Raw genomic sequence first — 245,060 nt, 5'->3', positions numbered from 1 at the left:
AGGGGAGGTTCAGGTTGGACTTCCAGAGGCAATTCTTCACAGAAAGGGTGGTTAGACATTGGAACAGGTGTCACATTCCAATGGAGATGTTTAAAGAAAGACTGGACATGGCACTCAGTTCCATGGTGTGGTTAACATGGTAGCGTTTGATCGTAGGTTGGACTCGATGATCTTAGAGATCTTATCAACCTAATTGATGCTGTGATCTTAGAGATCATCTCCTTCCAACCCCTGCTGCCGTGAGCAGGGACACCTTCTACTACAGCAGATTGCTCAGAGCCCCATCCAATCTGGCCTCGAACACTTCCAGGGATGGGGCATTCACAGCTTCACTGGGCAACCTGTTGCACTATAATTTTCTAAAGAAGCCCCCACTTTCCATGTTTACCTGCGCTGTATTTGGTAAGCTCCGTAAATACCAGGCGAGATAAACAAACACGCACTGCCGCGGAGCCCGCGCCCCTGAGCACGCGTCCCGCCAGGGGGCGCAGCGCGGCTGAGCGCAGCGGGCGGGGCGGGGCGGGCGCGGTGCACGCCGGGAGCTGTCAGGGCGGCGCGGGGGTGCCGGTGGCGGTCGGGCTCTTCCGGCTCGGGTCGCTCAGGTAACGCCGCTCCCTCCGCTCCTTCCCCGGGATCTTGGCACGGGTACGCAGCGCGGCCCGGCGGCGGCTGCTGCTGCTCCCGCTCCCCTCCCTCCACCCCCGTCGCCGTTCCGGTGTTGGGGAGGGTCCGCCCCTGGAGCCGAGCCGAGCCGGCCCTCTGCTCTGCTCTGCTCTGCTCTGCTCTGCCCTGCCCTGCTCTGCTCTGCTCTGCTCTCCCCTCCCCTCCGGCACTGTCGTGGCGGAGGACGGCCGGGCCATACTGGGCTGTGTGCGAGGGGCAGGTGCTGAGGAGCCCGGGGAGAGCGGTTATAGCCTGTTAATTACGCTGCATCCATTGACCTGTGGCACCTGTCCACGCTCCCCACCGTGCTCTGTCCCCCCGCAGCGCGGAGCGCGCCCGGGTGAGTTTCGGGCTGCGGAGCCTCTCCCCTCGCCCGCACCGGCGGCGGCCGGCGGGGCCTGGCTTCGCCCTTCGTGGTGGAGCTTCCCCAGGGAGCACTTCCCGCCTGCTTGGGAAGGAGCTTGGCGTTGGGCTGCTAGGGTCGTCCTGCTTTGACCTTGGGCGTCCAGGGGACTGCGGGCCTCTTTTAGGTGAGATTCCCGGTTGCTGGAGTTACTGCGTGTGTCGTATTTGGAAGGATACATGGGACATACGGCTGTCACTGAGTTGTGTGATGCAGGGTTAAATTTCATCTGTTGATGCAGAGATGGCCTTAAATCTTGTGATGCCCGTTCGAAAAGCATAAATATATGACAGCTTCTGGTGTTAAACGTTTTTCAGAAATAATATTTTCATACCTGTGACAATAACCAGAGAAGCTTGAACAATTTATCTCTTTAAGTGACCTAAAATATGTAAGATATGAGGTGCAGGTTTTAAAGAGCTTCTTCTGGGTGACTCAACCGTTGTTTTTGTTGCTGATTGCAGGAACCCTTTCACTCCTAGATCTTCTTTCAGTATGCAGTAATAGTGAAAGTGTTATGGTTCTCAGGTTAACTGCAGAGTGTTACTGATACCTAAATTCGGGCTGTAGGAGTGTGAAGAGTTGGGAAGACTGTATCTAAAGGGTAACAACAGGCTAGATACTTGCGGATAATAAGGGGCCATATTATAAGGTTGAAGATCCTAGTCTCTTCATTTTGCTGCCAAGGCTTGGCCTGTGGTAAATACTTAAGCAGGCCTGGCTATCAAATTTACTTTCTTTGTTTGTAGGGGTTTGTTTTTTGTTTCCACCCATTTGTTTTGGGGTGGTTTTTTTTGGTTTTTTGGTTGGTTGGTTGGTTTTGGGTTTTTTTGTTGTTTTTTTTTTCATGTCGGTACCTTTTCAAAAACAGGGTGGAATACTGTAGACCTTTTGGTAACAGTGTGATGCCTAAATATTGTGATTATCCAAAATGTACAGTAATTTTCAAAATGGTGTGTATGAATGTTACAAGGGGGGATGTCAGTTTGGAAACAGGCAGAATACTTACAGCATAATTTGTGGTTTTGTTTTCATTGACATGAGAATTGGCACTTTTGGAAACTAAGCAGCCTGTAAGTGATGTGGGGAGAGGCTGCATTTCTAGCTCACTTCCCAACTTGTTGGTAGCACCTGTGATGGTAGATATTTAAACAGCATTTTGCACAGAAAAGGTATCTTATATCTTCCATTACTGGAGTGGCTGTGCATTTGCATGGATGGTTCTGTTCACAACATAGGCAGTGCTTTTCCTGTGTAAAATTATTGGCATGCCATGCAGACCATTAGAAATGCTCATTGCAGGCACAGCAAGCTGTGTGGGTAAGGTGGTGCTGTGGTTCAAGCCCAGCCAGCAGCCAAGCCCCATTCCCCTACCTGTGATAGAAGGGAGAGAATGAGAATGATAATAGGAAGAAAACTCATGGGTTGAGATAAGGACAGTTTAATAAGGAAAGCAGCAGACATGCAAGGAAACCACAGCAAAGAATTAATTCACCCCTTCCCATGGCAGGCAGGTGTTCAGCCATCTCCAGGAGAGCAGGGCCCCATCATACCTAGTGGTGGCTTGGAAGAAAACACCATCGTTACAAATGACCTACCCCTTCCACTTTGTATGCTAAGCATGATGTCATGTTGTCTGGAATATCCCTTTGGGCAGTTTGTGTCCCCTGTCCCAGCTCTGTCTCCTCCAAACATTCCATGCACCTCCAGCCTGCTCACTGGCATGGCAAAAGTACAAAAGTACAAAAAGTAGAAAACACCTTGGCTCTGTGTAACCCTGTCCAGCAATAACAAAAATATCTCTATATTATCAACCATGTTTAGCACAAATCCAAACCAACCCCCTACCAGCCACTGTGAAGAAAATGAACTGTACTCTGCTGGTGTAAGTGGGCTCAGCCTGTAATCTCCTGCCATTGTTTTCTGTTTGAATACAGGGAGGACACTTCCCTGTGTTCACCACCAAGAGAACCCTCAGTTCTCTTGGCCACCGCTCCTGCTGTCCACCTTTAATGTCTTCTTGCTTAGCCAGGAATGACTGCTTGCTCTGGGTTGGCTGGCTGAGAATGCTTATTGATATTCTTTTCTCTTTTCTTCCTTTTCTTTTCTTATTTTTTGTCTTTGGTGGAGCTCTATTATGTTAAATCTGCAGTGTGTAGAAGAGAACCAAGAAGAGATATGAAGTGTGTTGTTAAGAACCTCTGTTTTGAGAAGGGTTGAAAAAGTAGGAGATAGAGGCTGCACTAAATGATGCCTGCTAAAGCATGAAATAGGAAAATGGAAGTAATTTTTCTGTATGCACGTAAATTGTCTTCCAGATTAATGACCATGTTGCTCTGACTTGTAGCTGAAAAGAAGCTGAATGATAAATAGAAACAGTAAGTGATATGTTTCCCTCTGAGAGGCCGGGGAGAAGAAACACTGCAGGATCAACCATTTTCTCCCAATAACTGAAGCTAGAAATGAAAAGAAAACACCAAGTAGAATCAGTAAATAGTTTTACTAGTCAACACATTCCTATTTTTATCAGAAACTTGTAGTTCAGTATAAGCATTAAAAAATAATTAGAAGTCAGGGAATAGTGCCTAACTGGGTTTTTCATTTGCAGAAATTGTAGCAAATTTAACCTTTTATTTATGTCTTTTGTGGCTTACTTCTGAGGATAGGGAGAGTGAACAAGTTTTGGTCCAGGCACCATTTTCAGAATAGTCAGGAAAGGATTCTACTTTACAAATTCCTTTGAAATCTACCTCTGGAACTGGGAAACCAGATGCATTGTAAAATGTAACCACAGTCTAGATAATGCAGAGATATATGCACAACATATGACACTATTTCAGAATTAAAATCAGAATAAAATTATAGAAATTAGCTGAAATTTGAAATTAATTAATTGCTAATGCCTTAGACCTCAGGGCATAATAAAAAAGGAAGATGGACCAAGTCTTGCCCTAATGCATTGTATTAGGTTATCCAAGTAAGGTAAGGATAAGGATATGAGAGCTCCTGACTTGTGCCTTTGTGAAAAGACCTATCAGGATCGTTAGGAGACAGAATGTTAAACCCACTTGAAGCTACATATTAGAACAATGGGTATGGATTAATGAAAGGCTATTGTGAGCAAAAAATAAATGAATAAATTACCTGGCTACCACTTTTTTGTTGCTAATTTGGTAGATTCTGTGTTAAACTGTGTATCAGAATATTTTGAGAAGTCTCAATGTGAAGACACAGCATTACCCTGGAAGCAAAGCTTCTCTCTCAGTACAGAGTACTGCAAGTGTAATGTAAGACAATGAACCTCATCTAAGTCTTTTTTTTTGTGTATTAAGGTGAAAAGTATCCTGAAGTTGGCAAACTCTCCTTTAAAACAAAGTGTAAAAAAAAGTAGTAAAAAATATAAGTGTAAATGAAGTGATTCTGGTTTGAATTTATTTCATTGTTTTGTTTCCTATGGATTTTTTGCTGTTGTTTATTTATTTTAAATGTTTTACATATTAATTTGTCTTACTTTTTTGACAAGAGTAAAAAATATGCAAGAAAGAAAAAGAATACCTCAAGATAAGTCTCCTCCCAATAAATGCTTGGGAAAGAAAAGCTGGCTAGGTAAAAAGGAATTCTTTTCAGAGGGAATATAGGGACTATTTGAAGACACAAGGCTGAAACACACAAAAGCGAAAATAAATTGCCATTTATTTGAGGAAGGCTGTCGTGTTCCTGTGCTCAAGCAGCTGGAGAGAAGATAACTATTTGACGTGGTGTACTTATCAAGCACTGCTTGCCACGGAGGGCAGTGTTCCCTGGCCAGGGGGTGTGTGAGAGCTGGGCAGTCCTGTGCCACGGAGGGCAGTGTTCCCTGGCCAGTGTGTGTGTGTGAGAGATGGGCAGTCCTGTGCCACGGAGGGCAGTGTTCCCAGGCCAATGTGTGTGTGTGAGAGCTGGGCAGTCCTGTGCCACGGAGGGCAGTGTTCCCAGGCCAATGTGTGTGTGTGAGAGCTGGGCAGTCCTGTGCCAGGGAGGGCAGTGTTCCCTGGCCAGTGTCTGTGTGAGTGCTGGGCAGTCCTGTGCCACGGAGGGCAGTGTTCCCTGGCCAGGGGGTGTGTGAGAGCTGGGCAGTCCTGTGCCACGGAGGGCAGTGTTCCCTGGCCAATATGTGTGTGTGTGAGAGCTGGGCAGTCCTGTGCCACGGAGGGCAGTGTTCCCAGGCCAATGTGTGTGTGTGAGTGCTGGGCAGTGCTGTGCCACGGAGGGCAGTGTTCCCTGGCCAGGGGGTGTGTGTCCGAGCTGGGCAGTCCTGTGCCAGGGAGGGCAGTGTTCCCTGGCCAGGGGTGTGTGTGAGAGCTGGGCAGTCCTGTGCCACGGAGGGCAGTGTTCCCAGGCCAATGTGTGTGTGTGAGAGCTGGGCAGTCCTGTGCCACGGAGGGCAGTGTTCCCTGGCCAGGGGGTGTGTGTGAGAGCTGGGCAGTCCTGTGCCACGGAGGGCAGTGTTCCCTGGCCAGGGGTGTGTGTGAGAGCTGGGCAGTCCTGTGCCACGGAGGGCAGTGTTCCCAGGCCAATGTGTGTGTGTGAGAGCTGGGCAGTCCTGTGCCACGGAGGGCAGTGTTCCCTGGCCAGGGGGTGTGTGTGAGAGCTGGGCAGTCCTGTGCCAGGGAGGGCAGTGTTCCCTGGCCAGGGGTGTGTGTGAGAGCTGGGCAGTCCTGTGCCACGGAGGGCAGTGTTCCCAGGCCAATGTGTGTGTGTGAGAGCTGGGCAGTCCTGTGCCACGGAGGGCAGTGTTCCCTGGCCAATGTGTGTGTGTGAGTGCTGGGCAGTCCTGTGCCACGGAGGGCAGTGTTCCCTGGCCAGGGGGTGTGTGTGAGAGCTGGGCAGTCCTGTGCCACGGAGGGCAGTGTTCCCTGGCCAGTGTGTGTGTGTGAGAGCTGGGCAGTCCTGCTGGGGACTGCGAAGGCACAAAGCTCCCGGTGCTCACAGGCGGTGCGGGAGCCGCGGCGAGGGCGCGGCTGTGCTCGCACCAGGACACTCGTTCTCCTTGTGACAGTGCTTTTCCAACCCACTGAACTTGTGGTTACCATGGATGTGGCTACGGCAGGTAAATTCCTTCCATATCCTGTTCCGAGTAATCCCAACAACCTTATTGCTAATATTCAGTCTCAGGAGCTCTTTATGAAGGTGAGAACTGGCACTGTGGGATGGTGTTGCAGGTTTGATTGTGGATAGCTGGAAAAGGCCCTACCAGCTCAGGGAGCAAGCCAATCTTTTTTTGGAGCATGGCAACAGTTTCTTTTGGTCCAGGGAGCAGTAGTTGATACACTATATACAATGTTACACATAACTTTAGAGTAAGGATTTTATGTTTCTGTTTAGCTCGGTAATGTGAACGTGATTGGTGACTCCAGATTTTATTTCGTGTTCTAGTGGAAGGTGTCCCTGCCCATGGCGGAGGAATTGGAGCTAAATGTGCTTTATGGTCCCTTCTAATTCAAAACAGTCAATGATTTAGAAAAACTTCCTATATATTTGTTATTGTTCAAGTGTCAGCTGTGAGAATGAAATAATTATTTTTTAAACGTCTTTAATCAAATTGTTTACACTTCTCTGATGGTTGCACTCTGATGGTTGCAACACTCTGAACACTTGTCAGATTGAGTGAACGGTAAATTTTAGGGGTTTTGGGGTGGTTTTTTTTGTTTGTTGTTTTTTTTTTTTTTTCTTCAAATGTGTAATTTAATATGAGAGAAATTGTGACCAGTTCTAGATTTAGACTGAAATATTGGTTGTTCAAATACAGTGGTCAATAAAGGGAAGAAGGGGACAGAAAAAGTACTTGAAAGTAAGTGTTGAAGAATAACCACAATTTCAAGGAGGCATTTTCCCATTTTTCTCTATGTTGTGTAGTTCTGACTTAAATTGCCATCTGTTTTTTAGTAAGACATGTTAGATGTTTAGCATAATTTAGAATAAGAACCAAGGCTATCTGGGGCTTTGTTGATTTTTGGATGTAAAATGATCAATGATTAAGCTATAACTTATTGCATAGATAATTCAGCAATCATTTGTTGTAAGACAGGAAAATGGGGAAATTTTATTCTAGTAAGAAGAAGATATTTTAGTTAATGGTTGACCTGAGCTGTAAGAAAGAGGCAAATCAGCATCTTTCATTTACTGAGTGACATAAGTTCAGATCTGTGAAATCTGAATATGTGATTTGATCTCATGAAGAATGATACTCTAAAAGCAGAGACTCTAGTGTAAAATTCTGGCATTCATAAGGTGCAAAAGTACTTAACTCTAGAAAAGATGATGTCTGTTATACTTTGCCAGAAACACTAAGGTAGCCCTGAGCAGTATGCAGGCAATGGTGCTCAAGGGCTGAAAGAAAAGAAACCAGAAATGTTCTGTTGGTGGGTCTGGAGTCAAAATTAAAATTTTATTCCAGTATATCAAACTGTTCCGTAGTTCACCTGTTATATATTGAGAAGCTGTAATAAAATAAAATTGAGTAGAGGGGTTAAAATGTCACCCTAAACTCAGTTTCTAAGAGGCAATTGGAAGAGATATATATTTGTCCATGAGAGTGAGAAGTCTTTGGTCACTTTCTTCTCCCCTCTGATAAACAGACATAGATTTGATATTGTTTTTTAATTTCAGAAAAATTGTGCTCTAAAGCATATTCATTTAGGGTTTGTTTATAACTATAAATTTGTTTTATTAAGTAGTAACTAGAGCAGCCAAATCCTTAGAAGAGTTTTTCCTCTTTATGAACTCCTATCTAGTGTAAGCCACCCTTTGGAAGACCATATGACAGGAATAGCAGAAAGAGCATTTTACATTACATACCTGAAGTACTTGCATCAGTGCTCAATGATAGGTTTATTCCAGTCTTTTTTCTGTGAAGAACATGGAAAAGAAGGAAAAATGTACTTATTTTCTTTTTACTGTCAGTTTGATTTTTTTTTCTGTAATAATAAATAAACTTGTTTTGTAGCTTTATAAGTAAGGAGGGTACACATCCAGTTGGGTACCTAAGCCAACCTCTGTAGTACAAGCCTTAGATTTTCTTGCATTTAATTATTTTTTGATATAACTCCCAGGAAAATATCTTGTGTTGATTTAGAAGTTGCCAGGATGTGTAATGAAGATTATTATATAGATTTGATTTAATTAAATTTTGTTATGAAAAAAATTTGAACACCTAAAGCAGAGCTGTTTTTTCTGGGGAAAAATATAATGTGCTATGTCAGCTTGTGAATATGACTAGGTAGAAAAGTGTACTGGGAAATTATTAATCACAATATTAAATCTTACTACATGTTGTAGACTGTTGAAGGATACTAATGACATAATGGCTAGTTATAGTTAATAATACTGCTAGGTGGGGTTCTTTTGTTTTGTTTGTTTGTGTAGTATGGGAGAGATTCTTCATTTGTTATTCTACTGAATAGCAGTTGGCCAAAATAACAAGTTCAAATGGTTTTTATTCTTCAGAAGACATCAGAGATTCCTGTTTGAAAAATTCTGAATAAGAGGACTCTGTGGAAAGTCAATCTAGAAACAGATGATTAGCTGTAATTGGAAAATTTTTATCTGTGGTTATGGAAGAATGTATGTATTTTCTGTATATGTATTTTATCTGAAGAGTCTGGTGTGAGATTTGCAAGACTTATTTTGTTATTCATGTTGTTAAATGCTTCTGAGGGGAAGTAAAGCATAATAAATTACCAAATGACAAGGCTTCTGTTTTCTTTGTATTCAAATCTGTGTTTGTATTGAGTCTATTTAAATACAAATGTTTTTCTGCAGTTGCTGGCTTAATATGTGGGCACCATACATGGCTTAAACAACAATATCACTACAGTGAAATTAGAATTTTTTGTCATCTGCTTTTTAATTGTCTACTAGTTCTTTTACTGTACATCCCATAGCTGCCTTTGAAATGGTACACAATTTAAAAAATGCCTTGGAATATTGCATTGCAAAGCAGAAACCCTAGGAATTCAAAGGAGCAAGCTTGTGAGCTCAGATTCTTACAGTACTTGGAAAAAATCTTGAGATTTCTTGAAGTGACTTGATGTATGCAGATTTGTACTCCACAATCAGCCACTGGACCTGTACCAGTATTTCAGTATTGCAGATTGGTGTGAAACATACAAATAGAACAATTATATGATGCTTGAAAAATACAGCAGTGGAATAGGAGCAAATCAAACCTGAAGAGGAATTTTGGGGTAAAATAGATGAGGAAGAGCTTATGAATCAAGTCTTATAACCTTGTGATTGAATCAGAACAGAATCCAGATAACAGCTGCATTTATGGACTTGATTTGGTGATGCTGCTGTTCTCTCCACATTCCTTTGGGTTCAGTGAAAAACATTTAGAGCCCCTTAAACAGGTGAATAGTTTGTGTTGAGGTGAGACAGGAGGCACGTAGGTACAACAGCTATGGAGAATGAGCACTTGCTGTGGAACCACAGCTGAAGCAGTATTGTTTTAACATGAGTTGGAGGAAAACCAATACCACCTCACTGGTGAAACCAATACCACCTCACTGCTCTGGGAACACACTATGCACAACCCTCAGCTAAAGAGCCACAGCCTCAGACTCCTAGTCAGAGTCATGTGCCAAGACTCCACAGACATCCAGGTGTACCCAGAATCGTGTGGTATCCATATTTTAATCCCTGCTAGAAGGTGAAGTAGAAGGTAGTAAGTGTCAGGACCTACTTCTGCAATCACTCATGATTTAGATATAATTATATAAAATTATTTGAAAGTGTATAGTACATCTTAGTTTCTTCCTCATTGATAATAAACTTTCTGCTGGGACAGGAAGCATATTTACTTTTTGACATTCATTTAAAAAGTCATGGCCATCTAACAGGTCAGTGATTGCCTATGCCAGACTCATGAGAATGGCTAAACCTTCAATCTGAGAAGTTTGGCCCATCTCTTCTGGTATACAAAAAGGGGAAAAAAAGCCCCAAAGGATGGTGCTCTTCATATCTTTGTTTAAAAAGAGAAAAATAAAGAACATTGCAAGGAAAGTTGGCCCTCATGCCAAATGGTGGTTGTGTAATGACTAGATAAATGCTTTGTTCTGTAGGCTGTGTGATGGTGTAGCAGAAAATGCTATTTTTCAATTTTTATCTATCAAATTTTATTATTTAACCCATTTTTTCAAAGTAGGAAACCATGGAAGAATAAGATTGTGATACTTAGAAGGAAATAGACACTACCAAGCTTTACATTGTATTGAAATACCAGCTGTAAAATCAAATGTTTTTAATTCTGCATTTTTATTATAAATGAAGAGAACAGGAAAGTATTGATAAGAATACATTATGCAAACATGAAAAGATTAAAAACTACATTGTGGAATATCTTCAGACTAAACAAAAGGAAAACCATAGTAAACAAGTTTATTTTTATGGATGAGAACACATAATAATTGACATTCCTGTAATTTTAATGATTGTAGAATAGAAAAAGTCCAAGGTTTATAAAAAATAATACATAACATTTACGTAGTATTCTCTCTGGGTGCCTCACTTATTATGGCTACTTATGATTTGTCTAAAACTGAAATTTCTTTGTGGGAAAAAGTATGCAAGAAATTCTTTGCGTAAATTCTTTTGGAAAAAACCCAACATTTTTGAGACAAAAAAATGAGACCATAACTGTAGAGTACTAAGAAAACAGAGTGTGTTTTTTCTTTTCAATACAAAACTTCATAATGATTATATTTGCACAGCCAGTGTGCAGTAGACTTGTCTAAAAGTACAGTTATTCAGATCAAGATGTTAATGTATGTTGTTTTCAAAATTAATGGATTGTTCTGATTGGTTTTTAAGTCTGAAAGGAAGCTACCTGTTTATCCCTGTGCTCTACCTGGTTTGTTTAACCTTTGATAATCCTTTATCAGGCCACTCTCAGCTCTCAGGTCTTTCAAGCACTTGAGGAAGATAGAGCCTTGTCTCCCACTCAGCCATAAGTGGTTGCATTTATGCTTTAGCTGGATAAAAAGGATTCTGATGCATTCTTCACTCTAAAAGAATTATTTACTGTGTCAAGTTCTTTCCCTATCCACTGTGCCTGTAAAAATTTGAATTGTGCTGCTTTTATATGTTGGTTCTTTCTTCTTTTTTCAGTGTTAATACTTTATTTCACTTTTGGAGATCAGGCTTTGGTGGTTGTGCAGCTGTCTCTCTGAAAAATCTGTTGGCATTTTACAGGTTTTCCAGAACAAACCTGATCTTTTTTGGGATTTAATTCAGAAGTGGTTATTATAACATGAAACCATGTGAAAAGGGCTTGTTTTTTGGTTTTTTTTTTTTTTTTTTTTTAATTAAAAGCAGTATCTAAGTGCTTTATGCCAGTGAGGTATTGTGAGATCTATCAATTTGACACTCCATGTGTTTTTTAAATAATGGTTTGCGTTTCTGTTTTGTCTTGGAGACAGTTTGTCATTATTACTGTGCCATCAGAATCAAGAGTGTAGAAATCTTATAATTTTTTTGCCTTTTCATTCACTCCTTCCATCCAGCTCTTTTAATTTTGTCTGCCACTTTCTAGTTTTTCTCTGTTCTTGCAACTTTCCTTACCATACCCAGAAGACAGTCTGATGAATACTACTTCTTTATACGTGTTCCATGGTTTGTTTGGTTTTTCAGTCATGCTTCAGCCTGCACTGCTGCACACGATTTTTTTCCCATTTCCCTTTAATCAAGACAGAAGAGAACAGCATCTGCTGAGTGTGAAGTCTCTTCTAAAGCCAAGTACAAAAGAGATCTCAAAAAGTTTCCCGCAATAACACCTCCATGAAAAGGGGCACCAAATCTGCCTTTTTCACAGATGTGCTGCAATAGCATTTCTCGCTGAGTTGTATTTGCTTGGGGTAAACGTAGCCTTAAAAACTCTTTTCTTTTAAAGGTTAATGAACCTCTGCTATTAAAAAAAAAGTAGTCTATGACCTATAAAAGTACAGGGTGGTGTTTCTGGAACTAAAATATCTTAATTACTTGGTGTAGACTACCACACAACGAAAATATATTGGGCAAATTGCAAAAGCCTATGATTACAGAACACTGGTAAACATGTACTTTTGTTGTGCCTGGATGACAATAATATGAAAACAAAGTAGGGTTGCATCGCTGGATTAGAATAGCACGTCTTGTAAAAGGAAGTGTTGATGCACAGAAGTCCTCTTGAATAGTGTGTAACTATTGTATGTATCCTTCAGTTTTGTCTTCTGCTCGGAAGTGATTCAGAAAGATTGGTGTCTTCTGTTTGCAGAAAAGCTGGTTTGTTGTAAGGTGGGGGTTTCTGGTGATGGACCCAGAGAAAGTAAAAAAAAAAAAAAGAAAAATCACTTTGTTGCATTGTTTAGAACAAACAGTGCTTTTTGGGAGAGAAAATGCATTATTTTTCTAGGGATTTTTTGTTTGGCTTGAGATGTTTTGGTTTCTTATTATTTGTTTGGGTTTTTTAGTAGGACTTGATGTTGAATATGTGTTAAATATTTGTTAATATTTGTTTACAATGTGTTAGCTTTTGTTTATGATTTGTTGTAACCTGATTTCAAATTTTTTTAATGTCTTTGAGGAAAATGTAGTGCTGCTTATACATATTTTAACAATCATTTCAGGGCTTTTTCCTTTTAACTTTTGACTAGGTAATGTCTGTACATGAATTGCAAGCTGGTCTCTAGCGGGGACACCGTGGGAGGATGAACACGGAGGAGCTGGAGCTACTGACTGATTCCAAGTACAGGAACTATGTAGCCGCTGTTGACAAAGCACTGAAGAACTTTGAATATTCCAGTGAATGGGCAGATTTAATATCAGCACTTGGGAAGCTAAACAAGGTATGCCTGACAAGTGCTCTTAAAAAGACTCAGGAATTGCAAAAGGTTCTGGTGTAACAGTACAGAAATGTGAGGTTCCAGCCATCTCCTGCAAATATTTCAGTGCTCTGAGCCAAATGTTGGGTGTGTGCAAGGAGCAAACAAATCAAACACTTTTCTTTCTAGGGTTGAACCCTTTGTAATTGGAACTAAAGGGAGAAGTTATTTACATTTCTAGTGGAAGTAAATGCAACATCTCTTTTATTAGTAATATTTATTTCTAATATTGTTCAATATTACAGAAATAATGTGAAAAATAGTAACTGATATAGATGTCAGCAGTAGTTTTAGGAAGCATAAGTTTTAAAATGAGGCTCATATCATTCATGGACCAGAGAATGCTATTGTTCTGATTCATTTTAACAGTTAATTTTAACAGCTAATTTAATTTACAATATCATTGTAATCTTTAATAGCTCTTCACAAATGTGTACAGATCATGATATTCATAAAAATCTTGTTGTAGTCAGTTGTATGTGTTTCTAGGCAGCCTCACTCAGGAAAATGACACTATAGTTGGAAGTTGGATCATTATTTTGCATAAAATCTCGTTTCTTTCTTTTTTTTTGATTGTAGCAGTTCTTGCTGCATATTCGTGCAATGTGAAGGCTATGATATAGAGAAAAAAAATCAAAATATGTAAAAGCAACTTTGTTCTCCAGTCCTGAAGTGATTGCATAGTTTCAGACAGTAGTAAAGTTTTGTATGTGATCACACTCTTTAAAGATATCCCAGGCTCATGACCCACAGTTTATTAGTCCTCTTTGAGCTAGTGATAATGGATTTTATGAAATGGAAATAGCAATTTTTGTCCTCAAATGGATGAGTAAATGACAAATGGACAAGCTGTAGGCAAGAAGCCCATTACAAGCAAAGTTGCCTTGGTGATATTACCTGTAATGAGTGTATAAGTGAAAAGCATGGCAAAGAAAAAGCTCCATGGTAAATTTTAATGGCCTTGGCTTTTTTTCTTGTAACCTAGATTTGTGTGGTGACTTATGAAACACGTCCAGGAACTCCTTTATAAAATGTGCATTTGATGTTTAACATCTTTTGTGCTGTTTTTCTCTTTTTGTGCTGGTTTACCAGGTGCTACAGAACAACGCCAAGTACCAGGTAGTACCCAAAAAGCTGACGATTGGCAAGCGCTTGGCACAATGCCTGCATCCAGCTCTGCCCGGAGGGGTTCATCGCAAGGCACTTGAAACATATGAGATCATCTTTAAAATCATTGGACCCAAGCGCCTGGCCAAAGATCTGTTCCTCTACAGGTACAGTATTTTAAACAACTCCATTCCAAATGTGTCATCAAGATCCTTTTGTTTTCCTGCATTTTATATTCGCAGTATTACTTTATTATATAGCAAGAATCAATCAGAAGCAATTTCTTTCCCTCATGTTATTGGTGCTTGTCTAGTATTTTTCTTCTCAATATTGTATAACAGAAGAGAAACAGATCACCTAAATTTTTGTTGGGAACTGATTTAGTGCAAGAAAACCTGGAATTTATTATTTTTTCATTGAAATGAAGTGTTCTGCCTCTATGTACCATATGTATAGTAATTGAAAAGTTAGCACCTCATTGTATTAACATTACATTTTACTATTTTAAGTGTTGTTGGAAAAGAATCTGAATATAGTTTGTTGCAAAAAAACTGTATTATCAAATTAACAGAACAGAAAGGTTTTGTTTTGTTAGCATGGGGGGCGAGTACAAACTTTTTCTCGGTCTCTGGAACTGATGATAATGAAAAGGAAGGATAACCTTGAAAAGTTAAGTTTAGTCAGCATATACTGATTCCTAGACCTCCATGATGAGGTGTACATTTTGGGTTGGGTAGGGTGGGCAAGACATTAATTTATTTGTTATAAAATGAATAGAGGGATGTGTGCACACTGTCACACATTTCTTAATCTTTACCTGTCCCTAGAGATTAAAATTTCATTGGTTTGAGAAATAGCAGGATAAAATGGAATTCTGTTTTGGAAGAAAAACTGTGCATTAATGCTTGGAAAGAAATTGCATGCCTTAGCATCAGCTCTTCTGTCTTGCATGGCCATGATGTTTATATATAATCACATTGAGGATGACTGTTTCAGTTCTCTGTTTCCACATGCTTTAAAAGACACTGTAAACTCATAGCTCATATTTTGTGCTTGTACAGTGATTCAGTAGCTGCAAGATCTCATTAACAGTAAGTTCTAGGGTAATGGAAAATGCTACTTTGTATAATCTAACTAAAAGCTATTGTTACTGCTGCTAGGGCAAAGACAGACATTCACATTAAGGCATTATCAAAGATTCCAGTATTTGTCATGAAAACAGAATGCCAGTGTCTGAACATCAGATCTTGAAGTGTGAGTAATAGCCTTACAAAGAATGACTGTGGGTTAGTGTGCTGCTTATTGAACAAAAAGACATTTTCTGTAGAAAAAAGAAGCCAACTGCAATGGTTAAGGACAATTTCTGCTAGTCAGATAAAGGCAAAAAACATTTTTACCAAAAGTTTTGTATTTTGGAACAAGTTTTGTAGGGTTTTTTTCCTATGTTATGGACAATACCCTCTATACATAGGTATTTCTTTTAATAGTAGATTTGTAGGTATAAATTTTAAGACCCTTTCCTTAAAATTACCCATTTTACTGTTCTTTGATTTTCTTCTTCATATGTCAGGGTCTTCTAACCTGAGTCCTCAATGACTTTGAAAATTGAAGTTGTGTTCACAGGCATTTGATTATTGGTACAGTTTGTAATAATTTATGATATTTAGTAGCAGTACCAAGTATTATTTTAGTATCTATGTAACTTCTTCTTAGGAGATCACATTTATAACTTTCGTGAACTTACACTCACATTCAAGTAAATTCAGAACATACTTCCAGCTTTTTTCAGGCCCTTACAGGCTGTGTTATGAACAGAAATGCAAATAGGGTTTATTGTTAGTTTTAGAATCTGCTTTCAGACTGAGTTTCCAAATTTCCAAAGTAGATATATACTTTGATGCTACTTAACAGTTACCTCAAGGTTACTTGCTGAAATAAAACACCATGGTTTTTCTTTCAGAAAATTATTTCTATGAATTTCCTCAAATTGTTGTTATCCAGTCTTGTTTTTTTTTCTTAATAAGTGCAAAGAAAATGTATTTTTAAATACAATTTTCATTGTGATGTGGTTCAGTGTGGGCAAAATTAACATTTTGTTATGCAGAGATGCTTCTGGTTTATCATATTTATTTTATTAGTGAAAGACATTAATCTCTAGGCCTTCAGTGCTTGTTCTCACAATAGTAATAAAACTCACAAGCCTTGGGGTACCAACCTGTCCATCCAAAGTCAGTCATATTGTGTGGTTGTCTATGCCTAAGCACAATTCTAAGATAAAAATCTGATGCTTATAATAACTATACTGGATGTGCCTATAGCAGTCTTTAGAGAGAAATAAAATTGTCATATGAGAAGCTTCTTTAAAAAAGGTGAAATTTATTTTTCACAGTTCTGGACTATTTCCACTCCTTGCCAATGCTGCTATGTCTGTCAAGCCAACATTATTGAGTCTGTATGAGATTTATTACCTCCCTTTGGGGAAAACATTGAAACCAGGACTGCAAGGACTGTTAACTGGGATTCTGCCTGGGTTAGAGGAGGGATCAGAGTATTATGAAAGGTAAGGATACTTATGTTAATAAGGTGATATGCTTCATCTGGGGGTGTTTACTGTAACTTTTCACTATGTACTTGTATGTGGATTTTATTGTTTTCAAAGTGGTTGCTTTTTCATTTGATGCTGTCATATTGCAACAGAATGGTATGGTAGGAGGTGTTAGCATTAATTAGGACAAATGAACTGTTAGTTGTTCCTGCTAGTAGTTATGGAAAGGGAATTGGCATTCAGCAGGTCAGTGTTATATGCCAGTCTCTTCTCCCAGGTAGCAAGAAAAAGAACAAGAGAAAAGGGCTTTAGGTTGTTCCAGGAGAGGTTTAGGTTGGATGTTTGGAAAAATTGCCTCACTTAAAAGTTTGTCAAGCATCACAACAGGCTGCCTGGGGAAGTAGTGGAGTCACCATGCCTGGAGGTATTTAAAAGCCATGTAGATGTGGCACTTTGGGACATGGTTTAATGGTGGATTTTGCAGTGTTGGGTTGGACTCAATGATCCTGAAGATCTTTTCCAACTTCAACAATTCTATGACTCTTGATATGGGTTGAAATACATAGCTGCAGCATCTGGGCTACTGAGGTAGCATCTTAACATATTAAAGGATGAAGTTACACTCCATCACTTGGAATTCTTGGAATTGTTCACATCTTGATGTTTCCAACTTCAGAAACTTGAATTTTCACAACTTGTACGTCAAGAGCAGTTCAACACTGTCTTTTTCTATTTCTGTGTAGGCAGACACACACACACAGTGTAGCTGGCATCACTACAGCAGGAAACAAGGTCTATCCAGCTTGCCTCCTGGGGCCTGCCAGAGGGTAGAGAGGTGCTGCCACATGAGTTGGAGGAAATGAGAGCAGGGGAAGGGATTGCTTGTGCTCAAAGAATTAGGGTATTTTTATGCCTTGCTATTACCAGATGGACTCAGTGCAAGGAATGAGAGGGCAAAAGCCATCTGCTTTGATTCTTTTCTTCAGCAGCTATGCTTTCCTGGTATCTGTCTGAAACCTCTGTCTGTCGCAACACTTGGCTTTAAGCTGCAATGAAGGAGGTATTTGGCTCTTTGAACATAAGGAGTACATAAGGAATATATAAAGAGAAGCTGTGGGCAAGCCAAAAGCATTTTGCAAGCCAGATTGGTCCACAGGCTTGCTCGCTGGATTGCTCTGTTCAGGCTGCATTATAAGGCTCAGTGTATACCTGGGCCTCTCTTGGACTCTCAAAAGGAAGTTTTGACCTTCCTGTAACAATTAATTTTAATACTTCTTAAAAATGGGGGCAGGGGCAAGAGCTGTGATATAAGCCCTGATGCAGCTGACTTGGTTTTGCTGCAGGACAAACACACTGCTGGAGAAAGTTGCTTCAGCTGTGGATCAGTCAGCATTCTACAGTGCTCTCTGGGGGAGCCTCCTCACCAGCCCTGCCGTGCGCTTGCCTGGCATCACTTATGTCCTCTCCCATCTGAACAGGAAGCTTTCCATGGAGGATCAACTCTACATAATTGGCAGTGACATTGAATTAATGGTAATGTTTTAATGGAACAATGAACTTATAATAAGTAAGTAACAACATTGAAGTTACTTACTTATTATGTAATGTTTTTTGTGGGGGGGGATTTAAATGTGTTCTCTCTCTGAACCTGGCCTTTGAAGGGAAAAAATGCACGTTTATTATAGCTCCAGTTAAACTGATGTTTTGGTGCATGGTAGGAGTGTTTCAAAGCTGAATTAATGTATCAGAACTGCTTAGGTTTTGTGTAAAACTTTCCATTTATTACAGACTTCAGCTAGAAGTGGTTGCGTTTTGTTGCAATTTTTGGTTCCTTTTTTTTCTTAAAGATAGAGAATAATTTTGTCTTTTAAACTTAAGATATTCATTGGTAGTATACCAGAAGCAAAAGCTGTTTGTATAATTTAGGGGATCTGTTGATTTTATATTTCCTCAGTGGTGAAACTTTTAATTTTCCTGTTTTGTCTTGTTTCATTACTCAAAATTTAAAATAACTTGATTTAGTACTTATCATTGTTTGTAAATAACTGTTCTTATTTTTGAGTGCTGTCTTATATCTACCTCCTTAAAATAATAAATAACCATTCTGGGGGGGTCTGCCATTACTTCAGGTGGAAGCAGTAAGCACTTCAGTGCAAGATACCAGTGTTTTAGTACAGAGGAGCACATTGGACCTTATCCTTTTTTGTTTTCCTTTCCACATGAGCCAGGTAGGTTATTAACATGAGAGATGAATTGACAAATTCCTAAATGTACTTCACTTCTTAAGTCAGTAGCAGTATTTGGTTGGTTTTTGTTAATGATTTTCTCCAAGCTACAGCAAGAGTCAAATGTAGGAGTTTCTCTGATAGGTTTGGCTATTCTCATGTCATGATCTCTGCTCTTCTGCTTTTTAACTTGATGTGTTAACTTTGAAGTTAAAGTTAACTTCTGTGCATGTAAGCACGAATTATGTTTAGTCTATGCAGAAACTTTTAATTTGCTCCAGTTTGATGAGAAAGCAAATTACTTATTCATTTCTAAGTTTCCAATTCCCAGTGTTCAAAATAAGCAAAAGTTAATCCTCTTAGCACAACAGATTCAGAGCACTAGAGAATTGAAAATGATTTTTGGTTTTGGGTGAGTGGTTAGCCCTAGCATTAGTGGGAGATAGACCTTACAACTTCTAGATAATTTTTTTTGGACTGCATTTATTGTTAGTTATGTCCTGTTTTTAAATGATCCATGAATTATGTAACTCCTAGAGGAAAACTTATGTAAGACTGATTCTGATCTTGTTAGAAATTAGGAAAAACCTGCACTTGTATGTAAGAAAGAGCTATGATCTTGCTTGTGGAAGGACTTAATTCACATTTATCAGTTACTATAGGAGTATTTGGAGTGTCTCTATTTAGGTACTGAAATGTTGAAATTATCAATACAACATTTCTGCAATATTAAGAATTACACGAGCATTTAAAGTAGTAAGAAACTGAAAAAGTACATTAATTTTTTTTAAACTGGATTTTAAGAATTTTCTTCCAAAGCTTTTGCCTCATAATAATATGAAATGTCTTGTAATAAAAAGGAGCTGTTAGTCAAATCTGTTATTTTTGCTGTTTTTAAAGGGTGTGTGTTATTATATAGTATCTGCTCCAAACAATAATCATATTTTGGTTTTCTAAGAGCAAGATTGTGTTTTCTTGTACTGTGCGGAATTCAGAAATGTCAAAACTTGAAACTAGCTAGGTTTTAATGAACATTAAGCTGCTAACATAGAAAAAAGCATTACTTTTCATAGTTAAACTTAATTTTGTTTCTAACTTCTTCAGGCAACGCGTCCAGACATGATCAGAATTTTGTCAGCAGCCCTTCACGTAGTGCTGCGCAGGGATATGTCACTCAACCGAAGGCTTTATGCATGGCTCCTGGGTAGGTTTGTATTTCATTCCATTGGCACTAAAAGTGGAGGATGGACTGGATTTTCCTTATCAGTGTTTGCACTGCTGTGTAGAAAGGATCTTGGAAAAATGAAATACTCAATTTCTTTCATAAGAGAGAAAGGCACTTTTTATGGACATAGAAGATGAAGAATGTCATCCTGAAACTCATTCCTGTCATATAAATTGTTGATGCATTTTTCTCTAACAGCATTATGGGCCATATTCAAGGGTAGAGCCTGGTGTAGTAGGCTTATGGAAGCAGGCAGTCTGAAACTTTTTCTCTAAAAACATAGGCTGGAGAAAACAGAGAATAGGCATTATAGAGTGTAAATGGCAGTTGGAGCACAACAGTATGGAAGATAGAAAAGAATGCTGAAGAGCATTGGTATTACAGTATGCAAACTTCAAACTTCATTAGATCTTTGCCTGATTGAATTAACAGATCACCAATCACTTCTCAACACCTTTCTGGAGTAAAAATTGAATAATTTGGAATACAATTCTACCAAATGACAGAAAATCAATACAGTACAAATTTAAATTTGTATACGAAACCAGCATATAATTAGAAGAGGGTAGCAGAGAATTATAGCTATTAGAAGGCTCTTGACCATTCAGAGAATAGTTAGAAGACCAGGGATTAGAAAATTTTAGAAAAAAATTACTCTTATTCAGCCTTGTTATTTTAAGGAAATGAAGCCTGTAGTCACATGAATCTGATCAGTTACTCTTTAAACCCATTCTGAAAGAAGTCAAAATCATGGAAGTTCCTAACTGTGTCCCAGGAACTGGAGACTGAATGAAGAGACATGAAGTGGCTTCTCTACTTGATATGTTTTGCAGTCTGCTGTTACCTTCTTTGACTTCCCAGCTCACCAGCAAGCACATATGTGCTTCTTGGGCTCCCCAGAACCTTGCCCAGCTGATAGTTATGATGTTAGAGGCAGGTAGCCTGTGGGTAGTGACTGGGGAGGAAGGAAGTGAGTAGCAAGGGGCCCTGAGAGAGAGCTGAAATTATGAGAAGGGAAAAAGTCAGCAACAGTGTCAGCATGAGGGGCTTGGTTTTGTTGCTATAGTGGTTTAGAAGTTAAATATGAGAAAATCCTGCCTTCTTTGGTTAATCATTCTTCAAGTCACTGACTTGTAAAGGATTAATCTTTTAAAGATAGACAATGAAATGCAATGTTATGCTATACCTGCATTTTCAAATCTGGGGAAGAAATAGTTTCTAGATTAAACACTGCAATCATGTTTCATCTAAATGTGATGGATTAGATATGTCTTTCACTATTATTGAAAAAGTTATTTCATATATTTAAAATATCATGCTGCTTTTTTTAGTTGTAGAATCTTCTTATACAGCTATTTCATGAACATAGTCTCCACTGAATGTCATACAACTTTGGAGAATACTTTTACAGTGACTTCCATGTCCTGTGTTGTGAACAGCTACTTCATCTATTTGCTATATACTTGGACAAACTTTCTGACAATATTGGATTTTTGCATTTTTTTTCTTTGGATGTTGTGCTGCTTTTCTATTATCATGATATTCTATTCCTAATATAAGACATTGCAGATGGAGATCAGTTATGTTGAAAGACTGTCTGAATTCTGTTGTTCTGTATGGCATTATTTAATTCTGGTGTGTGCTATTCCTTCTTGTTGTTTTACAGCTAAAGGTTACCTATTAACATTCTCTATGAATAGAAATTGTGTACATCTCCTTAAATCATGTTATCTTAACCATTGTTAAACAATAGATTTTTTTTTTCTTCCTTAAGCCTATTTTTTGTGCAATTAAAAACTTACTGGGAAAAGAAAAGAAACTTACAATACAAAGATCCACCCCATTAGTGTAATTTTGAACTAAAAAAAATTATTTTTGTGGTGTGACTAATATTCTTTCTAACGCGTTGCTGTGTTTTGGTGATCATCTCTGTCTGCATACTTAAAACACTGAATTTTGTGTTCTCATTAATATGGAAATATTTTTATGTGACAGCTTGTGGCTTTATTTTAAGGATTGTGGGTTTTGCAGCATTTGTGGACATTTTTCAATTGTACAAGATGTAATTGGTTGATAATATTGCATAAAAAAATTATTTGTGTGCAAACTGCTTGTGTGAAAATATAACTTAGTTTCCCTTATTAAACTCTATAAAATCATCTTTTTCTTGCCAACATGACTTGGACTTCATACTGGTAAGTTACCAGTGCTAGTGTGTTGATTTCTAGTTTAAAGAAATTGGCAGTGTATTCTATTGAACTGCAAATATTTATCTGCTTTGTCTTTTGTTTGCTTGAAGGTTTTGATAACAATGGTGCCCTTGTAGGACCCAGAAGTACAAGGCACAGCAATCCTGAGGAGCATGCCACTTACTATTTCAACACCTTCTCTAAGGAGATGTTAGTCCAGGTAGCTATACAGTTTTATTTATGCAGTTTTCTTGGAGCATATATTTTTATAAACAGATCCTGATCAAAGTTGCTGTAACTTTATCTTTTGACTTGCCAATGCAATGTGACAATGTAATCTTGTCTTTTTGTGATATTTGTCTCCTATTCTTCCAAAACATTCTCAGTGGAAAAATGAGGACCTCTAGAATAGCAGAATGAACAGACTAAATATTAGATTTCTCCCTCTCCTTTTTCACAGTGAATGAAGCATACGTGGATGTTACTTGATTATGAGCCCAGCACACTGGAGCCTGTTCTTTCATGAAACTGAATTGGAGAATTCTCTTCTGTAGATATGGGAAACTCCTTTGTGTCTTGGGAATCAGAAAAAAGTTATCAGATGGCACTCAAAATCTGTGTTAAAAGGGTCTTTCTCTCCCCTAGGAAAAGGGAGCATCTTCTGCTCTCTGTTGGCAGCCAGGAATAGTTGAGAAAATTGGCAGTTAAACTAGTTTACCCTTAAAGCCTTCCTATGTGAGCTGAGATCACTGGTTCTAAGAATTGTGCTGCTTTTCTCACAGTAATCGAAATACAGATGTCTTTTAAACTTCTGTGAGTCTGATATTGAAGTCAGGAAGACATTTTATCTTTAAGGCAAATTGATAAGGTCAGGATTTTTCTGAGTCAGAGCTGTGATGCTGTGTATGGGAATGGCAGTGGCAATTCTAACAGTAGTAGCTGACAAGAATATTCAGCTCATCCCGGTTCAAAGCTGACACCCAGCACAGAGCTAGCACCTTCAATTTTATCTGAAAGTTGTGAGATCTGCTGTTCTACTGATGAGGAAGAGCCCTCAGAATTCCAGTATTCCAGCAGCAAGGACCTTGTTGGCATTCTCTCACTGTTCGCTTATCACCCTTCTGCCTTCCTTAGCAGATGATTCAGAAATTACTCAAATGTAAAGGAGAGGCCTGAATGAGATACAGTTTCACCTGTACCTTATATAAAAAAACCATGGTGAGCTTTCAGTGACATTTAGGCATGGTTAATAGTTAAGGTCTTTTTAAATCTGTGCATCTTTCAAACTTAATCAGTGTCAATAAAGCTTTTCTGTCTGAAGAGTATGGACATCAGAATGTATTTTGTATATGCCTTGCCTATACATAATACAAATGACATATAGCTTCTAAAACCTTTTGCTGTCTCTTGAAAGACTTTTAAATCATTGCTCTTTTCTGCCTTATTCTCTAGCAGTCTCTTTGTGTTCTGTTTTATCCAGTCAACTCATATCTTATTAATAGATACAATGTACTGAAAATCCTGGCCTTCTAAAGACATATGAAAGGACAGAAGATTTTACTTTTAAGATACTTGCTGATAATACTTGGTTTGTAGCAGATAGCAAGGCCAAACTGGTTTTCATGGCTATTTCTTATCTCTCTTTTTTTTTCTTCTTTGTCCTTTTTTTTTTGAAACTGTAAAAGAAACAAACTATCTCAGACTGTCAAGTCAGCCAGGCAGAAAGCTAAGCAAAATTTGTCATCATCTCATGGGGCTTTTTTTAATTCTGCAGCTCATTCCCTAACCTGCTTTGGTATAGAAACTCAGTCTTCCCATTTATTTCAAAGTTGTTATTGCTATTTAGTCAAGAAAGTATTCATCCTCATGAATGAGTATATCATAGGAGGATGGTGTTTTATTAAGCCCTTAATATCTACCTACTTTATCTTCTCAAATAATTTGTTCATTAATGCTCATGTATTCTGTTTTATTCTTAAGAAATATTGAATTACCAGCCTATAGTACTCTATTTTGATTTTAAATAAATGCAAGTTACCAAGTTCTTTTCCGCAGAAATGTTCTCAAAGGCAAAGTTGAGAGAACTTAATAATGGGAGACTGAGCTGCAGTGAGATGAAATAGTGGTCTCCACTACTGAGAATTTTCCCTTTATGTGCAGCTTTTATTACTTTCTATCTTTCTTATTATTTTCCTGATATGTTTTTGCTCTTTGTAGGCAATGGTTGGAATATTGCAAGTTAATGGACAGGGAGAAGAAAGCACATTAATGCAAGACTTAAAGCCTTTTCGAATTCTTATCAGTTTGCTGGATAAGCCTGAACTGGGTAATTTTCATTTACTCTTTTTAATTTGTTTCATGTGATTCTGCTTTGAAATTTTTTCTCTTTTTTATCAAATTGAATAAATTATATGCTTAGTACTGTCAGGTTACCCAGATTTCTTAGATCTTCCAAGCTGTATCTATGTTTTCTATTTAATTTAATGCATTCATCAGATTTACCTTTTACCAAATGCCATTTCTTCTACTTTCTACACAGGAAACAGTAAGTCAAAGTCATAGAGAGAACTAAGTGCATGTTGGAAGATGTGCAGATTGGATCTTTTTTATTTCTTTCATCAAATAATGACTTTTACTATTATAAATCTCAGCTATTTCTTTTGGGAATAACCTATTCTTTCTTTAATATACACACAGAGAGAATAGACATTAACAATGAAACAGTTAATTTTTTTTCAGAGAACTTATGCAGAGGAAGCAAATCTTTTTTTTTGGTTTAGTGGGTGGTTTGTTGGGATTTCTTTTTGGTGTTTCTTTTCAATTTTCCCTCCCCTATTTAAAGTGTTTAAATGCCCTCTTTAGCAGATAAGGGCTGAGAACTATGGGACAAACATATTTACAGTTAAGACTTGGATATCTTGCCTTTTTCTTTGGAATACAGTTTTGAAGGTGAATGAAAAAAATCAAAATAGTTTTTTTAATCCATTATCAGATTTGAAGGTGGGATAATAAAAGCATAAAAATACAATAATTAAAGAAAATAATTGATCAGGACAGAAAACTACAAGGAACAAAATATCTGTCAGAAATTTGCCATCTTCCTTGTAATTTATGTTTTCTAGGGATCAGTCTAAATGTTCAGAGGCAATGTATATGTTAAGATTTCATGCAGAAGCAAAGCTTTGAGCATTCTTTCAGCAAAATGAGATAGAATAATCTAAAAGGATTTTTGCTTAACTCCGTGAGCATACTCTTACTGAAGGCAGCTCAGTGAGATTAGGAAGCACATAAAAATGATATCTCAAGCACAATTACTTTTTAAATTCCTTTAAAAATAATTTGGGTTTTTTTTCTTCAAAATTGAGATTTAGCTCAAATCCAAAGGAGGAGCTGTTTATAGAATCATAGAACGTTCTGTATTGAAAGGGACTTTACACATCATCCAGTTCCAATGCCCCTGCCACAGGTAGAGAAACCTCCTACTAGACCAAGTGGCTCAAAGCCCCATCCAACCTGGCCTTGAACACTACCAGGGATGGGGCATCCATGGCCTCTCTGGCAGCCTGTTCCAATGCCTTATTACCCTCTGGGTAAAGAATTTTTTCCTAGCATCCAATCTAAATCTCTCTTCTTTCAGTCTAAAACTGTTCCCCCTTGTCCTATTCCCATCTGCCTGTATAAGAAGTCTCTCTCCCTCTTTTTCATAAGCCCCATCTAAGTACTGAAAGGCTGCAATGAAGTCTCTCTGAAGCCTTCTTTTTCTCCAAGCTGAGCAATCCAAATTATCTCAGCCTGTCTTCATGAGAGATGTTCCAGCCCACTTGGTATCTTTGTGGTCCTCCTCTGGATTTGGTCCAGCAGGTCATGTTTCTATGTTGGGCATCCCAAAGATGGATGCAGTACTCCAGGTGGGGTTTCACAAGAGCAGAGTAGAAGGTCATAATCACCTCATTTGGCTTGCTGGCCACATTTTTTCAATGCAGCCCTGGCTGCAGTTGGCTTTCTGTGCTGTAATTTGCACACTTTCAAAAATACTTCCAAAAAGCAGACTATATCCTGAGCTAAAAAAAAACTGTCTCAAATTAAAAAGAAGGATGATGCTCAAAAGATTTTATCTTGTATTTGCATTTAGATATTTGAGTGTGTTGTCCATATGCCAACAGTATGAGATAGCTTAGGGATGAGTATTTCAAAGTGTTTTGACTGAAAGGCACCTCTGATTAAGAATCCATGAAGTCCATTTACATGTTACTGAGCTGGGCTAGTAAAAAGGGTGTGTTGGCTGGAACATGATGTGTCCTGCTGTGACTGCACAGCTTTTGCACTGGTGTGTTTGCACCAGCTGCCATTGTACACACATTGAACATGGGGCTTGTGCTTTGTGTACTCCCAGGCACTACAGTTGTCTCAGTGTTTCTGGAATGCAAACAAACCAAACCTTCTGACATTCAGGTAGTTTATGAGATTGAACCAGAAGAAATGTTGTGGTTTCAATGACTAAAGCTAGCTAATGATTCCAATAGCTTTCAGCTGTGGACTGTTGGTAATGCTATAATTCAAGAGTGTGACTGCTGGTATTTCTCCCTAGGCCCTGCCATCCTGGAGGATGTGTTGATTGAAGTGTTTCGAACATTATATACACAGTGCAAAGCAGAACTGGAGCTTCAGACAGAACCATCTTTCAACAAAGATCACACACAGCTAAGCAGGTAAATAATGACTATAACATATTTTGTATTAAATAATAGATCTTTGTTGCTGGAACCATGACTGTGAAGCCTGTAGGACTGTGGCATGTTTTCTGCATGGTACAGGAGCTATTGACATTAATTCCAGTTTGTGTTCAGTGCAAAGATGTGAAGTGATTTGCTTTATTATTTTAATTTTTTTAATATTTAGCATAATTTTTATTCTTTATCCATGACAAAAATGTTTGTTTGATTGATTGTGATAGTCTTTATATCTGTGTTCTTCAAAAACAAAATAGATTGAGTTTTCTTGTAGTAGAAAAATTAGGACTGCTACAAGAGAGCCAGGGAGTGGGATTTAGAGTTTGAAGATTTTTATTTAATATTTTGAAACATGGAGAGGACAGGGGTGTTCAAAGCTGGAGAGGGTAGGAAACAACTGTAAGAACAATTATGGTAAAAACAGATATACTAAAAATGTGTTTAAAAGATAAATATTAAAGAAAGAGGAGAAACCTAGCAACTGTGAAAAGACATTGGTATGAGCAGCCTGCCAATATCCTGAGCCCTTGAGCAACAGCTACTTGTAGGGATGGGAGGAGGATCATTTGTAGTGTTACTTGACAGTGGGTAAACTCCCAGCGATGTGGAGTTATATAACTTGAAAAATAAGTATAAAAATATGAAATGTTCTTTCTATTTTCTTTCAGCAAACTGAGAGAAAACAAGAAAACAGCAGAATTGATTAAAACTGCCAATCTTCTTTTCAATTCCTTTGAGCCTTATTATATGTGGGATTACATTGCTCGTTGGTTTGAAGAGTGTTGTAGGTAGGTGATAATATTTAATCTCTGTATGGGTGAAGTTGAAGTTAATTTTTGTTTTGTATACTTTTTTCTTCAAAGAAGTCAGTCTCATGAGATCATTAAGCCTGTAAGTATTTTTTTCCTCCCATCCCTATAATTTCAACATTTTGGCCAATTTTCATCAGAAGTGATTATGGGTATTAGCAACATGAGTTCTCATAAACTCAGTGTCTGGGTTAAATCAAGAGACAGAATTAGCCCCTCTACTGAAGGAGAGACCCCAGAGTGACCTCAAAGCTAGTTCTTGTTCTGTCTGGCCAGTACAGGATTACTCATTGTACAAATCACTTTTGGTAAAATTGACAGATTTGCCAGACACTTGATGTGTCATCATTTGTACTGCTCTTTTAGGGAAAAAGAAGGGTGGGGATTCTGTGCAGGGCTACAGGAGAAAATGACAAGCAGGGCTACAGGAGAAAATAGCAAACCATACATCAGGGAAAGTTGAAAATATTAACAGGAGGGAAGGGAATGAAGGGACCACAGAAGAACAGAGGTTTTTGCTGTGGCAAGGGGTAGATGATGTAGAGATGTCAAATGAAATTAGTAGAATTTTTTTTTCCATTGCTTATGGAATTCCTTGATAAAATATTAAGATACTTGGACATGAATTTGTCTATGAGCCAACAGTGTGCTAACTGTGTGTGTGTCTTGGGCTACATTGTGAGGACCATGGGCAGAAGGTGAAAGGAAGTTATTTTTCCTTTCACTTAGTGTTTCTAAGGACAGACGTGGAATATTGTGTCCAGCTTTGGACATGCCACCTGAGGAGAAGTGTTGAGAAACTGAAGAGACTCTGGTAGAGAAACTGCTAAGCTGGTCAGTTATAGGACACTGCATTGAAGGTTGAGGTAGGTGAGTTTGGTTTAGCCTGGCAAAGAAGGAAATTGAATGGCACCTTATGACTTCCTGAAAGGCATTTGCAAAGTTCATACAGCTATACTTTTTATAACAGCTGATGGAAAACAAAGGACAGCAACAAGTGCTCACTCAAGTGGTCAGGTTGGACTTTGAGAAAAGCTTTGCTAAGGACATGTGCAGCAGTGGAAGAGGTGGAACAGTGGAAGCCAGGAAGGCTGTGGAACTTTCTTGTGAGATTTCCAGAACTCTGCTAGACAAAACTGTGGACAAATTTATCTAGTGTTTTTAGCAGTCCTGCTCAGTGTGAGATGTTGATCTAGATGTCTGTGACTTGATTTTTGTGTGTTGGGCTGAATTGCTAACATAAGGATAGTCATCTACAGTCAGGTAACATGCAGGTGAGTATTTCACTTCATATAAGTAGTGTTACTGTCAACATGTATACAAAATTACATCATAAATAAATGAAATCTGGAGAATTTTTTTGTTTGGATTTTTTCTGCATCATTTGCTGTATTATTTAAGTTTTTGTCTTCCATGCTCAATTTTCTGTAGCGTGAATTTCCTTATTTAACAAATGAAGACTGTTTGTTTTACACCAAATGATTGGTTACTGCTTTTTCTGAAAGGATGGTGTGGGGCCAAATAAAGTACTTAACAGTAAAATGAGAAATTGCTTATTGGTTTATAGTGATTATCCCCCAATATATACAGCTTTGCATTAAGTTACAGAAATATGGTCAATGTAAGGGGAAGGAAAAATATTGTGAAACTCCATTTGAATTTTGCAGGAGGACTTTACATGCCAGACTTCAAACTGGGCCTGGAGGTGATAGTGAGCAACCTGAGTTACCTCTGACAAATTTCTGCTTGTTAGTGGATTTTTTGTTGGATATTGTTTCTTTGGTAAGAATTCCTTTATCCATTACTAACATTGGGATTCTGTATATTTATGGTCTGCAGAAATACTGTATATACTTTATTAATTGCTTTTCTTGAAAATATATTGACATAAATTGACATTAAAATAAGTTTTTGGTTCATTGTATGATTCTTGATAGACTGGTGAGACATAACTCAAATGGGTTTATGATGCTTATACCTGCAAATTTTAGTCTGTCCTCATTTTATTTTCTGTGTATTCATTGCAGGCATAGTCTTATGTAGTTTGATATGCTAGTTTAAATGTGCAGCTTTCTTTTAAGGATCTTTTAAATGTCATGATAAGATGTAGCTTCTTTTTCTGTTGTCATTGCTTAATGTAGCAAAGACTGTTGGAACTGTTTTTTCTATAGCTGTCTTTCCTCAATTCTTTCCTTTCTCATTTCAAAGCCTACTAGAAGTATGAGAGTGCTGTGTCAGGTATGGCAATCAGCCTGTTCTTCCTTTAGCTCTTTACTTGTTTATGTTTCATTCTTAAACTTTTATCTTAAGATTAATAAAGTAATAGTAGCATTCTTCAGCCTTCTTATGATGTTTTAAATGTATTTGTTGTATAATGAACAATATGTGCTAGTTTGAAAAAGAGCTAAATATATTTCTATTTGTTTGTTACCCAATTTTAAAGTTAATTTTATAAATATTTTTTAGTAAAGCGTGTATTTCTTATTCTTGGATATTAAGATATTAATTTTCCTTTTTCCGTGTTCAGTATGTTTAGAACAGAGTTAAGCAAATGATAGGTAGCTCTGTTATAGAAAATAAATTTCAGGATGGAATTTGGTGTGACAATTAACAAGTTTTTATTATTACTTTGCTACTCCTATTACTAGGAGACTTACATTGAAATACAGACTGAACACTTGCCTCAGCTGTTGCTCAGGATGATTTCTGCATTGACAAGCCATCTTCATACTTTGCACTTGTCTGAGCTTACTGATTCTCTCAGACTCTGCTCAAAGATCCTTAGTAAGGTTCAGCCTCCATTACTCTCTGCTGGTACAGATGGTGTCCTGCAGCTTCCTACTGGACAGAGCAGCTCCATCAAAGAATGGGAAAATAAAAAGGTAACTGATTAGGTTTTGCAGCATCTTGCAAAATTGCTTCTTATGTGGAAAAAAGAAATGGGTTTTGTACAGCCTGTGTTGAACACCCTACAAGTCTTTGATTATATGTGAAACCTGGGTAATTAAAATAACTCATAATTGTGGTAAAATTTCTTGAATCTTAGGGTTTTTTACCCAGATATAATATTATACATGTATAAATCACTTCAGAATCAGGGCCTAAGAGACAACTAATCAACTAAAGTTTGTAAAGCACTTCAAGAGTATCATGAAGTAAAATAACTGGACTGAAAAGAATTCACCATTTTGATTACGTATCAGGCATATGTAAATTCTCCTCTCACCTAATTTATGTGCATTGGTTTAATACCCATCATGTATTTAACTGTCACTGTTAAGTTCTTAGAATAATTTATTAAAGAAATAAAATACCAGCCAGCAGCTATTTCTCTTTTATCTTGGTCCACTTTGTTCTATGCAGCCATGGCTATGTTAAGTGACATGCCCTGAAATCCTTGTTTTCCAGCTGAAAAAACTTAAGGAACATCATAGAATAAATTAGGTTGGAAGTGACAGTTGCAGGGCACTGCTAAAAGCAGGGCTGATTTCAAAGTTAGATTTTACTTTAAAGCTAGGTCATGTCACACAGGATCATATTTGTCTTAATTTTGAGTATTTCCAAGGATGAAGTTACCGTGACTTCTCTGTACAGCTTGTTTGTTTGCACTGTTATTTAATCAGAATTTCCATTGCTGCTGCTTGTGTTGGTTGCTTGTGTTCTTGCACTGTGGATTTCTAAACATATCTAAATCTTTTCAGCTGCCTAATGAGAACTCACAGAGAGCAATAGAGCCATCTTCACACCCTCCACAGCTTTTAGCATTCTTTTAAACTAAGTAAATCCACTCTCTAAGCATTCCTTCTACTTCAGGAGCACCTGTGGTGACTTTGCATTGGGCATACTCAGTATATCAGAGTTTCCTTTGTACTAATGAGCATAAAATTGGATACAATATGCTGGTTGTGGACCTAAAACTGCTTAGAGGGGACTAATTACTTCCCTTGATTTAGTGACAGTGTTTCACCAAAGGAGTCCACTGCTGGCTCACATTCCCATAGTCAATTAAGACTCCAGCATCCTTTATTCAGGATCCTATCCTTATTCTCTCTAGCTAATTGATACCTGTCTTGTTTTGTTCTTTTGGGGTTTTGGGTTTTTTTTTTTTTGGTTGCCTTTTTTTTTTGTTTGTTTTAATAAAGCCTGTTTTAATTGAATGATACTGCTCTTAGAACCTTCAGTGGCCTTCTGCTTCCAATTACAACTGTCTCATACATGGCCATGGTTTCTCTTAAGAGATAGTGAAATGATTTGCCATGCTTCTAATCACTTTTAGATTGTATTTTGTAAAATACAATAGAGACATAGTCTCTTCCAGCTTTCTAGTACATTACTTTAACCATTTTCTGTGGTAATATCTCAAATTTCCATTCTTATTCCATCTCTGGTAAAGCAAGACATTATTCACTGTGAATAATAATGTCACTGTTTTTATTTACTCATGAAAAATTTTTTCATATTATTACATAAGGTTCAAGTTCTATATTTAACACAGGTAGTGATTAGAGTCAAAACAAATTCTGGGCCTTAGGTCTTAGGCAAAATCTGCCATCACTGGTAAAATGCAGGATTGGAAGTAAGTGGGCACCTGCATTTAGGGCCACTGACTGATGCATTTCTATTCCAGTTGTTTCCCTACCTCACATTCTCACCAGGAAACAGACACTATACTACCAGTTACTCTGACTGTAGAGCGCTGGAGCAGTGCAAAAAGCCACTGTGGGTGCTTTTTCTGAGTGAAAGCCATTCATCTATTTATGCATATTCTGAATTATAAGAAATTAAGACATATAAGTCATGAAGAACTGTTATTGTTGCAGCAACCTCTCTTTCTTATTTTGAGGAGATGATTTATTTTCTTTGTAGTTGCAAATGATTAGTAGTTTTTAAATGAGAAGTTTATATCTTTTTGTAATTATAACTTTGTATTTGATGCTGTATAAATTAATAATACTTACGCCTATATATTTCAGCACTCTTTCATCATAGAGTAGACATAATTATGATATGAAGAAAATGTTAAAACCAATAATATTTAAATATTTTTCTTGATAAACAGTTTTCTTTTAATGTTAGCTTAGTCTGGCAGGCTTACAGAAACACCAAGTATCATTTTGCATGAAATGTATGAATACATTTAAAACTCTGGAATAAAATTGTTGCTTTCAAATGAAGATACTAATAAATACTGTTTTGCTAAGACCTAAATAACCTATTTTCAGCAGTCATTAAACTTTTATATTGCTCAGGTGCCATCAGTGTCACTTGAAAATCCTAATGATGTGTTTGAAGATGGTGAAAATCCTCCAAGCAGTCGATCATCAGAAAGTGGATTCACTGAGTTTGTACAATACCAGGCAGATACAACTGATGACATTGACAGAGCACTGAATGAAGGTCACAGTGCACCTGGCATTCCTATTGTTGGTAGCACATCCTCAGAGACTGAGACAGCATCAACCGTGGGTTCTGAGGAGACCATTGTACAGCCTCCTTCCATAATGGCACAAGGGACAGCAACTCGTAGTGGGAAAACAATCCAAAAGACTGCAATGCAGTGCTGTCTGGAATATGTCCAACAGTTTTTAACCAGATTCATCAACCTCTATATCATTCAGAGTAATTCCTTGTCTCAGCCCTTAGGGGCAGAGCTTCCGGTAGACCCCACTAGAGCGCAAGGACAGAGCACAAAATGGGACAGAGAATCACAAGATGATGCTAAGGTGAAGAAAACAACCAAGAAGAAAACACCAAAAGAATACCTTCCTGCCTTTATTGCTGCTTGTCAGCTCTACCTTGAATGTTCGAGCTTTCCCGTTTACATTGCTGAAGGAAACCGCACTTCAGAGTTACATCCTGGGAAGCCTGAAGTTGGTAAGCTGCACTCTCATTTGTTCTTTGTTTTTTAAATAATAATTTTTAAATTTCTGCCAAAAAAATTTAATGTAATACTGTCGTGTTTTATGTGTGTTATTGTTTGCTGTTCCTCTCAGTAATCTATTTTCTTCTATGTCAACTAGTTTATGTTTGGAAAATAAATTATTTTCTCATAGATTTTTAAGAATATTGCTGGCATGGAATTTGACAGTAATTAATATTGGGGTGGAAAATATAAATTATGCAAACTGAAGCCTGAGAGTAGAATCTATATTGTTGAGTCTTCCTCTTTACTGAATGGATCCACAGTGTTTTCTTTGTCATATTGCAATAGCCACAGCTCACATCAAATATGTTTTTAGCTTCCTTTTATCAGCTTTGGATTGATGTGCACATTGTTCACTTTGGCAATACATGGAAATTGTAAGCTGCTGACCAATAAAAATCATACCAGCTAAGAAATTTAATTAATACTACTTTGCTCCTATGAAAGGCACAGTTCTTGCAAAAAATTCTTCTATAATTCCATTAAGAAACAAAATAAAAGTGGTGAGTTTTGGTGAGATATGGATGTGTTCACAGATGTATGAAACTATTCAGATACAGACGTGATTAAAACACTGACAGTTATGGATTACTGTAAATTGTGACATTTTAGGATGAACAATCCTTTTTACAGTTTGTTGAGTCTTCAATTTACAGTTCCAATTTTGGATCCACTTCTGATCTGCAATCTGAGAGTTACTTCTTAGAATGTTTTTATGGTGGATATGCTTGGAACATGCAGGAAATAGTAACACTAATTTTGTCTACTGTCGCAGTCGTCTCTGGTTTTATTTTTTTCTAGGAAACTTCCTAGTTGCAGCTTTTTGTTCTTATTTACAATTTTTAAAGCAAGGCTAAGTGGTGATCAGTGCTTGGAGTTGGATAGTTTTTTTGGTTTTGGAAGCAAGCATGCTAATTTAACATGACTGCTTCTGTTTCTCTGGTCTTTAAGATGTGTTGTTTATGTCTTCATTATAGGCAGGAGCAGAATGTATATTTGACTTTGTAACATCCAAACATATAAAATGTTTGTCAGTTGAAGGCAATTTGGTTATAGCTGTTTATTAATTATGAGCATGACAGTGCCAAAGATCTGGTACCTTTTATAAAATATCTATCTCAGAATATTTGTGCTTTTATAGCATGACCCTGAAAATGCTAGACATTTATTTATTTATTTCTCCAAAACAGCCTACAAATGAATGTTGTGTCCAAATACTAAAATGTCAGCTGTTTGCTCATTACTTTTTGGTGCACATAACACTTGCTTTTTACTGCCTTGTGCACTGTAGAGCAGAGAGCCTGTAGAGCTTGAGTACTGTGTGCCTTGTATGAGGGCAGTGCTTCTAGGAATCCCTTTCACTTTTGGTAAATGTCTTGGATTTGTGTTTCTTGTTCATCATCTGAACGTTCCTATTGGTGAGTTATCATTTGCAGTCTATTAAACAATATAACTTTGAGGAATAAGCATCAATTGTAGGTAGATAAACCCAACAGGAAGGATTTTGTTTCAAATGTAAATATCTGTTGTATAGAATGTCAGGGCAGATGGGAATAGTGCTGGGCCTACTTCCCATAACAGAGAATTGCACTGGAACAGAGAATGGAAGAAGGTAGTTTCCATAATTCTCACACTATCATATCTATTGATATGAGGCTTTTGTACTGCAGAAGAGGCTGTGTTTGTTAAAGGGTTCCTAAATTTGGAATGATATGATCCTATAGCTCTTAATCACTGGTCAGTCTGTTTTTTTGAAGGAGACAAGTTAATCTGATATTTAATATAATTGTCCTTTAGTTCTGCTGTATGCTTAATTTCTCAGCTATCTTTAATTGAAGAAATTAAAAAGGGAATTGAGTGAAGCTGAAAACAATGGTTATATCTGTACACTTTAAAATACAATATGGAATTGTTAGGTATATTTAGACTCCAGTGGAGCTGTGGGTATAGATTAGAAATTGCATCATTCTTCTCTTAATTCTAAAAGGGGGCTGTATTTGTGCCTATTAAATAACACTTCTTCACTTGTGTCTGGTTCTGGTTGTATTTGTCTTTTTAGGAACATGATCAATAGAGTCCTTTTGAAGTTTTAAGAGAAGTTAGTTTGGTATCTCTAAAATAAAAGGATGCAATATTCACTTGGAGAGTTGACTGTGAACTTTGGAGAAAGACACTTCCAGTATCAACCCAGAGTATGGCTTGATAAAGTGAGAGGACAATAAAAAGGGGGAAGCAACCAACTACAGTGAAAACAGAGTATGGTCTAATGGATCATAGCTCTGAACCAAACCATCAATTTCTCTCCAATAGAGACTTCTATTTTTAAAATGTTGCCAGGCAAATCTGTTTTTGTCAATTTAAAATTAGTCTGCATATGTGTAATATATTATCCTAGGCTCTATAAAATATATTACAGAATTATTTCAGACTACTATCTAGGGTGTTAAGAGGATTAACCTTTGCAGGTTCCTGATTGCTGGTGAAGAATTTTGTGAAGTAGAAAAGTGAATGAAAGGATGTGTTAACTACTAAAAGTCCAGTTTTTTCTGAAGCTGGAAATCATCTGAATGCATTTCCATAAAATTTTTCTCTTACTTGTTAAAATTTTTCTATTAATTTTTGATTACTAAATGTTTGAAGTGATACAGTATTGTATTGGATTATTTTTAAGATACATCAGGAAGTATCTTCCTCTTGCATTTTCTAAATGGATAGGTTAAAATATGAAGGGACAATTGCACATATAATGATAGAATACAAGAGGAAAATTCCATAATATTTAGATTGTTAAATAAATGCATAATCTGTGCTTTTTGTTTCAGACTGTGAACAAGTACAGCCTCCGCTGTGGCTGCAGACTTTAATGAATGCTTGCAAGCAGGCGAGCAATTTCAGTGTTCAGGGTGTTACTATTTCCCTCGTGATGGACTTGGTTGGATTGACTCAATCTGTTGCTCTTGTCACTGGAGAAAATCTGAACAGTGTGGAAACTGCTCAGCCTCTTAGTCCTAACCAGGGAAGAGTGGCTGTCGTCATCAGACCTCCTCTTACTCAAGGCAATCTGAGATATATGGCTGAAAAGACAGACTTCTTCAAGGTTAGATGCAGTATCTCATTGCTGTTTTCTTTAGACTTTTTCTGTCTGGTGAAGAATAAGTCTTGGCCCCTTTACCATCCTTGATGTGCTAAACCAAATGTTCTTGCTGAATATTTTGATAACATTTGTAACCTGTGTTAGAATCTAAATGAAATACACAGTAAGTTTTTTTCCTGCAATTCTGTTACTGACCACTTGTGTGACATTCCTTACTTAATTGAATATTTTAAAGATACAAACAAAACCTGATTGAATAGCAGCATTAATCAGCAAAGGTATAAAACTGAGATGTGCATAGTGTAGGACTATGTAAACAATTTTTGCATTTGTGTAATTCCTGTAAGAAATCTTTTGCAAAAGATAATCAGCAGCAGGGTATATTATGTAGTTAATTATATTTCAATGAAAATTTATTTCTGTACTGACTCCTTAACAGGAGTTGTTTTTGTAGTAAGTTATTGCAGTTTTCTGAACACTTCCTTCTCTTCATACAAGAGGAACCATTTTACAGATTGCCTCTTGGTCACAGGGTGTCATCAGATGTGATGTCTCCCATTGTTGCATGGAGCAGAACAAGGCATGATAGTCATTCACTTGTGTCTTGCAACTTTTTCTTTTCGTGTACAAAGCATATAGCTTTAACTCTTTGGGACCAGCTGGGTGATGGAACTCCTCAGCATCATCAGAAGAGTGTGGAGCTTTTCTACCAGCTGCACAACCTCGTCCCATCTTCCAGCATTTGTGAAGATGTTATTAGTCAACAGCTGACTCACAGAGACAAGGCAAGTTGCTCATGTATTTACTTAAAGATGAGTAAAATATATACAGAAATATATTTAGATGAAGGACCCCTCAGAGGAGGGTATGAATAACTTCAATATTGAAAGAAATATTGCCTTACATTGTTTCACATGTTATTTTAGGTCTGTGATGAGTCTCCAGTTTCATGCTAGGCAACAGAGGTTTTTCACCATTCAGCAACAGGCTTATGCAGGAGACTTTCTCTCTTATCAAAGTTATGTGATGCCTCCCAATACTTAAAGCATGTGCTTAGTTTTTGCTGTTGTTAGTAGGAGTTCTTATCATGACAGGTACTTATTTTTTTTTTCCTCACCTAGAAATTTGTATCACATCGAGGCTGTCAATTTGACATTCAACTTGAGACCTGTGTAGTGCTTTAAATTTCAAGTATATGAGCAATTTTCACAGCTGCAGCAGTATGAATAGAAGGGAATTACTTGCTTACACGTTCTAGCAACTCATGGTTGTGTGACTTCAGGAGTGCTTACCTTTTTGCCCTTCTACCAGAGTTACCAGGTCAAGAAGAGTGAATGTGAGCCCGTCTGTCAATCAGTGCAGTTCACAGCTTGCCATATTGTTGAAATTGGTGATGATTTTTAGTGTCATTTAGGCTGCTCTGTAAACTGCTGTGACTGTGGATGTAGAACTTGGTTATTTCTGCCTACCTTCTGGAGAAAGCAGTAATTTCTTACATCTTCACAGCATGGATTGCAAGGGCTTACATGGAGTTATCTCTATGTGTTTGGGAATTGCTATTTTCACTCTATTCAGTAACTCAGTGTATTATTTTGTGTAACTATGCATTTTGCAGTAATCTTGTGGATTATTTTCCTGTGAGAAACATATTTTTCTAAATACAAGTGATGCTGTCTCTTTTGGTTTTTGTTTTTGGTGTGGAGAGGTTGTTCTATTTTTAGTTTGTTTCACATGAACTGTTTGTTTTTTTTTGTCATTTTCATAGCTTTTACCTAAAGTTTCCATTATTGTGGCAGATATTGGATAGATAAGAAGCTGTTGCAAAGCTTCTTAAGTTGTATGATGTAAACTAAGTCTGGAAGTACGTCAGATTGTTAAAAAAAAAAGTTGTTTTAACAGTTTTTAGTTTTGTCTCACTTTGGTTAAAGGTACAAATACCTACAGTTCATGTCCTATAACCATATATTCTAACAACAAACAAGTGAAAATCTTTGTCGTTGTGTCTTTGCTTATTTAGTAATTTAGTTTAAGCCCTTAGAGTACTCGAAGTAATTTTGATTATTTATTTGGTGTTGTCCTGATTGCTGTGCTTTGTTCACTCTTACTAAGGCTTACTAGCTTCCTTGTCTTTTTGGGTGAAGCTGTTTTTATACATGTGTTCAAGTCATATCACGACATTTGCTGTTGTTTGCAGCCTTGCTGGAATAACTCTTTGCCTGGATCAGCCTCAGTAAGGAGATAAACAGAACAATTCTTACTTTACACCATTTTTACCATAAAATATACTGAGCTGGATTTCAGTGATCCCTGTAGGTCCCTCCTAACTCAGGATATTCTATGATATTCTGCATATTATTGCTATGACTGTATTAGTCATTATGAATCCTTTGGGCAGTAAGCATGTCCTATTGGTCCAATTTGTTCCAGAGTTAAATTTACATGTTAGGGAAGAGCTTAATCTACATATCTAGCTAGAAAATTATTCTGTTTCTTTCTAGTATGGCAGTAATGGAATGAAAATAAGTTGAATAGAAAGAGACAGGCTAAACTTTAAAACTAAGGCAAGATGGAGATAGGAGAGAATCCTTTCATGGTACTTAATTGCTCATAGGCACCTATTGTTGGCTTCTACTGCTTTTAAGATTAAAAAATAGTACATAATCAAAGAAGTAAATTTCATTATCTCTTATATCATTTAGGATGCTGTATGACTTTCTTTTTCCAGTTCTTATCAGAAGTTTTACATTCTGACAGATCTAACTTATGGTTTGGTTCACAGAAAGTAAGAATGGAAGCTCATGCCAAGTTTGCAGTGCTATGGCATCTCACACGAGATCTTCATATTAACAAATCTTCTTCCTTTGGCCGCACCTTTGACAGGTTGGTGATTACAAGTCTGATTCAGTTGAAATAATTTTACTCCAAAATCTTTGACGGTATTATACGGGGCAACATAGGGCATTGAAAAATTGAAGAACTACAGTGTAGATGTGAGAGGAAGGAAGAAGGACAAAAAATGAATTTGTGGACAAGAATTTGTGTTAGACAAAATTGTTTTCACAGTGATGATTATGTAAGCTGTAAATTTTTCCTGGGAGCTATAAAGAGTGTGGGGAAGGAATGGTGACAATATTCATTGACCATCACTGTGCTGTATATTGAGTTTAATATCTGAGTTCTTGCTGTGTTTTAATGTAGGAGCAGGAGAGAGAAATCAACCCAGGATTGAATTATATTATGTAGAAAGTAACAGTAAAACTAAAAAAAACTTAAAAACCAAATAGCAAGCAAGTGCTAAAACATGAGTTCTTTTGTTTAATCTGTGTTTTGTGTAAGAGGTCATTTATGGCAAGCAGCAGAGGATTTCTGTTTTGTGTTCTGGTATTGGACTACCTTCTTAGAAAAGACTGAAGATCTGGACTCTGAACTGCTCGTGTCTTCCTCAGCTAGCGCAAATGTTGTGGAAAAGTGTTTATTTAGATTTTGTATTGCATACTTAGCTGTAAAGTGTAGAGTAAAAAGGTTATTTCTTTATCTTATGCTGTCACTCATTGCATAAATGGTGATAAATTCTGTGCATACAGCTAAAAGCTTATGTACTACTGGGGAATGTAAAACAGTAGGTAAAATTCAGAGTCCACTATATATATTGTTTTTCCTTGTCCGAAAAGGATTCTCAAGGCTAAAACTGTTAAGAAACTAATAGTTGTAGGAACTGCTGAATTGTCAAGTATATTTCTCCTCTCTATTCTTGAAGACAAGATCTTTGAATGTTTTATTTTCCATATATGTTTGTGAATTGGCTTTTAAAATTGTATATTTTTTAATGGCATACCACTTACAAGACAACCAAGGCTTGTTATGCTAATAGCTGTATAAATACTTGATCTTGCTACTATTAGAGCAACTGTTAAAAGTGACTTTGTTACTAGCTCTTCCTGCCCATTCCTTCATTGGACTAGACTAAAAAAAAAAGAGCAAGTTCAAAGTTTTGATTCCAAAGAAAATACTACTTTGTATGGAGAAGAGACTGGAGTATGTACCGACATTAAATTTGTCATGTATGAGATTAAAATGGGATTACTCTGTGAGTAGTGGACGATATCCACTGGATTGTTTCTTCTTTCCATTCTAGATCTTTGTTTATCATGCTGGACAGCCTCAATAGCTTGGATGGTTCTACTTGGTCAGTGGGACAAGCCTGGTTAAATCAAGTGCTTCAAAGACATGATATTGCAAGGGTTCTTGAACCTTTGCTCCTCCTGCTTCTCCATCCAAAAACTCAGCGAGTTTCAGTTCAGAGAGTACAGGCTGAATGTTACTGGACTAAATCTCCCAATCACCCTGAAGAAGAAAATGAAAAGCAGTTCATGCAGAAGTTCAGCTGTGCTGATGGTATGTACACAAGAAGCCTGTAGGAAGTTTCTTGATTTCTTTGCTTGCTGTTTACATGCAATGTTGAAATCATAGTAGAAATTTTTGAGGGTAACTGAAAAAACTGTTGGAATAACTATGGCTTATATTTGCATTTGTGTGGTATTTTCCTAATTCAAGTTTGTGTGCCCCAAGTACTGTTTAAAGTTGTATTGTTTTTACATTAAAATGATACGCAAGTATTTTAATGCAGAGCATTTTGTTACATCTTACTGAGTCTTGGTAGAACATAAGAATATGGCTTGACGCTTAACCAAGAAATTAAACATTTTTATGGATGATGTGGGGCTGGCTGAAAGCCTACCAAAAAGTTTTGAAGGTGTTTGCATGTATTGCATAATTTTAGTTTAGAATTTACTAATTCTGTTTCTTGTGAAAATGAAAGCAGATAAGACTGCATAATGCTTCATGGAGAATTATGTTGTTTTGCTCAGGTATACTGCTAAAACAATTTTGCTTTGTTTTTGCGAACTTGTCATTTGCTTATTAACATATTTTTTCTTCTGTGAAATAGAAAGACACTCTTTATCCTGCCTTCATAATTTGAAGTCTCAATAATAGTTTAAATTCCAAATTTTAATTCTGAATTCTTATTCTGAAGAACAAAATCTTATATGTATGCATTTTTCTGTGTTCTTCAAGCATTCTCCCACATGCCTGTAAGCCAAGGACAACTTATTATACCTAAAGAAGGCAATGAGAAGCAACTTGGTGTGGATGAAATGGAGAACTTCAGCCTGACTGTCAATCCTCTGAGTGACAGGCTTTCCTTGTTAAGTACCAGCAGTGAGACCATACCAATGGTTGTGTCTGATTTTGATCTTCCTGATCATCAGGCTGAAATACTGCAGAGTTCTGACTCTGGCTGTTCTCAGTCATCTACTGGAGACAACATCAGTTATGAAGTGGAAACAGAAAGCCTGAGTGCTCAAGATAGCTCTCAGACTCTGAAAGAAGACTCACCTGATGAAATTGTGCAACAAGTGGTTACAGACCTTATATGCAAAGTTGTAAGTGGTCTTGGAGAAGAAGTTGAATCGGTTAAAGACAGTCTGCACTCTGAGGATGCTTCATGTAAATTCAGCTCATTGGATAGCTCTGTAGAGGTTACAAAAAGTGATGATCAAAATATTCAAAGTAGCCAAAGTAGTTTACTTAGTAATGACAGCTCACAGTTACTATCAGCCTCAACTGAGACTGGACTTGAGAGCTTAGGAGATGAAATGTCAAGAAATAACTCTTCACCTTGTATTGCAGAAAGTCAGCAATCCTTCTCTGATCTTACTCTTTCTTCCACTGAATCAAAGTCTAGAAAACATAGCCACAGTAGTATTCAGTTCAGCTTTAAAGGAAAGCAACCAGAAAAAATGTCAGAAAAAGAAACAATTGTTAAAGAGGCTGGTAAGCAACCAGGTGCAAAACCTAAGGTAAAGATAGCCAAAAAGAAAGATGAAGAGAAGAAGAAAGCACAAACAGAAAAGCTTAAACAAACAAATGTCTTCTTTAGTGATGGTCTTGATTTAGAAAATTGGTACAGTTGTGGAGAAGGAGAAATTTCAGAAATAGAAAGTGATGTTGGATCCCCAGGAATGCGAAAATCTCCTAACTTCAATATCCATCCGCTGTATCAGCATGTGCTGCTTTATCTCCAGTTGTATGACTCTTCAAGGACATTGTATGCTTTTTCTGCAATTAAGGCAATTCTGAAAACAAATCCCTCAGCTTTTGTAAGTGCCATCTCCACTACCAGTGTCAACAATGCATACACTCCTCAGCTTTCATTGCTCCAAAATCTTCTAGCCAGGCATCGAATATCTGTAATGGGCAAGGATTTCTATAGTCACATCCCAGTTGATTCTAACCATAACTTTCGGAGCTCTATGTACATAGAAATTCTCATCTCCTTGTGTCTATACTACATGCGGAGCCATTATCCAACTCACGTTAAAGTAACCTCACAAGACCTCATAGGAAACCGCAACATGCAGATGATGAGTATAGAAATTCTGACACTCCTCTTTGCTGAGTTGGCAAAAGTGATAGAAAGCTCTGCCAAGGGCTTTCCTAGTTTTATTTCAGACATGTTGTCCAAGTGCAAGGTTCAGAAGGTGATCCTGCATTGTCTGCTGTCTTCTATCTTCAGTGCCCAGAAATGGCACAGTGAAAAGATAGCTGGAAAAAACATAGTGGCTGTAGAAGAAGGCTTCTCTGAAGACAGCCTTATAAATTTTTCTGAGGATGAGTTTGACAATGGTAGTACTCTGCAGTCACAACTTCTGAAAGTACTTCAGCGGCTGATTGTGCTGGAACACAGAGTAATGACTGTGCCTGAGGAAAATGAAACTGTGTTTGACTTTGTCATAACAGACCTGGAGCACATTGGTCCCCAGCAGCCGATGACTTCTCTGCAGTATTTACATTCCCAGCCAATAACCTGCCAAGGCATGTTTCTGTGTGCAGTGATACGAGCTTTGCACCAGCACTGTGCCTGTAAAATGCATCCCCAGTGGATTGGCCTTATCACTTCTACGTTGCCTTACATGGGAAAAGTTCTTCAAAGGGTGGTTGTTTCAGTGACTCTTCAGCTCTGCAGGAACTTGGATAATTTAATTCAGCAGTATAAATATGAAACTGGATTATCTGATAATAGGTATGTTGATGTAGAGGTATAATTTTTTTAACTGAATTTGATTGTTTTGAATTACTCTGCTGTCAGATTAACTCATTAAAAAAAAAATTACTCTTCTTTTAGGCCTCTCTGGATGGCATCAGTCACTCCCCCAGATATGGTTCTCACTTTATTAGAAGGGATCACAACAATAATTCATTACTGCCTCCTGGATCCATCTACACAGTATCATCAGGTGAACTTATCTGCGTGTCTGAGACATTCCTAGGCAATTCATGTCAAATCAAGTACTGTGATTATATTAGCAGTTATGAAGATCTGGGTGACAAAAATAACAAATATATTGTCTTAGCTATAAATATGGGGGTTTACTGACAATACAAACAGAAAACCACGTTTCTTTGGATGATACTTTTAAGAGAATACTCTTATATTTCTTTGCTTGTTTTGGTTTTCTGTTACCCTCTAATAACAGAAGTTTAATTCCTTAACTTTAAGACCTTTAAAATTCCACTTTATAGAGCTGCCTTTGTTGTGTTCACCTTGCAATATGTCTAAACATTATCCTTCTGTTCCTTCTGTATATTTACAATTTTTCTTTTTAGTCAAGCAGTATTTTTAGATCTGATATTCTGAGCATAGTCTCTCTTAAGAATTTGGTCCAGGTTCCATGAGACACTTTTGCCCTTTTTCTCAGTTATCTTGTTTTTGTGCTTTTTCACCATTATTACACCCCTTTGCTTTCCATTCATTTAAAAGTGACTGAAAGTAGGTTTTGCTTATGTAAATAAATAATTTTGCCTAGAGTATTAGCTAGACTTACAATTCTGAAATAATTGTTTTGCAAAGGTATAGGCAGAGGGTACAAAATTGATTGCTATAGACATGAGACCTCCCATGTTCAGAGTACATTTTATATTGCCCAACTCAACAAAAGTTTCTCTATTATTTTAAAAGTCTCAAAGCTGTACATATTTTAAGAATTAATGAAAAAATTATGAAAAAGAGTTAAGGTTGAAAGCTCCCATGTTACGTAAGCCAAAACTTTCTTTATTTTAAATATGCTGTTTATGTTCTTCTCTATCTCCTCTCCTCTTCTCTCCCACTAGCTTTTGGTTAATGTAGATCAGAAGCATTTGGTTGAAGCACGTAATGGGATCCTCTCTATCTTGCATATGATCATGTCTTCTGTGACTTTACTGTGGAGCATCCTGCACCTTGCAGATTCTTCAGAGAAAACTACTGCTGCTGCGGCTGCATCCATCACCACTATTAATCTTGGGTCACCTAAGGTTAGAACATCAGGGATAATATCATTTAAATTGTTCGTTAATATCTTCATTAAAATAATTTCAATCCTCTTCCCTTAAATCTAAATTGAATTTTTATGCCTTTGTCCTCATCTACTCACTCACCACAAAAAATAGGCTTTTATAAATGAGTATTGAGTATGCTTTTAAGCTAAAAATTATCAGTTCAGTGCAATATGTCACCTCTTTGCTTTCTGCAGAGAAAAGATTTTGAACTTAATGCTAAGATGCTTATCTGAAAGGGTATGTGTTCTGCTTTCGTATTTCAGAATTTGAGGCAACAGATTCTGGAACTTTTGGGTCCAATTTCAATGAATCATGGTGTTCACTTCATGGCTGCTATTGCATTTGTGTGGAATGAAAGGAGGCAAAACAAAAATACTTCAAGGACAAAGGTATGTTTATATTACAGTGGTCACTTCAAATAGTGCTAATACTTCTAAGTGATTTAGTGTTAGGAAGAAGAAAATTCAGACATTCCAGTGAAAAAATACAATAAAGTACGGACAATATTTGCATTTCTAATTAGCAACTGTACTGTCAGGGCGGTACCACTAGAATGGGATAATCTTCCTGAATTCTTCAGGGGAAGAGTAGGTGATACCAGGTCTCTAGATGAACTGTTAAGTGATAAAATTTCAATGCCATGAGGACAGCTGCCTTAGTTTTGGCATAGCCATTGTCTGTGTTGATAATCTGTGACATACATCTGGTACTTTTAGGTTATTCCTACAGCATGTGAGGAACAACTTCTGCTGGTTGAGCTGGTTCGCTCTATCAGTGTTATGAGAACAGAGACTGTCATACAGACAGTGAAAGAAGTTCTGAAGCAGCCTCCAGCCATAGCAAAGGACAAGGTATGGAAACTCTACAGATCCTATTGATTTACATGATGTCCTCTTGAAGCAGCTTAGAACACTGATGATATGGGTACTTCATTGACAAAGCTGAGCAGCACAATGTGAACATTTTCACTACATCTAAGAGATAAATGAAAAATATAACTTTATAGAGGGATGTCTGAAAGGGCATTTTTAGTGTTCTATTAAATTAAGCTATATGTTTAGGCATTGCAGTAACATTATAGCATTGTCAATTTTACCCTAGTGAGGGGAAAAAAAAGCCACTTCTTTCTGATAACACAGGTTTCATATCTTTTTCTAGAAGCATCTTTCGCTGGAAGTCTGCATGTTGCAGTTTTTCTATGCTTATACTCAAAGGTGAGAAAACAAACCCAATTTTATTTCTGTCATCAGGAAACAGATAATCAACTTGAATATTTTACATCTTTTTGTCACAGGATGATCAATAGTCTGTGTAATATAAATAGTGAAGAAAGAATGGGTTTGATCTGTAGGTTTGTTAAAAAAGGTGGTTTATTTTGTGAGTTCCATAGTACTGCATCACCTTTCTTCCTCCACCTAAAAATCCTGCATGTAATCTGCCCAAAGAAAGCTGATCTTAATTGTGCTGTAACTCATTCATGCCATTCCAGCTTTGTAATGAAAAGCATCTTTTAAGAATGCTGTTCTTCTACCTTCAACTGTTTCTTAATGGCTTGATATAGCAACCTCGTATTAAAAGAAGCTGTAAGGGTGTTGATTCCAAATATCTGACAGCAGAGATGCGATGTAAAAAGAAATTGGGGGAATACCTGAGGGAGATGATGTTTTCATCATTGACATTGCTGCTGTCTCTTCCTTAGGATTCCAGTGACCAGCTTAGTAGACAGCTGGGCAGCCCTGCTGCTTCTGTTAAAGGATTCCATACAGGTTGGTCTTCCAGCCCCAGGACAGTTTCTCATACTTGGGTAAGTGCTTCTGGTATTTGCAATTTTCAAATATGCTTAAATGTAGGTGTGTGAAATTATTCTGAAGTATTAGTGTTTCTAAATCTGTCCCTTACTTTTGACTCATAGAGTTATTGCCTAAGTTCTGTGGGCCTTATCAAATTAGTTTCTTCTCTGAGGAATGGCTACATATATTAAATTTTATATTATAGTGTATGATATAAGCCACAACCTCACCTTAATGATTATTTCAGTGATTCAGGCTCTTTAAGCAACAGATGTAAGTTTCTGATTTTTCCTAAAAAATAACAACAATGACTATTTCTTAGGTATTTGAAGCCCACTAGAGTGGGCTGAATTCTCACCATGGAAACAGTTTGTGGACTGTTAGAAATATAACTTTGAATATATTTTCTGTATAATGCTTCAAGGATGATTTTCTTCAATATTTTGAGTTTAACTTCCCTAGTAAACTGTCTCTGAAGATATTTTTGTATATAATCAAGTAAAACCTGTTCTTGTTAAACTCTTATGATAAAAATTAACTTAAGGAACTTGAAAAGATGTTTCCTGGAATATTGATAAGTAGCAATCCCTGTGTGTTTAGTAATTAAATATTGCACAAATAAATGTCTTCAGATTTGTCCTAACTCTGAAAACTGCTGAATCATGTATCATGAGAAGAAAATCCATATTCAACTTCTGTATTTTTTCAGTGTTCTTAATGAGTTCATCATGAAAAACCCAAGTCTGGAGAATAAGAAAGATCAAAGAGATCTACAGGTAAGAAATTTGCTGTATGTGTCTTTTTAAAATAACTGAACAATAAACCATAGAATCAGAGACCTGGGTTGGAAAGGGCCTTACGATCATCCAGTTCCCAGCACAGGAAGGATACTGACCTCTTGGAGCAAGTCCAGAGGAGGGCCACCAAGCTGATTAGAGCAGCCTCTCTTAAGAGAAAAGGCTGAAGGAATTTGGTTTGTTCAGCCTGGAAAAGTGAAGGCTTCCAGTACCTGGAGGAAGCCACAAGAAAGATGGAGAGGGTCTGTTTACAAGAACATGCAGTGACAGGACAAGGAGGAATGGCTTCAAAGTGAGATTATGTTCAGATTAGATATTAGGAAAAAAATCTGTACTGTGAAGGTGGTGAGGCCCAGGAACTGCTTACCCAGAAAAGTTGCAGTTGCTGTCACTAGAATGGTTTAAGGCCACTTGGATGAGGTTCTGAACAGCTGGTTTAGTCTAAGGTGTCCATGTCCATGGCAGTGGGGTTGGAACTGGATGCTCGAATGTACTAGAAATATTTGATATCAGGTCTGTAGTATGAAACTACTCTTTAATATCTTCTCCTTATATTTACAATTTTTTGAAAAAACTCTCCTTTTCTGTGAAGATATTAATCACTGGTAATATAGAAATTATTTGAAAGCAATTCTATATGTGGTTATATGGATTTTCTACATGTCAGGACAATGAATACAGCCCCTCTGCACAAAGTTCTTAACATGTTTGGGGTTTTTTCTACCAGGATGTAACACACAAGATAGTGGATGCCATTGGGGCAATTGCTGGTTCTTCCCTGGAACAGACCACTTGGCTAAGACGAAACTTAGAGGTTAAGCCTTCCCCCAAGATTATGGTTGATGGAAACAACTTAGAATCAGATGTTGAAGGTAGATTCATTTTCATCTTTATTTAAAACAAAACATTAATTTTCATGCTAAAATTAATCAAGAGAACACCTTTGCTATATTTGAATATATGTAAAATTCTTCAGTATTGTTCTAGCACTAATGTGTCTGGAAAGCTTGTGCATCTTCAAAATGCTTATTTTTAAAATATGCTTTAAGGTAAATAATGGCTTGAGAAAGCTAACTTTGGACATTTTTTTTATTATTATTATTATCTTCATTTAGATATGCTGTCTCCAGCAATGGAAACTTCAAATATAACTCCATCTGTTTATAGTGTCCATGCGTTGACCTTACTTTCTGAGGTAAATGTTTCCTTGGAGATAATGAATAGTGTCTTTTAATAAACTTCTATATTGTGAAAAGTTTTGGACTAGAAGCTTGGAGAAAGAGATTTAATGGGAAACACTGGTGTGAACGGATTCTGGGTCTTGCCACATAAAAGTTTGTTACTAACCCATTGAGATGGATGAGGTATAAAGCATGGCCTTTCAGATGTCTGGTATAGCCAGCCTTTTTGATTGTAAGCTTTGTGTGTTTATCTTTGTGTTACATCTTCTTTACTGCTGATAATTACAGTCAGTCTTTGCATTCTTTCTTTGTTAGTAGTTTATTCTCTAGAGTGCTTTAACTAGGAATTTGTGCTTCGGTGCTTTTACCTTAAATGTGTTATAAAAATGATGGAATCTTTATACTCTGGATTTTGCATAGTACCTGAAATGTGATCACTTCTATCATAAACTTGAATGTTCAGTAAAGAACATTACACACAAAAAAAAATACTGAATGATATGTAAAAACCAATTTGAGAATGCATTATAACATATCTTCCTCTCATTTTATAGGTTTTGGCTCATCTCCTGGACATGGTTTTCTACAGTGATGAAAAAGAGAGAGTTATTCCTTTGCTTGTAAATATTATGCACTATGTTGTGCCCTACCTCCGTAATCACAGGTATCTTTAGTTTATTGAATTGATATAGATGCCTACAGCCAGTAGAAATTTGGATGGTGGCACTTAAGTTAAAACAGGCATGTTAAGGATTAGATGTCTGTCAAACTTCTATAGAGCAACAATTCAAAATTGGTTTATGTGACGTTTTCTTTGTTTAGTGCTCACAACGCATCCAGCTATCGAGCTTGTGTCCAGTTATTAAGCAGTCTTAGTGGATATCAGTATACAAGGAGAGCATGGAAAAAGGAAGCCTTTGACCTCTTTATGGATTCCAGTTTCTTCCAGATGGATGCTTCCTGTGTTAACCAGTAAGACTTTACTCTTCTTGTTTATATGGATGGCCCTTACAAATTTCATGTGTCCCATTAACATAGGGACTAAAATTTCCCAATAGATCTTTACAGAGAGAAATAGAGATTTTCTGTGGTTTAGGTTACCACATGAAATATGAAACTGATATGAGGTATATTTCTATGCACAAATCTATTTTTAAAAATAATTCTCTTAAAATTAAAAAAAAATTGTGAGGAAAGCATGGATAGCATTTTGTAGAAACATAGAATGATTTGCATTGCAAGAGACCTTAAAGATGGTCTAGTTCTAATACACCTGCCATGGGCAGGGACACCTTCCACTAGACCAGTTTGCTCAGAGCCCCATCCAGCCTGGCCTTGAACACTTCAAGGGATGGGACATCCACAGCTTCACCAGTCAGCCTGTGCCAGGACACCACCACCCTCACAATAAATTTAGATGCTTCCTAGTATCTAAATCTGTCCTCTTTAAAAGTGGGATTACTTTACTTTAAAAGTAATTCCTTCTTGTCCTATCACTCCATGCCCTTGTAAAAAGTCTCTTTCAGCTTTCTGGAGGCTCTTTAGGTTACTGGAAAGCTTCCAGAATATCTCCCTGAAGCCTTCTCTTTACCAGTCTGAACAACCCCAACTCTCAGCCTGTCTTCATAGGAGAGGTGCTCCAGCCCTGTGATTATCTTTGTGGCCCTCCCATGGACCTCTTCAAAGGAGTCCACATCCTTCTTATGCTGGGGGTCCCAGTGCTGGATGCAATATTCCAAGTGGGGTCTTACCAGAGCAGAATAGACAAGCAGAATCACCTCCCTTGATCTCTTGGCCACGCTCTTGGTGCAAACCTGGATGCAGTTGCCCTTCTGGGCTGTGAGCACACATTGGCAGATAAAATTCAGTTTTTCATCTTCATCCACCGTCAGCCACAAGTCCTCAAAGCTGTTCATTTCAGTATTCATTTTGTGCCCAGCCAGTATTTGTGCTTGGAATTGCTCTGACCATTCTGCAGGACCTTGCACTTGGCCTCATACATCATAATGTTTGTATGGGCCCACTTCTTAAAACTGTTAGGGTCCCTCTGAATGGCATCCCTTATTTTCTTGGAGAAAGGGGTTGAAGAAACACAGTTTCAGATCAAATAACACCAAGTAAATGGTACCTTATGAGGCAGAGAGCTTGGATTAGAAGCTTTAGCCTAAACAGAAAGAGCAGAAAAACTTTGCAAATGTTCCTGAAAATTCTTGCTTTTTTCTTGCTTTTCTGATTTGTGTATGATTTTTCTCTTTTAGTTGGAGAGCTATTATGGATAATTTGATGACACATGACAAAACCACGTTCAGAGATTTGATGAGTAAGTATTGATATAGTGGTGACTTCTCTCCAGTATAAACATTAAATAAATGAAAAATAAGTATCTTAAAGAAAACACTTTTTCAACACTTCTTCCAATTTGATTTATTCAGTGTTTTTCATGTTTTCTTTGACTATATGTTTCTGGAGCTCCATAAATAACCCGAAGTGAGAGAATTTGATACCATCCTGGCACACAGTGAATTTTGCCTATATGGCAAAGCTGATTAGGCAGAGTGGATGGGGGTGGTTTTTGGTTGGTTTGGGTTTGAAGATCTGACACTTAACTGCTTAAAAAAAATTGATCCTGCACTTTAAAATTTTTTGAGCATCAACACATTCAAATTTTGTTTTTAAAAAATGGCTAAACTTTCCCAAAAGCCCCTAAACCCAGCCGCTATTGTGTATACTTGCAGGGTTTCCTTCAACTTTCATTTTGAATTTCTGGTTACAGATTCAAATGCAAGCCATACATCATCTTAACATCTGCTTTCAAACCCCAGTATTGTGAAGAAAGAGTTATTTATGCAGAAGGGAAATTCATCAGCTCTTGGCTGCACTTTCCCTTTTCTCTTTCAGCACGAGTGGCTGTGGCCCAGAGCAGCTCCCTCAATCTGTTTGCTAACAGAGAGGCGGAGCTGGAGCAGCGCGCCATGCTCCTCAAGAGACTCGCCTTTGCCATTTTTAGCAGTGAGATAGACCAGTACCAGAAATACCTGCCAGACATACAAGGTCAGTAAATATGTATCTGTCAGTGGACTTCTTCCTGTTAGCTGTGGAATGCTTGTGTGACAGTGTAAAAGCAATTTAAATTTTTGTCCTGTTAGATCAGTGTGTGATACTGTTTCCATAGCTGAAACAAAGTTTCTGCAGCTTTTGGTTAAAATGTTTTCTGTCTTAAATGACTACAAGATATGCAGATTTTGTGGTTGCCAGTTGTCTTTAGTCCAGATAATTTCACTGATCTGTCATTTTATCCCTTGATCAATACCCTTGGATACCTACACAATATGTGTTGACATGAACATCTGAAGTACAAAAACCAATCAATTAGGGAAAAATAAGAAAACTGACCTTGGCATTTTGAATTCTTGAGTTCTTTTGCCGGTGTTTTTTCCTCAGTTCAGTTTATCTGTCATATTTATCACTGAAGTTTATTTCTTACAATGAACCTTTACCTTAAGTGACTGGGAATGGAAACTGCTAGGATCTTCTTCTTAGGTGATGCTAATAGTTAGCAGCAGCTTTTAGATGTACCATTTTTTCATGGCACCAAAGGGACACTTTGGTCTCTTCTCCTATATGGAAAATCAGTTGCATCAGCTTTTTTGTTTTGTTTGTTCTAGAATCTATTTTTTATTTGTTTATATTTATTTTTAAATTTAGTTATATTTAATTTTAATTAAGAATATTTGGGTTGTTGGTTGGTTTTTTGTTTTTTGTTTTTCTTTTAATTTCCAGTCGATTCAGTAGCTGAGATTACTATGTTCATGGAATAAGGAGATTTTACTGGTCTGAACTGCAACATGCATGTGTGCTGGTTGGACTGAAAAATTTCATTGTGTCTGCCTCTGTATATAGAGGTGATCATAATTCAATAAAACCATATAATCCCTTTGTAATTTCTCAAGTATTATGATGGTGCAGTGTTTTAATAACAATAATACATCTGAGTTGTTCAGGATGATTTTGTATTGTTTGGAATCTGTTAACTCCTCCTCTGGTAATTGGTGAAACTCTGCATAAGATAAGCAAAGTTCCCAGATGCACTATTGCATTTATCTAGAGAACTTACCCAAAATAGGCAACTGCACTCTTTAGAGGTTTCTCTATTTTGTTCCTTCTTTGGTGGAGTGGTTATTTCTTCATGTTGACAGAATAAAACCAGTAAAGTACTGGAACACTACCATGGCAGATACTTAAAGTTAACATTGAGAGTAAAGGAGGGAAGGAGAAAATTCTCATTGGAATTATTCTGAACTGAGGGATCCTTCTTGGCTTTTTGTTTCAGAAAGGCTGGTAGAAAGTCTCCGGTTGCCACAGGTGCCCACCCTTCATTCCCAAGTGTTCCTGTTTTTCAGAGTTTTACTTTTAAGAATGTCTCCACAGCACCTTACCTCACTTTGGCCAACCATGATCACTGAACTGGTGAGTTGCAGGTGTCATTCATTATTTAGAAGACTGGTGGACATCTGAGACACAACCTCATTCTTCCTCAAGATTTTTAATAAAATCTCTTCTAGAGATTGTACAAATAAATGTGCAATGGCCACAAACTGAAAGCTGACTTATTTTCATAGTCCTGATGTCTGTTTTTTGTGATGAAATTTAGTATCTGTTAGCTTAGACTGTTTCAGCTGTTCAGCTGTCTCCTGAATTAAATTTGCATTTGCCCTCATTGTTCCCTACTGAATCCTACTTCAATTTCTGTACCCTCTCCACCACTCCCACTCCTGCTCTTCTTTTTCAGTGTTCCCTGTTTCTATTTTCTTGATCATTCTTCTTCCAGCAATGGGGATGAGAATCCAGGTATAGGAGTCAGAATCAATGTTTTATTGGCACTTGATGACCATTCAGTTCACATTGTGACTAAATGTTGTAACTAGATTTATACAAGGCTTGGCTCAGATTTCTTCTTTCTCATTTTACTTTTCATAACAAAACAGTGAAAATACCTGTTTCCAGAGTTTCTGCCTGCAGAATCTCCTGTGTTGGCTGTTTGACACACTCTTTTGGGTTTCACCTTTGGCAGTGGGAATGGAGGAAAATGACTGGTGCATGCTGTGATCCATTCAGCCTGCTATTCAAGGAGTTCCCAAGGGACTGAATAACAGAGAAAGCAAACCAGAATCATTGCTGTGATTAATTATATTTTCAATCTGCAGATACCTAATGTAGCCCCTAAATAACCACAGATCCAAGCAATAGAAGGAGGAAAGCTATATAAAAGATTTTAAAGTGTGTTGTTTTAGCAATAAATGTATTTAATTTTTAGCCTGTCAATAATACAAATATTAGAAAACCCATTCTACTCAGTGTAGTCTTCTGACTCCTGTGCTGTGCCCTGGCCTTTACACAAGTTACCACAGTCTTGGAACTACTTTCAGTTAGCAGGACTGTGGTGCTTCTGGGAATTCACACGTGAGCCTGACCTGCTCCATTAAACAATCCTTTATTCTCATTTAGTTTTGGTCTTGCTGTCTTTCTAGGTAGTGGAGGGGATTAGCCTTTGAGAACTTTCCTGGCCATAAAAGAGACAGTTCCTTGTGTCCTTTGTGTTATTCAGGTTAGATATAAGGGATGAGAGAGCTTTAAGGTGCCGGTGTCCACTCATACAGGAAAGGAAATAAAGCTCCAAACTATTTGTCTAAGGCTTATTACTCAGGCTTTCCCAAGTCACAGTCCATTGAAAATGGTATTGAAATGTAGCATTTGATCTTCAGGTGCAAGTGTTTTTACTGATGGAACAGGAGCTCACTGCTGATGAAGACATTTCCAGGTAAATGTATGAACTTCCTGCTTGTTTAACTTTATAAAAATTCCTTGCTATGCTGATGGGGAGTGGAGTAATTCTTTAAAATACTTTGTCTTAGAGCTATTGAGCTCAAATGAGAAGGACAAGTAAAGGCTACTTCAGTCTGACTGCAGTACCAGGGACAGACTGTTCAGGACAAAACAAAAGAAGTTGTGCTGTCAGATTGATCATAAATCACTAAGGGAAATTATAAGATACAAGTGTCTGAGTTCTTACAATGTCTGCCAGACTAAAATGCACTGCTGCTGCAATTAAATTATGTGTGGCATGACTTACACCTTTTCTGTGTCATACACTTATTCTAAATAAGACTGATGCACCTTTTTCTTTGTCTAAATGAAAGCATAGTTCCTTCTCTTATTAGGTAAGTGAAGTAGGTAATTTTTCTTGTTTTATTATCCATTTTTATCTCATCTATTTTCTATAAAGTGTGATCCAATTTCAGTTAATTCTAGGAGCAGAGGCAGATTTCTTAAATGAGCCAGAGTTATTTGCCCAAGTTTTGCTCACTTTTTTCCTAGGTTTTTTGTTTTGTTTTGTTTTTTGGAGAGTTTTTGCCTCAAGTGAAGTAATATCAACATGACTGATAATTTTAAACTTCCTCGTAATTTAAATATCTGGGAATAAGATACAGTGCAACACATTCATTATACACTGACATTTTCTCACATATAATATATATATGTATTTGTATATATGCATACAGAACTGCACTCAGGGCACAGACTTGTGTTGGGATTTGATTTATGAATTCAGGGTAATGCTGGTAAATAAAGCGTTGTGTGTTTGTAAAGGCAAGTAAGAAAAATAAAGTTTTCAATGTGGCAGAAGGTTGTTATGACTCACTTCCCTGCTATAATATATTTTAGAACTTCTGGCCCATCTGTTGCTGGTTTGGAGACAACTTATACAGGTGGTAATGGTTTTTCCACATCCTACAACAGCCAGAGGTGGCTGAACCTGTATTTGTCTGCTTGCAAATTTCTGGACTTGGCTCTAGCTTTACCATCTGAAAACCTGCCTCAATTTCAGATGTGAGTAGAAAATGTTGTCATTTAAGTTTTTGGATGTTTTTCCATGCCTCTTGGTAAAATTCTAGTGTATAAAAGTGTTTGGTTTTCTGTTTCCCTTCTTTCTTTGGACTTCAGCCAGGGCAGCCTATACTTCACTCCCTCACAGTATCTGAGTGGCCCCCAGGGGAAATGATGCTGTATATCAAATTAGTTCAAGCTGGTTTGATTTTGCCTGTGGCAAGAGATTTGCCACACTTGAGAGATCATTAGTAGTAGTGATTTATTCAAGTATTTTGTTTTTAAAGTTCTTAGTTGCAGTAATGCCTAAGAACTCAAAATACACCCACCCATCTCAGTGAGTAATGCATGAAATCAGAGCACTGCATGTCATCTCAGCATGACTTGCTTAAATTGCTCCTGCACAGTCTGTCTGGAAAATGTGGCAACAAACCTTCATAGAAAGGGGATCCCATAGGTTAATATTGGTCAGTAGTGGGTACAAACTGCTTACTCAGTGCCTCTGCAATCCTGTTCCATTGGGAAAAAAAATGAATGCAAAACCAGTGGCATTTGCTGGAGATCCTGGGAATGAGAGGCCACGAAGGACAAAATAAAGTATAATGCCTCTTCCTTTACGCTGCACACTGGTGACTGTGTGAGGGCTGCTGTCCTGGCACAGCTCTGTAGACATTTGGTCACCCCTAATTATCCTGCAGTTTAAAAGACACTCATGTGGGTTGGAGACTGGAAGGATTTGTGCACACTGTGTCAGATTGTGCCCTGTAGTATTTCTAAATCTAATGTTGAACATTTTTGTCATTTATTTTTTTCTTGTGATGGTCTCTGATACTTCACCAGATTTCCTCATCCACTCATATTTTTGATTGTTCAGAAGAGCCTGCATGTTCAGTATGGATAACATCTGCTTGTGTTATCTCATGGCAGGTATCGTTGGGCTTTTATTCCAGAAGCATCAGATGATTCAGGCTTGGAAGTCCGAAGACAAGGAACACATCAGAGGGAATTCAAGCCCTACGTGGTGCGCCTGGCAAAGCTGCTGCGGAAAAAAGCAAAGGTATGGTGCTTTTTTCTTTTGCTTTTCACTGAAAGGTTTCATGTACAGTAACACACAGCAGTGTTTGGGTTTGAATATTTTAATTTTTTTTAACAATGAAGAATGGAAAGGATTTTTTCTGGTGTAGGAGATTTCAGCTGAAGGAATCTCAAGTCAACATCAGGCAAAAAACACATGTAAGTATAGGAAACAAACAAACAAAAAAGCTCCAAAATGAATCAAACAAACCACAGAAAAATTTATAACCTGCTATGGTTAAAATTATTATGATCACTGACTTTGGATTTCTAAATTAAAAGTATTATTTAAATAAAAAGTAAAATATGCTCCATTATCTGATAATAAAATAAACACTTAACATAAAATCACTTTCAGATAGCCAGTCATATATGTAGATACTAGTCTGACTACCTACTTTTTTGAAGTAGAAAACCAGTTTTGTTAATAACAATCAAAAATTTAAAAAACTGTTGCATTCTTAAACATGACAGAAATAAGAGTGTTGAGACTGAGCAGAGGCTTGGACTGTGATGAACGGAAGAAGGCAGAAACAGTTCTGGGGAAATCTTGGCTGCACAGTTGGTAGAGTGGGAACAGAGTGAGGGCTGTCATTATGTTGGTGCATGGGATTTATTCAACCCCAGTTTATGGGCTTGGAGGCCTGATCTGCTGATGAAGCCAATGGAAGCTGACCAAGCCCTGTCCCAGGGAGATCCCTTCTGCTGCCACCAAGTAAGAACTGTCAGATTTTTTGCTGCTCCTGCTGTGAGGACAGAGACCTCTGGGGGCAGTTCACTGGGAAATGTTGATGGGTGAGCCAGGGAAGCAGGGAGGAAGTGCAAACCCATGTGGCAGAAAGTTTTGAAGTTTTATTCTCAGGTTTCTCTGTGTAGATGGCTTTGTCAGGTCTGTAACAGTGGCAACTCTCTGTAGCTACTGCATTTACAGTCTCTAATGTCTTCAGTGAGTTAAAGGAACTACTGCTGAGATACAAGTGGCTACATTAAATTTAAGGATCACTTAGTTGCAGGCAGATCTGAACTATTGAAGCAAGGCTCACAATTATGGGGGATAAAACTAGTGTCTGAAGCATATCTGCATTTTGCATTTTATAATTTTTTTGAACCATGAAGATGAGACTAAATTTCTCTTCTTGCATGTATAAAGGAGGAATGAGTCTTAACTGCCTGCTCCTCAGGCATAGCCTCTAACCCTGCTGTTAAATGTAGTATCTGTTAGAAAGTTTTCACACTCCAAGTAATCTCTGTGCATGAATTTATACATCATGTGTGATTTATAAATATACATGCTGCTGGTAAGTACTGTATGCTGAGATAGATGCCTGAAGTCAGGACTCCCACAGTATGCTTCAACGATTCAGAAAACTTCTTGGAATTTCTGGAACCCCTTAGTCATGGCAGCAGTTGCACACTGAACCATAGGTAGGTGTATAATGATGAGATAAACACGAGATAATGAATATTTCCTTCAGGCCATTTCCTCTTTATACAGAGGAGAATACTACTACATATAGCTGTGGGGTTTTCTTAGAAAATAACTGCAAAAATTGAGTGGATCCTTATTTTCCTTCAGGGCATTCTGACTCATGTTTAGATTCATGTAGTATGGTGTTGCTCAAGCTCTGTTATCTGAGGGAAATGTGCTTAAAAACCTCCTTTGGCAGTGCTGGAAATAAACAGAGGCACAAACTGGCAGTGCTGGTTTTCTCTAGTAGTGTCTTGGCCACTCTAGCTTGAGTCTGCCATTTCTGGATGACAGATTTGTTGGGGTGGGTGATGTTTCTAGCTGAAGCACAGCACCCAACCAAGCAACTGCACGGCCTTCACGGCAGAGTATTCTTCTCATATTTGAAATGCAGTCTGAAAGTTCTCCTCTTTCCTTCCACAGGACAAACAGGAGGACTTTAAGACGGTGGTTTTGGAGGGAATGGAGATGGCCAAGCATCAGGTGAGGGTGGCCTTTGATGCTTGAGTTGTGAAACAAGCTTGCCATAATAATACCATCACCTCAAGGCCCTGGGCACTATTTAGCATTCAGTAAGAACTAAGAGAGATCAGATTTGTTATAGAACAAAGCTGAGAGAATTTTGAGGTATAAGAATGCTTATTTTTACAGATAACTTTAATTTAAAAAAATACAAAGTTTTAAATTTCGTTTCCTGTACAAAATATATTACAAAAAGCTGATGTTAGTTCTAAGAAGAATTATGATTGCAAATCATTATAAAATTAAATTGTAGAATAATTTTTGTCAAACTGCAGGTGTGAAACACACAATCCCTGGTTGGTCTCCATCAAATTGACTGTTGTTTTAAGCATCCATGGAATTAGTGGTGTTTGCCTAGCCATACTGCCATGAGGCAATGGCTTGGACAGGTTGTATTTCATTGCTCAGAGCTGGAATTTGCACATGCACCCCATTTGGTTGGCTGCTGTGTGACACTGACACTTGCTGTCTGCTGGGGGCACATCCTGTCACCACTGGGTAATGCTAAGCATTGTACAGAAACAGTATGGAAGAAACTTCTCCTCCTTAATACAATTATAAATTTTTTAAGGAGAAACTCTAAAAAATAGTAGCTTCATTTAAAGAAGGAGGCATCAAAAACTCCTTTTGTGTTGGAAATTTAGTCTTCCTGTTGCTGTGGTTTGGTGTGAGCCTTTCTTTTCAGAAGACTTGTAAAGCTCAAATAGTGGTCTCCTGTGCCAGGGAGCCAAGCCCCCAGATACATTCATACTGAATTTAAACCTAATTGGGGTTTGCAAAATGGATGCCCTGTAGGCTTCTCAATTGCAGGATAGCTGCTTCATTTAAAGGGCAAAACCTGTATTTGTTTAAGTATCATGTCTTGAAAAAAATCTATTTGCTCAAAGGCTGTGCAGTCAGTGATCCTTACCTTATCCTCTGCTCCCACTGCTGTCCTTTCCCCTTCATTCTTCTTTCATTACCAAGTGGACCCCCTGCCTCAGCCATAGGTGCTACCAGGGCAGTGGGACAGGGGTGGATCCACAGGTGGCTCTTCTTGGTGAGGACTTTTGTGCTTCTTTTCTCCTTCCTTGCAGAATGAAATCCAGTACTGCTGGAATTCTCCTTCATGGTAGAAGCTCTCTGTACTGGTTTGTCAGTAACAGTACAAACAAGGTGTTTCTAGTGGTGATAGGACCTTAGTGTCTAGATTTGAGTATGGTTTTTGACTCAGAGATAAAGGAAATAGGGAAGAACTGTATGAGAATCTGGATGCTGGTGCTCAGTACTTCATATGCAGATATTCAAGGCAGCCCTAAGCAGGGTTACAGCAGTGTGCTGCTGCTGGTGGGCATCTGGTGTGTGACTGCTGCCTTTGCTTGTGGGGTTCCTGAAATTCTTTCCTTTGACATTCCCCCCATGAAATGGAAGGAACATAATAACTGAGTTCTTCTGAGAATACACAATGAGTAACTGAGCCATTTTCCTTTGAGAACAACTTCAAGTGTTTCTCAGAATGTCTGTGTGTGTTATTTGTGATACTAATAACAGCACTGCTTTTTGCCCTTCCCAAAAACTCTGATCTCAAGCTGCAAAGTGAAAATGCTTTGGATCTATTTTAACCTCCTCTGGGGTTTATCATCACTGATGCTGGCAGTATCAGCTGGTGAAGTGAGTGTGTGTCACCAGAGAGGAGCCTGCTTTGGAAAGCAGCTGAAGTAGCTCAGAACTTCAGCTGTCACCAGCTTGGGCCATTTGTGTTGCCCACAGGATGCTGCCTGGTGGGGGCTGCCTTGCTTTGGGACAGCCCTGGGCTGAGGTGTTGGACTTGAATGCTCACTGTGACTCTTCCATGAGCATCAGCTGACTGCCACCTGAACACTCCCAACCATTGCCTCTGCAGGCTGTGGTGAGGGGGAGCAGAGGACCAGCTTTGGAAGCTCCACTTCAGCATTGGAGTCTTTTGTGGATAGGACAAATGGTTTTGGACTTTAGAAAAGCACTATATTATACATTAGTCTTTTGTTTTCACCTGTGCTTTTAATGTTTTGTCCTGCATTATTTCCCATGTCTCTATATTTGCAGAAAAACCCAGAGGAGGATGGCTCAGGGAAAACACTAAGCTGGGAACCAGGTCACTTGCTTTTAACCATCTACACCGTTCGCAGCATTGAGCAGCTCTTGCCTTTCTTCAATGTACTCAGCCAAGTTTTTAACAGCAAAGTCACAAGTAGATGTGTTGGACACTCAGGGAGCCCTGTCCTTTACCCCAACTGTTTTCCAAGTAAGGACATAAAAATGGAGAACCTCAAGACCTTCTCCAGCAAAGCAAGACAGAAGATAGAAGAAATGGTTGAGAAGGATTTTCTGGAAGGTGTCATAAAATCATGAACCAAACTGGTACTACTCAGCCTATATGTAGTGTAACTATCTAAATGAACTACTGTATCTTTCCCAGTTGTATAGTATTCTTTTCTTATTTTGTATGTAATGAAATACTTAATGTTGTATTTAAGTTAAATATTTGTAAATAAGAGAAGTTCTGGATGTGGCCTGAATCAAGTTTAAATATTGGTGGCTCATATTGATTATGGTGCCTACTATTTACAGTAAATGTTTTGTTGTCTTGAGTTCTGTCTTTAAAAAAATGAAAAAAATACAAGGTGCACATTTTTTCAATTTGTTTCCAGTTTATTTTTGTCTTTTTTTTTTAAGATCTATTGGAACTTGTGCTTATTTAATAACCTGTAAAATGCTATTATGGCAGGAGTTAAAGCAGCACTACAATGAACTGTTTGTCAGAGGTAGACACCCTGAACCAAAGTATGCCAAGGAGGATACTGGTGTGTTTAAAACATTGCATCCTGTTGGCCCAGCTCCTTCATGGTGCTGGGGAGCGGTTAAGGCCACAGAAGACACATTTGTCTCTATCCCTTCCCTCTCAAGTGTGATTATAAATACTATTACTGCAAATCACTTTCTAAATCATGTCATAAAGTATCTAATGAAGATAATATTGCAATAATAGATTATTATTTGCAAATATTCTTTTTCATTATATTGTTCCCCCCTCAAAATGAGGTGAACTGAATCTGAAGATGAGTGACAGCCTCTGTCTTATACTGTTTGCCCACAGCTGATTGGGCTACTGGGGGGAAGGTGGGGATGATGATTCTGCAGCAGCCACTGTGAGCACAGTCACAGCAGAGCTCTGGTCATGCAGCCATGGCCAGTGCTCTGAGGGTGTGGGTGTTGGAGGTCAGGCACAATGTGACAATGAACTAAGCTGGGGCAGGGAGGGGCAGAATTCCTTCTGGACATGGCCAGGGCTTGTCAAGAAGTTAGACAAACTTGGGGAGGGGAACATTCAACAGCAAGAACATCTCATTTAGAGGTAAGTTGATAACGGAGGTTAAGAATAAGCAGAGTGATATTACACTCAGTTCTGGTCAATCCTTGCTACTCCCAGGAAGGGCTGGCTCTGTGCACAGCAGCACATGGTAAAAAAAATGATATTAAAAGATAAGGGAAGTTGTGTGCTTTAACTCCATTCATTATATAGGCTGGGGTGGTGCTCCTTTTCCACCAGCGAGGTGGAAAACAGCCAGGCTCACTTCATGGGCGAGTGCATCTGCATTCTCCTGTGGAATGTTGGAAAAGTTAGTTATGCTGCTGTCAGCATCAGAAGAATGGAGCAAATACATGATATTATGGCAAGCATTTTCCTGGAACTGTTGTGTTCCCTATATTGCTCCACCAGCCACTGCCATCATGCTGGCAGAGAAAAGCAGGTAGGAGCATGTGAAGTGGGGAGAGCAAAACCACTGCTTTTGCTGTCACCTTTAAGTTCAGATGTGGACTAACTTAACAGCAGCCAGAATTTTTTTTCTATTTTGCCTCTTATGAAATTGTGTAAAGGACTGCTTTGGTAACTTTCTTCTGAACCCTGAGCTCTCAGAAGGCTGGTTGTCTTTTCAAAATCATCTGGTGTTAAATCTGCCTTTATAAACATTTATATTTTCATTTTGAAGATAAACATTGAGAACATTAAACATTACTTTTCTAAATAAAAGAAAATCCAAAGTGACTTTTTGTGACCACAGTCTTTTTTCCAAATTAAGCATTTGTTAAGTGTGATTAAATGACAAGTATGGAAGCAGACTTCCTTCATCACCCCCTGCTAGGCAGAAGATTGTTAAATGTGAACAAGCCCATAAATGAGTCAAGCTCTGACCTGTGTGTCTGCTTCAGCATAGATCCTGACGACGTCCTCTGTTCCCGACGGACGGACAAACGCCCGGGACAGTTTGTACTTCTTCACAAGGGCATCGATTTTCTCCTGCAGCCCCGGGGGCGTCAGTGCTCGCCTTTCTGCATCTGTTGTGTCAATAACACGCCTGTCTGCCACCTGTGGCATCAGAAACAGGGTAAGACAAATTCAGGGCTGGCTATGTCGTGCTGCCTGGAGAGGAGTTCAGTTTGGGAGCTAATAAAGGCTACTCAGACACTTGGGGGCTGCAGGATCCCTGCAGCATCTGCTAACCAAGTCTTGAGAGGCGTCAGCTGCCCCTTTTTTAAAAAAGGGTCAGTTCTGAACATGCCTTCTTGGTCAGCTTGAAGTGAGGCTACAGCTTCTCTCAGTAGATCAGAAACTTAAATAGCTTCCTCCAGTTCAAATAGAGCCCAGAGCTTCCATACTGTGTCTAACAGAATGCTGCCACATGGCACCTTCTGCTCAAGCTTTGTCAGAATGCTGAAAGGATACAGAAGCAAGAGCTTGAACATTCAAGTTATACCAAGTGGCACAAAAAGAAAAAGCCAGCTGTCCAGCAGGCAGAGGCCTTAGAAAAAACAGGATTTTTCTAATTTGAAAGTTGGAATTTATTCTTAAGTTAAAATTTGAAGAGTTTTGGTCAGGTTTTTCCATTAACATAGTTGGCTATTATTTAATATTTTTTAAAGTCATATTTCTATTTTAGTCCAAGTGAAATTCTTGTCCCTCCTTCAGGTTTTTTCTCAGTTTCTTTGGCCTATTTCTGCCCTTTCATGGTCTGTTTCAGCTTTAAAATAAAAGCAGGCAAAAGATGCTGTGAGCAGGCCCCCTGAGGCTGCTGTGGCCTGAGCCAGTGTGGCTGGTATCTCACCTGGACCTTGAGCAGCCGATTGGGAAGGTCGGTGTAGAGGGCGTCCCACTGCTGCACGCTCAGACCCTTCAGAGCCAGGATTGCCTCAATCACCAGCATGTCCGACACAGCATCGCCAACAGTCTGCCAACAGGGAGGGAAAAACACTGCAGCAGAGAGCACAGGGAGGCAGCACTTCATCAGGAACCCTCCAGCAGTCCCCAGCAGCAGCCTGACAGCAGCTCACAAACTGGCTAACCCTGCCAACACTGTGCTCCAGTACTCTCAGTTTTTACCTGGTTAATCAGGTCAATCATGTTTTCAAGCATCTTTGCTGCTTCTCTTTTCTCATTATCTTTCTCCTCTTTTACCAGCTGTCGAATTTTAGTTTCAGCAGCTTTACTAAACAGGACCTAGAAGAAAAAGATAAGAGCTTGTCAAGATGAAACCAGGATATATGCAGTAGTGAGGACAAAACTTTTACCATCTAAGCCCAAATAGCCATCATTAAAGTTCACTACCATGAATTCCCATCCCCCCACAAGCACAGAGGAGCTGGTGGCAATGCTCTGATAAAGACAAAAGGAGTAAAGAAGTCTATCTTCAAACAAGAAGAAAAAGTCTTGTTTATAAAACTAAGCAGAGAGTGAAAAGACCTCCTTCTCCAGGTAATTTAACTAAAATTTTGTACGTAGTGGCTGATCATATGGATTACCTGCTCATACTTACTGTGCCATGTCCGTTTGCCTCAAAATAAACACCCACATCAAACTCCTGGGCCTTGTGGTGCAAGTGTTTCACTCCTGTTTTGACACAGTGCACAGGGACCTGCAGGCCAAGGGTGTGCAGAGAATGACAGCAAGGTTACAGACTCTCCTCTGCAGGCTGGAACTGAGCACCAGCCTGCAAGGACTGTTACAAACCAACCCCTGTTTCATGGCCACTGAGGCCTCCGAGCTAAAATGCTCCACTATTTCTGCAGACCCAATTAAAAACTATTTATTCCTGTGAGAAATAAAGGCTAATTAAAGAAATAAACTCCAAACCTAGAAAAATCCAATTTAGTTGATAGCTTCAGGGAACACACTAGATTCACATACAAACAGAAATAATACCTTCCCTCAATTCCTGAACATTTAGCTTGCTCCAGGAAATGAATCAGTGTCAAAGTATCAAGGAGCCTCTACTCACTCACTTAGTTGCAAAGCTATAAAGTCCTCAGTTTGTTTAAGTACCAAGGGATTTAATTAAACACTTTTAAAATTAATAAAAGCTGACTAGAACTTTTTAAGCCCTGCTCTTTTGTGTCTCTTTTGCCACCAAGAATTTAGTCACTACTGGAGGTTTGAAAGAGTAATTTATTTTTGCTTAATTTTCCTAGCAATCACATTACAGTACATTTACTTTTAAAATAAAAAAAATGTAAACTACCTAGGAAAAACACGGAGAATACCTTCAGTGTTTCCTGGAGGTAGCGTGTTGAATTCCCATTGGCGTATGCTGTTTGTACCACTGCCATCTTGAAGTTCTGTTTCACCTGAGCAAACCAATAAAGCAAGTTTTACTGTCCAATAGGCACACAGCCAAACACAATGGATAAATGGAAAGATAATCAGAACTTTTAAATGTACAATTAAAACTCTTGAGTACTAGAGGGAGGCACCAGCTCACTGAGAACTTCTGTAGCTTTAAATCAACATGAATGCTGTTCAAGTATTTGTACATTCCATATTGACTTTTCTTGGGTTTGGCTGAAGCAGCTCTTCAAGCTTAGACTTTCCAAACCCCTTTTTGGCCACAGCACTGAGGTACAGGACTGATCTCTTTTTAAAGCTGGTTCACTTTAGGTAGATGTAGAGAGACCACATACCAAGCAACACAGCTTCCTTAGACTATTTTATACTTTAAAAATTAAAATGCCAGCATTCATTTCATATGTTAGAGTTACCTTGGCAAGAAGTTCTTTTAGGAAGATACTAATTAAAGTTGCTATTTTATCTCCATCGATCAGGTGAAAATGGCCAGCTGTGTCCTTATAATAATAAACAATTCTATCTGCATCACCATCAAATGAGCAGCATCTCTCATTGGGCTTCATGTCCAGCCCTAGTGCACAGAGATACAAATGCAAGTTAAAGACAGGAAAAGAAAGAAAACCAGGCAATTTATTTCAGTGAGTGATTAGGAAAACACATTTTCTTTTCAGAGCACAGATCTGCATACAAATGACTCCACTCAGGCACAGTTAAAGCCAGGATCCAGACAGGAGGCACAAGCATTCATCCCCAGCAGGTCCTGCCACTGTGCTGCTCCCAGCACTGCATTTCTCCAGTACACAACCAGTGTGGGAAGGGGAAGCAGCACCATATCTTGGTGTTCAGATTTGGCCAGCAGCTGCAGTGAGAAGACAGCTGTCCAATGGAGAACTCAGTTTAGCCTCATAAAGTCTCATATCCAAACCAGCCTGCTCTCCCAGTTCAGGGCTTTGCTTTTATACAATTCTCAGAAAATGGACTGAAATCTTTTCCTCACTGGTTTCTGTCAATGAGTCAGCCTGCTGGCACCGAGCTGTTAATTAACCCAGCCCTTCTGCAGGAACCCGGAAAAGTGTTTCTTCATAATGCAAAGGGGAGTAAAATAAATAGCACTAAGCCAGTCCTGACTGATCTTTGGACTCTGCCAGCTTAACATTCAGAAGAGACTGCCAAACATATTTCAGCCAGTCAGAGAGATTCTGTGCTCCTCCAAGCAGTTCACACTAACAGAGATGTGCCAAACCTGGCCAGGCTATTCCCTCTTTCCATTGCACAAGGAGAACCATTCATGCAGTCACTTAGTAAGAAACAGGGAGCTCCACTTACCCAAGGATGTGGACCCTTGCCAGACCCTGCAGAGGAGGTAAAGCAACATAAAATTACTGACTACTTACCTCCAGGTGGTTTCTGGTGAACTTTCACAAAATCTGCACCACATAAGTGATTGAGTTTCTCCTTGGTTCCATCATTATATATGTGGAATAGCACCTCTTGTGGAAAGTAGGGCTTCATTTCTGACAGTTTCAGGGCTCCTACTCCATTGGCACAGTCAATCTTCAGGTGCCTCTGAAACTCTCCGGAGCAGTGAGACTTAGTGCAAGGGAAGAAGGGGCAAAGTGAACCATTACCCTAGAGAAACCACACCTAGAGCATGCTGAATTAGAAACTTCAGGCCCAAACAGGCCAACAAACAGAAGAGATTAATTCTGTACACTTGCACGAAGAAGACAACACCTACTATTCACCTGTTTTATCAGTTCCATAAAAGCTTTGGAGAGTTTTTCATAATAACCTTCCAGTGTTGCTTTCCCATACTGCCCTTGGGTGTTTTGACAGCAGACCATGTAGTGGAGCTGTGGTGTTGTCACCAGACCATAATCTAGTGTGAAATAAAAGGAACAATACTCAGAATAGAATTGCAAATTAATTGCTTCTTCAAAGTTTTACAGTAAACAGACAAGTGCAGTACAGGAAACATCTATGGACTTTTTCAATTTTGTCTTATGAAAACATAACCCTCCCCTGCCCTGCCTTGCATGAAAGCCATACAACCACCCTGAAATAAAACTGGCACAAGCAAGGATGGGAATGTGTCTGGGCTGTTGCCCTAGGGCTGCATAAAGGAGTCACATTTACATAAAAATACTTGAAATGAGATTAGAATTGCACAAGTGTAACCTACCATGGTACTGACCACCTAGAACCTGGATACCATCTATAACTGACTGGGACAGCTTCTTGCTGCTTGGCCTGCAAAACAACAAGTACATCTGATAACCCTGGCAAAGGCATTCATCTGTGGACTCTATGGGAAGGAAGCACATATGTGTGGAAGACTCTACAAGCTTCCTGCCACGAGATTTAGACTCACTGTGAAGAAATCCAAACCTTTCCCTGCTGTAGGCAATTCCCAATAAAGTTTGAAATCCAACACCCTCAGGGATTGCAAACACATATAAAGGGCTGGGCACAGGTGACACCACACAGTGCCCACACAACTCCCCTGAAGACAGCACTGGTACTTCCATAAGAGCAGGATATAGCTACAGCCTTTTGTCATTACCTGGTGTCTCTACCAATAAAAACCGAGGCATCTTTGTGCAGGTTCACTGCTGCTTTTTGGCAGATCTCAGTTACCACTTTCTGTAATTCTTGCTCCTCTGCATTTGCTAGTTGTGTGGCATACTCTTCCCAGGAAGGGTGCAGCATTTCTCCAAGAGGATCAACCAGCTTTACACCATTGTCTTCCTTAGCAGAAAAACAAAAGAACAAAAAATAGTAAATCTAAAAGTGGGGAACTAATAAAATCTTTTTGAAGACAGACAACACATGGTTCAGTCACATTGCTTTTTTAAAAGTGGAGAACTTCTGGGATGCAATAGCTTAGCTGTTTATTTAAACCTCCCCAAAGAAGCACTATAACAAGCATACTAACTAACCAACTCTTTCTCCCTTATAATTTTGGTGTGAAATTCATTCGACATTAAAATTACACAAGAGGAGATTCTAATAACCTTCAATGCTCCACAGCAGCAAAAGTCTAAATGCCTGATTTGTAATCGCTGCATTTGCATGTTTATTTTTAAAGCTTACAGATTTTACTCAAAGGTTCTTCTCTTCTCAATGTTACTCCTAGCTCCCCAACATTAGAAAGCTAAATTGCAACATGAAATGCTTCCTGTGTTACACCACTTCCACATGAGAAAAAATCCCACTTTTGTGTACAGAGGAAAAATATCTTCAGCTAGACCAGAGGCCGTATTTACAGGGAGCAGGCTGAATGCTTTAAGCAGGTCCTAGAGTCTTCAGGGTCTGGTTCTCTCCGTGCTATGATGAGCTTTAATTCCAACAAACTGATCACATCTTTCCACCCTTCTACCAAAGCACTTCACATCATTCTACCGCACCGGTGGCCTGTTTGAGGAGAGGGCAGTCCTTCCTTACTTCAGGGTTGTGAGACGCCGTGACCATGATGCCAATGGTCGCTGTCACGGCTTTGGAGCGGAGGGCGGCCAGGATCCCCATGCGGAACACGACGTGGTCCAGCTGCTGGGCCGCGCTGCGGAACCCGGCCGTGCCGTAGTGCAGGGTCAGCCCGGCAGGCCGGGGGTGCAGGGCCGAGAACTTCCTAAGGGCTTCGGAATCCATCCCTAGGGAAGGAAGCGACACGGATGGCAGTGAGAGGGGACAAGCGGCTGGGAGCACCGGGAAGGAGCCTCCACGCTGCCCGGAGAGCAGCGGATAAACAGCGGGATCAGACACACGCAGATCACGGAGGGACGAGGCGAGGAGAGCCAGGATGCTCAGTCTGGATCCAGGGAGAGCCAGGATTCCCAGTCCGGACCCAGGGATCCGAACAAGTTCCCGCAGCGGCGCTTCCCGCTTCTCACCGTGACATCAGCCGCGCAGAGCGCTCGGCCGCGGCTCTATGCACTGATTGCCGAGCCCAAAGCAGCGAGTCCTGCCTCGCCAGGCGCTTGCAGGGCGGCCCCAGCGGTGTCCCCGGGATGCTGCCCCAGGCGCGGCTCCGTGCGCACCGGCACTCGGACACCAGGCCGGGCGGGCGGGGCCAGCCAGACACGCGCCTCCTGCACGGCTGCTTCCCTCGGGACCCCCAGCGATGGCGCGGGGACGCACAGGCTGGGACGGGACGGGACGGGACGTGTAGGACGGGTGGGGTAGGACGGGATGAGTGGGATGGGACGGGATGGGATGGGTGGGGCACGATCCCGCCGGAGCCGCCGCCGCGCGCCCCGCACGGAGCCGGCGCGGCCCCGCCCACTCTCGGGGCCCCAACCAATGGCGGGCGAGTGGGCGGGGCGGCGCACGCCGCGTGGCACTCGGGCCACGCCCCCGCCCGGAGCTGCGGCCGCGCAGGCGCCGCCCCGCCCACCCGGGAGCGGCCCGGGAGAGGCCCGGACCGGGCCGGGCCGGGCCGGGCCGGGCTGGGCTCGCTGTGACAGCCAGACCCGCACAGCTTCGCTGACAGCGCGCTCGGATTACAAAGTTGCCCCCCATTGCGCTGCTTTTGTCTGGGGCCGGGTTAATTTTCTTCCCAGTGGCTGGTACGGGGCTGGTTTTGGATTTGTGCTGAACACAGTGATGATGATGATGATGTGGAGATGTTTTTGTTATTCCTGAGCAGGGCTTACACAGAGCCGAGGCCTCTCCTGATTTTTGTACAGCCAGGCTGGGGAGGGGCCTGGGCATGCTTGGGAGGTTGGGAGGAGGCACAGCCCGGACAGGTGACCCCAGCTGACCAAAGGGACATTCCAGACCATGGAACATCACGCTCGGTATATAAGGCAGGGAGGAAGGAGGAAGGGGAGGACATTTGCAGCGATGGCGTTTGTGTTCCCAAGTGACCCTGAGGTGTGATGGGGCCCCGCTCTCCTGGGCATGGCTGAACACCCGCCTGCCCATGGGAAGCAGGGAATTCATTCCTTGCTTTGCTCGTGTGCGCGGCTTTTGCTCTCCCTATGGAACTGTCTTTATCCCAACCAGCGAATTTTCTGCCTTTTACCCTTCCGAGTCTCCCCGATCCCGCGGGGTGCGGGGCTTGGCTGCCGGCTGGGGGTGAGCCACGACACGCAGCCAGCACGGGGTGTATGTGCTGATAAATCCCATAAATAATGTACCCCTGCCCACGCACATCAGCGCGGGGCTCCGTTCCATTCTTCTCCATCCCTGAGCCCGGCAGGGCCCGCACGGCTCCGCCCGACCGCCCCTGCCCGCTGCGGGCTGCGAGGGCCCGGCTGCTGAGGCTGTGTTTAACCAAATTCTGCCCTTGAAGAATCGCGGGTCTTCCCTGGGGGGCTGAAGCTCACCATGCGCCGAACCGCGGGGTTTGACTGCAGTCCTCTCGTTCCAGGCGGGCGTGGAGGGCAGGGCAATGGCTGCCACGGTGAAAGAATGCCTGGAGCTCCAGCTGCTGGAAGTGGAAATGCTCCTTTCGATGTTTCCCAAGAGAGGAGAATTCAGCCTGGATGCGGATGCCGTGCCCAGCATCCAGCGCTACCTGAGGAATGCTGACGGAGCCCTGCCCCCGCAGCTGGAATATCGCATCGCTCTCGATGTCGGGGAGGCCAAGGTGAGAGCTGCCAAGGAGACTTGTTCATGGGTGCTGTTGTCTGTACTCCTTCTGCACACACTGGAAAAGGCTGCCCAGAAAAAAGGGGGTAGAAAAACCACCCCATTTTTTTGCTCTTTGAGAAGTCTAGAGTAACAGAAAATCTCAGCTGCCGCTAACATCTGTGTTGGAAATATAATATTGCAAAAATAGCCCCAAATGGCAGACTGCAATTATGAGGAGTCACAAGAACACAAAAACAAAACCAGCCTATGAGCAGAGAAACCAAACTCTCAGTAGAAGGAGTTACAGCAGTTTAACTGATTGAGGAAAGGGACTGAACTAATGGGTGTAAATACTTGCACAGAGAACACAGGTCTGAGTGCATACTAATGCACTGACTGGAAATTGAAAACAGACAAACTCAGCCTAAAAGCCATTTTCCATGGAATGAAGGTAATCAAACATTAGAACAATTTACTGGGTGGCCTCATGATTTTTTCAAAACTTTAGGTACAAACTTAGGTATCTTTCTAAAATGCACCCTTTCACCAACCTAGAGAGAGAAGTTTTATGAGCCATGTAGGGAGGGCTTGTGTAGGAGTAGTGGGGTTTTTTTCCATAGCAGATCATCAAGGGACTTGGAAAGATAATTAGTCATTTCATGATTCACTTGTCTCTACAGGACTATCATATGATTGTGCACTGTAGTGAGTACCCCCCAATAGTCTACAGGAGCTTGAAGCACTGAGGACACATAAATCCTTTCCTGCTCTTGGACTAGAGGCAGGGTTCAGCTGCCAAAGAACTGTGGTGCTCTGTTTGAAGGCACTGTAGGAATAATCAAAACAAATTCAACAGCCCAACATTCATAAGAGATCAGATAAGATAAACTTGAGGTCTCCCTGACCTGAAACGTTCATAAATCTTTTCATCCCCTATAATCCTGATTCCTCTTTATGGTGAATACTTGCTTAAAATAATGGTAACACACAGAATCATACAATGGTTTGGGTTGGGAGCAACCTTAAAGGGCAAGTTATTTCCAACACTCCTGCCACGTGTCTCTATATGCAGTAGGTACAATCACAAACACCATTCCATGTAACTCTTGGCCTTTTTTTCCAGCAGCTGGGCTGAGTTCATTAGTCATGTGCATTTGGTAAGGGATGAGATTATCAAAAGCCCTTGACTCCCAACAGTTCATTGCTGTAGCAACACTGAGCTAGAAATATCCCTGGAGGATAACTGTGTACCTTCTCCCAAGCCATAGCATTAGTTCTGTGAACAGCACAAAAGCTGCCTGGATAACACATGGGAAGTGTTGTGAAAGTGGCAGCATGATGCAACACAAGAAAAGGAACAGACAAAAGAATGGGTTATTGGGACAAAAGGGAAGTGGGAATAGTTCCAGTCAGTAGGATGCTGCAATCTTGATTACATCTACTCATAATCTGCCTCTGACAGGAAAGAAGAATCTAGTGTGTCTTCAGTAGCTGCAGCATTAATCTTTTCTCTGTGTGTGTCTTCTGTTTTTAAGGTAAAGGTGGAGTTGCAGGTTCTCCTTCCTCATATGTACCCTCAGGTGGCTCCTCAGCTTTTTGCCAGATCAGATGCTCTGCACAGACAGCAACAGTTGCAGCTCAATACTCGTCTCACGTCTCACATCAGCTCTCTGGATCCAGGAGATCTGTGTGTGTGTGAGGCTGTGCAGTGGGTGAAGGACAACAGCCTGCCCTTCTTGGAAACCTGTCAGGCCTCGTCTGAGTGTGCTGCTGAAGCAGTCAGGGCTAAGGAAAAGCTGCATCGCATGTGGATCTACAGCCATCACATATACAGGCAGGAACTGAGGAAAAAGATTTTTGACTGTGCTAAGAAGTTAAATCTGACTGGCTTCTGCCTAACTGGGAAACCTGGTGTCATCTGTGTGGAGGGACTCCAAGAAAACTGTGAAGAGTTCTGGCGTGTTATTAGATATCCCAACTGGAAGCACATTTCATGCAAGCATGTGGAGAATATAGAAACAGAGGGAAGTGTTGATAATCTTCGTCTCTTTCACAGTTTTGAAGACCTGCAGTTTCAGGCACATGGTGATTATGGCCTGAGGAATGACTATCACATGGATCTTGGCCAGTTTCTAGAATTCCTGAAACAGCATCAAAGTGGACACATTTTTCAGATTTTATTTGGTGTTGAAGGCAAACTTTCAGACAATTGAGAGAAACTGTTTATGAAGAGTTCTAATTCTGGAGAGCAAGAGGTGTTGCTAACGCTGAAATACTTTGCCTTACAGCTACTGTGAAAAAGGAAACTTTTAACATCTGAGATGAATGGTTCAAGTAGTTCGTCTCAGCTTTTGTGCTGAACTGCCACATATTTTTGAGATGTGTTCACTGATTTTGTAAGACTCTAAAGACTCCACAGAAGCTCTGTCATGTGTAAGACTCTAAAACTGGCATTTGTCTCTGTGAGCCATGCCTGATAAATATTCCACTGTGTGTTAGGAATTATACACTTCTGTTTCATCTGTACTGTGCTGTGTGAATTTCTTCCCATCTCATCTGAACCTACTCTCTTTCTTTAAAACATTCCCCCCTGTGTTGTCACTACATGCACTTGTAAAAAAGTCCCTTTCCAGCTTTCTTGCAGGCTCCCTTCAGGTACTAGAAGGTGCTATAAGGTCTTGCCAAAGCCTTCTGTCCTCCAAGCTGAAAAATCCCAATTCTCTCGGCCAGTTGTCATAGGAGAGATGCTCCAGCCCTCTGATCATTTTTTGTGAACCTCCTCTGGACTTGCTCCAGCAGGTCCATGTTCCTTTTACGTTCATGTCCCAGAGCTGGATGCAATGGTCTTTTTGGGGGTCTCACAAAAGTGGAGTAGAGGGTGAGAATCACCTCCCTCAGCTTGCTGGTCACGCTGCTTTTGATGCAGCCTAGGGATACAGTTGGCTTTCTTGGCTTCAAGTGCACATCACTGGCTCATGTTGAGCTTTGTGTCTACCAGTACCAAGTCCCTCTCCTCAGGGCTGCTCTCAATCCATTCTCCATCCAGTCTGTGTTTGTGCTCGGGATCACCCTGACCCAGGGCCAGGATCTTGCACTCAGCCTTGAACACCATGAAGCTTGCAGGCACCCACCTCTCCAGGCCCCTCTGGATAACATCCCTCCAGTGTGCTGACTGCTCCACGTAGCTTGGTGCCATCAGCAAACCTGCTGGGGCCCCTGAGGAATGTCACTCCCACTGGTCTCCACTTGGACATTATCCATTGACTGCAACTCTGCAACCAACCATCCTTACCCACCGAGTGTTCATCCATCAAATCCATGTCTCTTCAGTTAAGGATGTCATGAGGCAAAGTGACTGTCTGGTTATGTTAATAAGAATTTTTCATCTGTTCAATTCATGGCATTTTATGTTTACACTGTTAGGCCAAACACCTTGGAAATGAAAATGGGTCAGATGAGACAAAGTTTAGTTTTCCCCCTTACATTACATAAGGAAATACATGTAAAATACAGAAAATAGGAAAAAGCCCCTATACGTGTAAAAAAAATAAAATATATATATTTAATATTACATAAAAATACAAATAACTTGAAGAATCCTTTCTTATGTAAAATTAGTATGGAGAGAATTTTCCAGGAGCTTGTAAGAGGCAATGCTGTTAATGGTTCATTAGGCAGTGTTTTCCTGCAGGGAAGCTGCTGAGTGTGGATGTGGAGGGGGAGTGTCCAGTTTGTAATGCATGATCACATTTATAATAATATATATAAATATAATATGTAGTTGAAGAACACTACTGAAAAGTCCCCTGGAAGGGCCACCAGCCCACCACCTCCCACTCTGTGCCTGAGTGCCTTCATGTGCAAAGGGGTACCAAGCAATAAAAGCAGACTCACTGCTGAGCTGCATGACTCCAACACCCAGGAACTCAACAGCACCTGTTTAAAGACTGTGTTTCAGCACACTTAGCTGATGACAACATAAATAACAGATATTATTTTATTTCAAATTAAATACAAGGAAGTGTTTTAATACCCTTCTCACAATAGCAATACATTAAAATGTAGAGGATGGCATTGAAATGCAGAGTGTTTCTAGTTGCTCAGAATATGATAAATGTCTTTTCCTTCACTGTGGTAGGTGTACTGTTTGTGTGATCATAACTTCTGTCAAAAGCACAGTGAGGCAAAAATGCTGACATGTTCCCATTAGGCAGTGAGGGAGAAAGTATCTCTCTTTCTGAATTTGGGACCTGTAATTTGCAGCTGTGACAGAGCTGAGGGGCTAGACAAATAAAATTAGTATTTGGTTTTCTGGAGATAATCTCTCTTGTAAAGATTAGAGAGAAACAGAAATGTTCAAGTAACCTTTTTTTCCCAGAACCATCCAGAAAATATAGTACATTTTTCTTGGAGTGGTAATTGTTTAACAGCTAATAATTCCTCAGAGTCTATTCCTGGCATTTTGATACTCCCTTTTTGTCAAGAACGTGGAGTTCAAAAAATTAGGCCAAACATTTGCAATGATCAGAACAGTGGTTATCTTGGTGGGGGAATTAAATCCTCGATCTTATACAGGATATTACCTTAGCTAATGTTAAATGTTATTGTTAGTAATGGTAAAATGTTCTGATTAGATGTGAACAAAAGGTTCTGCAGATTTGGTTCTTCTAGAAAATTTTCATTTCATAACTCCACACAAGAGTGACCAGTAAGCATTTTCTCTGGAATAAAATATTCTAACCTTATGGTTGTTTAAAGTTTGTTGGGGGTTTTTTTTGTTGTTTTTTTTTTTTTAAATAATAGGTTCACAAATTATGCAAATTACACTGTGACTGTAATGGATAAAATATCAAATGTATTTTTAAGTGCCCATTTATCTGCTTAAGTTCCCATTGATGTTTGTGACAAAACTCTTGACTCAAGATATAACCATTTTTTTCAAAAAAATCTGTCAAACTGTAGTGTAGGGTATCTCAATTAAAATAACCATCAAAATAACCAAACACAAATATATCTCTCAGATTAATTTTTATTTTCTGATGTATAATTGATGATGTCTTGATCTGAGTTTCTAACCAACTACTATGAATTAGAAAAAGTTTTCTGCATCTTAAAAAATTAGCAATTCTTAGGCTTTCTAGGCAGAAACAACTTTAATATTTTAATGCTTTTTAAGTGCAGCTGATTTGTTCGTTCTTCATTAAATATTTACAGTTTCACTTTCATGGCCTCTTCAGGCCAGGTGTAGGAGTCAGCCACGAAGCTGTTGTAATCAGTGCTGTACACCTGAGAGCGGATGAAGGCTTCGAGGTCCTTGGGCTGAGGATAGGTGGAGGCCGTGTTATTCCTGTAGGCTTCTTCTACGAGCTGGAAAGATGCATTAGAATCCTAATTAGTGCTCATAAACTATCTGAGTACACTGAACAGGATATAAAAGTAGGACTTAGCTCAAAATCAAGATAAGACTTGGCCCTCTCTGGTGCTGGCAGTCACCTGTGTTCTCACTGGCTCCAGGTAAGTACCCTGTGAATTAGACTACAACAGGATGATGTTTGTGTTTACATGGGTCTGACTTGGGCTACTTTTGAACAGGATTGTGTGTTCAGACTGTTACAAATACAGTGCTCCTCTCTGCACTGCCTTAGCTTTCACTGTGCAGTGGTGGATAAAATATTCCACAAGCCCCAAGCACTGAGATACAATTTCTGTTTTTCTCTCATCACTTGATCCTGGTTTACCATCTTCCCAAAGCACTGTAAGAAAAGTGTGGTTTGTTCAAAGCTTCCATGCTCCTTACATATTAGAGAAGTTTAGTATTTGCCATGGCTTGATAATATACTTCAAAAAAAGTAAACACATGGGAAAAAAATAGTCCTATGCAGTGCACAGAATGGCTGGGGGAAATACAAATATTTGCTTGCTCTTTTCTCACCCAGACCATACCTAAGTGAATCAATTATGCATCACAAATACAGCTGCACAAAAATTAAGTTTAGAAGGGGTTGGAGCTCTCTCAACACATCAAAGTAGCCTCTCACATCTGAAGATCACCTACTTGAGAAACAAATATCTTCAGACTGAACATTCACCTGTGAAACAAAAGAAGTCTGGCAGACAGGTTTTATGCAGCACTGTGAAAAGATCTGCTTGAAACTATTTGGCAAACACTCTAATGCTCCTCCTTTGAATAAAAGGGAGATGTTCTTCTTCCTGCTTTCCTTAGCTCTCTTTGAAACATAAATGTTCTAGTTTGGTGAGAAGCTGAGACCCCAAATCGCCTTATTAAGACTTCTTTTCTAGGATTAGTCTGAATCCCAACTCAATTTGATTGAGAAGCACTTTGGGTGTTTATATAAGCATATCTTCAGGTCTGTGCACATAATTATTGTGGTTGAATAGGGTCTGAATTCATACCCAATGCTTGGTATTCCAAAATATTTTGATAGTGTTCCTCTCCTGGAAAAGGCAGAGTCCTCTTGGGTTGGGGTGTATGAGCCAGAATAAGTATTTTCAGGAATAAAGTTTCAACAGAGAACAGCAGAAGGAATCACTTGGTAACATTTTCCTTCTTTTGTATTTTCTATAACACGTACAAACAGAGGAGGAATTTCTATCACTGTGTTTCTGCCAAACACAGAGCCAGTTTGATTTTGCCTGAGGAATTTACATAACATTTTCACATCTACAGAACAGTTACTACTTGCCTAAGAAGACATGAACTTTGAGAAGGATTTTTCCTTTTCTTAAATATACAGAATGAGTGAAGCTATGGAAACTGTTTCATGTATGAGGGTTCCTTGTTATTCTTTCAAAAGCATATGAAGAGGAATTATTCACAGTAAGGTGACAAAGAGAGAATAGAATAATTTTAGGAAAAAAGGTCACAGAGGACAAACAAAAAGTTGAAGCTGATAACCATGAAGGGACAAAAGCCCTTCAGCTGTGCAGCTGGCATGACTGTGGTGAACAGCAGAGTCTGTGCTCTACAGACATACACACTTGCTGTAGATCCACAGCTCTCCCTGTATTTGGATTGCCTTTATATTTCTGAATTTAAAATGTAATTTTGAAATTGCTGTATGTCCAATATGGATTCAAGCAAACCAACTTGTGTGAAGGCGTGTTAGGTGATAAAATCAAACCATGTAGAGCTGGTAGGAAGACTAAAAGCCACAAAAGGCTGAAAGGACTTACCCTCACAGCAATTTTCAGTGACACATCCTGAATAGTGACTAATGGAGGGTAGAGGCGACCTTCCTGTAAATTCTCTTCTGTAACTTGCTGTGCTATAACCTGAAATAACACAAACATGTGTAACCAGATATGCAGATGAAGCTGTAGCTTGATTAGACAGTGATACTGTCTTTAGCAAAGAAATGTTTCTGCTTTGGCAAATTCCACAGACACTCCTTTACCCACCTAGACAGCATTTTTAGAACCACCTTTGTCATTAGGAGAAGCTACACAAGAATTAGAAATGTTGGGAGTTACACCTTTTTCTCCCTCAGACAATAAAAGCTACTTAAGTCTTGAGTAAATCCATGACACACATAAACTAGCAAATATATCTCATAAACTAGAAAATAGTTCATTGTGAGATATAAATTCCAGCCAACAATTGCAGTTGGGCCAAAGACTTCTAAAATATAGAGAAGCACCTGTCATTCTGACAGCTGTCACATTAACCTGTGCAGGGAACAGAACTGAAACCCTTAAGTGCAAAATGCTCTGAAAGAAATTACTGGCAGCTGGTATTTTTGCTATCATTAGCTACATTTTGTTTGTCATTTGGGGACTTGAAATAGCCTTTCAGGGTGATCCAGATGTGGATAGAAGGAAAGCTCTGCTCTGGATAACATCTGGTGGAGCCATGTATTACACACCAAGAGGTTCTGAAAACACCAGGCAAGTCCAGGAAACGCTGAGAGTTAAAACTGATAAAAAAGACCAAAGAGAAAGCAAGAAGTGCACTTTTGAGGGACTATTCTAGGAAGATACTTGAAACAAAGCACAAAGAAAACATCCCACAGTTCCCGTCACATCGGGTAACAGGACTCTGTACACATGCTTGTAAACATCTAGGACTGCATCAGAACAGGTGTCTGGATGCATCCCTTCCAGCAGAAATAGGTTAATAGTTTGAACTAAAGTAACTCCAGGTTCAAAAGAACTCAGTGTTCTCTTGTGCAGTCTAACTAGAATGTTGGTAGCTGTCCTAAGTTTTTTCCATTTGGAGTCAAAATGCTGACAAGAGCAATAGGCTCTTGAGTGTAACAAGGGAAGAAAAAGTATTTGTTTACATTTAAACCTGATCTTGAGAAATATAGCAGAGAAAAACCCTCTAGGGGGAGCTAAGAGAATGTAAAATCAAGTTACTTCTCTTCATAACAGCAACCAGGTTATTTCAAAATGATACAGAGCCCTTTGATGTGCATCTGACTGTAAGGAGGCACTCACAACATGAGGTCCCTGATGTTAACAGCATAAGAGGGCTCTGCAGCAAAGCTGAAGAAATCAACAGCAAGTTGCTCTTACTGCAATGCATCACTGAAAATTAAAGGTTCAGGAGTGGAGTACTTCTCTTTTGTGATTCTGTTTTTGATAGAAGGCAAGCCACAAAATATTTGGGCAGTGCTCAAAGTGGGAGAGGTAGCAAGATCAACTGTACAGATGCCATGCTGTTCCTTCAGACACACTCCTGTAACAGCATTGAAAATATGCAAAAACACAAACCCAAGCATTTCCAAAGAGAACAACACCTTCTTCATGTGGTGCTTGAAAAACACTCCTTGAGAACATCAGATCAGTGGTAGGGGAAAAAAGATGAATCTACATGTGGGATTACTGAGAAAATAAGAAGTGCCACAGAAAACATAATTGTGCCAATGTATAAATCCAGAACGTAACACCAATTTGAGCAGGGTGTGGTTTTTCTCCACATACTTCAAACAAGAATGGGGTAGAATCATGAGGGGGCATAGAAAATAAAAAAGATGATTTTTTTATCAAGGAAACAACAACAAAAAAATAGACTTGGGAGAAAAAGAGAAGTCTGAAAGGAAATGCAAAGGACAACTGAAGGTGAACATTTCTGATGGTGCTGTAGGGAAACCAAATCATCAAAGAGCAGAAAATCCCGAGTTTCTTTTTCCACAGGACTCATAATTAAAGTGTGACACTAATTGCCAAAAGATGTTAAAATGTATAAACATGTTTTAAAAGCCACTAGGCTCATTCATGAAGGAAAAATCAATACAGGGATAAAACATCCAGCACGGGAAGGCCATACAGTAAATGTTGCCAGAATCTGAGAAGCCATTTCAGCAGAAGGATCACTCTGTATTTCTCTCATTTATCCTCTTTTCCTCAGCTTCCGCTAGTGATTGCTTTCACAGGAAGATATCAAGCAGTTTGGATCCTAGGTACCACCCAGTATGGCTATTTTCATGTTTTAAATATTAATTAATTCAAGTTTTTAATAGAAAAAGTAGCAAAGCCTCATTGCAGAATCTAAAGTAAAGACAACCAAGACAAAATGGCATAAAGCAAGTGGAGGCATCTTGGTTTTTGGAGGACATATTCCCCATAATGAAAAGATTTTGTAGGATTATTTCTGCACTAAACTGCAGGTCACACATGCAGGACTATTTCATTAGTTCATAATTCTCTGCCTCTTTTGTTGTGTTTGGTAGGACTTAAAAGAATAGGCAACATCCCTTGCCATCACAGAACAAGTGCCCACAGTTAAGAGGTATTACAGCTTACAGTACCTTAGATTTATCATTTAAAGTCAAAGTTACACTCTATTTTACTTGGCAGGAAGAAAAGAACATTGAAATCAAAATCTGTTCTAGTTACAACAGCTACTTATTTGTGATTTCAATCAAATTTATTTTGAGATGTGGCAAAGCAAGAAGGAGGTGCAGGCATGCAGCTTGGGCTGCTTCCTTTCTATAATTTTTTTTTTCAGGCAAGCTACACCTTGGCAATCTAAGAAGGTCCCTCTACCCAGAATACATGTGTTTGGTTCTCTAAATTTTGCAGCATCTGGGATGCTTCAATTTCAAATAAGGAATACTAAGCACCATTCTAAAACCTCCATGAAACTATTCTGATTTTATCCTTCCAGTATAAAAGCCAAGAACATAAACCAAAAAGAGCATTTTTGCTTTTGCTTTGCAGTGTGATTATTCAGCTAAGGGCCTTCACAGGCCTGACACCTCTTCTGGCAGACCCCTGTGGCACCCATCAGCTCAGCTCAGCCAAGCCCCCAGCCCCTCGCATGTAAGGAGACCAGATGTGAAAGGCCTGAGCTGGGAGCAGCTGCCCAGGGATCCTGCCACCACCAGAACTTTCTATGCAAGACAAAACCCACATTTTTATATGTCAAACTTTTCTAGAGCTTTTACAAGGGAAGGCAACTGTATAGCAAAACCAGCACCAAAGAGTCAGGAAAGAATGACTACCTCAAGTGAGAATTTAAAAGCTTCCTCACAATTTCTGCTACTATTTAACTTCCCTGACTGTTAAATTTCTTTGTTCAGAACTGATTTTTTTTCTGACTTCATAGACTGTCACATGAAACACAGTTCAATCCACACATGTGCCACCTTTTGTCATCAGCTCTCACCATACAGGAACCATTTCACACAAACCAAAATTAGAAGCAACTTCTAAATGAAGTAGGACAACTCTAACACAGCAGTTTAGACCAGGAAGTGAGGATCACCATATCCAACTGAAATTACAGGGGAGGATTTAAAGAGAAGATATAATTATCCAAAGGCTTAGGAGATGGATCATTGCCCTTTTATGATGGTTAAAGCCAGCGGAGACAGGCTGGGCTTTTTACTAATTTTAAAGATGGAAATTGTGCATGTCTTTCTTACAGAAGGCAGGCTGTTAGCAAACCCCTTTAAAGATGCCACAGCATGCACCTTAAAAAACCTCTGAAAGTCCAACAAGGACAGCATGCAAGTGCCCACCCCTTAAGAAAGCTCTGTATGACATAGGATCACACTGGCTATCATAGGATCACACTGCCTATCAGCTGCCCTTGAGGGAGAGCCAAGGACCACTTTCTTCCCTTTAAACCATGAAGAGCACAGAAGGAACAAGAATCTGGAAGGAAATATTACTTAGAGAAGCTGCAGGAGCTGAATAATGCATTCACACATCTGCTAACTGGTGCAGCTTTTTTTCCCTCTTTTTTAAATTGTTTCATAATTCAAATTCAAGGAATTTTGTAAGCAAAAGATTCACATGAGTCACCCCAAAGCTACTAACATCAATAATAATAATTCCTTTCAATCTACAATCAAACCTATGTGCCTGTGCATGTGAACTGTACATGTGTGCATTTACCTGTGGTAACACTGTACTGAAATCTTTCTTTTTTATCCTTCCCAACAGAAGGTATAGTTTATGTCAGGTGTCCCTAGGGCAAGTGTTAACTCTTTAAAATTACTTGTCCAAATACAATTTATAAAATAAAGACCTTACACAAAAAGCAGTATTTTCCCCATTGTAAAGTTTAGCTCTTTCTGTTTAATTGCTCATTAATACTAAGTCACTAAATTAATGAATTTAAATAATTTTGAATACAGTACCTCAGCAGTCAAGAGGAATACATTCTCATCAATATGTCTCATTCCACATGCAATAACACCAAGGGCAACTCCTGGGAACACATAGGAATTGTTACCCTGTCCAGGATACAGAGTTTGTCCACTTGGAAGAGTGACAGGATCAAAAGGACTACCACTGGCAAAAATCCCACGTCCCTAAATTGTAAGAAGAAAAAGAAAGCACATTAATTGAGAGATTGCTGTTGAAATATTTCTCACATCCTTTTAAATATCCATCAATAAATATCCATTTAAATAATGTGAAAGCTGGGTTGAATCTATTTAGCATCTCTTCTGAGAGGGTGTTAGAGCTGTTTGCCTGACTATGTCTCAAGAACATCAGGATGCAGATCCTGGAGATCACTGGTGATTCTCTGGGGCTGTCTGACCTGATCTGTACCATTTAGAAGGAGGGAAACTGAAGCCAGCAGTCATTATTCACTTTGTGCACCCATGCCAGAAGAAGCTCCATGGCAAGTACAGAGTTGTAAAACCCTAAGTGGGCAATACTGCTATGGTAGCAACAGGTGATGCTACTGGGCTTTTTTCCCAATAACAAAGCACCCAAAAATGATACTAAGGCAACTAAATGTTGTGCTTTTGGATGGGGTGATTTCTGAGGAGCTGTGGGCAGGCAGAGCTCTCTTCTTCCCAATCCCCTATTTCAGGCCCTTGAGCCCATTCCACAGCTCAACAGAATGTCCAAGGTGCAAGCTCTGTCCCAGCAACATCATCCCATAGAGCAACAGCACAAGTCAGTGTGGAACCTCCTCTGCCAGGACCTTGGGGGTCGCCTCTTTGTAGCGTACTGAGCAGGGTGAAGGCACCAACTCTGGCACCTGCCAGTACTGACAAACCATTAGCATGTTTCCCAGCAGGTTTCTGGGTAATGCCAGGCAGGACTGTGGCTGGAAGAGCCCAGGTATCATGCCCAGACTGGTGCAGGTAGGCAGTAGGGAAGAGCCAGCCTGCTTGGGGGAATTAAGGGAGTTCAGCTATATGGGTACAGGTTACACCATAACACTTGTCCTGAGGACATGAGATCTGCCTCTAACTCAGTTTAGGGTGCAGTTCATGTGGGAGTGGCACTGCATAGGGCTGGTGCCTGCAGCCCAAAGGCCCCTGGCTCCTGCTCTCTGGGGAGGGAGCACCCTCAAATTTAAACACTGAATTTAGGTGGAGAAGAAAAGCCAGCCTTTATTTATGCTAGCACTGCTAAAGTGATAAATATCACTGTTAAATACTTCAGAGGCACTTTGTATCAGAAATATCTCTCTCTGTTTTAGAGAACTGGAAACTGAAATGCACTATAGTGCATTTCAAAATAGGCCACTGTTGCTATTCAGCTCTTCAGAAGAATATTCTGTTTTGTTTGGTGTCATGCACTATAATCCTGGCCTGCTTATTATATGTTTTGGTGACAAATCAAATACTTCAGAGTGTCTTTTGCTCTGTTTACCACTAGTGGTTACCCACTACAACCAACCCTTCATGTAGATTGCTTCCCTGGCTCCTGCACTGTGCTGTAATTACATCCAAGCTGTGGAGAATGGACATGCTAAATTTGTCTTTTAAACACTGAGAAACTGTCATTCAAAATGCCCTGTATTTGACAAGAAATCCAAATACACCCACTATGAAACACATATACATTTGAAATTCTAGGCTGAATTACAGGATAATCTGTTTATCAGTACTTCTATAATAAATAAGCAAGCACAGTTCTCTTAATTTTTACCGACATTTATGTAACAGAAAACTTTGTAAGAAGAATTAATTACCCCAGTTCTTAATAGAATGATTTTAAAGATTCTGTTTCATGTATTGAAATATTTTCTTACCCAAAAGAGTATTTATGAAATCTCAAATGAAAAGCATGCCACTGTGTGTATATATTACACAAAATGGTACAGTTCATAATGCTCTAGTGATCGATAGTGACTGATGCTTTGGTTATAAAAGATTATGAGTGTTGCCTACACCAATAAAAGCTAAGAAATGTTTTTATGAGTGCAAGCATGCAGTGAATTCAATGAAATTGTCTTGATAAAATCTGAAAAATCTTTTAAATTATTTAACTCATTTTATCTATATACAGAGACATGATTAGTACCTGCTGCTCCACCCTCTGTCCTCCTCTCTTTTAAAATTTAATTTCAGACTTTTCATGACTTATACTGGAAAGATATTAATCTTTGCTCACCTCTGTGTATTTGTAGCACTGCTCTGCAGTACATTCTGCTTTGCTGGTGGGATTACTGAGAGCAAAAATTATAGGACGTTTGTTTAGAGCAGCCATATCCTTAAGAATTTGTGGAGTAAAAGCACCACCAATTGCAGCAACTCCTAAAGAAGAAAAATACACATATAACAAGTAGACAAATTAAATTAGTTCAAGGTAAGACAAGCATGTCACTTGCTAAAGAACAAAGCTCCTTTCTCTCTTTCTCCCTCTTTAAAATGGAGTTCAACCTTTTTCCTAACATGTAGTTGGAATAAAGTTTTGTATAAAAGACTTTGCAATAGTGAAACTTCTGTATTATCCCTAGCATAAGGCACAACCTATTTGCCCCTGTATGATCTGGTGAATTTCTCCTTTCCCTTTCCTCAGGCCCTTTGTGTAAGATTAAAATGTTATCACCTAACCTGCAGCTAGGTCCAGTATGGACTAGACAGATGCAGCTCTGTGTCCTAAAGTTCAGTGCAACAGACTGGATAGTTTGTCCCAAATCCAGTGTGTCAGATTTCAGATTTTTCTGACATGATGAGTAAAGTCTCTGCCTTCTACATCTGAGCTGAGCTGACAAATAATAATTTTGAGTCTAGGCCTTCCCTGACAGCAACAATTTCTTTAATACATCCCTTTTCATTGCACTGTAGATGCTTTTCTATTCCCTGTATGTCCACACTTATAACTGCTATTCATAGGAACTGAATGCCACTCTTGCAGGATGAAATCATCAAACTTAGGCTGCACTCTGCTGCATTGCAGACTTGCAGCCAGAACTTAGATCTTGGACCTCAGACAATTCACAAAGAAAGAGGGGGGTGTGTGATGGTTTAGAGATGCCAAGTATTCCTGTATTTCTGAATAATCTACAAGAGCTGGGGATTCAAGGATATCCACACCTTCAGTGAAAATAAACAGATAAACAGATCTTGGAGTAAAACTACTTTATTTTACTGGAGGCCTCTCTCACCTGGCTCGGAGAGAGGGTAGCCTCCTTTGTCCTCACAGACCCCAGTGCCTGACACCCCATTCTGCATTCCACACAGCATCTGAGTTTCAAAATCAGGGAAAACAGCTTGTTTTTCCTCTCCTGGGGAGTGGAAATGGATTAAAACCCAGGCTGGGGGAGGAAAGCCTGGAACTTGAGCCTTTCTCAGGTCAGTACTGTAACATCTCATCACTGATGCTCAAATGAGCATCTTGACAGTGCCCAGTCTGAAAGGACAGCTTGGGATTTGCCTGAGGAGAACATCAGCTCCTTGGGGGGAGATGAAAGGGGCCCTCACTGCCCAGAGCTGGCTCTAAGATTGTGCTTCAGGACAAACATTTCTTTAAGGCATCTCAGAGTACTTTCTGACTGATTCCACATGAAGCATGATATCATCTGTTACATACTATTATTTTTTGCAACTCTGAGCTCTCTGTACTTGACCTTCTATGAATGGACAGGGATGCTTAGATGAAAAAGCTCTGACAGACCAGCTGAGCCACTCTGTGTTTGATGAACAGTTGTACAAGAGCCTGTTAGACACCTTAGTTTCTGGTTAAATCTTCAGCTGCCAAATGTTTAATGTCCACTAAAACTGCTTCTGGACAGCCAGCTGTAAGAATGACAACTATCTTCAGATTTAAGGTAAAAGAAAATGCTTATGGCTATTTTTTTTTAATTGCAGTTTCTTAGACTGGGTCTATCTAAATTAAGGCTTTTCCTTGAGCCATTGCAGGCAATGAAATGTGTATAAGGATTATTTGCTCAGACAGAGCTAAGTAAAACGGTGGGAGGAGGGGTATCAATGTATTTCCCCGTAACTCCTGGTACTCCAGGGAACATACTGAATGTCTAGTCACTCAAACCAAAAATCCCCAATATTAGTTTCTATTGCTGTTTCTGATGGAAGAGACTTCATTATACAGAATTGATAAGAGAAAGTAACCTTGAGGGAGAGTCACATAGCTTTATACATAAAAATTACCCACAGTAAAACCCATATTTCATGGCAGCAAATCTTCCCTAAGCATCCACACACCTTTATCTGGGTAAATATTCATTCATTCTACTCTTCTGTCCCTCTAGCTTTTTCAGCCTTAGAGTATACTAAGTAAATTCTCTGGACTACTTGGTCTCCTCTTCCAGTCATATCTTCATGCAGCACAGGAAAAAAACCACTTCATTTACCTCACTGATGACCACTAGTAAAAGTGGATTTTACTGAACAAGGACCATGTGGTGTAGGCATAGTCAAAAAGGTAGCTGTTAAAATGTAGGACAATTATCACTGTGGCATTTCAGTTTTCTAGCACCTGATGAATGAGTTTACTAGCTGGATAGATTAATCTTCAAGTCTTATTTATTTAAAAAAAGACCAAGAGTACTTGCAGTTCAGTCCTGAAACTGTCACTGAAATACAATAACCAAACTATAGAGAGCTGAGCAATCCTTTATTGAGATCACAGTCCTTCAGCTTTTACAAAAGAAAATGTATTGTAAAATCTGCATTTTGGTCTGCCAAAAAGACTGCTGGCTAAGGACTTAAATGTGATCAAAAAGAAGACTCAGTTACAGCACCCTTGTATTTGCATAGCTTTACATGAGCTTAGCTCAGTTTTCTCACTCTAAGTTATTTGTATTGTATTACATCTTCCACATTACACCAAAAATAATTTAGGAAGGTGGTAAGGTCCTCCATCAGATGTTTAAACCCAGTTAGATTCTTTCCCCTGTGAAATGGATGCATCAGAATGAAAGCAGTGTTACTTGCTTGGATAGTTACTATTTGTTCAGTTGCTTAATAGAGTCCATTATGCACCCAGTGTTTTCTGAAAACACACAAAGGTAAACTCTGTTCAGAGGAACTTGATCTTCTCTTCAGACAAAGCCACATCCCCATTTTTTTTTTCAACAAAGAATAAGGTCATTGCCTTAAAGTCAAAGAAATTACCTATTAGCACGGACGGTTTTATATCTTTAACAATATCTTCTAGATTTTTCATTTCACGATGTTCGTGGGCAAAACGCTGTTTCTCATGTGTTAATGAGGCACGGCCCTGAATACAGAACAACAAGAAAAATAAGTTTAATGGAACCTAATATCCTGTTTATATATCTGGTTTAACACATTCTATTTTCATTTCTATTTTTGCATCTATCATATCAAATGAAGTTACACTGTGTACAGCTAATATGCTTAGGATAATGTAGGACTGATCTATTTGTCTAAGCAGTCAATAAATTCAGTAATTGTACTTTAAATCAAAAATAGCTGTAGAACACCACAGTATTAACATCTACTTGAGCAATTATACGAGATTTGTAACTTAGCAAAACAAAAAAAATTTCTCCTAGCTTCTTCAACTTTGCTCTTGCCTGAAAGTATGGAGACTATATGGTGTGAGTATTTAGACTATAATGGAGCATACATTTTTCTTCACATTTTTCATATTTAAGTCATTCATTATTAAGGATGGAATATAAAAATAATTCCAACCAGATGTCTGGTGCACCATTTCTGCATTAGCAAAATTGACTCAGCTGTGAAAAAACTTTTGCTCTGATCTCTACTGGCAATTTCCACCCACCAATGCCCAACAAGGTTTCCAAACAGAATATGATAGATGCAGGAGAAAGGGCTATAGAATATCACTGACATTGACTTGGGCTGCAAAGTGGATTTGAACTCAGTGTAACATGGAGTGCAGGGTGAGAATGGGCCAGAGTTTGTGCAAATGCTGTTAGTTGTCTAAAAATGCAGAGCTTTGTCTGTACACAGACATCTGAAAATGTCAGCAGAAAAGCTTGAAATGAGCACACCAGCACCCCTTGTTTTAGTCTCAGACCTGCAGGAAATATCACTGCAAAGACACTTTTCAAACACAAGTCTAGAAGATGGTTCCAGCCCTTCAAACATCTTTCAATTTCAGACAGAAACATGCAGATTAAACAGATACACAGAGAAGTACATGAGGAAAATTGAATGCTGAATATAATTTTAACCAAATAGCTAGAACAGATATGTATCATCTCCCCAGCCACACCTTTCACAACTGGTAAGATGAAGGTTTCCTTAAACAAGATTATTAAGGCTACACAGAAGTATTGGAACAGAATTCATTCCATTATTCCACCAAAGTCTATAAATTTGAAAATTTTGGCTCAATTTAGGCATGCATACACCATTAGACATAAGAAGCCATAATTAGCTTTTCTAACAAAACTGAGAAAGCTGATGCTTCATTTCAGACCACAATTCTGCAGTGTGGCAGCATGTGGCCGTGCCAGTCCCATCCCCAAAGCTCCTCTGCTGGTCCTGGCTCTGCCACTGCCAGAGCTGGTGGGCAGAAGAAGATCTTGGCTGTTTCTCATTTCCATCTGCAAGGAAAAGTGCTTCCATCCCAAGGGGGCCACAGGAAGCTGTCATGTGGTCAGGGCTGAGTGAGCTGCTCTGCCCCACAGCGTGCCTGCTTCTTTTGGCTTACTCATGATTACAGGGCATTTCCAGAGATCTCTCTTTTCTCTACACATTTTTATATCTGGAAGGGATATGCAGGTCTTAAGTGTTCTCCTAGAGTGATCAGCACAGAAATACTGAGCTAGGGGCACTTGATTTCCTTTGTGGATACAATGTGGAATTGTCAGCCTTGAGGGAATGCTGCAGTATTAATCATTTTTGGCATGTTCATGCCTGAATCATTCCACCACAGTATGCATTTTGCAGCCTGCCATTTCCCAGCATCCCAGCAGATGTCCCCAACAGTCTGCACACACACTTTGGACCCATCTCATTTTAAAGCAGGAATTTTCCTTAACCTTTTCAAGGGAAAAATAAGAAGCTTTCTTTTTTTGTCAGCAAAGAAGAAACCTCAACATTTATGACTTCCAGACCAAGAGCTTGTTACTAGGATTAACTCAAAATACTTTAATAAAAGCCACTTCTCATTCTAATCTGCTGATTGGTTGGAATTTAAATGCTTGGTAGCAGATTTGCTGGGGAGCAAGGAGTGAGTGCCCTGGGCCACCATCCAGTCCCAGGCTGCTTCCTGAGATGGTTCCTTAATGGTTCATCATGGTGCTGCTGAGGAGGCCAGTTTTGCATCTGACCTTAAAACCTCTAGGAGACTGCCTTGGGCTACCAAGGAAAAAAACATCACCTCCAAGGGCTGTGACCAGCTCACTCTTCAGGCTGTGGCAGGCTGGTAGTTCTGAGCCACTCCAGGATCTGCAGATCTGGACAGGTTGCTCAGGAAAGGTGACCTTTGATTTTTTCTGCAGTAAGTAACAGCCAAGAGATCCGGCTGACATCTTAGTGGATAAAAATCTTGCTATTCTTTCATTTTCAATTTCAGTCAAAACAAACAACCAAATTCCTTCATGAAGCAGACTTTCTCTTTTATACAGTTTTACACTTGACTGGCTTTTGAGTAGGTGTTAAAACACTTACTGATGAAACACCAGGGATTCAAAGTCCTGACATTGACAATGATCTCTCATTTAATTGGCTACAAAGGAGTGCTCAAACAGTAAGGATGTGAGCCACTGCAATGTTTTTCAGGCTGCTAGGTAGAGAGACTAGTGCTAGACAGATGGGTCAGCTCAGGTCAGATACACTTCTGCCTTACCCTAATTTCTATCTGCTCTTAATTTCACACATGATATTCTACCATTCTAAAAAAATTATACTCAAACAAACAAACAAACAAAAAACTCAATGCAAGTTAAAACCCCAAAAAATTTAATATTTACTTATTTATTCAGCTTTGGTCTGAATTAGTTTGATCCCATTAGTCAATACAGATCATGTCTCCAAGTAAATTTTTTTCCAGCATATTAACTAAGAATGAAATATTAAATTATGTGGCTTAGCAAAAATAACAACAGCTATGTGCATAGACATTTGTGCTTGGAAAATGCTTATAAAAGAAATTATATGGTTGAGTTGTTTTTTTGTTTTTGTTTTTTAGTATTTATATTTTAAAATAAATTAGAATCATAGAATGGTTTGGGTTGGAAGAGACCTTAAGGATCATCTCCTTCCACCCAGCCTGCTGTAGGCACGGACACCTTCTGCTAGTCCAGGTTGCTCAAAGCCCCATCCAACCTAGTCTTGAACACTTCCAGGGATGGGGAATCCACAATTTCTCTGGGCAACCTGTTCCAGTGTGTCACCACCTTCACTATAAAAAAATTTCTTCTATATTTCTAATATGAACTGACCCTCTTTCAATTTAAAGATGAAATCCCTTGTCCCATCCGTCCCTGCCCTTGTAAAAAGTCCCTCTCCAGCTTTCTTATAGGCCCCTTTAGGTACTGGAAGGCTGATAGAAGGTCTCTTGGGGCCTTCTGTTCCCCAGGCTGAACAATCCCAAGTGTCTCAGCCTTTCCTCATAAGAGAAGTGTCAGAAATGTATCTTCCTTGTTGATTCAGTGATCCTGAAGGAGCTACATAACACCTCCCTAAGTTCTACATCCAAGATATCAAGACCAGCTAGCTGATTACATAACTTCAATAGTTTAGAGGCCAGTCCTTTAGACAGTATTTTTTTCTCCACAAACTGATAAATTTTAAAGTTCTGCTCTCCACCAAGCAGAAAGGCAGCAGCAGGACCATGACTAGTTTTCCTCTGTGCCCTGCCAACAGGACAAGCAAGAAGGAATAAACAATTCAGTTTTGTGTATCTTCCTTAAAATAAGGGGTTGCCAATCCATTTAGTACAAGCTTCCAGACATCCATCCCTGAATGCCTATAGCTGGAATAAGAAATCACAGAGCTTTTTTCAGCCAGCAGAAAGAATAGGATGGAGCCAAAATGCAGATGTCTCAATTCTGGATTTGTGTGGTTTGCTGTCTTGTCTCCTTCCTGACATTGGAGTGGTGTGAAGTGGCTGGACCTGTCAGTGCTGAGCTGCTCTGACTAAAACATCTTCCAGAGACACAGAGCACGTCTTCTGACATGTCCATTTCCAGCCCTGGCTTAGCCAGCTTTTGTACTGTGGCTGCTGGGAAATGAGCAGTAAAGGATCAACACAAAGCAGCATAAATCAGAAATTGCTCTGGTCTGCTTGCATCTCCATAATCCTAAAACACTAACATGGCACAGAGCTTACTGGTATTTCCTTTCTTCTCCTAATAGGAAAAAATGTAAAATACACAATATTTTGAAGAGTTTGAATGAGCTCTGAGGGTTCTGTGTATGAAGCTCTGAGTCTTTTAAGTAGAAACATCATCTTCAGTCACATTCAGATATGTCTTCTAAGTCCACTGTCTTGCTCTTTCAGCATCATTAACAATTCCTTCAGTCAATGAAAAGGGCTCAGAAAAACCAGCAGTTTAAAGACCTTTGCAGTACACCAAACCTCTGTACAGTCTCATTGTTTCACTGAAGCACCTCAATGCTTACCACACAGGGAGAGATTTTTGGACAGATTTTTTTCCAGGAGCTGCTACCAAAGGATGTTATTGCACTGCTGTTTGAATAGCTGTACAAAGACTCCTCCAGGCCAGGCATCAGCTGCCTTAAAGGTGCATTATGTTTTCTATTATGTATAGCATATGTAGATGTACATAAAGATACATGCCTCACTCCTGCATCGAGGGACACTACCCAAATCCAAACAGAAAGTCTTTCACACTGAAATCCACAGATGAACCAAGAGATTTAATGTGATATCTGTGCAGCTATTTAGAAGGGTGGACACAAACTCACAAACTCCTTCAACAGAAAAAAGAAGAAGGCAAAGTGAGAAAAAGAGGCTATATATTCTTCTTGCTTCTACTTCCCAAATGTATTCATCATCCCAAGAAAGAAATAAAAAAGCACCAAGATTATTTCCTTGTAATTTAAAATGCTATATAATCTTATATATTTTTCTTATCTTTTTTAGAATAAGTAATTTTCTGGGGGCATTTTAATAAGTTTGCTTGACTTGGGAAAAAAAAATCCAGAAAATAAAAACAAGCAACCAAAAAAAACTACTAAAAACTAATGTACCATGAAGAAAATCATAGTATTTCTAATGGATAATCAGACTGCCTGAATAAACTACACAATATACTTTCACTACAGTACTGAAGGTTGAGAATATTAATAACACTCACAAAGATTAATAATTTTCAAGTCCAAAAACTCAAAATAAAAATTACAGAAATTACTTAGTGGGAAAGTGCTGCTTCTATCAGAGTATCATTCTGTACCAAGAAACCTTTGGGTTATTTTGGATTTGAACAAAAGAGAACAAAACAGCCTGAAAACAGATACTAGAAGTTACTGTGGTATCTGAGATGGAAAGTAATATGAACTAAATTTTTATTAGCAAATGAATTACAAAGGTGGACTGTGTTAAATCAGCAGATGAAGTACACAGATAAAGAAACAATGGTAGCATTCTCTGTGACATTATGTATGAAAGATGGTGGCAATCCTAAAATGTCTCTCCTTAATGGGTCAGAGTCATTGGTATCATATTTTATTATTACAAAACACAGTCACATGAACACCGAGACCTTTCAATTCAAGGAGCAAAAGGAAGTAACAGGACTCAGTGGTGAATAGTTCTATGAAGAAATTGTTTGTATTTTGGATTTGAAATGAAAGCAGTTCATAAGGGAGCAGTTTCAGGGAGGATTCTGAAGTTTTTAGTTTAAGGGTCTGATCAACAGGGATCAGATTTCAAGCAAATGTACATCACAGTTTTCACAGAAAGTTACTCTTATCATCACATTATAGCCAAATTGAGGCTCAGATAACAAACAACAATGACCCATCAATAAAACCCTGAGAATTTTCATAGGAAACAGCTGTAAAAACAGGAGACCAGACTGCACAGCAGACATCTATATGGGAAATTAGAAAATGGGAGGCAAACCTTACAAATGCCACCAATGTGCAGCCTACTGCCACAGCCTGTTGGAGCTGGGGCTGCTGCAGGAGCCGGGGCTGCAGAGCAGAGCAGCTCAGTGCCAGCCAGGCCAGAGAGACAGGGCTGGGAGCTGCCCAGAGCTGCTCCTGCCATCAGCCCTGGGAAGGGCTGGAGGCTGCCCAGAGCTGCTCCTGCCATCACTCCTGGGAAGGGCTGGGAGCTGCCCAGAGCTGCTCCTGCCATCAGCCCTGGGAAGGGCTGGGAGCTGCCCAGAGCTGCTCCTGCCATCAGCCCTGGGAAGGGCTGGGAGCTGCCCAGAGCTGCTCCTGCCATCACTCCTGGGAAGGGCTGGGAGCTGCCCAGAGCTGCTCCTGCCATCAGCTGGGAGGCAGCTGTGAAGGAGCAGAGCCCCCCGACGACTGCGCTGTCCCACATTCAAGGCACTGCTGGCTCTCAGCCTGTCTCACAACCAGGGCAGCACAAATCTATTTATATAAACACTTGCCTCCATTTCACTGTGTCAACTGTGGCTTATTTAAACAAGAGCGCAGAGATCAGTACACAGATAAATTCATAAAATAATTTGAGGTTCTTAAATGCTGAAGACATGAGAACCACAAAAGACATGAGCACTGTAGACCAGGGAGCAAAGCAATCCATTAGTAACTCGTGTATTTCCAACTCCAAATGTTTTGGTTTTACTTGCATTTTTCCTGTGAATTCCCTGCTGCAGAGTTTAAATACAAACAAACAAAAAAGCAATTGTGAAAAAAAAAGCCATGGTTAGGAGTCCTAGGAGAAGGTAGTGAAGCACCTCCCTTTTGGGAGATGGTCTCTATGTGGCTTTTTTATCTGTTTCATCACAAGTAAATCCCTGGTCTAAAGGCTGTTGAGAACTCCAGGCAGTGACTACAGAGAGACCTCCATGGGGAGGTCCCAGAATCATGAAAGGGGTGACACAGGAGGGGCACAGAGAGCGGGCTGGGAGGGGACAGGCCAGGCTGCCACAGCCAGAACTGCAGGACAGCATCAGGTACAAGTCAAAAAATGCAAAATAAAAAGGGTGGAGGCACAGATATGGACTCAGTGGGCAGGGGTTGATTGAAGTCCAAGGGCCTGCAGGTGATAGGCACCCTGTGCCACCTCATTTAGGAACCAAAAATTAGAGACATGCAAGTCCTCCCAAAACCCCATACTGAGATTCTATAAAGTGACAGTGCCTCCTGGTCAGGCCCATCCTCTAGCACCTAAAGGTGAAGAAAATACATTAAAACTAAACCAGGCAACTTGGGCACACAACTAATAAACAGTTTGTTGCCAATTGTGTGAAAAAGACACAAGATTTTGAGGAGACAATGTCATAATAGTTGGCAGTAAAACATACAATTATGGTTAAGAAATACAATTCTGGTGTTGATGTTAAAACTCATTGTTAGAAAAGTAGGGCTGGTTTAGTTCTATAAAATTTATAAAGTACCCTTTCCATGTAAGTAAGCATACGTGGTTAATAGGTTAACAGGCAGGACAAAATTTATAAAGACAATTATTTCAAGAAGATAAGATCTGAGAACCAAAGCAAATCACAAATCCACAGAACAGCAGAAAATGGAGCAAATCAATAATTGTTTTCAGTAACAGAGCATGAGCAAAAGAAATAATCAACTGCTCATATTAGGTCCTCATCTCACCAATACATCTAATGCACACAGAGTCAAAGAGTTATGTGCCAACAAAGGCAATGGGCTTTGGTGGTGTCTCTTTTAGAGAAACACCCCACCAATCACCCTTTTGCCTTGTCCTCACTTGTTTTCATACATTACTCACTGAGCATGAGTAACGCCACGAGCATTCGGAGAGAAATTAATGTTTCCTTTTTGCAAAACTTGTACTTGATATAGAACATGACAAATGAGATTTAAGTGCACAGATTAATTCCCCAGGCATCAGAAAAACTGATGAAGCAAACAAGGATTGCTTTGCTGGGATGGTACATGAGTAAAATAAGGCAGAAACTGCTTTGAGTGATTGTGGCTCCTTGGAGATACTCAAGGCATTGCATCTTTGCTAAAATGTAAATGATTTTTTTGGCTCAAAGAGTCCCAGCCAGTTGCAGTCAGCCATAAAAAAACTTATCAAGAACAGAAGTGTCAGAATAATTGACTGTTGATAAAAAGAAAGCTAGAAATAATTAAAAGCTAGCAGAACTGGCAGACAGTGGTTTATAAAAGTTAAAAACATTATCAAATTCATCTAGTATGAAACTGAAACTTTTTAAAAGAATGATTATTGATTTTTTACTTTAATCAGTAACAGACAGTCTGGATGGGATTCAGTTTGATATTATGATATTTCATTTGGAGCTCTGAAAATTCTTTCACTTGTTATATGAATCTGGCACTGAAATTCTGGTATTATTCCAAATGTCCCCCTTTCTCTTCCATCATTCTCTAAGCAAAGACTGAACCATGTATGTACCCCCAGCTTTGACCAAACCATGAACTTTAATCAGGGTCATATCCAATGCCAGTTAATTGGTTGTGAGAATGTTTTGCAAATAAAATTGCCAGGGATAATGAAATGGGGGAAAGAGGATGAAAAATGAAATCCTTTTATGTGATTATCTACAGGTTTACTTGGTTACCTCCATTATAATTAATCAGGACCACAGAAATTGTTAATTTTTTGGGATCTATTTCAGTCTTCCTCTGATATAGAAGATCAATATTCTGAGGCCTTCAGCCATCAGACTTCAGTGAATATTCTTGTGCTTGTCATACAGGGTTTAAGATCACACATCTAATGGATATTTAGAATACAAATCATTCAGCTAGACACAAGTATTACTTGTGTAAGTAGTGCTGAACTAGTAAGTAAGTACTGTGCTGAACTAGAAAGAATAGAGTGCAAAACTGTCCAAAGAAACATTTCTCCATGGTGACTTACTCTTTAAAATTAAGGATGACATTCATCCCTCTGCAAAGGAACCACTTTTGTGCACTAGAGATAATGTGGTGTACAAAAATGCCTTGCAAATTATAGAAAAACTTCACTGCAAGAGAAGCATGTTTGGCAGCCCAGGAACATTCCCGGTCCATCCTCAGCACAGGAGCAGCCATCCATGGCAGAGGGTGGGGGGAAGTTTCTACTAAGTCCATTTAAATATTAAAAATGCCTTATTAACTGTATCATATTCCTAGGAAGTTCCAAGAACCCTCTTGCCTATCACCCTACCCAAGAACAATACCTGTTCTTGGTATTGCCTTAGAAAACAAAACAAAAAGCAATAAAAAGCCTCTGCAGCACATTACTGAAATGCTCAGACAATGGTGAACCTCACGAATATCCCAACATTCTCATATTCTGCCTTTCCTCACCCAGTTGACACAAAAGAATTTACTGTCATGGACTAAGACTTGGCTACTAATACAGCTACACATAACACTATGGCAGCTTTAAAGGAGACCCAAAATGTGTTCACCACATATCACACATTTATGTAACCTGTGGAATTAACAGAAAAAAAAATAAGAGAACACTGAGAATAGCGGAATGGAATGTGGGAGACATTACCCACTTTATATAGGTAAATATATATTCATCAGACAGACTGTGATTGTGTGATAATTTAGAAATTCAGAACTGAAGATGAGTCGCAACTGATTATGTATAATCTTCAAGTACACAAGAGTGCAAAACCAACTTTAAAGTGTCTCTTAATTAAGCATTAAAATTTCCATTTGAACGCACTGGGATACTTAAGACAGTAAGTTTGAAAAAGTCACACAATTTTAAGTATATGATGTGCAAAACTTCCTCACTCACCTTTCGAAAACAGTTTCAAAAGGTGAAAGCATTCTGAACAAACTTTAAAAGACCAAACAACAGCCCCAAACTGGTATCTACAACACTGTAAATTCTCTAGAAGGAATTATACAACACATCTATGGACAGTATAACAAACACAGCTCTATCACCAGCTCTTTTACCACAACATAGCAGAAAAGTTGGTCATCAGGCTTGGTTTAATGAAAACAGATGGTTCCCATGGGGGGAAAGTAAAATTAACAGGAGAATGAAAACACAGCTGCACTTGAACTAAAATTAAAAAGCCACAAAGAAAAAATTCAGCAACAAAAGCCTGATAAGTGACTTCGTGGCAGCTTTTAAGGGTGGGGAAAAAGAAAAAGGTGGAAACTGCAGCCAGGTCAACAACAGTTCCCAGGTTATTTTTCTTAGAACTGGTTGAAATTCTACAGAAAGTAGATGAAAGGAGAAAACAATATTTAAATCTGTAATAACACATTGCAAAATCATTGATCAAAGGCTAGCATAGAATATAAATTATGTCAAAATTAGTTTAGTTGGACAAAGTAACTGCTGAGTGTTCAGCAATTCTGTTATTTCTTATACTGCTAAAGCAACTGATCAGAATTTTTCTAGTACTGAAAAGGTCTCCCTGCTTCACATAGAATTCTTTTGATCAAGCAGGTTTTAGTGAGGCAAATTTTAAGGGACTCTTATTATCAGGTTTCCATTGATACATGTCTTTAGTAGTAAGAAATAAGTGTCAGGGTAGTTCATGCCAAATTTGATTAACTGGTGATCTAGGTTCTGATTTTGGTAATTCTTACCTTTGCAGTAATGAAAGAGTTTGTAATAATAGAGTTCTGATTTTGTTCTCATAAATCTTCCTCATTTTATTTCTCTTATCTCATTTCTACAAGTTTGGAAAGTTCTTCAATCCTTGCAGCATTTTTCTGCAATCAGCTAAAGCCAAAATAATTTCCTAAGTGGACCTAAATCACAGCATTCTCTATCAGGCCAGAAAAAGGAACCCGGCATAGTTTAATTATTTACTCACTGTATATATAGCTTCCCAGCAGTTAAATCTCAAGCCTCTTGAGGCTTACATTGTATTTTCTTTCTTTGCAGGGAGGGTATTTTGCCCATTTTTTTTTTAACTTTTCAGTGAGGGAACATTTTGCTGCAGAAGAAAGCCAAGAGAGGACTTGCAGAGCCCTATACCAAGGACATGTTTCCTTTTGTCAGCCCAGGCCTTGCACTGACAGATGTCCCTCAAACAGAACACAGCAGCAAGCCCCCACCCATTCTCCAGCCCCTCAGGACAGCCAGATGGGAAAACTGGTGCTGCCAGGTCTTCCAGGAACACAAGCAGTGACCTGAAATATGCACTGTCGATTCCTGCTGCTTGCATCAACATCTGGCCACAAATTCAGCCCTAATCTACCTCAGACAGCTGTTATGTCTGGCGATCACAAACAGTTCACAAATAAACTCCAGGCAGGACATGAAATTCAGTGGACTGCTTTTTGGACAAAACCCAAATTAAAGCTCCACCAAGAAGAATAAGCAGAGGAAAGGAACATTGAGGCTGTGTGAAACACTGATTGGTTTTGGCACTGCTTGAGTGCAGAAGCTCAAAGGTGGTGAGGAAAGAATGCAGTCACCGAGTTGCTAAAAATTTAGAACCTATGAAAGGAATGAGTCTCTTCTTACCAAAAGCAACAGCCCAGATTCTCAGCTGACTGGCAAATTAGCAGTGAGAGGTGTGAAGGGACTGGGACAAGAAACAGGGAGCGAGAAGAAAGGAGAAAGGCTGGTTAACAACCTCGGCTGGATGGACATGCAGCAGAGACCCCTTTTACTGCTTTGGGGCTGTGAACCTCCTACACTTCTGCCCCTGTTTGTCTCCTCAATCACTAGGAGGTGATTTTAGTTCAATAGTATAATTTGATATGCCCAGTTTCTATGGTGAAAGAAATGGTGCAACCGATTATTCTTAGGCACCCTCAAGGTTTCTGCAGCCACAGACAATACAAGCCTTGAAGCCTACAAGCCTTCAGTCATTTATATTTGGAGATAAAATCACTTCAAAATTATTAGATGAAAACCAAAAGGATTAAAAATACACATTAAACAAACAAAAAAAGCACCAGGGGAAAAATTCTGTGTCCTAGATACAGATTCTTCTGTACCTGATCAGGCTACCTTTGTGCCTTCTGGCAAGAGATGACCAAGATGACCTTGGTATTATTTGCCCATCTCAATGTCTATGATTGTACTATTTTCCCTTTAACAGTATGAGTGAAAGGTGCTGTGATGCTGTTCAATAAACCAGCAGACACTGCCTGCAGAATGCATCCTCCTGATGCACAGTTGTGTGAACCACAAAAGACCTTTAATGTCAGACAGCCAAAGAACACTGTGAAGTGTGGTACCAATAAGGATGACCACAAATACTTCAAACCAACCAGCAAGGTGAAAAAGCAAAGGCAACTGGCCTGTCATCTATTTCCTTTAAGTAGTTCACAAACTATTAAATACATAACCACCTTTTAAAACACACCAGTTTCTTTATTCTGGCACATGGAATTCATATGTTTCTTTATTTTGGCACATGGAAGGAATGAGGTAAGGGTGACTGATGAAGTCTCTCAGCAGCTTCAAATTCTGACCAGTGTTGATAGCACTGTAGACCACAACATCTGCAACATGAGCTGTATCACTGGGCAAAGAAGCTTTTTGTTGCAATGCATCTCAGTTCTTGCAGAAGGATGACTTGCCTGCTATCCTAGTAATGTGCCTATACATCTTTGTCCAAGACTGTGCTAACAAATAATAGTCGCATTTAGATGGGAAATATTAAGCCCTGAACTTGAACATTTCTTTTCTTACACATTTATTAATGAACTGCTGAAAAATTTTCTTCATTATGTGCTCATCCCTAATAGAAACAGAACAGGAACTCCAAGCGTAATCATCCCACCGGCCAGCCTGTCATTAATTTAATAAACTTAAGAAAAGAAAAACAACTCACTATCCCAAGAGAGATATTTTTGCAGTTGCTTTCACAAAGAATATGTCCTTGTCTTTATCTACAGAATGCAAGTAAGTGTTGTGATATTTAAAGTAATGACAAAATTGTATTACCTTTACGACTAATCCCTTCGAGTCAACCAACCAAATTCTTTTGATAGCTGCATCTTTGGATAGCCCTTCTTTTTCCATAGCCATAAGAATGAGGTTTGCTATCCCCAATGCAGCCTGAAGGAAAAATAAGAAAAGTAGAGTACAAAACAAGAAATTAAAGAAATCCCCTGCTCACATGTTTAATTTACCTACTATTTTAGATAAGTTTTCTAATTTTAATAAACAACAATATGGAATCATTATTTTTTCATAAAATAAACCTAATGAACTGTAGCTACCATTTGGTAATTAGAAACCATAACACAGAAGAAGAGCATAGATAAATATTAAATCATATAGATAAATCATAGCATAGATGAATCTTCAGATGGCTCTTAGAGTGTGGAGAGCACAATAAATGTTGAGCTGGAAACTAGAAAATGCTAGAACTAACATTTGTTCCACATAATGATAGTTCCAGCCCTGGCAGTGTGCCAGGTTGGACAACAACCTGGTCTAGTGGAAGGTTCCCTGCCCATGACAGCAGGGGTCGAACTCAATGATCTTTAAGGTCCCTTCCAATCCAAACCATCCTATCAGTCTATGATATTCATCTCAGCATACATGAAATATTTTTTCTTCTTTGAAATTTTTGTAATTTAAACTCAAGGAAATAACAGTCTGCATGCCAGAAAGTAAAACACAAGAGCTTTTGCTCTTATCTTTTTTTAAGATGTCCATCAGAAAGGTAAGTCTCCTTTTACCTACTATTCATGTGTTTTGTAACTCTAGACTTGGCTGTGCTCCCAGTCAAAGCAGGGGAAAGAAAAACTCATGTATCAATCTTTTGCTGAAACGTTTTTCATTCTTACTGGATTTTATAATATTTCATCCAACAGATTAAATGCCATACAGGTACAGATTGAAAACCAGGCAACAAAACAAACCAACAAACTGGCCAATATTTCTGATTACAGACCCATACATGTATTTTTTGGGGTTGGTTCTGTTTCTTGTTCTTTATCACTGATTTTCACTGAGAACCAAGTGAGATTTTCCTTTTTTTGCAAAGAAATAATTAGTTTTATTAAGAAACAGCTCCTGCAGCAGGCGTGATAGCTACCATTACCTCTTGGCAGCAACAGCCACACTAAAACTATTGACAAAAAAATAAACATCAGATCATTAATTCATCTGCTTGTTGAACATGGAAGAAAACCAGGGGAAGGAACTCCAGAAAGATGGATAGTCTTGATGCAGTAAGGTGATGACATGGCAGATATGCATACAAGCCACTTTGAAAACTGCAGACATAGCACCAAATATTTAATGAAATTAAAGAAGCCAGCATGGGGTGGTAGGCTTCATACAAGAGATGACAAGCCATACTGTAGATAAGTACAGCCTGCACTTGTGTGTCAGCAGCTTAGAAATTAATACTCAAAAATTAGTATAAAAAAATAGTGTGCATAAAGATATTCAGAAATGGATGACCTTAATATGCAGAATACTGAAAAACTACTGAAAAACATGGTCAATGCAAAAAAAATCAAAGGGGCACTTCTTACTAAATTATACTGACTTGGGTAAACATGTTAAATTTACTTTCTCCGCTGTATTTCCTCATCTTTCAAAAAATGTTTTGCTTGGTTATATCAAGAGCAGTTCAATAATTTACAGTGGAAGAGCTAAAACTTGAAGTTCTAAAAAGAGAGCAGATCTCCAAAAAATGTCTTATGAAAAAGACGAGGCTTCACCAGATGATCAGAGCTTTTTCTGTGAATTTACATTTGAACTAAAAAAGAACTTTCAGCAGGTGTTAGTAATTATTCTACTCATTTAAACATCTTGCTTATAGGACACATGTAACTCAAGTAAATATTAATAAAACTCATCATAGTACAATTTCCCCAATGTATAAAAATACCTACCTCTCCAGCTCCCTGGAACAACACTGTGTGATCTGACAATTTGTTCTTGGTGATACGCAGAGCTGCAAGAAGACCTGCAACAGCAACAGATGCAGTTCCTGAAATAAAAAAAGGAAAAAAAATCTGGTTATTCTTAAAAGAATTACGAAACTTTACATTTTAAGTAACACCACAGCACCTTTTGGCTAAAAGATACAAATACTGAGGGTAGTAACAAACAGTTGACTGGAGTTAGAGTCTGCTCTACTTCATTCTAACAAAAATTAAATGTAAGTGAGAATATCATCAGAGTAACATTAAATAAAATAGATTGATTCTATGGATGGGTATAATGGCTAGGCCATTCAAAGTCCTGTAAAATATTCTAGTTATGACCTTTTTTAGAACGAAGGCTGTGAGAGTCCAGAGAGAAATATTTTGAAGAAATCCAGATACTGAAAATTAAGTTACTGGTTTCATTCATCAAATAGATATACTTCAAGTACAGTAAAATACAAAGCTAAAATAAAACTTCATTTCTCATGGGGAGGTTGTCAGAGTGGAATATCAAAATGAACATTTACAGAGAAGCTAAACCAGCTGAAAGAATAAGGCCAGCTTATTTAAGACTTCAGCCCACTGTGACAGGAGTTTCAGGTTAGTATCTTTTAAAACATTTTTCAAATCTATCTTTGAGTAATGCCACACAGGGAAAAAGGCTAACATTTAGTTTCATGATTTAGCCTGGGGAGGTCTTTTTTCTCCAACTCAGAACCCCAGAAAAAAAGACACCTGTCTGTCTTTGAATAGAGAAATTTTGGTCCTCATTGTGAGAAACAGCTATTAATAAAAAGTAGAGCAAAAAAAGAATTCAAGCAGGCATCTAATTCAAACTGGTTCACAGTGGCAGAGTAAATCTAACCTCTGTGATTGCTGACATATCTTTGTCTAACTTGTCCTTAAGGTCTTCTTTCAAATACGCTTATATCTCCTCAGCAAGCTATTCCAGTGCTTAACTGTATTCTAGGTTGAAAATTTCAAATCTAAACCTTTCTTTTCTTCTTCTATTTCTTTTCAGCCTCTTATCTACTACTGGAAAGCTTGCTACTTTGCAGAAAGTAATTCATTACATTTGAAGACTGATGGTGTTCCAATCAGCTTTGCTTATCTGGAACAATACCAATTCTCCCACTCTTTCAGAAAGTTAAGTTTTCTTAACTTGAACCACTGCACCCAAATTGATACACTGCCCTGCAGGGGAATTGTCAGCTCTGTTGAGTCAAATTGTCAGCCTCTCTCATGCTCAAGGAAGTGGTATTTGGTCACCCGGAGGTCACATTTGGCTCTTCTGACTGAAAGACTGAAGGTGATTCCTTCTCCCCAACAAAGCCTACTGGAAGGGGAAGACTTTCTTTCATGTGTTTGTGACTTCATGCAACAAGCTTGTATTTTTCACAAATTATTATCATCACTAAAGCATAAAGTAGCCAACAAAAAAAAAATCAAACTCTATTCCTGCAAGGAACTTGGATCCCATGGACCGGAATATAGTGGACAGGAATATAATAGTGGGGTAAATAATACCTCCAGCAAAGTTTTGGATTTAGAGCAGATTCTGAAGAATCATTTGCAGACAGCACTGATTTCTCTAGGACTGAAAAAGCTGCCCAGACGCTAACAATTAGGTACTGAAAGTCAAAACACGGGTTTCAACAGTCTTTGAAGATTTATAATGCCTATCTGATTCAGAGAGAGCTGGACCACAGGGAGATGAACACAGGCCCTGCAATGTCCAGTTCCAGGAATAAGAAGTGAATTCTTCCCTTTCTGGGCAGCAGCTGTCACTGACTGACTTAGGGAAATCAAAGATGAGGCCATTAATTATTTTGAGAAGCCTGCAAGAACTTGCAAGAAGGAGATCTGCTGGTTCCTACAAGTCTGTTCCCAATCATCACTGCCCTATCTGCAATTGCCTACAAGCCACACAGTTGAGGGGAGAATTCATATTGCTACTGACTTTTCCTTCATAAAAAGTATGAAATGGATATGACCAGCCTGACAAAATCACTTGGCCCGGAATCTGCATATTGGACAGTTGCTCTCAATAAGCAGCTCCTCTAAATTTGCTATTCACAAGTCTATTTTCTCAGAAACAAGGTGAATTTTAAAGCTGAGATATAGCAGTAATCCCTACATTAAACTATGAGGTGCTCAAAACAGGCATTCATACTTCAGGCACACAGACCACTGATGGTCAAATATCAGTAGCTAAAACTACAGGACCTAAAAGAACAGAGGTAGTAAGAAGCCTGGTACTGGCTTCTTTGTACTGTACTTTTCTTCAACGACATCATTTGGGTGTTGAAGGCTGGGTTTGAATCTGTGGTTTGTAGGTAGGATCATCTAAGTTTCAAGAATGGTTACTTTTTCAAAAATAAAAGGTTTTAAAGTTAGAAAGTAATTTTTTGAAGTAAATCCACTTAAGCAGTTAAAAAACATGTGCCTTCAGAATTATGTTTGTTACATGCTTTTGATTATGACTTTTCACTTCAATCATCAGAAATACAGGACACCTTGTTCTCAGCCCACTTAATGATTAGACCATACAAATCTGGCATTTTTTACTTCTTTAGTCATTTTTACGACTTGTTCTGTCCCTGATTTCTAAATAAAAATCTTTAAAATGGTTCCTCTGAAGCATGGCTTTGGGAACAATAACCACCAGGCTGAGACACTTCCACCTCACAGTCTCCCAGAATTAGCTTGTTTCTTTCCCAGATGAAATTAAGTCTTCCTCAGGCAAGTGCCAAGCTGGCAACGACCAAAAATGGCAAAAAAGAGAAGTCAGAGTGTGCTCTCAGTTTCCCTTGGTACTCTACCAAACAATCCTCATAACCAGCAAGAAAAAAATCCCATTGTCTCATTGGATGCCAAATTCTTTCTCCTATTTTATTTTACACAGCTGTGCTTGCAGGGGAGGAGGAGGAGGGAGCCTACATAACACAGCTTATTCCTAGGACCATCAATCTGGTCTCCTGAAAAGGAAAGCTGGGCTGGAGCACTGTATGATCCCTGTCTTCCTTAAAGTTGTGGTCACCACAGCACCCTCCCCCCATCAGAGGAGTTCTCAGAGAGCCATGAAAGCTGCTCTTCAAGCTGCTTTGTGGTGACAGAGTCAAAATGAAACACCAGAGATTTATAACAAATGGGAATGCTGGGATACCACTTATCTTCATGGCTGATGTACTGTTGCTAAGCTTGTTAGCCAGAAAAAAGGACTGTCATTAAGTATTACCAGTTGGGATATTTTTACAAAATTTTTCACTACATGGTCTTCTGCTTTAAGGAGAAATAGAAGATATATGAAACATAAATAAAATCCTGCGCTGAATGTCAATATATTTTGCATTGAATATTTGCACAGGAAGTGAGCTACTGTTACCTGTATGTCCATCATGAGGATGATTCAGAGCAAAGTTTATAACTGCAATAGATAAAGGCTTAAATACGACTTTTCTCTCAAATCATCATTTGCACAGAATTGCTGTAAAAAGGGCATTTAGAAGTATTCCACACCAATTTTATTCAGCCTTTTGACTCTGAAAGGAATAATAAGCCAGTTTATTAGATTACTGAACCCACTATCACTTCTGCTGGCAGTGGCTGTCATCACTCCTCGTCAGCAGCTCCCCTTATTCCTTCCTACTGAAGGGGGGCACCGGCAGCCTGAATAGCAGATCTGTTTAACCGGAACTGCTCTGACTAACGCCATCACCTTACATTTCACCCTGAATACTGGCTCAAGTTTTTGAAATTCATCAAAATGCAATTCACATCCATCTGCCAAGGCAGATGCAAACAATTTTTTGCAGATATCACGAGGCACAAACAAAATTATTTGAATTCTGTGATTTTTTGAATTCTGACTGTCATTGCTGTAGGAAGCGGAGAATCAGATTGGCCAGAGCACAGGTTAAATCCCTTGTGTGCAGGATAAGATAGACATTGTTCAAGGATATGATTTTGAAAACCCATTCTATTCTCCACAGATTTCTAGAAGATTAATCAAAGCAAATTTAACAATGGATATTTTCCTAAAGCAGTGTCAACTGCTGCAACAGCAAATATTTCATTATAGTTTTTTAGGAAGGTAAGTCATGTCTTGTATAAACACTATAGATGTGAAATATCAAGGTACACTATTCTATACCAAGTCTTCATTTTCTGTGCAAGATTCTTTAACCTTGTTACAGTAAACTGCACAAATGAGCATGAACATGTTAAAAGAAATCCACAGCCTTTTGAGGTTGACACACTGTAAATGCTTGGGAGCACAGACTACCATTTCAGCAGATACAACTGAACAAAAGAAATGGGGAAAAAAGCCCCAAAATGTGAGGAATAAGAACTTAATTTATATTGGATGCAATTTAATTTAAATTAGTGAGAAAGGGCTTATTGCACTGAATCCTTTGTCCATTATTTAAAGTTTCAAAAAGTAAAACTTGCAATCAAGCGCTAGTAGTTCCTTTATGTAATTTTACCTATCTCATTTTAAAAAGCTAGCAAACAATAAGAGGGAAGAACTTTCTACAGCACATCCAAAAACCTGAGGTATTCATTCTGGACTAAAAGATTAGGAAGTGGTAAAAGTAAAATTCATATTTCTCAATACACAGCGTAACAGAAATCACATGTTAACATTGCCAGCCATCCAAATAGCACTTCACAGTGTACCGGGGAAAAAAATCCATTCCCATCTCCTACACATATAGGAAAAAAGAGTAAAGATCCTATGGAAAAGGTGAGATCTCAGTTGCTAGTGAGGCAAATGCTACAGCTGTGGGTAGTTGAAAAGGCCCCTCTTTTAAGAGAGGGCAGCTTCTTCTTCTTGCCATGAATGGGCTCAAAGCTGCATGTGCACACTGCCCTGCTCTGCAGCAGGCAGTGAAAAGAGAGGAAAGGCTGTAGGCAAGGAGAAATGCAGCCTGTCTAAAATACCAACCATTTGGCATATTTGGAAAAGGATACAGAGTCCCAGCAGCACAGGATGGCTTAGGCTGGGAGGGCATTTAGTGCAACTCCCTGCTCAAGCAAGTAGGGCCACCTGGTGCTGGCTGCCCTGGAATATGGGGAGAATGGATTTCTTTTTTAAACCCATAATGAGCAAAAAGAGAAACAGAGGAATACTTGTACCTACATAAGCTTCTGTATACACATGGAAAATTACACAAAAGCTACAGTAGGGTAGCTTTTACTTGGAAACAGACTGATTTCAATCTAAATTTATCACTGAGTAACAAAGAGGTGATATCCTCAATATACCAAAAGAAAAATACACTTCACATAACCCTACAGCATACATCTTAATAGGATTTTTTAAAAACCATTTTATTTTTTTAATTATTTAATTTTAAAAATCTCAGCATGTTTCACTTGAAAGCCAGTGTCTCTGAAAGTAAAGCACATGTCTATGAAAGAAGTTTTCTACAGTTTGCATATCTTTTCAGAATTTGAGATATATGATATAAACATCTGAACTATTATATGTCATTCCACTCTGCATTTTTCAAAACCCCGGTCAGAGAAAGAACTGGAAGTCCCAAGCCCATCACAATCGTAACAACAAATCCAAAGTCTGCTCTACAATTTGATTTCAAGAAGTGAAATTTCCAGGCACCAAATGTATAAATTTTTATATTAATGTTAAAAGAATTGAATCTTAAAAAGGACAATGTTTGTAACACAGAAATTCTGATTTCTGAGAATGGCACTGATTTAACATTGAATTAGTCACAACATAACTTCCAGGTATAATTTTCCTGGCTATTCAAATGGCAGTCTGCTGAACACTTAACATACATTTTAAATAAAATCAAAATACAAAATGAAATAATTATGTTAAGTTATATGTGGTCTACATTTTTTACTTTACGTCTCTTTCTTTTCATAAAATGTTGATGCAATCAAACAACACAGCTGTTCAAAACTAATGACATCTAAGGTCATGATGGATACTGAAGTTAATTCCAATCCAGTGCAATCTCTCTGTGTAAATATTTTTATTGGCATAAAATACAGGCCCTGTGTCCATTGTGGGGGAAAGCAATGGAATTGTGGGTACAGTGAAGCTACAAGACCTGTAACTCCAGTATTACAGAACAGAGAAACACTTATTTTATGTAGATTGTGTTATACTACAGAAGTTTGTCATTGTCAATTGAGACAATTTTTAAGTACAGAAGGGGGAACAAAGACCAAAAAATTCCAGTAATTGAAATAATTGACCTACATAGAGGCAGCAAGGCCAGAGAAATTTATGCCACTATTTGAAATGTATCCATGTCAGCAGTGACTGCAACCAGTGACCACGTGATAAGCACCAAAAGACCCACAGAAAAAATGCATGTTTCTTGCAAACATGCCTTAAGCCACTGACTGTGCCCAAGTAGTAAAAACTCCTTCAACAGACCCACCAAAGTCAAAATGGGTGTGGAAAGGGAGCACTATGGCACCCCAGGTTTGTGAAGGGCAGGAAGGTGTGGCCCAAGCCAATCCCACCCACAAGCAGGATTTCAGCACTGCCTACATTGTACCTAGGACTTTGGTTTTAGCAGATCTTGAGAGACTTGTCCAACCTCCCCGCAGCAGGGAAGGGAACTGGTTCGTTTCTTTAAGGAAATTTTAAACTGTGAATCCCAAGCCTGCTTCCTTCAAGGGCAGTGACACAGAGAACATCTCTCACCCCGAGAAACAGCTTTGTTTGGCAACACAGGTCCCAGGGGTCCATTCCCAGGAAGGGGTTGGAAAGAAAAAAACCATCACATATCATATCTTTAAAAAAATTCCACTCTTTCCTTATGACACCTCCTTCCTAAATATATTGGAGATGAACAAAGCTAGCAATCTGACCTAATTCTAAATGTTGTGAAGTTTGCCATTACAAAATTAATTCATATTTCTCCCATATGGGAAATTATGATCCCACCCCCTCTCAGTTTTGGAAAAGGTTCTCTAATAGCTAAAACCAGATAAAAGTATTTGTTTTAAACCAAAGGCTTTCTCTGATTTTCATTTCCAATAATCTGTCTCAGTATTTCAGAGAGAGAGGAAAAAAAAGCACCAAGCTGATTTGTGGTTAGAAAAAAACAGATTGGAATCCAAGGGAAAAAGTGAATATTTTCTCCCTAAGGAAATATTGCTATTGTGTTTGTAAGAAGATATTTTGAAAATACAGATATGGAGAAATTATTATAATTTCAGAGGGAAGAAATTCACCACCTATCCAAAACCAAAGATGCTTTCTAAAATGTTAAAGTACAAAGAATTTTATTATTCCAATACAGATTTATACTATTTGGTCAGAATCCTGTTCACCTTTTTCTTAATTGCTTGTGTACAGAGAGGTAATGTAGAAAAAGTTACAAAGCCTTCTCCAGAGTAAAGGATGTGACTGTACTGTAGCAGGGATTGAGACTGTTTCCAGAAATTCTTAATTATGTCTATAGGTGATCCTTAATGGTCAATCTTTAGTGGTTTTCTGTGCCCAGTGTTTTGGCAGACTTTTTCTGAATGTTCTGCAATCATCAGTTAGGGGCAGGCTGACCCTGTGTAAATAGCTGTGAGCTAAGAGAGGGCAACTGCATTTGTCCAAGTTGGTACTTGCAGATGGGTATATGCAGCTTGTCATGTTTTCTTTATCCACTTTAGTGACTGTCAAAAATCAGGATCATATATTAGGGTATTTTTTAGATTTGAGATACTGAAAGGTCCTCATTGCATCACTAAGATACATAGGGATCCTTTCTCTGGATATCTTATATAGAGAAAGAAATCCTCAAGTCTTTCTATGAAAGATATTAAACATTTCCTTTGATCTTAAAGTAGCTTTCTCTTGAAAAATGTTAGTACTAGGAGAAACCATGTTTAAAATACCATGTAAGCATTATCTTCAGAAGATGATGGCAAATTAGATGCAGTGTTACATTTCTTTGCTTTTACTGGGTTGGCACAACTTGTCAGCTTTACTGTTGTAGAAAACACAACTTGTATACAGAGAAAGCCACTCTTTCAAGTAGCCTGGAAAAAGTCACGCTATTTATAAACTGAAAATCTCAAAGCATTGATAAAGAAGTTAGCACCATCCATTCTCATTATAGTTGCTAGGTGAAAGATCCTTAGGTGAAAGCTGGAAGAGGAAGAGTGATGAAAGATCAATGGGCTGTTATTCTACTTCCACACTACAGGAAAAGATGAGAAAAGATGACATGCTATGAAAAAAAAGTTACTGAAGGTAACTAGGGATATGATGACAAATGACAGAGACCAGAAATAAATGCATCCACTTTCACCCCTTGGAAGCTACACAGATATTAAGGATGGAGATCACCCAAAAGTCACAGGCATTGTTTGTGAAAATATCAAAGGCCCCATAAGCACAAATTAGATTGCAGAAAACGAATTAAAAGGCTGCACTTCTAAGGAAGGCTGATAGCTGCTACGACAGCTGAGACCAAAGCCAAAGGGATACCTTCCAACACTTCTGAATGTCAAGACACCTCCTTCCAAGGTGCAGGAGAGAGAATGAAGTGGTTTGAAAATGCAAATACACAAAAGGCCTCGTCAAGTAAGTTTACCCATAGTTGGTACACTTTTGCTGAAATACACCCACTTCTCTGAAACCACATTCTACTTGAGTCTCTTTCTGATTTGGATTAAGGACCTTCATCCTGCAAGGAAAGGGAATTCCCTGTGGGAATCAGGCCTCTAAACAACCAGGGAAACTTCCAGATGCTGTTTGGCCTGCTATAATGAAGTGCTGTAGCCATGGCTAAACTCAGACCCTTCAGGGTAGGCAGCACCATGCTTCTTACAAAAGGAAATGACATATTGTAATTAGTTTCTTTCCTATCTGGGAGGTTGTCCTCCATAGTCTGTTTCAGATGCAGTAGAAAAACTTAATCAGGCTTATACTAGGAACAAGGTTCATGTGGATAGTCAAATCCCTAACGCCAGAAAGACAAGGACTATTTGAATCCACTGCCATGCACTCAGTCACTGAAATATGATCTAGGTCCCAAGCATGACTCAATAAGGACTTCTGGAAAACTCCAGCTCCTAATAGTTGGCTTAAAGTGTCACTGAAAGCCATGAGAAATGAAGACAGGTTAACTTCCATTTTTGACATGTCACTGCTGAGACCTTCACATACCCAAGGAAACATCAGGGATAAGAGGTAGCTGGATACCCAGGGCTCTCTCTGGAAACCTCTCTCCAGCAGCTCATCTGACTTCAGACTGCTCTCAAGGATGGAAGCCACTGCCCTAGAGAAAGTTATTTTTCAGTGCTCTTTTCCTGACCAGATATAAGGCAACCTGAGTAGTAGCATACACCACTTCAGCTCTACTTGTCTGTCTTCTTGGGAGGGAGGGACAAGATGCCTGTTTAGATTGAGCACTGGGGAATCCCCCTTGTTGACATCTCCAACCCTAGATATCTTCCCTTTTCCAGCTCATTCCACAAATGATTCAGATGGGATAAAGAGAGCCAAGGGGATCATTTCCATCTAAAACTGAGTGAGACTGTGAGGAAAATTACATTAATATGTAACAGGGTTGTCAGCTTAAGAACTGAAAAACATTTTGACATTTATCAATCTAGTTGCATGGAGGAACAGTGGAGCTGTTGTCACTGAAGTGACAAAAAACCAAGAAAGTACAGACCAGGTTTGAGCTTTGACATTTGCTCAAAGAAGTCAGTAATTTATATGGAGAAAGCCATTCACATATTAAACTATTAAAAAAACCCCAAACCTGAAGAGCAAACATCTAAATAAAGTATGAGGTGTAAATGAGAGATGAAAGGTTAAGAGCAAATGCAGCTCGCCAAAAATTCATGCTGAGGAAACCCAAGGCAAAACGTGACCTATACATCTATAAATATTACAATAAAGTTGATAATTTTTTCCCCTCTGGAAATTAAGATTTATTTTTGTGGCTTGTGGGAAGAATACTGAAGAGAAGAGAAAAAGTTTGTTACCTTGAATGTCATCATTGAAAGTGCAATACTTGTTACGATACTTATTCAGGAGGCGGAATGCATTGGCATTAGCAAAATCCTCAAACTGAATGAGGCAGTTCATGCCATATCTAGAAAAACAAGAAATTATGCATTATGTTAAGAAAGTTTCAAAATTATACATTAAAACACTAGTAACATTTGTGGTCAGATTTCAAATGCAAGTATAATGTGAATCATACAACTCTCAACATATTTCTGTTGTATTTGTTATCTTTACATTCATACAGATTATTTAGAAGGCATAATCATACTATTAATAGTATTTACTCAGTTCTAAGCTATGAATAGAAGAACAGTGGAAAAGGCATTCACCCTCTGCAGACATCTCAACAGAAGTCTCCACAGAGCAATTACCTAGAGAACAAAAAAGGTCCCTCCCAGCACAAACCATGCTATAATTCTGTGGTTGTTTTTTTGGTTTTTTTTTAATCTGGAAACTCAAGACTCCTGGCACTAGATTTGTATGTCAATACCTAACAAGTCATCAATTGCACTGCTGTGCTAGTAAGATTAGTCCTAAAATGAAAGTTAGTAAGAAGTTAAGTTAAATTAATATTACCACTACAGATCATGGAATGGTTTGGACTGAGAGGGACCTTAACAATCATCTTGTTCCAATTCCCTGCCATGGGCAGGGACATCTTTCGCTAGACCAGGTTTCTCAGATCTTTATCCAACCTTGCCTTGAACACTTCCAAGGACAGGGCATCCACAGCTTCTCTTGGCAACCTGTTCCAGGGCCTCACCACCCTCAGAGTAAAGAATTTCTTCCCAGTATCTAACCTAATCCTACTTTCAGTCTGAGGCTGTTCCTCCCCATCCTGTCACTACATGTTCTTGTAAATATTGCCCAGTCCTTATATGCATTTTTAGTAGTACTGTCTCTGGATTCTTTGCATACCAGTCACATATGGCATTTTCAATTACTTTCTTACAACAAAAGCAAAAAAAAAAAACCCACAAAGCAATGAAAATATATCTACAAAAACTACATAAAGACTGGATTTAAGCTCACAGACATTTGCAAGAGGGCAAGATCTCTGCAGCAGTCTCAATCCTGATTGAGCTAGAGGAGGCTTTCCTTATTTGCTAACAGCACAAATGCATGAGAGACAGTCAAGATGTCAATTCATGCTTGATCCAGAAAAGCAATACATATATATAGTGAGCAGTTCAGTGTAAATACATTAACTGAGGTTTTTTTGAAAATACATGTGTTTGGCAACCACATTAAGCAAAGCTATCAGTACTTTAAAAGAACCCAAAAATTCCTGTGACTAAACTCATTTCCATGGAAAACACATATTTACAGCCATATTACAATTAGCCAAATCTATGGGGATTCCACTAGCAGGAATAGTAATCCTTACTAAAATAAATACGTCTTCAGGTTTGATGGAAAAACCTGGACTTCTTCAGCAGCATAATGACAGGCAACTATTTAAAAGAAAATTTGGCAAATCCAGTACTGTAAATCACAACTGAGTTCAAATCAAAAAATAGAGCTAACTTCTAATTAATTTAAATTTTTAACCTGCTTCAGTTTCTGCCATAAATTTCTGTGACTCCATAAAGGTCCAGAAGTTGACAGTTGCATAATAATATGAAACTAATGAGATTATCACTCTGGAATCCTGGAGCTTGGTTATATGTGTTTCTTGGATGTCATTAGGATAGTCTGTTTCTTTATTTTACCATACATAACATTCCATTTTCTCATCTGTATTTTATTTTTCTCTGTTTTCTTATCCATTACCCTTGTAGACAAAGACCAAAACCCCCTGTGAGTTATATCAAAAGAGCATCCCTGTAGAAAATAATCATCCTATACTGGACACACTATCCATATGAATTCTCTGAGCCAGATATTGTGGCTGTTTAATTAAAATGGAAAAAATGCAGGCAGTCTAACTCTGGGCCTCTGAGATTGTGGCATCATAGCAGAAAAATTTCTAAGCAGCATTCTTCTGCACTGCACGTGTAACACCTGGCAGCCGAACCCGACATCCAGGTAAAAACCTCAGACTGCAGTGCTGCACACAACCAGCAGTACTTCATAAGACTTGTGAATTTTGAGGTCCATATTCTCAAAAAAGAGACAAGAACATTATCCACTATTTCTCTGCTTGGAGTATTCTTGTCCTCAAAAGCACTAATAGATGAGACATACAGATGAGGTAGTACTCAATAGTTAATATCAGGCATTCCAGAAAATCCCTTAGCAACAATGAATTGGCTACAAAGGTGCCTCACAGTTCTGGAGGCGGTGACCATACCAAAAGAGCCATCAATTCCTCTATGACCTCCACATCTTCCTATCACAATCATTTAAAGCAGAAAGTTGAGCCAAAACCTAACCCAATATTTTCCCTCCTATACCACTCTGCAATAACCTTCCACCCTTCTCACACTCTGATGAACAGTTTTAGTTTCAGTGGCTTGTGCACTATAAAGAGTAACTGCTTGGATCAACCCTCGTGGAAGCAGAACATGTCCTCTCTGTTTGCACCTCATACCCTGCTGTCATTGCACATTTTGGGCTTGGATCTGCATCTCTGTACAGGTGGGTAGGGAACACAAATGACTGCAAGAAGAGAAGGGAACCAAGCACTTTGGTGCTTGTCCATGGGCAGCCATCAAACCCTGCTGTGCCTTTCAAACCACACAAATTCCAGCAACTGTGGGCTGCTACAGTTCTGTAAGTCATACTATCTTTCAAACATTACGAAAAGAGAAAACAAAGGCTGCAGCTATCCTAAAATTTGACCATCTCAACATCTTCCATCAATACTAGATATAGCACAGACTGACTTCACTGCTCACTGAGCTTACTCTGATGATACAGAGTGCCTGATCAGGCAGGTCCAGACACCAGTAACAGATATGCTACAAAAAAAGCATCACATTTAAAACCACCATTCAATGACTGTGGTTGACTACTAAAAGGGAGCATGTTAAAAGACAGCAACTTCAGGCACGTCAAGAAGATTAGGAGACAAAATTAGAAGAAATTGTCATGACAGAAAACTCTCTAAGAGGTAACTTTTATTTCAAAAATAGTGGACTACCTATTTAATATGATAGTGTGAAAGAATAGAATGTACTGCTTATTAAAGTAGCTAAACTTCATAATCATACACCTTACAACAATTTTATCTTCCTCTTTGAAATCTGAAGACACTCAGATCTCCAACATAAATGAAAAACATTTTATTTTGAATATGTCACCAGCAGCAGAGTTCCTGAAGCAAGCAGACATTTCATTCTGTTACAATGCTGCACAAATGGGGGTGGGAGTGTTGATCTACAGAAAGTCTCTGCAGAGGGATCTGGATAGGCTGGATCTACAAGCCAACAGAGCCATATGAGGTTCAACAAGACCAAGTGCCACATCCTACACTTAGGTCACAACAGGGCTACAGACTGGGGAAAAAGCAGCTGGAAAGCTCCTTCGCAGAAAAAAAACATGGGGATGCCAGTTGACAGTGGCTGAACGTGAGCCAGCGTGTGCTCAGGTGGCCAGGATGGCTGATGACATTCTGGCCTGTATCAGCAATATTGTGGCCAGCAGGACCAGGGCAGTGATTGTTTCCCTGTGCTTGGCACTGGTGGGGCTGCACCTCCAGTGCTGCGTCCAGTTCTGAGCCCCTCAAGTCAGGAAGGCATTGAGGTGCTGGAGCGAGTCCAGAGAATGGCAATGAAATTGGTGAAGAGACTGGAACACAACTCTTGTGAGGAGCAATTGAGGGAGCTGGGGTTCTTTAGCCTGGAAAAAGGAGAGTTATGGGTGACCTTATCACTCTCCACAACTAGCCACAAGAAAGTTGTAGCCAGGCTGGGGTCGGCCTCTTCTCCCAGGCAAATAATGACAAGATAAGAGGACAAACTCAAACTGCTCCACAGGAGGTTTAGGTTAGACATTAGGAGGATTTCTTCACAAAAAGGATGATTAGACATTGGAATTGGCTGCCCAGGGAGGTTGGTGGAATCACCATCCCTGGAGGTGTTTAAGGAGAGACTGGATGTGGCACTCAGTGCCATGGTCTGGTTGACATGGTTATTTTTGGTCATAGGTTGGACTTGATCTCAGAGGTCTTTTCCAACTTAACTAACTCTGTGATATGAGTCACATAAAACATATCATGCCCAATGGCTTGCTCAAACCAGAGCCAACAGTTCTCCTGCTACCACTGCTTTTGACTCAGGGTTTCACAGGGGATAACTGGGGAGAGAGAGGAACATGTAACCAACATGAATATTCATACTGAAAGGTGGTACAAATAAATGGAAGAAAGAACCTATCCAGTGGGCAACAACTGTCTTAACCAGAAGAAATCAAGATCTAGTTCTACACTGCCAAAACTTTTAAAAAAAAAGAAGAAAATCTTGTAGACATTCCTCCTCTTCCTCCTCAGTGTGCAACCATAAAAATGCACTAATATTTTCATGCTCTGGAAAACACTTCTCTGATAGCAATAGCTTGGCTTGAGTCCCACCTAGGGACTGATGGACTTCTGCAACCAAGTGTTTTGTAGCTGTGAATTCCTCTCTTCTGGCTGTTAAGGATGTGTCACTGCAGTAGCTGATTAAACAAATATAAATTGTCTCTAGAAAGTGATAATCCAGATCACTGTTTCCCCTTGTAAATCCTGTTTTGTCACCCACGCCTTTCTGTGTACTTGGATTTTAGATTCCTGCTCCAAGTCACACAGGCAGTCTGAATCAGGATCCAACTGGATAGAAGTTCAAAGCCATATCTCCTTTGTTTTGTTATGAAGAGAAAATGCAGACGAGAGGTGGCAAGCATGCAACATCATATTAGTCATCAAGTATGGGAGGCAAATGCTGAACAATGGATTAAAATGAACCATCTCACTGAATAGCATGTGGTTGCCAAAAAGCGTCTCCAATTCTTTTCCCAATTTACAACATATTTTTTGTGACAGTCTTAGCTAAGTTTCCCCCATTTATAAGTAAATTTGTTTTCAGTTGTCTATGACAACAATGTTAATGTTCCAAATAATTCTATGGAGTATATCTTTATGTAACAGGCTGGAGAAAAATGTCCACAGCTCTATAACCATCCCAAATATACAGTACAAGTTTTTTGGCAACTCAATGCTCTAAAGACCTCAACAGGGAAAACCCTCAAGAATCTGGCTTTTGGTGACAGTGGGAACTATAAAAGTTTGGGCATAATTTTGAATTCAAACCATACGATCAGTAAAATCCACGCTTACTTCTACAGCTAGGAAGGTTTTCTGGATGTATATTTGGATCATTTGTTCTTACTGCCAGCCATTGTTTTGGAAACCTTCCTAAAGGAACAAGTGGTTGCTTTTTAGGTTTTTAGAGCTTCCAAACTCCTATTTGACTACTTTTTTTTTTTAATTCGTTCATACATGCCTGGAACTGAAAAAGCCTTAGAAACCATCAGAACTGGTTGCTGCCCCCATTCCTAAGGAGGAGCAAACCAAAATGATAGCAACACTGGCGCTGTGTTCCTTGCCTTGTGCGTCATGCAGCTGCCCTGCCAGCCGTAACCATTTATAGTCCACCAGGACAATGTGGAAATTATCTCCTTCCTCCCCGCTCCACATGCTGTAAGCTTGCTCATTACCATATATCCCACTGCTCAAAACAGATTTAAAGGATAAAGAACACTGCTACAAATTCCTCTTTGTGCCAGGGTTTGCCTGGATGCCTCCCTCCAAACAACTCTTTGGACCAGGGTGCCTTCTCCTCCTCCTCTCCTCCAAGCTATCTTTAGCTTCATTTCACAAGGCAATGAAACTGCTGCAGTGAGGTCATACATCCATCCCAGCTCCTCTTCGCTACAACTGCAACCCGCTGCTTAAATTCAATGCAACTGAACGAGGGGGTTAGAGTTTTGCACAATAAATGCTACGTGTATATTCTGTGGAAAAGGTGGCCTAGATGAGATACCCTCCAGCAAACACCCCAACCCCTCTGCAGAAGATGGTACTACTCATGCTGTCTCTCCAACAGCCTGATGTCCTACAGCTGCACAGGACAAAAATCTGTCCAAGGTGCACTGAGCTCCAGCCAGTTCTACAATGCAAATACCTTCCCAGAAGAGGTATCATTAAATTACAAATAACTTTCTCTGTCCCAAATTGGACCAGCAAGTCAGACAGGACATTCTTCACAGGAAGAGATTTTCTAAAGAACTTAATAGAAACTGTCAGCATCTCCACTTTCCACATGAAGGACTTTGCTTAAAATTCCTTTTTTATTCCCCTGTAGGCAACCACTGGTTTTATTTTAGCTACAGAAAGCACATACTTTCATAGGACTGTTTTTCATAGCCATTTTCCATTTCCAAAGCAATCCTTTCCTGAATGAGCTCAGTCCATATCCAAAGTAGGCATGGAGATGTGGGAGATGGCAGCATTTAGCACCCACCCTAGTACCAGCAGCAGACCCTTTCTTCATTCACATTTCCTTAAGGAAATAAAATTCTACTGAAGGTTTCCATATTAGTGTTCCCTGGCACAACCACAGTGCTCTGGCACTGTACCAGTGCTTCTAACACTCCTCTGCTTGCTCCTTCCCTGTCCTGAACATATGTGGTACTCATTTCCATGGCCTTTCTATCCCAGGAGTACTGAGGAGAATGGGCTGGAGATGACTCATAATTTTCTCCCTTTTTTCCCCCCAGCCACCAGCATCCAGGTGTGGACTTCACAGCTCTGGGAATAGAAAGGCTTAGGAACAGGGCAGCGCTCATTTAGGAAGGTCTTGAGAGTGGTGATCCTAGACATTGTTGTTCATAAGCAGAGGAGCAAAACCAGATTCTCTGCCCACAGTCATGCCCTGTGTACATAAAGGGCTTCTCTTAAGACAAAAGGTAATTAAATCATAAGCTAACAGAAACACTTGCTACAAGAAAAGGACAGTTGCTGTTTTTAATCTGTCATCAGCCATTTGTGTGGTTGCATCACACTGTAGCAGGGACTGCTTGGTCTTTAAATTGAAGCCTTTCAAAGTCCATTCTACTGAGACAATAAGTTGACAACAGTTCTAAACAGACCCACTCTAAGTTTTTGTGCATTTTCAAATTGCTGTTGAAGGATGCATTATGGATGCTCACTAGTGAACCTGAACTAGATTTCTTCTAGTTCAATACCTGATGGAATTAACTCCCAAATGTCTTAGGATTGTAATATATAAAGGCTGCAAAAGAAGTAAGTTACCACATTGTAAAATTTTATTTATTCTTGTTGCAAAACAATTTGGTTTTATTTTTTGATACTTTTTCTAAAGTATGCCACACAACAATGTTGTCAGGAACTGGGCTTGATCATAACTTAGACATTTCCAGTTCACATGTAGAGATTTTTGTAACAGAATTAGGGAGGATGTTGTGAATGAAGTATGAATGGAAATATGTGCACTACTGGAAGCAGCAGCAAAACAGAGCTGACAACAGCGACACACAAAGATAACAAAGAACAAAGCCAACTGAAGAAAAATATAAAATGTTTCATTTACATCAAGATGAGCAGGCCTGAGCTCTGGTAAGGCCAGAGCAAAGACACCTCTGGGACCAGGACCTTGCACCTTGAAAACAGCAACAATCCCTACTACAGCACATCACCTGTGGCACTCTTTATCCTACAGGCACAGCAGGAAGTCATTACAATCTGAAGAAATTCAACATGAGGACATACAGACACAAAAAATTTATGGAAGCTGAAGTAAGAAATACCCTGAGGCAAAATAAGCATGCCAGCACAGCTGCTGGATCTTAAAGGCATAGAAGACCTGTATAAAATCAAATCTATCACCACTTATCACCAGAAGCCCAGAGAAAGCATTGAGGATGTGATAACCAGGGTGCTTTTGCCTTCATTGTCACACATGAGCACGCCTGGTCAGACCACATAAACACAAACCTGCCGATGCTTTGAATATGTAGGTATGAGACTGATTAATAAAATCAACTTTTTTGAACACTGCTAACATAAATCCACCATTTTCTCTTCCATAAGAACTTTCACTGAGCGCTGTCAAATCAATTTCCTATGGTGGATTGTGTCAGGTTGCCTCCTCTCTGCTGTGAAACAGTCCTCTCAGCAGGAAGGTGGATGGATGACACAGTACTGAGATACAGCATAATGCACATTATACAAATAAATTATACTTTTGAAAGTTCACAAAGTCAGACATCAGCCAATCTCTTAGACGCAGTTTTTGACATCCCCGAACATCAGCCCCAGAAGACCAGATCACTGCCATGAAAAAATACACCACACAAACTTCCACCAATGCAGAGGAATGAGGGCTTGCCTAACACTCAGGTTAAATTGGAAGAGGCAGAAAACTATATTGTAAATTTTGGTAGTTTTCCTCCTTAGGGGAAAAAAATGGTTCCATGTGAATTTGAAGTAAACAGCAAATTGAATTACTGTGATGGTTTCTCATGAATTTGTAGTGGTCCACTTTTTACCTGATCCTGACCCCACCTAAGCCAAAAGTAAAGCTCCAGGAGCCTGAAAAGGTAATTCCACTTCTCTCCTAGCTATTCTACTGCTTTTTCCAGTGTTACCACTTAGCTGATTTAACTGTCACTTAGACCAAAGAACAATCTCAAATTACCTTCAGTTTTACATTCACTTAAAAGAGATGAGTGCAGATTTGAAACAGATGACCTGAGATTTTGGGTTTTTTCAACCTCTTCAATTCTTCTTTAGAGACTTGGCACTGTAACATTTTGGCTGAGGGAAGGAATGGTACTGAACAGATGGATTGGTCAAGTGTCTGAGCAGACTAAATCAGAAAAACAGAGAATCAAGAAAGAAATCCATCTCAGCTGGAAACAGTAAGCAGTTTTATTCCTCATGAATCTTTGGCTGTAGCTAAAGGTGTGCATCACTTCTTGCCCTCCAAAAGATAGAGTGGTCTTTGTAAAACGCTTCAAGCTTACTTTTAAAATTTTAATTAAATGGCTTTATGCTAAACCAAAAAAGAACTGTTGTTATCAAAAAAGAGCATGTAAAATGCATTATACTGTCTGATAAATCCTCCTATACAACTTAAAATAATTTGAACCTAGTTTCAAATTGGTGTTTCCTGGTTACTTCATGACTACAATCTTTAAAAGTTACTGATTATTACTGTCTGATTAAGATTGTCAGCAATTTTACTTTGCCAAGAAAAATATCGTAAGTTCTGAGGTTTGCCCTGGTGTTGGTATGCATCTGCACACCCTACAAATTAGATTTTTACTGTTCTTAATTTTGCAAAAGTCACCAAAAAGAGGTAAGTATAGCAGCACTTGAACGGTGGTCAACAATTGCACAGTGCCGTCACAGGGAATTCTTCTACAGATCTTTCAGTATGAAAGATATTGTGTTACGTATATTACTATTCATAATTACTGTGATTAGTGGAATCATCTATTCCAAGAAGCCTGGATTCCTAAATCCAGGCAAGACATGGTTCTCTGGACACATTCTCAGATTTCTGTATGAAAAGGAGAGGTGCTCTTGGAAAAGGTAAAGGTTTCAATTTGGCTGGACAAATGAGAGTTGCATTGATTGTGTGTGGCATTTTGCTTATATGAGATGAATTTTCTTGAGAATGAACCTTTGTATATTCACTGCCCAGACAGCAACTTTTCCCACTTTCCAAAGTGGAGTAGGGTTTTGGATTATAGAAAAAAAAAAATAAAAGAGATCTTTGGCTGATAATCTTCCACCAGAAAGTTTCCTAATAATTTTCGATTGAATTTATTTAACTGAATCTAATAGTATCAAAAGATACTACTTTAACAAAGCTTACTTATTAAGGTATTTACTTAAACATATGAGAATTCCAGCTTGGGTCAAGAGGACTACACCTTTGCTTTAACTTAAGTGCCTGTTTTGATGCCTCAGTGAATCAGGCCTGAGTGATTTATGGCAAATGCAATGCCTTTTTTGGAAAAGGTTTTGTATCTTTTGCCAGAATCTAAAGATTGCTAAGTAGTCTTAGGAGGTTGAACCAAGATGATTGCAGTTCCTTACATATTTGACTATATTTGTATGAGATTATAGGTATTTTTCCCAAAATAAAAGAGGCAGCTGGATAGCCAAATTAGTAGAAAGCCTGGGGCAGCACATCTGCTCTTCCCCTCTGCTACTTAAGGTATAATGAACAGATGGAAATCTCAATTCCATCACTGACAGCCTTCATCTTGACTGTTAAAAGGCAAAGAAGTAATGAGCTTTCAGAAATGTCAAAAGGAGGTTGTATTCAACAGGAATACTTAAAGCATTTCTGATAGATGAAATACACTCCAAATATTTGTACTGTTTGATCATTTATGAAACACACCTCTTCCTTTCCAAGTTCTTGATGGTGTTTTTAAGGCATTAAAATGTCTTATGTACCTGCAACACAAATTGCACTTGAGAGAAAAGCAGCATATTCGAAGCTAGACTGAAGAAATGGAGAATGTAGAACCTTAAGAAAAAGGGAGCTTACTATTTTCAAAGCATTATTTAGACAGCATATTGTTTGATTTGAGGAACTGTGACTGTTACAGTGGAATATTACAGAATCACAGAATGGCTGAGGCTGGCAGGCACCTCTGGAGATCATCTCACCACCCACCCACTCAAGCAGGGTCAGCAAAAGCGGGCTGGGCAGACCACGTCCAGACAGCTTTTGGACTATCTGCAGGGACAGAGACTCCTAAACTTCTTTGGGAAACCTGTGCCAAGGCTCAGTCACCCTGACAGTAAATTGGTTTTTTCAATGCTGAAATTTCTCTTACATTTGTGTCTTATTTTCTCCTGTCCTGTCATTAGGCACCACTTATAAACAGCTTAGCTCAGTCTACTTTAAATTCTGCCTTCCAATATTTGTACACTCTTATGAGCTGCTGCTTCACTGGAATAGAGAGCCCCAGCTCCCAGTCTCTCCTCACAAATGTAAATTCAAAAGTGAAGGATGCTACTCTGGATTAAAAAAAAAAAATTAAAAAGCCATAGCTAATGGACATATGCTACTGCTGAGCAACTATCACAGTCAAAAAAGTTAACATAAATAAAGTCTGAACAGATAAGGGATTATCAAGTATGGATAGAGCAATCTCACCTTTATATTTTTTTACAGTATAAATAGCACTTTAATGACCATTTCTGATATCTGTAGTTAAATATTTAAATATCAAATGAAATTTATTCTAACCAAATGCCTCATTTTATGTAGAAGGCCAAACCCATTCACAAAAATGTTTTCTGTCTTTATAAACTTGCAATACACTGACCATGACTAAAAAAATGCTTAAATAACATGGAACTCCAAACATTTAATTGACATGCTCAGCACTCTGTGGGCTGACTGAAAGGGCTTACAAAAGGTAGGTGTTAAATGGCTATCTGAAAGAAACAAAGAAAAGTTGCATTGCAGATGTAGCGGGGGAAGGTATTCCACATTAACGGAGAAAAAACCCCAAATCCTCCTAAGCAAAACATGAAAAAATAAAAGGTAGCAGAGCTGCATAACTAAACCAGAGATGAAGTAGAGGCAGCAATAAAGCTGTGTAGAACCACAAAAGAACAAAAACTATTTTTGGTATAGGAAAGCCAATAAAGATACTTTCTCCAGAGGAAGTGTGAACACAGCGCATCAGAGGAAGGAGAGTTTGGCAGCAACATTTGGACCACCTGGAAGGAAATCCAGCTTGTATCACAAAGGCCAGAAAGTACTGTAATCCACAAGGGAGAGTATCCAAGACTATAAATGTTTTGGAATCTATTCCAATAAAGCATAAACACAGAGAAGAACTATGCCCAGGGTCCTACACATCCTAGCAAGATGGAGAGCACTGTTACTTCCTTGGAGCAGACGGGTGGGTTCTGTTTGAGTAGCATTTTTGGTGCCATTTAATTTTCCACCTCAGTACTACTCAGCAGAAATCAAATATCAGTAAAAATAGGCCACATTTCCAGTGCACATCACATGTAAGATACCCCAAACCAGATAACATTATAAAAATCAATGTAAGCATGTATTCAGCCGAACTCTTTAGGTCCTGGGAATGGTAACCTGCCATTCCTCAGACAGCATTCTTCCTTCTTTCTGCCCTTCCCTAAGCAGATTTGATACAAAGTAGTGAAAACATGGATTGTAGCTTCCATACCTTGCATGATTGTAGGAGTACCAGATACTCTCTAAAGATAAAAGCACCAGGCACTTTTGGGCCACAAGTTTACTATCCTGTATTAAAAAGATTTTCCAATCAGCTCTGCAAGTGAAACTGCAATCCAAGTTAATAAATACAAATTTAATCTGCAGCAGTTGGCATCAGCAAGCTACAGGAAATCATTTTCTTTCAGAAGAAAACAAAATTTAATAGAAGTTCAGAAGGGCTTCACAGGCTTTACACAGTTGCCTTTAAGCACACTTCTCCTAGACTCATGATGGTTGGCCTAAAACTGGAGCTCCTCCCACTCAGTTATAGCACATTTTGCATCTCTCTTAGCACACATGGTTTTCTGACCAGTCACATCATTATTACAAAAGCAAGTTGTGACTGCTTGGTTGCTCTCTGATTTCACATGTGATGATTGATTTAAGTTATTCTGGACCAGAAAAGGAGTGGTTCACACACTTTTTTAGATCAATGACCACATAAAATCAGTTCAGAACTAATCAGAAAATTTTAAACAAAAATTTGTCCTTAAGAAATTTGGTATTATGTAAAGGTAAGAAAGAAAACAAAACTGAGAACACTTTCTTAAGTACTCAAGTAATTACTGTTTTGAAAATATTAACCAGAATTTAAGGGAAAATCACATTTTATTAATACAAGCTAAACACATTTTTCTACTTTACTGATATGATTTACTTAAGTCACAATGTTCAAAGGTCCACACAAAGAGTAAAGCTTCAAAGATTAACCAAAACTCCTCGAATGGCTCCTCAACACTCCGAAAGTTGCCAGCACTATTAATATTTAAACGAAGTCAAGGCTTCATGTATTAACTTCAAAATCACTCTTAATTAGATTTTTACTGGGGAAAAATTGGAGGAATGTTTATGAACTTTGCCACAGAACTGGAATGCTCAAGCTCAATAAAATGGTATATTTATAAGGGTAATGTTTTTTCCAGAAGTCATCATCAAGAAATAACAGCCACTCTTGCTTTCATAGCAGAAAAACAGAAGCATTCTGGAATCCCGAGAGAAAGGGAAAGTATGAACATTGTATTTTATATTGAAAAACTGGCAACACTTCCAGCTCACCTACACTGGGCATATTATTACTGCCTGTGCTAGTGGCTACAGTTACTCTTTATCATTGGGAATTTAGCTTTCTTAAAAACTGCCTTTGAAGTAAGTTCAAACTTTTCAGTCCAAACTATCTCACTGGTAAATTTATATTCAAATATTTATTAAGAATGACTGGAAAAAAGGTTAATTGGAGACTAAATTAAGCTCCCAGAAGCGATCTAATTCTATTTTAACATTTTAAACAGGTGGTTAGAAGCTCTAAATGGCTCCTCCTCATAATCTCCTCAAATATTCGAGATCCTGGGGATTATAGCAGTGATCTCAAAAGAGAACTGTATAAAATTATAGCTCTTATAATCAAGGACTAAATAAGAAAAGGAAGTGGCTGCATGCTCCTCAGAACTGTTTATAATCCTCTGCTAAGCCAAATATTACCTATCCTTTTCACACTATTATTTACACTTTCCCCAGGGATCATCAGACAAGTACCAAATGGTCTCCCTATGACTGTCACAGAGTGAAGGAAGAAATTCATGTTTAAGATAGTATTTTGCACTATAGGGGCAGCACACTGAGATGCACTTTTACTCTGATTTTATTTCAGGATGTTTAGACCATAACACTACATCTAAAGCAGAATCCTTGGATAAGGCTATGGAATATTGACTTTGCAGAATATAGGTGCATTTCAAATTAGCTGGCTTAGATACTACCTACAGTGGACTGCAAAAGTAGGATGTTCTAAATAGTTCAAAAGAATATTTTTCATGGTTTTTCTAAATTCTATTACCAATCATGTTATTTGCTTTTTGTATGTAACTCACTTATACCTTCTATTTTTCAATATTAATTCAACAAAAAAATCTTTGTATATATTTTAGTGGGCTTGTTCAGCTGCTTTTTTGGAGATGAACTGTTGGAATTCTTATTGGATTCAAGCACCATTGAAGATACACTGAACATACAAGACCCAAGTCACACCTTTTTAGAAGGATTGGAGGGAAGGGAAGTTTTATACTCATTCCAGATTCTCTTTTTGGTGTATGACATAAAAACTTTCTGTAAATTGTAATTACTGGTAAATTCTATGACTTCTATGATCCAAAGTCATTAATACATATATGTACTCCAATGACTTCAGAGAATTGATAGGTATGTTCAAGTTATCTTGAAAAATATACCAAAAAACCCCAAATAATATACCTTGGTTACTTCAGTAAGTCTCTTGCTCATGATGTATTGACGAGATATCCATCTGCCTTTTAAGATTAGTTAATATTCCTTTTCATTAGCCAATAATGCGACTTTCAGTCTTTATTGTCCAGTGAATACTGAAATGTTCACATCCATAGTTAGAATTATTTGGTCTACCTGAGTACTCACTACTTGAGTGTATTATATGGACAATAGTGTAGCACCTACTGAGAGGAGTTTAAGAGGGCCAGTTAATGCAACTTTACTGTTTTCTTATTCACAAAACTATAGAGTTGGATTCTCCAGCTTCCTAAGACTACCCTGCATCCCAAAAACCCAGAACTTTAAATCACAGAAGAAATGAAAGGCCTTTGCTTGCAGAGATGAATCATCCTGTCACTTAATGCCAGCCAGAAACTTCTGAGTAAGGAAAGGGTAGTTAATAGGTTTTGCAGAAAAAAAATACATGCATGTGGGAAAAGAAGTGCAAAGTATTCTTCTCCTGTGCAATGTCTACACTATGCAATGAAGTGCATAACAAAGAAAATCAGGTTTTTTTTTTAATTTCTGTAATGTTTTTTTGAGAATAAACAAGCTCAGCTTGAGCTTCCTTCGCATGGCAATTATTATTACATATCATAAGCAGAGCTTTATGATATGTAATAGTATGCTGTGTACTTCCTATGACAGTGAGTTTTCTGAAAGAGGCCTGATAATGTATTTATAGTAATAGACTACATAGTCTAAAAAGTGTAAAAGGTTAATTATGCTTATTCTATGTTAATAATATTACCTATTTCTTTCAACCACCTCTCTGAAAGCTATTTTCTCTGTCACCTAATACACATGACCTTTTTAAAGGCTAAGTTCAGATGATGCCAAGCACAGAAACCCACAAAATCCCTGTGTGACCCAACACTCTCAAAATACTTATTTTTTTTTTCAGAAATGTGGGGAGGAAGCAGAAGGAAGGTATTACAATCATTTTTCCTCCAGTCATTCCAGCATCTATATGCATGATCATCTTTCTGGGAAGAAATGCTTGCATGGGGAGAAGTTATATGAAGAAATATGAGTTAATAGATTCCAACTTGTACAGTATCAGTCGAATATCTAAATGTGCATGTTCACAATCACTGTGGCATCTGAGGTGGCTCCAAAAATCCATTCCTCCCTTGCTAGTTGAAATTCAGTGGGTGTATAAATTCCATAACATACTGAATATAATCAGAATTATGTTGTCAAATTATGTTCCTCTAATGTAAACTGTCATGTACTACCAAAGAATCTCATCTGGGTCCCCTTAATGAAAAGGCTCCTGCTGATAACTTTCTTGTTACTCAAGATAGCTTAGAGCATGGCATCTATTTCCCCTTGGCCCTTAGTCTCTGAATTCCACCTTTGTGGACAAAGACAGACTTAGATTTTTGGTTTGAATCATGTTTTTATTTGCTGGTAGGTTTAAGGAGCTAAAAATATAAATAAGGTCAGAATGATTATATCATAAGATTTGGTCGTACTGGCAGGATCATCTGTGTATTAAAATTGAAAAAAAAAAAAAAAAAACAAAACCAGAAAGTAAATAGCAAATGTCTCTACTCACTGCCAATAGACAAAAACCAAAACTGTTTCCTAACCCTGTATCATATTGAACCATGTGCACAAGCAATGCAAAAGGTAATGAAAAAAACATTGCTTCCACTTCAAGAAGCTATGGAAGACAGGCTGACAAAAAGAGTGGCACAAAGAAGAATAGGTGCTACACTTTAAAACCGCTTATTTACTTAATTGTACGTTCCACTGCAATGTTCCATTTAACAGATTAAAAGGATAAGCTACTATAGGAGCAAACACCAGGAAATATCTGAATGTTCATCTATCCTACAATTATCTTGTATTTTCAAAATTAATTTTTGTGAGCTGTAATAATCAGCAAAAAATTAAAATGTATCTTATTTATATTAATGAAAGTGATGAATTGTAAAATGTATTTTTCACAAGCTTTAGGAGAGCTGCCATCTGACCCAAATTACTTAATGAAAGTACAACCAACTGATCATGGAAAGTGCTGTCACTAGGGTATTGCACCACTACTGAACATTCTCCTTCAGGATTCTGAAGAAACTCCTCCAGGATTCAGGAAAATATTTTCTTACACAGAAAGCCAGCCAATTTCTTTTTGTTTTCATTTATCTCAGGGCTCTGCCAGGCAGCGATAAACTAAATTGAGCCAAGAATTAGGATCAGATGGTGAACTGAGATTAGTTCTGCAAACTTCTCTCTATCTGACAAACATAGCAAGAAAAGGTCTCTCCTCATTCTACATCTCTCCCCTATATGATTTAGGAAGCTAGATCATCTGGACCAAGACATTAGCTACTGTAGTCAGGGGATACTTTGTTGTTGTTGAATTTATTCAGGTTTCTCATTCAAATGCTCACAGGACATTGACACGGATGGATTTTTGGTCAGGAAACACATGTCCATTTCACTGCTTCCCTCCCCCACTTCCCTTAAAAAAAGCCAGGAAAGATGTACAATAACTGTAGCTGTCTGCAAAGTCTCTTCCCTAGAGATGGGAATAATGAGGTCTTGGAAATGTTTAAAGTCTACTAAATAAGAAAAGCATCTAGTAATGATCTGGTAAAACAGTTTTAAAGCCATGAGAATCCACTCAATATCTCCAGCACTATTATTTTTAACTAAAAAACTAGGACTACAGCCAATTTTATACTTCTGGAATTATTATTGTTTTAGAAATTTATACATATTTACACACATATGTATCTTTTAAAATGTCTACATTTCCTAGCATTCCATGTAGACAACTAGGGCTTTAAATCTTCACAAAATTCAGCTAAAGAATCAAGTCCCCACCCATCTCTAAGTATTTGAAGTATAGATGTGTCCAAAATGCTTTCAGTTCTTTGCCATTAAAAATAAAAGGCACATTAAGATTTTGCAAATTCATAAATATTATATAATTTCTGGGATAATGACTTGGAGCAGTGATAAGAGACTGTCTCTAGGGATTCCTTCATGAACCTCCTGGCTGGAGGCATGGATAGTACTATGAAAATAGTTAAAACATTTAAATACAGTGAAGGAAACTCAGCTTATGCAGTCTGAGTCGTTGCACAATGGCTATGACGTACAAGCTAGTGCACAGCATAAAGACTATAATAACAATAATCCCCCACAGACAAACACTACAAATAACAGCCCTAGATGTCCATTTGGCAACTTCCACATGTTGTTTCTTACCCTTCAACAACCAAGGAAGGCTAGAAGCATCACAAGAGCCATCTGGCACTAGCCACATACCCAGAGGTGGGCTCTTAGATGTAGCAATCAACAGCTAAATTTTTTCAAGGCTTTGCTTGAGTCTCCAGCAAAAAATTCTCAAACCCTTCTAAGTCATGAGCAATAAATGCCATGACCTGAGCTCCAAAGGAATTTCTTCCCTGTGAGGATGAGTGACATTGTGGCTTTCGCTCCCTCCTACAAAAATCTCCTTGTCAGCTCTCAACTTTCATATCTAGTCCAAAAAAACCTCTTTCGCCCTTTTTTGTAGATTCAGAGTACTTTAAAGAAAGACTTTCTTAATACATCAAAGTGGTTTTAGATGCTGGAATCTCACATTTTTCCTGATATTCTTGCAGTGTTTACTTGATAGAATTTGAACACAGATCTAGTACATTTTGTTGTACACGACAGCCTTATCTTTTATGCCAAGAGACAAACAAATGGTTCTCCTAGAAGTACAGGGTATGCCCTAAGCAGGACTATCTGGAACATACCAGATCTCCAAAAAAGCCAAGTTTTCAAACTGCAGAACTACAAACAGATCACAGAATCCATATTTACTCTACCATTGAAGTCTCCTCAGCAAATTGTACAATCCAAAATGAAAAATATATACTTCTTTCAACATAGTCAAAGCTCACAGCAAACAGAATAGTTCCAGTTGAAAGAGACCTATAGGAATCATCTATTCTAAATAATCATCTATTCTATGATTACCTCAGGGCTAACCATAAGTCAAGGCATATTATTAAGGCCATTGCCCAAAAACATTGACATAATGTGCTTCTCTTTCCTCCAAGAGATGGCCAGAGAAATACAAAAAAGCTTGTTGGTGCAGAAGTAAGGCTGTGCAGAATTTAATGTTTATCTGGACCCCTCTAAACAGATTAGCTCTGCATGCCACTATTTGAACAAGCAGATCTAACTGGAAGAGACTGAGCAAGCTGTGAAAAAGGGGGTTGCATCCCCACCATTAAGACCAGATGGCTCTTACATGGAAAACAGGTGTGATCTTCACTGGAAAAGAACAGACCTACATTCAAAAAAGGGAAAAAAGGCATGTGGAGCAAGCCTTTCTCAAATACATTCCCATATATTTACAGTAAAACTCACTCATAACGACAATACACTTTTGACTGCAATTTTATGTTGCCGGATTAATCAAATAATACATATCATCTACAAAAATAGTCCCCAACTTTTCACTTTTTATTTTTGTTTAGTGATATACAACAGATTTGGAATTATACTAACAAAATGAATAGTAGTATAGGAGCAGTAGGGGACAGTAGGATACGTGGCGAAAGTTCGAAGTCTGTATTCAACACAGCTTTTTTTGGATATTTTGCAGAATTTAAATCATAAACAGATGTTTGTGGAAAGAAACTGTCTCCTCTTTCTTACATGCAATGTATTAATCACTCTAAAATAAGACTATAAAGATAGTATCTTGCTGAGTCCTTTGTACTTAGCAATGTTACTAAATACTTAATTTACATCCCATTTGGGACAAAGCTTTAGAAGCAAAATTTGAGATGCTTCAGTGATCTACAATAACAGTTATAAAAACTATTTAAGTATTTCTTATTTTGAGTGGGGACAGTGATAGCAAGGAAGTATTAATGAAGCTGAAAAGCAGCAGTTGTTGCTTATCATCTGTTTATCCCTTAATAAGGGCAGGGTGGGAACTGTGGTGTGCTATGACAGAACCAAGTGAGGAACCAAGGATGTGGGACATTCAGCAGCCAGCCAGAGCATGACAGACAGCAGAAGTTAGGAGATCATGAAACAAAGTCATTAAATAACCAAGACAATGTGTTTAGAAAACCTGACTTAGGACTGCAAATCAGCAGCCCAAGGGGATATAAAAGAGAGAACAGCTGTGACAAAGAAGGATTAGAGATAATTATAGGGTGGGAACAAAATTGGCTAAGAAAACAGGTAGGATTAGGACTGAACAAACCTATCCAGAGAGAAGTGGTGTTCATTTTCTCATTTACCGGTGAGGTAGGGTGCTGCCATGTTAAGCAAAAAACATCCAAGACACATCACACCAGACAAGGTAATTGTCTTTAAAAGCTTCTACTCCTGCCCCACCAAGGAAGGAAAAAAATTCAAACAGACCACAAATAATTGTGTCATGACATTCAAAATCTAACTGAGGTCTATACCATATTAGGGGGAAAAAAGTCATTCTGACATCAGCTGGTCTATCAGAGCTGCTTGAATCCACAAAATCTGGCAAATTACTTTTTTACTCTGGTTTTGGTTTTGGAGAGATTTTTCACATGCCTTCACTATTCTTAATCCACAGCATCACTGGGATAGAAGCTGCAGTGCTTTAGTGGTGGCGTAGTTCCCTCACTCATTATGGTCCTTGCAGCCAGGAACCTCAGTTTAGAGCAGAAAAGATACTGGTGGTCTCACACAGCACACACAAGAGGAAAGCATACAAAAAGAAGATACCAGATTTTTCTCAGCAGAGGATCATCTCTTATTACATGCTCTTTCTGAGGTTACAGCAGTCCTGCCTGCATTAGGAGTTTCAAGCTGACACCTCTGAGCAGCAGAACACTGGACTTTATTGACTAATAACTAAGCAAGAAAAATCAAATGTTAGCCTTATTAAAAATGAAGGAACTCAGTTTCCTGTAAATGTGACATTTAAGCAGTCTTCAACCACAGGCACAGTCTGAATCCCAGTGTCAGGTGCTGAAAGTGAAGAGTGTCCCTAGCTCAGATGGAAGTTAAGTCTATAGTTACTATGAAGTGCATAGCATTGGACAATGACAAAAGCAATCTGAGCCAGGTCTATTATGGTGCCATCTTTGCCGCTCAGAATTAGTTCATGGCACCCTCTTGCTTTATGACTGACAGGTGAGTATCATGCTAGCAATTGTTTTCCTGCACCCTACTTCTGCCAACAGTTAGGCCCTTCTCCTTTAAAAGCATTATACTACCAAAAATGGAGCAAAATTAAAACATTTTCTTTTCCAATTAAAATAATTACAATCAAAATGGAACTGCTTTCCATTCTAACCATTCTTATCTAAATGAGATACTTACTACTGTTTGTACTATACATCCACATTTGACTTCTAAAACTGAACACAGGAGTGGAGTTTGAGGCCTTTTTTAAAAAACACTTTCCTATGTGAAGAAGCAGAAGTTAGCCTTGGCCATCTCTCTTAGAATGATTCAACTGCTTCAAAGTCACTTCTGTAACCCAGGAGAAGAAATGCAATGAAAAAACTCCAACATCCTGGGCAGTTTAGTTAACATTCATTTTTCACTTGTAGGTTTTACCTTACAGAACAGACCATTTGTTTAAAAGTCTCTTCAAACTCTGATTTCATATTTATCACCTTGCTTAGTTTATGTCAATGCAGTTCAATTACATACCTGAAACCCCACTAAAACACCTACATGCAAAACAATAATTTCAAATACTTGGGCAGAGAACATTATTTAAAACCTCCATCAGCAACATTGCTGTGTTATCAGCCAAAAAAAGGTTACTTAGGTGAATTTTCCCATTTTTTCCAATCACAGCAGGATTCCTAACACAGAAAGAAGGCAAGACAACAAAAATGAGATGAAATTTGAAAACTGTGGCAGTATTTATTCAAGCTAAAACTTGTGGTTTAGTGGTTTTCTTTGGAGCACAGACTATGTTCTTTGTCAAAAATCTCTTTTGTCCCATATTCTATTAAGTGGTTCTTTGACATTACCTCTGCTCTGTGAGCCAAAACTGCTGCCAACAAGCCTCAACTGAGAAAAAAATAGCTCTGTTGACCTCATCAACTGTTTATATTCACATTAGCTCCTTGTTCTTGACCATCTAACCTCCTGCTCCCAAACACAGAGCAAAACAATTTGGTTTAGCACCTTATTCTGTCCTGCATACCTAGAGCTGTATGAAACAGCCACTTCCTTGTCTTCTCCATTAAATGGTTTTATACCAATAGGTGCAGTTACAAAATGTAAGAATTATGGAGTTTTTAATACAACCAAAACCCAGAGAAGCAGAATGATGGCTAACAGACTTCATCAAAGCAGCTCTGTCAATAGAGCTCAAAGGAGAAGGCATCTGGGACAAAAGCACAGCAGTGCCAGCTCTTACATCCAGAGACCAAGCTTTAGGAGTCGCCTGCCCAGCTGGAGGTGTCTGTTAATGCAATAGAGCAGCACAGCTGCAAGAGGCTGAGTAATTCAGGTAGAATGCTGGTTAAAAATGCACAGTGGATTCTACACACCATGATCTCCTCCTCGATTCTGGATTTTTTGCCAACAAGTCACTTAAGTGTCTTTAGGCTATGGGCTTGCAGCATTTGAAGGTGGTGCTGCGATTAAGTGAGGATGTGCAGCTGAATTTGACATCAGGATCATACCCAGTACTCCTCACATATATTATTTCAAAAATGGCCACCATGACTTTTAGTTAACAGCTACAGATGAGCAGCTGGTTCCCATTTTGAAATCTGATTTGGAAAATATACAAAACCAGCTGCACTCAGTTCTCTTATCCTGAAATATCGTTCTTTAAAAATATTTTCCATATATAATTTACAGCTTCTATACTTTTCTGGCAAAGAAAAGAAAACAAGTCCTTAGACTGTGTAGTCTAGCTTAAACTGAAAAATCACTTCTTTTATACAAATTTAGAGTAATTAAAGGATTTTATAAAGCATTTCTTTCTATCTGTTATGGCATTCTTAAATCAGCTTATAAATGTGAAGGATGAATTATTTAACTAACTGTTTTCCCCATATAACTTCAGTAGAATCGCTGCTGTCCTACAGCTGAAGAAATGTAGCATTCCAGAAGTCATACATGTGTTCATATTATAATTAATTTTTCAGAAGGCAAGACTGTAATCAAAGATTTTAATAAAAATTTGACAGTGTAAAAATATCTCTTGATGTCTGGATCATGATATCCTGCCAGAGAAACAGACTCCATAGGTTTTCAGGGCTGCCAAATGCAAAACCTCTAACAAGACAGGCTTTCTATTCTGCAGCACCTGAAAAAGGTTAGATAGTAGATAGATAGATAGATATGGTGCAGAACCAAAGTATATGTAAGAAAGTAGACACAAATATTATTGCTAAATTTGGAGATTCTCATAGTTGGCTAAAGCACATGAGATATGGGATTACTATGAGAATTGTAGAATTTCAGAGACTTGCACAAGTGCTTTCTGTTCTTACACATGGGACCACAAACACAGATGACATCTAGGCAAAAAATAAGCTGGTTAAACATTTACAAAGCATATACACTACCTTAAATTAAGACTAGATAAATTCTTTGTGGGAGCTTACAGCTTATTAAAAGAATACTGGTTTCCTCCTGTGGTTTTTCACTTCAGATTTGAAGACTCTTCCTTTACTAGTAACTATCAAAACATTTCAGTTTATCTAACAGACACAAATAAGCTTGCTCTTATTCATATGTTCTGTTGAAGGAAGAAGAACTCCTGTACAGAGTTTCTAGATCAGAGCTCTATTCCAAGAAAGAGCAAAGATCCCAAATAACTGTTCCACCAAGGTCTTTTAAAATAGGGAGAGAGAAAAAAAATTACTTATAGCAGTAGAAATGAATCACAAAGCAATTATAATAAAATTAAATGTATACATCTTTTAACTAAGTATTTCAGAAATAGTATAATCTATGGTTCTGTGATTCTAGAAAGAAGGTTTTACTTTTTCTAGCAGTACTTAACTCCATTTTTATTAAATTCTGCATAGTTTATTTTGAAAAATCCCTGCCAGCAATCTCTTTCCAGTAGCCATTTAGGCTTACTACAGATCAGCAAGTAGACAAACAATTAACTTTGATGATAAAATCCACCAAATTTTAGTGGAGTACTGGAATGTACTTCACTAATTATTCTCTCACTGTTTCAAAAGTAAAATGTTCGACAGCTTTCTGGTTTTGTACAAAGTTAGATCCCATTTTTAAAAGGAGAAATGACATGGTGTCAGAGATAAAACAGTAAAGACTTTTCTTCTGCAGGAGCCAATGCAGGGAGAGCAGTAGAAATTCTTTCCACCACATTATGAGGAAAATCTAAAAAATAAGGGATTAAGAAAAAAGCATCTTCAAATCACTCATACCCCAGTCTAGTTTTCAAAATGTGTCCCTTTTTTCTCTCGTATACACTTCCAGTTCTATAAAGGATGACCTACCAGATGACTATTATCTGTTTCTGGGGATACAATCAGTTCCTTTGGAACTCCAAAATCTAGTTATTAAAATAAATTCCCTTACACAACTGCGAAGAACTTTTATGATTTTGCAATTAAGCAAACACATTAGCTTAACAGATAACATGATTTATTCAGAAGTTGTTAGCACTGGCAGCACTGTTGAGTGTCTGTAAAGTGTCAGTTGACTGCACTTACATATGGTAGTGGGCTTGAAGTGTCATATTGCATTTTTCAGCCATGGGTAATATTTTTTACAGTGGTTTATAAACACCAGTGACTGCTAATGCAAAAATAAGATGTGAATCTGGAAATTCCAAAAAGGGTAAAAAATTCTGTGGATACCAAATACTGTCTCCTTACCTCTAGATTAAAAAACAACAATGAATCCGTGAAATGAATCAATTGTATGATGTTGCAATTAAGAGCATCAGTCTTTAGCTCCCTTCAATTAAGCAAGGTCTCAGTTTGCTTTATTGGCATGAAATTGGTATAAAGAGACTGCAGGGACAGGAGGAGAGAGGCAGTTCCCAGCATTCAACTGATAATGTACACAACTGCAGAATTCAGCTCTGGAATGCTTTTGAATCCCAGTCCCAAAATCCTGGCAAAGAGTTCATATGACAAGGCTTGCACAGCTGAAACACTAACACAGCCATAACCTCAGTATACAGTTAAATACTTGCATTTCACAAGTCAGCATTTAAATCCATATTTAAGCACCAAAAGAGAAATATCCTGATTGTCAGAAGTGCTGTTTGTCCACACTTCAGTACACTATACAGCTAGGCAAGGACATATGGATTACTGCTAGAATTGTAGGATGGCCAGGGAAGTCACTAAAGTTCCCACTGCAAATTTCCTAGGAAGACTAAAAAAAAAGTGGTTGAGTCTAGCAAGGGCCCTGTCTTGCAACAATCTCAAGGAGCATGGATAATTAAATTCTGGGAAAACACTCATTTGTCTAATCTGGGCCTATAGCTCTTTGGCTAATGTCACTCAATTTTTAATACAGTGATGACAACACTTTAAATAAAATAATACTTGGGTATGGAAATACCTAAACTTCAGTTCTAAGACAGATCCATGAAGATCCATGGCAATATATCTAGTCTCTCATGGTATATTTTATTTAAAAAGGATACAACTACAATGCAAAATAATATAAAAATGCAGCTATACAGCAATTTGCAAGTGCCTGACACACAGAACACTGAGTCATGATGGCTTATTGCTAAACCAGACAGTGACAAAACAAGTCAGTAACAACCAAATGATGAATAGGTTATGTCAGTGGTATTTATTAATGGCTTACTATTTGTAGGCAGCCAGGCAGCAGAGGCACGCATGGGCATGAGCTGATCCACTGCCATGGACCAGAAATCTCAGCAGCAACAGTTTGGGTGGTATACTCTGAATAAAGCACAGCAATGTTGTTCTCTGCTAGAGGTAAAGGACAAAGAGAGATGAAGCACTGAGGTACTCAAATCCAATTAGCCAGACCATCAGTGACTGAAAGTTTTCCTGAGAGCTGAAATATAGGTAGAAATACTTCTTGACTTCTAGTGGGAAAGAGACAGAGCTGGAATAAAAGGGAGAGATAATTTACTGCATTCTGATGTGAACTGAAGCCAAACTTTTGATATTTAACTTTACTAGAGTTTCCAAAAGGGGAAAAAAATAAAAGAAAAAGGAAAAAAAACCCGAAACTGCTGCTTCTGACAGCCTGGAAAACTACTGTACTTCCGTAACAACAATATAAACCTTGTTAAAATATTACACTCACACGAATTATTCAAATAAATCAACATTCACTCCATTTACAATACAGTGCACCAGCTAACTTCTGTTGGGAATGCTGCCCACCATTTGCTGGAGCTATAAAAGATGAAGGAAAGTAACTGAGATTATCCAGGCCTTTTCCATTTGAAAAATCCCTTTCTAAAATAGTTTGGAGAAGAAAGGACTAGGAACAGCATGTTCTACACTTCTTGAGTTTTGAATGGCTGAAGCAAGTCTGGGACATAATTAAGCATTATTAGAATACATAAATACATCCAATTTGAGCTGCAGATGCAGTTTTGGTACAAGAGGCATATTCAAAATACTAAAATATTCCCCCACTTGCTCTATCTTATCTCAAAACCCAAAACAACAGCTTTCCCTCTCAGTACCATGCTTGAGGATTTTGGTACTTTTTGTTTTCTTTAAAGCATGAATGAGGTTTTATTTCTTCAAGGCTCCTCTGCTAATCTTTGCTAAGAATTTCTCTTAAGGTCTTGCATCACAAGCAATAATAGGTTTCTCTCTGCAAATAAACTTGATGTGATTAGGTTCTGTCTATTCTGCTATGATTTTGCTTCACTGACAGACTCACTTTTCCTTATACTACTTACTGCATCCAAAAAGTCTGCACAGCATATATTTGTAACATTTCCAGCAACCATATATGATTTAACCACCAAATGAACCAACAGGAAAGGGAAGAAGGATACAAGGCACTAAATAACAAAACCAAACCAACCAATCAACCAACCAAAAAATTGCTTGCCTACATTCTTTGCATTTATAAAGATATTCATGCTAGGAGTGAATTAATTAACCTCCTCCCCCTTACACAACAGAACACACAAAAGCAGATGTTTTCTACCAAGTCTTCTTTCCTCCATGTCAGAGCTCCCTGGATCTGGCAACTGAAGGAGTGCCAAATGTGCACACAGGCATCCCATCTCAAGAAACACAGTGCAGTTAGTTCACTCCTCTTTTCTCCCTACACAGGCAGGTGAGGACAATTCCAAGCAGGGTATCCCACTAAGCACCGCAGCCTGGGGAAGGATTCAGGGTTCCTTAACAACCTTCCTAGAGACAGCATCATCTGTTGACAATTTAAATGTTGCAAGTGGAATCAGTTACAAGTCATCATGGTTAATCACAAGATTAGAAGATTCTCCTCAGGCAAACCATCACAGTTGCTTGAGCTATTATAATAAAATATAAATTCTGATTATGAAACTGTTTGAGTTTTCCTCTTCCACTGTCCATTATCCAAAGAAACAGATCCTCACTTAAAACCACAATGTAAAAATACGTGGTTTTTTTTTTTTTTTCCAAGAGCCTTTTTTAATAGTCAAACAAGCTAAGGAGCCTTCTAAAAGGTCTTATCTCATGAGTATAAAAAACTCCACCTGGGAGTCTAGGTGGGCAAGGAAGCCTGGACCCAGGTAGTTTCAGGAAGAACACAAACCCATCAATGACTGGAAATGAACCTCAGATGTAAGCACAGGAAGGAACTGAGGGTAGGTTCAGAGAACAACTGTAGCTGTAGCCAAGGCAGCCTACAGGCTACTGCCAAAGGACCCACCTTTCTCATATCCTGCTGTCCACAGTGATCCTCATTAGGAACTTAATATTCACTGCATGGTGGAAGGAGCAGGTAGTCATAGATTTGAAAAATTGCTTCAAAGGGCCTAATTCCCAATAAGGGAAAAAATCTCTATACAGAAGGATCTTCGCTAAGTCTGCCATAGGAGGGAGTTGTTGCAGCAGCATTTCTTCTGCACACTTTCTGACAGCCTCTTTAGCTTGATCAATATGGGAACATAGAGGCACAATGTAAGTCTTGGTCTTGCACCACTAAAGTGCAAAAGAGGACAGAGGCACCAATGCTCCCACAACCTGTGCTTGGACAGGTGAGAATGACTGTGTGGTCCAACCACTCCCTTAATGATGCATACCTATATGCACCTTTTAAGTTGACTTCTTGCCAGTACATTCTCTTGCCAAAAGTAAAGACTGTATGAATTAATTAATTTAGTCACAAATTGAACTATATTCTAATGTAATCTACTAAATGAAAACAGCTATTAAAATATTTTTCTATTTTGATTTTGTGGATATATTGCTTTTACAGTTGTTCTCAAAGTTAGCTAAACCATATTTACCATAAAACATTGCTTTAAAGTAGTACATGAAGTGAAATGAAATACTGCTACGATCTGTGAATAATGTAATCAGGCAAATGAGGAATAATGACTACATCATGGTAATTTAGGATGGAACACAGTGAATTACAATTGTCAGCAGTTTGGTTTATAGCTCACAAACTTGAGAAAAGCACAGCATATAAAAAGAGTGGGGAAGGATTTAATCAAAATATCATTACAGAAGAGAATGTAAACGACACATGGCATTACTTTTCAAGGGTCCACGACTATTATTTGTATCTTGAAGTGTAACTGAAAACTTACCATCACACACCACAGAAAGATAACTTCAGTGATACAGGGCTGCTCATACACATCACAAATCCACAAGGTTTACCTCATAACAGTGGAATAATTCCATCTAAATCTTTGGGGTTGTGGTAGATAGGCAAGGAAATAATCTATGGAAAATCCCCCAGATTCTTTCCATTTTCTAAGTTTCCTATCTGTTCATAGGCCAGAGGTGCAAGTCAGTATTTTCCCTGCCTACTATAATGACTTCTATTGGGGATGATCTGAAGCAGAAAGCAAGCTGGTAGGATGCTGTTCTTCACTTCTCTGACATTCTGTTGAGGGGTTCAGGGTCGCATTATCTTTACCAGATTTGTGAAAATTAAATATGCTTTGAAATGGGGAAAAAAATTCCATACTCTTTAAATCTCCTCCTTGCATTAGACAAGGAAATTCAAGTCCCTGTTATTGAAAAGATGCTTTTTTCCTCTCCTTTCATTTCTTGTTCCATCTCCATTCTACATATTTTCCCCTCAAGCATTTCCATAATCCTTTCACTGCTGTACATGAATACCTCTTGGCCACTGATATATTTCTCTTTGCATCATCACAGTTGAGCAGAAAAGAAACAGGAACTGGAATAAAAAGAGAGTTATTTTCTCTGGTTACACATGAAAGTTTGGTGGATCAATCCCAGCTACCAAAGTGTTGTTTAGCAATCCCTCCATTCAAAGTTTCCTCTGTAAACATAGATATTTAAAAACAACTTGTCATTTGGAAAAACTTACTTGTCTGTATAAAATGTTTTATGACCCATTTCTGCACAGGGCAGAAACTTAACAAATGTGTCTGAATTCCAGTTGGTATTATGTTCTTCACTGATGAAGACAACTGTCCGTCTTTTTCTCCTGTCATAAAATATTCCTTCCACTTAGAATATTCTTGTTCCTCTAAATTATTGCACTGACACAAAAGCAAGAACCACCTGGTAATGCCCAGAGAAATTATAGTACCTGCCCTCAGAGAGGGTAGCTGCTGGCACTGGTAATAAATAAATAAACAAACAGATAAATGTATACATATGTAAATAAATAAAAGCTGTTCACTGGATTTTTGTCACCAGAAATCCAGATACTTTCCATATGTTCCTGCCTTCCCTCATGTGGGAAAAATCATAATGTACTAGTTCCATTCTGCCATGATAGCACACTGGATACTGTACCAAAATCTTTAAGTAATGATTAGCTTAAGTTTAGGGTTTGTTGGTTTGGGGTTTTCTTTTCTTTTAATCCTGACTCTTTCATAAATAATTTTGTTTCATAAGTGGAACTTTTTTTAGAGTGAATATAAGCAGAAGCTGAGAAGAAGAAAGTATTGCAGTTGATGAAACTATACCTTTATATGAAGCACTTTCTTTATTATGCCATTCATTGTATAAAGGTGACATTTCAACACGCAACACTATAAATTATGCTGCATAAAAATTTATAAATTTAAAAAAAATTAATATTTTCAAAATTTAACAATCATTCAAGATGACATCTAGGAAAATTCCCTGGAAGCCAATAAAAAGGGCCTAATTCTAACTGTACAGAGCGCACCGCCCTGTACTGCTGCCCACTCCTTCTTGCTCCCAGGCAATGCTGCTAAAACCTGGCTCTCACTTCTCTTAGCATTTGGCCTCTCTGGAGCATTATGAAGGTGAAAAAGATCTAAAAGAGGTAATTCACATAGCTTTCCAACTTGAAAATATCTGTCATCACCCTGTCTTTAATTTAGACTTATTAAAAATACGTGACAGCCCTGTGCTTTATACTATTCATGATTATGTATGTCTTGGAGATGTACTGAAAACACCATGACAGCAGATTTCACCAGAATTTATCCCATTCCCAGAACTGATTAGGCAGTGCTAAATAAGAAAGCTTCTTTTGGAGCACCATGGCAATAACTAACAATAAATATGACTAACATAAAATTTAACAGACCAAACATGCATCTAAGATTAGCAAAGCAAATACTCAGTGAAACAGACAGCAGAAGGCTAAGAAAAGTGAAAAGAGGAAAAACATAATAGAAACTTTCATAAGGAAAAAATAACTATCATGTAACCAAAGTATACAATTACCTAGATCACCACAACGTTTGTAAAGGAAATCATGACCTGCATGTTTAACAGTCAGACCTGCTGTGCCAGAATCAGCTGTAAGCGCTAAGTCTGCCAGCAGCACTTTAAACACAAATCTGGATTTAAGGAAATGTAAAATTATTGAGCAATTGGACTCAATTTTTATTTAACTACATCACTTTTCCCTTCAACTTAGTAAATGGGTATCATAATGAATGTAGGTGTCACACTACAGGCAAAACAATTCACAAGTAAACCACGCAAAGTTGGAATTACAATTTTTAAGTGCTGCACTTCAAACACGAACTTCAACCACTGCTGACCATGACAGATTTAGCTGAGAACAAAATGATCTTTCAGAAGGTCAAGCAAACACAAATTGCTCAAAATTGCTCAAAATTACAGAGCTTTAAAGATGTTTAAGTAACAAACACATGTCAACCAGACCTTCAAACATTACTGAGATAATCTTCTGCTTGACTCTGATTATTTCCTTTAGTATCAAGAACAGTGGCTCATTTTAAAGAAAGGGCAAGTTAGAGAATGCATTATGTTAGAGATTCTCAAAAAACAGACCACAGAGCAATTTCTAATGCTCTGAACATTCTTTTAGGGAGGTTACTCTATTAGAAAGGTTCACCAATGTTATCTGCAGTGTTTTTCAGCAGAGTAGCAAACATACAACAGGACAGTCACACCAGCAACTTCCATAGGAAGATTATGAACAAGGGAGTGGCAGTGGGGATGATGGGGAAAAGCGTAGGTAGTACATGAAAGAATATGGGTTTCAGGCACAGAAATTAATACCACTTTTTGGCCAAGTTTCTTTTACACAGCAACCAAGGCAGAAAGAAGTTATGTATACCTAGATAAGGTCTCTCATGCAGATGGGGCACAAGGCAAGACTGAGGAGCTGGAAAGTATTTCCAGGTTCCACAGCTCAGCCTCACCTTTGGGAGGCAGATGGAGAAAACACATTCCACTAAGGATCCTGGCAACTGAGCTATTTTAGATATACACATTGAATGCAGAGCTAGAACTCAAAATACTTTAACAAACAAGGAAACTATGAGCAAATGTGTTATTTGACATGCAAGGAGAACTATTTTATGCATCACAGTCTAATAATAAATTTAACTACTTTCTGTATATGAAAAGAAAAGCAGTGAAAGATCAGACTTGGTACCAATACCATGACGTTTAAAATTAAACACTGAAAATCTAAATCTTGAAAATGAAGTTTGAAAAACTAGTTATATCCAGATGAATTTTGTTGCTCATACAAGTCAAGAAACTGCAATATTGAAGGTAAATACCTAAGGCAGTTATAAACTCAAAAAATTCTATGCTCAAAATAAAAATTATCCGGAACCTAACCTAACCCTGTTGTCTTTTCATAAGCTACTGACCTTTATTTCTCTCAAGATGAAGTTCACAGTGGAATTCATCAATAAGTAGCACAGATATATCACTTACCTTTCAGTCACAGCTTCCATGAATTCATCAAGAAGATCATCGTAGGCTTGACCTCTAATTCTCTTGTGTCTCAGCCCAATATACAAAGGATCTTTCAGCAATGCCTGTTGGAAAAAAAAAGTTTGAAATATTACATGAGCAAGTTACAATACTACACTCTTAGTTAATAAGAAAGGGACAAAAATAGAGTGTTTGAGGATTAACCCAAGCATATGAAGAACATATCAATTTATCCACCCCTACATTAAGACCAAAGAAACATAAAGAGATTAAAGAAACACCCTTTTGTATCAAGGAAAAGGGATACCCTAATCTCAAAGGAAGTGTATAGTTTCCAAGTAAAAAAGTAAAGTTTACCCTGAAATGTCAGGTTTCAAAAGTATCTTTTAAAGTTTTAGTAATTTTCTATTTTTCTTTTATATCCTGAAAGTGCTCTGACCTTTAAAAAAAGCCATTTTCCTTAATTTTAGCATAATGTTTCACAAATCTCTCCCAGAGTGCATCATTTCAACTGTGTTGATGAGCTGATATTCAGAAAATGTGCAGTTTTCTAAAATTTAATATGCCAAAACATAACCAACCCATTCCCTTTTCCTTCCAAGCTTATTAGATTATCAGTTTATATTCTAGAATTCTTAATTTCAGCTATCAATGTTCCATCAGTTGGATATGATTTCTGAATTTGTCTATGCTTAGATCTTGTACTTCTTTCTTTAGCTATATGATCCATACTTCCATAAAAACACTAAGGCTGTATCACTCCATGTCTTCACTACTAGAAGGTTTGATGTATTTCCAAATTATAACTTGCAAATTACTAAATTTATACTTCCCCACAACAAGTGTCACACTTCCACTGGCTTTCCCAGGAACTCAGGTATAAAGACACTCTTTGTTATTATTTCTCACATGCCTCTGAAAACAAATAAGCTAATTTCCCCATTGTCTATAGTGTGCAATCCTCCCACACATGCCCAAACAGCTTGCAGAATAACTCAGAAGCTAGCAAAACATTTTTCATCCAAAAACAATTCGTAAACTCAACAGGGTGGCAGAAATTTTTTGTACATCAGCTTCAACTAGAAAAACATTGTAAAGAAAAATACAGACCAACTTGTCTTCCAAGTGAGAGTCTTCAGAATGCAAAATTAAGCAAAAAGTCTGGAAAGTTTTCTCTTCCTGACCCAGACTGGGAATCAGAAATCTGATTTCTGAATTTTAGAGAAGGGCCTAAATTCCCACCCCAGCTTTGTTTTAAATTGTAAAACTGAAAAAAAAAATCCTCTGGGTCACAGGCCCTTGTTAAAGAATGATTTGAATCAGTATGGAACTTAAAATCTTTGGTGGCATTCTGCTTCCCCAGGAGTTCCTGATACAGACCTATAGACAGAGATGTTTGTATCTCCCTCACATTTCTCCCCACCTCCACAAATATGTCAAGAAATAAGATTAGAATCTTTTAAAAAAATCAAGCAGGTATTAAAGCTGAATTTTCTTGCTAAATTAATCACCATTTCAGAGCAATTTTTAATACATTACTTACAGCCATTCAGAAGTTGTTAGTTCAGCTTTTTGAAGTGAAACACAAAGCTCAAAATTAAAATTACTTTGTAAGTGAAGGTGACATTATTACACTGTAAATATTTCATTTATTCCCTTCACCAACACACTGTAGCATTCATGTCTAAGTAGCACATTTTTTCAGAAATAATTTTGCCTGTGTATTCACATTATGCTAAATATTCTAGCAGCAAAATCAAAGTAATAATTCTGTACCTACTCTAGATGCTGCAGGAAAAACTGGCAAGAGTTTGATCTAATATTTGTCAATGTAATTTTCCCTTTTGTATAGTCTTCTTGTTTTGATATAATCACTTCAAACTTTATAGTCAAGAACTATTTCTGAAATTCTTTTTTCATTTCCATTTTAAGTTTTTCTAGTTATTAAAAATTATCTCAAGAAAACTTGAAAAATCAAGGATAAATTTATGTATCTGGAGGATGAATTTGCACAAAGTGCAAATTAACTTTTTAACAACTGGAAATCTTCAGGCAATTTTGGAGAGCCCATATGAGTTGTCTAACACTTCTCACCAGATTGAGCACACAAGGTGGGAAAGAAGAACAGCCAAGCTCAGAAGCCTCTGTCAGGAACATCATGGTAGGACACAGAAGCAGCAATCTCACCTCTAAAATCCCATTGCTGCAGTTTTCCATGCCCGTAGGCTTCTGCTATTCCATGTCCTGTGCATGGATACCGCATGTTCCACTGTCCAATTCAGAGTAAATAACTTAATCCCTTTCCAACTCTCCTAATTTTCTTCCTAAACTGATTTGCTCTTTTTGAAGAGCTTCCACAAGCTTTTTATTAAGCAATGCCTGTTTTCTCATTTTATAAAACAATGCTCAAAGTGAAAACCAAATCTTTGGTTCCTTTATTTTTTAAATTCTGAAGACATGTTTCTAAAACACTTTGCAGCCAGATTGAACCAGTCTAATTCCTTCAAGAAGGCAGTTTAGATGGGCAGTGATTCTGTGAAAGTTCAAGAGAAACAGGCATCACATTATTCTGTTCAAAAAGTGCTAAATCAGCCTTTAAACATACATAGGCTCCTACACTCCTTTTGCTACTTCTGCATTTTTCATATCTGTGAGCATTCACCTATCTTTGATGCTGAAATTTAATGTGAAATATTTAAAAGAATTATTACAGTGTTTCTGGAGTGTTTATAAACCTCTAGCCTGGGAAGTCTCACAAGCAGAGACAATTAATTCAGGGACACATCTCTGATGAAAAGCTTGGCCTGCTATATACTCACAGTTCAGAATTCCTTTACAGCTCAGTGCATTCTGCTTAACAAACGTTACAGTTTGACATGAAATAGCCCCAAAAAGTTCCTTTATGGTCCTGTTTGGAACAACGTATGAAGAAACCCGTGGCGGACACGAAAGAATGAAACATTCAGCAAGTGAAAAGAACAGTGGTCACGTCTGCGCCCTGAGTGGCAAACCATTGTGGAGCCGCTCCCTTTCCAAAGGCCGCTGAAGAATGAAAAAGCTGCTTAAGCACATTATCCCCTTATTCAGGTCAACACCATGCAAACCAGGACCGTGGTGCTTGTTTTTTTTGGAGGGTTCACACATCTTGAGAGATTAACATTTGCTACCAACTATTTCATGGCTTTCAAAACAGATTACAAAAAAAAAAAAAGTTCCATCATACAATCGAGTATGTCAAACTGACATGATGATTAGGTACTTTTCCTCAATGACTTGGGTTTCTTTTGTTACCTAGCTTGTTGTCAAAGCTTAAACTTTGGTTTGTTGTTTTGGAAATCAAATCTCTCTCAAAACATAACTCTCCTTTTCCCAGGTTAGTTGGTTTGTTATACATATCACATGATACTGAAAAAGTTGATGCCAGCTTATTTTTAGACATGTTTATTCAAAGACTAAAAAAAGTTCTGAAACATTTAGGTTTACCAATATGGTACATTCAAGCTTTAACAGAAATAGTGTTTTCTAAGAATAAAGGGTTTTTTTAAAGTTCTGGTAGTGGTAGTGGAAATATCAGGTAGATCTATTTAGAATTAGCTGTGCAAAATAACAAGTTCTTTGAAGCACCACCCGAGCACATTAAAACTGTAATGACCTTCAGGGGTTTTAAGAAAATCATTTATGCCATCTTACTTAAAGAGATCAGCAAACCATCAAAGTTCAAGCAAGGCTGAGCTGTGCACCTGGCTCTAATTTAGCTACAAAAGCCAAGACAGTGAGAAACAGAAAACTGCACGCTTAAATATTTCATCAGTTGAGCACAAACACACTGAAATGTCATTTATTCCCAAACTTGGCACTGAGATGTTTCTTTGGAACAAATACATACTTCAGTGAACGGCTTCATGGAAAATTGTAGGGGAACATCTGCAAGACCCGAAGCCCTTCCACTGACAAAGATGGAGCAGGCATAGTTCAGAACCAATCAGTGCTGTGTAGACAGTGTTTGGTGTATGGTAATGCTTCAGAGTAGCATAACCCCACGCCATTAAAATGCCAAAACCCTCCAGCAGCTCTACAGTGGGAAATTATTTGCATTAGAGTCACAATCACAGAGCTAAAAGAATTGTATTTGTATGGGACATCTGAAGCTTTGGGACAAAGACATGCCACATGCCAGAAATTAAACACATTTCAGAGCATGATTCATCTAACAGGGCACACAGTTACCAAAAACACCAGGGGGAGGCTGCTGCTTTTTCAAGTCTTAAAATTTTCTTACATTAATACATTCTAAATTCTTTCTGTAACTTTCTTGTCTCAGTTTTAACAGGTTGGGGAAGGGCTGGTGAGCAAAGGAGGGTTTCTGCTCTCCAGGAAAGTTGCATATTCCAAACTTCTATTTTTATTCCACAAGATTGAAATTTCACTTGATGTGAAACTTTTTCCAATAAAAACAGTTAGCTGGTTAGGAACATGCCAATGTTTTGGACTTAACTTCAAGCTTCCATCAATACTCATCACCCAGTAATCAATCTGCATTCATTTAAACTTTCAGCTTGGAAGCACTAACATGCTGAATCACAATTTTCTATCCTTCAAGAACTGCTTATGGCTGCAAAGTGTTTTTCACAGCATTAAAAAGTGTGTAAGATTTCAACTTATAGTAGACTAGAAGGCCTTTCTTTTCTTTGAATATGCTTGTTTTGAAGCCTGAAATACAGGATGATGACCTTAATATGTGTAACAAATTCTGTATTTCCAAAATGCTAAGTGAACTTTGGATGAGTTGAATGCTAGTAATTGGGTTTGAGGGTGTAGAATACTTTGCAAAAATAAGTTGCATAATCAAAGAATCTAAAATTTTTTCTGAGATTTTGTTTTCTTTGAATTACACTAGCCATATGACATACTCACTAAGAAATCACGGCCCCTCCTATTTAAACCTTTATCAGACCAGTCCTTTATCAACACATTTGCAAATGTTAGCAAGGGGCTTCTTGCACAAGAATAAAAGGAGCCTTACTCTGTTTCTCCCTAAAAGAAGGAGATCTCATCTTTGGGAATCTCAGCTAATACTTTATGTAGACATCTCCAAAACAGGTACTGGCACACAGAGCAGCAGCTCTCTTTGTCCCTCCATTTCCTCCATGGGCTCCTCCATAGGACAGGATGTCACAAAAGATCCCAACATCGAATGCCAAAAATTGGTATTCTATGGTAAATTGGTAAAATGGGTCATTCTAGCTATAAAAAAAAGGAGAAAAAACCCCATACACCAGACATGAGTTTTAACAGTTGATCCCAGCTGTGCTCACCTTACCAAAACCAAGCAGCTGCCAGTTCTTTAGATACAAAGATATGGCCATACTATAATTACTATTTTCCCACCTGTAAGCCTAAAAACATCACTGAAAATTGTCCCTTGTCTGGTCAGACAAAATTCTAGACCTTCAATAGTTAAGTGTTTAAAAGATAATACATTCATAGTGCTCCTTTGTAATCAATCTTGAATGCAGTGCTTGAAAGGAATGACTTCTATGGAATAAAGTTATTAGCAAAGAGTATTATGATTTTTTGAGACAGTTCAAAATATTAAAACTTACTAAAACTCTGGTGAAGCAATATCCTGATGTAACAGAAAAGTAGTTATGGTGTTTAAAAATTCTGCTTAAAAGAATTTAAGGTTGTGGTAAAAAAATACAGAGAATATATTCTCTTTCATATATGTATAATGACACTACAGATTTGCAAACCCAGACTAGACATTTGAAATTATTTCTCCTTAAAGACAGGCTTCATTTATTAAGCCAAACTTGTTATTTAATTTCATAAAGTTATTAAAGTGTCAATGTGACCTTTACAACCTGTGCTTGCTTCTGCTCAGGGAGTTTACTCATTTCTAAGCTGAAGAGAAATTACCAGTTGTAGCTTCTATGCTCACTGAACCTTGTCGCTTATATTCCAGTGATTTCCCACGCATGCAGACAGCCTTGCCCAGCTGAAAAACTGTCAGCTCCAGCAAACTTTAACAACAAAATAAAAATCCCTCTAATGGCTGGAAAGAATGCCTCATGAAGGAATCTTGTAACACGCTATGAAATTACCACAGCCCACCCCAAGCAGGACTGCACAAAGCCAGGCTGCGCCAAGGACATTCTGTGGGATGTTTCCGGCGCATGTCTGTGGCACTGAATAAAGGCCCCAGTGTGCGAGGGCTGGGGGCACACCGTGGCTGCGTGCCCAGGGGCACAAGCCTCCAGCCCCCTCGCACGGCACCATCTGCCTGCCTCCCCCCATCCCGTGCCATGGCTACCACAAGGGCTCTTCCAGGAAGTCAAACACATTCCCGAGAGTGAGCACGCAAAGCTGAAGGAGCACCCAGCCCCCTGAGGGTAACATTTACAAACATACCTTAGATACACCGCATGTGAGCCCTCATTAGCAAGGGAGCACCAAGTGCAAAATCCAAAGACAGAAAGTTGCAGCAGCAAGGGGCAACATGCATTTGATTTTTCAGGTTTTTCAAGGGACTGCTGTCTCTTCCAAGTCAGACAATGCATTTGTGTTTGGGGCATGACTCACTTGTGTGCACGAGTCAGTTTGTGGAACCAAGTGATAGATGAAGAGCTCAAGGGCTGTTGATGGCCCAGTGGCAGAGGAGTGTTGCTTTCTAGTGTGAGTCTCTACATTCACCTGAGTCACTCTCATAGCTGAACTCCAAAATGCTGGGAATGATAAAACATTTTATAGAAATTATACTTTTATAGAAATTTTCTCTTATGATTTTTAGGTGTAATTCAAGATTTCTGAGCTTGAAACATACAGCTGTTTACAGCCAGTGGTCCATTAATGATGCATATGCTCAAGAAGTTCCTTTCAAAACAAACTGGAATTCACAATGATACCTGAACCTCTCTACTTGGTGGGCTCTAAAAACTATAAGTAATACACACTACAGCTAAGCTAACCATATACAGCCATACTTTTCATTGCATACTAAAATTTAAAAATTTTTAAAGCAATAATACATCTGACATCAGATTAATTATATCTTTTTCAAAGCAATTTAGCTTTCACTCCACCTGCTCACCTTTCCAGTACACCGTACAAGAGATTCACACAACAATAACAAAGCTTTTTCAGTAAGTTACCATTGATATTAAAAAAATTAGTGCAGTAAATTTACTTGGACAATATGGCAAAAACTGCTCTGTGAACCTTGATCTCTATGGCAGTTTCCAAACAGGAAAGACCTGGGAGCTGAGTAATGAAACATACCTCAAGCATAACTTTGTTAGCCAGCAGATAAAGCAAAAAAATAATGGTGTTTCCCTGAAATTTAAATGCCATTGGAACCTTTTTTTTTTAGGTCAAACAGCTTACATTGATTATTTTCAACCAGTTTACCTTCTAAAAACTATTAGATATATGTTTAAGAGGATGGCCATCATGAGTCATGCCCTGTTCATAAGGAGAAAATAAGGCATTTTCCTGAGGATTGGATTATATGTTTTTTATGAAGGTACTATAATTGAAAAAAGAAAAAACTGCCTTCAAAGCTAGCAAGTTAGCTTGATAGTTTTTCATATTAGAAAATGAAAACCTAAAAAGGTTTTCAATTTTAAACATACAATTGTGCCACCATCTTCCGTTACAGAAAGCTAGCTTCAAAACTAACATAATAAATTCCTTGTTAGACTGATCTTTAAAGCACCAGAGTTCTCCTAGTACCATGCTTGGGTATCAGCACCATAGGGATTCATCAGGTCCTTCTTTTAAATCTACATTTACTTCTGCACCAAGTAGCAGCTGTCACAAGCACCTCATAACTAAGGTACATGATTACTAGGATGAAGGGGAAATAACTTCTAATCTTGGAAAAATATTGGGGAAAAGTATAGAAAGATTTATTTCCTGTGCTAATTGTGCCAATCTGAAAATAACAGAATGCTTTCTATGAACAGGGTACTGTCACCATGGATGAAGTGCATGTTCTTTACAGAACAGGTTCTCAAGCATTAGAACAAGCTGAGAAGCAGAAAAGGGGTTGAGTTCCCATTCCTGGAGGTATTTAAAAGTACATGTGGCATTTTCAGGACATGGTTTAGTGGTGGACTTGGCAGTGCTGGGTTAACAGTGCGACCCGGTGATCTTACAGGTCTTTTCAAACCTAGAACCATATCTAGCAGAATTAGCAAGGAGAACAAGGAGGGTAAGTCATTGTGCATTTTAAGAAAACAAAACAAAGCAAAACAGCAAGATAAATACTCTGCATTATGTTTAATATAATGCAGAGACCTCTCCTGATGTTAACATCTGTCTGGAGGGATAGGGACAATGCCAATTCCATAAATGCCTGTAATTCGAGTTGGAACTTGGAAGACACTCAGAACCATGGTTTTGGAGGAACATCTCATCAGACACAATTTTAGCATGCATAACTCTTTTACACAGTAAAACTGAAAACAAATGGCTGTCTGCATGCCAGTGGCATTTCTTGAAAAACTTAATCATTTGCCTATTGAGAAAACAATAGTCCTGAAGAATCCAACATCATTTAGGACTTCAGCACATTGTGCTGCATGTAATCACTAATATTTTAACATACAAACAATAGTCAGAAAAATCTGAGAAATCTCATCTATTTTATTAATATAATTTTCAGAAAAAATCTCACAGGAAATCTCCTGAAACTCCTGGTATCTACTTGCTATAAAAGCTTTTACTGAATCACAGAAAAGGCTCAGATGGACCATTAAGCTCCTTACACAACTGACCCCCACAGGTATCACAGAGTTAAAGACTACAATTTCTTCTTCATGAACCCTAGCTGCTACATGGCTAAAATCTCAGCCACATATCCTGTCACACATCAAGAAACATTTTACAATACCCTACACTTTGAAATACAGCTGATGGATAATGGGAACTGGAAGCTATAGAAATAGATTACTGCAACCAAACTTTCAGAAGTTTCTTGCTCTCAAAAAAACATGAGGGATGATGTGCTAAAACCTACTTGAAGGTCCAGCTATAAGTGTTTATAATAAATCACATAAGGTGGCCAAACAATAATCTTTAAGAAGAGCCCAAAGCAGTACTCATGGCAGCCTATATAGTACCCTAAAAGACAACTCTAGCCTCAGTGAAATGCTTTAAAGAAGTTGGAGATATTTCTCTTTCTTTTTTCCTGTAGTTAGCAGTAGTGTAGCTATCTCAATACATTACATTTTTTAGCTTAATCAAGAGAGTGATAAAATACAGCTGCTTGGGGTGGGTCAAACACTTTTAAAACATTTAACTGTTCTATACCATTTTTGCAAAGCAAGAAGCACACATCATTCCCTTTATGTTCATGCACTTACACTGACAAATTTTGTTTAGGATACGTAGCTGGAATAGCCAATTATAAGGACTCATCCTTTCAAAACCAGACAAAAATACAGAAAAAAAAACCCCAAACAAACCCAAAATCAAAAAACAAACCACCAACAAAGTGAAACAGCAAAGAGTAAAGACTTACTGTTTTGAAGATGACACCATCAAAGGCTTGTTATTAATTAGCAGTATTCAGAAGAATGCCATCTTAATAATTTTCCTTCATCAGAAAAATTACAAAGATTACATAAGCCTTAAAAAACCTTCAAAGACCTTTTTCACTCATAGTTAATATTATACTAATAAAGAGGATTTTCTTAATATTGTATCAGCTTGCACATTATGACAGCAGAGTGTCTCAAGTACATCAGACTGAACAGACTTTTAACATATCAACAGATACCATTTACAGAACTGAAAATCTTGTTCTAGGTTACCAGTATATCTAATTTCTACATCAACAGTAACGATATTTTGTTGGTTTTTTTCATTCACATGTAACTATAAATCTCCACCACTTGTTTTGACCTCTCCTCAGTTTTATTAAACTTACATCTATTTATTTCATTTACTTTCATAAGCTATTTCCACATGGTCTTTCCTTTGACCCTGACATCCCTGTCTCCTGTGACGACATTCAGACATTTTCTTTCTTGGAGCCAAACATGTTGGACCTCTTCCTAAACCAACAAGTCACATCAACAGTGTCCCCTGAACTGAAAAAATACGTTGATATTATTTTGGTGCTGGCTTCTCAATTATATATCTGTCATACCACTAGTCAAAAAAAATAAAAAGTCATTCTGCGCACAAAGTACACTTGCTAGTGCAAGGCCAACATTTGTAAGAGCACCTTACAATTCAAGCGTGACAAGCTTTGTCCCAGATGCTAGGCTGTCTTATGTGGAGCCATAAATAATGCATATTTTCCCACCTTTCGTGATAATAGCTATATTTATGCCCATTCCTTCTCTTGTCTCCCCCACTGCCTGTGAAATTGCTGAAGAGGCTGACAGCAGTTACTGTGAAAGCCAATGAAAACAAACACTATCTGTTGCTGTCTTCTGAGCATAAAGAATTGGAAAGGTCCAATGTATCTTCAAACAAAGTCTGCCATCAATTTAGTCTATGGATATTCATGCATGTTATCCAAAATAAGCATTTCCAGATATGCATTTCTGCCCTCTTTCATAGATCCCCTTGCTCTGGAAAGTGAAGTAAGAAGAAATTAAATGGACTGACAGAACTGCCTGTAACCAAAGTACACAGCTCATTCGCTCTAGTGTCAGCTGAAACTGTGACTTAAATCCTGTGTCACCACCTATATTCTTTCTTCTAAAACCCTCCTCTCTTCAGCTTCCCAGGTCTTAAAAATCATTGCCAACACATTGTTTGGTAAACATGAAAATGTGAGGCACCACCTAGTTTTGTCACATTTTTTGTGGTCTAACGAAATAGAACATTTCACAAAATAATCACAAATAGCAAATGTCACAATAATAAATTAACAGTCACAGAAAAAGAATACCATATATTCCTAGCCAAAAGGACAATATTTAAAGGATAAAAATAGATCAAAAGTAGCAGACAATTGCTGAGGTCTTCTCACGCACTAAGCAGTGGAATGGCATTTCTCATAGAGCATAGAATGACACTTCTCAAAGATAAGAGTTTCTTTAGTAAGAGGTTGACACAAGTTCAAAACCAAGTTTCAGTCTCTGTACAAGTCCCCTGAGTCACACAGTAACCACGAATCAGATGCAGAGAGAAGCAAGTGGAGTGCAAACTGAGCATGAATTCATGTTAACTAACTTAAGAACCTATACTGGATACTTCCACATCTAAACTAGTCTAGGCTCTTTATATAGTCAACAAGTAAAAAAATATTAAAAACCATTTTAAAATACAATTTATCAGACCCATTTGAGACAGCTCCTCTACAAGAAGCAGCACCTGTTCCCCTTACAAAATTAGCTCAGGAGGATTAGCTTAAGTTAAGATGACAAGCTCCACATCTCTTTTTAAGTCTTTCTGAGCTTACCTTGTTTGGCTCCAGACTCTCAAGACTAATAATTCAAACACAAGATTATAACTGTCCATTCCAGTTAACCCTAAGTATGGGAAAGAAAGAGGCAGAAACATTGCTACCTAAGTGGGTATACCAGAAAAGTCTAGATTTGGGTTTAGTACATAGGCAACATGGAAACGCTGGATGGTTACAAGAAGACTGCAAATACATCTTTAGTATTTTATGAAAGCATAAGAGAACTTTAGGAAAGGCAATTTAGAATGATCGTGGATGTAATCTGGCACTGAAATATGCAATAATATATTATCTTATACAACATGCATCTTAAAAAGATCATACGTACTTGAAAGTCTCCTTTAATTTAATTATACTGGAACAAGGAACAAGTGGATGAATTCTTTAAAATGCACTAACATTTTGCTGTATAATAACAACAGTAAGTCCCGGGTGAAAAAATAAATATTTCCTCTTTTTTTTTAATGTATTTAGAAAGGATTGTAAGTACTTTTGCTACTGACAGGAAATGAGGATCAAGGTATTTTTCACCCTCTGTTAGGGTAAAAGAAGATGAGAACCATAACAGTAGTAATGTAAACACAGAATGCCTTTCTACTGCAATAGTAAAGAACAAAGACCATTACAAGTGACTGCAACATTAAAGAAAATGCTGATAGTGTACATATTCTGAAACAAAGAAAAATATTTAAAGAGAATAAATGTTTAAAATCCAGGCCCATTTATATTTGAGTTTTATTGGTAAAAGCACTGGTACTCACAGCTGTTGATGTGTGCCTAACAAAATATGAGAAAAGAAGCTAAATGAAAACAAGAGAGGAGATGCAATATGCTCCCTTGGGAACACCATGGTAAAGAATAGCAAATGATCTTCTACATTTGAGAATAAGTCAAAACTTTTAACAGCTCTAAATACTGTGGGAAATGCTGTTCCCCTCTGGGCACAATTACTTCATGAAAGGGGTAGGCAATGTTTTGTGTTTCAGCTCCCTTAATATATCATTAGTGGAATGCATTCCTAGGAAGCAGAAGACATTTGCACACAATTTTCTTGAAGATTTAATATAGACATGGAAATACACAGTAAGACAGAAGATACAGAAGAAGTAATTAAAAAATTGCAGAAGGCTAGGGACAAAAGACAAACTCAAAGAGTTGCCTTTAGAAGACTGAAACACACTGGAAATCTCAGTATCTTGGATCTAGATTTATTACCACATAAAACTAGATTACTACTAAATCTAGATTTATTACTACACTTACATATTCTCAACCCATCTGAGTTAAAACACTGAGTAGAAATAACATATGAAATTTTCAAGTTGTGACTGTATTGCAGACATATTGTAGCTATTCAATAAGAGCATTAAAGAGCAAGAAAAGGAAAACTCAAAAATTACAGAAGAACATCAGCTGTCAGATACTCATGATCCACTCTAATATGTTACCCACCAGTCCCTGCACCGAGGGAAAATGGTGGGCCTGGATGTAAGTGCCATCCCTTCTCCAGAGCATTTTTTAAATCTGCAAGTGTAGTATGGATGCTGGCACAGTTCCAGGTGTTCATGTTACTTAAATAAAGCATGTATAGGAGAGATTGATGATGCCATATTTATTTTAGACGTGGATCTTTTGAAACATACTGGGAAGATAACACTAAACCCCTCAATTTTAGAGCACACATCTACAAAAATCAGTGTCCATTCCCTCTTCTAACACAAATTCAGTCCATGTCAAATAACTGAATAGATTTAAAAGGAGACTACCAATTCTGACAAAATAAAGCAGTTTTTCTCTTTCACAATGGGCTAGACAGGACTTCAAATTCAGATATCATATTACTTTTCAATACTTCCTAAAACTGGAGAATGGAAAAAATTACTCATGACACTGACTCTAGAGAAATTAGCATCCGATCACATTGTTTTCTTGCCAACTCAAAGTTCAGAAAGGGGGAGAGAAAGGAATGGTCATCTATTTTCTCCCTTCCTCAAGTGCTGACTGTATACTACCAGAGAAGGCAGTACAGCAGCAAGATCTACTGGGAAAAAATCCATTTGTAAAAAAAAAAAAACTTAACTGTTAAAGGGAAATGCAATTATCTCCTACCAGACTGGCACAGACAGGCAGCAACCAAAAAATAAAAAAATACACAAAATATTTACTTAATAAATAGTTAGTTAATTAACTATTAGTAATTAATTAATTAATGCTTGGAACTCAGCACAACTGAGCCACAGCATTACCTCTGAGCACTTTCCTTGGCCTGATTATTTTGGGAGCGTGTAAAAAAAGCCTCTCTCCATCACCCAGGTTAATTTGGTCAGTAACATTTCTACATACCTAAATGAAAAGCTGCACATCTGGAAACCTGTTTTGATCACACATAGTGTCATTTGTATTGCAGAAATATGCAAAACTACTAGGGAGCACACTGGAGAATATAACTTAGAAATGAGATTCTCATATTGCACCAGATACAAAAATAGACTCTTTTTATATAGAGAGGACCAACCTCTATTCATAGAATTCAGGAAATGTTATTGCTATATTACAGTAAAACTATCACTGAAATGTCTCCAGTTCTAACAATCATCATTCAAGGGGAAGGCAACAGGACCTTTTTAAAATAATAAATTTTAAAAATTTAAATTTAAAATGATTAATCTCATAAAGAGAGCATACTCATTCCCATTACATATTTACTACATTTAAAAAGAAGTGTAGAAGTGGCACTACTCTACATATGAATGCAAATTGTTATCGTCTTTTATTTAGAAATCCCTGCAGCTCTGCACAATTTATTTACTTGACACATCTATATTTTTGATTTGATAAGGTATGAAATTGCAGGTTTCCTCTATAATCAGTTTTCTACTGTCCAGGTTTCTATTTTGTCTGAAATATGAATAATAAAAGCAGGTTTGTTTCTGTTTTCTCATCAGCTTTCATTTGCACATTTATATGTAGGTACTCCTCAAGAATATGAGGAAGGCTACTAAAAATTCTTAGAACAACTGGAAATAATATGGGGAAATACAGAAAGCTAGCTAGGATAAGCTGAAAAGCTGAGCCTGAATTTGCACCTCAGCTTTTCTGGACTGCATATTCCAGCACAGATGCCTATGATTCCTCCAGAGGAGTTGGAACTGCCAGCCTGGGCATACTCATTGACCTATTTAGGGCAACTGTGAGAACCATCACATTCCTGTACTTCAATATTTTAGTAAGTTAAGAGAAAAAAAATATTCCAAAGCAAGCATGTAGGAGACATCTTGAAATAGCAACCCACAAGTCCCTGAACTGTCACAGAGGAAGGAGTAGCTGCCTTAGCAGCTGCCCTGCATATTTCTCCCTCTTGTGCACTTTTCAGTGCTTAAATCATAGAATTATAGAATTACTTAGGTTGGAAAATACCTTTAAGATCAGTGAGTCCAACTGTTAACCCAGCACTGCCAAGTCCAGCACTAAACCATGCCTCTAAGCACCACAGCTACATAGCTTTTAAATACCTCCAGGGATGGGGACTCTACCATTTCCCTGAGCAGTCTGTTCCAATGTTTAACAACCCTTTCTGTGAAGAAATTCTTCCTAATATCCCATCTAAAACCCACCTGGTGCAGCTTGAGGCCATTTTTTCTCATCCTATCCCTTATTACTTTGGAGAAGAGACCAACAGTTCAGATACACATTTTTTTAAAAGCAAACTGGCCATCACGATTCATCTGCACATTAAGGGTACATATATGTGACCCATCAGCTTTTTAGCTGTGTCTACACAGGGCAAGAGAATATTTCTGTGTCCAGCTTCTTTACAGCCATTGCAGCTGCAGCTGGAATGACCTCAGATCCCTGAGCAATCCACATGGCACCGTGCTGGTGCTCAGAGCACCACAATGTCTTCTGCTAGAAAGTGACTGTGTAAAAGGTCCTTTCAATATGAGCTGTCCTGGCTCTTCCACGTCATGTAAAGGTACTGTTTGAAAGAGCTGGATGCTTTCTATCTAAAATTTATGGTAAATGGTTTAAATTTAAAACTAACACACAATCTTTCCAAATCTCCCACAACTGGCCGTTGCCAGTATTGAATTTACACATTGATTAGTTTAGAATTGGTCTGGCAGCCATGAACTTGTCAAAGCCCCTTTTCTAAGGTATCAAATAAACACAGTTCTCATTCCTCTGCTAAGCATCCAGTATTAGATTAAAATTTTTATGGTCAAAATAAACCCTTTCACCATTGGTTTGACTTCTATGTAACACAAGGCATCAGTCTTGCTAGATTTCATTACTCCTGTCTGGAAATAGTACTTTAACAAGACCATGTCTTTTTGTGACCCTTGAACAATAAAATATTGCCTCCAAGTCACTGATAAAGATATTGAACATTTCAGAGCTGAAAAAAATCCTGAGATACCTTAGACCCACAAGTGTTTTATTATTTTTCACAGAAATGCATATTTTAAATTGCATTTTCTCCAGTAACACAGGAAGCCTGCTTTGCTTTTTCATTAGTCTGATTTCTTAAAAGAAAAAGTAAGAATTCAAATGTCTTTCAAGGGTAAAAAAATAAGTCAACCAAAATTCTGTAAACTCTCATTGGACCAGGATCATTTCATTTTCAGTAAGAGCCTTACCTTTAATCTTTTTGATTTTTTTCAATTCATCCCAGATACATCTAAAGAAAAAAACTAGTACTTCCTCCACACCCAGCTCAGCATGGTACAGAGAAAAATTTTATCACGTTTATTTTTTTTTTAATAACTGACAAAGCATTATTTGGACATTCTGATTTAAGGAACTTGACAAACTTTTCAAGCTTTTTCAACATATTCATTTGCTGTTAATAAGATGGGAAATAGGACTTTTTGCTAAGATAGGTAAAATTTACATTTAAGAAGTATCTACCATATTTATAGGGACAATCTAATACTTCCATAAGTACCATCACTAAAGAAAAGCATCAGGAAAACCAGAAAACCTCATTCTTACTATTCATAATTATTTTCATTAAGTTACTTTTCTTTAGTGTCTTTTGCTTTTTTACTGCCTATAAGGATAGTTTCTGACCTTGGTTTCTATTACTAGGCTTTGCTGTTCGGTTGATTTTATTAAAGTGCCAGTATTCACATCCCTGTAAGCCAGACTGATTTTTAGCCAACAAGGCTTGTCTCAACATTGTTTATTTCATGAGAGTTTATTCACATCTTTTAAGCAGAAAACAATCACCACTCTAATTTTGATGTTTAACTGTTTCCCTTTGGTCCAGCTTGATTCTTTCCATCCTCCTTAAACCATCCCTCTTCCAGTGCTGAACATGTGTTTCAGGTAGGTCTCCACTAAATTGCAGCTGGGTGTATCGTGACAGTTATTAATTTTTCTTCCACAGTCTATTTCTTTAAACATTGCAAGGTGATTTAACATATATCTCTGCAAAATTAGATGAACACTCAGGATCCAGAGGTCATACCACCTCAGGATTTCCAACACTTTCACATCAGCACTCAGACTAATGCCTCAGTGTGTTTTCATTGCATTGAAATCCCACCTAAGAAGCATCATCCTCACACCTGAAACATACACAGCTACTGGTAAGGCATAACTTCTAGTGAGATTGCCATGGTTTGTAGTAAATAACTAGCAGTACTCCAAATAATATTTTAAATCCTTTGAATAAAAATGTTCCTCAGTAATTACTCGCTCTGTCAATACCTTACAAAACAGGCCTGTTATTTTTGGCAGCAGTCAACACTGCTTCTTTTGGACACTCAGTCCCACACTGACTACATGGAACCATTTACTGGCTTGGTCACATGGGACTTTCTACTAGGTCAAGTTTTTAACCATAAATAAGCAGTTTCTATTTCTCTTGCTTATTATATAGACAATTGTATAAAAATGCTCTACTTGCTTCTCTTTTTCTCTCCTTGATATTGTGAGTAACAGGATAATATCCTAGCTAAAAACACCTCTGCTAAAACTAACAGTAACAAGGACTTTAATAACCATCTCAAATTGAGTGAGTTGCTCCTCAAAGTTTGTGGTTTGAGTTCTGTACACAACAAAACAATATAGGATGAGAGCTTGTGAAGTTGGGGTTTTTTGAAATCTGCTTTTGAGTAAGAATTAATCTTTCTGGAGAATTTGCAGGTTGTGCACCTCCACATTATAGTTGCCAAAAGCACATTTTTAAAACTTCCTTTGAAGAAGGGAGGCCCCCACAGAATGGGAGAAGGAGCTAATCTAAATGGAAAACATCTGCACATTTAAAAAAAAACATGTTCAGCATAATTATTATTTATATATGCAAAAGTTGCAAGAGTGATTTCGATTGTGTCTTACTATGGAAAATCCTGACTAGACTAAGAAAACACAGCCTAAAAATACATTTATTTGTTCAAGAGGTTTAGCGTTAAAGATAAGGAATTGCAATGCAATTCCATGCCAGCTTGGCCTAATATAATCAGCTTAGCCAGCAAAATGTGGATGCTTTTTGGCCATTTCAGTTCTCTATAGCGACTCATCAACTGGCTACATGAACATAAGTGTTAAGGAGGGAACAGGGTGTGCCACTGAGTGAGAGAAAGGGTGTTGAGGGAAGAAACTAAGAGAGATAGTGCCATAGGATCCCTGACTTTGATAAAGAAGCCTGAGAACTATATCCAAGCTCCCATTAATGAATACTATCAGGACCATGTCATGTAATCAGTTTAGAGGTACAGCAACAAAGTCACACCTGTTCCCAACCCAAGAGCCAAATTCAGAGGTCTCATTCCCTATGGGTCCTAATAAGAAGCCATATCCCAAAATGAAAAAAAACACAAACAAAAGGCATCCTCCTGATCAGAAGGTATTTCAGAGCATCAACAAACTTAAGGTCACACAAATTTTATGCACATTGTAATACTTTGTGTGCCACTCCTTCACAGACATTGACCTCAATGCCTAATCACAAGAACAGTGACATAAAAGTTGGGCTACTAACATGAATAAGCCCATTTTGCTGTTGCTGTGTGTATATATCTTTCAAGCAAATAATATGCTACAAAAAATTTAAAATTACAATGAAACACCAGCATAAAAGCAAAATAAAAAACCTACTGAAGTAACAGAAGTAGCTGATGCAATTAACTGCCGAGAAACATTCATGAATGGATTACAAAACTGGCCCAACTGCTCAAAACCAAAATAACTGCTCAAACCAAAAATTAAAATGTTTTATAGCTAATGAGACTTATATGTGAATTGATATGGCTACTTGCTACAGTGCTCAGATACATCTCACAAGAAAGCCTGTCGGCTTTTAGAAGGGGGCTCTGGTGGGACAGAGAGAGAGGGGAGCAGACATTTCTTGTTCAGTAATGCTTTCATCATGCAGAGTCTAAATGACCCCACTGGGGCAGGGGTGAGGGCGTGTGTATAAAGCTGAAGATGCACACACCCAACCCAACAATCCAGAAGCCCCAGCTAAATGTACTGGTGCAGGAATGCTTTGTTTAGCTATAATACACATAAATCTCTGATACATTTATCATGCATGAAGTTTAACAATGTATCACTTATAACACAATATCTTTATGTCTACAAAAGTGTAAATACATTGCAGGTGGTTTTCTTTTTAGTTTGACATCATTCAGAGTCTTCAAGTATTGCAATATTCTTTCAGACAAAAAAAAAAAGGGGAAGATCAAGGCCAAGTAATTAACCAGTAATCCCAAGAGTACTGTAAAGAAGAGAGTCAATTCTCAACAAGTTTAAACCTCTGAATTTCACACAAATGGGAAGCTAAGTTAAAGAGGGTAAGGTCCACCTACCTGAATCACTAGAACCTCACTTGGGGAAAATTTACAGTGCTTTTTATAACTAAAGGGAACATACAACTGAATTACATAGACACCCCTTGCCAGCACAGATCAGACTACAGCCTCAAGCATTTCACCAAAATGAAATAGTTATTCTGAATCTGAATTCAAAGTTCACATCAAAAATCACTGTAGAGAAATTCTGTGACAGAAGTGGAGAAAGAATGCTGCTTTGAATTATATTTTTAACTCTATCATCCTCCTCTTCTTGAGACCAAATTTCCTACACCCTATTTTAACATGTACAGTGTATGAAGCACATTTTTAGAGACAACAGTGTCCTTAATTACTTAAACATTACAGAACAGTCCACACTGCACATTAGGATGAGTATATCTACACTGTATATTAGGATGAGACATTTTCCTTACAACTTTTTAGTTTGCACAGAATCAAGCCAGTATTGTAACAAAAACCCCTCACTACACCTCAGAAAAGGAGTTACCTCATTATCTGTTCCCACATCCAACATCACTGGTAGACACTGATAAGGTTTTACTCCTCCACATGCTGTATAAAGTGCCAGTTTACCAACAGGAATGCCCATTCCATAACAGCCAAGATCTCCAAGTCCAAGAATACGTTCACCATCAGTCACCACAATAGCCTGGAGGAAGAAATGAAGGTACGGTAAAAATCACTTCCTTGCTTGTATGTACCAAGTATTCCATTATTTTCTTACCATAATTTTTTTTACATGTATAAACTGTAACAGGTGCAAACAAATCAACAATACGAGAAAAGCAAAAAAATTGTTTTATTATATTTTACGGTGGTTTTGTTACACTATTTTAGACCCTTGCTTCACTCTAAATGGGACTTTCACATAAAACTTTTAAGAATACACAAGAGATTTAGTATTACATTACAAGAGAACTGGCATTGTTCCCTCTCACATTTTTCTGTCAACAGTATGAAAACAGAATAGGAAGGGAAAGGAAGTTATCCACAAAAAAAAGAAGAACCACAAACTCCTGGGTTTTGTCATGTCTGTTTTCAGCAGAACCAGAGCCAGTCACTCCTACTGGCCTTTGTCATGGCTGTCTACAAGCACCTAGTTCTTAACCTACAAAGATCTATGTCTTCCTCCCTTGAGTAAATAACACACTCCATCATGCTTGTACATATCAGGAAGCATGTGTTCTTATTGACAGAAATATAATAATTTAGTAATCCCCAAAAACTGTCTATGCTAATAAGACTTTTCATAATAAAGGAGAGAAGTGCTCAGTATGGCAAACAGCTGACAACACAATAATTTTCTTGTCATACTCAGTAGCAAGCCATTTTAGTTGGAAATTAAAGATTTTTTTTTAAGAGAGATCATGAAGCACTGTAAGTGAAGAACTATTACTTAAACTCTAGAGTGTGGTTGCCAAGAATCATGTGGGATCTCTATTCTTGGAGATACTCAAAACTCAAAGGCTGGACACAGCCCTGAGTAACCTGTCCTGGCTGACCTCGTTTGAGCAGGAGGATGGCCTAGATGAGTGCCTTCCTACCTCAACCATTCTTTGATTTCCTGAAATGCAGAAAAAGCATTCAGGGTGGTTTTTTACATAATATGCAATGTAACTGACCAATTATCAGTAAAGGACACCTATATCTAAAAAGTGTTTAAATGACTCAAACTTTGGCTATAACAGAATTCTTTCTATTGAAAAAATGAATTAAGAAATCACCAAAATCGAAACTGATAAAAAGCTCATTAAAAATATCTTAACCAATTCATCTTGGGTACAAAACAGCATCAGCTTTGTTATGCACCTAAAACCTTACTTACCTTGATGACACTTTCTGGCCAGGATTTAAGCATTGTCGCAATGTGACCCCGGTCATGGATAGAAATAAAAAGACCTCTGCAAATAAAAAAATATTTTTCATATAAACAGGTAACTAAATAATTATAAATCAATATAATAGAAATAAATTAAGTATAACCGAATAAAATAATACATTAAACTAATGCAAATGTATTTCTAACATACGTAAATTCAGTTCAATAGTATAGCTTAATTTTGTATGAATAAGTAAACTAATCATCTGCATTTTTGTTGTCCCTGATCACAAAATGAGTTCCTCCTATGACAGTGATGACTACTGCCCCAGCAGTCCTAATATTCACAAACAAGAACAGGCCAAACCTTTAAGCTGCGAACAAAACCTGAAATAAGCTAGATATTATCATTATATAAAATAAATCATGAGCATTCAGTTATGTGTTTGAAAAACACCCTCCCTATTTCTTTAGATTGCCATTTTGTGTCCACTCAGAGTTCATTTAATTCAATTTTTTATCTACTTTTTTCATGTGAGATGGTAGAAAAATATCATCTCTCAAAACCCATGAATACACTTAAATGCAATCTCTCAAAATCTACAAAGGAAACATCAATGAAGAAGCCCATGCCAAAGATGCATTCTTGTAATTACACTTTGTATTACTAAGTATAAGGCATCATCTTCTAGAATTATTCTAAAGAATGTCCTGTTGCCCATTTAAAAAATTTTAAAGCTAAACTTAGAGAAAATTATTGAAAAAATAATTGAAATCTAAGTCTACCAGAATATGACCTCATATTCATACAAGTGGGTCCTATAGGTCTAAATAAACTAATAAATCAAGAAAATGCTCATCAGCTATGACTGCACATATACCAAGTCAAGCAAAAAATCTCCTGCAGTGTAAAATGCATACTAACCAAGACAGAAAAATTAGTCCAAACATTATATTTAATCTCATATGTTTAAAAATTTCAAACATATTACATTATACGTTTGTATATAAATTATCATGCAATTTATATTTTTATATTGAATTTTGCATTTCATATTTAAGGGTCTTTATTCCTTCTTTGTCAAAAATATGCAACTGAAATTCTTTATTATTTGGGACAAAAAGCAATGTGAGCTATGTTGTGATTAACCAAAGTATTTCATTTTACGCATTTTTCCCTAGAAGAAGAAATTCTCTCATCTTGGCATTTCTAATTCATTCTCCCTCTTTGTCCATTTCCCATGCTCAGAACTAACACACACAGGCTGGATACTAAAGTATCTCTGTTGTTTCTTAATAATGTTTCTTATTCTAAGTTCTTGCATCTGTCAGCAAATTAATTTCTCCATCCTAGTGGAGGCAACAGGTCTTCAGGACAGGAGGGTTAATTTTATCACACTTTTGAAAAGTTCTAGTATTTACTGCACACAAGCATATCTATTTGTGAGCCATCTACCTGAAAAAAAGATGTCCCTTAACAATGAAATCCACAAAACAGCAAAGAAAAACACATGATGCTTCCTTTCTGATGTATTGTACCATGCATCATTTTATAAAACAGCCTGTGAACTGTTAAATCATAAAGTGCATCTTATCAAAACTGCTAGCCTCAAGAGACAGCTGTGACAGCATGTGAAAGCAAGCACAGAGTGCTGGAAGAAAGCAATCTTGTGGGATCACGCCTCTCCTTGTCTCCATTCTCCAATTTACACCAACCCAATAGATTTGTGTTAAATGAAGCAAGATTTTGTATTGATTTTGTAAAGAGTCACGGCCCAGCCCAGTGTGCCTAAATGCCCTCTTCCTTGCAAGCTAGAGAGAGAGGTCACCCTGGAATAAATTCCCCAGCAGAGGAAAATAAAGGCAGGGAGGCTGTTCCAGAAGGAATTTTGTTAGAACATTTGTAAGGACCTTTGAATAAGTATTGAGAGCGTATTTCAAAAATCTGTTCAAGCAGGATCAGATTCAAGCCACAAAGGAAAATAGAAGCTGAAGTGTAAATAGCGATGTCAAAAGCATTCCACTCCCCTCTTTCTCCCTTTCCCTCCATTTTTTCTGTAGTTTAGTGTAAGACATTTCTGGATACACTGGCCTGACCAAGAAGATGCTCTTAAATTTAAGGGAACAGAATAAGAGAGATGATTTTTTTTCTTCTTTTATCTGGATCTCTTTAGTTATCCTTCACTTCTTTAACTAAAACACTTTTCTTCTGTAAAGTACTCTCTGCAGGTAGATACACAAGGTTGGTAAGAGGAACCCTGACTCACAGGTGTCAGCCACAAGAATACTCAGCTGGTATTACTGGGACTGAATTCACTGGCAATTCTACCTGCAGACAGCCATCAAAAGGTAGCATTACATGTGGGTTTTTTTCTGTTCCATGAGGTCGTGCTATAGTTAGGGAAATTACCAACTGCATACGTTTATTTTAAGTGGGATAGGGCTGAAAAGCTGAAAAGGTAGCCAGCAATTTGGCTACCTAGCAGACATTATAGTTATTTTGGGGCTGTCACAGCACAGCTACAAGAAGAATAAAGCATGGGGCAAGCTAGATGATTTAAACTGGATTCAGATCTACATGTATTTCAATCTGGAAATATGACTGAATTATCCATTTCAGCATAATGTTAATGATAAAAATAAGCACTGTCATGCCAGTGATGCACACCCTGCTCTGCTGGATGAGAAAGAGATGGCCTGCAGGATGTGCACTTGCACTTGTCTGACAAAGCACTTCAGGATGGGGCTGCTAAAGCAGATGGACAAGTAACACATATAATCACATGGACAAGTAATACATACAATCACATGGAGAAAGAAGCAAGACACAGCAGAAAAAAATTATGAGAAAGAATATGCTGCTTGTTTTTCAGTGTACACATAATCACATTTCTAAGAAGAAAAGCAACCATGGGGAAGCAGGATTAAGTTCTCTTGCACACATTTTCAGAGCAGTCTGGGTTGGCAAGCTCACTGGAAAAGCAACTGTAGGTTTTACAACACAGTGTGGTCCTTTCTATTTTAATTGGTATCTCAGTTATACATACTACTTTTTGTTGCAAGGCAAGAAGGCTAATCACCAAAACTGCGAGTTAAAACTGTTCTGAAGCTTGCAGCCTCACATCAGTGTTCTAATTAATGTGCTCATTTTGAACATGGTGCAGTGCAGATTCTCTTGCCTAAGCACATATGATAGAACTTGCCTAAGCACATATGCAGAAGTGCTCATCTGGAACCAGTTTGCTCCAGTGAGCCCCCAGCTCAGCACTGGCTTATACCAGCCCAGCCAAAGCAAGCACTGCTAGTGACACCCACTGCAGCTAGCCAGAAAATGTATGAAACTACAGCAGAGGAATAATTAGACAAAGAAGTAACTATGCCTCCTTTCTTCTCATCACACCAGCAGTAAGATGGAAGAGTAAGGGTGGGAAGCCCACATGAGGACATCAAGATCCACTCAACAAAGGGTGGATCTATCTTGGGTCACTGAGCTCACTCCACTGCAGCAAATTTTACCAGTTATGTGGAGGTCATTCTACAGCACAGGATTTGGGTCTGTTTTATTAAACTTCTCATCTATGAGAACAAAGTCAACAGAATTAAATGGAGTATTTGTTTATTATGTTTCGAGGAAGCAATGATCTACCAGCAATGTATTTGTTCTATTTTCTATTAAAGAACATTTTAGGAAAATGTGTCATGGTAACAGAATAATCCTTTCTTTCCTCTTCTTATAACAACAGGAGGCAATCTTAACATGTCTCAGAAAATGCCAAACATGTTGAATGAAAAGAAGTTCAGACTTTTCTCACAACCCTACAACCCTACATATTCAAGACTGTTATTTGAATTATGAACTGTACATAGAGTTACAGTAGAGGTGACTTCACTTCCCCAGGCAGCCTAAACAAGCCTAATAATAATAATAAAAAAAAAGAAAAAAAAAAAAAGAAAAAAATCTCAGGGGCAAGACAAAGTTTATTTCTCAGCCTAGACTCTTTCAAGCTTCTGCACTTGGCATGGAATAGGTAAAATACTTCTACTTCCCTGGTCCCCATTGAAATTCCCTTGTATTTTTAAAATCATAAAAAGCAATACAATACAAACTTTGTACTAGGAACTAAGAGTACTTATATCCTCCCCAAAGAACATTCTGCTCTTTTTTCACCACAATTTCAATTGTGACTGTTTAATGTGGTCTCATTTCTTCATATAAAATATCCTCAATGTTTTCATTACACCTTACCATAGCAGGTTCCTTTGCATAGCAAGACCACTGAGGCCTAATAAATATAAGAGATGGGCTGATTTAAGAAACGCAGCTGTTGACAGCTTTCTTTATTTTCTTTACCTTTTCCTTTGTACAGGGATGAATTTCATTACTTTGCAATACGCAGGTATGTTTTTCAACATATAAAATAGTTGATGCTGAAATAGCAGCTGCCACTGACTGTCAGCCTGAATTCATCTGTATTAAAGAAACCTGGGCTTTACATATTCTAGACATGGCACATTCAAATGATATTTAAACAGAAAAATTTGTAAGAAGCAAAATAAAGACTAAAACAAAAACAAAAATAGGAAAGAAGCATTAAGCAAACAGTAGGTACCGCTAAAACCTCTGAAAGTGTGGAGCTATACATGAATAAGATGTAGTTCATAAAAAAGTAAATTCAAGCAACATATGAATGACAATGAGAGTAAGATACTAATCCTGAAAAGACATAAAAGTTTATAAATATTATGTGTTATTTCATGCTTAGCATTTGGTTTTGTAAATGACTACTAATTATAAAATCTATTTTGTAGAGGACATCAAATACTCCAAAAGACAGTTGGCAGATGCTAACACCTGCCAACTCTACTTTGTTATACATAAAAGAATAATGAAAGCCTCCTATATTTTTATAGCAACTCAAATGCCCAATTTGGCATAAGAATGTAGGGAAATTATTAAAATACAGAAAAACACAGTCTTCATAATCCCTGTAAATGGGAAATGCTTATGTCAAGGGGTCTAAACAGTCTATCTTCAGCTACACAAGCAAACCAACATTTAGTTTTATTTTAAGAATCTCTTCTGATAAACACTGTTTCGTGACAGTCTTTATCCAGTGTTGGCAGCCTCTGTAGCCTCCTTTCCCATGCCCAAGTCCATCAAAGATGCTCATCAATCCCTATTGGTGAGTGTCATGCTCCAATAGTCACTACAGTTAAAAATAACATCTATAGAGAAGAGAGAAGTACATTTTGGACCACTTACAGAACCATACAGTATCCAATGTGAATTAGCCTTTAAAGCTGGCAAGTGATAAAGTTAACCTGAAAGACAGCAGCTGTAAGCCTGGCATTTGAAAATATGACCTCAGGGGAATTAAGTTTCAGAAAAGAAAGGATAAGGTTAGGAGAAATAGAAGGTACATAACTCTAGTGACTCAAAAATTCAGATGCTGGGAAAATCTTTTAGTACAAATGTTAAAACATTATTTAAAAATAAATTATAATGATAAAATAATTAAAAATACAACTGGGGTAGATAGCTACTTAAGATTATAATTTTCCTGATGCAAGCCCCAGTGAGTTGCAGAGCTCTCAATGCTGCCAGAAGTGAATACAGTATCCACACTACGCTCAAGCCTGCCCAAGATCTTCAACTAGAGTCCATGGCTCTGCCTTGTTTCTTTGACAAATGGCAATGGACACTGTGTGCTTCAAAGAGACTGATCCAGGTGGCACTCACTCAGAAGAGCTGGTTCAAACAACCCCATGGGTTCCAGGAACTTCCACATACAATTCCTTCTGCCCACATCTTGGGTTTACTCAGAAAACCAACTTCAGGTCTCAACACATTCCCTCTTCCACCTCATGTGGGATTAGGGAAGCAGGGAACCAGGGGCTGCTATTCCACAATTTGCAACATAGTGATTTATGTAACTTGCTGTAACAGTCCTGATACACCTGCAGCCGGGGCCAGATCACACGGACATTGCTCCATCTGCCCTTCTGCATCTGAAACCAGCTCCAGAGCTTGCATATAGCAGACATTTTCTAAATTGTAACACAAGAGAGTGGATGACAGTGAAAAAAAAATTACAAGCTGCCCATAGCAGTACAGAGTGAAGGCAAATGACAAAAGAACAGAAACAAAACCTGCATCAGTCCTGTCTTACTACTTTTCTCCAAAAGGTCTGGACTTTTTCAACTCCTTGAGATTCTTGCTACCAAAGCATGTAATCTCTACATTATGAGTTTGAGTGTACACAGATTTTTGCAAAAAACATCTTTTTTTCTTGAAAAATTTTGCTTTTACTCTGTAAAATGCCCACCAGATAGGCTCTAGAAGTGGGAAAAGAAGTCAAGGCTTTGGTGCAATAAAAAGCAACCCAATGAAGCAACCCAACCTCGACTGCTCTCATTCAACCCCCAAAAAATTATATTGTAAAAATAATCAGAGTAACAGCATTACAAGCCTTGCACTGGAAAACTTTAAAACCAATTTTACACGGTACCAAGAATAATTATAGCTTGACACTTCACTAATAATCAAAAAATCTCTAGTTAATTTTGGAAACCATAATATTCACCTCAAACTATACTAAAAATACTTCATAGTAAAAACTTCATGGACTTAGTCATTGCAGACGTTTTGCATTACTCATATAAAATACTCTTTACTGCATATCTAGATATCTAACACTGTTTTTCATTTAGTGCCTCACCTCCTCTACTTGCACAGCGTTTTGTGGTCTGAATATCCAAACTAATGATGCATCCTTTTCATACAGAAAAAGACTAAATCAAATAATATTTTTATAGTCACTCCTTAAAACATGAATTTATCAATTTTACTATATTCCTAAAGTATCACTAATCTAAACAATCAGCTTAACCACACAGCAGCAATTCAATGGGATGTGTTTGCTTGCAAAGGAAAAGGCAGACTCTGCAAAATACTATGGTTTAAGCACTGGAGCTCTTTTGCTCCAGAAGCTACTTAAATTCCTCTGACAGTTGCTCAATAAATAACTTAATTACTTACACTCTAATGGGCACAAATAGAAGTATTTGAAGACTGTGAATGAGAGAACAGTTTATCAGAGCCAGACCCATTCATTTTTAAGACAAAAAATAACCTGCTGTTCTGTTTCAATAGTAATCATGTTTGTATTATTTTATGCAAATGTTAACTGTGTAGAAAGCCATAAACAAACACATCATGTTGCAATGCTGGTGATGCTTCTCTAAAAAAAAAAAAAACAACAAACTTTTAAATGCTACTTAAACTGTGAAATACTCAAACAAGTGAGATCACTATCCTTATTTACTTCAACAACTTGTGCTGCCTTGGGTCATTGGAACATGGAAAATTTCCTGTATTTAGACAATAACATCCTTTAGGGCCTCTTAACTGACCTTTAAATCACCATAATTTGCTCTCAGTAACTATTAACCAGGATAAAAGTAAAGACTTACTAAAAAATGCTTATTCTTATGGCATATCCTACCCAACTTCAATGCAAAAGTCACTTCTGAAATGAGACACCATCTTCCATTAGTAGAGCTGACTCTAACTGCTGAAAATTAAAACTCTGAAAAAATACAAATCTCCCTTTACCATGTGCACATTTTTAAAAATGCAAACAAGCTGATGAGCAGCCCTATTTCTGTACTTCCTGTTAAATTTACAGCGTGAATGACTGTATGAGACAGACTGAATTTTTAGTATTGTGTTCAATAACAACTTTTAACATGGGGAAAACAGCTGCAGGTCCACCTCTATCTCAGACAGAGAAACTGAGAAGCAGCATGATTATTCTTAAGACTTATGTAATCTGATGTTAACAAAGTTCCAACACACCAGTTATTTTCTGAAATTCACTCACAGAAGAAGTATTAATATTTTTCCAGAAAAACCCAGGACATATATATTACCTATACAAAGTGGTTTTAATCATAGGAATCAAATACATTTAAGAAGAAAAATAATGGTTTTCTGACTCAATTAAAATTACTAGAAGCCTTTATCATAAAATTTGAGAAAATAATTATAATAGATGGAACTCCAAGGAAACATTTTGGGCATTAAAAATCTGTAATATATTAACCTCCTCCAACAGAGGCAAATAGCCTCATACTTTTCCTCCTTTTTATAAAAATTCAATCATGACCCAATGTAAAGATTTTCATTTCATAAAGTCAGGGTCAACATTTTGGGAAAAAACACAGCATGCAACAATCGCAGCTAACACAACCTAATATTGCTGGTCTTCACTACACATAGAGGAAACAAAGCACAGGACACAGTAAGGACCTAGCGAGGAGTCAGAGCCAGTCCCATGGGTATTCAAATATCATCATCTAGCAATCACAACAGAAGTGTTTGTGAAATGTCATTAGGGGGCTTCCAGCCTCTTTAAGGGAATCAAAGCCTCAAGTGCAGTGTCAGAAAGCACACAAGCTTTTCTGAGGACGTTGCCTTTGGAAGCCCACGTGGCATATTTTATGTCATCTTTCAAAGATGACATTTGTTTCACTCTAAGACTGAATGAACAAGCCATTCACCAAATGACTGGCATTACAGCCACCCTCATGAAGAATCCCATTTCAATGCCATCAACTGGAGCATTGCTACATTCTATGTTAAGAGGCAAAGTAAAAGTAGAAATAGGCACATTTCTTGCAGAGTAAGGCAAAATGGAAATCTTTTTCAATACACCATTTTCTTGAGAATGACAAGTTCCCCATACTCATATACTAGTTATTCATGAAAAAAAAATTTGAACAGAAAGCAAACCATGTTCCATATTTTCATTGCCAGAGACAAATATCTGAGTCATGTTTAAGCAGCTTCTTTTGGATGACCAAGGGAAACTCTCAGACATACTGTTGCCTAAAACAGGCTGTATGAATAACCTGACCCTTAACATACAGCGCAGCAAGCCTGTAAATTCATATGTGCTTTCAATAAATCTAAAGAACACTAAAAGAAAAGTTAAAAGCAACCAAAAACACACTCTGATACAATAAAGTTGTCATAATATTGTGAACTTTTGAAATGGAAATGTGCTGCTGTGTCTCTGTAAGCTGCATTACAGCTTCATCTCAGGAACAGGAAGCTCTTCCTTTAGATGGAAAATTCCACCAGAATGATAAAAACAATAGTTAATTTCAGTATACTAGACTACTAAAATGAAGATGTGAGAGCCCCTAAACTCCCTTCTTCTTTAAGACTAAACAAAAATTCATGTTAAAAGTAGTCACTTTGGAAATTAAGAAGCAAAAACGTGAACTGGCTTTTGACCATCTTTGTGCCAAAGGCATGGGTTCTAATTCAGTACAAACTGAAGCTTGTTCTTCTTTTTTTGTGTTTCTCAGTAAATGTTTCCCTTATTTCTGCCAGTTGATTTAAGCCTTCTATATCACTGTCTGCCTTCAGCTGGAAGTCCTTGCTTTTCTACAAATTGCTTTGTTTGGTTTATGCACATTTATCTATTTGATCCATGCTCCCAGCAGGCTCTTACCCACCCTTTTCTAAAAGACAGTGAATTTCATGCATGTGGCTTAATCACCTAACAGTCATTAGCCAAAAAGCAGAACTGACATTCAGTGCCACCACTTAACTCAAAGAGCAGTGGTCAGGATGTCAGATGCCTCACAAACCTTTCTCCACGCAGCTGCAAATTACATGATGTTACTGCTATTCTACAATAGATTCAGTAATGTTATTCTGACCTAGTATTTTTAAGTATATTATAATTAACACTGCTGACATTTTTAATTCAGCTGTGCCCATAAGAAAACAATTTTATGCAGCTGTAAATCTTTGTTAAAAAGGGATTAAAGCGCCTTGCAAGAAATAAAAGGGTCCACTTCTATTCCAAAACTTTTTTTTTCTTGTCTTTTTCAGAAGCCTCCTATGCATATGGCTCTCCCAAATGGAGTATGTAAAAAGTTCCTGGACCAAAACATCTCGCTATAAATACAGAGAAACACAAGATGTATTACAACACACAATCATCCCATTTGTTATGCTCTTAAAGGCTGAAAATATTTATACTTTGTCTTCACTTTTGATTTTTCATTTTAAGACTTGACTATCTATTTAGAAAGCTTGTAGATAGAGACAGAAAACTGTGATGTTAGAATAGCCAAGCTACTGCAAAGTTGCAGTGATTTTACGAGGGTTTTCCTTCCTCTTTCGGACTTTACCAAATACAGTTACAGGAATTACTGTAGGGTTTTTTTAAAAGCTACTAAATATCTTGTATTGGAAATGCAACAATGAGACAGTGTTGGACTGCTGAGTAATGACAGCATTTTGAACAGAGAAGCTGCTGAATGGGGAAGCAGGGGATTTGGGTGGTGCCAAAGGACGTGCAATAAATGTACAGAAAATGGGAGCTGGAGAAACTCCAGTGTAAGCACACCCCTAAAGGAAAACATCCTCTGGGCGTGGGCTGGAATATATACAGAATGAGCTAATAAAGCAGTGTAATGCCTCTAAATCACTGGCATCTCATCTGAATACTACTGCTACCTTGTTTTGCAGTATCAGATGATAACATCAGGAATTACTGAGGACATGCAAAACTCTTTGCATAGAAGGACAGAGTAGGATTCCTCTATCTCAGAGAAGATCTCAATATTAAAACAAAACCCTGCACTAGATGTTTATCAGTCAAATATAACAGTTCTCTGCCACAAGCTCATGTTACCAATGCAAAAATCCCTGCTGCTGGTGATATCTAATTGTAAACACATGCAGCAACACCATTTATTTTTCATCCCACTGGTATCTGGAAGGAAGCTCTTTCCCTCCCATAGCATAGCCCTAGGAAGGGAGAAAGATACCCACACATTTTTCTTAGTACTTCCCAAGCAATGAATTGCAATGTGTTTGTTTTCTGTCACAGTTGTCTGTTTATTCATGTGACACAAGCTGCTATTGTCTGGGTTGTCCTAAATGAGTACTAGAATGGTCAGAATCCCAGTCCATGGAGATGGATACAACATGCAAACTACTGTAAAGAGCAAGCTACAACTTCAGGGCTGTCCCAGAGCCACTCAAGGCAGAAGGGAGGCAACTATACCTATCATTCTGTACAAAAGGAAGGATGGAGTAACATCATATGCAGACACTGCACGGAATTTGATAGGCTGTCCTTGAAAACGTATTGAACTAAGGAAACCTAAAGTTCTATTATTGAAAGGAAATGACTCTTAAGATATGTTTTCAAAGTCAAATGATGTTGACAATTAGGAAACTAAAAATCTGTCTGTTTTACAGAGGCTGTTTCATGAGAGGAAAATTTTAGTAGATAAATATGACTTGTATAGAGTTAGACAGAGCTAATAAATAGACCTCTCCTGTACTGTATGACCTGATACTTTAGTGTTGCCAGTGGAATCTTTGGCCAAGTAAAGGTGTGAAATTGAAATAAAACCTCTGCTCTTAAAGTACATTTCATTAAGGAATATACTGCTTTGGGAAATTGGGGAGCTTGTAACCAGAAGGCAGGCATAGAGTCAAAATCTCCCTAAAACTCCAGGAAAATAGGAAGACATTGAAGAGTAACATGGCTATACATTGATACAAGTCATAGTTGCTGATATGACACTGTAACATGCCAAAATAATACCTTATTTTAAAATGCAGATACATAGTTTATTTGTTGCAAAGGATATAGCCTACCTTTTATGTGGTATTGGCACTTGAAAGAAAAGATTAGTCAGAGTAAAGACATTTCACTTGGGATCATGTACTTTTTGTCCAGTCTTTTGCACGTAGATCCACAAGATGACTGTTTTAGTAAAGGAAACAAGAAGGTTCTAATAAATACTGCATTACTTACTGTCACACAAACTGTCTTTCCCATTTAGTGAAAAGCATCTGTATGAAACTTCTTTGTTTCAGAGGACTGTCTTAGTAGGATATAATGAAATGAGAAAGATAATCACATGCCAAAATCCACAGAAATAAGTTCCCATTAGCTCAAAGTGCAGATGCCTTTGAAAAGATAAATTTGAGTCCCCCAAATTTGTGGAGAAGGGAGAACACTCAGTTCTAACCTCACACAACAAATAGTAGAAATTATTTAAAAAATAACAGCACAAGCCAAATGAGGACAGGGATCCCCTGGAAACATCCAGGACTCTGTGAAGGAAGTGAACAAGGGAACAGAAAGGCATGGCCAGTATTTTAATTTTGACCCTCTTGCTCAGAAACCACCAAGGATGTCTGTAGAAGAGCACTGAGTCTTGCTAGCCGTCTTCCGTAGAAGACTGTGTTAAGAATGACCAAACACTGACTGCTGCCAAACATTTTGAGAGTTATGTTTTGAGAAGGGATAGTCTCATTTCCTCCTGCTCACAGCCAAGATGTATTCCATCCAGAAGAAACAGAGCAATGCACCTACAAACTTAGGTCTGAAAGCCAGAAATTCCATGCTTATGATGTGCTTTAGGATAAAGCTTTTATGACTGTGATCAAAAGTCCCTGAAATATTACCTGCAGAAGAAATCATGTATGAAGTTTATGAGAACAGGAAGAGGCTAATAATAGATAAAGCTCCAACTCAGACAAGACTACATGGAAGAACAACTCCAAGTGCTACTTCTGTAAACACCACCCCCTCCAAGTACTGTAGGTTATACCTACATGCAAGCACCAAGTACCTACAAAAACCATGGAGGATGTTATATTTCATACTGCTAGGTCATCACTACCTACTCTCAGTTTGGCACAGGCTAATCATTCATGATTTTATCCTGAGGTGAAAGTTTAATAAAAAAATAAAAATTCACACTGTACTTAAATGGCGAAACATATTGCCAAAATATTATGAAAAACCACGAATTTAACAGTTCTAGAGAGACCAGATGACTACATGCATATAAACGGAAGAATATCATTATGTTTTCAAAAATCAAAACAGAACTTTTTTTCCTCCAATAACTTCTTACATGAGAAACTGGCTTAATATTTACAAAGCACTCTATGACCAAAATGAGGCCCACTGACATCTGTGCAAGATCATCACACCTTTCTCTGCAGCACCATTACTGTCTGCTGACAGACCAAGTTAAATACATGTTGGGAACAATCCAGTCTACAAGACTGTCCAGGAGAAATGAGGAGTTCAACACTCTGATAATTCTCCTTTTCCAGCTTTTCAGAGCAGAGCAAATATTTTGCTGGGAAGATTCTATTAGTCTTACCTTCAAGCCACAGAAGCAACAGAATGCTAAGCAAAGTTTTAGCTTGATGAAAGTAAAAGCAGATCAGAATCATGCCAGAAAGTAAAATTACTGGATGCAATGAACTCAATGGCAAGGCTATACGCAGGGAAAAAAAAAAAAAAGAGAAAAAAGTTGCCTGGAATATGTCAACAGTTGTCATCTTCACAAAAGATGAAAGTGAAAAATGACCAAAATGTATTCCAAAATTCCTTGGTGAGAGATTGCAACTGGCATCATGATGAGGCTTTAGAAGCCACTAATTTTCTTCTAAAATTAGAAGAAATGCTACAGGTATACTAATTCTCTGTTGAAATGCTACAAAGTAATTTGCCACTCAAACCAGATCCTTCTGTAGAACAGAATTTGAACAGTTTATTTTCAAGAAACATTTTGCTGTTCTTTATGCCTTAATTGCAAAATATTTTGATTTCATATGCTGTCCTAACAGTCAAGACCTTACAAGAGATCAGTTAAAAAGCCTGCACATTTCCTTTTTTCCACTTATGGATTAAAATTCTATATAGCTTTCAGAAAATACTAGGAAAAATAACTGTGAAACTAGTGCTTTGTTACATCTTTTAATATAATTTTATGTTACAAAATAATCACCTCTAACTAAATGAAGATACTAATAAAATCCCTAAATAGACATACGTATACAAATATATGCTTATCTAGGGGAGGAAAAAATATCTAGATGTGCTGAAAGAAAACCTAAGGGAGCTGTTAGACTGGTGAAGAAGCAACCAGAAATGTCTGAAATAAATCCAGACATCCTAATAGTCTCAATCAAGACAACACCACAGATCTGAAGGAGAGAGAGTCTCAGAAAACTTCCAGGAACTGAACTTTCTTGGCTCATGTGACCATGGAGTATTTGACAAGTTTCTGGCCTCCAGTAAGCAAAATCTGGTTTTTGAAGAGACTTGGATGCCACAGACATCCACTGAAATTAAGAAAAATAATTCCAATAAAAGCCTCATTAAAAACCACAAAAAGATTATTAAATGTATCAAGGGATCAACCTTGTGCTGGCAAGCAGACTGCAACTTCTGATGCCAAGGTCTAACATTTTCCATGTTCTGTCACAGGAAATCAATATTTCCCCATTCCTTATTTCTTTTCTTTATTAAAAAGTGATGCTATCTTTCAGCTGGCAATCTCAGCATGTAAATATTTGTCAACAAAAAAGAACTCACATTTGCAACATTTGCATTCAATATCGTGCATCTGAATCATTGTAAATGTAAATACATTCTTTTTGAGAAACATAAGGAAAAGAAAGGGTTAAGTCTCAAATTTATATGTGCTGAGGCTGAGTGACTACACACTTCAGTGAGGAGGATATCTGGTAAACAATTTCAAAGCTGACATAATTTGCCTTTTAAGAGACTGCACCAGACCCAATAGAGCTGCTTTAAAAATGGTTCCTAGTCAGCCTGATATTCTGTGCCTGCATTGGGAAATTATTTCAGAGAACTCTGCCATGCCTGTGTAACTGCATCAGCTACCCAGGCTTGCTCTGATCATATTCTGATTGAAATGGCTTTTCCTTCTAGGAATGGCAATATATAAACAGTCACCTAAGATTTTAACAACGTCCAAAGTCTTCAGCATAGCAGTACTTGGCAATTATACCTCCCTTCTCTGAATGCTGAGTTTACACAAGAATCTAAAACTCCTGGGTGTTCTCTATACAATGTAAAAAGTTGATTTTGGATTCTTAGAGGAAATTTCCATTGAGCTTTCCCATATTTATTCTTGTTGGATGAAAGAACTGTTCTATTTCAGAAATCTATTTACAAAAATAGATTCTTTCTTGGTAAGTAATCAAAAGCTGTCATATCTATGTACATGCCTTGTGCAACTGAAGAATTTTTTCTTTAGGAATTTAAATGATGGAGAGAAGCTCTGAACCAAGAAGTGATCTAATAGAGATTCTGAGATAATGTTTTTAATGATAACATGAGCATTACAATAGAAGAAGAACATCATTATATTCCCAGTATAAGTAATCTTCTATCTGTACAGGTCCAAATTCCTTCTCTGACCACCTCTCTGAAGGATCCTTTCTTCCCTCATCCCCCTCAACAGTTAGGAAGAAGACCATACAGACTGGTCTTCTAAATTATGTTTACATAACAATGTGGTGTAGGTAGGTGCATGTCATAGATCTGCTATCAGATCTGTACTGTTAACTTCTATAATAATACTCTTCATTAAACTGGTGGATTTAAAGCTGAATATTCAGAGTAAGTAATGCAATCTTGAGTTGAGTCCCAGGAGTTGACTATTATAAAAAATGTCAATTATACAGATGAGCTTCAAACCAGTGAGTCAAGTTACTTTGCAGCTGCTTCACTTGAGAAATGATGCTTAATCAGATGGTCAGCTGGTCAGCCACGAATGTTTATTCTAAAATTGCAAACTATTGCTTCAGGATGAAAACCTTTTCCTGAGCCAGAGTCCTTCTGTGACTGTAAGCGCATCATGTGAGCACATAAAGTCTTCTAAAAACACATAAGGGAGTCACAGAAGATGATCTCATTTAATGATTCCATGAGAAACCTACTTTTTCAACTCTAAATTAATTTTGCTGTTCCTTGCCTCAAGAGATAACTTGCAAGCCAGGCACTTCAAACTCATTTCACAAGGTAAAGAAGTATAATTGAATATTGGAAAACATCCTTACAGACATAAACTAAATATGGTGCTGCTTTACAAACTGCAGTGAGATAAATACGATCTGCAGCAAATGAGTAATTTTTAACTCATTTGCCTCCAAGTCTGTTTCTAACGGGATCTGTATTAAACTATGAAATAGCAAACAGTGGGAAGAGGCAATATTAAAACATATTCTGAAATAAAAACCATTGTGAAAGAAAAAGTCACTTCTCTGTAAAGACAGCACTTACATATGAGTCAGCATAAAGCAGATACAGACAGTTCTTACAGAAAATACTTTTTTTTAAAGTATGATCAGATTATACCTTGTTCCTTGATCACAACTTCTTGAAAAAAAAAATCAAAATTGTAAGATGATATAGCCTGAACTAAATCTTACATCTTTTACTCCTTTTCTCCTGCAGAATATTAAATTTGATGTTTATATTTTCTTCTCCATCCATCTCATGAAGGATGCTGTTTATGAGGTATGCTGGTATATAAGGCTTAATGCTAACTAGAATGGTCTAGAATGCAATTTTTAACTAAATTATATTGATTACTTTGCATAGTTGGTTTGAGTAATTTAGAAAATCTTTTTCTCAGGGAAAAAAACTTATCTCGAACAGTGCAGTGGAAGACTGCATTGTGGGTATTTTCTTAAGCAGGAAAGAGTCTGTTAAAGATCATAGAACCACAGAATGGTTTGGATTGTAAGGGACCTTAAAGATCATTTCATTCCAACCCTGCTGCAAAGGAGACATTGAGTTGCTGGAACACATCCAGAGAAGGGCGAAAAGGTGATGAAGGCTCTGGAGCACAAGTCATGGGAGGAGTGGCTGAGGGAATCAGGGTTGTTAAGCCCTGAGGAGGCTCAGGGTAACCTTATCACCTTGCCTTATCAACTGCCTGAAAGGAGGTTGTAGCCAGGCAGGGGTTGGACTCTTCTGGCAGGCAATGAATGACAGGATAAGAGGAAAGTCTCAAGTTCTGCCAGGGAGTTTCAGGGTGGATATCAAGAAGAATTCCTCACTGAAAAGGTGGTTAAGCATTGGAACAGGCTGTCCAGGGAGGGGGTGGAGTCACTATCCCTGAAGTGTTCAAGAAATGTGCTATGGTTTAGTTGACATGGTGGTTTTCAGTCAAAAATTGGACTCAATGACCTTGGAGGTCTTTTGAAAACTTAACAATTCCATGACTCTAATTAAACTGGGTGTTTTTCTCCACAGATGCTTCACACATCTGGGAGAAAGGGAAAAGTATGTGCATGGGCAGAGGTGCTCCTTGTGAAATATTTTACATGCAAAGAATATCAAAATGAGGAGTAATGAGACCAGTGTAAGCAAAGACTTAATTTCCAGACACATTTAGCACTTCCTGGAAGGCCAATAAAATCACCATGGTGGTAAATACAGGGGCAGAAAAAGGAGATGAGTTCTCTTACTAAGGGAGGCACCTAAAAGCCATGGATCATTACATAGGTTTAAATAAGGATTCTTGAGCTATTTTTGAACTTTTTAATATGCACAGAAGTGGGAATTCTTGTTTTCTGCAGTTGACCAGATGGTCCTGACTCATTATATTAGTCACAAGGCCAAAATGATTCTCACATTAAGGACAAAACCTTGAAGCCATAAATCTCTCTGAAATATTTCCTGCTGAGGAATTTGTAAGCAGTCATTTGTTCCCTTACATCTTGCAAGCTTCTTACTTTTGATCAATGCCTTCACTGTAAAAAACCTATTTCTGTTAACAGCTACAGCTCATTTATCTCTTTCTTTGCCAGAAAATTCTGCAGAAGGCTCCAAAGTGTTGTTCCAGTTTGCACATGAAGACAGTGACACACACAACATTCTCAAACAGCAACTCACACTCGGTGAATTGATGTTCAAGAGGCAGAGTGAAACAGAAGTGTCCATCCTTCTTTCATACCACTTCCTCATCATTTTATAAATACAGATATTGTACACAGAATAAAAACACTCCAGAGTAACCAACCTATGAAGCAAGAAATCATTAAGCACTGAAACAGGCACTTTGATGATTTGTGATAATTTTTAAGATATCAGTAGATACACATAGACATCCTTAGTTTGTACACATATTGTTTAAACATATATGTGTGTGTGTGTATATATGTATAAAATACCAATTACATAAATATTTATACAGGAAAAAGTCTTTGTTTTTAAGTTTCTAAGACAAAACTAAAACTAAAGTTCCATTCTTCTCCTGTCTTCTTCTAATATGCAGCTAGGATTCTAAACCAATATAATAGTAACACTATCCAGTATATATATAGTATATATACAGTACATATACTATACAGTTTAATAGTTATAATCAGTCAATAAGATTAAAAATCTACTTATGTTTTAATGCAAATCAACCAACCCTTTGCCTTCTTAATGCAGATAAGAAATGCACAAATTATTGCCTAATGTGGACCAAAAGTGTAGCTTGGATGATCTCAATTACTGCAGTTTTGGTTTACATGCAGTTGGTAAAAAGCCCCTACAGAAATCTGCCAAGAGGAAAATAAGATTCAATTACTTTTATTTGAAGTATAAACTCACATACCTTGGCCTCCGGAATGCTAAACCATATTGTTGGCAAGCCAGTCCCACAGTGGGAGTATAAACAATAGGCATGAACTTTTCAATGTCAGAAGCCAGCACTTTATAGAAAAGCTTTTCATTTCGATCCTGAAGACTCATTAGCAGCATGTATCTGTGGAGAATTACACAAAATTAGACAGACATCAAGGGAACATATAAAGTAGATTTAGAAATAGATTTGGTGTTTGGATAGTTAAAATTACGTTTGTTCTATAACAGCCTATGTCTTATTGAAAATTTTCAAATTCCTCCTAGTCTTAACAGCACAAATGGTTCAGACACAAAGTATAACAAACTGGTTGACACAGAGAACCTGAAGCCATCACAAAATTGTCAAACTCTACATACTCAGGAAGATAATCCCTCTCAGGTATAAAACACTCTGCTGCAATTGAGGATTTAGTCTGTCAGAACCTTAGCTGTGTATATCAGTTGTTCCACTTGAAATGAGACCAGCATTAAATATAACTTAAACAAGCTTACACACTTACCCAAAGAAAACAGAACTAAAAACATTAAGCTTTGCATGCTCTTTCCTAGATAGAAATTTATCTTAAATCCAGACTAATACTTCAAATAAATACTGAGAAACAAAGCTTTTGAAAACAAAGCAGACACACATGGCCTCTCATGCCTTAAGTCTATGTTTGACTTGAAACCTGCAATGTTATATCTACTAACTAAAACCAATTTTGAGGAAGGTCTATATTTATTTAAAAAGAAAACCAATGAGAAAAAAAAGAACCATATAAACAAGACTGAAAGAAAGCTTGAACTACTTTTTACTACCATCACACTTACATTGAATAATTACATCACTGTTTCAAGATACCAATCAGGAAGCCAAACTCCAGGGCTGAATGTGACAAATTATATCAGTCTATGAGAGACTTCAAGTTATACCAGTTCACATAGGTATGACTGCCACTTTGTGAACACTTAAAATTTAGAAATTTAGTGATCTTACACCTTACCTGTCTATTCACTAGTTTTAGCAATGTTAAGTATTCCTGTAAAAAATAAGTAGGCTAATATAAAATCTTTAACTTATGTATACAATTTATGTAGATTTTTAAATTTGCAATGGATTACCAATTACTTGCACTCAAAAAGTTTAATATGCCCACCATTTTATCACACAAGTGTTGAGGATACATATAAAACACATTCCTTCCAAAAGCCTACAGATTTTTGTACTTAACTATTATTAATACAGACTTTCCTTCTGCATAGTTAGGCATCACATGCCCCAATAAAATCCAACTCATTCTTTAGGAAGACACAAATGTAGTCAGGTAACCAAAGAACAGCTTAGTAAATCTGAACGCATTCCATTCAAGTTTAGCTTGCCTATCCCTGTCTATCAGGGAAGCACTCCTATTGGGATCTGTTCTGTAAACCTTCAACCAGCACTAGAGGCAAGGCAAGGGAAGCCAGTTTGGCAGTTGGTGACTGTAATGAGGTGACAGAAGTGAGACAAAAGAATATCCCTGCCCTTGTGTCATGAAGGGTATTTTAGACCCTAAACAGATAAAGATCTAGAAACCAAAAAGTTGCAGTTTCTCTAAATACCATCACCATGAGGCAGCTGGAACCACCTTCCATCATACACATTAGTTTTGAATGTTCTCCAAGGTTAAATTATATTCTGCTCTTGTAATTCTCAGCTACAAAATATACATACATATACACTAATTTTCTTTCATATTATTACGTTTCCCTAGAGCCTTTCATTTTCCCAGTATTTCATTATGATATAGCACATATTGCAATGTCCTTGAATTCTCAGAGCATTTTCTTTATTAAAACCTTTCTCCTGAGGATGGACTATCCAAACATTTATCCTGAAATACAAGTTCTTGCACATGTAGTTGTAAATACACATGAAGACTTTCCTTTTGTTACTAGAGAACATTTAAAGTGATGTTAGAGAATATCATGTATATTTTTGGCCCCCACTCTATACTGGACATTTCAACACCATGTGAGCCACAGCACCATTCCTAAGCAGTTGCTGGGGTTTTTTTTTAATCAATTTCTTTTAAAATGAGGTGTGGCTTAATAGTATAAAATACCTTTTCATCATCATTTCTTATTACTCAGATCAAGCCTAGATTTTAAACGGGGTAAAGAAATTTTACAAAAGAAACTAAAAGCTTGGCAAAAGGCTCCCTTGGGGCTTCAAATGAAAAACCTGCAGTTTTAACCATTTTTTAAAACTCTCCACTTTGTTTTTACTGTAGTATAGCGTTAAACTGGGGATTTATTTTCTTATTTATATTTATCATGCCACTTTTATATTCATGATATACTAAAGAACTTGCAAAAGGAGTAACTGCATACTACTTATATTTTCAAATATTACATACTTGATCACATGCACATAAGTATAAGAAATACTATTATAAAGTGAAAAACACTTCTAGGGAAGTGCAATTTTTATCAGGTTTTTTAAATGGCAGGTATTTGTCTTCCCTCTCAGCATCGCAATTTCCTTAGTTAAGGGCATCAAATTTCTCAACAATTCTTTCTAATGGAAAAACCAAAAATGCTTCATACTCAATGTAGGTTGTTTATAATGCATTAGACAACAAGTATGCATCTTCTGGCAACATCCAAGTATCTACACAACTAAAACCATGAAGTGCCTTTCACCATTGTGTTTAAAAAATATATTTAAAATTCAGTATTTAATGGAATCTTTTACTGAAACTCATATTTAATCGAAAACATAATGAAAACAAGTAATAAAATGGTGAAAACAATCATTTGTGCTATAAAAAGGGAGAAAAGTATTGTCTGTCCTCAGACAAGGAGTCTTGAATAAAGATTTCGGAGAAAAGTTTCAGAGGACAAAAACCAAGGTCTGGCAAGTCAGACAGAGGAAACTGCCAAGCATTCAAATTTCAGCATGTCACCCTTCTCCCCTGGCCTGTATTTCACCTAAGAATATTTCATACTAGTCTGCTACTATGAAGGGAATGAAATACAGTAGCAACCAAAGGATGTAACCCACATATCATCCAAAATCCAAAAGAAAACTGATATAAATATCAGAAAGTTACTGATGATTCTTAGGATAACTGGCCCAACTATCACTGGCATGCACTTTACAAGGCCAAATGGAGAGGTGAAAATAGAACAAATCTTGAAAAATATGAGAGTAAACAACGAAGGTGGGAGGAAAGGCTATTATTTTTAACCTGTGTAAGACACTTAGCTCTATTACTCTGCTTCATCAGTATTTATATAAAAATTCATTAAAAACAGAGAACTTTAAGAAAAAACAAACAAAATAAGACCATCTTCTCTGGAAAAGCCATTTGATGGCCCCTCTCTAATGTTAACACATCCAGTATAACGTTTTACAGCGTGACTCTTTGAAGAAAGAAAAGCTCAGGCAGAAGATGCCACCGTGCCAGGAGCAACAATTTTAGTATCAATACAGAGCAAGAAGAAAGACAATTAAGAACATACAGGGAAGAAAAAAAAATTACTTGCAGAATCCATCACAGCTTTTCCAAATTAAGCTGGAGGAGTAGAATTTTTTCCCCTTACTGCTGTCCTTTTTGCCAGGCATACCAGGCAATTGACTTGCTGCTATTCCACATTCATTTTGTATATGAACTCTTGGTATTTCAGAGTACAACAATTTCATGCTACAAGTTCACAAAGGCATTTCAACAGTGCCAAAACATGTCATGCCATGGCACTAGCTAGCAACTTAGCTTTATGAATTTACACACACCCTCTTTCCAAGCAAAACCAGGCCCATCTTACCAATGTAAAATGCTGCCATACACAGCATTAATGTTTCATCAGATGATTCCCTTCTGTCTAAGGTATTTAACAGCTTCCACTCCTGCAAAATCTAAATGCCTGTACTTAATCTTTGGTTCTTGGACATAAAACACACAAGTACACACCAACTGCCAAGCTCCAGAAGGAAGACAACAGCCTCCCTTCACCTCTTCTCAATAACTGTTTCTATGGGAGCAAAGACTATGCCAGATGCATACTGCAAGAAACATGGGAGTTTTCCTGAAATCAGGACATTTACACTCAGTAGAAGACAATAATTGCTCTTATGCAGGATTGTCCTTGAGCACCTGCCTTTACAGGGAGCCCCTGAGATTTCAAGTTCCAGTTAAAACAGCCAAAGCTTCTGACATTCTTCATCAGTGAAGAGACTCAAGGAACAATTGTGTCAGGATCACACTCACTCTTCTTTAAAATTCTTTGATAGGATTATAAATATAGGAGACCAGAGTTCACATATTGCCTTGAGGACGGAGGTCACCACGTGTAATGCACATGTTCTGCAAGCAGGCTCCTTATTGACATACTCCAATGAAATTGTCAGACATTTGACTTAAAAACACTCCTGCAAGTCACATTTTGCACATGCAGATTTTTGCACTCTCAATTCACAGACAAATTTGACCTACAAAGGAGCCCAAGATGTCAATGTTTACAATCTTAAAAGGAAATATCTTCTTCATGCAAATGTTATCAAGTCTTTTCATCAGTGGTCTCAAAGGTAGACCTCTCCATGTAACACAGTTTTATTTTGCTAAAAAATTAGAGAAAACATCACAGCTATATAAAGCCCCAGTAATACATGAGGACAATATTTTTTTATCAAAACATAGCATGACATGAATAGTCAGTTGAGAGCTGCTGGATGTTCAGACAGAGGATAAATATGATTTCTTAAAGAAAAACATTTTGCTTGGGGGGTACTTGTGGATTTATATAATTTAATATTCTTAAGGGACAACCTAACTTAATTTGCACAATTTGCATCAATCCAAGATTATCCCTGAGAACTTATTTCTTAACTACTATGGACCTGAGTGATGAAAGCATACACTAGCTGAGGTTGGAAAAGAGATTGCTTCATCTGAACCCCCCCTCAAAGCAGAGACAACTAGAGCAGTCTGCCCAGGACCATGTTCAGTCGGGTTTGGAATAACTCCCATGGATGGAGATCTCACCACAGCTTCTCCAGCATTACAAACAGGGCCACAACGTTTAATCACACTGTAAGGGGAAGGAGAAGATTCAAATATTTGAACCATTACAAAATTACAGCTGAGAAAATAGCACAGACACACATCACAGAAAAAAACTGAAAAATAAACACAGCTTTTCACTTTTTTTGGATGTTAATTACTAAAACCTTATTTGAACTATTCTGACTAGTAGACACATTAGTGAGAAAAAAAACCTAACTTGTAATAGTTTCAAATTATTTCTGTGAATATTTCTCAGTTGAACTGCATCACTAAAACTGAATTAATAAAACTGCAAAGCTGCACAGTACAATATAACCTTTATACTAAAGCAGGCATTATAATAAAACTGGCTTTATAGTACAAAATGGCAAGCTACAGTCTAATGTTCAAGACACATGGATGGAATAACTTAATGTTAGTGCTTCTGTTTTACAGATGTCTGGTCACAGGAGCAGGAAACAAAATTCTTCCTGACCCAACTATGTATTTGGAAAAGAGAAAATGCCAAAGAAATTCATAAGTGGGAAATAATGACACTAAGTTTTTGTTTAATTAAGTATTTACAGATCTTAAGGTTAACAGGGGCAGTTTTGGAAGAATATTCTCTGAAGCAAATGTTTGTGGTCACATTTATTTATAACCACATTATATTTCTTTATACTTTTGTACTATTTTTGTCTATCATACATGGATTAGTTACACTTCAGAAAAATATTTCCTTCCTCATCCCCAAGACAGACAGGTTTATCTTTCCTCACTTTTTGACACAATAAAGATAGCTGCAAAGTATTGCCACAATATTGGAAATAGTTATTTTTGTTTTATTATTCCCAGTGGAATCAAAACTTCAGCATACAGTGTTTTGCTGCAGTTCAAAAGGCACATAATTCAAAGTTTCAATACTCTGTCATTTAAAACTGATAGATTAATTCTTTCTTCCTTCCGGAAGAAATTTTTCATTTTGGCAAAAAGTCACTTGAATATCCAGAATTTTTTGCTAACAAAACCAAAGAATTAAGATACTAAAATACTGCTATGTTGAATAGCTAGATCTGTGACATTCCATCTGTGATGTTTTGAGAAGCAGGAGTGTTTTTCTGCTATGACCGGAAGTAGGAGCAAAATTGTTTCCTAGTTAAAAAACACATATAACAATGGGGTAAGACCTTTTTTCCTATTGTTTTCAAGCTATAGGTGAAGAGAAATTCTAGCAATTCAAGCTGAAACAAGCAGTTGGAACTGCTTTAAATGTCCTGAAACAACAAGCTGTATTATGAAGGGACTACCTCAACAGAGAGTTAAAGAGGAGATGGGGACAGAAGTTCAGAGAACATTTTCTCCTATGGTAACATCAATGGTTGAATCAGGGGGCTTCATGAAATTTTACACTTTTCTATATGCAGGAACTCATAAATATCCAGCCTGGGAAGCTACTACTCTGTCATAATAAATAATAATGGCCTTCCTGAGAGCACTGGAGAATAGTTAACCTACAAAAGACACCACAACTGCAAGCTCTTCACTTGCAAGGAAGGCTGTCCTCATCCTACCCTGACTCCATAAAAAACAAAAGTTTGGCAACTTGAAATTATAAAAAAGCCTTGTCACCAACAGATGGGTACCTAGAGGCCACATATTACATACTGACAGGAAGACATCCCATGACAGAGAAGAGCAAGGCAGAGGAGGAAGAAATGAAGAAAGAGTCCTTTGTTCTAGAGCCTATAAAATACATTTTTTTAGGAAAAAAAATTAGTATTCATAAATATTTAAAGCCCTGTTGTCATCTTATTGTGAAAGTCCCATACCTTCTTGGTGATTTTTCATGGGCAGCTCCTCACAGCACTAACTCCTCCTTCAACACGGCCAACAAATTCCAATTCTCACCTCAGCCACTTAACCCACACTTTTGTAGCACTCTTCTTATTGGACACAGCTGTGGTCTATTACAGGCAGGCCTGTTCCTAATATTTGGTGATTAGCACAGCTGCAACTCCTCAGGTGTGAGACTGCCTTCTGCACTATTCTCTTACATTCTATCCCTCCACAAAGCCCTTTCCAGATTTCTTCCTTAAAAATACCTAAGCACAGCAATACTATGTTAAATATTAGTTATATAACATTTTACAAATGTACTATTTTTTAATGCATATGTATCTATATGCATGTAAAGTCATTATTGACTTTTAGTTTCACATGAGTTCATTTGCTTCCAGTGACCTTTATCACCTGGTGATAATGACCAGTATCATTTCGTTATCAAAGAAAATTCATGTGAACAGCTCTGGAAGATTAGAATTTTAAAGTAGGAGTTGATTTTTTTTGAATGTGAAAGAGAATTTTTTATGAAAGTTACTCATAAATTGTTGAGTAGGATGAAGTTTCATAGCCATACCTGTCTAGGTCACATGTCAGCCTTTCAAAATTCTTAAGAATTGTATAAACCTGAGCGTCTTGACCAAGAAAGCAAGGTGGCAATAATCCATGAATATTCAATTGTTGCCTCTCCTCCAAGGTAAAAGCCATGCCCTAAAAAAAAAAACAAAAAGAAAAATAAAACCCATGTATAGATGTACACAAGAGATAATTAATTTAAGAAAACTTCTGCAGCAAATCATAGCCCAGGTAAAGTCAGCATCATAAAATCTATTTAAAATTAAACAGAATTTAGAATGGTGCAAGTATTTTGGGAAAAAGGTTTTATTGAGCCATAAGAGGACCTGTACAGATACAACAACTCCATCTCAGCACAGAACAAGTTAACATCTCCTGACACCACAAGAGTAGCACCTGCAAAACTGCTAAGTTACAACTGAAGAAAGCAGCCATATATTCACTCCACTCATTTTCTGCTTTTAATGAGGTCTGCCTGTCCAAAACATCTTCAGAAATTACCCAAGCTACTGTAAGAAAGGTGGTGCCTTTTCAACAGAAACATGACCGTGGGTTTAGCACACCAGCATCAAGCATTCTGGCTGCTGAAGCTTTACTCTGCTGTGGTAACTACAGCCAGTTAGTTGGTTACCTAGACAGGTTCTTTTTTGTTTCTAATTTTGTTGGTTTTTTTCCTCAGAAACAGTCACCTCATAGGGTTTATTCTTATGGAACAAAAATATATTACAAAAGCTTCCTGTATCTTACTAGGCTACATTTCATACACCATTTTTAATCTAAATTTTGAAGTGGTTATGTGACTGTGACTTGGAAAAAGTAGGAACAAAGTCCTAAAGCAACCCAGCACACTATCTGCTCTATAATTACATTAATCAAGTTGTTACCTTAAGTGAAATGAAGACTCAAGAAAAAGAAATATCTTATAATGAACACTTTACAAAACATCAAACATTTCCAAAATGTGTTTCTCCTTTCCTAGACAGGAAATGAAGGGAAACCAAGTTTAATAAAGATCAGTAACTGTTTTGCTGTAGTTCTCCATGTATGCAAGATTTTGTTTCCAAATGTGTACACAAAAGCTGCATTTTTTCCCCTAATGAACTTTCTGTGACCAGATAGGTCATGAATGTCTTCAGCTGCTATCCAATCTTGAAAAATCATGGAAGAAGGAAGAGTCAACACTCGTCACAAGTTTATTCAGTGTTGATCCCTTTTATCTCCACTAGACTTTTTTGGGCTTAAAAAAGCCACGTGTGCTCATGCACACTTCAGAATCTGTTCCAAGTGACTGGACTTCAGGGAGCTGCATAGTTTTAATGGATCTTCTAGTGCTAGTAGTAAAGTGACAATCCAGTTATTCTCTGCAATTCTCCTTTCCCCTGTTTCCATTAGTCAAATGGAATGAAAAAAATTTTTGAATGTCTGTGTTTGGCTTTACGTTAGGAATAAAATATGGACTTTAATTACTATAATAGGGTTTCCCCCCTTACTGGAAAATATATCTTATTTTAAAACAAACACATGTGTTACATCTTGCCAAATGCCTTTCTTAAAGAGTACTTCATCTTGGAATAGTCTATCTTCCATGTATTACTACAGCTTTATAGTAAGTGTTAATTTCTTTGGTTACTAGGAAAACACAGCACCCACCTACACCCCTAGGATTTATATGGTTAGAAAATCCTTTACTTGAATATTGCTCTTTGGCACAGATATTATTAATTCTTCAAATTTCCAAGATGAAATGTTAATTCTTTTCTTTCCCCCTCAGATCCCTTATTTACTCAGAAGAAAAGAATTATCATTAAAATATATCACCTGATAATTTAATAAGAGAAGGCCATTTTATGAAATAAGTGTATCCTATTCCATCTGCTTATAATAGGGAATACTTTAACTATTTATGATTTATGGTTTAAGTCTAGATTTCTTGCACTAGCCTCGGATTTTCTTTTCTACATAAAAATTCTTATTTTTTCCTGTTTGAAGTGTTGTTTCTCAGCCATCCAGCAGAGAGGGCTCTAGGTCCAGCTTGGTTTACACACTCCTTTCTCTCCCAGAGATGCATATTTTGTGCACACCTGGATGGGACAGACTTCTGTCATCTAGCATCCAAACTATTATAAACTATGTAGATATTTTTATTCTGTAGCTTGTATTACAAACAAATTTTTAAAGAACAACAGTATCACACTCTAAAAGCAGCATAAGGGCAAGCAACCACAACCATAAATATTAGCCTCTGCCAAATTAGTTTTGATTTATTCACTGCTTTATGCTTCATATACATCACAAAGATGAAAAGTATAGTTATTATCAACCTTCCCAGTTAAGAGGATGCAATTCTTCAAGAGCTGTATTTCATATGTTTCATTAAATGCCCTGGTGTGCTTTTGGCAAAACTAAGTTATTCTTCAGCCCCCTTATTACCTTCCTTTCTCAACGGTCAAAACTTTGGTTAATTTACTTTATTGCTCTTTACATATAAATACTCTTTCAGATTCTGTTTTACACAGAAAGATGAGTTTTCAAGAAATTTAACTCACTGCAAATACATTTAATTTTGAATTTGTCTCTCCATTTGTAATAATGTGACGTTTTGCAATTGTAGCAGTGATTTCTATTACTGCACATCATTCAGGACTCTTTCATTAATGTCTGTGGGTTTATCAACTCCACTCTTAACTGTCTGTCCTCTGCTCATAACCTGTAATCTCCCAAAGCCCCTCATCTACAATGTTGGTGTAGTGCAGTTACACATACATCAATACTCTTCTTCATCTGCAGTACTGAAAAAGCACAAAACAGAATAAACAGCACAGCATTATCTTGTATCAGACAGCTTTTTGCACTGGCTTTCAACTGAATTTTCAAGCAGTGCTTGAAAAGACAGACAGCATATTCAAAATACTTCAAGAGCCATCTCAGCCTCTATTCACAGTGAACAGAGACAAGTTTCCTCTCTTAATATAAACTAGATTGCCCTGACACAGTTTTTCTTCAGATAGAATACTCAAAGCTCACATAATTGCTAGGTTTATATAAACCTCTCTAGAAAAAGAGAGTGTACTAAAGCAATATGTGCATCCTGTCCATGCACTAATGAGATTCAGCTTTACTAAAAGGGCAGCCAGTATTCATTGCAGGGATCCTTCTCCAATTTCTCCCAAGACCTAGACATCTTTTGTTCTAGTAAATCAAAACTTTCATTTTTAAAAACTCCAACTCATTTGGAAGAACAGCTCATCTCCTCCTGTTGGCCTCACTGCAGGTGTGCCACAGAAGTATTAGCCTAAGAGCATGTAGAAGGAGGCTGGGTTAGAAGAAGAAACTATGCCCACATCCAAGGTTCTCTGTCTCAGTGACTCTTTCATCAGTCTCTGGAAGGGAAAAATCAAGGCTCATAAGACTTCAGGGCTTCAGGAGACAACCACCAACTTGAGCAATACTCCAGCTCAAGTACTCACACGTATATTTGACCTCCCGTACCTGTGAAGGGGGAATGAAGAAATGAGGAGGAAGGTGAAAAGGTATAGCAAGGATGTGTATCTGGAAGTACCATAATCTCTGAATTGCTGGTCTAACATACTGCTAGAGGAAAATTACAGTCTCCAGAGTATTTTGGGGATGGACAAGCAGGTTCGTCACTGTCTCAGAGTCCATCCAAAAGGAAAATAATCTCTGTTAAAAAACTCATTCTGTATATCTAAAGCATAAAAGCACAGTGAACAAATTCCAACAATATTGTGTAAAAAAGCCCACAAGTCTGAGGGACCCAGCTATGCTCAACATCTGCTGCCACAGCTGGAAAGAGGAGAGGTGGCACCTTGCCACTCCTTGCAGGCTCCCACCACAGCAGCTGGTATCCCTGAGCAGAGGCCAGGGAGTGCTCTGCCAGACAAAGCTCTGAGAAAACTCCACAGCTGCCTGCAATACTTGTCTGCTCCAGATCTGAATCATTTTTTTGAACAAATGGACTACAGAACCCTGCAACTCCATTCTTAAAAATTCCATTCTTCAAAACAAATGAACAAAAAAAGGGCATGAAAACAAGATGAATGCTTTTGGCTGAAAGACCGAAAACATTCTTCAATTACTAGGGAAGAGTTTTTTCCCCCCAGTTCATCCCAAATAAAGAATAAGTGGCATCACTTCTAGTTGCCAGTCACACATCATCCCACGCTGCTCACACCACTTCATGTACAAGTCTCCAGGAGAAATCCAACTGCAGAACTAGATGCAGCCCTTAGGAAACTATGATCTTTGGTATGCATGACTGCTTGCAGGCAATTCTTTTGCTGGTCAAGCTTTAGCCTTCAGCAATTTTGGCTTTTTATACTACACTAGTACTGTTAGGGAGGAATCCAAGTCAAAATTAGTTTCTTTTAAGGAAAACTTCTTTGGCTGAGGAAGCAAAAAAATGTATGCATAATCCTGCTAGGTATGAGCTACATAAAAACAGTTTCAGACACCTAATGTCATAAACACTTAGGATCAAATCCACACAAACAAACCAACTAAAAACACAACTCTTCAAAATTTCATACATTCAAAGAAATTTTTATAAAACCTCTATAAAAATATAGAACATATGGGTTTTCAAGCATTTAAAGCTACATTTAAGAGTTTAATGATCTGCAAATCCCTTTGAGATATTTTATATAATTTGTCTTTTTAAAAAAGTCACCTTATGAAAAGGCAAAAATAAATTTTTACAAGCATTTCCTCTCCATTTTTCACTTTTATTCTCCAAACATGACTTCAGAAAAATCAGATAAATACTTCTAATACTCCATGTCCAATACTCATGTCAAGGCAGAATACACCAGGAAATACTGAGAATAACTAATCTGAGCACAACACTCCATAATGAACTCATTCTGCTGAAAATAAATGTGGTTCATGGCAAGAAATTGGTGTTGGAGCAGTATATATAGCTAAAGATGTTTCTTCTGTTTTCTCTACCCATACTTGGCATGACTGCCAAAAAATATTACAAGCAGAGGCAGCTAATGCAGCTATTTGGGCAAACATCTCTTCTGCAAGCAGCGCTTTAGAGCACACCAGTCACAGGACGCACCCCAGCAGGTAAGAAAAGAGACTGATTTTTTTTTAATGGTGCAAATTCACACACAGTTTTCTCTTAAGGTGGTTTCTTTTGGACCTGAAGAAAAAAGTATTTCTGCAAAATGTCAATTTGCATTAACTCAGAGGTTCATGTTTCTTCTTAAGAATACTTGCTGTAAAGTCTACATACAAAAGAATGGCTTGAATAGCTGAATCTAGTTTCAATTTTTAAAAAAAACCAAAATCTTGGATTACTAAAATTTTGGAGAAAAAAAGAAATCCTTTCAAGTGCTGTTTATGAAGGCTAGGGAGAAAGATGACAAATACAAATTGATAAGAAGAAAAAATATGATCAACAGCAGAAAGTTATGACAGTTCAAAGATGAATAGCATGAAGTTAAGAAATGAAAACTGACTATGAAAATACAAATTTTCTGCTGCAATCATCTGGCAGACAACACCTTTGCTTTCAGAACCAAAGGACAACGATAATCATTTTTAATGTACACTTTATTTAAAGTATTATTAGTCTGCAAGTAGAAAAGTCACAGTGTGACAGATCTGCTATCAAAAAAGTTATTTTTCCCCAAAACTATGCTCAAGTTCTCTTATCAGGCATTTCATGAGGCATATTGGTTAGTTCTGGATTATGCATCTCAGATTAAGGTTTAAAAATCACTATACTGACTAGTGATTAATAGTCCATTAGATTCTCTGGCAGAGAAAAGGTGGTTTTCTACAGTACCTAACACACAGATCTTGTACAGGTCTCGACCTACAGCTGAAATCCCTGAGCTAGCAATGAATCCTTCTAATTAAGTGCCTTCACTGGAGTTTGAAAAACCAGACACAGACAGGCATCTACCCTGGTTAAGATGAGGAACGAGAAAAGCTAGAGAAGGAAGACTGGTGAAGTGTAAACAGCAGAATCCAACTGAGATACAGCACTTGTGCTCCTTTTGATAAGCCCCCATGCACAGGCATCCACCATGATGTGTCAGACTGTGAGGCATGCTGAAGGTAAATAAAAAAAAAATACAATAGCTGATGGGCACAGCTCTGAAAAGAAGAAGAAAGAAACGAAAAGAAGAAACTGCCCTAGTTTCAGCTATAAAATGCCAAAAGGCACAGGTTTTATGCATTTTTCTTTAAATACAGCTTTTTAACAAGTACTTTAAGTTGAAAAACTATATTGTGACATTTGGCATTTACATTTCAAAACTTTTTTCTAGGGTTGTGGTAGATCTGCTACAGTGTGTTGAACACACAATTTTTTTCCCTAGAAACATCAAGTGACCTGAAGCCTACTCATAGCTCAATTCTAAATCCATAGGATTTTCAAAAGCAAATGTAAAAAGTCAAGTCAACAGGTGAAACTGAAACAAAAGTCAAAACCAGCTTCCAACAAGTAAAGCCCAGATAAATACAGTAGCTAATACACACACCCATGGACTCATGACTCAAAACAAATGCAGATGGCCAGAAGGAGATCAGACTTCTCTTGGCAAATTCATCATGGGAATGTGTGGGCAGCTTGGCAGCCATGCTGTGAGCTGATACAGTGATTGCACCAAGCATGATTCAGACCAGCACAGTATAAATGACACATCACACCATTCTTATTTTTACAATCCTTTAAGCTAAGGTAAATCATTATCTGAACATAAGCAAGCAAACCAGTTTTAAGAAGCTATTTCTATATATGTGTTTTATTATACACTTACAGAGTAAAATCTTTTTGCATTGCATAATCTCCCCTCACCCTAATTTTGAGAAGACTGTATTACACAAACAGCAGGCAGTAACAAATAAACAGTAAAAGAAGCCACCAAGATAATAATGTACAAAAATATATCACATGCTGTGCTTTAATGCAGGATGATGGCTTGGGTCTTGTTAAAATTCTAAATTTAGTTATTCATATGCAATATAGGAACCTATCCATCCATGATAATTATAGGATAAAGTTAAAGTTTACTCTAGAATAGGTACCTTGCAGTCACTAATCCAAATTGCTCCAATTACTATATTGACTACAGACCAAATTCAGATTTGCACACATAAGCACTTCCTGAGAACTGGGAAGTTCAAAGGTATTGGAACAATCAACATTGCTCATTATGGCAATAGTATCAACTATAAATCCACTGCATAGCAGGCTATCACAGCACCAGGCAACAGCCAGGCACAACACACTCTGCATTTCAGGGACCCCTAATTGCCTATATGTGGCTGCTACATCAAGCCTCTACCATCCTTTTGACTCCTCAATCCACATGTCCTGTTGAAAAACCGCATTACTCTGAATTATTCATACTGTTTGGGATACTTAATCCCAAAGCAACTAAAAAAATTGCTAGAGCTGCATTTGAGCACTTTCAAATCAGAGCTGGCTGTCTCAAAATTTGTCTGTCTCCCTATTGCTGCTCCCACCAGGGAGCTAAAACGAACATAGGCATGAGCAAGCAAACCGGGAGCTGGACCAATGGATGCAGCTATCTTTCATTAACAACAACACCCTGATTCTGTTTTTAAGAGCAGCTAAATTAATAACAGGCTTAATAATTAATATCAGCTTGGTCTGTGTGTCTCCTGACTCAATTCCCTAGCAGAGATATCCCACCAGTGAAGAGAGACCTGTCTTGGCTCTCTTGGTTGCCCCTAGCAGAGACCGAACAGCCGCCTAAAACACAGTTTAAACTACAGAGCCAGAGAAGCTGAGCAAATATTCTTATGTTGGGATTTGGGTTTGTTGTGGTTTGGTTTTGAGGTTTTTTTTGTCCCTGGATATTTCTGAGCCATTTTTATTCTTTTATAACTCCTTTGGGACGTACTGACCCTCAAAGAATACTACTTGGGAAAGCTCTGCCTATGGGAACCAGCCACAGGAGCAGTTTACCACATCACTTACAAACTTGCTGAGTGTGTTCTTATGACAGATTTTAATTTTCAATACAGTTTACCTATGCTGTAGATTAAAACCACTGGTTGTAGGCCACTTCAGAGCTCTAGCCCCCTGGATGAAGCATGGTAACAAAAATAATTTTGTTAATTACCACCTTTGTCAATACTGCTTGTCTTCTAAAGATGCATCAATGCGCAGATTTATTTTTAGACATTAAATTTATAAGAATAGCATAATAAATTTTAATTTGAACAATAGTTGTTTTTTTAAATAAAGATGTAAAAAATAAAAAGCAGTTTTACTAGACCATACCTGAAATTCTACTTAAAATAATAATTTACTTGTATAGTAAATTATGAATATTAAAATAAAATTACTATGAGTCAGTTCCCTATATCTGTAATGCGTAACTCCAATCAAAGGATGCTTGCAATGCTATCAGTGGAATAACTGACATGGAAACCCTATTTACAAAGGGAATTTAGATTAAAATAATGACAGCTGACATAAAATATATTGTTAACCAGAATTATGCCAAACAAAATGCCAAATAATACCTCTCTAACTGTACAGTTTTACAAATAAAGCACAGTCGCCAGGCACGCAGTCTCCAATATACAATATTTACATTTGCAAAATCAGGTGTTATTTGAGAGTCAGGCATGATTTCCATGTAAGTGGGAGAGGAATTTCAGTAACTGCCAAAAATTCCATCTGTCTGAAATAAGTACTTAACCAAATAAGGGTTAGTAAGCCCTGAAATCCTGAGGGGATTTGATAAACCTGATATGCTTAACAGATTTATTGTTGCCTTTCAGAGACTAAACAGATTACCAACTACTGTACTCTAGGCTTCTGATAGGACTAAGCAACTAATTTCATTTCACTGGCATGATAAACAATTAACAAAAATAAATATTTTAAATACCGTAAGACAGAGTTGTGTAGAGCAGAGAACAATCTCAATGCTGTGGTCTTGGCTTCTACTACTACTACAATGGTGCACACTGTCCCTGCTGACCCAAGTGGTGACAGGGGCACTGGCCAGCCTGGTGAACTACAGAGGTGTGAGCCAAGAGCTGAAGGCACTGTCGTGTTGAGCAACACCAGGCACACAGATTATCAGGTCACTCATGGGTAGTGTACTGTTTCACTGTGCCTAAAGTGATGAGACTACTCAAAATTAGTCCTCTGGGCACCCTCCACAGACTGAAGTCAGTCTGAGTGGGACCCTAGGTGAAGCCCCTTTCTCTTTTTTAGGATTATAATGAACTATTTCAGTCAAAATAAATGACATTAATACTTTCCACTGTCATAGGTAATCCTATGATATATAATTATAGTATTTCTATTACCACAGCCTGGTAATGTGATCTGTAAGCCTTTCTGTCATCTACATTTATTGCATATATTGCACACCTATCAAGCATTTCCCATTCTACAGATGGAAACTTACTTTAATTATCTCAGTCTTAGGGTGGTAGTACATGTAAACATGAAAAAAGCCTACCCAAACTATTTATTTGGGAGCTTGTTACATCCAATCTTGGCATTTTTTCTCAGAACTGGGCAGTACTCTGAAACCAAATATAAAGCCACATGAAAAATTTACACTCTGAATGTACCTGATCTATAGGCACAGCCTTAATTGCTATCAAACAGAAGGCATTCAATTTTTGCTATAACCACAGGCATCCTATTTACAATACTCTCTTGCAAATACTTTCCTTCTTGCTGAAAAGTCACTGAAGATTCATGTTATCATGAACAAAATGAAAAAAAAAATTGCCAACTTAAGACTTTGAGTGAGCTCACTATTATTTTTCCATTTTGAATTCTTAAACATGCCATCTAGCCATCAATAGCCATGGTCGTTAGTAGAACCACAGGCTGAGACTATTACAGCATCTGAAATAGCAGCTATGGGATAGAAGAGTACACATTGTCATATATCACACACATTCCTGAAAATTGTAATCTTACCTGAACTTTGCTACAATTTTGTTTGGTTCCATCCCTTTAGATTAAGACAGGAGGAAAATAAAATGAAGGGCCAGATAGACTGGGAAGGCAAACTCTTTCAAACTCAACAGGGAAAAAAAGACACAACTACTCTAAAACTTTAGTGTGAGCTCTGATTTTGTAACCTAAAATTGTTACTTAACCAGTTCTACAGAGACAGCAAAGTCATGCAAAGCCTTCCAGAGTATGCAAAAAGTTAGCTGATTGAAGGAAGATTTCTACTAACGGCAGAACAATTCCATTTAAAACTGCTGCACCAGCCGCATTCATACAGCTCTGCTTTTGCCAAAATACAACCTGCATATCAATAGTATCTGCTTGCATAGAAAAGATTAGACTGAAAAAAAATCACAGAAAAAGCTGTGATAAAATAGAGTATATCACTTTTCTTTTTATTTGACTGCTCTCCAAAAGAGCCTGACTCATCAAAGCAAACAGTAGACTAAAGGAAAGCGAGCACTATGGAAATAAAATCTGAGTGGTAGTTAAGGAAAACACCCAATATAAAACCAACTGAATTTGCTATCAGGCACACAAGAGCTCTACCTGAAAGAAAATCCGCAAAGGTGGAAAAATGACAAGAATCCCCTCCCAGGAGACCCAATGCATTTCAAGTGCTACCGTTTTCAAAGCAAACCAAGGATTCATTGCCCTTTTATCTAATTGTGCCACACACAGAAATTAGAGTCTAAAACAACATGAAAAGTAAAACAAGACAGAAAAAAATCCACCAAAAACCCACCAAAACAAACCAAGAACCAATCCCTTATGTTAAAAACCAATTTTCCATGTTGATGTTGAAAAATATAACCTGACAGTAAACATTAAATACAAGTCTATTTGAATCTGAAGGAAATATTGCTTCTCTATTCTAACTTTTCACATTTCCTATAATCTAACTATGCAGACCCATTATAAGCTTTTACTATCTACATAACAGAATAACTGCTCCCTTTCCTAAAAGAAAGTATGATGCCAGACCCATCACTTGTATAAAATAAGAGTATCTTGTTTAAATCTAATTAATCTGGAGTGAGCTTTAACCACTGTCCTTGGTGTAAGCTTGTTCTGGACACACTGAGATAGCAGACCTAGAAACACAGCATCTACACAAGACAGTACGGAGCAACCAGGAACACAGAGGAGGAAGAAGTTTTGAGACAAACTGGCAAAACACAGTACTTTCAGACTAATAGCTAAGGCATTAAAAAAAAAAAATCCCAAAAAAGCATTTATGTAGTGAAGGCAGAGTAAAATAAAATGACAGATCTAAGGAAATACTTCAAACAGTAATTCTTAAGTCTTACATGGGGTCCTTAAGCTTGAGATACCGATTCACAACATATTTTAGGCAACGAGAGATGCAGTTAAGAAAGATGAAAGATCAATTTTCACCAGTTTTATAACCTTTGTAGTGAACTACAAATTAAGTCTGTCCATTTCTTGAAACCTTTCAACAATCCAGAGTAATATTAACATGTCAACCAGACCTGTAATACCAATATTAAACCCCTTTCATGCAAAATTGAACAAAAAATCCACTTACAAAACCAACTCAGACACTTGTATTCTATTTGTTTATTAATTTCCACATTACAAACCAGCACACTAAACTTATTTTATTAGTTCCTAAAGTTCAAATAGCATATTTTTTTTACAGGAAATGGAAATATGCAAAAGACCACGGATACTAAGGGCTATATTAAGAAAAAAAATCCTCTCCAACAAAGTCCTAAATTAAATCCCAGTGGATCCACAGCTCTTGAACATGAAGCATCACTTCCAGCCCTGATCACCCAAGGGGAAGTTGCCTATGGGACACATTACCTTTCTGTGCATTGCTATGGAAATGAAGGAGAGAGTGCTGGCTGTTTCACATGGAAAGTGCAGACACTTTGCTGCTTTAATTAAATGAATTTTAGTGTTCACCAGGTACCTGGTGGTTGAAAGACCAGCTGACAAAGAAAACCATAGTACACAAATATTAGTTCATCTAGCACAGGCAATATAGCCATAGCCATCACTGAAGTTTTATTAGTTTTACTATTTCTACACATATTTGAGAGCATATCTTATTTCCAGGCTTGCAGTAAGTAGATACTCTTCACATGCATTTGTTGCATACTATTACAGGAATTCCCACATGAGAATGTCAAGGATCTGCACTGCCTTGAAGGGCAAAAAATAGGGAGATAAGAAAAGAAACAGTAACAAGAAAACCCAGAAAGACAGAGTTTGACACTAACACAAAATTTTCCATTTCTAGGTTTCATTCTTTTTCTCTAAAAGGTTAAAGGATCACAATAAAATGGCTGAAAAGCTCATATAACAAAACATACTTTTTTTCTGAACTCAAATGGCAAAACAAATGGAACCAACAGTATTTCAAAGAGCACAAAAATCTGCTCTTTAGTTTTAGTCAATCGAACTGCCTTTGGGGGGTTTTAGACAGCTTATGGTAGGAACTTGAAATGGAAAATTAGACCAAATTCATTGTGGTGGTTGTACCTTGGCTATTTATACTGTAGTGACACTGCCAGATGCTAGTCAGACCATTTCATGAGCAGGCATAGGAGCCTTCAGATATTCACAATCACTCCTGATGATTTTGTACTGAGAACTTAATGGCAAGCTTCACAACAAAACAAAATCCTTCATTTCACCACTGGTCTTGACTGTTTTGGCAAAGGTCACACTACTTGCTGTGTGAAGTGGGAGTGGCAACCTTCCAAACCAGGATGACTGGTTTCAAGAGGGACTAGTTAGACTCTCCTTCCCCAAAAGTGTTGGTCTCAAAAATAGTTTCTGCTGTTGTACAGAAGCATCAGTATTAAGTCTCTCAGCATAGCAAAGCAATCCTTGAAAGAAACAGATTTCTTTCACCAGTACTGGCATGCAAAATAAGACCATATGTCTAAGCTATAATATGCAAGATTTTCCAAAGACAGCTTATTTTTCTAGTAGGAAATGTAATTTACATAGACTGAACTTTAGGATTCGTTTACAAGATTCATGAGAAAAACTGGCTTCCTTATAGTATAGAAAAACCACTGCTCAGAGGGAGCAAGCTTTAATACTGCAAAGTCACTAGCCGTACTGGGGACACCAACCCAATTTAGTTATGTTTATCTGCCTCTCACAGTGGCCAAGAGGAGTAGCTGACTTTTCTAGAAGAAAAGTAAGAACAGTAAGGAAAAACAAGGAATTGCTGCTGAAAGAGCATGACAGTAAGCATGACAGTAAGCAGAAAAAGCAAGCCAAACTGGTGTGGCTGAAAGCAATGGGAATGGAAAAGTTAAGCAGAAGGCCCAAGCAGATGGGGAATGAAGAGCCAGCAAAGCAAGTGAAACAGTAACAGGATTTATTTTCAATGAATAACTGAAAGAGAGCTCAAAGGTAGGAGTCACAGACAAAACAGAGCAAGTCCAACCTGCGTAAGGAACACTAAGATCAGAGAACACACACGAATGCAAATGTGAAGGCTGAAGAAATGAAGCTCAGATGAAGACAAGAAGGAAAAAACAGGTGCTGCAAGTAATTGTGCCAGAAGAGCTTTGGACTGCTGCAATGTGCTTCACACACACTGCGCACACAAAGAACGTTACTTTGCGTCTGTTCCTAATTATGCCTGGATTGAAAGCTCAAATCACACTGCAAAAGGCAACGTTTCTTTTCCCAGGCAGGGGTGGGCAGCATTATCCCACTGGAAGCTCACAAGGAGAATCCAGAACCCCAGCCAACTTTCAGCAGGAATTACAAATCACACAAGTTAGAGGGGAATATGAGGGTCCCTCAAACAAAGCAGGTACCCAAAACACATCATCAATGGGGAAAGCATCTCCCAGTTTGGCAAACTTTTAAAGCTGAAATCTTTAAATTACTGTGTTGAACCAGAACTATTTATTAGTCTTCTGTAAAATGAATGCTTTTGTTTAAGAGCTTAAACAAGTCTTTCATTAGTAGTACTACAGAAAACATTAAAAATCCTTCTACTAGATACTCTTAATTTATTCCACATGTGGGAGAATGAACTGAGAGGCATTTAGAGATTTCTAAACTTTTACATTCTAGAGTAGGGACACAGGTTGTGAAAGGCATATATGTGACTCAAATAAACACAGGTAATTAGAAAATTCTGATTGTATGTGTCCAGAATCCACATTTATCCTGTTACACATACAGACATATTCTTGAAAAACTAGGTAACTTCCTCCACAGACTACACAATTTACCAAAGAAACATCTTCTGGCACAAACAATAAAAGGAAAACACAATTTTAAAGTAATAGTAATTAAGTCTCAAAGGTTTTAGTTTGGGTTGCTACCTATGATACTATGGTATCTAATGTTTGTCATTTCTCAAGTGTCAGTGATAGCCAAGTTTGTTACCTAAAAGTAGGTCAGGAGAAGCTCCTGGCTGGGCTCATGTAGCTCTGCAGATCAGTAGATCTTGTACTAACAACTGTGTCAAGTTTGAATGCTTTCTCATTCTTTGTTATCAGTTACACTGTTAAAGAAATCTGCCTGTTCAAAACCAAAAACCAGTCAACTCACCTCCTTCTAAGAGGAATTTTACAATTACAGGGAATTCAGAAGCCTTCAGAAATAAAACATTTTTGCTTGTTTTTTTGTTTCAGATGAAACCTTGAGTGAAAATAGACAGCACCAGCAGAAGTCCACAATAAAATTCCAGAGATTGAGCATACCTTCTAACCCACTAAAACAAAACTTATCTAGATCATTACATATGTCTTCACTCAGTTCAGACAAATGCACAACAATATTACAAAAATCACCATTGCTTACTCTGTTTACAAAACAACACTAATTTCTTTCTGCTCTTTGCTTTCCATAAGCTTTCCAAGCATTTGTGTTGATTTTAGATGTATGGTCTGACTTCAGGGGTGGATTATTTAATAAAGAAATTGTAATATCCATAAATAATACTGCAGGCAGCTTGAATAAAATTCAAGTAAAAGAAAACATATCCCTATATGTCTTCTTCTTCCTCCATCATCATTCCACAAATCCAACCACATGCTGGGGTCTGAAACAGCTGACCAGAAATTGAAAATATCTGCTCAGATTAGCACTATTTGATAGATAATTATCACTGGAGGGGGAGCAGGTCTTGCCTGCTTCCTATTGTTTGATTTTTTTTTTTATTTACTTTTTTTCCTTCTAAAGAGAGGAAATCACTAAAATATATAATGAACTTTATATTTAGATAGGAAAAAAGTCATGCCAACATCAGACAGTTTTAAGGGGCCACAATCCAGATGCCCTACATAGGCTTGTTTTTAGGGGGAGATACATATAAGAGCACTCAACAAAAAATGCTTTAGTTATTACTTTGTGGATGTAATGAACTCACACATCACTTCATATTTTCCTGGCAGCTAAAGTCCCCATTAAAGCAATTACAAACTTTACATCTAAAGTATTTGATTTAGAAAAAAAAAAAATTGCCCTTAAGTTGATACAATGTGCAGGAGAGATATAAAACCACAAATGACAACACTTTACCCTAGTCCCTATTGGGTTGAGAAATGAAAAACAGGACAACTGATAAGAAATAATGGGATTTCTTGGGTTAATATCTTTTAGTAGCACCTAACATGCACACATTTGGCACTTTGGCTGTATCAAAGTGAAAATAGAAATGCTGCTTTTAACCAGATAATTTACAGTCCCAAGTAACCCATAAAACCATTGCATACTTAACCATCTGAACCATCCTTACCCATTTATATTAGCTTTCATTGCTCCCTAGAAACCAGATGTCACTACTATGAATCAATTTGAACAAAGTCTTTTTAAAAAAATATAGAAAACCAGTAAACAACTGGACATAAATTTAAGAGAACAAATGTTTAAAATGTAGTTGCCCGTGAAGTCCAAAGCATTATTATATGCAAAGAGTTCATGACAGTCAAATACAAGAGAATCATGCAGCTTGGAAAGGCCTTAAGGAGGTCCACTGGTCCAGCCCTACTCAGAGCAGGTCCAGCTGGGCCAGGATGCTCAAGGTCATCTCCAGGTGAGCACTGACTCTCTCCAAGGATGGAGATTCCACTTCTCTCTAAGCAGCCTCCTACTGCACTTGACTGTCCTCAATTTTTCCTTCTATTTTTCCTCAGAACTATTTCAAATTTCCCACACTCAAACTTGTCTTCCTGGCCTCTGACTCTTCCACTGTGTCACCAGGTCAGCCAGGTCTCTTCCTACAGGCCTTCTTTCCTCTTGTTTCCCAGCACGTTCTCTTGCACAGAGTTATTCTATCCTGATTGCTGGGCTGCTCATCTGCCTTTATCTAAATTCATGACTTTCCTGTCAGCCCATTTTTCAATCATTTCTAGGTCACTCCAAAAGCAGCCTGCCTTATAACATGTGCAGTCCTCAGGCTTGCAGATAGTGCAGTCTCTCTCATTACACAGCTCATCATACAGATGCTAAATTGTTCAGCCCATTATGCTTTAATCACAGTATTTCATTATCTGAAATAACAATTTTGCTCTACTTCCCAGTGGAACAGAAATTCATAAGTAGAGCATAAAAGTAGTGGTCTGAACTGAGCAGCTCTCAACATTGCTCCCAAATTTCCTCTCATACAAGTAAAATTTAGAATGAGCCATGTGTAATTTCTGTGATACCCATGTGAATTTTAACTTTCTTTTTAAAGGTTTTTCTCATATCACTGAGATATGTGTTCTTTCCTTAGCTTCCCTGGGTGTGGTTGGCCTTCCTTCAGCCTCTATTCCCATGTGGTCCTTGACAGGATTTTCTGGATTGTGGGGTTTGTTTGGGTATGGATTTGTATTTTGTTTCTAAATTCAGGTTTTTAGAAACTGAAAGGATAAGTTTTCAATAATTCTTTAAAAATGAAAGAAAAAGTCACAGAAATATAATTTTTAAAGATAATTTTAAGTATTTGTTTTCACATTCTTATTTTAGAAAATGAGTAAGAGATTCTAAGAAACCTCTTCTAACTTCATCTTTCTCTGGGAAGAATATAGCAGTTAATTTGTGTCTCTGTTCAATGGGTGAATACTCTGCAACCAAAGAAAGAATAATAAATATCTGATAATTACTAGCAGCTTACTGTGCTTATTTGAATCAAACGTTTCAACTTTGAGGAAAATTTTTATAGCATCATCTACTGGTCTTCCATGAGAAACTTTTATTTGGGATTATGAAAAGTGGGCAAATTATTCTAACCTCATTTTTTCCAATTAACAATATCATGTTATCCACAGTTTAATGTAACTTAATGTAAATTACTAATGGCTGAAAGATACACACATCGTGTTCTTTGTACTGTCCTAATTATAATTAATATCACTTCTAAGTTAGATCATAAAAATATTTATAGCCTCAACATGATTTCTTTGTTTCAGCATTGTTCTTAGATAGTCAGAGAGAGACAATTTCTTTCCTCAGTATTTATATTGTGTTCACTCACATTATTTGACACAGTAGAAAAAAAAAATCTAAAGTCTGACTTTGTAAAAAAATGACATTGCTGAGGGATTTTGTATGTCAATTCTGAGCCCTGAAGAGTTGTAAGTAAAAAAGGAAAGAAACAAACAAAAAAGCCAGTGGACACTGCAGAATCATTAAAGTACACTGATTCTGAGAGGATTACCAAACCTACCAATATTGTATTGTTAAACAGCTCCAATTATCACAGCTCAACAGTAACTCCCCACAGTAGCAGTCAGTTAATGGATTAATATATTTTAAGGTAAAATTCCAGAAGAGATCATTTTCATCTGCATACAGAAAAGTAATTCAGAATACTATTTTTTTAAACACTGCAGATGGTAAGATGTGTCAGCAAAGGACAGGGAAGAGGGAGAGGGAGAGATGCCTCTCTCAGGGAAGTTGCTTCAGCTCAGGCCCTGCAGGTACCAAGCCCCAGCAGAGCTCTGTGTCTGCTCTTGTTCAGCACAGAGCCAGCACAGACGGCTGTGCCAGGCTGGGTCACATGGAGGGAATCCCAAACTCCAGCCAAGCAGTTCCATGAGCAACAGCCCTGCTGGATGTGCCAACAGAAGAATGCTTTTGGAAGATCAGTTCCTGTTGTGTAAAACAGCAGCAAAGCTATGCTGACAAAACACTTCCTCCTGCAAGGCACACACCCCATCTCCATGAGAGGGCTCTACTGACACAGCTGCTTCAGCAGAGCCTTTGTTCAGCCCTCCACGAAATCACTGCCCATCCCTCCCCAAGAGAACCTTTGAGAGCTCTTCACATCATTGCCATAAAAAATAAAACAAGTCTGGTTAAATAATTTTTGGTCCGTATCTTGTTTCTGCTCAACAGCCTGTGCGAACCACCCTTTAAACACATACACTCACAAAAAAACTGCTTCAATCTGGTCACATATTTGCAACCAAACAAAATGAAAACTAATATATAACCTTGGTTAATGCAGTACCATGTCTGAAATTAAGAGTGTTGTTATTCTCTTTGCTTAAGGGAGAGCTGATAGCAATGTCACATGTCATTTCTTGAAGCAGAGTAGGGGAAATGGAACACCAGTCAGGACACACTTACACAAGCTGAAGTTCAGCCCCTTGAATGAGGTGATTCTTGCATGCACTTCACCAGCTTTCTCTTATATAAATACAAGAAAACACCCAACTACTCTGACAATAAAAAAATATTCTGGAAACCTTTCAGGCTGGGACACTTAAAAATGCTGAAGTACACAATTTGTATTCTGCCTTGGTTTTCAAAACCCCTATCCAGACCTGCTCTATATCCTATAAATGAATGTTTTACATTTTGTCAAGGATTAGTGTCTAACCATTAGAAGATTTACAGAACCATGTAAAAACAGTTTTCCAGGTGATCTTTCTATTACAGGACTTTTTAACTCTAGAAAGTTTCTTCCTGGGTATACACACAGCAGAGAACCAAAATAAAAATCAGAGGATACATCACCAATACTAATGAATATAAACACTGTTGTATGTTCTTTTCCACACTTCCCATACTATGAGAATTCATGGGAAAGCTGGCCTGCAGATGGTCTTACAAGGTATCAGAACATGTGTTACCTAAAAAGCTGGTTCTTTATTCTATTCTTCAATTCCACGTTTTGGTAAAACAAGCTCTAAGATCCCTTTATTAATTTGTTTTATGGGGTTTGTGCCTGAATAAATATGCAGAAAAATGTATTAATGGAGGGCCTACACATTTTTTTTCAAAAACATGAGAGTTTGAGAATTTAAATGCTGTATGTTCCTGCTAACATGAGGAGCTGCTGATCGATTAGGATCCTGGCAGTGGGTCAGCAATGGGTTAGGCTGACAGACCAGCCTTTCTCACCCACTGAAACCTAGATCAGATGCAACTGTTTGTATTTGAACTGGCACTAAGCAACAGCAAGACAGGCTTTATAACATTATTCTATCAGCTTAACAGCATAAAGGCAGTTAGCTATTTAATTCTTTTTAATGGCTTCTATGAAATAGTACTTTATCAAGACATTAGACAGGAAGACAGCAATAGCCATCCAGCAGTGGTAAGAGATGCAGGAATTTGAGCACTTGGTTTGATCACTGTATGTCACACATGCATATGTTACTAGTAGCTATGGACATTGGATCCCACCTAATTTTTAGAACACCAGTTAAAGTAAGCACAGCAGAAATATTTTCATCATCTAACTCAGAGACACTATTTAATATTCACACAGAACAAGCACTGCTCCTAAGTGAGAAAGTTTTCACTATGTATAAGTGGTAAAAAAGCAAAAGCATGTTGTTCATAGGCAGGTCTACATGTCAATCTTTTCACTATTTCATAATTACATTCTAACAAATCACATACTCCTCTCAACTACAGCAAATTATCTGTAGGTAGCAAGCCAGCAGTATTTTAAGTTGCCTTTGCTAGTTTTAGCAACTCACTCAGCTGGGGCAGATGACAGCTTGGAAGAGAAATGACAGGACACTCCCAGGAAAGTGCTGCCTTGTATTTTGGTGCATGTCGAATCTCACTGATCTCATTACAGGTGAAATTCTCTCACTTCCTTGTTATGAGAAGGATGGTTGCTCAAGCAGAAACAAACCATGGTATATCAGCACTAACCAGCAAAATCATAAAATGCATCTGATCAAAGTGAAATTTATATAAATGTTATTGTCTTCTCTTGCATGGATTTAAACCACAGCATACATCTGTGGTTTAAATCAAACATACAATGAAACATTTTACTGCACTAAAACATGTTGGTGCCTACAGGATTGCCTAAACCCTGACAACTAAAGGCTTTGAATTCCTTATTTCCTAATGATACATATTAGCTACATGCACATTAGGTATTTTGCTTGAACTGGAGGCAGTCTTTTGAATCAAATTTCCTGTCACCACTCACTATATTTCACTCATATTGTGGAACAGTCTTGTAGCACTTGAAGTCAATTCTTTTTGGATAAAAAGTAGTTAGAAATAGGTTCCAGGAGTTCATCTAATATGCCTGAACTGTAAGTAGACATTCAGTTCACGGATCAGACTACAGTTAGCTCAAAAGTACAAAAGAAACTTAAACCAACTAAACACAAAACCACCACAAATACTCTGCTCACTACCAAAGGAAACAAAACAAACAAAAAAGAAATTAAACAATTTTTTAATAGCTCCAAGCCTCAAAATCTCATTAAAAATCCTTAATATTAAATATGGTGGGTGTCTGATCTACAGATCTATGCCATTTCCTACTGAAAATAGAGGTTATCAACCACAGCATTTACTACTTGCATACTGCTTGCAAATGTATACATGTGAGCACATAACTTTATTTAAGATGTAAGTGATTGGTATGGAAACTATTCTAATATGACCACAGGCTACAGCAAGTGTTATGTTTTTCTCTCCAACAGAATAAAGAAAAATGTCACATTCTTTTTTATTACGTACTTGTTAGATTTCCACTGACACGTTAACATAAGCAAGAATAATATGATTAAATTATTCTGAGTTGTGCAGTCATAAGAATTGCACATGACTCAGAACAACTGCAAATTGAAAAAAACAGCTGTACGTCCAAGAGGAACTACAGCAACAGATTTTGGCTTTCTCTCTGAAGAGGTTCCTGATCAGTGGTGATTCTGACTCATGAAGCCTTTTTTTATGCTACTTCTACTCTATTATCATTGAATAAGTCAAGTGCAGCCCCAACATGTCTTCTTTATTGCCAGCCAAGCTTTACAGTTTACTCCTATCTCTTGTAACCCCATAGTTAGCAAACCTCTAGCAGACAAGTTTCTTCTCTAGTCACCAAGATTGCTGAGCCTGTAGAGCTCCAGCTTGTTTGAAGGTCTAGAACACAACAAGGAAGGTGGTCAGTTGGCCAGTAAATGCCACGGGGGTTGCTTTACACCTTTGAAGTAGACAGCACATTCAGCAACTTTCAGTGCAGTGGGACAAGCTGTTTAAGGAACTCAAAGGTAAAAGCATACAGGCATCCCTCTTTCCTCCAGGCTATAGGTCCACCAGGCTCCTTTTGATCTGGTTTCATTACATTCCCACATGTTGAAGTATTTTGAAGCTGTCCCTGCTTTGTCCCCTAGATAAGCTCCAGGGGTCCCCTTTCAACCCAAATTATTCTGTGAGTCTCAGTTTCTAAGCTACTATTAGGGCACCCAGAAAACACTGAGAATCCAAGCAAAACCTAAGCTGTAAAACAGCTTTAAGAAAGGTACTTGACATGGGAACAGCTGTGAGCTGAAAATACACAGAAAAAACAGAACTAAAGATTCCAAATATAAGAGGCAGAATTCTAGCAAGACCAATTATCCTCTTTTTCAACTGAGGGAAATCAGTTATGACAGCAAGACCACGCTTTCAACTCTTAACTACAGCAACCTATCTGTGGGTTGCTAGCCATGAGAGTTTCAAGTTGCCACTATTAGATTTTGTATTACTTTATTTAGTAACAGAGGTAGTAGTTACTTTAATAATTCACTCAACTGGAGCAGAAGACAGCTTGACAAAGTTTCTGTGGAGGCTTTTAAAACCTTTCCTTTTTATGTCTCCTCTACAGCACACTTGGACTGTGGCTTGCAGTTTAATTTACAAGCATCAAAACCTAAATGAGCTGAGGAGAGTAAAAACAACTAGGGTATAGTAAATAAAAGAAATAATACCATCACAGCTTAGTTGCTCTGTAGACCCAGCCAGAAGGTTCTCAATCTGTGAAATTAAGTTCCTTAGTGATGACAGGATTGTTCACAAAGTAGTTATTAGAAGAATTCCTTGAAATTACTATGAACAACCTGGCTTCAGAAACAGCCCCAGATGGCCTCCTCTTGGGCCAGAAAGAGCAGGACTGGATGTGAACTAAAGGGTTCTGATAGACCTTCCCCTCACAACAGCTACTTACACAAACAGAATGAACACTTACTGGACTAAGTATTTCCCCAGCTTCTAGAGGAGCTGCCCTAATTACTCTGTATTTCCTTTACAGAAGTGCTGATTTCAAAATCATACACTCACCAAAAAAAAAAAAAAAATCACACTTTCAAAATTCCACAAACAGCAGCAGGGGAACCAGAAACACAATAACTTCTCTTTTCTTAAAGTATTCCAAAACTTGCACAATATTGCTAGGAGACACCTATTCAACAAAATATACAAGTTTGACATAGAGGTCATGCACATAGGCAATATGTATGCAAACACTTCTTCCTCCTGCTGCTGTTTTTATAAGAAGAATATAAATGCTTAGCCAAGTAACTAAATCTCTGATTGAAGCAGGTAGCAGTAATAGTAATCCCATATCAGGCTGGCAAACTGTTCTTGTTGCTTGAGTACATACAAGGTAAGTCTCTAGATCACAGTTCCCTGTTCTTATCATAATCTTTAAACTCCTTCATTTCTGCTAGAACAACAGAACAAGACACAAACAATCCAGGAGGTTACTGGAAAGTGTCAGAGATGATATAGGAGATTCTTGGTGAACTAGTCAGGGGTGATGCAAAACTGGGTTGACTTTTCACAAATTAGGAAGACCTGACTGGGGACACAATAATCAATGCCAGCCTTAGGTGTAATGACCATGAACTAGTACAGTTCAAGATCATAAGTGAACAGAAAAAGGCAAGCAGGAAATCACAGACTGGACTTAAACCAAGGGTAAATCATCCCTGATCAACCTGATTGCCTTCTATGGCAAAATGACTGCACTTACAGACAAGTGAAGACAGAATATGCCATTTATGTCACTTTAAGCAAGGCTTTGATAACTGGATCTAAAAAAATCCATGCACCCAATTTGGGATATTACAGTGTAGATGGGTGGACAACCAGATGGGTAAAAGGCTGCTCTTGGATGATGGGGCTAAGAAGGAATCAGTTAATGGGTTCCACTGCACCTCCCAGTACGAGTGCTGCACGAGTCTGTAACGGGACCCGTCCTGTTTAACATCTTTATCAACGACCTGGAGAGGGCAGTGGAGCACAAAATCACCAGGTGTGCAGGTGGCACCAAAGAGGGGCAACTGTGGATATACACAACCAAGAGCAGGGCTGGCATCCAAAGGGACTTAGCCTGGAGAAATGGGCTGACAGGAACATTACGAAATTCAACAAAGACAAATGCAAAATGCTGCAATCCAGAAAGCAAATACAGGCTGCAATGATTCGGGCTGGCGACAGACTGACTGGCTGGGAAGAAGTGAGTCTGTCAAAAAGGACATGGTGGACAGCAAACTGAGCAGTAGCCACTGGTGTGCACAGGCAAAGGCAGCCAATAGTATCCTGGGCTGTATCAGCAGCAGTATGGTATGACATGGCCTGAGGGAAATGATCATCCTGCTTACTTGGCACTCATTAGACTGCAGAGTCCAACTCTGACTCCCTAGCATTGCAAAGACATTGATAAACTTGAGCAAGTTCAGTAAAAGGCAACCAAGATAATGTGGGCTGAAGCATGTCCCCAGTTATGGAACTAAGCTTTTTTAGCCTGGAAAAGAATGTTTTGGGAGGAACCTAAGAGCAGCCTTCCAGCACCTATGCTGAGACTATCTAGAAGACAGATCCAGGCTCTCTACAGCAGTACACAGCAGAAGGACAAGAAACAACAAGCATAAGATAAAAGAGAGGCTCAGACTAAATATAATGAAAAAAGAAATTCCTCTTGAGTACAAACGCATATATAGCTTGCTGAGAGAAGCTGTACAGTTTCTATCTGAGAGAGTTTTTTGACCTGACAGGATACAGCCCTGAGCAACCTGTCCTGTCTCCATATCTGGCCCTGCCTTGAGTAGGAGGTTGGACTTCTGAGATCCCTTTTGACAGGAATTACACTATGGTTTTATAAGAACATTTCACTCACATTCCCTGTGATATTACAACCTTGTTTCACTAAGCAGCATTCAGACAACAATCTTCACAGAAAAAAGGATCATTTCAAGAAGCACCACAGTTTTTAGCAACAGAAAATAACTAATTCATGAATCTTGGACAAAGTATTGCAAAGCCTCATTGAGACAGGCCAATTGCAGTGCAATACACAATAAAATAAACCCCCCAAAAATTTCCCCAAAATTAAACTAACATGCTTTGACAAAACTTACTATACAGATAAAATGTCAGAGCACTGACTAAATTGGGTAAGTTAAATAATGGAAAACGTTCATAAAAATACTCTCTTTGCAAGGTCCTTAGCATGGAAAACTCTAAGAGAGGGAGCACTTTTGCTTAGAAGGTATTATTTTAAAACCAAGACATGCTGCTGTGATTACTTCAAATACTGCAGTCCCATATGCCACATCTAACAAAACCACTCAATGGTTAACATGCATTTTCCTTTAACTACTCATTTCAAGGCAGAGTCAAACAGCAGCAAACTCAATCTAGAGAGGCTGAGGCTCTCTTCAAGCTATGACTCAAAAGAAGTTTCCAGCCAAAACAGGTTCTGCTCTTGCAAACATTTATTTTGTGTTGGAAACAGACACCCATTTGCCTATAATAACAAATAATATGAAGTGAAGAAAGGACAGGACAGGAAAAATTCCTGTTCGTACCATCTTTACCCTAAGCTGCATTTCTCACAGTGCTAGCACAACACCCACAGCACCAAAATGAGATTAATGAGGATTTTACTATTATTATTATTAATAAGATTTGCTGAGGATAACAGGTTGAGGGAATGCAGAGCAGACTCACCAGAAGAGATCCAGCTTTGGATCCCTACAGCTGTATGTCTAATACTGCCCTATTGCTCTGTTCTCCACATGGCAGCTTCGCCTATGTAAAGTAATGAAGTGTAAGTAACAGGTCAGTACAAGATAAATGGGGCTTTTATGCATGTGCCACATTTCCTCATGGCAGCTGAAAGATTATTTCTTTGTATTTAAGTAAATAGATGCATGTAAGTATTTTCAGGGACAAAAAAAATGCTTACCATGTATACTTTGAGAGTTGCACTGCTGGCAAGTTGGACCACGGCCAGACAAGCATTACTTTTCTGTAGCTACTTATATAATTATTTTCAGGATTAGATTCACAGATATTAATTTCTCATGTAGGCTTTCATGTCACTGCTGAAACTCGTAACAGAAAAAAGGAATCCACTTTGAATTAAGAAATAATTACAAAATAGGAGAGGATTAGGATATCATTCTATATTTTGGTGTGCAAATAGATTCATTTTGCTGACTGTTTAACCTGCATTGAGTTATCTTTCAAAGAAAAATTTATTTTCCTGGGTATTTACACTACAGAAGTGTGATTTCCAAAAATATCATAAGAATTCATACCTAAAGAAAACGTATGCAGCTCCTTTAAATTAGAAGACATATGCATGTATCTGTTTTAGCATATTTTAGGAAAGAACCAAAAAAATTTAAAAAGTTATCTTTGACAGTAATAGCTCCAGCATACAAGATGGTTTTATTCAGCCTTTATACACAATTTCTTTGCAGGATAGTTTCTCTAGGGAATCAACATCTAAATTGTTAAGTTTGGGAAAACAGTGGGTGTCAGATTTGTATCACCTCTGCCGATTCAGTAGTTAGCAAAATGGCCAGACAATTAAATATACCCTTAGAAAGTCAGCCTGCATTCACATCATGACATGCATTTAAGTCCTGGAGACATGAATTCTAGCTTCTTAAAGAAGTGAAGTTTCACTGAGTTAAAAACTACTGAATAGTGCCTAGAAAATACCTTTTCTTGCAGGAAGCATTGACCTGAGTTTCCCCAGGCATTCAGGTGATAAATACTGAACACTTTCTCACCTCTTCTCCCCATTCAGCTGGAAGGGAGGCAACCCTCCGAATGCTGCCCAGGACCAGGAGGCTTAAAGGAGGCAGCCAAGGGTCAGCTATCACTTCAACTAATTGGAACTAATCTGCATGCAGTACAGCATGGCCTGAAGCCAGGCACAGGTTTAGCTACACAGATGGATGAGTTCTTCCTGCCTATTTAGATCTTCATTTTACCCCCACAGCATTCAGTATGGGCCATGATTTGCAGTCCTGTCTAATGGATTTTCATGGATCTAGGAAACTGTATGGTCAGGAGACTGCATATCCATTAATACCCCCTCTACTTTTAATTGAAATACAGCAGAAAGTAAAAGGACATGGATAAAATATGTCAGGACTGTACAGATTCAATATGGGTCTACTTAGATATGACTTTTAAGGAACTATCAGCTTGCTGACTGATTACTAGAAGATGATTCCCCCCCAAGGAAAGAAACTGTACATAAAAACTATGTTATAGCAGTATAAAGACAACGATGTAAACACATCTAAATGACTAATTATACAAGACCAAGTACTTCATCCTGAACACTTCTCAAATGCTGGTTGCCTATTCAGATGAGAAAACTAAATGACTAACATTTAATATTCTTAGTGCCTGACCTAGTTTCCAGTCCAGTGCCCAATCTACTACAATATTTTGTCTCTCTTGATAAAGCAGAGCTCAGTAATTAAGGGGGGAAAATGTGTGTACTCATAGGCATTACATAGTTCTGAAGTAAGACAAAGAAAGCTTTAAAGATTTGTCAAGTGTACCTCAAAGCAACCCATAAAGGGTGTGTGTCAGCCACACCACCTGCTTAAATTGCTGGTGGTACACTATGACAATTCTATGATGCTTTCCTATATTCATCTATTCTTCTTGCCTGTGTTTTAACCACTACTCCTTACTATAGAATAGTTAGAGGACTTGGTAACTATAAAACCAAAAGAAAGTTACTTCTTGCCATAAATGACACAAAGTTCAGGAAGTTTAGGAAATAATGTTAGTTTGAAGGATGAGTGTTCTTTATTCTACAGAAATATTTCTTTTCCCAATAATTACATCTCAAAAGAAAGCACTCACTTTTTATTTTCTATTTGGTGTTTATCCCTGTACTCCAAGAAGCACAAGAGCTCAGTACCACAAACAGCCTGGCAGGAGCTCAGAGGCTCCAGTTTCACACAGACTCCTGACCTGGAACACTTTTGCTCTTACGGCAAACACGAGTGGCTACAAGACAGAGCCACACTGGTTATGTTTCCCCAGGTAAGATGCAAAGTGAGATGCTCTACTTTTTCTGAGCTTAGATAAAGTGTTTCTTTCAAGCAGCTGCTGAGGATGAGTGCTGCAAGCTCTCTTTGTACTACAGTACACAGTAAGACATCTTTTCTGATACCTCTTTACTCACCCAGATTTATTTATTTATCCCCAACTGCAATAGATGCTTTTAGCTCAACCACTGCATTGTGCTAAATGTAAGAATCTGCATGATCTATTGGAATTAAAAAACATAACTCAGAATTAGCAAGCTATTTTTTTACTTGACCCTTGATTGACCTAAAAAAACAGGCAGATTCCAAATCCTCTTTTACATGAACAAGAGCAATACTTTATCCAGACTTCATTTACAGAAAGCTATGCAATTGGTAAGCCTCAACCTCAGAGAATCTGTCATGAGCTCTTGCCTTAAAAAAAAAAGCAACAACACAAAACCAGATAAATCGCACCGATTTTATCCTCTCCCAAGTCTATAGTAAATTACAAATTTGCATCAATGAATTCCAAAATACTCCTGGGATACAGGCAACTTGAAACATACTGAGATGATGTCTTGGAATTGAAAGGACAACTGTCCCACATGAGCTCCAGCCAAAAGCAAGGAAAGAATTTCAGAGAAACCTTTGGAATTAACATGTCAAGCAGTCACCTAAAACATATGATCTGAGGAAGATTGAAAAGACTGGACAGAGATAAGAAAAAATTGCTGCAAGATCTCACTCCTGCAGAAGGTCCAAGAGCCTGAATCTCAATCCCCTGAAAGAAGGCTCTTCATTCTTCCCCAGCCCTTTTTCCTAGGGCATGACTTTTAAAACTGGCTAATGCCTGGGCAAAACCAAAGCTACACAAACCTAAGGAATTACTTAGGGAATTACTCCAGTCACTGCTACAGCACAAAATCAAAACTTTGAAATTAATTTTCACATTTTTTTCCATTTTTCTGTAAATAGCAACAAATAAATTTACCTTTCAATAGTAGAGATTCAAGTCAAATCAAACCAAAGTTAAGTGCTTTGGCAAACTCAGTTATTCATTTTACTTGGACAATACTATGTTCTTCTATTCTGACTTTCATCTGTAACTATTGAACTCTTTTTTACTATTTAGGTAAAGAGGTTTTACTGTCTCTTTCGTAAATACATCCCACACACATAAATCTGCTTTGTAAAGTCAGGTACATGGAGGATGAAATCCAGTAAGTCAGCTAGACACCAGTACTGTAACTGTTACAGCATGCTCCATTATCACCACTATGCACTCCCTTCCAGGACTGATTTAAGGCAAAGATTTTTTTTTTCTTGGTCATTAAAAAGTCAGAATTATTTTTGCCTTTGTGGAAAAAGGAATTATTTCAAAATAATTCTTGATCTTCTCATGCAGAGCAGTACTATCTAAACTCCATGGCGAAAGAAAACTTAAAAGGGTATCACTCACAAGGGGCAAGAGGAAGAAAAAAACTGTGATATCCAATCTGAACTGGATATGAAATTATTTCATATCTCACAGCACCTACTCTGTTCCAATAAAGATAAATACAATTCATTAATAAGAGAGATTAATCAAAAATACTAAGAGAAGACTCAAGACTGCATCTATTTAAGCAAAGTTACATTGAACCAAAGTAGCTTCCAATTTTTCAAATAACTTCTAATGAAAAGAGGGATAAGAAGAAGCAGAACAATGATTTTGTTTTAATATCAGACTTTGTTTTTTGAGGGAAAAAAATCTAAGCCAGAAATGGGTAACAGCTGCTACTCAAACAAAGTAAGTAAAATCTAAGCAAAACATGCAATGATAAAATTCATGGTTGCTCTATGCCTCACTTATATCTTAGGACTGAGGAATGTGCTTTCTGAGCTCCCACACCAGACAACTACATCTTGACATATTTCCACATCTCTGGCTGAAAGTCAGAAGCAATCAGATCATAAGAGCTTTTTGCCCTTCAGTTCTATGTTGTGTGTTCTTTATGTATATAAAAAGTGCTTCCTCTGCTTCCTCTATATTGTAAACAAATTCAGGTCCTGCTCAGAGTCTTATGTTTCACACAGGAATAGCCACTAACAGTGTTCAAGTAAATTACAAACACTGATTTGAGCAGAAAGTACACAGTGGCCTGCAAGGACTGCCTCCAGGGTGCCCCGTGACCTCCTTCTTCTAAGGCAGGATTTTTGCTTCCGGAATTATGCAACAAATTACATTAGCAAAGCTTAAGACCAAAACATGTTTCCTTATGCATGCAATGCAGGCGTTATTTTTCATTAACTCCTAAAATAAGCTATACCAAGGAATATGCATAAGTAATTCTCAGACAAAACTGGAGATCTGTTTTTAACGGAAACAAATTTAGCTTTCTCCACAGCATTTTTAATCACTGAAATCACCCAAAGATTTGGATTGTTACAGTCATCTTAATTAAACATAAAATGAGATACTGTAATATTCATCACTTTAAAAAAATTAGTCAGACCAGCCAAAGCCACTTACTTTGCAAACTATGAATATTTCAACATTTCCTTCTACACTGGCTGCTAGGAAACAAGCAATCTGCAAAGGTTAAAGGAGCTCAAACTCTCCAGATGACAATGGGTTGGTTTTTTGGGTATTTTTAAGGATTAATACACCAGGATTAATGCCTTATTAATATCATGGCAGTTTTGCAGCAGCTTCCTCTCTTGAATCCTTCTATCATTCACTTACTCTCATCTTACACTATTAAAACTGGTATTAGGATCAGGTTCTTAGGTCTTTCCCTAACACCTCCTACACAAATTTATCATCCTCATAAATGTCATGAGCTTATTTGTGAGAATGGTCCAATCCTTAGCTTTTCTATGGCTGGGAGATCCTGTTAGATCCAGCTCCTGGAGCTATCTGTAATGTGTGTCACACTGGCAATCCTATGAGGCAACCTTAAATTCCTACTATCATGCTGCACATCACGAAATCAAGAAAATTAATCATAATGATAACCCAACACATAATTACACAGCAATTTTTTTATTTCTCTGGAAGCATATAATTTCATTCTAGAAATAGAAAAAAAAAAGAGATAAATATTTCTAAAATGTAAATTCATGGAGATTCAGTATCAATATGCCTGACAGCAATAATTTACTTTTCAATTAAAGGTATATATTTGCTGCTGAGGGGAGAAAGGTCAAGGCAAAGAAAAGAGTGCCTGACATAGCAGCTCAATCTATGAAGGCTGCATAGGGTGAATAGTAATAAAAAATTATTCAATTTATTTTGACAATTTCCTAAAGCACCTATTAGATGGCTTCCCCTATCTTCCTTGACTTCATCTATGACTTTGATTTTTTTTTAAGTTGAACAGACATACAACCCAATCCACAGAGAGCTTGCATTGCACAGTTGCAATTCCAGAACCACAAGTCACTTCATAGGTTTTGAGAACCAACAATAAATAACACTTCTTAATATATCAGTTGGGTAAGGCAGATTTCTCATGACTGCAAGCCCTTCCAGAAAGCAGTGCTGGTGACTATGTATGAGCTGGTGACTGTGGATGACACTCTTCTCCCTGAATGGTAGGGCAGAACATTCTAGTGTCAAGCCAAATTCATCCTCTGCATCTGAATAGAAAGCATCAGCATCTTAATTTAAATATTGAATTCCTACGTCAGGTAAAACACTTGGAAGCACCAAAGTGTTTCCCAATCTCCTGAAATTTAATACATAGGCTTTTCCCAATCTCCTGCAATTTAATACATAGGCTTGCTACTTCTACCTGTCCGTGAGGAAGATTGTTTCAAGTCCCACCTTTCCTAGTTTGTAGGTACATGTTTGCTGTGTCATGTTTTCTGCAGTTTCCTGTACAAAATTCTGGCTACCATATATTACAAACTGTTAATCCTACTCACATTCTATTACCTTTTCTCTATACCAGATTTAGCTCCTTGGTGTTATGTTAAACCAGACAACAGAGATAATTTCTGTAAAACTATTCCCAGCCATAGGCCAGGCCTGATCTGGGCACCAAGTACAGAGAAAGCACCTCCATCAATGACAAGAACATTCAAACAAAACTTAACTAATGGCCTACTACCAACAAACTTTATTATTGTATAACCAATCTCATTAGACAGACACACAAACCAAGAGTGTTATTTCTGTTCTTTTCTGCCCTTTCCATGCTAGTCTTCCAGCCACAGAGCACACAGGCAACCTCCATACATTTGCTGCCTCCAGGGGAGCACAAATGACACCTTACAAGAGCTCTTCAGATTTGCAGGGGGGACAAACCACTTGCTACTGCAGCTGAAATCCCAGGATCATGTCCTCCACTAAATGATCCTTTTGAAGCTTCTTCAAAACAGCTGTTCCACTAAAAATTCTCAACTATAAACTGGAAAAAAACTTAATGAAGGACCTAATTGAAGGGTATTAATACTCTCTTTCAGACCTCCAGAGCCTGGAGCAAGGAGACCTTTGCATGAAACTCTGCATCAACCCCAGCAGGCATGGCCAACAGCAGCCAGAAGCAAATAATGAATGAAATACACAACCCACCTGAACAGGCAAGGGAGGAAAGCATGACAAAGCAAAGATGGCACATTTTAACCTCTGGTCATTGGTTAATGAGAAACATTCTGTCACACACAGTTCTCTTCCTCCCCTCCACAAGGCAAGCAGGGCTGTGGGGAGGGAACCTTGAGCCTCCTACAGCCGCAATTTCTGGTTGTTTCAGCAACAGCTTGATACAAGACACTGATTCAGCAGAATTGGATATATATATAAAGTGTAGAATGCAAAAAACAACCTCTGTATTTCAAGATATTCTCTGCAGCTTATTTTACCTAGACAGAAGTAATATTTCTCAGTGAACTCTACTCCTATTTATTGTCAGCATCCATAAGTAGGATTAAAAAACAACACCCAAGTACTCTGGCCAGCATCTCTATAAAACCTACTGTTGAAAGGCACATTTAACTCAATTTTCATACAGAAATCCTGCTTACAAGGTGCTCTGTGCCAAGATTAATGTTTCTATTCAGATAGCATTTATAACCAATGGCCATAGGATTTCTCAATCAAAAGTAAAAAGGTCAGTTTTGTATTCAACTACTGAAGTTCACAAGAAAATTACACAACTGAAAATAGTTTTTAATGCCTGAGGCAGATTTGCAGGAAAACAATTCTAGGTTTCAGCTTCCTGTGACAACCTACCCCACTACTCAGTTGCTATTAATGCTTTTTAGCTTACTGCATAACTTCTTCTCCTTCATTTTATTTGCTTTTAATTCAAGTCACAGAACTTTGTTCCCAACTTGCTGTCTCAGCACTCTGTTTCATAACTGCAAGAAAAGAACGGGAGGCAAACAGAAAGAAAAGAACATAACACCAACCACAGCAACTTACCTACTAGGTCAGGAGCAAAGTATTGGAGGCAACAAACACTGTGAGCTATATACATTAAATAGAAGACAGTGATTTAAACACTTTGTGCTTTTTCCAAGACTTTCTCCTTATTAACAGCACGCAGGACAGCCTGTCTTAAAATAAGAAACGTGGAAAAAAAGCACAGAATTTAATTTTAAAGCCCCTCCACACATACTGAAAATAAAAGCAGTCATACAAAAGACATCCTGCTTGACTACTCCTCCCTCACACCTCAACAAGGTGTTTACAGAAAGGAGGAACAGACTGCCAGTGTGACAACCTCCTCACCCAGCCCTGTGGTACCCACCAGTGAGCCGCTATCAAGCTCACACCCTTGCCCAAAAGCCAAGCACACAAAGTGGCTGCATTCTGCCATCCTGCAACTTATGATCCTCATTGGTAAAGAGCTAACAGTTCTTGGAGAAGCCAACCTCACACTTGAAGAACTTCCTGGTTTAAGTTGCCATTTTGCAGAACAGCAACTAGAGTCAAAGATCCCAGTAAGAGATAAAAAAGGTCATGCTTGTCAAACACATGGGCAAAATTGATAGGAGATCACTCTAAAATACTTCAAAGACCAGATTTATTAACTTTCTGTGCTAGCACAACCACTATACCACATATTCTTGTCAAAGACCTGAAAAATCCTGTGGTTATCCCTATCAAGATCAGAATTGCTCTGCTATGTGATCTTGAAGGAACAAGAACCAAGAACTACTACTTTTAAAAACTTCAAAGTTTTAAAGGGCAAAAAGTTAAAGGAAGTAGAAGACAGTAAGAGTGATCAGCAACTATACTAAAAAGAATTCCTCAAATTATACCTTTACTTTCACATGGAACTTACAATCTTCTCATCTAAAAAGCACTCTCATTCCTACTGGCATTTAAAATTAAATAATCCCTTGCAATATGAAGTAACTTCCAGAAAATCTATCTCACAAATTAATTATGAATTACAGATAATTCTAATACACAATTTAAAGAAGTGTTTTCCTCCTCCATCCCCAACGTCATCAGCTTTCTTCCAGACTAGCTATCTACACTAAGGCCACGGCAACATTCATGGGCACTGGCCACTCCAGAGGACCCACCCAAAGCACACACAAGTTTAAGATGTGAAAATATGAACACTATCAAGGAAGGAAAGGATAGATATCAATAGAAGAAAAAATAGTCTTCTATTGCTTGGTATTTGTTAAAGGAATAGATTTATTTAAAGGAAGCTCTTAAATGCTTCTTCTATTTTACCCATCAGACAGAGAAAATCTCCCTGGAATAATTCTGATTTTTTTTTTTGATGTTTGAGTTTCGAGTTTTGAGACCTGTTGCAGGGTTGCCCACTAGTGTCAAAGTCATAAAACCCTTTTTATATGTCACCCAATAAAAATCAAATTTTCTTTTAGAGAAGCAACTAGTTGTGTACAGAACAAAATCTATCTGTATTTCACAAGCATTCTTATGCCACTGTCTGAAATGTAGAGCAAAAGGGGAATTCCATGGGCCTCTCTAAGAAGTTTGCATTTGATTTTTAGTAAATTAGTACACCTAGCATATGTAAACTGACAGGAGAGACATATGTTCATATCTTAATGACCCTCTAATCACCTGCTCATTCCCTCAGCCTGGAATTGATTATTCACCAGAGGCACCTTCCCTCTTCTGCCTCTCCTGAGGGTTCCAGTTGAGCCACTGTTGGCAATAAGACACTGGGATTAATGGACCTTTGCCCTGTTCCAATATGGTCCTTCTGTAGTAAATCCCATAGCAAGCCAATGCACTGACAATCAACTCCAACAACTAATGTCACTTAGTGAGAATTGTTAAAGTTCAGGGGCATCACATCTGGGAGACATAAGGGTAAAACACCAATGCAATTGCAGGTGGGACGGACACTGAGTGCTCTCAGATATTCAGCAGCCCTATCAGAAAGTCTGTTCTGAAATTCTACAGCGCTTTAGTGCAACTAGAATAAAGAGAAAGGAAAAAAGAGAAAGAAAACAGTTTACAAGCACATTATACCCAGCAATGACAACAGCAGTCACTCAGTAGAGGAGATAAAATTAGTTATCTGGGGAGGAGAAAGAGCCCTCCAGCACTTAGATTTAATAGAGTCACTTATTTACTGCTCACTGAATTGCTCTGCAAGAATATAAAAGCAGCCTGGAAACAAAGCATTTCTTCCATGGCAAAGTTTCTCACTCAGGGAAGAGTTTACACTTGGCAACTAATACAGGCCATTGGGAAAGTTTTGTAGTGAAATGCGTTTTTGTCTATCTTCACACCAAGATTCTGAAAACAACCAGCTTACAGGAAAACATGATTTGCTTAAATATTAAAAGGGAAAAAATTAAAGATGAAACTGTAGTGTTTAACTGTTTGCGTGCCTTAAAACTGTAAACAAAGCATAAATGAGATTTACAGTAGGGAAAGAGCAAATTACTTCCACACTTCTGTAGCTCATCAGCCTAAAGAGCATACAACTCCCAGCCAAATCTATTTCAGTGAAAAGAAGTGAAACTGTGTTTGTTTTCCTTGTAATTGCTATTTACAATGTGTTTGGTTGCCTAAGGGAAAAAGACAGATAATTACCAGAAAGTTTCTAAATACACTTTTAAACGCTAACAGCCTAAAATTTCAGACAATAAACTGAATTACAATTATTGTCCATAGACTTGGACACACATCCTCAAGTAATTAAATTCAGTCTGTTACAATCCACTGTTTGGCATTTTTTTTGATGTATCACTGCTGCTGAGATGGCACAAACCACTCAGGGACCCAAAATGCTTCACAGGAGGTGGGGAGGGAAGGGAAGGGAAATAAATCACAAAACTACCAAACATTTTTTATTGAACTTTTTTGCACTGAAGGTTGGACACGTTTGTGAAATACTAACATAGTCAAACATTAAGGATTTAAGAATGACATTGCCTACGGAGTCAATTTTGCCATCCGAGTAGAAGTAGAAGCCAAGCAGAAAAGAAGAAATTTGGGTGTTTACCCTGGCATTCACACATCCTTTTCTCTCAAAAGACTGGAAGGTTAAGTATAAAAAGCGATGGACAAGTGTGCAGAAATCCAGTTTTATTGTTGAATGAGTGGGGCATTTAATGAAGCACCTAAACAGAGACAGGGTTTTGGGATTGGGTTTTCTGTTTTGATTTGGTTTGGTTTTTTTTTTTTTAATCTAGCACTTATTTCTTCTTACATCTGTTTTTAAAGATGTTCAAGTATGAATGGTCCCATGTAAAATTTTCAATTTGTCTGAGAAAAGGAATGTGTTATTTGAGGATATAGGCCCCAAGCTTCTACATACTGAAGTTTGCAAGCTGAAGCTGGCAAGCAGGTAAAACAATTCAGCTTTACCTGAATCTGTCTTAAGAGACTCTGAAAACATCATTTGCCTTCCTTTTCTGCAAGTCACTGCTAGATACCACTGTTTAGTACTTACAGTCTACTTTTGTCACACAAGTGCAAATAGGCCTCTTAAAATTGGCACCATATTCAAAAGAAAGTGCTGATCCTAAGAAATTGCAACTCCTTGACAGGGCCAAGATAGCAAAAAGTTCTGGCACCTTGCAGGCCTGCAAGAAATCCCTGTACTTTAGAATCATTAAAGGAGATATTTTATTGACTTTAAATTGAATTCTCAGCAACCTGATGCTTGTTTAATGACCTTGATAATAGAAAGTGAACTGGGAGTAGCAGCTCCCACATGTGCAGGCAGGCCACAAGCTATCAAACTGGCAACCATGTGGGCAGTCCTCAACAAATCTGAATTTAGTGCACCTACATAGAATCAAATATAGACATATTAGGGTGTACATACATATATTAGGGTGTAGTACATCTACACCCACAAAAACATCACCTGTCTCAGTCAGAAAATGGGATTATCTATCCTTTACCAGACCAGGACCAGACTCTTCTCACAGGCACAAAGAACATATTTTTCAGCTGAGCATTTCTAACATCAAGTTTTGTTCACTGGGTGGATGTGGCTGGTAATAAACAACTATTCTCTGCTTTACAGTACACATGTGCTATACCACAGCTGAGAGAGTACAAAAGAATAAAACCTAACCCAGGAAGAGCATGGTGCTAACCCACCAAGGCTGGCAGTCTGATCTTCACAAAGGCTTAAGAGCTGGACTAGATAATCCTTGTGGGTCTGTTCCAGCTCAGAATATTCTGTAACTCTTTTCTCCTGTATATTAAAATCAAGCAATGCCTTCGTCTTTAGCACCTCATCTGTGACAACCCATCCTTACTGTACACTGTTCAGAGGCAAGATGGAAGGTGCATGAGCATAGCAATGAGCCTGCCTCTGACTGCCCTTCAGTCAATGCACTTGAAAACAGGCCCCTTTTTATTTCTTTAAACAAGGTGAGTTTTCTGTTGGGTTGGCCTTCCTGGTTATGCTGAATCAGACTTTTTCCATGAATATTACAGCTGCTTAAACGCAAACCCAAGCAAAACAGCCTCTCCTTGGTTTCTTCTTGGGAGTTTTATATTTTGGTAAATTTTCCTTTAACCTGACCTCAGGAGACCTTCTCAGGCCTGCACAGACTTAAGACAGCCTCTACGGAAACTTTGTAGTCAAGCACCAAGACTAATAAAAGCACTATTCATCTAACTTACACATGGAGCTTTTAGTGATGAGTCAACCTGTCCAGTAAAACTACGGACACAGTTTTTGTCCAACAATTTATCCAACTCAGCAACAAGCAAAATGACTGTATATACATTCCAATGCAGATGTACAAGTCAGAGTACCATTCCAATTAATGTGCAAGGTGAAATTTGGAGGTAAGGGTCTGACCAAGGCTTCATTTGCTTTATTATCTACTTTTAACCAATTTTCATTTTGGCAGTAAATTCAGGGCTTGTCATGCCAATTTAATTATTTTTTGAACTTATATTATTTGAACTTTGCATCTTTATCAAGGCAGTTGTGCAAACATTACTCAGCTTTGTTTCCCAGATTAGTTTTACACGTTTAGAAAGTTTGATGAAACTGAATTGCCATTCTTAAGCAAACTGGGAATGCGTCAAAAAGGTTTTGCTGTGCTATGGCATCTCTCAGAAAAGCTGACTGCATTAGCTGATGCAGAGCAGGGAGGAAACTGCAGTTGCATTTTAGAGCTCCAAGAGGAATAGTTGCGATAAACACATTTTCCACCCTGCCAGGGGAGAAAACGCAGGACAGCACCAATAGAGACTTCTGCCAGCAGGAAACGAGGTGGGGCATCCGTGGAGAAGAGGATTGGAAAAGAAGGAGGGTACCGGGAAAACAGAAGCACGGCAGCAGGAACTCGCATCAGAGCGGCGTAACTTTCAGCAGCATCCTCCTCCCCGTGCTGCTGCTGCTACTCCTCTCCCCTGGGAGCTGCCGAGCGATGGCTCCGCGGCCCGGGCCCGCAGGGGAGGCGGCGGGCAGGGCACCGGCCGCCCCCCGCCGCCCGGAGGAAGAGGAAGCGGCGCCGGGCCCGCAGGAAGTGCGGCTGCCCCGCGCCCGCCGCCCCCGGCCCGGCCCGGCGGCCGCTGCGCCGTGACAGGTGGCGGCGGCCAGAGGCGGCCCCGGGGGCAGCGGCCGGCAGCACCGTTCGTCACCCGTTCGGCAGCCGCCCTCCTCGCCCAGCGGTGCACCTGCCCTGCCCGCCCCTACCTTGTTGAGGTGGGGGTCGCGGAGCACGTCGTAGCCCCTCTTCATGGTGAGCTGCAGGGGCCGGGCGGCGTCCCGCCTCTTCTCGTCTCCCTTCCCTGCTTGCATGGTGCGGCGCGGCGGGGCTGACTGCCGTCAGGTCGCTGCGGGAGCGGAGGCAAAGTGGCGGCGGCTCCTCCTGCTGAGGTGACCGCCCGGCGGGGTGGGATGATCCTACCGGAGGGCGGGAGGGAGAGAGGGAGGGGGCAGAGCCGTGGCGAGGCGCCGCCGCCGCGCGAGGGGGTCACCGGCGAGCCGCTGAGTCACCGGCGGCTCCGCGCGCAGCCGGGCGGCCGCCCAGGTGCGAAGGGCAGCGCGGGTGCGGACCCGCAGCCCTGCCCTGCCCTGCCCTGCCCTGCCCTGCCCTGGCGGGGATGCAGGCTGTGCTGCCTTCCAGCGCAGCGGAGGGGCCGCCCGCAGAAGGAGGCCGGTCTGGGATCACCTGCTGCAGGGGCTCGCAGGCGCGGCTCTGCCTCGTCACGCCGGGTTTGGCACGGGGGCTGCCGAGCACCGCGCCCGGACATCGTCGGCCCGGAGCCCGCTGACCCCCCCCGGCGCGGCCTCACGCAGGAGCCGGGGCTCTGCGCTTGAGTCACGTTCAAGTTTCACTTTCCTTCTGCTCTTTAAATGGCCATGAAATCCAATCTTTCCCGAAGGGGACGGACTGCATAGCTTCGTACAGTCCGGAGCACGTTTGATGCAATTCGCTGTGGGTTGGCCTCAGCTGTGGTGGTCGGGATTATGCCTGGTCAGGATGGAGAGCACCGGGGCAGAGCAGGTGCTTAGCTGGTTTGTACCGCTAGCCCCGTTTGTTTTCAGTATGTCAGTATGTTCTGAAATTCTTTACATGTGTACAAAGAAAAAAAACAACCCTTTGTGTGCTATATCACTGTGACTTTATTCCTCTAAATTCATGTATGTAAGCAAAAATAATTTCCATATGGATGCTGTAGTCCTGCTGGAGAATTTACACAGCTTTAAATGTGTGACTAGAGGATTAATTTAGTAGAATTTTGTTTCTGTTGTCAAGCAGCAATGAACAGATACAGATTTTGCAGCTCTTTCAAACTTACCTCTTCACATTTAATCAGTAGGCCTTGTATCCATCCTACTACCTAATCTTATATATATATATAAAAAAAACTTCCACAGAATCTGGCTTTTACCGAATTTCCTATTAAGTAGCTCTGAGAAGTTTATTTGCAGATAACCAACAAAGGAAAGTTGGAAACATTCCAAGTTTCTATTTCTGGAAACTTGACTTGCAAGTCAGCAGAAAATTCAGTAAATAGATCTGTCCCTTGCTCCACCATCTCAGTATTATGGAAAGCAGTAAACTAAAATTAAAAATTTCTTCAAAACTTTAAACCTGAAGTCTTTCTGATCAATTATCCAGCTTCCCTTGGATTTCTCTGACTAGCTAAATATCTTCCTCCCTATCCAAGTCCTGAATATTACTATCAGGTATCAGGGATATGTGGTTTCATTTCAGCTCTTTTTTAGTTATAAAATTGAAAAGCAACATAGAAACATCCTTTCTCCTTTCTTTGTGAGTACACTGAAACCATTCTGATAGAATGCTTACCTAGTGCAATATTTTGTCTGAGAGTAATGTGTACTGATGTAATTTTTATCTTCATGTTGCAACACTGTTTATAAAAAAACTTCTTTGATTTATGTGAAAAGTCACTGCAATCATTGTGAGTACCTGCTCAGAGGTCTGACCCCAGCCAAGAACTTGTCCTGACTCATTCTGCCCAAGTTATAAAAGGTATGTAATGAAGCAGGTAATTAAAGTCAAATTCATTGGGATATATACATTTTTTTAATGTAATCAGAATTCAGAAACCATTTACTACTGTGTTTTTAGTGTGAATTTACTCCTCCCTATCTTCCTAAAAATAAAATTTATTTCCATTTGTTATGTTCAAACACTAATAAAAACTAAATGATAACTATCTTTTGAGATAAATGAGTTGTAAGAATGGCAACAGATCTTTTCAGCTCAAAAGAAGACCAAAGAAACAAGAAGAAATGGTGTCATGTGTCACCTGTAAAAATCTTCCACTTGAGACCTGGAACATTTTACCATTTAATGAGATTAGTAAGGATTTATTTGTCCAAGTCTGCTGTTAGTGATTACTTTTCTTCTAGATGCTATACCTTCCTTCAAATTCAGTTGTGCATTTGTATTGCCTTTACAGAGTGTCTTTGATCAAGATAAATTTCAGAGTGGCTTTTCTAGGACCTCAAAATATTCAAACTGTAAAAATAATTCAGGGGTCCAAAGGAGTAATGCTCAGCAGTTACATCTGCAGTCAAAGGTCATTATTCCAAAAGAGTACTGCATTGCATAATAATGGCATAATATAATCCTATTTATAGGACTATAAATAAAGCTTTTGTAAGTGACCAAATTATTTGTAATGCCTGTGTACACAATATAGATTTTTTTGTACATGTTAGCCCACGTTCAGATTATTAGTGGGCATTGTACACTGTTGGTGTGTTTCTGACAGAAAATACAGTGGTTTTGCCCTTTTGGCAGGCACTTAATTCTTTTTCTCAAATGGTTTCTGTATGGAACACTTTTAAAACTCTTACTCATGATTTTTCATAAGTACTTATGGTTTCTTCCCACCTTCTGTATTTCTTGTCTCTCTGAAATCTCCTCAGATGTACTGAGGATGTATGAAAAGCTCCACTTGAAACTGTCCTAGGAAAAGAAAGACTAGAAGGAAGATTGGTGGTGTGATTTAACCCTAGACAGAAACTAAGCACTATGCAGCTGCTCACTTGCTTCCTGAGAGGGGGAGAACTCAAAAAAGGTAAAACATATGGGTTAAGAACAGTTTGATAAACAAAATGAAGTAAAATACACTGTAATAATAGTAATTAAAAGTGAAGTAACAAAAAAGAGGAGTAAAATAAAAAAAAAAAGTGATACACAAGACAATTGCTCACCACCTTCTGACCAAACTCCAGCCCAACCCTGAGCAGCAATTGGCCCCTCATGGCCAAATCCCCTGATTTAATTTAATGAGCATGATATTGTGTGGTATGGAAAATCCTTAGCTGTCCTGCCTATGTTCCCTCCCAGCTTTTGTGTCTCCTTGTTGGCAGAGTATGAGAGAATGAAAAGTCCTTGACTGAGCGTGAACACTATTGAGCAACAGCTGAAACATCAGTGTTATCAACATGATTCTCGTACTAAACCCAAAATGCAACACTCTACCAGATATTAGGAAGAAAATTAACTCTATCTCAGCCAGGAACTTGACAACCTGCTTTTTCATGCCAGTAGTAAAGACAGGTTAAGTCCAGGAAAATAAAATTCTTTATTGTATTTAATTAAGATGACTCACTGTGTTTAAATATTTAAGAATGGAACTTTGGAAATATCCTTGTGTTACACTATGAGTGATCAGAGGATTTAGATTCCCCCAAACTATTTTTTGAGCCACTGTTGATTTTGGGAGTTGCATATCCTGCTGTGACACTGGGGAGGGGTTATCTTTCAGGGCTACCAGTTTAAAAGAAAAGAAAAGGAACTCCTATGTCCTGATGAAAACATCCAGTTAACTACTTTTAGGGTGGTACTTGTGTGTCGTGTCTGACTTACCCCATTAAGATCTGTAGTCAAACTATTACCTGTAACAGTTGGTGCTCACTGTGGAGTCACCGTACTCCAGGCAAGACCTCACCAGCCCTGAATCAATGGAAAGCTTTACTTCATATGTTTGAACCATGCCAGTGCCCTCCATACTTGTCAGCACAATGTTTGTTTTTTTGCAATAGTGCAACACTGTTAACTTCTGCTGGGTTTGTGATCTGGTATAACCCCGGGTCCTTTTGTGAGGGGTTGTTCATTGGGAGAGACTTTTAAGATCATTGAGTCCAACTGTATAACCCCGGGTCCTTTTGTGTTGGGTAGGTTCATTGGGAGAGACTTTTAAGATCATTGAGTCCAACTGTTAACTCAGCACTGCCAAGTCCAACACTAAGCCATGGCCCTAAGTGACATGCCTACACCACTTTTAAATGCCTCCAGGGACAGTGACTAATTAAAGGATGGAGATGCTCCTTTAACCCTCCTTTTGCTGCTCATGTATTTATAGAAACATTTGTTTCTATACATTTGTTTATTGAGTTACAAATTTTTATTGAGTTACAATTTTTTTTGTTGGGTTGGCAATACCAAGTCAAATTTGGCAGGGACACAAGGTTAGTTTTAAAAAAGATTAATTTTTTCATGACCTACAAACTAATTGAAGCATTTTTAGAATCTCTTTAACATAAACATTTTACAGTAGTGGGTAGCAATCCTGACTTGTGCTAGGGAATTTGAAAATGAAATTGGATTTTTCATCATTGGGACAAATGTTTTTAGTTAGGCTGAAGGAGAAGCAAAAATTGAACTATATAAGCAGTATAAGGTTATTGTTTAATAATGATTTTTTTATTATCTTGAAGTGATTTTTATAACACAAAGGTGGTTTTTCTTAAAGATATAGTTCAAAGTAGACAATGCACTCCTGAAGTTAAGAGCAGAATCTAGTAGAAGGTTTGAAATGCCCAAGTGCCAGCACTCTCAGTGCTGCCAGCCTGGCTGTCCCTGCCCACACTCCCAGGGCTCCCACCCACCCTGCCATGGTTCAGTAGCCCATATCAGCTCTCAGGGTCATCGATCACTGCCCCAGCAGCACCACAGTCCTGCCTGGGCCTGGCCATGGGCCCTGTTGTCCTGGACCCTGACCACCTTGCCAGCCTGGCCTCCACAGCCTCATCACTGCAGTCACCCAACAGTCATGAGGTGTCCCTGACCACTTGTGGGCTGACATGCCAGCCTGGCCTCCACAGCCTTGTCACTACAGAGTCACTCAACAGTCACGAGGCTGTCCCTGTCCCTGGTTGCCCTCACTGGGCTGACCCCACTTCATGTCCTCAGCTCAGCCTCAGGCCAGCCTCAGCAGCACAGCACACATGGACAGGGCTGCCCTCAGCTGCCCCAGCCTGCCCTCCTCCTTCAGTGGGGGTGGTGGCACAAGCCATGACTGGTGACACCTTGCATGCCTTGCTGGCCCAGACAGGGACACCACTGGCCCCAGCCCACACCACAGCCTGGCCAGAAGATGGGTGTGGAGAAGGCAGAGCCAGGCTCTTTTCACAGATGAGGAGTGCAGTGCTAAGAGGTGGCAGTAGCAAGGTGCACTCAGAGAACATGGAATAAGGCTTAAGCACAACATTTTCAAGCAGAAGGGTGGTGAGCACTCAAATGGGCTGCCAAGAGAGGTTGAAGAGTTTCATGCCTGCAGCATTTCAAAACTTGACAAGTCTGTGAACAATCCAGCTTTGAAGGTCAGTCTGTTGACAACAAAAGGTTGGGCCAGATGAACTTCAGACATCCTTTCCAACGTGGACTGTTATGTGATTCTGCAGGTAGTACACTGCTGAGAGTGACAAATTCTCTGAACATGCAGGCATTTCTACAGGAATTTCATTAGAGCCACAAAAGGCTGTTCCTCCTCATGAATTCACCAGCTTTCTTTGACCTCACTCTTCGGTTTCTGACTCTCCTTCTATTAAGGCTTCTATAAGGCTGTTTGACCAGTGGGATTTTTACTCAGAACTTGCTTCATACCTCTCATGCTTGATCCCTTTCTGCTAAGGGTTTTATCCTACATGCATTAAATTTAGTTAAACTGTTGAACTTCAACAACTAGTGGTAAGTATCCTAAGACTCCACAATTTTGGAATTCCTTGCTGGGTTCATAAAAATACTAAAATTATTTCAGCACAATACATACATAATATATATACATATTAATTAATAAAACAGTAAGAATGCCTGTTACAATTGCTGTTAGTCAACATCCCATTGTCCAGGTGTCACAGGGAAAAAGCTGTGCCTGGCCCAGTACATGTTACTGGAGATGTTGAAGCACTGTGAGAGCATGTCCACATACACATGGTACCATTAGGAACTTCCAGCACTTCTCAAGTCATATGTAAATTAGGAAGAGACATATAGAAGTAGTTGCATGTCTACATAGCCACTCACACTTCACAGTAGGCCTGGAGTAGAATGAGACTTTAATTTTCCCACATGCCAGTATTATCATATTGACTGGTAGACCATGTCCTTGTAATTATAGTGAATCTAGCACAAGGCAATTAAAATATGCATGCCACAGTGCAGCATGTTCTCAGAAGATATTCTGGCTGTATTTCAAGAAGATTAAATAATGCTCAAAATAAGCACCCTTTTCCAGTGTTTTTCCAAATAGTGCAGTTTTCTAAGAATTTGTTCTATTTCTAAAAAAAAAATACCCCAAAACTGTAGAGGCCCAGTTATTCACTTGTTGTCTTTTAATCTCACAAGAACAAAACTAATGTGAGGAGTAATAGATTTCAAAGCTGATTTAAAATGCCAGTATTTTGAATATGCAGACACTCTGGAGTGACTTAAATGACCTACATAAAGGCGTGAAAACTCACATTCCTTCTCTTCAAGCTATTCAAAATCAAGCAAATCTTCCTTGAAATATCCTGTTAAAATTAATTTCCTGAATTGGCTGGGGATGAGGAATGTAAAATATTTCTAGATTCCAAAGCCTGCTTATCTGAAGGATAGGAAATCTTGATAGTGTTATCTTTTCATCACTAATGCAAATGCCTATATTTAACACTGCACCTAGTTTTAGAAATTTAGATGTGTACATTTATTTCCATCTCAAATATTTTAGAGGTATTTTGTAGAAGAATGTTTCAGATTAGGAGCTTAAAATTTTTAGATGTTTGGCTAACTGTTTCAGAACAAATTTTTCTTGGCTTCATTTTAGTTGCGCTAACACTGAATTTAGAACTGAAGATTTTTGAATGCCAGAATTAAATTACTATGACTTTATGGTATGATTTGTATCATAATGCTGGGAGTTCACTGTCTTGCTAGGAATAATAGGATTTAGAAAAAGGCCCCAAACAGTACTTTTACTTAAATTGCTGTATCAGATCTATGTTCCAGCAATAAGAGTGGAAAAATCTGCAAGACTCCTTCCATTGTTTATAAAAAGAGGGTGAATTCTTTTAGCTCTGCCAATTACAGACAAAATTTCAAACAACTTCAGCACCTTTAGGATAATTTTGGAATAGTATTAGCAAGTGCACTTCCATTGTTTGCTTCCATGGTTATGTCTGGCCCAGGAATTTTAACAGTTTAGCAACAGACAAAGCATGCTCAGAAATTTTCCTCTTTTAACTACTTTGTCTCCTATACATAGGAGCCCATGAAGGGCTTTTTCTTTTCCACATGCTAATTACCATAAATATTTTGGAGATTGTTCTACTAACTCTATTTCGTTTTCCAAATCATTAGCAATGTTAAAAACAAACCCTCTGACAAAAATGTTGGCAGAAGCTCAAACAGAAGTCCTAGTTCATCAAGGAAACCCTTCCCTGTGTAAAGGACCTGTGTGGGGTCCTTTACATGCTGTTCAATTGCCAAAGCACGTGAGGTTGAGCACATGAGATTCCAGCCATGCTTAGGTTTTTATGTAGAAATCATTTGGACAAGACCAATTAAAAGTTAAAATCAGTTGAATCATCAGGGAAGAAGTATGAGGCAGTACTTTTAGAGGTAGAGAATTGCCACTATGCTTTAACAGGAGGCTGTAAAGACTAGGTAAAGGGATCATGGGCATCAATGGCAATGATGCTTGCTTTGCAATACTTGTACAAGGCCTAGGTAGCTTCAGCATGAGTACGAAACACAAGGGCAAAAGAAGTATCATGGAATGGCCTGGGCTGGAAGGGACCTTAAAGTCCTTCTTTAAGGTCAACTTTCTGCAGTGGGCAGGGACACCTCCCACTGGAACAGGTTGCTCAAAGCCGCATCCAACCTGGCCTTGAACACTTCCAAGGATGGGACATCCACAGCTTCTCTGGGCAACCTGTTCCACTGCCTCACTATCTTCATCATGAATAAATTCTTCCTAATATCTAATCTAAACCTGAAGGAGCTCAGTCTAAAGCCCCCTTGTCCCATCACTACATGACTTTGTAAAATATTCCTCTCCATCTTCCTTGTAGATAGTGGAAGGCTGCTCTAAGGTCTTCCCAGAGCCTCCTCTTCTCCAAGCTGAACAATTCCAGCTCTCTCAGCCTGTTTTCATACTGCAAAGCCCAGGATGTGGTTGCCTGTCTGGTCTGCAAGTACAGTTTTACAGCTCATGTTGAGCTTCTTGTTGACCAAACCCCCAAGGTCTTTCTTCCCAGGACTCCTCTCAGTCCATTCTCCATCCAGCCTGTATTTGTGCTTGGGACTGTCCTGGCCCAGGAGCAAGGCTAGGGTTAGGATTGCACTTGGCCTTGTTGAATTTCAGGAGGTTCACATAGGCCTATCTCTCAAGATTGTCCAGGTCCTTCTGGATGACATTCCTTCCCAACAGCGTGTCAACCATACCACACAGCTTTGTACCATTGGTAAACCTGCTGAGGGTGCACTCAATCCCACTGTTTATCATTTTACCAAGCTTAGCACCTGAAAGAGAACACTCAAGTAAGGGCTCATAGTTCATGCTTCACCAGAGCATCATGAAGAGTGTTTCTCTCCAGCCACTTTTAAGATGATTCTCACCTCATGATTATTCCAGTAGTAGCAGTCAATGTCCCATGAACTTATTCACTGATAGATCTGTTCACCTTGTCATCCAAAGAGTCTTTCTATACAGCTCTATAGAGGCCCTCAAAGGTCTGGAGACTATAGCTTTAATACAGTGGTTCTGCATACCATAAATTCTTAATATGAAGCTAACAAGCATCTAATTTAATTAAGATTTCTACTGAGATAACAATAACTTCCCATACCAAAACCCCAAAAGGATGCTCTAAGACAATATTTTGAAGATGAACTAATGTGGTCATTTTGAAGTTTGACAATCTTTTCCAAATAGCATTATTCCTTTTTCATAATTAAGATTATTTCTTCTGACCTTAATTTGTAAAAATAAGTCCAATGTTATTTTCTGTTGTGCAAAAGAAAAGAAATAACAGAGACTTTGTTTAAACAGCAGATTTTCTGGTTGCAGGTGGTCATGTACAAGATAATTCACCATTACTGTGGATTTGCAGTTACAGGACAAGAATGACAGAGTTTCAGAAATAATGTGGCGTTGTTGCCTGTGCATAGCAATTAGTTGGTGGCCTAGTTCAGATGAGAGTTTCAGTGTCTTATAAAATGTCAAAAGAATAGCTGTCCTAGTTAATATAATTGACTGCAAGGGACAGTTGAAGGGCATGGTTTATCTATTTAAGGAAACATTATCCAAAAATTAAACAAATTTGGGCAATAAATAAGCTGTAGGGAAAAATATGAGTAAATGATAAATTTTAGAAGTGGACCAATAAAAACATTACTGCACAGCACTAAATGTCTTACCTGGCAAATAATCAGGTGTCTTCTTGCTTAAGTTTGTGAGCAGTTTTATTGATTCATACTTGTAAGAAGAGACTTCTTGAAGAAAAACATTACTCAAAATGTGTTTAAGTGTTTGTGTTCCATAAATAAATATGTAAATAAACATATCACTACTTGTTACTGTATCCTACCATTACTGCTTGTACAGTCCTTATAATTCTTCTAGTGAATGCTCACACTACAGGTTTCCCTTATGGCTTTACCCAAAACCTCTAAATCTCCATTAAAAAGAGAATGTTATTGATTTTCAGCAAATCCCACTTCCATAGAGCCCATGCAGTCTGTGCTGTGACTGCACAGCAGTGCCTCTAAAGGAAGGCGCTGCTGGGGGAAAGTACAACACCTACAATGACTCAGAGGCCTCTTTCCTAAGTGGTGCTAAGTAAATTAAAGTAATCCATTGTGTATGTTTAATATTTGGATTGAATATAATCTGCCATTTCGTTACTCACTCATTTGCTATTGAAAGGACTTTTGAAACTGCATCTCACTCTGCCTTCCTCCCTGCAGCTGTAAGCATACAGTCAGGCTTTCTTTCGCCAAGCTCTATTTGGCAATGAAGACAAGTTTCATGAGTCAGAAAATACAAGACTTTCTCAAAACCCTGTTATCATCTATCTTTTCTGTGTGGAAAAGTTACTCTCTGAACTTGCCCTGACAGTGCAAAAATGCTGCAGGTGGCATTATTTATGGTAACTGAACTAATGATACTATTAGTAATACAGGAGTATTATCCTTGTTCCCTAAAAAGTTTGAGCTCCCTGTTATCTGAAAACCACTTCTTGGTTTACTTCTGATGCCTCTAATCTGTGGCCAAACCAGAGAACCTCCATTACCCCAACAGTTTTAGTGTTGGTTGGCCAGCACTAACCAGGCCTGCAGGAGGTGGATACAATGTGCACATAGCTGTACTTTGGAGCACCACTGCAATTTACTGCTGCACTACTCAGCTGCTCAAATCTGTCAACCAACTTGTCATTTAAAAGCATAATGGTGATCCTACTGTACTGTGCTAATTCCATGTGCTAGGAGCACTGGTCTGCAGAGAGGCAATTATGGATTTATTGTGGCTGTCCATGAAGTGGTTGTCATATTCAAGCTCTGGATGCTGCAGCCTCACTGGGTGCTTATTCCCCCATAAATTTACCAGCAGGAATAGATGACAGCAGCTTACTAGTTAATGCTCTAGCAGAAAGTGAAAAAAGCTAAGAGAAAACCAAACATTAGAGGTTTTGACAAATACCTTCAAATACATTTGCATGGAGGATGAGGAGGGGCAACAGTCTTCTAGCAATGCAGGCCTGTCCCAAAGCAAGTCCAGTCATTGTGGCACAATGAATGTGGGCTATGTTCCCAGAAATCACAGTGTGGTGGAGGTACCATTGGCATAAGATTTAGTATCCATTTATCCTTGGTAATGCAGACTGCAGGTGGTGGATTGGACATGAGGAAATAATAATAAAAAAAGGTTCTATGTGGTACTATTAGCATGTATTAAAGATAAACTTCACAATTCTTTATCACATGAAACAGTGCTTCTCCATCATAAGGTGACAGATCTTGCCTCATTAAATAGCCACCTAAAGGTGGTAGGCTTTTTCCCCCTTTTGTTACTAGAATTAAAAAAAAAAATAGTTGCCTCCAGTGCAAGAGTCCCCAATTCTTTTCCACTGTGTGATGTAAATGCAGCATTAACTAGTGAAATATAGGTGGACTGGAAAGGAGTTTTGCAGAAGGCAGGAGCTAATGGTCCACACAGCACTTCCATAAAGTAGGTAACTGAGTAGGCAGGATCTTTCTGTAACTTTTCTTGTAACTGACTGTAGTCAGTTTTCTTGTAATGAAATTATACTAGTGCCTTGCTTTTACTTCTCTGATCATGCCTCAAAACTGAGCTAATTTGATTTCTTTCCTGCTAGAAATTATTTATTCTGAGTCAGAATCCAGTGAGCGTTTTAGACCCCAAAGGAATTGTTTGTTCTAAGAATTAGCTACGTGGGATGTGTAGTGAGTGCAGACTCAGAGCCTTGAACAGATTGTTCAGCTGAAAGGGGGAGGGTAACCTCCTTACACTACAAGATATCAATTTTAACTTCTCTTTAAAAAATAATTCAAATAGTATAACATGGTTGCTCACCGGCCAGATGTTGGGATGGTCAGTTTTAGCTACAAGGTCACACACTGTGATTGGGTCAGGAACAGAATCTGTGAGAAATGTAATCTTCTTCTCAGAAAAGCACCACTGTAATCACTATGTCCTAACAAGCATGACAGTGCCAAGGTGAACTGAGAGTATGTTCAGGTACACATAGCATTTGCACAACATTTAATCTACAAAAGGTTTTGTAAAGACCAAGTGAATAATCTTCAAGCCACCTACCTGGAAACACGTAGTTGCACTTTTTTACTTTCATTTGGTAAAACATTATGCTGAGTGTTGAGTACCCTAAATCTCCTTAGGTTTCCAGAATAAGCCTATGGCTTTTCTAGAGCTGTGCCTTTAAATGATTTAGCAGCTTTCAAATACACATAGTTGGTGTATATGTAAAGACATAGTCTCTTTCCCTCTGAGTTTTAAATCTGAGGTCCTTATCCAGCAAACATTTCCCTGCATATTATATTTTTATATGTGTGAGAGGTTCACATTAAACTTCCACTGGGGAATATTTACAGAAAGACCACACCTGCTGAGCTTCAGCCTTTTGGCAAGTGCACTAGAGGCCTAATGGGAATTCATGGAGAAGAAAGGTTGCCTGCATTTTAAAAGGGTGTGAACCCTCCAACTTCTGAAGCTATGTGCAAGTTTATATTTAGATAACTTGAAATCTCTGCCTATAAATTGTCAGGGAGAATTAATGAGTAGTGCATGTGCAGTATATCAAACATTTGGTGTATCAGCCACTATTTTCAAACGCACCAAAATACGTGTGTTCATTACTGATGGCTGTATACAATAATACATTCAAAGTTTAAAAAGACACATTAATTGAATGTATCTGAATGCAGAAACCAGTGACCCACTCTCTTTAATAGCTGGGAAGCACTTTTTATGTTCCAGCAAGTACTTCTAAAGGGGTTCGTGAATCAAGCAGTCCTGAGACAGTTCATCCTAGAATATAATACTGATGTTTAAAAGAAATAAAATACAAGTTCTATCTCAGCCACGGCTTCAGTTTCTGATTTTTTTTTCTCTTGGCCACATTTTTTTCATGTACTCTACTGTAATGTATTTTTAAGAAGCTATGTCATGTTTTACAAAAGAAAAACATTATATATGAAGCATATAACCTTTATCTTGCCTGTGGACTCCATGCTACAGCTGTAAATCTCACATTTCTTCTTTCTTAATTATTTCTGATGAGAGACAGTATGAAGATATCAATGGCTTTGGAATGGTATGTATTATTTATTTATGTTCCAAAGTTGTTAGCAGTTATCTTAATAAAACTGAGTACTCTGCAGCTCTTGCCAGCCTTGCAGTAGCTCTCAGTCCTCTTTCCCTTCTCACCCCCAGCTCCTTAGTAGGTCTATTATTTCATTTAGAGTTAAGATACAGCATGTCTCACAGTTTTTGCTCCTGAATCTTCTCCCTTACACCTAGAGATGGCATTCATATTAATGTGTAGCATGATGAGCCTTCCCTGTACTCTCTAAAAATATGTCTGCTATCTCAAAATATGTTCTCTCAAATGGCAATCCAGATTCCTGGGCACCATAGTTTAATTCAAGATGTATTAAAAGACTGCATGAAGTGAAGACTTTAAATCTGCCTTTATATTTAGCTTCCCTTTTTTCCCCATGGTAAGTGAACCATGTGTTGTAACAGCCTGCTCATTTCTAAAGAGCAGTGATGCTGTCTCCTGCAGAAGCTGCTTCACTATGAACTCCCTCTGCAAGATGCTGAGTTGCTCTGGCCCTCATTCATCCAAGTCTTGAGATGCTGAGCTGCTGGACTAAGATCAGTGCATAATAGTTTTCAAGATACAGCTTTGTTCCAAGAAGCATTGCTCACCATTTACTCCTGTTAGAGGATGGGGCCTAAATAAAGGAAATAATCTTGTCTTTCTGTTTTGTTTGTCTAACAGAAGAGAGACTATTAACCTAGACTGGAGGACTTTAAAATCAGCTCAACTTACAATATTCCATCCGCTTGCTCTGTAATGATGTTAAGGTCACGATAAGCTGTATATTTCTGTGTAAAAGTTAAATTAATAGCAAAAATAAATTAATACCAAAAAATAATCTAACACATTCTAACTTTGCTATTATTTCATCAAGCAATAATAAACTGGGAATTTGGCCAGTATATTAAAAATATACTTAATAAATCTTATGTTATTCTTGTGGCTCCTTTCCACATCAGCATATTTTGTGATTCTGTGAATTAAGCATTTAGATGTATGTAGATTACACAGCAAAACAGTGAATAATTGATTCATGTATGTGATTACTAGTGTACCAATTAAAAAACAACCTTTTCTTGGAAGGCAGGAAGGCAGTGCAACTTTGACTTAGGACTTACACAGTAATTTATGAACTGGGAGGAGAGTAGAAAACTGTCTCAAATATACCAGGCATACGTTCTTTAGGAAAAGAAAAATTTTGGTCCATCTAACTGGCACTCATATACACACTGCATTTTAGTGTTAAATGTGGCAGTGGTGCCATCCCAAGTCACCCACTTCTGTATCTATAGCTGTTTGTGGAGGCAACACAGTAAGCAGATCAGCAGCTCAATTTAATTCACTATTAAAATTCACTATTTTCCTCTGGATTTTTGCTAACTGAAGTAATTATCTGGACTCTGTATGATGCACTCAGAGCTATATACCAGCATGTAGAAGTGATGCAAAAAGGCTGGAGGGGTGGAATGCCAGCAATAGCTTCACTTGGTAGTGGCACCATATACTTGTCCCTGAGGTAACAGTGAAAACCTGAAAATTTGTTCCCAGTGTAAATGGAAAACAAGCGTTAAAAGACCCATTCTAGGTAGATAAAAGAGCTTTGTAGTTGGCTCTGAAAATAACTTGACCTTCTGCCAGAGACTGTGCCAGTGGATTTGAGGAATCTTGCATTACTACTGGCTCTTCCATTTGTCAGCAAATACATTGTTGTAGAGAATGTTGAGAAGATATGTTTCTTCAGTCTGTGAAGTGGTTGCATGAGAAAAGCCAGCTAGGCAAGAAGGGCTATAATGGAAAACAAAAACACTCAAAAAACATTGTTATGTATATAATTTTGCTATGTTATGGATATAATTTTGTTTCTTAGGAAGTGACTTGCAGGGGTTTGCAAATACTATCTACTAAATATGCTGCAGTAGTTACCCTTGTCCTCAAGCTAACTAATTTCACTGTTCAGTTTCAGTTTACATGTGATTTCACATTTCCCAGGTGCTGGAGCAGAGATTCCCCTGCAGCCTGTGGT

At 38.3% G+C, this 245,060-nt stretch overlaps 4 protein-coding genes and 1 long non-coding RNA gene across 9 annotated transcripts; 3 read left to right on the top strand and 2 right to left on the bottom strand.

Annotated features, from left to right (window-relative positions):
* The first annotated feature begins 12,739 nt into the window (after positions 1–12,739).
* DOP1A (DOP1 leucine zipper like protein A) lies at positions 12,740–62,972 on the top strand. 2 transcript variants are annotated; one of them, XM_066547379.1, is made up of 38 exons: positions 12,740–12,927; positions 14,056–14,237; positions 16,460–16,630; positions 17,959–18,148; positions 18,745–18,843; positions 19,945–20,044; positions 22,365–22,474; positions 24,472–24,580; positions 26,843–26,963; positions 27,653–27,772; positions 29,461–29,575; positions 30,002–30,031; positions 30,442–30,675; positions 33,043–33,667; positions 36,539–36,813; positions 37,443–37,595; positions 39,590–39,690; positions 40,946–41,205; positions 41,887–43,894; positions 43,997–44,108; positions 44,983–45,165; positions 45,453–45,578; positions 45,906–46,040; positions 46,348–46,403; positions 46,889–46,993; positions 47,689–47,755; positions 48,504–48,648; positions 48,892–48,971; positions 49,512–49,621; positions 49,780–49,929; positions 51,216–51,277; positions 51,856–52,008; positions 53,288–53,424; positions 54,720–54,775; positions 55,681–55,845; positions 56,770–56,899; positions 58,808–58,867; positions 60,971–62,972. In XM_066547379.1, the coding sequence occupies exons 1-38, from the start codon at positions 12,790–12,792 to the stop codon at positions 61,274–61,276; spliced, it is 7,479 nt and encodes a 2,492-aa protein (XP_066403476.1). In that variant the 5' UTR covers positions 12,740–12,789; the 3' UTR covers positions 61,277–62,972. The 2 variants fall into 2 exon arrangements, with proteins under 2 accessions (XP_066403476.1, XP_066403478.1); XM_066547381.1 differs by lacking the exon at positions 58,808–58,867.
* Positions 61,556–69,646, bottom strand: PGM3 (phosphoglucomutase 3). Of its 2 annotated transcripts, XM_066547382.1 has the most exons (13): positions 69,434–69,646; positions 68,988–69,193; positions 68,107–68,291; positions 67,726–67,793; positions 67,289–67,422; positions 66,938–67,133; positions 65,957–66,114; positions 65,462–65,545; positions 64,738–64,836; positions 64,305–64,421; positions 64,030–64,152; positions 63,120–63,293; positions 61,556–62,526 (listed from the first exon to the last, which is right to left on the bottom strand). In XM_066547382.1, exons 2-13 carry the CDS (start codon positions 69,189–69,191, stop codon positions 62,440–62,442), a joined length of 1,629 nt encoding a protein of 542 aa, XP_066403479.1. In that variant the 5' UTR covers positions 69,192–69,193; positions 69,434–69,646; the 3' UTR covers positions 61,556–62,439. The 2 variants fall into 2 exon arrangements, with proteins under 2 accessions (XP_066403479.1, XP_066403480.1); XM_066547383.1 differs by lacking the exon at positions 69,434–69,646 and having other exon boundaries at positions 68,988–69,366.
* Positions 69,647–70,003: 357 nt separating this feature from the next.
* Positions 70,004–75,862, top strand: RWDD2A (RWD domain containing 2A). Of its 2 annotated transcripts, none has more exons than XM_066547377.1 (3): positions 70,004–70,339; positions 70,915–71,133; positions 72,653–75,862. In XM_066547377.1, the coding sequence occupies exons 1-3, from the start codon at positions 70,166–70,168 to the stop codon at positions 73,328–73,330; spliced, it is 1,071 nt and encodes a 356-aa protein (XP_066403474.1). In that variant the 5' UTR covers positions 70,004–70,165; the 3' UTR covers positions 73,331–75,862. The 2 variants fall into 2 exon arrangements, with proteins under 2 accessions (XP_066403474.1, XP_066403475.1); XM_066547378.1 differs by having other exon boundaries at positions 70,006–70,108.
* Positions 75,863–76,128: 266 nt separating this feature from the next.
* Positions 76,129–230,369, bottom strand: ME1 (malic enzyme 1). 2 transcript variants are annotated; one of them, XM_066547375.1, is made up of 14 exons: positions 230,123–230,369; positions 191,515–191,648; positions 184,064–184,213; positions 165,587–165,662; positions 164,249–164,410; positions 144,520–144,623; positions 112,703–112,812; positions 102,686–102,783; positions 100,776–100,889; positions 87,914–88,019; positions 84,948–85,090; positions 82,727–82,900; positions 78,312–78,410; positions 76,129–76,484 (listed from the first exon to the last, which is right to left on the bottom strand). In XM_066547375.1, the coding sequence occupies exons 1-14, from the start codon at positions 230,225–230,227 to the stop codon at positions 76,326–76,328; spliced, it is 1,734 nt and encodes a 577-aa protein (XP_066403472.1). In that variant the 5' UTR covers positions 230,228–230,369; the 3' UTR covers positions 76,129–76,325. The 2 variants fall into 2 exon arrangements, with proteins under 2 accessions (XP_066403472.1, XP_066403473.1); XM_066547376.1 differs by lacking the exon at positions 230,123–230,369 and adding an exon at positions 229,741–229,882.
* On the top strand, positions 229,985–232,118 carry LOC136554966 (uncharacterized). The gene is made up of 2 exons (XR_010783404.1): positions 229,985–230,168; positions 230,556–232,118. It is a non-coding gene; the product is annotated as an uncharacterized lncRNA (long non-coding RNA).
* Positions 232,119–245,060: the final 12,942 nt, after the last annotated feature.

The sequence above is a fragment of the Molothrus aeneus genome, chromosome 3 (genome assembly GCF_037042795.1).
Source record: "Molothrus aeneus isolate 106 chromosome 3, BPBGC_Maene_1.0, whole genome shotgun sequence".
NCBI lineage: Eukaryota > Metazoa > Chordata > Aves > Passeriformes > Icteridae > Molothrus > Molothrus aeneus.
This window is presented reverse-complemented; position numbering and strand designations above follow the sequence as displayed.

Excerpts from the sequence above, each read along its gene's own strand:
- DOP1A (XM_066547379.1), top strand. The coding sequence starts at position 12,790 with ATGAACACGGAGGAGCTGGAGCTACTGACTGATTCCAAGTACAGGAAC. Across the intron at positions 30,032-30,441 it reads GTATGAGAGTGCTGTGTCAG|GAGACTTACATTGAAATACA; the intron begins GTATGGCAATCA and ends TCCTATTACTAG. Across the intron at positions 58,868-60,970 it reads TGGAGATGGCCAAGCATCAG|AAAAACCCAGAGGAGGATGG; the intron begins GTGAGGGTGGCC and ends CTATATTTGCAG.
- PGM3 (XM_066547382.1), bottom strand. The coding sequence starts at position 69,191 with ATGGATTCCGAAGCCCTTAGGAAGTTCTCGGCCCTGCACCCCCGGCCT. Across the intron at positions 67,134-67,288 it reads TTATGGAACTGATAAAACAG|TCTCACTGCTCCGGAGAGTT; the intron begins GTGAATAGTAGG and ends CCTTGCACTAAG. Across the intron at positions 65,546-65,956 it reads TAAAAGAACTTCTTGCCAAG|GTGAAACAGAACTTCAAGAT; the intron begins GTAACTCTAACA and ends TGGTTTGCTCAG.
- RWDD2A (XM_066547377.1), top strand. The coding sequence starts at position 70,166 with ATGTTTTTGTTATTCCTGAGCAGGGCTTACACAGAGCCGAGGCCTCTC. Across the intron at positions 70,340-70,914 it reads ACCATGGAACATCACGCTCG|GCGGGCGTGGAGGGCAGGGC; the intron begins GTATATAAGGCA and ends CTCTCGTTCCAG. Across the intron at positions 71,134-72,652 it reads TCGATGTCGGGGAGGCCAAG|GTAAAGGTGGAGTTGCAGGT; the intron begins GTGAGAGCTGCC and ends TCTGTTTTTAAG.
- ME1 (XM_066547375.1), bottom strand. The coding sequence starts at position 230,227 with ATGCAAGCAGGGAAGGGAGACGAGAAGAGGCGGGACGCCGCCCGGCCC. Across the intron at positions 100,890-102,685 it reads TGTTCCAGGGAGCTGGAGAG|GCTGCATTGGGGATAGCAAA; the intron begins GTAGGTATTTTT and ends TTTTTCCTTCAG. Across the intron at positions 78,411-82,726 it reads TATTCCTCTTGACTGCTGAG|GTTATAGCACAGCAAGTTAC; the intron begins GTACTGTATTCA and ends GTGTTATTTCAG.